The sequence below is a fragment of the Carcharhinus amblyrhynchos genome, chromosome 9, assembly GCF_965287045.1.
Source record: "Carcharhinus amblyrhynchos chromosome 9, sCarAmb.v2.hapA, whole genome shotgun sequence".
Taxonomy (NCBI): domain Eukaryota; kingdom Metazoa; phylum Chordata; class Chondrichthyes; order Carcharhiniformes; family Carcharhinidae; genus Carcharhinus; species Carcharhinus amblyrhynchos.
This window is the reverse complement of record NC_137332.1, coordinates 54,716,768-55,005,125: the sequence shown is the minus strand read 5'-3', so window position 1 is coordinate 55,005,125 and position 288,358 is coordinate 54,716,768. Positions and strand designations below refer to the sequence as shown.

Sequence of the window (288,358 nt, the reverse complement as noted above, 5' to 3'; positions counted from 1 at the left end):
ATCAAGACTTTTGCTACTGTAACTGGAAATATTTTTAGGGAGTCAGATATATCCTCTCTCCACACCCTTCATTTTATACAGCTTACAGACAAGCAGTTAATTCAGAATTACCTGTCACCAAGAGCGTCAGTAGAATTTATGCTGTTACTCAGGGTGAGTCAGAACATTGACAGGTCTTTCTGTGAAAACTGCTTATTGCTTCATGGGTTTTAAGTGTAACCAATTTGTTGAACTGGAATTTACTTCGAAGGCTTAATAAGTCAAAAATGGAGGGAGAATCATAGGTGAAGATATTAGGAGAAATAAGCAAAGTTAGGTCAAGGTGGTTTACTTTGAAGGAGGATCAAAACCTTGTCTTAAGACTGGGTGTCAGCAAAGCAGTCTGGAACACTGATGTTAAGTAAGGTGGTAGCTAGTACAGCTGGGTGTCAACTTACATGTCATACAAGGTTTTAGAAGATAGCACCAAGGGACAGGTCACAGATGAGAAAAAGAAGTCAAAGCACAGATCTGGAGATGATTCCAGAAATAGCAGTACAGGATGGAAAGAGAAGCTGGTTTGGAAGAATGCTTTGAAAGATTGGAACCAAGTGAGAGCAGTCCCTATCAGCTGAACAATTAAGGGATAGGGGTACAGAAATATTGAGCAGAGTGTGTACAGAAACTGCACCATAGTCACAGTCAGATGATAGTCTTGTGATGTCTGTAGTGAAATCCTGCTTTATATTGAATTACTGGCTGAAAACCTAGAGTTGATTTTTAAAAAGTCCAAAGCCATATTCCAGTGACTTGGAATCATAGTCAAAGTCACAGTACCTGCTACATTTCAAATCATGTTGAAATGGAGACAAGTTGCCTGCAAAGATACACCAGACTTTTGATATTTTCAGAGTAATCAGAGGTTGACTGAGGGTTTTTTGAAGCTAAAAGTGGTGGCCTTCAGCACAGTCCTGAGTTTCTGCGATACACAGCAAGCAGTGATCTGATCTGAGTAACCATTACCACACAGGATAGCTTTATGTGCCCAATTTCACATCAAGCTTGCACATTGTGCAAATGGTTTGAGCCTTATTCACAACATTGCTGATAAGATCATTTAAGTAACAGGTGAAGCTAGCTGTTTTACACTGCTATAACAATAGCAATACAATTGATGTTGACCATTAACAGGATACTTCTGTCAAGCCAAAAAGACTTACTGCCCATTACACAAATGAGTATTTTGGTATAAGAATTTCAGTGCCAGTATGAAGTTTTGTATGTACGCCATATGTCCCAATGACTGGCGGATCATATCAAACGGCACAACCTTTCTGTTGTTCACAACAGACAAGGTACTCAACCAGTTTATGTCATGTGTCCAACATTAGATGTGATTCCATGGTTGGACAATATTTGCTAAACAATCCTGCGTGCACTAAGAATTACACTGAATTTAAAATGATCAGTCAGTTTCGCAGTGTGGCTCACTTACATATGTTAGAAGTTACATTTGTAATCAATACACAGGGTCCTGTCTTTTGCAGACAGAAAAAATATGTACACATATTGCAACTTTTCAACTAAGCAAAATAGGCAATAGCCATGCTCTGGTGCATTCTCCATGGCAACGTCTCTGCCATTCACAGTCCACTTGCCAACCAATCTGCACTCTCTTCTCGTTCAGTATAAATTGTTTCTTTTACATTTGGTATTCTTGTGAATTGTACTGATGAATGCAAAATGAAAAGTTTCAATGTCTTTTTTTCAGCAATATTCAAGTTCTATACTACCAGAAACTATCCTCTTTAAAAAGAATCCTTGTCTTGTCTCTTGTGGTCATAGAATGCAAACAATCATTGAATTGGCAAGTACATCTGCTTTTAAAAAAAGTTGTGGCCAAATGAGGAGAGGGAAAGGAGGGAAGCCATTTGACCTCTCCTCACCCGACTGTAACACTATTAGAATGGTTTGAGTTGCAGCAGCAGTGAAAATATGATTGCAGAGATTCATACATGAAGTGACAGGAGACTTGAACATGAACATGCTGTTGCTTCCCAAATTTAAGGGCTTTGGGAAGGATCAGGAATGTAGTGATACAGTGACAGTTTGCAAGAAATGAAAGGACTAAGTGTTTTTTTTGTGGAAACGGGCAATGATAGGAGTTTTGAAAGTCAATATCAGGGGAGAGGAACCACTTACAACATCAATTGGTCAGTGCATAGTTTTTTTCGGGGGGGGGGGGGAGAGGAGAAATCAGGGGAATGGTTGTAGTTTGGGACTTGAAGGAAAGGTGTGAGCAGGTGAGGTTAGGCATCATCAATTCAGTGGAGTTGAGGCGGCTGGAGTTGGGTCTCACAGAGAAGATGAGCTGAGAGAGAGAGAAATTAATGAGGGACCAAGGATCATAATTAAGGCAAAGGGAAGATTTAGATTGGTGGACAAGCAGTGGGGAGATAGCATAAAATGCTGAATGGTCTCATTTTTAGTGACAAAATAACTCCACAAGTTCATCACACTCATTGGATGCGGCAGTGATTTAAGCAGCTGGTTAGTAATGGAGAAAAGTTAGGGATTATCTTATAAAGTGCTCTTGGAGTAACTTGCTCTCAGAAGTTAAAAATTTACTGCGTTTCCAGTTGGAAAGCTACTGCCAGCACAGGTACAATGGGACAATTGGTCACCTCCTTTGCTGAAATAGCAAGATTCCTGGAGAAGGACTATAGATCAGTTTACAAAACTGAAGTAGGGACAATCTACATGCAGGCAATATGGAGGCAGCACGTGAACTTCTTTTTCAAAATACTGACATGCAAGTGTGGAACTTTGCTACTCAAAATTAGTTGGGTTGAGGTTAAGGTTAAAGAACTTACCAAGATTTTAAATCATCAAGCAGATAGGCATTAGTAACCAGGAAAAGATGGGCTTACATTAGCCAAATCCACATAACTAATTTAAAAAACATCAAGACCGACTCAGTGGCTATAAAATTATACTAACTGTATTCTATCTACTCAGATATTAGACAATAGGGTTTCCCCAATAACCACTAACCAGCAGTCTTAACTTTATGAAACCCAGTGAAAATAGTGTTCTACTCAATTCACTTCCACACTTTTCACTACAAATTATCTGACGTAACATCATCGAACTGAAACATTAACTTTACGTTCCCCTCTTTGCAGATGCTGACTGATCTGCCGAGCGTTTCTAGCATTTCCTGTTTTAATTAGTATTTCCAATATCTACAGTATTTTGTTTTCATTTACCACAAATTCAAGCTTGGATGTCAAATATATCATAATATACAGAAAAGGTGAGCCCTCTGAAAGCATCAACATTATACATTTTGTACCTAAATGTCAAATATGTTTGAAGATCTATTCATAGAAAAGTTTGATCATTACAAAGCCTTTTGACCTTCTAAAAATTATACCTATAAATAATTTTAAAATTAAACACTGGTATGACAAAGCAGCCATTTTAGGCAAGGCTTAACAAAATACTCAACACTTTAGGCAGTATTGTTAACACTGTATTATATACCCATTATCCAACTTGTATAGCAGGCAGTTTGGCATCTGTTCAACACACTTGCAAGTTGCTGAACCATCTCTTCTAGATGCTCACCGCCATATCATCAACATGAACAAAGCTACAAAGTCAGTAACCACTGCACTAACAATAGCTGCAACCAATAATTGCAAAATATTTACATCCTACCATATGATCACATTCTGAACAATATGGCAATGCTGTCAGAGACTTCAATTCTGACACCCCCTCCAATGAGCACATTCTGAATTGCTATTCCAAGGCAACCATTTGCAGATTAAGAATACAGTTCTATATGGGCCCTCCATCAACTTTACTTCATATGAGGGTAGAGATATTTGACTATGGTAGATAGCAAATAGTGAATTGGCTCGGTCGTCAATGGGATGTGCAGCGCATGTACTTTTCAGGGAGATCACTGGATCAAGAGCAGGAGTGATAAATGATTTTACCCGTTTCCAAATCCAGAAGGAATTACGGTGTCATTATCACCCAATCCAAGAGAAGTTAAGTCAATAAAGATGGAGATCTTGAACTTCCTGCATTCTAAGGTTCAGTACTGCAGCAAAAAAAACGTTTACAAAACTAAACAAGTATGTGGAAAATGAAATATAAATTTTGAAACCCTTAGTTTGACATCTGGAATACTGTGTGTGGTTTTGGTTTCCGTTTCCATATTTTAGAAAGGATGTACTTGCGATGACAGGCTTAGTGAATTGGGTTTATACTCTCTGAGGTTTAAAAGAATGAAAGACAACCTCATTGAACACTACAAAATTCTGAGAGGTTTGATGGGGTGGACACAGATTATTTCGCCAGTAGGGGAGTCTAAAACACAGGAGCAGTCTCACGATAAAGGATACAGCACAGAAAAATGACCTTTGGCAATCACGCCTGTGCCAGTCAAAGACAAACCACCTAATTATCCTAATCCCATTTTCCAGCACTTGGTCTATAGGTGTATGCCTCGGCATCACAAGTGCACATCTAAATACTTCTTTCAGGGTCTCTGTCTCCAACACCCTTTCAGGCAGTGAGCTCCACCCTTTCATCACCCTTTGAGTGAAAAAAATTTCCTCACATCCCCTCTACACCTCCCACCTTAAATCTATGCTCCTTAGTCATTGATTCCTCCACTAAGGGGAAAAGTTTCTTCCAGTCTATTCTATCTATACGCCTCATCATTTTACATATCTAAATCATGTCTCTCCTCTGCTCCAAGGAAAACAACCCCAGTCTATCAAATTTCTCTTCTCTGCAGCCCAGGCAACATCCTGGTAAATCTCCTCTGCACCCTTCCCAGTGTTATCATATCCCTTTTATAGTGTGGATTCCAGAACTGCTTATACTGCAATACTCTTACTGTGGCCTAACCAGTCCTGATCTTAAACCCTGTGCCTCAGTAATAAGGTCACATATACCAATATGCCTTCTTAACCACTTTATCCACATGTCCTATTACCTCAAGGGAATGTGTACATGCACACCAAGGTTTCTCTGATCCTAGATACTTCCCAGGGTCCTGCCTTTCATCACGCATTCCCTGGACTTTTTAGCCCTGCTCATGTACATTACCTCACACTTATCTGGATCATTTTAGCATGAGATGATGAGAAATTACTGCATTCAAAGGGTTGTGAATCTTTGGAATCCTCTATCTCAGGGGGTAACAGATATTCACTCAATATATTTAAGGCTGGAATAGACAGAATTTTGACCTCTCAAGAGAATTAGGGATATGGGGAGCAGACAAAAATTACCCAAAATCAACGAACGTGCGGGTGGATTTGAGGGGAATGCATGGATACATCCATTTGTCTTTTTGTAATCATTTAAAAAAGTCTGTTGAGGTTCGTGCTGAGAGCCTTGCACTATTTTCCACATAAATACTGCACAAATTGATATCTTCCTCCTTCTGCATGAATGACAAAAATGAGTACTTCCTTCATCTTGAGAAAAGCAATACTGCAACCATCTCTTAGCTCCAGCCCATTTCCTGACAACTGAACCCAACCGTGCACCCTAATGTCCTGTTTGACCTCGAGATGCACTTCAAAACCCACATCTTATCCATCACCAAGACTACATAATTCAAGTTTTATATCACACTCCTACACTGGTCCGAATATAAATGAAACTTATTTATGCCTTGATGCTCCTGCAGTTACCTCAAGAGCTTTATTACTGGTTCAGTCATTTCTTGTTCACATGGTGCTCCTCTATAAAATCGCACAAACACAGTTCAAGTTCTTTACGTACACCAATTCTACTTAGCCATCAGCCCCCTCAAGCTTTCCATTGTCTGTCTGACATACAATACCTGATAAGCAGAAATTTCCTTTAAATATTAGGCATACCAAAGATGTTGTTTTGGTCTCTGCCACAACCTCCGTTCCCAAGCCACAAACTGCATGCCTCTTCCTAGTAACCATCTGAGGCTGCACTAGGCAGTTCAGGAATTCTGCATCTTTCCTGATCCTCATTTGAGCTTTCAACTCCACATCCTCTTTCACCAACACTGCCACGTACAACTTGGTAACATCATCTGTTACCACACACCTCAACTCATCTGCTGCTACTTAAACCTTTATCCAGGCCTTGTATTTGATTACTCCAATACTCTCCTTCCCGGCCAGCTTCCTACCTTGCACCCACCTCAAATCTGAGCTGATCAAAAACAATGCTGCCCAATTCCCTAACTCATACCATTCGTTCATTATCCGTGTTCACTGACCTGCACCAACACTCCTGTTCTGGCAACACCTTGACTTTAAAATTCTTATCTTTGTATTCAAATTTTATGGCCTTGCTCTTCACTATAACAAAACCTCTTTCAACTCTACAAGATCTCTGGACTCCTCCAAATCTGATCACGTTCATTTCTGATTTTTCACTTCTTCACCATTGACAGCCATGCCTTCAGGCTGCAAAATCCAGAAATACCCTGCAACTCCCTCTCTTCGTTTAAGATGCTGCTTGAAGCCCACCTCTTTGAAGGAGCTTTTGATCCTAATGTTTCCTTAAGAGGCTTGAAATTCTGCAGAGCTTTGTGACATTTTACTACATTAAATACAAGCTGTTAACCACCTCAGGATTTCATGTATCCAATATAATGAGCTGCTTCTCATTAAGTTCATACAAAAAATTTCCAATTTTCTCAAATGCTTATCATTTAAATCCACCCAGCATTCAGTTCCATGCCTATCGCATTTACCCTCACCAATTTGTACTGAAACATATCCAAGCACAAAATAAAATCTTCACTTTCAAATCTTTCCACGTCAGCATCCCTCCCAGTTTCTGAATCTTCCGCTGTACCTTTTGAAAGACTACAGCCACCATAACCCTAAACTCTGTGACATTCCTGTCCTTTAGTGAGTAGTCTGAACCTAAACATTGTTCATCACTTGTGCACCACCCTTCGAATGCACTAACTCGCACTGTACAAATACAAAGTCTCTCAGAAAAAGAAACAGTACTTTAATTAGGAAAACGCAGAAGATGACATTAAATGCAAAAGCAAGAAGTAGACCTTAATGTTTAAGAGCTGTTAAAGTGGAAGCAAAGACCACGCCCAGACCACAAGTAAGTGCAGCCGTCAGAAGAGTTCCAGCTCGGAGCCTGGGAGCCGCCCTGAGCGCTCCCCAGGCCAGACCGGGGCCCCAGGTACAGCCCAGGCCCTCCCACAGCCTCACTCTCCCGGCCCCAGGCCCAACTCAGGAAGGATATTGCCTGATGGAAGCGTCCACCTCGGCCTCATCAGGTCCCAGCTGGTTGTCGCCTCCCTCCTCCTCGTCCACGTAGTTGTTCTCGTCGTAGTCATCGACGTTAACCCGGCGGAACTTGGCGGCGCTGGTGTTCTTGGACATGTCGGGCATGGGGGTGGGAAACAGGGAGCAGCTTCAAACCCGCACTCAGAAGCCTCGCCCGCCGAAGCCCGAAGTAAACCGAAGCCGGCGCTTCCGCACAGGGAGGGGCCAGCCACGCGGCGCGCGCTACCCGCGCGTACTCTCCTGGACACGCGCTCCTCCTCCCGCTGCGCGCGCCGCCACCCTCCCGCTGCGCGCGCTGCCACCCAGAGGCAGCGGGGTCTAAGTGCTGTGGTGGCCAGGCTGAGAGTTGGAGGTTCCCTTCTTACACTTGAGTGCCAGTCAGCTCTGGGTCAAAATGGTTTCAACCCACCCACAAACTTGGCTCCGTAGAGCCGGCATCTCCACATCATCCGTAGAGTTACACAGAAGGTGCGAGTCTAGAATACAAGTTCCAGGCATGCACTAGTCGCTTAACGTTGTGCCATAGGTCAGCAAGGTAGTAAACATTACAACTCAAGCCCTTCATTTCCACTGGGATGGAATTGTGAAACAATGAGGGAAGCTATGCAAAACCTACTGTTTAGACCACACTTCAGAGGACGTACTATCATTCTGGTCACCATATTAACGTACTTTTGCAGCACAAAATAAAGAAGCCTTTTGGCCCGTTGTGTCTGTACCAGCCATCAAGCAGCTATCCTAATCCCACTTCCCAATACTTGGTCCACTGCCTTGTATGGTATAATGTTTCAAGTGCTCACCTAAATTCTTCATAGAATCAGAATCTACAGTGCAGAAGGAGGCCATTTGGGCCATTACACTTGCACTGACAACAATCCTATTCCCATAACCCCACATATTTACCTTCCTAGTCCCCCTGACATTAAGGGGCAATTTATCATGGTCAACCAATCTAATCCGCACATTTTAGGAGTGTGGGAGGAAACCAGATTACCTGGAGGAAATCCATGCAGACATAGGGAGAGCATGCAAACTTCACACAGACAGTAACCCCAGGCTGGAATCAAACCTGGGTCCCTGGAGCTGTGAGGCAGCAATGCTAACCACTGTGCCACCCAAAATAAACGGAGACACTATGGTGCAAAATTCTTAAATATCTTGAGGGTTCCTACCTCTACCACCCTTTCAAGAGGTTAGTCCCAGATTCCTACCACCCTCTGGGTGAAAAAGTTTTCCTGAAATCCCCTCTAGGGTAATTGATATTATTTGATATTAAGCATCTTCCAAAGGTTTAGTTTGGAGGGGTACTTCATGGCAGGAGAGCTTAAAGCTGTGGTGTGCTCCTCGCACTCCACGTGGGAAGCTGGGAACATTTCGAGTGCCCAGGACCAGCATGTGTGCAGCACATCACTCCAGTTGCAGCCCAAGGTTTGGAGCTTGAGTGATGGTTGGGGACGCTGTTGAGTGTCCGCAAGGTGGAGAATATCGTGGATAGCACGTATGGAGAGGTGGTCACACCGCAGGCTCAGACTCCATGGGGAGGAAGGGAATGGGTGATCACCAGGAATCACCTGCAAAACTGATGCACCGCTTTGGATACTTTTGAGGAGAATGACCTCTTGGGGGAAAGCAGCAGAGCCAAATTTGTTGCACCACGGTTGCTCTGTTGCTCAGGAGAGGAGTAAAAAGGGACTGATTCAATTGTAAGGGGAATATGAGACTGCTGGACGGTATGTTGCCTCCCTGGTGCTAGGGTCAAGGATATCTCAGAACGGTACAGGACATTCTGAAGGGGAAAGATGAACTATCAGTGATTGTGGTACACATTGGTACAAATGACATAGGTTTAAAAACGAGATGAGGTCCTAAAAGCAGAATATAGAGAGGAAGTAAGCTGAAAAGTAGGACCTCAAAATAGTAATCTCAGGATTACTACCAGTGCAATGTGCAAGTCAGAGTAGAAATGGCAGGATATTTTGGATGAATATGTGGCTGAAGAGGTAGTGAGAGGAAGTTTTAGATTCCTGGGACATAACAAACTGTTATGTGGAAGGTGGGTCCTGTACAAACTGGACAGGTTACATCTAGGCAGGGCCAGGACTGATGTCCTCGGGGAAGTATTTGTTAGAGTGGTTGGGGAGGGTTTAACTCAAATGGCGGGAGTGGGGGGAAGGAGTGTGGTGGGAACCTATGCAAGGAGTCAGAGGAGGAGGAAACAAGGATAAGAACAAAAAATAATAAGTTGGAAAAGAAAAAGGCAGAGAAAACAAAATCAAACAGGGCCACAGTGAAAATAGTGGCAACGAGACAAGTATTGTTAAAAAGTCAAGCCTTAAGGTTTTGTGCCTTAATGCACAGAGCGTTCATATAATAGAATCCCTATAATACAGAGGGAGACCATTCAGCCCATCACATCTCTACCGACCACAATCCCACCCAGGCCCTATTCCCGTAACCCCACACGAGGGTCAATTTGGCATAGCCAATCCACCTAACCTGCACACCTTTGGACTGTGGGAGAAAACTGGAGCACCTGGGGAAACCCACATAGACACCAGGAGAAAGTACAAACTCCACACAGACAGTGACCGGGGCTGGAATTGAATCTGGGTCCCTAGCACTGTGAGGCAGCAGTGCTAACCACTGTGCCACCATGTCATCTTTTCTTTGCAATAAAGTGGATTAATTAGTTGTACAAATAGATGTAAACTGTATGATATAGTCAGGATACGGAGACAGTGCTTTGTATAATTCTGGTCCACTTTGGTAGGAATAATGGTAGGAAGGATTATTACTTACGCGGCAAAAAACTGCAGCAGGCGACGGTGCAGAGGGACCTCGGGGTCCTTGTGCATGAGTCGCAAAAACCCAACTTGCAGGTGCAGCAGGCAGTCAGGAAGGCGAATGGGATGCTGGCCTTCATAGCGAGGGGGATTGAATATAAAAGTAGGGAGGTCTTGCTGTGGCTGTATAGGGCATTGGTGAGGCCGCAGCTGGAGTACTGTGTGCAGTTTTGGGCGCCGTACTTACACAAGGATATTTTGGCCTTGGAGGGAGTGCAGAGGAGGTTTACTAGGCTGATACTGGAGTTGAGGGGGTTGAGCTATGAGGAGAGGCTGAATAAATTAGGCTTGTACTCGTTAGAGTTTAGAAGAATGAGGGGAGATCTCATTGAGACATATAAGATGATGAATGGGATGGATAGGATAGAGGTGGAGAGACTCTTCCCGCTCAGAAAGGATAGTAGGACTAGGGGGCACAGCCTCAAGATAAAGGGGGGGGCGGTTTAGAACGGAGTTGAGGAGGAACTTCTTCACTCAAAGGGTGGTGAATCTCTGGAATTCTCTGCCCGTTGAGGTGGTGGAGGCTACCTCGCTAAATATTTTTAAGACGCGGGTTGATGGGTTTTTGATAAGAGAGGGGATTAAGGGTTATGGGGAGAGGGCGGGAATGTGGAACTGAGCCATGACAGATCAGCCATGATCTTATTGAATGGAGGGGCAGGCTCGAAGGGCTAGATGGCCTACTCCTGCTCCTATTTCTTATGTTCTTATGTTCACCATATTAACGTAGTTTTGCAGCACAAAATAAAGAAGCCCTTTGGCCCATTGTGTCTGTACCAGCCATCAAGCAGCTATCCTAATCCCACTTCTGGCAACGTGGTGACCAGGAATGGGAAATGAACATTCAGGAATATTCATTATTTAGGAAGACAAACAAAAAAAAGGAAAGGTGGTGGAGTTGCACTGCTGGTTAAAGAGGAAATTAATGCAATAATGAGGAAAGGTATTAATTCCAATGATGTGGAATCGATATGGGTAGTGCTGTGAAGCACTAAGGGGGAAAAAACATTAGTGGGAGTTGTATATGGACTCCCAAACTGTAGTTCTGATGTTGGGAATAGTATTAAACAGGAAATTAAAAATACATGTGCCAAAGGAATATCTGTAATGTGAGTGACTTTTGTCTTCATATAGCTTGGGAAATCAAATTAGTCACAAAACCTAGAGAAAGAGTTCCTGGAATGTATAAAGGATTGTTTTCTGGACCAATACATTGAGGAACAAACTAAAGAACAGGCCATCCTAAACTGCGTATTGTGTAATGAGAAAGGAATAATTGACAACCTAGTTGTGAGAGACCCCTTGAGGATGAGTGAATATAATTTGTTAGAATTCTTCATCAAGATGGAGAGTGATGTAGTTGATTCTGAGACCTGAATCTTAATAAAGGCAATTATGATGGTATGAGGCATGAATTTGCATTGGGAAATGTTACTTAAAGGGATGACAGTGGATAGGCAATGGCAAACATTCAAAGACTCATGGGTGAACTGCAACACTTGTTTATTCCTGTTTGTCGCGGAAGTAAAACAGGAAAGGTGGCCAAACCATGACTTACAAAGAAAATTAGACAAAGTATTAGAACCAAGGAGGAGACATACAAATTGGCCCGTAAAAAATAACAGATCTGAGGTTTGGGAGCAGCTTAGAATCCAGTAAAGGAAGACCAAAGGATTGATTAAGAAGGTGAAGCTAAAATACAAGAGTATGCATGCAGGGAACATAAAACTGAATGTAAAAGTTTCTATACGTATGTGAAGAGAACAAAATTGGTGAACTCAAATGTAAGTCCCTTACAGTCAGAAACAGGGGAATCTAAAATAGGGAACAAAGAAATAGCTGACCAACTAAATACATACTTTAGTTCTGTCTTCACAAATAACATACCAGCAATTTTGGGGAACACAGGGTTTAGTGAGAGGGAGAAACTGAAGGAAATCAGTATTAATAGAGAAATGGTGCTGAAGACATTGATGGGATTGAAGATCAATAAATCCCCAGGACCTGATTTAGGGAAGTGGCGCTATGGTGGTTATCTGCCATATTCTATAGAACAGTTCCGACATATTGGAGGGTAGTTAATGTAACCCCAATGTTTAAGAAAGGCGGGAGAGAGAAAACGGGCAATTATAGACCACTCAGCCTGACATCGGCAGTGTGCAAAATTCTACAATTCGTTACAAAACAGTGGTAGAATCAGACAGGGAAAATAGAATAAAATAGAAAGGAAAATCATACTTTACAAATCTACTGGAATTCTAGTAGAGTTGATGAGTGGGAGCTAGTAGGTGTGATGTATTTTGACTTTCAGAAGGCTTTTGACAAAAGTGGTTAATGTGTAAAATTAAAATACAATGAATTGAGCATAATGTATTGAGATGGATTGAAAATTAATTAGCAGACAGGAAACAGAATAGAAATAAATAGATCTTTTTCCCAATGGTGGGCAGTGACTAGTGAGATACCACAAGATTGGTACTAAGACCTGAGCTATTCACAATCCATATTAATGATTTAGATGAGGGAACTACATATAATGGATGGAATTTTACTGCCCCGCCCACCACAGGAATTGGAGCGAGCGAGGGGTGGACAATGGGTGGCTCCGCTGACCTTGGTCGGAATTTTATGGGGTCGGGATGAGCGAGGCTGGAAAATCCCACCCAACATCTTAAAATTTGCAGATGACACAAAGCTGCGTGAGAGGATGAGCTGTGAGGAGGATGCAGAAATGCCTCAGGGTGACTTAGACAAGCTGAGCCAGTGGGAAAATGAATGACAGATGCAGTATAATGTGGATACATTTGAGGTTTATCTATTTTGGTAGCAAAATCAGAAAGGCAGATTATTATCTGAATAGCTAGACATTAAGAGAAGGGAACGTACAAGAAGACATGGGTGTACTCATACTCCAGTTGTTGAAGCATGTAGGTGCAGCCAGCAGTAAAGAAAGCAAATGGTATGTTGGCCTTCATAGTGGTAGGATTCGAGTACAGGAGCAGGGATATCTTTCTGCAATTATACAGGGTCTTGGTGAGGCCACACCTTGAACATTATATGTGGTTTTGGTCTCCTTATCTGAGGAAGAATGTTCTTGCTTCAGAGGGAGTGCAGCAAAAGTTTATCAGACTGATTCCTGGGAACGTGAGTTTGACGTATGAGGAGAAGCTGAATTGGTTAGGATTATATTCGCAGGAGTTCAGAAGTATGAGGGATGATCACATTGAAACCTATAACATTCTAACAGGATTGGATGGGGTAGATGTAGGAAGGATATCTCCAATGGTGGGGATGTCAAGAACCAGTGGTCATAGTCTAAAGATACAGGGTAAACCATTTAAGACAGATGAGGAGAAATTTCTTCACCCAGAATGATAAGCCTATGGAATTTGTTACCACAGAGAACAGTTGAGGCCAAAACGTATATGTTTTCAAGATGGAGTTAGATATATCTCTTGGGGTGAAGGGGATCAAAGATATGGAGGGAGAAGGTGGTATCAGGCTATTGACTCGGATAATCAGCCATGATAATAATGAATGGCAGAACAGGCTTGAAGGGCTGAATGGTTTATTCCTGCTCCTATTTTCTATGTTTCTAAATCTCCTGAACGTTACCTTAAATCTACGCCCCCTGGTTATTGTCCTCTCTACTAAGGGGAAAAGTTCCTTCCTACGTATCCTATCTGTGCCCCTTATTATTTTGTGCACTTGAATCATGTCCTTCTCTCAACCTCTCTACTCAAAGGAAAGCAACCTCAGCTTATCCAGTTGCTCTTCATAGCTGAAACGCTGCAGTCCAGAATCTCCTCTGCACCCTTTCTAACACAATCACATCCTTATTAAAGGATATACAGACACAGGAGAGAGTGCAAAGATTTACAATGGTGATACCTGAAATGGGTTGGGGATATATATCAGGAAAGGATTGATTGGCTGGGTCTCTATTTTCTTGAAAAAAGAAGGCTAAGGGATGACCTAATATAGGCTTTTAAAAATTGTGAAGTGTTTTGTAGAGTGGATTCTGGGTGAATGTTTCCTCTTCTGAGTAAGATAGTCATATATAAATCTAAGAAGGAACTTTACCCAGAGTTGTGAGAATGTGGAACTCGCTACCACTGGAAGTCATATAAATAAATTTAAGGAGAAGCTAGACAAACAGAGAAAGAAGAGAATGGAGGGTTACACTGATAGATTTAGTTGAGGCAAGATGGGGTGAGGTTCCAGTGGAGCAATGTAGCCAAAATGAATTTCTCTATAGTCAGTAAAGTGAAATTGAATTGAATTAAAGAGTGACATAAGAACATAAGAAATAGGAGCAGGAGTAGGCCATCTAGCCCTTCGAGCCTGCCCCGCCATTCAATAAGATCACGGCTGATCTGTCGTGGCTCAGTTCCACATTCCCGCCCTCTCCCCATAACCCTTAATCCCCTCGCTTAACAAAAACCCATCAACCCGCGTCTTAAAAATATTTAGCGAGGCAGCCTCCACCACCTCAACGGGCAAAGAATTCCAGAGATTCACCACCCTTTGAGTGAAGAAGTTCCTCCTCAACTCCGTTCTAAACCGCCCCCCCTTTATCTTGAGGCTGTGCCCCCTAGTCCTACTGTCCTTTCTGAGCGGGAAGAGTCTCTCCACCTCTATCCTATCCATCCCATTCATCATCTTATATGTCTCAATGACATCTCCCCTCATTCTTCTAAACTCTAACGAGTACAAGCCTAGTTTATTCAGCCTCTCCTCATAGCTCAACCCCCTCAACTCCGGTATCAGCCTAGTAAACCTCCTCTGCACTCCCTCCAAGGCCAAAATATCCTTGCGTAGGTACGGTGACCAAAACTGCACACAGTACTCCAGCTACGGCCTCACCAATGCCCTATACAGCCGCAGCAAGACCTCCCTACTTTTATATTCAATCCCCCTCGCTATGAAGGCCAGCATCCCATTCACCTTCCTGACCACCTGCTGCACCTGCAGGCTGGGTTTTTGCGACTCATGCACAAGGATCCTGAGGTCCCTCTGCACCGTCGCCTGCTGCAGTTTTTCGCCACATAAGTAATAGTCCTTCCTACCATTATTCCTACCAAAGTGGACCACCTCGCACTTGCTAACATTAAATTCCATTTGCCAGTTCCTGGCCCATTCGCCCAGCCTACCTAGATCCTTCTGCAGACTCTCCACACCCTCCGCGCAACTTGCCTTTCCACCAATCTTGGTGTCATCAGCAAATTTCGACACCATACACTTGGTTCCCTCCTCCAGATCATCTATATAAATGGTAAATAGCTGAGGCCCCAGCACCGACCCCTGGGGCACTCCACTAGTCACCAACCGCCAATGGATTGGCTGGGTGAATAGCTTGCTTCTGTGCACCTTCCAGTACTTCACTGATTGAGAGTGGTGGTAATTGGCCACATTGGATTTACCCTGCTTTTGTGGACAAGACATAGCTGAGCAATTTTTTTTTACATTACTGGGTAAATGCTAATATTGTATCTGTACTGGAACAGCTTGGCTAAAGGCTATTTCTGGAGAACAAGTTTTCAACACTACAACTGGGAAATTGTCAAGGCTAATAGGTTTAATGTATCCTTCAGTTTTCAGAGCCTTCACTCATTTCTTCATTTCACGTGGAATAAATTGAATTGCCTGAAGACTGTGATGGCAGCGAATGCAGGAGGGGATGGAGATAGGTCATCCACTTGGCACTTGTGACTAAAAATGGTTGCAATGCGTTAGCCATGACTTTTGCACTGACATGTGTTACAACCAGGTGAGGTTCCTCAACCTTTTTAACCCGGGCAAGATGTCTCAATTTGTTATTGTCCGTCGGGGATACCTTCGAATTGTAATGCCTTGGGGGAGGAGAGATGAACTGGCTCTTTTTCTGTATTCAGCCCCCTCTGCTGGTTGCAACAAGATTAATCTGAAAAGAAAAGGCAGAGAGTGGCGATGAAGGGGTCTTTCTCAGGATAATGTGGAGGTGCCAGGGTTGGACTGGGGTGAGTCACCTGAAGAAGGAGTGACACTTTGAAAGCTCTTGCTACCAGATAAACCTGTTGGACTTTAACCTGGTATTGTGAGACTTTGTAATTGCTTTCTCAAGATGGCAGCCAGTGACTACTGGTGTGACTTGGGTCAGTGCTGGGACCACAACTTTTCACAATATGCATTAACGAGTTAGAGGAAGGAACTAAAGGCAGCGTGGCTAAGTTTGCAGACGATACAAAGATATGTTGAGGGACAGATATATTGAGGAAGCAGGGGGATTGCAGAAGGACTTGGACAGGTTGGGAGAGTGGGCAAAGAAGTGGCAGATGAAATACAATGTAGAAAAGTGTGAGGTTATGCACTTTGGAAGGAGGAATGGAGGCATAGACTATTTTCTAAATGGGAAAATGCTTAGGAAATCAGAAACGCAAAGGGAGTTGGGATTCATTGTTAAAATTTTCTTAAGGTGCAGGTTCAGTTGGCAGTTAGGAAGGCAAATACAAATGTTAGCATTCATATCGAGAGGGCTAGAGATGTACTTCTGAGGATGCATAAGGTCTGGCCAGACCCTATTTGGAGTATTGTGAGCAGTTTTGGGCCTTGTATCTAAGGAAGGATGTGCTGGCCTTGGAAAGGGTCCAGAGGAGGTTCACAAGAATGATCCTTGGAATGAAGAGCTTGTCATATGAGGAACGGTTGAGAACTCTGGGCCTGTACTCATTGGCGTTTAAAAAGATGAGGAGAGATCTTATTGAAACTTGCAGGATACTGAGAGGCCTGGATAGAGTGGATGTGGAGAGGATGTTTCCACTAGTAGGAAAAACTAGAACCAGAGGGCACAATCTCAGGCTAAAGATGAGATCCTTTAAAACAGAGATGAGGAATTTCTTCAGTCAATGAGTGGTGAATCTGTGGAACTCTTTGCTGCAGAGGGCTGTGGAGGCCGAGTCATTGAGTGTCTTTAAGACAGAGATAGATAGGTTCTTGATGATTAAGGGACTCAGGAGTTTTGGGGAAAATACAGGAGAATGGGGATGAGAAAATTTGGGCAGCATGGTAGCACAGTGGTTAGTACTGCTACTTCACAGCTCCAGGGACCTGGGTTCGATTCCTGGCTCGGGTCACTGTCTGTGTGGAGTTTGCACATTCTCCTTGTGTCTGCGTGGGTTTCCTCCGGGTACTCTGGTTTCCTCCCACAGTCCAAAGATGTGCGGCCATGCTAAAATTGCCCCTTAGTATCCTGGGATGTGTAGGTTAGAGGGATTAGCAGGTAAATGTGTAGGGATATGGGGATAGGGCCTGGGTGGGATTGTGGTCGGTGCAGACTCGATGGGCAGAAGGGCCTGTTTCTGCATTGTAGGGTTCTATGTTCTATAAAATCCCTCCCTTTGCAGATAGCTTTTTCCAGTCCCAATATTTAATGTTTTAAAAGGAACCAATTTAACCAGGCTTTCTTGAGTTAAAGATAGTGTGAGTTTATTAAATACTAAAGGCAAGAAAATGGTAAAACACATGCATCTACATTGATACAGATTAGAAGTGAAAACTGAGTCTAAATCAAGTAAGCTAAAAAAGGTATAAAAAACAGTCCTTGCCTCATGAGGATTAGAGGATTGAGTATTGCAACTATTGAAATTTGAGATTCCAACAGCATTGACTTCAGCAGGTAAATAGTCAGTTTTGAGATTCTAGTAGTGTTAATTTAGTAGGTGATTAATTGGTTTTGAGATTCCAGTGTTCTGCAGTTTGATAGAGAAGCTTCCCTGTGTTGTTTCATTTGTGGTTTTTGCTGACTTGACTTATTTCAACAATCAGAGAGATAGATAGAGATATATCTGCAAAAAGTTTCTGCAGGGGTGCTGCTGTTGCTGGCTTCTTCTTTGGTGTCACACACACTCTGACACACCTCGGGCAATTTGTCAAATAGCTTTCTCCCCCAGTCTTTGTATAGTCTTGGAAGACAAAATCCAAAATCCATCTGGACATTACGCACATGATATACCTTGATGAGATGATACAAATCTTTCATTATGTCCCATTGTCTCCAAATGAGATGGCAATTGGTTTCTGTATGCTTAAGTATCTTTGTGTGAAAATGAGGTGGTTCTATGATCTGTCTCTGAGTATCAGCCCCCAGCAATTCCGCCAATGACCGACTTTACAACCTCAGCCATCTTTGCCTTGTATCCATTTTAAAAACTCACAGGTCTTATTCAAAGTTCAATATTTCCAGACATAATTCAGGGTTTATTATTATGACACATGCTTGTCTTTCCTATCATTGAAAATGGGAATGACTTTGGCACCTCCGTCTCTGGTTAGTTGTTCAACTGTGACCAGCATTGGCAAGTGGATGTGGAAGAGAATTAAAGGTTTAACCTAATCCTCATGCACAATTCTGGATACTGCATTTAGGAAGGATCTAAAAGTTTTAGAGATGATGTAGAAAAGATTGATGGGAATATCTCCAGGAATGTGGATAAATTGGAAAAAGCTAGTGTTGTTCCCTTTGAGCAGAGAAGATTGAAAGGAGATTTGGTAGATGTACTCAATAGCATAGGAAGTTTAGACAAATAGGGAGAAGCTGTTCCCTTTATGAGGGATTGAGAATGAAAATATGCAGATTTAAGGTTGCTGGGAAATAAACCAAGAGACATGAGAAAACATCGTTTTATTCAACTAGTGATTAGAGTCTGGACTGCATTGACATAAGAGTGTGATGGAGGCAGTTTAAACTGTGTCTTTCAAAAGTGAATTGAAAAGAAAAGGATTGTAGGTTTCTGAGGAAAGCATGGGGAAGTGAGACCAGTTAAAATGCTCTTAAGTCAGTGCAGTTCAGATTCTAATCACCAGCTGAGTGAAAAAATGTTTTCTCATATCAGTCGCTATTGTTTTTTTTCAACCACTATAAATCCTTCGGTTCTCAATTCCTCACAAAGGAAGCAGTTTCTATTTCTATTCTAAACTCCTTAAGCTTCTGAACATGTTTATCAAATATTCTTTCAATCATCTTTTCTCTAAAGAAAATAATCCTAGCTTTCCCGATCTGAGTGTGGCCCCAATGGACTGAAAGGCCTCCCCTTCTGTGCTGTCATTCTGTGATTCTTTGGTCCATTGACATGCAATCGCTCAGCTTTGTCTATAGCTTACTGCTGACATTGTTTAGCATTCATGTAATCCTGTGTTGTATTTTCACCAGGTTGGCACTTCAGCCTGGTGCTGCTCCTGGCATATTTTCTTACATTCTCTATTGAACAAGGATTGATCCTCCAGCTTGATGGTAATGTCACAAGAAGACTTTGCCAGACTATCTGGTTATAGATTCTGCAGCTGCTGATATGCACAGGATCTCATGGATATTCAACTGTGAGATCTACTGGATTTGTTCTGAATTGATCCCTTTTAGCACGTTGGTAGTGCCACACAACACGATGGAGGGTGTTCTCATTGAGAAAAAAAGACTTTGTTCCAATAAGGACCATGTGGTGGTCACTTCTAGTAATGATTTGCTTTTGCAATACAGTCTAATTTAACTGATCCAATTCTTTTGAGTACATCACACTACTTGGGGTCTGACTGGGGAAGTTAACAAATTAGGGGACCTTGTCGGGGGACCAGTCACAACATTAGAAAGAAGAAAGCTAGAGGTACATAATATCTGAAGATGGAATGTGCAACAAAGAAATAAGAACAAGGATTGCAATGGAAAGACCATATTTGATAAGAAGGGGTGGTTCCTAACCGGAAAGCTGAATAAATAGCTCAAGAAGCAGTTTGTAAAGAGCTTGATTTGGAGTGTTGTTTTGTGGATGTGAGATTTGGATCTTATGGAAGGAGAAGACCAGTTTGCTGAAAAGCTTTGAAAAGTGGGTTTGAAGGAGAATGGAAAGGAACAGCTGGACAGAAACAGTAACAAATGATGAAATACTGAGGAAAGTGAACAAACAAAACATTTGCTGAGCGACAGAGTTTCGGTAGGCACATCTAAAGAGGAAACAGACTTGTAAAGATATTATAGAGGGAAGATTTCAAGGAAAAAGAAAAGAAAGAGAACATCAATGCTGGATGGTTTGAAAATTGAACAGTTATTAGTGAATGAAAAGACACTGGGCACAAGTGTGCTTTTGCCGGGGCAGTGGGTAAAAGTAACACGTGCCAATTCTCTAAAGGTCAAGGTTGTAAACGAATTCTGCTACAAAGGACTCGTTGGCTGTTTGATGGATCCAGCCACAAATAAGCACCAATGGGCTTGCACAATGGAATGCTTAGTATATTGGGAAACGTGGTAGAAAGTGTGCGGTATGTTTGCTATAAGCAGCTGGCACACAGGATAGCTGCAGAATGAAAACATTTTAACTACCTGCCGAGTTACAGCAGTCCCAACGCCTGAGAGAAGTGACCTTAAGATCTTCAATCTCATTTTCAAACCCTTCCATGGTCACCCAGCGATATATACTTCATGGATGTTGTGCTGTTCTGACATGGGCTTTTTATCTGTTGTCCACTTCTTTCAATCCACTGTTAGCAGCATTCCTTCCCACCGTCCCCCCCCCACCTCCCTTCCACCCTCTGGATTCCCTTCTTGTCACCGCTCTCCCTACTTTCAAAAACCTTTGAAAGACCCTTCATGCAGTGGTGTTTCAATCTTTCAATTCCATTCATCATTTTCTCCTTCCTGATTGATCCATTGCAGTGCAAAGAGGTTGAAGCATTAATCATATGTAAGGAGAGCTTTAGAAATGGAAATCTTTGGTAGATTCTCGCTGCTAATGAATTACCACACACCAAGCAGCAAATTGGAATATTGTGGATTTCAATAAACCTAGCTAACCAAAACCACCCTTGCAGATAACTGCATTAAATTATTATTTTGGGCACTAGGTGGCACAAATGTATTTTGCAAGTATATACATATAAAGAGATATGTGAGTGATTTATCAAACAATTGCAATGTGAAGGCTGGTGGGGTGAAAAGTGATGACAAGAGGGACCCTGTCATGGTTCTGGGTGGGAGGGGAAGTGGTGATATACATATATATACTTACTTTTGATCATAGGTGTTGTTGTTCAAAGTATCATAAAAGTTATACAGTGGAAGAGAAGAATCAGTAGTGAACTGTAGTACAGTAGGTAATAGCCAGACACAGGAAAACATTGGAGAAGATGCAAAGAAATGAGTGCAGAGGTTGAGTGGGGAAGTAAATATCTGAGTAGGCAGGAAGAGAACAGGGCATTGAAATGGTGAGTTTGGAGTAGTGTCTAGAGGAGTGAAATTCCAAAGTTATTCTTATTATAAAGGACTTGTATTCCTATCGCAGCTTTCAGAGTGTTGTAAAGTCAATGAAGTAGTTTAAAACCAAAACTGTAGTCAATTTTGTAATGTAGAGAAATACATCAGACAATTTGTGCACAGCAAGATCCCACAAACAGTAACAAGGTCATTTGCTTTAGTGATGCTGGCAATGTTGGCCGAAGTGGCTCCCCTGCATGCCAGAGGAGATTTTACATTCACCCGAGAGGCAGAGAGGGTCTCAGCTTAACAACACATCAAACACAACACTTCTGGTGGTGTCGCACTCCCATATTACTGCATTGAAGTGTAATTCAGCGCAGTGAGTTGACTCAACTGATTTTAATTCATGTCCAGTCAGCAAGTGTCCCTGGGCAGTGTAAAGGTATTTTTTTAATCAATGTATGTCCGAGTGTATAAAACATTGAGTACCAGGAGATGGCAATGTGACACAGCAGTATTGTAACTGTTTCCCAATGACGGTTTAAAACAGGCTGACATCTGTAACGTTGTGAAGAGATGCTTTAGGAAATGGTTTCCTGAAAAGGCCCAAAATGTGAGGTTTGTTTTTATGTATTATCATTGAAATAATTTCAAAATACATTAAAATCCTGAACAAATCATTATAAAAAGTTTGGATTTCTAATTATCGAAATAAGTTCGATTTCTAATTAAATCTTTGTCCCAATGCCCATTTTCCACTTGGACTTGTAGTAAGGAGTAGGAAGTGAGATAGCACATTTGAATTATGTAAAAGCTGAGGATGAAAAATACTAGGTATCTAGCATTATGCGCGGCATCGTAGAAGTGTGGTTATCATGACTACCTCACATCAACAGGGACCCGGGTTCAATTCCAGCCTCAGGTGACTGTCTCTGTGTGGGTTTGCTCCGGATGCTCTAGTTTTCTCTCACACTTGAAAGACGTGTAGGTTAGGTTGATTGGCCATGTTCAATTGCCCCTTAGCATCAGGGAGATTAGCAGAGTAAATACTGGGATAGGATTTGGGTGCGACTACTGTCGGTGAAGGCTCAAGGGGCTGAATAGCCTCTTTCTGTAGTTGGGGGAAACAGGCTCCTCCATGAATCCACTTGCTAAACATGCATGTGCTTGTTGTGCGAAGAAAGTATGGGGTTTTGATATTGTGCCCTGTATGGTAAACTAAATGGGTGATATTCAAAGTCCAGGCTTAAACACAAAAGATTATCCTTTGGGCAATGCATCAGAAAATTAAAAGATATGACTTACCATGATTTTGGTAATCACTTGAATGAAATCAGTAAGGGATGTGGTAGCACTATTACCTCACAGCGCCAGGGACCCGGGTTCGATTCCGGCCTCGGGTGACCTCATTTTGTGGAGTTTGCACATTCTCTCCGTGACTGTGTGGGTTTCTTCCGGGTTCTCTGGTTTCGTCACACAGTCCATAGATGTGCAGGTTAGGTGGGTTAGCCATGCTAAATTGCCCCTTAGTATCCCAAGATGTCCTAATAGCCTCTTCTGCTCTGTAAGCATAGGTCTAATCTTGGTTAAAAATGGGCTTCTTGAAGAAACAGGAAAAAACTGAGGTCAGGTAATGACCATCTCGAACAAACCACCTCTGTTTGACATTCAATGGCATTTTTACTGTGATTCCCCTGGGGTTACCATAGACCAGAAACTGAACTGGACCAGCCACATAATTACTGTGGCTTCAACAATTCTGAGATGAATGACAAATTTCCTGACTCTCTACAGCCTGGGCACCATCTACAAGGTACAAATCAGGAGTGTGATGGACTACTTTCCAATTCTAGCATTGCTAGCAACCCTTGAAGAGATCAACATCCAGGACAGAGCAGCCCTTTTGATTGACACTCTGTCCATCAACTTTAACATTCAATATGGTGACAGCAATGTGTACTACATTCAAGATGCATTGCAGCAACACACCAGGTCTCCTTCAAAGCACTTTCCAAACCCAGAGAGGTTATCACCTAGAAGGACAAGGACAGCAGATACATGGAAGCACCACCCCACATTCAAGTTCCTTCCAAGCCACACATCATCTTGACTTGGAAATATATCACCCTTCCTTCACTGTCACTGGGTGAAAATGCTGGAACTCCCTTCCTAACAGCACAGTGGATGTGCCTATACCACAGGGACTGCAGCAATTCAAGAAGACATCTCACCACCACCTTCTCAAGGGCATAAATGCTGATCTAGCCAGTGACATCACATCCCATGAAATAATTTAAAAACTGGGGTTCAATGGGAAAACTCTGCCACGGAGGAAGACGATCATGGTTTTTGGAAGCCAGTCATCATGGTTTCAGGACAATACTTCAGGAGTTTTTTAATGAAGATTCCTTAGTCCAAACTACATCACTTGTCTCACATGGCATCCCACTTGTCAGAAAGTCTGAATTGGTGCTGTTAGGTGAGGATTTTGAAATATTCAGCTTGGTTCACAACTTCTCAAATAATAAAACAGTTCATGTCAGCCTGCAGCTGAACTGCACTGACATGCTGGTTTGAGCTAACAAACTGGTTTGAGCTGACAAATGGTAGATAACATACATACCACACAAGTTCCAACTAGTAACCACCTCCAGTGAAAAAAAGGCCCAGCCATGTTTCCCGAACCCTCACCGGTACTGTAATTGTCAACTGCTTTGTTCTTAACTTTCTGGTAAGTCACCATTAACATAGAAAATAGGAGCAGGAGGAAGCCATTTTGGCCCTTTGAGCCTGCTCCGCCATTCATTACAATCCTGGCTGATCATCCAACTCAACAGTCTAATCCTGCTTTCTCCCCATAACCTTTGATCCCATTCGCCCAAGTGCTATATCTAGCCGCCTCTTGAATACATACAATGTTTTGGCATCAACTACTTCCTGTGGTAATGAATTCCACAGGCTCACTACTCTGGGTGAAGATATGTCTTGTCATCTCTGTCCTAAATGGTCTACCCCGAATCCTCAGGCTGTGACTCCTGGTTCAGGACTCCCCCACCATCAAGAACATCCTCCCTGCATCTAGCTTGTCTAGTCCTGTTAGAATTTTACAAATATGATATCCCCCCTTATTTGTCTGAACTCCAATGAAAATTATCCTAACCTAGTCAATCTTTCCTCATTTATTAGTCCCACCATCTCCAGAATCAGCCTGGTAAACATTTGCTGCACTCCCTCAACAGCAAGAACATCCTTCCACAGAAAGAGAGACCAAAACAGCACACACTATTCCAGGTGTTGTTGTGCCTGCCGCACAGTCTGTTTTAACCCTTATACAATGGACAAAATACTGCGAGTAGACTTCTTGTTAGTACAGCAAATATTTATTTAAAACACACAATAATCATTGTTGTGGGAAATTTGCCACCGGAGTCAGACTTGGAGGTTCGATAAGACAGTTTTACTTTGGACTCAAAGCTTTGGGAGAAAACACTAGTACTCCACAGTACTTGGCAGCTACCTTCTCAATCATACAATAGCAGTTGATCATTTTTATACCTTTCAGACAATAGGTAGTCCGGACATCAGCCGTTTAACACATCGTTATAGTTGAGTAGACGGATCATGGTGATTGATAGTTAACACATTGTTACAATCAGACAGGTACAGACATGGGCAGTTAACATAGCATTGTTTGCAGAATGGGTAGCTCTCCTCTCCTCGAATGCAGCAGCTCTCCTTGCACTAGTCATTGCTGGTGACGGTAACCGTTGTTGTAACTCATTTGTGGGGTCAGAGAGAGAGAGAGAGAACCTCTGTTGTGCAGCGGCTTTTTGTCCCTCCCTGGTTTTGTGTCCTTTCTGGGCGGTCTCCTGGTTTTTGTCAATCAATCAATCAGAGCTTGATCGCCCTGATCAACAAGAGTCCAATCAGATGCTGCTATACTGATCTCTGGGTGTGTATCAAACGTGTGAACCCAAATCTCACTAACTGTCCTGGTCCTCTATCAATGACTGGTTTCGATCTATACATTCAGTGTTTGGTTTTTGTTGCATTTATGTATTTATGTTCCCATCTAGGGCTGATCCTATTATCAGTCTCTATTGTTCTGGGTCTGCCCTTGTCTTTAAAGTGCCCCAAGCTCTGACTAGCTTCCTGCAGTATTTCGATTACTGCATGTTTTAACTTTAAGTGACTGTCTGTGCTAGAAGCCATTGCCTATTTGATGTCTCTTCCCAGGCAACCATTTCTTTATCTTCCCCACTTCATCATCCATCCAACCAACTATAAGTTATCTTACAGAAAATCCTGACGTAGCTTTGCATAACTGGCAAGTACCCAAACAGATATTGGCCTTTATCTGTGCACTGATCTCGGTTGTCCTCTGTGTAGTCTGGGATTTTGGTTTGGTCTGACACTCTGGCTCTGGTCTTCCTCCCTTCTTGGGTGTGGTGGCTCTCCTCGTACTGGTCATTGCTGGCGACGGTCACCGTTGTTGTAATTCATTCGTGGGGTCAGAGAGAGAGAGAACCTCTGTTGTGCAGCAGCTTTTTATCCCTCCCTGGTTTTGTGTCCTTTTTGGGCAGTCTCCTGGTTTTTATTAATCAATTGATCAGGGCTTGATCTCCCTGATCAACAAGAGTCCAATCTGGTGCTGCCATGCCGGTCTCTGGGTGTGTACCAAACATGTGAACCCAAATCTCGCTGTCCTGGCTGGAGGCAGTACACATCTCTTTAACCTGTGCTTTACCCTCTCTGCATTCACATTGTCTGTACCTTTAAGACTTGATTACCTGTAAAGATTTGGCATTCGAACCATTAGTTTGTTAATTGAGTTTGTGTCTTTATATGCCCTGTTTGTGAACAGAACTCCCACTTACCTGACAAAGGAGCAGCGTTCTGAAAACTAGTGGCTTTTGCTACCAAATAAACCTGTTGGACTTTAACCTGGTGTTGTGAGACTTCTTACCATGTGTATCCAACGGCCATGCCTGTAGGTGCTGGAGGCACATAGGTCACATACCTCCCTCCCAAATAAGGGGTTAAGGTAAACAAATATGTTTGATCAGAAAGTGTCCATTGTCTCTGGGATGGCCTATTTCCTGTGTATTCAGTCACTGTGTTGAAGCCTGTTTATCTCTGTTTTTTAAGCTGCAGTCTGCTGTTTCAGTCCTTGTCCAATTATCTCAGCGTGCTCTGTAAATCATCATTTTATGTGGCCCATTTGGCCACAGTGTGGCCTCACCAAGGACCTGTATAATTGGAACAACGCATCCCTGCTCCTGTACTCGAAACCTCTTGCAATGAAGGCCAACATAGTGTTTGCCTTCTTTACCATCTGCTGCACCTGCATGCTTACCTTCAGTGACTGCTGCACAAGGACACCCAGGTCCCACTGCACACTCCCCTCTCCCAATTTACAGCCATTCAGGTAGTAATCTGTCTTCTTGTTTTTGCTTCCAAAGTGGATAACCTCACATTTATATCCAAATTATACTGCATCTACCATTGATTTGCCCAATCACCCAACTTGCCTTGATCATGCTGAAGGATCTCTGTATCCTCGTCACAGTTCACCCTCTCACCCAACTTGGGATCATCTGCAAACTTTGAGTTGTTACATTTTGCTCCCTCATCCAAATCATTAATACATATTGTGAATAGCTGGGGTCCCATGACTGATCCCTGTGACACCCCACTAGTTATTGCCTGCCAATTTGTAAAGGACTCATTACTTCCTACTCTTTGTTTCCTCTCTGCCAACTAGTCTTCTGTCCAAATCAGTACACTTCCCCTAATCCCATGAGCTTTAATCTTGCATGATAATCTCTTTCATGGGACATTGTCAAATGCTTTCTGAAAGTCCAAATATACCATATCAACTGGCTGCCCTTTGTCAACTCTGCTTGTTACATCTTCAAAGAATTCTAACAGATTTGTCAAGCATGATTTCCCCTTCATATATCCATGCTGACTCTGTCTAATCCTGCCACTGCTTTCTAAATGCTCCACTATAAAGTCCTTGATAATGAATTTGAGAATTTTCCCACTACTGATGTTGAGCTTACTGATCCATAATTCCCTGTTTTCTCTCTACCTCCCTTTTTGAATATTGGAGTGACGTTAGCTACCCTCCAATCTGCAGGGACTGTTCCAGAGTCTATAGAATCCTTGAAGATGACCACCAATGCATCCTCTATTTCTAGAGCCACTTCATTATGTAGTCTAGGATGTAGATCATCAGGCCCTTGGATTTATCCGCTTTCAATCCCATTAATTTTGCCAGCACCATCTCTGTACTAATATTAATCTCCCTCAGTTCTTTCCTCTCAGTAAATCTCGCATTTTCCATCATTTCTGGTATCTGATTTGTGTCCTGTTTTGTGAAGACAGAACCAAAGTATGACAATTAGTTGCTCAGCCATTTTTTTTGTCTCCTATTATATATTCCCCTGTTTCTGTCTGTAAGGGACCTACATTTCTCTTCACTGACCTCTTTCTCTTCACATTGACCTGCCATTTGATATGGATCAGCCATATCAAAAATGTGGTTTCAAGATTGTATACTCGGTTTAGCTCAGTTGGATGGACAGCTGGTTAGTGATACAGGAATGACACTAACAGCATGAGTTCAATTCCCATACTGGCTGAGGTTATTCTCAACTTAGGCCTTTGCTGGAGGTGTGGTGATCTTCAGGTTAAACCGCCACAGTCTATGGCCATCTGGGACTATGGTGACTTTACCTTTCATCATCATCTCTGGGCAATCAATGTGGCTTTGTCAGCATTGTCCACATCCTGTGAAGAAAACCCCCAAAACTCTCTAGTTAGTACTGAAGCTCACTGATCCAGAGTTCCTTTAAGGTTATAGGAACTCTGAATCAGTAAAGCTATTGATAAAAAGTTTCTACAACCTTCTACAAGATGAACAGCAGTAATTAATACAGAAATACCCATGATACCCACAGGGTTAACAGCAAAATGTATGAATAGTTCTACAATAAATTGTAAGAAGCATACCATTGATTTGTATTGGTTAAGGGCTAACTGTACGACTATTTCAGCAAGTGCTAGAACTTGTGAAGCTCTGTTGGTTGAGCCACCACCTCAAATCTAGAAGCCGCACTCCAGAACATAATGACTACATAAGGAGTTGGTTCAACAAAATGATAATCAGCCTGCTAATCCTTCCAAGGCATCTCCACTATTCCCCAAAAGGAAAAAAGTGTGTGTAAACATACCAAACAAACTGCAGTAGGAGTACTCTAGCAGTAACAACTTCTATTTATATAGCACCTTCACCTTATAAAACATCCCAAGGCAGCATCCTAAAACAAAGTATTGCACTGAGCCACATAAGGATATATCATGTCAGTTGAGCAAAAGCTTGTTCAATGAAGTAGGTTTTAAGGAGTGTTTTAAAGAAGGAAAGTGACACAGGGAGGAGGAGAGAAGCAGGGAGTGTATTCCAGAGTGTGATACCTATGCAACTGATGACATAGCCACAGGATGAAAACCAGGAATGCACAAGAGGCCAGAATTGGAACAGTGCAGATACCTTGGAGAATTGTGGGATGGGAGGTAATTCCAGATTCTCAAATTCCATGGCAAGGCGATGGAAGATTTTAAGACAAGGGTGAGAATTTTAAAATCAAAATGTTGCTTGATTAGGAGTTAATGTAACAGGGGTGCTAGAGGTGTTGGACTTGAAAGTTAAATTGTGGAGAGTTTTGAATGCTCACAGGTTTACAGAAAATATGGGGGACCAGGCAGCAGCACCTAGGAACAATCAAGTCTAAAAGTAACAAAGACATGTTTGAGGGTTTCAGCAGCAGATGAGCTGAGCCTTGGGCAAATTCAAGCAATGTTACCGAGGTGGAAAGAGATATTCTTAATGATGATGCAAATATGGGGTTAGATGTTCACCTTGGGATCAAATATGTCACGAAGATTGTGAACAAACTGGTTTAATCTCAGCCTGTTGCTAGGTAGAAAGATGGGAGAGAGATGGAGTCAGTAATTAGGAAATGGTGTTTGGAGTAGGGACTAATAATAATGCTTCAGTTTTTCCAGTATTTAATTGGGGGAAATTTCTGCTCATCCAGTACTGGATGTCAGATAAACGGTCTGATAATTTAGGAGTTGAGAGAGGTGGTTGAGATGGCACCGGGTGCCATCACTGTACATATCAAAACTCACGCTACGCTTTCAGATGATGTGATCAAGGAGTAGCATGTAAACAAATAATAGGAAGGTCCTAGGAATAATCCTTGGGGGATGTCAGAAATAATGGTGTGGAAATAGGAAGAGGAAGAGAAACTATCTAAATGACTCCCTGGAGGTGTTGCAGGAGGATGACATGGTAAACCATGTTAACAGGTCAGGAAGGATGAGGAGAGGTAGTTTACCTTTGAGACCATCATAACGATCACTTGGGAAAGGCCCAAACAAGAAATGAAACCAAATCCTCAAAATCAGTTCTTCTACTGATCTCCCCTGGCCTTTTCAGAATGATGTAGTGCTAAACTAACCAGACTCGATTGTAACCTGTCCCAACTGAGTTAGTCTAATTCAACAGATGCTGGCATGCTGTTCCGCCCAAAGGAAAGCTCAGTTTCTGATACCTAGGCATGGTTTGAATGCTCCTGCGCCAGGGACAGGCTATCCCCCTCCTTCCCCCCACCGCATAGCATGTCATTTATAACTTCAATATGAACTGTTTTGGTAATGTATTGGGGGCGGAGATACCTGATGGGAGACATTCAAATATTGAGGAAAAATGGGAATAGATTTGAGAGGTGACAATGCATTCAACAGCAGTAGACTATTCAGCCTGGTTTTGAAAGAAGAATGATGATGTCACATATAAAGAAAAGGGGGAACGACACCTGAAGAAGGAACTGTTAAAACAGCGGCCAACGTGGCAACTAGAAGGGGAAGTTAGGTGCTCAGTAGTTTAGTGGGAATAGGGTCGAGGGAACAGTTTAAAATGTATTTATTAGCATCACAAGTAGGCTTATATTAACACTGCAATGAACTTACTGTGAAAATCCCCTAGTCTCCACCCTCCAGAGGGAGAATTTAGCATGGCCAATGCACCTGACCAGCACGTTTTTCAGTCTGTGGGAGGAAACTGAAGCACCCAGAGGAAACCCATGCAGACACAGGGAGAATGTGCAGACTCCACACAGTGACCCAAGCCAGGAATTGAACCCTGATCCCTGGTGCTGTGAGGCAGCAGTGCTAACCACAGTACCACTGTGCAGGGGGTTAGTCACACGAATAAGATCAGATCAGAATTGGCATGAGGGAAATAAGACAGAACTGGGAAAGATGTGAGTTCAGCAGTAAGGTATGGTTGGTGGGCGGGCATTCTAGGAAGCTTGGCTGGGTGAGCAAGGGGAAGGTTAGGATTGTTGTATGTGGTGTGTGAGGATGGAACAAAACAGATGAGCATGATGTAACATCAGATCTCCTGGTAGGAGTAGGTATAAATAAACAGTAACAGCAGCAGCAATGTGGTTCATGCCAAATATTCCAGGTTACACAATGCAAAACACATTGTTACAAAAATACATGTGCTCTTGCATGGCACCAATTAGTAAAATAACTAGAAATGCAAGCCTACTTGTGACACTATTAAACAAACATATTTTAAAAACTTTAAATATGACACACAATTTGGAATAGAAATTTGCATGGCCACAGGCAAACTTCTAATACTTGGAAATCTCAGAGCTAGTCATGTACGCTTTTATTTGAATGACGTAGAACTATATGATGATATGGGTAGGATGAATCACAGAATTGCCAAACATCTGGTGGATCAGTAAACAGGAGCGTTATCGAAACATAGAAACTAGAAGTAGGAGTAAGCCATTTGGCCCTTCGAGCCTGCTCCACCATTCATTTGATCATGGTTGATCATCAAATTCAATATCCTGATCCTGTCTTCCCTTCATATAACTTGATCCCTTTAGCCCCATGAGCTATATCCAATTTCTATTGATAGAAACATTAAAAAATTATTGTATGTGTTATTAGAAATAGATTGGAGTAAATATATCATCACTTGAGGATTCTGCAAATTTTAGTATATAATTAAACAGTCTAATGAAACAAGAGATTGGTACTGTGTTACATAGAGCCACAGATTGGTAGTACAAAGAAGTATGTCAGCACTGGCTCCTCCCTTGCATTAGCCCAAATGGCAAGTTTCTCATCATTGTGTAACCAAAATCAGACAGCTTGGAAACAACTGTGGCATAAGGGCTTGAACATGGTCAGAGGGAGAATTTTTCCAAAAAGCCTGTTGTTTTTCAAAGTTTTTTGAGAAAATCACAGTTAAAAACACACATTTTCTACTCTAAAATCTTAGGTCTGAATTTCTTTGTAGCCTGAAATACAATAGATTAGGAAATGGAGATTAAAATGGGTACACGATGCGAAGATTAAGAGGCAGAAATATTTCCCAATGAGGATTTTAGAAGTGGCGTTGGCAAATGGAAAGGGTGGCACAGATCTTCCATCATACTTCCAACATCACATTTCCCATCACAAGGAATCAGGACCAACAGAAAAACTACTTCTGCCTGAATTCTCACTCTTTCTATTTCTTTTCAGTTTAAGGTGCAGGTGAGGTCCACCAGGGTGTATAGGTCTCGGCTCTGGCCCCATTTGAAAAGCAGCACCTTAAAGAATACTTAGTAGTCCATGGTATCAGCTGAGCAGCTGAGAAGCTGTTCATTGAAACATCTCTGCACTCCCTACCACCCAACTCTACCCTTGCCCACCCCCCCCCAATACGTACACACTCATTGACTCACACACACACACACTCACTGACACACACACAGACATACTGACTGATACACACACACACTCACACTTGCACACATACCAAAGAAGATACACAAGAGGTGTTGGTATTAGTTTCAGCAGTCACTGACAATATTTAAATGCGATAATTGCATCATGATCCTGAATGCTACAGCATGGTAGAGAGTTGAGTGAAAAAGCAGATCTGACGATCTTCATGGGTGTGATGTTTCTGCAATTGAATGTGGAGCATGAGCATCCTTTTTTAAAAATTCATTTTACAGGATGTGATTGTCACTGGATGGCCAGGATTTATTGCCCATCCCTAGTTGCTCTTGGGTGGTGAGCTGCCTTCTTGAATCGCTGCAGTTGCTGAGATGTAGGTACACCTATAGTGTTGTTAGGGAGGAGGGTTCCAGGATTTTGACCCAGTGACTGTGAAAGAACTCAATATATTTCCAAGTCAGGATAGTAAGTGACTTGTAGGGGAATCTCCAGGTGATGGTGTTACCAGGTACTGAATGGTGGGTGATGGAATTTGAATTCAATAGAAAAAAAAATCTGGAATTAAGAATCTGCTGATGACTGTGAAGCCATTGTCAATTGTCAGAAAAATGCAACTGGTTCACTGATGTCCTTTTGGGAAGGAAATCTGCCATCCTTATCTGGTCTGCATACATATGACTCCAGAGCCACTGCAGTGTGGCTGACTCTCAACTGCCATCTGAACAAAGGCAACTAGGGATGGGCAATAAAGGCTGGTCAGCCAGCGACACTCATGTCCCATGAATGAATATGTTAAAAAACCTGCTGGTCTTGCCCTTTTAGATGGTATGGTTGTGGGTTTGGAAGGTGCTGCAGAAGGAACCTTGCTGAGCTACTGCAATGTATCTCGTAGATAGTATACACTGCTGCTTCTGTTCGTTGGTGGTGGAGGGATTGAATGTTTGCGGAAGGGATAGCAATCAGGCAGGCTGCTTTGTCCTGGATGGTGTCAAGCTTCTTGAGTGTTGTTGGAGCTGCACCCATCTAAGCAAGTAGGGAGTATTTTGTAACACTGACTTGTGCCTTGTAGATGATGGATTCAGGAGGTGAATTACTCGCTGCAGTATTCCTAGCCTCTGACCTGCTCTTGTAGCCATAGTGTTTATGTGTGAGTCCAGTTGAGTTTCTGGTCAATGGTAACCCCAAGGATGTACGTACATTACTATATTTAAATATGTGCACTGACATAATCTTTTGGTTTCCATGGGGTCGCAGAGGAAAGGATGCACATTTTTGAAGATGACTTGTTCAATAAACCAATAATTATTGCCACTTTCAATCATGAGGTTTGATCTGTTGTCACATTATAGGATAGCGGCAGATTAAGGGCATTTCCCATTTGGCGACGGAAGCGGAAAATCTCGCAAGAACTCCCAAATTACACTTACCGCCATCGTAAATGCACATTGTCACCTCTCCTCGTGACAGGGCATGATTCCTGATGTTCAATGTCGAGATCATAATTTGAACATGTTGGTATCTAATTATCAGGCCACTACACCTGAATCATACCTCCTGTCAGAAAATCCATTCACAACTGGTCTCCCAAGGCATGCATCTGACTCAGTGTCCCAGGGGAGCTCAGGTGAGTGCCATGCACAGGGGAGAGAGGGTCAAGCCCAGTGTACAGTGAATTTTCTTGGGTGTTATCTCCATTGTTTGATGTAACTTCAGTGCTAGAGACAAAGAGACTCAGGAAAAATGGAATGAATAGCATGTTTTCCAATATTTTTGAGACTCTTTCTTTGAAATTCCTGCAATGATTGGAAAGACTCCAATACACCAGTAACCTCAGATAACCACAGTAAGTACCATTTAATTCAGAACTGGGTGAAAACAAATTACTTCCAATTTCTTGATTTCTTACCTTGTTTTGTGTTTTGCTTACTCAATGAACACTCGATACCACCATGAAAAGTCACATTTTTGGATTCTAGAGATCACTAACCAGAAAAATGAAAGTTCCAGCAGTTGACAATTTGACGTTTATATCTATTTAGAAAATTCAAAAAAAATTACAAAGAATAAATAAATGCAGACATGTTTGTGTTAATGTTTATTGGCACAAACCCCGTATGGATCTTGGTTAGATCACACTGTGTGTGCAGTTTTGCTTCTCCTATTACGGAAAGGACGCAGAGGCACTGGAGTAAGTGCAGAGAAGATTTACAAGGATAATGTCAGGAATGTGTGGAAAGGAATGTCAGCCCACTCTCTTCTCCCTCGTAAACATTAGACTGAGGGATAACTGAGCTAACATACTGTCTTGTGGGGAAGAGCATAACTGCAGGCCATCAATCTAAGAAAGGGTGCTGAAAGGGTTACGGGGCAACACAGCGGCACAGTGATTAGCACTGCTGCCTCACAGCACCAAGGACCTGGGTTCAATTCCTGGCTTGGGTCACTGTCTGTTTTGGGTCATTGTCTGTGTGGGGTTTGCACGTTCTCCCTATGTCTGTGTGGGTTTCTTACGGGTGCTCTAGTTTCCTCCCCCATTCTGAAAGACATGCTGCTTAGGTGCATTGACCTGCACAGGCACCAGAATGTGACAATTAGAGGAATTTCACAATACCTTCTTTGCAGTGTTAATGTAAGCCTTACTTGTAACTAATAAATAAACTTTAACTTTACTTTAAGGTGGAACTCATGACCCCAGGAAGTGGTTGAAGTGAATGCATTGGAAGGAAAGATTTAAAAATCAACAAAGAATGACCAAGAAGGTGATAAAGAAAGGAAAGATAGACTATGAAGCTAAACTAGCACTAAATATAAAAAAGGACAGTAAAAGTTTTTACAAATATATAAAGAAGAGGAGGCTGGCTAGAGTGAATGTTAGATCCTTGGAGGATGAGGGGGAGATTTAGCAGTGGGTGATGAGGAAAGGGCTGAGGCTTTAAATAAGTTTTTTGCCTCGGTCTTCACGGAGGAGGACACGAATAGTTAGCTGGATATTAAAGATAGAAGGATGGTAGGAGTTGAGGGCCTAAATGCAATTAGAGGGGTAGTGCTTGATAGACTAATGGGACTGAAGGTGGACAAGTCCCCAGGACCGGATGTAATGCATCCCAGAGTTCTGAAAGAAATGGCAGAGGTGATAGTGGATGCCTTAGTAATTATTTATCAAACTTCTCTGGACTCTGGGGAAGTGCCGGAAGATTGGAAAACGGCTAACGTTACGCCGCAGTTTAAAAAAGGTAGCAGACAAAAGGCAGGGAATTATAGGCTGGTTAGTTTAACGTCTGTAGTTGGAAAAATGCTAGAATCCGTCATCAAAGAAGAAATAGCGAAGCACCTAGATAAGAATGGTTTGATTGAGCAGACGCAGCACGGATTCGTTAAGGGGAAGTCGTGTTTGACGAATTTATTGGATTTCTATGAGGATGTGACTAGTGCGGTAGACAGAGGGGAACCGGTGGATGTGGTGTTTTTAGATTTCCAGAAGGCATTTAATAAGGTGCCTCATAAAAGGTTGCTACAGAAGGTTAGGGTGCACGGAGTTGGGGGTAAGGTGTTAGCGTGGATAGAGGATTGGTTGTCTAATAGGAAGCAGAGAGTTGGTATCAATGGGTGCTATTCTGGTTGGCGGTTGGTGACTAGTGGAGTGCCACAGGGATCGGTGCTGAGGCCTCAACTATTTACCATTTACATAGATGATCTGGAGGAGGGGGCTGAGTGTAGGGTGACGAAATTTGCTGATAACACGAAGATGAGTGGAAAAGCAAATTGCGTGGAGGGTGTGGAAAGTCTGCAGAGAGATCTGGATAGGCTGAGCAAGTGGGCGAGGACCTGGCAGATGGAGTATAATATTAGCAAGTGTGAGGTTATCCACTTTGGCAGAAGTAATAGTAGGAGGGATTATTATTTAAAAGGCGAAAAGCTGCAGCATGCTACTGTGCAGAGGGACCTGGGTGTCCTTGTGCACAAGTTGTGAAAACCCAGTCTGCAGGTGCAGCAGGTGATCAAGAAGGCGAATGGAACGTTGGCCTTTATAGCGAGGGGGATAGAATATAAAAGCAGGGAGGTCTTGCTGCAGGGTACTGGTGAGGCCACAGCTGGAGTACTGTGCGCAGTTTTGGTCGCTGCACTTGCGGAAGGATATTTTGGCCTTGGAGGGAGTGCAGAGGAGGTTCACTAGGCTGATACCAGAGATGAGGGGGTTGGACTATGAAGAGAGACTAAATAGACTAGGTCTGTACTCGTTGGAGTTTAGAAGGATGAGGGGGGATCTTATAGAGACATATAAGATAATGAAGGGGATGAATAGGGTAGAGGTAGAGAGATTCTTCCTGCTTAGAAAGGATAGCAGGACTAGAGGACACAGCCTCAAGATAAGCGGGGGGCAGTTTAGATCGGAATTGAGGAGGGACTTCTTCACTCAAAGGGTGGTGAATCTCTGGAATTCTCTGCCCGTTGAAGTGGTGGAGGCTACCTCGCTAAGTGTATTTAAGTCATGGGTAGATAGGTTTTTGATAGACAGGGGAATTAAGGGTTATGGAGAGAAAGCGGGAAAGTAGAACTGATCCACTTCAGACCAGCCATGATCTTATTGAATGGCGGAGCAGGCTCGAAGGGCTAGATGGCCTACTTCTGCTCCTATTTCTTATGTTCTTCTGTTCTTATGTTCTTATTAAGGAAAGCTAGAAAAGCACATAGGGGTGAAGGAGATAGATGGTTATGATGGTCGTTTTAGATGAGGAAAGATGGAAGGAGACTTAAGTGGAGCATAAATACTGGCATAGGTCTGTTGGGCTGAATGGCCTATTTCTGTACCTTATATCTGATGTAAATCATGTAAAAGTCTTCCATATCATATCATTTCATATTAATAGTGTCATATTAGCAGTGTGTGTTAATCGGAGTAATTCATAGAGGGGGAGAATTTGACACATCTGATGGAATGTTGATTCTTGGAGAATTTGTATTTTTGATTTAAATAATCCAAATATAGATTGGGAAAATAAGTGTTATACGCAAAAAGGGAGGAATTTCTGGAATGTATACAAGAGAACTTTCTTGATCAGCATGTTCCCAGCCCAATGAGCAAGGAAGCAATGCACAGAACTAGGGGTCATAGTTTGAGGATAAGGGTAAACCTTTTAGGACTGTGGTGAGTAGAAATATATTCACCCAGAGAGTGGCGAATGTGTGGAATTCACTACTACAGAAAGTAGCTGAGGTCACAATGTTGTGTGATTTTAAGTAGAAATTAGATATAGCTTTAGGGGCTAAAGGGATCAAGGGATATGGAAGGGAAGGCAGGATCAGCATATTCAATTTGATGATCAGCCATGATCAAAATGAATAGCAGAGCAGGCTTGAAGGGCTGAATGGCCTACTACTGCTTCTAGTTTCTATGTTTCTATCTGGGTCTGAGAATGAAGTGGGACAAGTAAATCCTGTTTGAATGGGGGGAGTATTTTGGAAAAAGTACTCATGCTATAATTAGGTTGAGAATACTTATGGAAAAGGTGGAAGAGCAAGCAAATGTAAAAATCTACAACTGGAGGAGGGGAAAATTCAATGAGAAGGAGATCTGGCACAACTGGATTAGAATAAAAGATTGGCATGTAAAATGGTGAATGAGCATTGAGAGGCCTTCAAAGAGGAGGTTGTTTGGATACATATTAAATATATTCCCACAAAGATGACAAGAAGCTAGCAGAGATACAGAGATGACAAGGAGTAGGGAAAGGTTGCTGATGATATATGCCAGGCTTATTGTACACTGGAGAGCTAAACAGAATATAGAAAATGCTGAGAAGAACTGAGGGTCAAAGAGGGAATAGACTAATGGCTAACATGTAAGGAAATCCAAAAGTCTTTTATAAATGCATAAATAGTAAAAGATTGGTTGAAGGACAGTTATGAATGATTAGGGACAAAAAGAAAATCTTCTGGAGGCAGAGAGCATGGTACAGATTTTCTCAGAGTCAGAATGACTCCAGAGCCATTTAAAAATGGTGGGCAAGACCCGCGTTCATGATCTATGTGACCATTTCTCTGCCATCAGTATTTTATATCATGGGTATGGATAATGAGAATGCGCCCTGCACTCCTGATCTGGTCAGCTTCATTGTTGTGGTAAGCATTTCAAGCTCTCTGAATTTTCCACAGAGTTGGGTCAGCTACTGGGTGACTCTTTGTCCATAGCCCATCAGAGAACTTTTGGCCAAACATACATAATAAGGACAAATGCTAAAATTCTTTCAGTATAATCTTATTATGCGAGCTAGGTAGAGAGCACAGACTTATTAAAGGATTTTCTTATCAATGTTTCTGTTCTGACAGTTTGAGAGAGCTGTTGAATTTGTTTGATTGACATCTTTAAATGGTCATAATAAATTGTTCTTTATGATTTCTCTTATCCGTTCTTGCTGTATATTTGCTCAAAAGTTAGAGGTGCAAAGTTCTTGAAACCTTTGCAATTGATATTGTAATGGACTGTTTGATGGATACTTTAATAGGGTGTAGAAAATTAATTAAATAGCTTTTAAATAGAAAATTTGAATTTTTTTTTCTGAAAAGTTCCACAAATGCCATTGCTACTATAGGGTTCAATGATTCTGTATATGGTGCATACCAGGTGAAAGGATATGAAAGGATCCTCAATTAGCATCAGGGACATGAGGGGCCACTGGGGGGGGGGGGGGCGGGTGGGTGGCATCATGAGTTGGCAAAGTGTTTATAAAGTAGCCATGGGGAGCAGGTGGGTAGTTGGGGTGGGTGGTGAGGGCTAAGTGGGCTACTAGCCTTCTGTACAACTGGGATGAAGTTGCAGAAAACTAAAGCAAGCCCTTTAACCAGTCTGCCTCAGCACTTAGCCGCACCTGCAGCCATCTCAGATTTTCTTCCTGGGACCACGGGCCTGACTCTATCCTACACCTGCAAACCCACCCTCTACCCTCAACCCCAACCACTCTAGACTCGGAGTAAAAATTGCACCAATTGGGGGCTGTTCTACTGAGGTGCGTCAGGTGAATAAGGACATTTCTCAACTTGAGCTACCTACCCCGGTAGAGAAAATCGGAGCCCATGGCTGAAGTATGAAGTGAACACTTTGCATCTGCCTTCACTAAAGATCAGGATGCTGCCAATCTCACAGCAGGGAATGTCACGAGTGTTCATCAGAAAATTGGATTGGATAAAAATAGATAGGTAGTGCCAGCATTTGAATCCAACTAGGTATGGGAACTGCCAGACCGTGGGAGGATTACAAATTTTATATCTTGTTCAAAAAGGGAGTGAGAAACTGATCAAAATATGTGTTAATAAATGGCAGTGAGCACAGCGTAGTTCAAGGCAAATTGTTTCTTGATTGTGCTCGTTGAAGAAATGAAATGGATTGTTGAAGGTTGATGTTGCTTACATGAATTTTCCAAAGGAGTTTGATAAACTACCACACAATAGCAACATTGATGCAAAAGGAATAAAGGGACAATAGCAGCACAGAGACAAATATGACTAAAAGGTAGAAGCAGAGAATAGTTGGTGAACAATTCATTTTTAGACTGAAGTGAGGTGGTACCTGCCCAGGAGAGAATATTCAGACCACTGCTCTTTTTGATATTTTTAATGGCTATAGGGGGCATCATTTCTAAGTCTGCATATAGGACAAAACTCTGAAATGTAGCAAACAGACGTAGTAAGTGAAAATTAACACAGGGAATGTGAAATGATACACTTCTGAAGGAAGGGGAGAGACAATATAAAGAAAATAATACAACTTCAGTGGGAACAGACAGACCTAATAGTATACACATACAAATCTTTGAAGGTGCCAGGACAAGTCCAATCATAAAGCCTGTGGCTTGAAAACAGAGACATATAGAAGTAAAGAAGATGTATTAAACTTTTATTAAATGGTGGTTAGGTTCAGCTGGAACATTGTATGAACTCTGTCTGACACACTTTCAGATAAAATGCCAATACAGAGAATGCAGAAATGTATTAGAATAGTATTTTATTAGGGATGCCAGACTTCAGATACGTGGAGAGACTAGGAAAGATAGCATCGTCTCTTTAAAGCAGAGGAGGTTAAAGGAAGATATAATATGGATGTTCAAAATTGTTGACTTTGCTTGACTGGTATCTTTAAGTTGTCATAATAAATTGTTCCTTGTGACCTTTTTATGAATGTCTCAATGATAGAGTATACAAGAAAGAAAACAACTTCCAGCGCTGTAAGGATTTAAACTAGAAAACACCAATTTCAGGCAATTGGCAAATTCCCATTGTGGGTTCCTTGGACTAGAATGGGTGATAGAAGCAATTGATTGATAATTTTGAAAAGGGATAAACACTGAAAGGGGAAAAATCTTCAGGATAATAAAAATGAACAGGGTTGTGGTTTTATTTGCATTTCTGTCAGCGCAGAGTCAGCACAGGTGTGAAGAGCCAATCGATACCTTTCTCTGCTGTGATTTTCTATGCATCTTTGATAAGTGTCCAGATCACATTTTCAGGCACATTTAATGTGAATGATATTGATTGCACCAGGAAACTTGCTGATCCCTGTGGAAAACTGCCCAACCCAAGTCACAGCAACAACTGATCGAACAAAAAGCCACTGAAAACTTCCCTGTTGCAAAACTCTCAATAATGAATATAATTTTTCCACAGCCATTGTGCCCTCACTCTCTTTAGGCTGCTGATTGTCTTTTTTATTTCCAGGATTTAATAAAGATCATGAATATAATCCTGAGTATTATGGGCGTGTTTTCTTGACATTATGATCAAATAAACATTGAGTTAACAGTAAAGCAGCAGCTTATTCAAAAATTGCATTCTTAGCCTTGTTTGAACAAGCAGTTTGGCTGCATAATTATTGTTCATAACATCTTTCTAGGAAGTTCACCCTGTGTAGACAGGATGAGCTCTTTAAAAATTAATTCATGGAGTGTGGGCGTCACATGCTGGGCCAGCATTTATTGCATCTCTGAGGTCATAAAAGAATCAACCTCATTGCTGTGGATCTGGCAGAGGTGGCAGATTTCCTTCCCTAAAGATTAGTGAACCAGATGGGTTTTTATCACATTCGACAATGGGTTCGCAGTCATCATTAATCTTTTAATTCCAGATTTTTGTTGAATTCAACTTTCACCATCTGACACGGTAGGATTCAAACCCTGGTCCCCAGAGCATTGCCCTCAGGCTTCTGGATGAATGCCTAGTGACAATGCTACTACATCACTGCCTCCCAACTTAGTTGGGCAGCACATTGGCACAGTGATTAGCACTGCGGCCTCACAATGCCAGGGACCTGAGTTTGATTCCCGGTTGGGTCACTGTCTGTGCAGAGTCTGCACGTTCGCCCCGTGTCTGCGTGGGTTTCCTCCAAGTGCTCTGGTTTCCTCCCACAATCTGAAAGATGTGTTTGTTAGGTGCATTGGCCATGTTAAATTCTCCCTCAGTGTACCCTAGAAGGTGCCAGAGTGTGGCAAATAGGGGATTTTCATAGTAACTTCATTGCAGTCATAGAGTCGTAGAGGTTTTCAGCATGGGAACAGACCCTTTGGTTTCTCTTGTCCATGCTAGTCCCAATTGCCTGCGCTTGGTCCATGTCCATCGATAGCCATCTTACTCATGTAATTATCTAAACGCTTTTTAAAAGACAAAATTGTATCCACCTCCACTACTACCTCTGGCAGCTTGTTCTAGACACTCACCACCCTCTGTGGTGAATTGTCCCTCTGGACCCTTTTTTATCTCTCCCCTCTCACCTTAGACCTATGCTCTCTAGTTTTAGACTCCCCTACCTTTGGGAAAAGATATTGACTATCTAGTTGATCTATGCCCCTTATTATTTTATAGACCTCTATAGGATTGCCCCTAAGCCTTCTACGCTCCAGAGAAAAAAGTCCCAGCCTATCTAGTCTTTCCTTATAACTCAATCCATCAAGTCCTGGTAGCATTCTAGTAAATCTTTTCTGCACTCTTTCTAGTTTAATAATATCCTTTCTATAATAGGGTGACAAGAACTGTACACAGTATTCCAAGTGTAGTCTTACCAATGTCTTGTCCAACTTCAACAAGAGATCCCAACCTCTGTGTTCAATGTTCTGACCAATGAAACCAAGCATGCCAAATGCCTTCTTCGCCAATCTGTCTACCTGTGATTCCACATTCAATGAGCTATGAACGTGTACCCTTAGATCATTGTTCCCACAATGCCTGCCCTGATTCGATCTACCAAAATGCATCACCCGGCATTTATCTAAATTAAACTCCATCTGCCATTTGTCAGCCTACTGGCCCAATTGATCAAGATCCCATTGCAATCTGAGATAACCTTCTTCACTGTCCAGTATGCTACCAATCTTAGTGTCATCTGCAAATTTACTGACCATGCCTCCTAAATTCTCATCCAAATCATTAATATAAATGACAAATAACAGTGAACCTAACACCAAACCCTGAGGCACACTGCTGGTCACAGGCTTCTTGTTTGAAAAACAACACTCCACAACCACTCTTTTGTCATCAATTTTGTATCCATTTGGCTACCTCATCCTGGGTCCCATGAGATTTAATCTTTAGCAACAACCTACCATGCGGTGCCTTGTCAAAAGTTTTGCTGAAGTCCATGCAGACAACATCAACTGCACTGCCCTCATTTACCTTCTTGGTTACCCCTTCAAAAAACTCAAATCAAATTTGTGAGACATGCCCCTAATCAGTCCTTGCCTCTCTGACTGCCTGTAGATCCCGTCTCTCAGAAAATCTAACAACTTACCCATTACTGATGTGAGGTGCACCTGCCTGTAGTTCCCAGGCTTTTCCCTGCAGCCCTTTTTAAACAAAGGCCACCCTTCAATCTTCAGGCACTTCACCCGTGATTATCGATGATTCAAATATCTCTGCTAGGGGATCCGCAATTTCCTTCCTAGCCTCTAGCAACATCCTGGGATATGCTTCATTTGGTCCTGGGGATTTATCTTCCTGGGATTTGCAGTATTAATGTGAGCCTACTTGTGACACTAATAAACTTAAAAAAAACTTGAAAATCTTGATATTCATTCCTGTATCGTATTTGAATTTGCTTGAATGTCACTGTATCAGATATTGATGATGTGGAGATGCCGGTGTTGGACTGGGGTAAAACAGAAAGAAATCCCACAACACCAATTTTAAAGTCCAACAAGTTTATTTGTAGCAAATGCCGCAAGCTGTTGGAACAAGCTGTCCCTTTGTCAGGTGGTGACCAGGACTCTCAGATATTGAGCCAGGGTTTTCTCTGGAATACCTAAGCTCTTGTTGATGTTTTTTTTCTGTCTGAACAATGTCACCTTTCTTGCGACCCTAGTTAGTCTCTGCTGCTTCTTGCCATATAGTTTCACTTCTGAACGAATCCACAGATACAGTGTTTCTGGGCCTCGGTATAAATTGGTGCTATTTTAAAATGTTTCATACTTTTCATAGTTTTCTTTTCCAGCTTTTCTGCTTGTTCTCTTCTTTTAGACCATAAGACATAGGAGCAGAATTAGGCCACTCGGCCCATCGAGTCTGCTCTGCCATGCAGACATGGCTGATATTTCTCTCATCCCCATTCTCCTGCCTTTTCCCCATAACCACTGATCCCCTTATTAATCAAGAACCTGTCTATCTCTGTCATATAGACACTCAATGACCTGGCCTCCACAGCCTTCTGTGGCAAAGAGTTCCACAGATTCACTACTCTCTGGGTAAAGAAATTCCTCCTCATCTCTGTTTTAAAGGATCGTCCCTTTAGCCTGTTGTTGTGCCCTCTGGTTCTAGTTTTTCCAACTAGTGGAAACATCCTCTCCACATCCACTCTATCTAGACCTTGCAATAACCTGTAAGTTTCAATAAGAACCTCCCCCCCCCCCAATCCTTCTAAACTCCAATGAGAACAGACCCAGAGTCCTCAAGCCAGCCAGCAGAGGGATAGGTCTCTTGGTACCTTTCCTGTGTGACTGTTCTTCATTTATGTGCCAGTATGCATACCCACATGCAAACATATGAAACAGGAGCAGAAATAGGCCATTTAGCCCCTTAAACCTGCTCCACCATTCAATAAGATCATGTGCACACTGTTAATATACAGCTGGTTCCATTTCCCTGAAGTGTTAATCAAACTGCATTTTGAAAGACAATGCACGTGGTAGCCCATTAGAGATTAAGGCATCCATTTCAGTTAACAAAGATTTTCGTTGTTATGACCTTCCAGTGTAATATGACTAGGTATTGGACAGTAAAGGTGAACTCCCGATTTTAACAAATAGATCTTATTTCCAGGCGTGTTCAATTATGCTGAACCTGAGGCCTGAATGTCCTCATGTAAATTTGTAATGATCTGATCAGGATAGCCATCATCCCACAGGATAACTGTGATGTGATCTACTTCCACCTCACTCTTTGCAAATGAGTCAAAGGCTGCCACTTTCAGATCTGAAAAGTGTGTGGTCTGCCTCCAATTACCCAGGAAGGCAAAGTATCTCATAAACTTGAATAAAAAGGTTAAGCAAGCTCGGGCATGTTGCTCCATTCAGTGGCTATGTGAGTGATGTTTTCCACTAACAGAACACTGCCAGTGGTCCAAAAAGACGTGCCACCTACCATACAATTGAGCAATTAATTTCAGTGCCGACATGATACCAGGCACGTTGGCCACATGAAGTGTCATCAATCAGCATATTGTTTGGAATAGGTTGATTCGCTTGTGTTTCACATTGAAATGATTTGCTTGCCTAACAAGAATCTCTCCAGCTCCATCTATGATGTGGGAGCCTAATTCAAATATGGTCATTCTTTACTCCATCTGTAAAAACCCATTCAGCTTGTATGCATAGGGTTGGGGACATGTGCCCTGTTTTTGTGGCTTTAACTTCCCCCTCACTTCACCCCACTCATTTAGAAGTTTAATAGGGTAGATGCTGAAAGGCGTTTCCCTTCCGAGTGAGTCTGGAACTCGAGGTCGCACCTCAGGATAGAAGGATGGCCAATTAGGATTGACATAAAAAAAAATTTCTTCATTCAGAGTTGTGAATCTTTAGTCACTGACTGTATTCAAAGCTGAGGCACTATAGAGTTTTGGGCACTATGGAAATGAAGAAATGTGGAGAAAAGGTACGAAGATGGAATAGGAGCAGAAGATCAACAAATTTGAATCATTGATAGTCATGGGTGAGGTGCCTGAAGATTGGTGGGTGGCAAATATTGTGCCTTTGTTTAAAAACAGCTGCAGGGAAAAGCCTGGGAACTACAGGTCAGTGAGCCTCACATCTGTGGTGGGTAAATTGTTGGAAGGCATTTTGAGAGACAGGATCTACAGGCATTTAGAGATGCAAGGACTGATTAGGGACAGTCAGCATGGCTTTGTGAGTGGAAAATCATGTCTCACAAATTTGATTGAGTTTTTTGAAGGGTAACGAAGAAATTAGATGAAGGCAGTGCAGTTGATGTTGTCTACATGGAATTTTAGCAAGGCCTTTGACAAGGTACTGCATGGTAGGTTGTTGCACAAGGTTAAATCTCATGGGATCCAAGGTGATGTAGCTAAATGGATACAAAATTGGCTTCTTAACAGAAGCCAGAGGGTGATTCTGATGGATTATTTTTCAAACTGGAGGCCTGTGACCAGCAATATGCCTCAGGAATCAGGGCTGGGTCCACTGTTATTTGTCATTTATATTAATGATTTGGTTGAGAATATAGGAGCATGGTTACTAAGTTTGCAGATGACACTAAGATTGGTGGCATAGTGGACAGTGAAGAAAGTTATCTTGGATTGCAATGGGACCTTGATCATTTTTTGCCGGTGGGCTGACAAATGGCAGATGGAATTTAACTTAGATAAATGTGAGGTGTGGCATTTTGGTAGATTGAACGAGGGCAGGACTTACTTATTTAATGATAGGGCGTTGGGGAGAGTTACAGAACAAAGAGATCTAGGGGTACATGTTCATAGCTCCTTGAAAGTGGAGTCACAGGTGGACAGAGTGGTGAAGAAGGCATTCAGCATGCTTGGTTTCATTGGTCAGGATGTGGATGTGCCGGCGTTGGACTGGGGTAAACACAGTAAAAAGTCTGACAACACCAGGTTTTAGTCCAACTGATTTATATGATAGTAAACGCACAAGCTTTCGAGGTTTCCCTCTTCGTCAGGTGAATGGAGAGTTCTGGCCTCAGGAGAACAGTGACCACAACACCACACAACCTTGCCACAGCAACCTCTGCAAGACATGCCGGATCATCGACATGGATACCATCATCACACGTGAGAGTACCATCCACCAGGTACACGGTAAATACTCTTGCAACTCAGCCAACATTGTCTACCTGATAACGTTGCAAGAAAGGATGTCCTGAAGCATGGTACATTGGGGAGACCATGCAGACGCTACGACAACGGATGAATGAACATCGCTCGACAATCACCAGGCAAGACTGTTCCCTTCCTGTTGGCGAACACTTCAGTGGTCACGAGCATTCAGCCTCTGACCTTCGGGTAAGCATTCTCCAAGGCGGCCTTCACGACACACGACAGCGCAGAGTCGCTGAGCAGAGACTGATAGCCAAGTTCCACACACATGAGGACGGTCTCAACAGGGATCTTGGGTTCATGTCACACTATCTGTAACCCCCGTGACTTGCCTGGGTTTGCAAAACCTCACTCACTGTGCTGTCTGGAGACAATACACATCTCTTTAACCTGTGATCAGTGCTCCTTCCACTCACATTGTCGGCCACTTTAGGACTTGAACAGCAGGTTAGGTGTAAAGATTCGCATTCTAATCAGTAATCCCTAAACTGTCTGTGCTTTATATGCTCTGTCTGAGGCCAGAACTCTCCATTTACCTGACGAAGAGGGAAACCTCGAAAGCTTGTGCGTTTACTATCAAATAAATCGGTTGGACTAAAACCTGGTGTTGTCAGACTTTTTACTTCATTGGTCAGAACATTGAATACAGCAGTTGGGATGTCTTGTTGAAGTTGTATAAGACATTGGTAAGTCCACACTTGGAATACTGTATACAATTTTTGTCACCCTATTATAGGAAGGAAATTATTAAACTAGAAAGAGTGCAGAAAAGATTTACTAGAATGCCAGCAGGACTTGATGGTTTGAGTTATAAGAAGAGGTTGGACAGACTGGGACATTTTTCTCCGGAGCGTAGAAGGCTGAGGGGTGATCTTATAGAGGTCGATAAAATAATGAGGGGCACAGATCAGCTAGATAGTCAATATCTTTTCCCATAGGTAGGGGAGTTTAAAACTAGAAGGCATAGGTGTAAGGTGAGAGTGGAGAGATACAGAAGTGTCTGAGGGGCAATATTTTCACCCAGAGGGTGGTGAGTGTCTGGAAGAAGCTGCCAAAGGTAGTAGTAGAGGTGGATACAATTTTGTTTATTAAAAAACATTTAGACAGTTACATGGGTATGATGGGTATAGAGGGATATGGGCCAAATGGTGGCAATTGGGATTAGCTTAGGGGTTTAAAAAGAAAGGGTGGCATGGACAAGTTAGGCTGAAGGGCCTGTTTCCATGCTGTAAACCTCTATGACTCTAAGTTTCTTCATATCTCATCTGCCACTGTCTTCTATTCTGTCCCATCTCCTGCACCCTCTTTCCAACTATACCATTCTGTACATTTCTACCTTGCTACTGTTCAGAAGAAGGATCATTTAGATCCAGAATATTAACTCTCTTTCTCTCTGCAGATGCTGCCAGGACTGTGGAGTTTATCCAGCATTTTCTGTTTTGATGCCATTGTGCGACTTTTCCCGATGTTTTCATAAATCAGGACCATGATTCTTCCATCTCACAACAGGCCGGGAGAATCGCATATCAGCCAATTCGTGGGATTCCCATGAGCATTCATGCCATGCTTGTGTCTCCCAGGGCTGGATTTCTGGTGGCATCAATGCCGCGCCAGAAATCGGCTGGGAGGTGGGGTCAGCATTTAGATTGTATTTTGTATACTGTTTAAATGCTATTAGCGGGCCCAGGACTGAATTCTCTGGGCCTACCAGCATCTACCATCGCGTCAGAGTGTTTCACTCTGGCTAGGATTACACTAGCTCCCTACTTTCGGGAAGCTGGCGGTCTTATCCCACTAGAGTGAAGGGGAGCAATCAGGGACTCCCAGGAGGTCAGGCGGAGGAGCCGGGGGGAGGCCCCGATGGGCATGGACACCCTGGCAGTGCCAAGGGACAAAGTGCCAATGCCCAGGGGACACCTTGGCACAGCCCCTCAGGCATTGGGCAGTGGCTAGGGGAGCGCAATTGGTGGGAATGAGGGGCGTCCTGCGATCACTTTGCCATTGGGATCGATGGGAGCAGGAGGGAAGCCAGTGATCAGGGCATGCTGGGGGATGGGGGGGAGGTTGGGGAGGGGTGGGGGTTGTGTTGTCTATCAGGAAGTGGGGGAGGTGGGGTTTCTTGCGGGGGGGGGGGGTCTACCTGCAGGGCTGTCTGCACCATAGTGGGGTGGGGGGATTGGCACTGCGGTGGGGGGCGGGGATGGGGTATGCTGAAGATTAGGGCAGTCTGGGACCGGGGTGGAGGGGGAGGCGGTGAAAATTGAGGCTGGCCTGAGAATAGTCAGGGAGGCCGTGATTGGGCTTTTGGGGGGAGGGGGGGCACCACCCAGGCTAATCAGTAATTGAGCTGACCGGCAAACAGGAGACTGACAGTGCAGAGGTCCACTGGTTTCTGCCACGGGCAGGAATAGGTCCCACCCCCTGCTGACCTCTGCATTACACAGAATGTGGGGGTTTCTAGTATGAACTTCCAGTGAAAAAAACCACAGTGAATTACTTCAGTTTTCCTGCGAATTCAACACTTGGAATTTTTTTGGGAGAATTCCGGCCCAGATGACTGAAGCTTTCACATTTATATCTGACCATTTAGCCATCTGTTTCTTGTTCCATTTCCTCAGCCACCCTATTTTAGTTCAGACAAATGTTTATGTTTGCCAATTAATCTGCCAATGAATCTGTCTGTGTCCCTACCTCAAGTGTCTGGCTCATTCTCAGCTGCGTAGGCAGTGGGCATTTTGTTGCTGCATGCTTTGGAATTGATGTTAACTCGACTATTCCATAGTTTAGATGACTCTACTAAATCTGTTTCCAAATTCAAAGGTAGAAAATGAAGCTGATTATTTTCCTGAAGTGATAATTAATGACTGGATGTCAGAGCCCCTTGCTGTGTGTTCAACTAAAAAATGGCAAACAAGATTCCTGATTCAGTCTTCAATGCAGGCTGAGTTAATGAAGCTTTGATTTCCCTATCCACAGCTCCCTCTTTTGTTCATAATGCCTAGGCCCCACCATCCACCATGCCACCTAATTTAGCATATTGCTCTCATGTAAATCACATGGATCCTGAATGAAGACAAGATTGGGGTCAGCTTTGATTTCCTCCTCCCCTGAGCCAACCCTGTCTATCTCAGAGTTGATGCTTGGGCAAGTTATAGAGCGATCTCTCGGACAATTATAGGTGAGGGGGAGAAAAGGTAAATGGAGATAAGTCTGTCATTCATGAAAATAGTCTTACAAAAGGAGGTTGTATTGTCTAGCTTTCTTTTGTGGCATAATCCTTTATTGTTTCCCTAGAGTTATTAGTAATCTGCCTGGGATTTCTGACTATTGGAATGCTCAATTCATTAATGGACTTGCGCAGTGCACTGGTAAATTCACACTTGTTCCCACTCCCAAGCAATGCACTCACCTGAGTTCCTCCGGCAAGTCTGCCTGTCAAGTGCACGCTGTGGGAGCCCAGTCAGGATCTCACGCTGATGTGAACGGATAATGTATTGGGTAGGGGAGGATAATCAGGAGCGGGGACCTGATAATTACATAGACATTTTTTTATCGGGGTTCTGGTACACCACTAGTGAGCAGTGGGGACAATTGAGTCGGGACATCCCGCCGATAGATTATGTGATTTGCGCTTCTCCTGAGACTTTGTCCTCCTGTTGCCATTCACACCCGATGTGAAGGGGAACACAAAATCTTGACCCTTAAATTAACATACATCTTTGGTTATTGCTGAGTTAACTTAATGTTACCATATTATTTAGCATTCCTGCAATAACTGATGTATATTGATCCCAGTCAACTCTGTTCTATTTATTGCTATGCAGCCATATTTCTAGGTGACTTGAGTTATAGGGTTTATGTTCTAAGCTTTGCAGTCATTGCAAACCATTGACAACATGACAAATTCATACATGGTCTTCTTCTGTCTTCATGGCCAGTTTTAAACTGACAGTTATCTTTCCTTCTATCCCTTTCTGTTTATTCAGTAATCTAACTAACATGATTCTCCTCTATCAGTCAATCATTGAAAATGAGTGTTCTCTCTCTCATAAATTATAATTTTGCCTTTTAACTGTTTCCAACCCTTCAGTTCTTTTTTTCTTTTTATGTTTCTATTTGTATTCTGTGAATCATTATGTGTTTACGTTGATTCCTAAAACGATAATTCATGAAGACACAAACTCAAGCAGAACCTGTACAGAGTCTCAAAAGAATGCCCTCATGTGGAGCAATTAGAAAAAAACATTCAAGGGATATCTCTAAAATGATTTGCAAAAAAGGAAGCAAAACCATAGTCTGTCAATCATGCTTCAACTCTGTCAACATTGTGGTCAGGATCAATGGAGTACATGAGGTACATTCAACCATGAAGGGAAATTAAAATAAGCACAGGTGGCTGGAAAATGACAGAAATCAATTGAGCTGTCAAGGGAAATCTTTTTCAAGGCAATGCATATTGAATTTGTTAGAGGACACCAGAATGGAGAGGGTCTCAAATAATTCAGCTTGCTAAGAAGTCTCAGAAATTTCAAATTGAAGCTGTGTGCAAACATCGGGATTGAATTCACAGCTTGCAGACTGGACACCCCTTATTTCCCGACACCCGATTCTCAGGGCCGGCATGAGGAGCTAGCGGGCTTGGAGAATCTTCCCGTCTCTATGGCTCGATGTTCCACTGGTCATGTGCATGGGTCTGACCAATATAAAAAATCTAAACCAGGCATGTACAGCTCTTTCTTAGAAATGCTGACCATAGAACTGAAGACCAAAGTTAGTTTTAGTTTAATTACTTGAAATTTTAATCATTTTCACAGGGGTCTTCACAGCTTCACGGTGGCCTTCACCAGTGTGCCTTGGGACAAAGGATGGGAACAATTGAACTGGATACAGTACCTTACACAATGCAGCAACATTACGCACTAACGAATAGTAATGGTCATTATACAATACCGCAAGCATTATGCACTGGCTAATAGTAATGGTCATTATACAATGCAGCAAGCATTAGGTACTGGCTAATAGTAATGGTTTTCTTTCCTAATTTATTTTAAGGTCAATGTTACCATTTTTTTCTTTTTATTAACTGGCTTCCTTCAGCACTTTCTGAAGGCGTGTGAGTGAAAACAATCACGGGTGTAGTTCCATACCACATTGGATTGTCTTTCCAAAAGGCTATGTTACAATCAGCACACCCTCCTGATGTTCTACTCTTTTGCTATACAATGCTTAACTGTATGTGTTTTTATTTCAAATATAATGCAAAATGTTTTAAAATGCAAGTACTCATTAAATTCAGTTTAAACTTCCCATTTCACGACAGTGCCCTTTAGTGTATCAGTAAAACTTTAGATTGGGCATTCAATCACTTGAATCATTTATTAGGAACATGAGGAAACTATGGTACCATGCGTTTTGTGATACACTGACATCATTTTCCAGCAAGTGTAGTTAATTATAATAGCGTCAAGTACAGGCATGCAAATGACCTGACTGCTGCAAGATACAGAAGGAGCAGAAACAACACACGCAGAAAATAAATTTTACTAGCTTTAAAAAAAACTAAGAATTGTCTTGAAGTCCAACAAATTGTTGCAGAGTTGACAACTTGCAGCCTTAAACAAAAGACTCCAAACGTGTGGGAATGTCAAAGGCCAAGACAGCCAACAGAGTTCAAAATAAACTGGGCCCGAGAGAGATGTTCTCACCATAAAAATTTGATAAAGACGGTCCATGATCAATGCCCAAGTCAGAAAAGGATGGGAAAAGCACTGAGACATAACCCAACTGTAGAGACAGCTCTCAAAGCGGTAAGCATACAAAAACACACAGCCATCATTCACCTAAACCAATAGAAAAAAATTCTTCCTGACTATATTGTTGTTCAAGAAGATTGATCAAAGCAAATGCCGAGGATTGGAGTCAGTACATGAAGAGGTTCAGTTTCTATTTCATGGTGAGTGAAATTACTGATGGAAGTCAATGTAGAGTTATCCTGCTGAGTATGTGTGGAAAGAAAATGTATCATCTGTTTAGAAACTTAACTTCCCCAGATATATTGGGGTAGTAAGTTGTACAAGTTAGTGGAATTTGTGAAGTCCTGTTTTTAGCCAGATCCATCTGATATTACACAGTGCTTCAAGTTCAAAATGAGATTCTGTGCTCCAGTGGAATATATTGCTCCTTTTATGTGAACCTGAGACAGCGCACCAAGTACTGAGTTTGAGGATTTCTTGAATGATATGCTACAGGGCTGGCTGGTATGCAGAATGAATGACAATGTCATATATATGTTTGTTTGCTGAACTGGATACTGATTTCAAACATGCTGTAGAACTTTTTCTCACCATGGAGATTACTACAAATGATTCTCAGGATTTGCAGTAGGTGCAAAATGGGGCACAGCACATGTTAGGCAGAAGCTTGACACTGAGCAAAGCACAAAGGACGGTACAATAGTTTAAATAACAGCAGAGCAGGGAGCAAATCTGACCAGGCCAGCTGACACTGTGGAAGCTGATGCTGCAGACTCTCTACATCAGGTGACTACTGTTAAATCTGCACCCATTGCAATGTCAATACAAGTGAATGCCAAACAATTGCAGATAGAGGTGAACAGTAGTGCTTTAGCTATTGTTGTTGGGGAGCACACATTCAAGTACCTCAGTGAAGGGAGTACGCCATTGACACTGGAGTGTACACCCACTCAACTGAGAATCTACACTGGAGAGCTCATTCACGTTATAGGCCTTGCTGCTTTTCCAGTCTGATACAAAGAGCAGAAAACCCAGCTTCCTGTGATGGTTGTAGAGAGGGAAGGTCCAGCCTTTTGAGTTGGGATTGGCTACAAAAAATCAAACTGGGCTTATCAGAAACATTCCATTCGACATCCAATGAAATTCTGGAGCTTTTGAAGAGATATGACATTGCTTTTCAGGATGAATTTGGAAAACTGAAAGGCATGCAGGCTAAAAATACACCAATCCCCAGGCAACACCACGTTGCTCCAAGGCCGGCTTGTGCCTTACACCCTAAGAAGACAAAGTGAAATCAGAATTGTGTAGGTTGGAAAATCTGGGAATAATTCATTTTTCCTAGTTTTCTGAGTGGGCTGCACCCATCGTCCCAATTCTCGAGCAAGACCAGACAATACGTCTATGTGGTGACTACAAATTGACGGTCAACAGAGTAGCAAAGGTAGACAAATATGCAATTCCCAAAATCAGTGATGTGTACTCCAAATTAGTGGGAAGCAAATCATTCACCTGCTAGATATGCCTATCAGTAGTCATGTCAAGAGAGGATGTGACAGTCAATACTCACCCAAGACCAGTATACCCGGGTCCCTTTTGGTATTTAATCCACATGTGCCATTTTCCAGGGAACTACAGAGTCTCCTGCGGCAACTTCCCTGTGTGGCCGTGTACTTAGATGATGCTTTTGTCACAGGACTGACTGAAGCTGAACATTTAGCCAACTTCGAGGAAGTACTGAAAAGACTTATGGAAGTTGGCGTGCATTTGAAAAAAGAGGTAACCTACCTAAGCCACAGAGTGGATGGTATGGGATTGCATGCTGTTGAAGACAAGGTTCAAGCCATTAAAGATGCACCATCACCCTATGACCTGACAGAGTTTAAGTCATTCCAAGGAATGATAAATTACAACAGCGGTTTATTATTTAATTTGTCCATTGTTCATGCACCGCTCCACCTCTTACTGAGGAAGAACCACTGCTGGTCATGGTCAGAGATAAACCTGATACTGCCGTGTGGAAATGATCAGATATAGAGCAATACATTCACAGTCATAAGAACATGACTGCAGACTGAGACTACAAAACTTCACTTCACAGGCAAAGCAAAGGGAATATGGAACGGAATTTCATGGGGCAGTCAAGGCAACATCCCTGTAATTATTTAATCACTGGAGGCTGTTATGACCCAGTGAGAAAGGGAGAATTGACTCTCCCTATTCAACATCCTCAGCTATAGAGTCAGAGAGGTATACAGCAAAGAAATAGGCCCTTCAGTCCATCAAGTCTGTTCCGGTCAAAGGCAAACCACCCAACTATTCTCAACCCATTTTCCAGCACTTGGCCCAAAGTATTGTAAGCCTTGGCGTCATAAGTGCACATCTAAATATTTCTTCAGTGTTATATGGGTCTGTGCCTTCAACATCCTTTCAGGTAGAGAGTTCCAGACGCCCACCACTCTTTGGATGAAAATGTTTTTCCTTACATCCCCTCTGAACTTCCTAGCCCTTACCTTAAAATCTATGCCCCCTGGTCATTGCTGCCCCCACCAAGGGGTAAAGTTTCTTCCTGTCTGCTCTATGTCCCTCATCATTTTATACATCTTAATCAAACCCCCCCTGCCCCCTCAGTCTCCAGTTACACCAAGGTTTAAGTTGCTTTTTCACCGGGATATGCCTCTTTCAAATCAGCATAAATTGAATAATTTCAGCTGTGAGAAATAAGGAGCCAATCAAACACCATCTCCTTGAGTTAAAAAAAACAAATTTATTCATCCCAAACCTGGGAAAAAATAAGATAGTGGTATCAAATATTTGGCTCTCATACAGTAATTTAAGCCCTCCCCCAATGTATACACATCATACGCACACATGCATACACTCACACATTTGCACACTCACTCACACATTCTTACACACACAGGCACATACATACACACACATATATATAGACATATATTCTCACACACACACAAAAGTTTGATTTGATTTAATATTGTTAAGTATTAGTATACAGTGAAAAGTATTGTTTTTATTTGCAATTGTTTTAATTAATACTCCTGGTCTTTACATAATAATAAAATATTTAACATTCTATGTTTCCCCATTTAGTGGGGTGCCCTACAAGATTTAAACAGAATGTCCCTCTGCTTTTTTCTTGCACGCTATACAGACAAAGCATACTGTACAAAGGGAAGGAAAGGAGAAAGTGCAGCATAGTGTTACAGTCATAGCTAGGGTGTAGAGAAAGATCAACTTAATATGAGGTAGTTCCATTCAAAAATCTGATGGCAGCAGAGAAGAAGCTGTTCTTGAGTTGGTTGGTACATGTCCTCAGACTTTCGTATCTTTTTCCTGAAGAAGGTGGGAGAGAATGTCTGGGGTGTGTGGGGTTCTTAATTGCTGGTTGCTTTGAGAAGGCAGTGGGAAGTGTGGACAGTGTCAATGGATGGGAAGATGGTTCGAGTGATGGACTGGATTTTGTTAATGACTCTTTGTAATTTCTTATGGTCTTGGGCAGAACAGGAGCCATACCAAGCTGTGATACAACCAGAAAGAATTCTTTTTTTGGTTTCCTCTGTAAAAGGTGGTGAGAGTTGAAGTGGATATACTAAATTTCCTTAATCTTTTGCAAAAGTAGAGGCTTTGATGGACTTTCTTAATGATAGCATTGGCATAGAGGGACCAGGGCAGGTTGTTGGTGATCTGGATGCCTAAAAACATGAAGCTCCCGACCATTTCTACTTCACCCCATTGATGTAGACTGGAGCATGTCCTCCATTATGCTTCCTGAAGTCGACGACAATCTCCTTCATTTTGTTGACATTGAGGAAGTGATTATTGTTGTCTCACCAGATTCTCTTTTTCCTGTACTCAGTCTTGTCATTGTTTGAGATCCAACCCACTACAGTGGTGTCATCACTGAGTTGAAGGGGAATGTTTTCCACATACTCATAGGCGTATAAGTAGTAGGGGGTTGACGACAGAGCCTTGTGGGGCACCGGTGTTAAGGATGATTGTGGAGGAGGTGTTGTTGCATATCCTTACAGATTGTGGTCTGTGGGTTAGGAAATTCAGTATTCAGTCACAGAGGGTGGAGCTGAGGCCCAGGCCAAGGAGTTTGGAGATGAGTGTTGTAGGTCATTTGACTTGAATACCTGTACTTCAGCAAGCAGTGGATATCCCTGTTTATCTATAGTTTCCATTTGGGAAATACGCAGATTTGCTTCTTTCCTCCCACATTTTAAAAGTAATATATTTCAAAAAATGCTCTGTTTTAATTGAGAAAATGAAAGCCTAGGCCTTCAGGACACAATCATGCTTGATTCATGAGGTGATAATTAAAAGGCTGTAGGAGGATGGAAGCCTGAAGATTCCACTTGAACCTATGAGAACATGAGGGAAAGTTTTCTAATGCAGCAAGTGGTCCAGATCTGTCATTTAAAAAAAATTGTTCATGGGATGTAGGCATCACTGGCTGGGTGGGCATTTGTTACCCATCCTGAGGGCAGCTAAGAGTCAACCATTTTCTGTGGGTCAGAGTAGATAAGGATGACAGATTTCCTTCCCTAAAGGACATTAGTGAACGAGATGGGTGTTTTTTTTAAAACAACAATTGACAATGATTTCATGGTTATCATTAGATTTTTTAATTCTAGATTTTTATTGAATTCAAATGTCACCATCTGCTGTGTTGTGATTTAAACCCAGGTCCTCTAAGTGTTTCCCTGGATCTCTGGATTACTGATCAAGTGACAATAGCACTACACCACTGCCTCCCCTTGCTGCCTGATTGAAATTTTACAGGATAGTTGAGCAAGTGCTGGGCAGGGTGTCAAAATAATTGAGAGGAGGGTAAGTTCATGGAGTGTCTGCTATCTTCCTGCCACGGTGGGAAGCCAATGACCAAAAAGTGATCAACTTGGGTTCTTTGGAGAATGAGAAAGTAGAAGATGATGTGTTGAGTCTTAATTTCAATTTACAGGGAAGATGCAAGGAGGAAGAAGATTATACAAAGGAAGTGGCCATAGAAATAATGGTAAAGTGGGAAATGATTAATGACAAAAGCAAAAAGACAAAAGGAAAAGGTGGAGATATGAGCAATTTACACAAATAGGCACATACTAACAAATATACTGGGGGTGATTCTCCCAGCATGCTGTCCTGCTTTAGTACTGCAGTGGGCCAGGAGACATTAGCGTTCTTGCCGGCTTCCTGCTGGGTGTCCAGGTCTCCGCGCGTCTCCCAGCTGAAGACTTCCAGCGTCATCGGCACGGAACTGATTTCAATTTAGAAATCTTAATTTCCATGTCATTAGCAGGATTAGCAGGCCTGGGACAGAAGTCTCCAGATCCGCTCATGTCTCTCTCTTCCTGCCTGCAACCACCCACCCCCCACCCCGCCAGCCAGGAGTGGTCATTCCAGTGGGGTTTAAAACTGTTCCCCACTAATGGGAAAGTAATGAGGGAACAGAGGCCATTGAGGCCCTCCAGGAGATCAGGGGGTGCATCTTGGGCAATGCCATGTTGGAGCAAATTAGCAATGCCCAAGGACACCTTGACATTGCCCTCTGGACATTGGGAAGTGCCAAGGGGTCAGGGTCTATTGGGGGACAATTGGTGGGAGTGGAGGAACCCATTGCCATTCTTCATTCAGGATCGCAGGCAGAGGGACGAAGGACAGTGATCGGGGCTCCGGATGGGGGGAGTCGGGGAGATCGGGGCTTGCCGGTGGGGTATGGGGGAAGATACAGGGATGCTCTGGGAAGCAGCAAGGGCAGTGATAGGGGGTTGTGGGACTGGCCAGTGATTGGGTGGCCAGCAACGCAGGGCTAATGCACATATGCCGATTTCCATGCTGACAGACTGGCACATACACAGTGGCCCACTCAGCACTATACTGCCGGCCTCTTGGGAAGGAAAAGGCCTTGCCCTCTGATTTTCAGAGTGAATCCCGCTAGGACATTCTGTGATGCAGAGTGTCAGAGATTCATTCTGAAAATCACACTAAAAAAAAAATCGACAGGAGTTACTTTCTTTTTCATGCAAATTTGGGACATAGAATTTTTTCGGGAGAATCCGGCCATTGTTTCAATAAATGAACAATTACCTAGCTGTAACATTCAAACTGTATGATGTTAACATGTGAGATTACCACAGAACTCTTTATATACAAACCAAAACAAGCAGTTGACAATAATTGTTTATTTAAATAACCTCATTGGAATGTTTAAATTGTTAAATATAAAGAATTCCCCATAGCACCCACATACAGAATAAGTACAGAGCAATTACAATGTGACATTCATATTTATTCACCTATACTTGTTAAAGCTTAACACAACTTATGACTAAGATAATATTCCAGCCACATTTAGCAATATGTTCGGAATTTTCAAATATTTTAGAATCTGTGAGATTAAATTAAATAGGATTAGAAATATATTTCAAACTCTTTTCCCCTCTCCACATTTCTCTCGCAGCTACTGATTGATTCTGTGACTGCTAACTTCCTTTATGGCATCTCATCCAGCTATTTATCATCAGCCTATGTAGTGAAAGTTGGCCAACTATTTAACTGAAGGAGGAATTGGAACTATGTTTCACATTTGCACATATTTTCCAGCAGGATTTTCTCAGCAGCATGAATTATAGTTGATATTTCCCCCTCCCCAACCCAGGGAAATAAAGGCCACATGTTGGTGCCACTACAATGGCCGAGCTTAGCAAAGTCAGCGTAGACTGATGACTGCACATGGGGTAGTCCTGTCTGTATGGATCAGCAGCAGTTAGCTTTTGCCTTTACCTTATACATGGAAACACCCAGCACCATTCCAGTACAGAAAGAATACTGGGCATCAATCGTCAAACAGATTTTTACTTTAAATCCATGAGCTAGTGAGTTTTTCAGTTGGTTAGATGGATACTGACCTCTATTCTCTGGTTGTCTATCACAGTGGAGTAAAACTAAATCTTATTTCTTTTACTAACCAAAACAGAATCAACAGTCAATTTGAGAGCAAACATGAATGATCATAGACTACTTATTATATAAAACAATATAAGACAATTTATTCACCATCCTGTCAAAAGGACTGTGCTACAGTGGTTTGGCTCCACTCATAAGGAGGGTTGCATAATCAGAGAAATACCCACTGAAGAAAATGTTGAAATTTAAATGAATTTATCCTTCTTCAAGGAGTTTTTGAAATGCTTCATCATCCAGTCTGAAAAATATCCCATTATTGATTATGGAAATAATTTTAACATTAAACCTTAACCAAGGACAATTTTACCTCATAAAACGTTCCTTCACTTCCTAAGGTAACTCAGGAAATAACAATTTAAGACCATAAGACATAGGGGCAGATTTCAGCATTCGGCCCATCGAGTCTGCTCCATCATTCAATGACACTATGAGCGATCACATCAGATCAGTCATGCACTCTCTCAGCACTCCTTTCCTTCCCTATATATGATATGCTTTGTATAGTGTGTAGGAAACAATATTTTTCACTGTATACTAATACGTGTGACAATAATAAATCAAATCAGAGATAATCCGCAATTCTATTTTTTTGCCTTATCTTTATAACCTTAGATTCTCTTACTGATTAAAAAGATGTGAACATACTTAATGACCCAGTTTCCACAGTCCTCTGCAGTAAAGAATTCCACAAATTCACTCAGAGAACCTGGTGACCCCTTATTCTGAGATTATGCCCTCTGGTCCTCGATTCACCCACAAGGAGAGAAAACCTCTCAGCATCTACTTTATGCCAACTATAGGAATCTCATTGCAATTTTCACCAAGAAATGGACAAAATATACAAAGTGCAAGTTAATCCCAATATTTTTGTGTTGACTGGCTGCTCAGAAAAGTAGGCTTTGCTTTAAAAAGATTTTTGTGGAGCTGAGCTGAGCTGCTGGTCTGTTCTCCCATCTTTCCCCACCCTGCCCCTCCTCCTCCTGGACTGGAGTTCTTGTCAAGCAGACTCCATTTGCAGGCTGGTTCAGTTGTCAACTACCTCCCAACCACAATGCACTGGTGAAATGCAGGGAGTGCCTATTTGGTAACTATAGCACATCCATCAATTTAACTGGGGCACAAACCTGAAAATGGTTCAAGCTGTGGCCTTAGGTAGGTGCACCATTATCTTTTTAAAATGGGACTACATATACATTAATAAGAGAAAGTGATAGGCTTTTATTCATTCTAGTGTTGTGTATAATGTGTATATTATAAGAGTCAACACATCACTTAAAATAGTTTATATATATAAATAAGCAGAGCTGGTGTTGCCTCTATGGGTTGTTAGACAAAGTGGTTATTAAGACAAAGGTGCAGCTGCCTTGGAGTAATTCAACAATAAGCATAGTGAAAGGTAATAACTTTGCCTTAAGAAACACCAATGCAAAAGTTACCTTATAAATAGTGTAGATGGAAATTTTGGTAAAGAAACTGATGATTGTGATGGTTTTGTTTTGAACTGCAGAATCATGTATTGCTTGTTAAGCAACACTTGAGTTTTACTTGTTCTCGATGGGCGTCACTAGGTGGAATGCCAGAGCAGATTGTTCCTCTTTGTAGGAGGAAGGAAATGCTGACACTACCCCAAGCTCAACCCATTAGCATGTTTCCTGAGCACAGACAGGCAGTGACAAAGCAAAAGCGTGCAGCTCAGTCTGAAGGAAGTGATAACATATGCCTCAGGAGGGATAACAATAGGGAAAATATAGAAATAAAGAGAGATCAACATTGATAACAACTTCAATTAATTGGAAAGTTGTATGTTTGGGCCATTCTTCTGAATATCAGCCTTAAATACAATTCCTTTTTTTTTCAAAGAATTAGTTTACCAACTGGATATTTGAGCATCAAGTCAGGAAAAGACATGAACATTACTAGAGGAAAGCTTGGCTAAGGCACTTTGTGGTGCAGTGTGAAATGGAATGTTGGAAGCCAAACCATCACCACTTCTGATATTGTGGAGGAGGGAAAATGGAGAATGGTGGATATTCCATATGGATCTGCATCAGATGCTTGGGTTTGATGGGAGACCTTTATCACCTTGCTGTGTTTAACTGGAGGTGTCAGAGAACACAGAAGTCAAGCTACCCCTTCTCAGACTAGTCCATTCAACACACAAGTTGGGATCAGAGCCTGGGTCTTCCCGGATCATATACCTCAATATCAACAGAATCCAATTATCCATGAGCTAGATTTATTAGTGACTGATGTGCCAGACAAAATATTGATGAGGCATTCTCAGCTTAGTGTATCTGCAAAATGCAACACAGTGAAGATGCTGCCCTTGTAATCAAATGGGTGTGATGACAGATATTGCACTGGACCAGTTAATGGTTTCTATTATTTTCAGTTAGAAACAGAATGGAGATGGATCATCATCAGTTAGATCTTTGGGGTACAGATCTCAAATAAACAAATCTATTTAGAAGGTTAAACTTTAAATTCATTCTGTTGGCAATGTAGAATTTGAGACATCAATCAATTTTATAACATCACTGAGCTGCTGATCTCAGGCACATTAGTCTTGGAACTTGGGTACAAAGTGGATTGGGAAGAGGGAGAAGTAAATAGTCAATGGATTTTGCTCATCCACATATTGCATTGGTCAATTCAGGCAGGCATTAGCTGAGAGCCAGGTAATGCCTCCTTGCTTAGGTGGCCATGGAAACAAAGAGGTGGAAAGGATTTTAACCATCACGGTAAATTTCTGTGTTTGAGGTGCTCTATCTTTCACAGTTTGTCCATCACATCGCTACCATCACTTTCTCTTTTAACTAGGGCTTTGCCTTTTCCTCGTGTTATTTTGTTGTGCCTGGTGCAGCCAGGCTATTACAAAAGGTCCTATGTGTAATCCAATCCACTGAATGATGAGAGCCCGGTGGATGAGATTGAACTGCCATTGTGGAAATGCCAGTCTTTTCCTGTGGTATTGCTGCAGATAATCATTGCTCCTACAGCTGTTTATGCTGCTCCTCTGCGGCATGTCGCTTCCTCCTGGTCTGGAGCCCATCAAAACTAAGAGACTTTTTCAGTCTTCTGTAATCCACGTCACTGAGAGAGACAGAGCAGCGAGACGGGTTCTGTCGCCTGTACTTGATACTCTCAATGATGGCATCTTTAATCAACTGTTCAGAAAAGGAGATAAATAATTCACACTGTTAAACTCTTGGCGGAGAGTGTGCAATTAATTCGCTTTTGAAATATAACTAATCCAACCAAGCAGTCAGTTCTTTGATTGAACAGTAATGCCCCAATGTGCTCCATGCAACCTATTCCGATAGGAGAAAGACACAAAAGCTTGAGGACACGTACCAGTCGATTCAAGAACAGCTTCCTCCCTGCTTCCATCAGACTTTTGAATGAATCTACCTTATATTAAGTTGATCTTTCTCTACACCTTACTTATGACTGTAACACTACATTCTGCACCCTCTTCTTTCCATCTCTATGAACAGTATGCTTTGTCTGTACAGTGTGCAAGAAATAATACTTTTCATTGTATAACAATACATGTGACAATAATAAATCAAATCAAAGGTGAAATTGTTAAGGGCGCAGAAGAATACCACACCCTTACTGTGCAAACTGAAGGATTCTGTGTTCGAGTGTGAATAAAAGCTAACATTTAATTAACACCCATAGCACCACAAAGGTGTCTCAGATCAGGTAAATGAAAACTGGGAAGTAGAAGAGTAAGATAGAATGGACTTAAGATTGAGAAGAAAACTCTCAAGCAGTTTTTAAAAACAGGAATAAGGAGAAAAGGCCAAAATGTTTTGGAAGGGAATTCCAGAAGTGAAGTGAGGTGAACCAGGCAACGAGGAGTGACCCAGTATGTGAGACATAAGAGAAACCTGGGCGTAGGGTTCAGAGAGCTCATGAAGATGGGTTAAGGAGTACATGACCTTTATTTATTCATTCGTGGGACATGTTGCTCACTGGCCGGCATTTATTGCCCATCCCTAGTTGCCCGAAGGCAGTTGAGAGTCATCCACATTACATGGCTCTGGAGTCACATGTAGGTCAGACCAGTTCAGGATGACAGATTTCCTTCCCTCAAGGACATTAGTGAAGCAGATGGGCTTTTCTGATAATTGACAATGGTTTCATGGTCATCAGTATTTTTTATTGAATTCAAATCCCACCATCTGCCTTGGTGGGATTTGAACCAGGATCCCTAGAACATTAGTTGAGTTTCTGGATTAATAGTCTAGTGATAATACACTAGGCCATTCCCTGGCTCTTGGGAATGAGGTGGACCAAGTGGATAAAATGTCACTAGGAAAACATCTACGGAACATTGATCATTGTATTGTAAGGTTTAGGTTGGCTACGGAAGAGGTCAAGGAGCAATCCAGTGTAAGAATGATTAATTGGGGAAAATTCAACTTCAATGGATCTGGGTCAGATAAATTGGAATCAATGATCAGCAGATAAAATGGTAACTGAACAATGGCTGTCTTTAGAGAGGAGATAATTTGCACACAGTCAAGGTATATATTTCCATAAAGAGGAAAGGTAAAGATAAGAAATCTAGAGATGTTTGGATGATGGAAGAGATAGAGATTAAGATGAAGAAGTAAAAGTGTTCTTATGATCAATGTTAGGTGGATAAAATAAAGGAGAACCAGACTGAATGTAGAAAGTTCAGAGGAGAAGTGAAAAGGCCAATAAAAGAAGCAAAGAATATGAAAGAGACTGTAGCTAATATAGAAATGAATGCCAAACTCTTCTATAGGCAGATAAATAGTAAAAGGGTGAAAAAGGAGGAGTGGGGCTGATCAGAGAACGAAAAGCAACTTACATATGGACAAACTTAAATATGGCTTGAAAAATTAACCCTTCAGCCCAACATGCTGTTTCAAACGTACCTCTATGTTGTTAAGGGTGTTGAACTCCATTAAGTCATGAAGTTGTGTAAAAGCCTTATTTGAATAATGGAAGTTGAAAGTAGAATATGGGCTGTCAGCATCATCAAAGATGTCGAAGTCCACATTTTCCATTTCTTTCTCATTTTCTCGTTTAACACCTTCAACAAAGACAAGATTTGTTTCAGTACAAAATGTCAGTATTGCCATTTTATTTTTCATGAGCACATCAGTTTCATCCCCCTCTTCTTCTAATGTACTCAGTCAAGCTGGGGGATGTTACCCTGTACCTTATGTTAGGACAATGTATAGCTTTCAATTTAACTTATATTTTGTACTCGTGTGTTCATTTTTGAGAGTTGGATGCTGGGAGGCCTGGGGCCCTTTTTGGATACATGCTTTTGAAATGAGGTTCTACAACTCTTGAAGTGAAGAGATGGGTTACCAAGAGTTGGCTCAGTTTTGAACTGAGTTTTCTTCCGATGAATTTCTGAACGTTCACTGAGACACCCAATAACTGCAATCTACACAAGTTCCCTAAACTCCAATAGACTTGCAGGATTTCACTGGTATACACATTGTGAAGCTTAAAGGAAAGTAGAGAAAAAAAACTTATGAATGGAACAGAACTAATGTTTCAGTCCAATGACAGGGGGTTACCAGATACACGGAGTGACACGGAAATACAGAAAGGATGGCAGTTAGTGTGTGTATACCACTGAGTTCAGGCAGCAGGTCTAAACCACTCATGCAAGAAATCCTGATGAGGAGTGTAATAGTTATTGATAATGTCAACTATGTAATGGCTGTGTTTGCATTTGTCCATAATGCACCAGACTCTCTGTCATAAGTCATTTATGTCAAAGTTTGGCCTTTGGAAACAGTGCTGCATTATAAACAAGGAAGCACACATGCTTCTGGAGACACTGAACACTGCACTGGGAATGAACACTGCACTAGGAAATCATCTTGATCCAAAGAAAAACTGTTGGATAGATGCAAATTGCCACTGACATTGGACATAAATGAAGGAATGGAGCTCCATAATAACAAGACCTGAATTGATACATGTTAAAAAGTGTCAAAGCTTTTCACACAATGAATAACTTGTTATAGTGGAAAATTTGATCCTTGGCTTGCATGGAGTGATATTCCATCCCCCTCCGTCTGCTCAGGGTAATTTTATGATTTTCATATTGCTGGTTTCTGAGACTGGTGCCTGAAGTGGGGGAAAGCCCTTGACTTAGATCATCAAGCCGCAATAGAATAGTCAATGTAGCTGTTGCAATGATGCTGCCTATTCTCCAAAGTCAACCGGCCTTGTACGAAAGTCAAATGTAGGCAGCCTGACCAGGTTATTTTGAATTATTATGTATACATTAATGGACCATGCTTTTAGTTTGGGGGTACTGTGGAAATGGTTACACATTGAGGCAGCATAGCCTGCAGGTCATTGGCAATCTGACATTTTATTTTACAGGTCAACAGGCAAGAATGTTCATTTTCTGGATATAATAAACATGAGGGACCATGACAAAACTAAAGAACCACAGTCATTATATGCAGTGCTCACCATTAAAAGCATGCCATATGTTCCCTTCACAGCTCACGTTAATTGCACTGCCTAAAGTACAAAACTACCGTACAGAACAGAAAGCCCTTGGTTCAGTCAGGTTATCTCAGAGGCAGAATGGAAATAGAGGAGCTACACTAATCTCAGTATTTCTGTGCAGTCGGGGGAAACAGGCTCCTCCAGGAGTCCACTCAATAAGCATGCACGTGCTTCTTGTGTGAGGAAAGCATGGGGCTTTCATATGGTGTCATCTATGGTAAACTAAATTGGTGGCATTCAAAGTCCAGGCTTAAACACAAAAGACTGTCCCTTAGGCAATGTATCAGAAAATCGAAGGATATAACTTTCCATGATTTTGGTATTTGCTTGTCTGAAATCAGTGAGGGCTGGCACAGTGGCATAGTGGTTAGCACTGCTGCCTTACAGTGCCAGCGGCCCAGGTTCAATTCTGGTCTTGCGTCGGTGTGTAGAGACTGCATGTTCTCCCTATGTCTGCATGGGTTTCCTCCAAGTGCTCTGATTTCCTTCCACAGTTCAGAGATGTGCAGGTAAGGTGGATTGACCATGCTAAATTGCCCCTTAGTGTCAGGGAGATTAGCAGGGTAAATGCTGGCATATGGCCTGGGTGGGATTGTGTCGATGGGCCAAATGGCCTCTTTCTGCACTGTAGGGATTCTATGATTCTAGGTGAAGTAATTCTCAGTCAAGCTCTAAAGTCACTTACCTGGTGCCTTATAATGCCTGAAATTGATATTTGCCAGAACAAAATGGATGATGATTGGACAATCTTTCTCTATCATCGGGTTCTTGGGCTTGAAGACGTAGCATTCTTTCAATCCTTCTCGGTCGAAGACTTTGGTGTCAATCTTGGGAAATGGCAATTTGTTCATTCTTGCCCACTTCTCTGCAAGCAGGAGCTCCTGTAAAATTATACAGACTGGTGGTGAGATTTTCCTGAGAGACTGTCATAAAAACAAGAAGATACTTATCACTTCATCATGAGGCTGCTAAATCCAGCAGGCTTCTCCTTCAATTCCACAGACCTATCAATTCATCAACTTCCAATGATCATTCAGGTACCATTGCTTACCCACTCAGTGATATTTCACAATAAAACAGAGGACAGCTTTTAGAAAACGACTGCTCCAGTTTCATTCACAATTTCTAACATTACATATACGTAACTGAGCTCCCATCAAGTTCCTCCAAACATCCATTATTATCAGTATGATTCACCTGAATCCCTTGGATCAATTGCAATTACTGCCATGTACGATTCATTCTCTTCCGTTTGCCTCCCTCTTCTCTCTAGGCCTGCTGTATAATGCTCCCTGGAAGAGTTGTCTTTCAATATTCCCGCTTAGTGGGAATCCACCCTCTCCCCCTCCTCCTCCTCCTCTCCCCCACCCCCTTTCCACACAGCACAGAAGCAGATGTGCTAGGTTTTGTTTTTTGGGCTATCCGCATGGCAAATCCACTGCTCATGTTAAGTCCCATCAGGTATGGAAATAGGTGAGTCATTCTCCAGTCAATCATGTTGAAGACCACTCCATATCCATGGCCAGACAGCTGTACATTTCAAATTTTATCCTTTGACATTACAAAAGTCTGAGGTCATGTACCAACCGGCTCAAAAACAGCTTCTTCCTTGCTGCCGTCAGACTTTTGAATGAACCCACCTCACATAAAGTTGATTTTTCTCCACACCTGAGCTCTGACTATAACACTACATTCTGCACTCTCTCCTTTCCTTCACTCTGAATGGTGTGCTTCGTTTGTATAGCATGCAAGAAACAATACTTATCATTGTATACTAATATTTACGACAATAATAAATCAAATCAATATTATCATCCTTACGCACTGACCATGGAATAACCATGCATTAACTTTTGATTTTAACCTTAAAAGGTGGGCTGGAGTCACTGGGTCTGGCAGAAAAATCGAAGGAGATGATGAGGTCAATTGCACGCTGGGGCCTCAGTATTAGTGGGTAGGGGAGGTTGAAGGTGAGCCCACTGTCCACCACATGGATCTTCTTACTTTTCACATCGAGTGGTTCATAAATTCTTTCAAATTCATCTGGATCTGCAGGAATATTAGTGTAGGAAACACAAACATAATTACTCAAAGAGCAAACTCCCTGAAATTGCCTCTTTCAGTCTGTCAATTGGCATTCCTGGATTACAGGAAGGAATAATTTCAACAACATGTTGAGCAATGCTAAATTGTTGCCTCAGTAAAAGAAAAGTTGACAGATACATTGGAACAGGAGTAGGCCACTCAGCCTATTCCACCAATCAATTAGATCAGCACACCTCATCTCCTAAATCTACCCATTGGCCAAGCTCCATACTCGGTTAGCAAAAACCTTGGTCGCGGGTTGAAAATTATTAGTTTGAGCTGGCTTCTACTGCTTTTGTGGGAGATGCTTCCACACTTCTACCACTCTGTATGTGAATATGTGTTTCTCAACTTCTCTCCTGAAAGGCCTAGCTCTGGTTTTAAGATTATGTTCCCTTGTCCTAGGTTTTCATATCTCTATCTGTTCTATTAATTTCTTTCAAAATCCTAAGAACATCAAATTACCTCTTAATCATCAATATTTCAGGGGAAACAAGACTAGTTTACAAAATCTCTCCTCATCATTTAACACTTGGAGTCCTGTAATGTTCTGGTGAATTGGCACTGCACCCCTTCAAAGGTCAACACATTGCTCAGGACTATACTTAGATATGATTAATAAGGCAGTAAAGCACCTTTCCCTTTCCAGCCATCTAGTTATAAAGGCTAACATTTTACCAGTTCACTAAAATTCACTGATTCTTTTTTTTAAAATGGCTGTTATATTTCAGTGATCTAAATACCTAGGTCTCTAAATCTCACTGGACCAATAATCTTAGCTTTTCACTATTTGAATAATACTTGAATTTAATATTTTTGGTCCATACTAGATGGCATCACACTTTGCTCTGAAGTCTATTTGCCATAGTTTTTCCCACTCACTCTGCCCACTATTAATATCTCTTTGTAATTTTATGTTCCCATCTTCTCTACTTACTGTATGTGTTATTGGCAACCCTTTGTGGCAAACTTGGATATGTGATTCAGTCATTTGAGTAATTGATAAGAATAGTGAATAGTTGGTGACTTAGCACAAATCCTGTGGGACACTAATCTTCCTTCCAATTCCAGTACATACCTGTTATCTGTGCAATGTTTTCTACCACCTAGCCAATCTCCTAACTAGTTCAATAAATTTGCCTTCAATTTCATCAGCTTTAAATTGAGCCAAGTCTGTCTTCTGAAAGTCCATATAAACTATATCCATATATAAAGTCCATTACTTAATTACTTCCTCAAGAAACACAAGAAGGTTCACCAAGACATGACTTTTTAGTGATCCACGTTGATGTGCATGCTTTGTCTGCTTGGTTGTTTCTTCTAATCTTTTCACTGGACATGGTTATTAATATCACCAAGAGGCTACCTCGTTAAATGTGTTTAAGTCACAGTTAGATAGATTTCTGACCAATAAGGGATTTAAGGGTTATGGGGAGCAGGCGGGTAAGTGGAACTGAACCACTATCAGATCAGCCATGATCTTATTAAATGGCGGGGCAGGCTCGAGGGGCAAGATGGCCTATTCCTGCTCCTATTTCTTATGTTCTTACTAGTTCATGAAATATGTCACAGAAAGTTACAAGCAGAAAGTTACAAACAGTGCTACAGATAATGCAGATTCTTGCAATATCCTGCTGGTAAGCAAATCTTCTTCATCTGCATCAACCTTGTCAGCTTGTGACCCTTATGCTAGTCTGGTATTGTGTGAGACTTATTCAACTACCACCAGCTCCCAGATGCAGGAGGTTTTAAGTGGACATCTACAACCCAAAAAGAACATCGTTGGTGCTTACTAAAACGGTTTGGTGAATTTAGCAGACTGATAGTCTTAGAGATAATCCTGGTATCTCAATGCAGTGTAAAAGCTGCGGCCTCACCAATGCCCTATACAGCTGCAACAAGACCTCCCTACTTTTATATTCAATCCCCCTCGCGATGAAGGCCAGCATCCCATTCGCCTTCCTGACCACCTGCTGCACCTGCAAGCTGGGTTTTTGCGACTCATGCACAAGGACCCCGAGGTCCCTCTGCACCGTCGCCTGCTGCAGTTTTTCTCCACGTAAGTAATAATCCTTCCTACCATTATTCCTACCAAAGTGGACCACCTCGCACTTGCCAACATTAAATTCCATCTGCCATTTCCTGGCCCATTCACCCAGCCTATCTAGATCCTTCTGTAGACTCTCACCACCCTCCGCACAACTTGCCTTTCCACCAATTTTGGTGTCATCAGCAAATTTCGACACCCTACACTCAGTTCCCTCCTCCAGATCATCTATACAAATGGTAAATACAAGGATATTTTGGCCTTGGAGGGAGTGCAGAGGAGGTTTACTAGGCTGATGCCGGAGTTGAGGGGGTTGAGCTATGAGGAGAGGCTGAATAAATTAGGCTTGTGCTCGTTAGAGTTTAGAAGAATGAGGGGAGATCTCATCGAGACGTATAAGATGATGAATGGGATGGATAGGATAGAGGTGGAGAGACTCTTCCCGCTCAGAAAGGATAGTAGGACTAGGGGGCACAGCCTCAAGATAAAGGGGGGGCGGTTTAGAACAGAGTTGAGGAGGAACTTCTTCACTCAAAGGGTGGTGAATCTCTGGAATTCTCTGCCCATTGAAGTGGTGGAGGCTACCTCGCTAAATATTTTTAAGACGCGGGTTGATGGGTTTTTGATAAGAGAGGGGATTAAGGGTTATGGGGAGAGGGCGGGAATGTGGAACTGAGCAAAGACAGATCAGCCATGATCTTATTGAATGGCGGGGCAGGCTCGAAGGGCTAGTTGGCCTACTCCTGCTCCTATTCCTTATTTCTTATGTTCTTATGTAAAAACAGCTTTAAACAATCTACCCCAAAGCCACTACAGCAATAGAAACTAGTGGAAATCTGCAACACACTTCCCTCAAAACAGACCAACTGAAAATGCTACATTTTTTGTTAAGCAAGGGTATTAAGGGTTGCAGAACTAAGGTGAACAGATGCAGGTAAAATACAGAAAAGACATGGTCCAACTGAATTGTGGAATGGGCTTGAAGGGATGAATGACCCCCTCTGGTTTTCATGTTTGTTAAAATACCTGGGTAACATTCCTTTATCACAAAATGCACATTGTAATAAAGGATGAACCAGAAAAATTGAAACAAAGGGAATAGGAAAAAAAAATTTATCATATTGGAATAGGAAACGAGAAGGACGTGCACAATTATCAAGATGGCCTCAAAAAAAAACAGAAGTCAGTTAAATCCTGTGGGAGTGATCTTGAATCAAAAAATGTTCAGCAGCAATATACAAAATGTCACCCGCTAATTGGAAGATAAATTCCAAATTAAGATTAGGCACCTTAAATTCCAGAAATCACTTTGCCGGTGCACTGTGAACACGGGGTGATTCTGCAGTTGCTATTGCTGTGTAGCACAGGGAGTGTGACTGATTCCTATGTATTCTCTGTGTACTGCTGTCACAGAGTGATTCCTGCAGCTGCCTTCCTTGTGTGTGTCACACAAAGCTCTTCATTTTGCCTCTATACTGGTATGCATATAATCACAGAGCAAATTTCAATCAGCTAGATCATGGATAGACAGTTAAATATGAAAAACAATGGTGGGGGGTGGGAGGAAGAAGCATTGATGATGCATCTAACTGCACACATCAACTCCCCTTCCTTTGTGAACAAGCTTGAACCATTAATTACTTACTATAGTTATTCCTGATTGCAAACTTCTCACTCAAAGATAGCACCCATATGTTACTGCCTGATTTAACTTTTTAAATTTTAATTCAGAACAAAACTTTAAAAATTAGCAGGCCCATGAATTGAGAACAAGCAGGAAACACAAACCAAGAATTAACAATTGTGATTCACTCACCAGGTCAACTTTAGAATAGAAAAAGGTGACTCTGAAGTAGAACTCTAAGCTCCATTGAGAAACACACCAACTGAGCATGTCTTCACCTTTGAGGGAACACTCAGGATGACTACATTGCAGCTCTTTAAAATGAAGAGCACAGATGGTTTGAGTGTAACCAGCTGGGATTGAACCTATGGTCAGTATCACAAGGCTGAACATTACAATAAGAAGATGTTTGCAGTTCAAACAATATTTGGGAGCCTTGGATCGTCAAGGGACAAGACTCTCCGCCCTATTCCCATTTTCCCTTTTTTATAGAAGCAGCCATTTGTGAAGTAGTTCATAGGCTTCGAATTCTTTAAACAGTCTTACACTTTTGAGTTCCGTTAATTCCCCAGATTTACTTGTATTTGGGAACAATGTGGTGTAATTCCAGTGCTTCGTAAAACACAAGGATGGACAGAAGAAAACTGGCTGCAGAGTAAGGGGAAGAGAGAGAGAATGAGTGGGAAAAAGAGATGATTTTGGAGCTGAAATTTATTGAAATATTTGGAGCAAATGGTGCAGTATTGGTGTGAAATTTGTTAGGCTGTGTATTAGCATATGTTACATTGACGCTGTGTGTTAACCTGGGCATGACTGTGTAATGCTGAAGTTATGAGTGTTAGACTGTGTACTGGACTGTGCAAGGTTGATGGTTACACATCCTGGGTACTGAATACCAGCCAGGGTTTGGTACCCATTTGTTGAATATTTTTCTAGGTTAATGGAGAGACAAAATGAAGGGCTCTCTGTGGCACACAAAGAGAGTAAAAAGTCTGACAACACCAGGTTTTCAGGTGAATGGAGAGTTCCATTCACCTGACGAAGAGGGTAACCCCTCGAAAGCTTGTGAGAATATTATCAAATAAATAGGTTGGACTAAAACCTGGTGTTGTCAGACTTTTTACTGTGTTTACGCCAGTCCAACGCCGGCATACCCACATCATGCACACAAAGAGGACAGTTGCAGGAATCATCCTGTGCCAGTGGTACACAGAGAATCCACAAAGATTGTGTTGCACCCCCTGTTCAGACAGAGGCTCAATCCAACAATAAGGAAGTGTCAGTGTCAGGATTTGATTGCTAAATGCAAGCTTGAGCCTCGGCAAAAACCCTTCAGAGTATGACTAACCTGTAACAACTTCTTCATCTTCTTCATCTTGTGGCGTGAAGTCACACAGTGGGGATAGTGGGTATGATGTGTTCAGGTTGAGGCCCAACATGAAATTATGCACCTTGCCAGCACGGCCTTCTCGGGTGTTGAAAAGTGCGGTATCACTGAACAGAGCCTTTAACATCCTCTGTACCCAGCTGTCATGGTTATTTCTCTGCATCTCCTCTTCTGCATCAACTGCTTCGCTGCCCATCTCTGTTACAAGGAAAGCAATGATTAACTTTACTGGACTCCAGTAGCCTCATCATCAATTCACCGAGCCATTCTCTCGACTTTACGGATTTCCAAATCACTCCGGCCGGGATTTTCTGGCTCCCACTGTGGTGTCTTCCAGTGATGGAGATTGCCCGAGGCATCTATGGCATTTTGCGTGGCTTGCCGCCCTGCCGCTGGGGGAACCTGTCATGGGGGAATCACCTTTGGTGGGACAGGAAGATGGCACCAGCAAGAAGTGCTGGAAGAGCCCACGCTCAGTGTTGTGTCTTACATCAAGTGACCACCAGGAGGCACCACCACTACAGGCTTTGAAAAGTTTCAATTCATATTGATAGAAATTGCACCAGAAATTTTAATTGGTAAGTTATCTGAAACTCAAATCAGAGACAGACCATTCACGGGAGCCAGTTTGGTATTACTTCAGATTTATAGCTGATACTGCATAGCTGCAACTGATTCAAAATGCATTTGGGATGTTGAAATCTCGTTGTTATTTGAGAACTGACTGGCCTATTGGTGCACTGTGATGATTATAATTTAACACTTAGTTAATAAAGTTAATAGTCTGATTTAAGTGCTAATAAATAGAATAACATCTGCCACGTTGCTGGTTCAGTCTCCCCACAGTTTTTGATCCCAGCTCAAGTGTTAAGTTTCATCAAGGCTGACATCTCAGTTATACTCGGTTCTGTCTTCAGGGTCACTAGATAACAGTTGGGAAACAGGAAACTTTGGCTGATCTTCCACTTCAGTGACCCTGCAGGTGACGGCCAAAATAAATCTTTCGTAACAATAAATACTAGCAGAATTCTGGCAAAGCAGAGCCCTGTAAATGGAGTGCTGCAGGAAGTGTTTTTATCTGCTCCCTCATTAAAGTACAGTGTCCCATTGTTCCTGCTTGCATTGCATCACAATGGCAGCATTGCCAGCAGCAGCTCAAGTCAACACTATACTCAATTATTCTTGCCATCACCTCTCTTCGGCCTCTATCAGTTAGCAATGTGCTTTGGAGATGCATGAAACAAGAACTTTATGTATTTCTATCCCTTTTCATTCTCCACCTCAACTGTCATCAAGCACAGAGGTAGGTGTTGTGCAAGTCCACTAGTTGTCCAGAGAGCCTACCACTGCCTTTAATAAATATTTTGACAGTCGTCATATTTTCTTAAATACAACTATTATAAATTATTACATCCTTTGTCTCCCTAATCAACTACTCAGCATTCAGTGTCCACATATCCTTTCTATTTCCCCCCCAGTGCAATACCCTAATGTCTCGTCTCTCCTCCCCTCTTCCCTCCAGCTCCCCAAGCATCCAGCCCACTATGAGCAAGTGTCCAAACCTCACAAAGTATAAAGCACTGTGTGTCTGGGATAGTCCTTTCCCTTCAAACACAAGCAGGATATTACAGTGGGATGTCTCCAGACTTTAATCTTACCTTTGGGTTGGGATTCATCATCACTGTCAGAGCTATCATTTCCGATTATATGTTTGGCCTTAATTTGTGCTGTAATATAAACAGAAAAGAAAAATCACACTCTTCAACAGTGAAGGGAAAAAATCCCCCCAAACAACTTGAGACAAAACATTTGTCTGAACGCTTGTTGAATGTCTGATGTTACTGGTCATACATCAATCCCTTCCAAGAATAAAAGTTCCAGGATTTCACAATGTCAGTCTAAGATGAAGTAATCTGTGGGAATTAGGCAGCTCAGTGATTCTCCGATCCTCTGTCATAGCCTGGGGGTTCAGTCCATCTTAATTCATCCATGTAGAATTATCCCATACCCAGCCCATTATTCCAACTTATTGTTTTTTTTAATGATTGGAAGGTTTCACCTCAGCCACTCAGCTTGGAATCCTAGTCCAAACATTAATCACTCCTTGCCTGGAGAAGAGCCTCCTGACTTCAATCCTTTTATGAAATTGAACCTGTTTTGAGTTAACCTTTTCAGTACTTTAGACTATTCTATATACCCCAATAAGAGCAGCTCTTAAGTACCTGATCTCCAAGCTTAAAAGCTCATCCTAAATTAAAACCCTGACATCATGGTTCAGCTTTGTGGGGCTTCTGTGCATTACCTCCAGCAGTGGAATATCTTGTTTCTTTCTTGGTAATTACAACTGGGCATTCAAGGACAGGGTGACTAGAACTAGATGACTAGGTGTACAGATTGACTATACTGTCCCTTTTGGAATTTTTGATCATGTAGTTCAACAGTCACCTTTGTCAATTGTTATTTTGAATTTGTTGGAGATGAGTTTAATGAGACTTTTTCAACTTTCCCATTACTTACATCAACAGATGCTGACAGCTACTGAGGGCTACTTTTCTCATGTTAGTGACAACATGGTAATCAACTGTGGGTGCAATCATAGAGTCTCTACAATGCAGAAAGAAGCCATTTGGCCAATCGAGCGCACACCCACAACAATTCCGCCCAGGCCCTATCCCCGTAACCCCACATATTTACCCTGCTAATCCTCCTGACACTAATGGGCAATTTATCATGACCAATCCACCTAACCTGCACATCTTTGGAGTGAGGGAGGAAACCAGAGCACCCGGAGGAAACCCACACAGACGCAGGGAGAATGTGAAAACCCTACACAGACAGTGATCAGAGGCTGGAATTGAACCTGGGCCACCCCAATCACAGTTGATATAATTTTGTCCTCAGTCGGACAATGGATAGTCATCAGGAGTGAGAACCCTATCTGACTTTGTCCCTTCCTAGTCCATGAACACTAATTGTTGCACTTATTCCCATCCCAACTAAAATTAACCAATTCAGATCAAATCAAGGCTTAAGCCTGAGACGCTTGTTAATCAGTCTGGTACATTTTTAATACGTATTTAAAACAATACATCGTCAGTTCTTCCCATCAACAATTTTGCATTATAAATTCTTTTGTCTGGATTTATAAGGTACATCTTTCCTACTCTTCTCCCCACTGTGAAAACAATGCAATATCCAATGCAGGTGTAATTACAAAGTGACAAATTTGCATTGAGAATTTCTGCTATAAATTTGGATGTAGGGATTCATAGTTCATAAAGTTAGTAAGTAGACAACTTCAAATGTGTAGTGAATTAAATCTGCAATGCACTTACTCCCAGCCCTTCTGCTTGATTTTATCTGAAGACTATGCATAGTCTATCTCCTTTACTTTAATAGCCATAGTGATTGGAAAGCCAGTGCCAGCCCTAGCTTGGCTATTTTTGAGAGCCCCGACAGGATTTAATGTCATTCGGACAGTTTACTGGTTGCCATCTGCTGTCAGCTTCCTTTGCCTTCAAAAAGCTCCTCAACCCCAGCAGTGACACAGAGAGGTAAGCGCTGCCACAAGGCAAACCAGAAGAGGTGCGGCACAGACTTGTTGGGTGCAGTCAGACAGGGGGCAACACTTGCTACTGAAGGGACTTTCCTTCAAGCAGAGGGTGCCCGATCCAGAGGATCCACCTCCCTGAGCCCAAAGGGAAGCTGCTAGGGTATACCTGCCAGCTTTCCCATGTGGTATATGCCATCTCCCAACCTCAACCACTAGGAGAATGGTAATGGTGCTGGAATAAGACTTGTAAGTGACTTTCCCCACCCATGACTTAATGCGAGGCAGTTAGAAAGGTGACAGGTTCTCCAGCCAATGCTTTTCTGCCTAATTATAAAGCCGATGCTCACTCCAGCCCAATCCCAGCAGAGAAATTCAATTCCCATGCACCCCCCCACATACATTGTTAAAGAGATCAAAGCAACTAATGTGTGTCAAAGGAAATGTTTACATCACCAGTTTTATCTACAAATTTGACTTTGTGTAACTCATACAACGCTTTTACAGGCAAATATCAGCTATCCACATTCTGAAGGACAGATAAGATATACAACACTAACTACACATGGCTGAAGGTGAAATTATTCATGAACAATGACTGGGAAGATACAGCTCAAATTCTGAATAGTAACTGCATGGGTCCTAATGCAGCCTGCTCAATTAGCACCCTCTTCATCACTTGACCATTCAGTTCCTCCAGCACCAGGAGAAGTGCATACTATCAACAGTAACCCAGCAAGGCTTCTTCATCAGCACCTTCCAAACCTGCTACCTCTGTCACCTCAAAGGACAAAAGCAGCAGACACCTGAGAATGCACAAGTCTAAACTTGTAAATATGTTGTTGTTCCTTGACTATTGCTGGATCAACATCCTGGAATGCCCTCCTTAACAGGATGTAAGACAAGGAGGAAAATGTGATCAATGTGCCTTTAGTGATAGTTATTGTTGGTGCAGATTTGATGGGCCAAAAGACCTTTTCTGCACTGTATGACTCTATAAGTGCACTATGGTTGTATTTACACCACATGGACTGCAGCAGTTCAAGAAGACAGCTCATCAGCTCTCCCTTCTCACGGGCAGTTAACAATTGCTGCCTTGGCAGCAAAATCCACATCCCATGAATGTATAAAGGAAAAAGAATCAAAGTCTTATTCCATGTCTCATCATGTTCCAGTCAGTAATTCCCTTCATAAAACACTTATGGGGTACTCTACTGAAAATTAAGCATGTAGTTCAAAACTGATGGCATCATTACCTCATTTGTCTGGAGGTTATGTTATGCAACAGGATTATATTTGGGTTATTAAAGTAACAAACCTTTACTTTCTTGTCCAAGGGTGTGGTATATTCCAGGACATTCAAAACATGTTTATTAACCTCCAGATTTGGATAAAGAATATTTAGCATCACTTTCTCTTCTTAAGTTCACAGAATCAGTGAATTGTTACAGCAGAAGGAGCCAGTCTGAATGGCACTTGGTGCAATGCTTGTTTGCTTGTCTTCTCATCATAACCCTGCACATTCTTCCTTTTCAAATAAGTCTGATTTCCTTCTGAATGCTTCGATTCAATCTGCTTCCACCGTACACACACGCACACCATTCCAGTCCCTAATTATTCGCTGCGTGAAAACATTTTCTCTTATATTGCTTTTGTTTCTTTTGTCAGTCACTATAAATCTGTCTCCTCACGTTCACAATCCTCTGGTGAGTGGGAACAGTTTTGCCTCATCTATTCTGTCCCGATCCCTCATCATATCTACTCTTAATCTTTCTTCTCCAAGGAAAACGGTCCTAACTTCTCCACTCTATCTTTATGACTGAGGTTTCTTCACAATCGCCAACAACATGCAGGGAAGGGAGAGAAAGTTTAATCATCCTCTTTGTTGCATGATCTCACACGATGGACAAATCTTTCAGAGTGCTGGCTGAGGTGAGAAAACTGGCATGCAGCTCTCCAGCTGCACAGCCAAAGTTTCTCTCCAGAGTTTATGACACAGAAAATCTGGTGGCCTAGTTTTTTGCCATCACAGTGGCAGGGCGGGGGCTGATAGAGCCAGTGTATCAGGTTGCCATTTTAAAGGGCGACCTGATTGGCGCTGAAAAAAAATTCCACGCCTCCCACCCCAACACGTACAGGGAACGCTCCCTCCCCCAACAAGCACCGTGCACCCCCATCTCCCATGGGTAAGGTGAAACTCCTCTCTCACATAAGCAGCAGGGCAATCCCTCCCAGATACAGAAAGGGTACTCCATCCCATGGAGCTCCCCAAAGGGCCCACCCTGGCACTGGCAGGGTGGCACTGCCAATGCCAGGGGCAATGCCAAGGCATGACCCTCTCCCCCAGGAGACTCTGCTTATCCGTGCAACTCTGATGAATTCCCCTCAACTACTTCACATTTTTCAAAAGCAGCTGTGAGAGAATGTTGAGGAAACAGATGGTGGGGAGGCCTGCTAGTTATATAAAATCTATTAAAATGTATTTAAATGAGGTTCTCACCCACTTCATTGTACTACTGGCAAGGGGGGGAAAAATTGGAAAACGCGATTTCCATTTTCCGATTCTCGCACAAGTTTCGCCCCTACGTCACCATTTACACTCTTGGACAAAGCGGGTGCAAAATCACCCCCATCAACTTTGCAGTTCATGGGTGTAGATACTAAACATTACTGAATGTGAAAAGACATGGAAATATATTAATTAAAAGTGGATCAATTCATTTTTAAAGTTCTCATTCAAGCTGGTGGTTTAGTGCTCACCACTCCTCATTCTGCTCAACCAGAGGGACTGAGGTATTGTGCCCATTGTTCAGCTGGATGGCCAGTGGGAAATAACTGATTGCAGTCTGTTAAACACTGCAACAGCAAAAGCGCAGTTCCCTCATTGTGTTCCATTTTCCTAAAGAGCTATTTTAGAAAAAGCTACCTTGCTTATCTTGTTGCTGACATCACATCCAAGCCTTGATATACCATCCAAAATAGGCTCAACCTCAGGCTCATTAACATATAATAGCATGGGACTGCATTTGGCTCAACCTGCAGTGGAAAACACCAACTGGAGCCAATTGACTGCAACCCAAATAACTGTTGCTTGTCCTTGCAACTGGATTGCAGGTTTCTGCAGTCAGTCCCCGGGCTAAACCTCACCGCATGCTTCTTTGCTGCTCAGCAGGTTCCCCGTTTGGCAAACCTCAGGGAGGTCGGTGTGAATGAATGAATTACTCACACACTTACAGAAAATGTTAAGGCCAGCCAGGGGCCAGGCTTCTGGGACTGGCAGAGTAGGTGGGTCTGGGAGTACTCATGAAAGAATTATACCACATGGGGTTGCCAGCACAGTGAGTGCTTTTGCTGTTTGTCTTTGCTCTTTTTTTTCCTGTCTGCTTATTTATTTTTAGGCTCAGACTGATGTCCTACATTCAAATACTGCTATGGGTTCATTTCTATGTCTGGCTTTGATTTGTGAATGTCTTCTGTCATTAATTGATGGCGCAAGTGAGAAGCTCAGATTAGTGGAGTTATATAAAAGGAGACCATAGACCACCAGGAGGGGCCATACAGGCTGCACAGAATAACTGGAACCGCAGCTGTACAAAGCGGAGTCAGCAGAGAGGGCTGCAAGAAGGTCCACTTAAAGAACAGAAAAGGCATGGAGGAATTGCAGCCTGCTTCCCAGATTATCTCCTAGGCCCAGGCATTAGGTCCATTTCTTGACGTGTGTGGGCGGATCAGGACTTGGAGAAGCAAGTTGGTACAAGTGGTTGGAAAAGTGGACTCCTGTCAGATAGCCGAGAGATCAGGAGAGGCAATTCTGAAACGCAAATTAAGGTTGAAACCTTTTATGGGTGGGAGTTAATTGAGAAAATGGTCAGATGCTGATTCTGCAGGTGGTGGGTAGCATGTCTCCAGGGATCAGAATGGAGAGTCAGTCACGTGGAGAGAATCAGCTACAAGAAACTTGCCTACCATAAAAGTGACCGAGATAAAATAAAAGTGAAGACAATAATTAAGGACTACAGGAAAATATTGGAGGAAATAAGATACACTTTACAAAAATATCTGGACAAAGTCCATTTAGTTGTTCCAGAGGAGATTCTTTATCTGGTACATCAATACAAAAAAGCAACTCACTGGAAGGGATAAAACATTTAAGATCAAAGCATCAGCAGCTTTTGTTGAATATTTGAATCGTAGGATGGGATTCCAGCAGTGGCACTCATTCTGTTACCCTGGAGCCATTTGTATCCAACCCTTCAGCTCAGACCTTAGTGGATTTTTTGTTCCATGTGCTCAGCTGTGGGATACCAACAAAGCTGGGATTCAGAGAGTCAATCGCCTGGGAATGTTACTGGATACCCCCAGCGCCATCTGTCAGTGGACCCCATCAGGGGCCCTGGTGAGTGTGCAACTTCTTGCAGGTTTCATCCCCGATCTACTGCAGGTTAATTGATTTCTGCTGTGGTACCTACAGTAACCTGGACTTGGGGGAGGTCAGGCAGGGTCTATTCCCAATTGGGAATCCTGCTAGGAAGCAGACATGTATGAAGCTCACAAACAGATAGTGTTTGATCCTAGAATCACACATTAAGAACGGTCACTTGGGCGAGAGGCTGATGATAGTCCTTTAAATCTTACTCCAGCATGATTCACACCTTGAAGAAAAATGGGGGAGAAATAAGATATTTCTGGCATGCAGATTAGAAGTTGCAATTAGCATAATGGTGCCACACAGGGGCAGAGTCTCATGATAAGGTACCAATAATTTAGGACTGACTGAGATGAGAAGACATTTTTCAGGGGTGTTGAATATATTTAAGGCTGAGATGAACAGAATTTGGGTCTCTTGGGGATTAAGGAATATGGAGAGCAGACAGAATGGAGTCAAGGCAGCCATGACCATATTGAATGATGGAGGAGGCTCGAGGGGTCACACATTGCACTCCTGCTCTTACTTCTTCTGTTCTGAGAAACAGGATTGTTTAGCAAGATTAAGAATTGTAGCTTCAGTTTGGACCTGTCTCTGTTGTCTATGGGCCCTATTTTACCATTATGATTCTAAGTGCTGGGCTGACTTGAAACTGGGAGTGCTTCAGATCTGACTTTTAGACCCATTCTGAGGCAGCCCCATATGAAAAAATATCAGCGATTCTGAATCATGCTGCACAAGCCTGTGGGCAGAGCTCAATGCACCCAGAACCCTGCAGCTTCGATCAGCACCTCCAACTGCGCATGCACAGAAAAAAATATAATAGAATGCTGCTCCTCTGCTATATCCCTGATCTTAAGCAGAGTAATAGCAGACCCCTCTTCCCTCATCCCCCACTGATCTCAGGTAGAGTGGCAAAGGACCTCTTCCCCCTCACTGATCTCAGGCAGATTGGCAACGGATCCCACCCCACCCCCACCACTGATCTCTGGCAGTGTGACAGCAAACACCTCCCCCTTTCTGCCCCCATCCTCAACGCACCCCTCATCGATCTCAAGCAGAAAGCCTTTGGATGCTCAGCACTCACCTCCTCACTAACTGAAGCACCCGAATCGGACTTACATGGAGCATGTCTGTTGTTTTGTGCCAATTCTGGATAGGCGAACATGGTGGTAAGGGTGGGGGGGGGGGGGGGGGAAGTGCTGGTAAAGTTGGGCCTATTTAGTCAATTTAAATGCACGCAAATGCCTGTTTCAGGTGCAGTCCTGATCGTGGCCATTTTTGGGCCTTGATAAAGGGGGAATCGGCATGGAGGCAGGAACGGGTCGCACTATTTGCCTCACACCCAACTTTACCAAGTATTTGCATCCAAAAACGGCTGCAACGCAATGATAAAATTGGGCCTTCTGTGTCACAGACAAATCCACTCGCTTGAGATTGGTCAAAACCAGAGAGTTCGATTTGATCAGATATAGGCTGCAGCACGAAAATTATTTCTGTCGAAAGTCACACAACTTAATTTGAAGCAGGTTACAAATGAGGTTTGTGATTCAGTGCTGCTAAAGCTAGTTTCAATTACATGGAAAGATGCAGAATCAATTCACTGAACTGACCAGATTCCTTTTTAATTCCAGAAAAATGCAGCTTGCATTCTTGGAATCAAATCCTTTTCATGTTTTCGGTGGTCTAAGCTAACAAAAATATAAAATAGTGTTCATTTTTACTCTGTGGGAGAAAATGACTGCATCGTTGTTGTGTCATGCTATGTGGGGTTGAGGCATATTGTTGGGCAGATCAAAAGTGAGCTCTACTTTGTATCTAATCCCATCTACCCAACCCAGGAGCACTCCGCCAGATGCTTGAAATCGGAAGGTGCTTTATACCCCTTTCTGCACAATGACAAACTGAAATTCTGCGGTTTGCAAAATCAAAACAGAACTCCTCAAATCGAAACATATGACTACTGTGTTTGGTTATGATTCAGTGCACTGCTTCGTATGATCAGTAATATAAATTACATAGGAAAGAGTGCACGTCAGGAGGAAGCAGCTAACACACCACAAAACACCCCCAGGATGTCAGAACATACCCAACAGCAGCACCGTAGGCTAGAAGAAATGAGCAAACAACACAGAAACTGACAAGCATTTTCTCTTCAGACAGAATAGAGCTGATTCATGCTTGGTGCATCAGTTATTTGCATTGATGTTCAAATCAGATTTACATTGACAAACTTCCTGTTTGAATCAGATTGTTTCTCATGATTAGAGAGATTGCAACACTGCTTTTTTGAGTCACACCAATATTTCCAACATTTACCAACCGCCTTCTTAAAACAAGCAATTGGAGAATTCTAGGAATGAATTTCATTTGCTGTCATTAAGCAAAACAGCACTGGCCTATCTATCCTCAACTCATTCTCAGCCCTCGCTTTATACATTCACACCATTTCAGACGACAGCAATGTAACTTCCCGTTCTATATTTCTTTTACAGGTAACTTCCAACAGGTTATAAATCCATTTGCTTGGTACTAAGTTCACCATTTACCTCAAAAGTGTTTCCATTAGACTGTCAGCAATCTTGTGTGAATGCTGCAACTGCAAGTTTGCCGTCGTCATACTGCGAACACAGCTTACACCGAGGTCCATACAAGCCAGCAATCTTCATGGGGCCAGGGCAAAAATAACAAGAGGCACTGTATTCCTACCATTCATGGCACTGGGCATCTGGTGACTTATAGTACAACTTTATCCCAGGGAGACTGGTGGACTGCTTTAGTAGCGGTGAACACAATGTTGTTTTGAACACAGGACTAAAGTAATATCCTTGATCTCAAAACCAACATCACAAATTAAACCACACACTCAGACTTTATTTGGGTCACATTTTCAAAGTGAAATGTAACTTTTAAGTGTTAACATAGACGTTGAGCTTTCAAACACAAAATTAGCTCATCATTTCAGATTGAAATTCTCCACAAAACAAAATGTCATGAAAATTTATTGAGGTTCAGTCAGATTTTGGGAACATTTCAATGACTCCTCAGGCAGGGTCTCTGGGAGCACACAGGCTGGTTCACTTAAAATGATGTCTCTACAGTATTTGTTTCAGGCTTGTCCAAAATTTGGCTTCTTTTCAGTTTGGAATGATCATGTCTGACTGGGCTTAGCAAGATCCTGTCTAAACTAGCAGAAATGTCCCTTACATCTCTGAAGATGCCCAACGTATTTCTTTCTCCATTCCCCACAGCACATTTTCAAAAAATAATCCAAATGGCTAATGGAATATTGATCTAATGGCAGGGTTTGATCATGCCCCAGCTGTTTGCAATTGCGGGCAACATACATCAAAAGAAAGGTATTGACCTTGGAGGGGAGTCACCAGATTAATATCAGTCCTTGAAAAGATTAAACTATGAGCAGAGGTTGCATAAACTCACCTGTGGCTCAGCTCCCTCACTGCTGTACCAGCAGCTGACTCCTGACCACACAAGTGTCTGATTACACATAATACTGCCAGACCTTCTCCAAAGGAGATGATGCACAGCTCAGAATAATTCATCGCTTGGATTAAATTCCCGCTTAAAACTAATGACCTACAAGGCATTGGTGGTGCAATAAGGGTGTTTACTGCAACTGTTCTCCTTTAAATCTCCATCCCATCCCAATTGATCCTTCCCATGCTAAACCCCATCCCATTCCTTTCATTATCATCCCCATCACACATCCATTTCACCCCCTTCTTCCTATTCCATCCCCAATTCCACAGCTCCCATGTAATCCAACCTCCCCTCAATACATTATGCCGTGCTTCACTACTCCATGCTGTTCCATCCTGTGCTGCCCCTCGTCCCTCACCCTCATCTCCACCCTGAAGCAGCAAGTACCAAACCACAATAAACCTCTTCCTCAGCAGGAACTTAATCCTCATCTGCATGTGGTGTCATTGGCATTTCAGGCAGGCCGTGACTGTCAGTACCAGGGAATAGTTGCTGGTACCAAAGAAAGACACAAGGGAGGGGGTCAGGAGGGTTTTTCGCGAGCCCTCAGGAGGTTAGATCTACAGCTTTCTTGTGGGGCCTGGTAGAAAAAAATCTGTAGGGTTCATTTCCCAGTCTTCATCAGACAACTTTGATGAATTTCAGCAAGGGCTCTCTTGATCATCTGCCACAACTTCGATAAAGGATCCACAGAAATGCTGGATTAATGCCATAAACTGCCCAAAAGAATAATGAGTTAGGCTCTAGAGACTACACCCAGATAATAATATCCATATTAGCTAACCTTTGAACAGGGAAAGCTGGGAGTTACAGGTTGAACTGCTGACTCCTGTTCAACAAAGATAGGAATGAATGGTTTAGTTCAGTTTTAAAAGATGCAAGAAAGGTACAGCAATAATCAAAGAAAATTATAGCACAGGAACAGGCTTTTTGGCCCTCCAAGCCTGCACAGTCCATGCTGCCCAACTGAACTAAACCCCTTATCATTCCGGGGACCATATCTCTTTATTCCCATCCTATTTACGTATTTGTCAAGACACCTCTTTAAAATCACTATCGTATCCACTTCCACTACCTCCGCCGGCAGGGAGTTCCAGGCACCCACCATGCTCTGTGTAAAAAACTTGCCTTGTACATCTCCTTTCAACCTTGCACCTTAAACCTATTCCCCCCTCATACACCAAACAGTCCCCTAACATTTCCAGAAGTAATGGTCTGCATGGGTGATTTTAATATGCACACTGATTGGAAGCATCAAATTGGCAAGAGGAGGCAGAATTAATTGAATGTATTAGAGGCTGTTTCTTGGAACAGTATGTTGTGGAACCAATTAGGGAGCAGGCTACTCTGGATTTCGTATTGTGTAACGAGGGGGAATTATTTGATGACCTCACAGTTAAGGATCCTCTAGGGAGTACAAAGAACAAAGAACAAAGAACAACCCAGCACGGGAAACAGGCCCTTCGGCCCAACGAGCCCGCGCCGCCGCATCACCCTACACCTATTCTACCCTGCATGTCTACGAATGTCTACGAATAGGGTGTCGAAATTTGCTGATGACACCAAGATTGGAGGAAAGGCAAATTGTGCGGAGGGTGTGGAGAGTCTACAGAAGGATCTAGATAGGCTGGGCGAATGGGCCAGGAAATGGCAAATGGAATTTAATGTTGGCAAGTGTGAGGTGGTCCACTTTGGTAGGAATAATGGTAGGAAGGATTATCACTTACGTGGCGAAAAACTGCAGCAGGCGACGGTGCAGAGGGACCTCGGGGTCCTTGTGCATGAGTCGCAAAAACCCAGCCTGCAGGTGCAGCAGGTGGTCAGGAAGGTGAATGGGATGCTGGCCTTCATAGCGAGGGGGATTGAATATAAAAGTAGGGAGGTCTTGCTGCGGCTGTATAGGGCATTGGTGAGGCCGCAGCTGGAGTACTGTGTGCAGTTTTGGGTGCCGTACTTACGCAAGGATATTTTGGCCTTGGAGGGAGTGCAGAGGAGGTTTACTAGGCTGATGCCGGAGTTGAGGGGGTTGAGCTATGAGGAGAGGCTGAATAAACTAGGCTTGTACTCGTTAGAGTTTAGAAGAATGAGGGGAGATCTCATTGAGACGTATAAGATGATGAATGGGATGGATAGGATAGAGGTGGAGAGACTCTTCCCGCTCAGAAAGGACAGTAGGACTAGGGGGCACAGCCTCAAGATAAAGGGGGGGGCGGTTTAGAACGGAGTTGAGGAGGAACTTCTTCACTCAAAGGGTGGTGAATCTCTGGAATTCTCTGCCCGTTGAAGTGGTGGAGACTACCTCGCTAAATATTTTTAAGACGCGTGTTGATGGGTTTTTGATAAGAGAGGGGATTAAGGGTTATGGGGAGAGGGCGGGAATGTGGAACTGAGCCATGACAGATCAGCCATGATCTTATTGAATGGCAGGGCAGGCTCGAAGAGCTAGATGGCCTACTCCTGCTCCTATTTCTTATGTTCTTATGTTCTTATGAACCCCTAACTTAGCCAGATTCAGGGGAGAATAGTGTCAATTTGGTAAACCAATTAGCCTAAGAGCACATCTTTGGGGGTGTGGGAGGAAACCGGAGTGCCCGGAGGAAACCCACGCAACCACAGGGAGAATGCACAAACTCCCACAGACACAGGCCCAAATCCATGTATCTGCACAGCTAGCAGTGCTAGTCACTGAGCTGTTGCGGCGCCCGTCTACCGGTCCAGGATTAAGCACACACACCGACACGAAGTACTAGGCCACTCCCGGAACCTCCAAGAGCAGCCACGCACGACCCACTGTGTGCATGCCCCTCGTTTGACAACAAGGTGGACCTCCACCTGCAGAATAAAAAGACAAAAACGTTAACTTACAAGTCTGCATTTCCGGTGTCTCCCGAGGTTCTGACCTTATTTAATAGCCCCTACTATAACCCTCCATCCTTGTTTCACTCATGTGTCTGTCTAACTGAACCTTAAACGAGTCCAACGTTCCTGCCTCCACCACCCTACTCAGTAGCGCGTTCCATACCCCCACAACTCTCTGCGTAAAGAACCTTCCTCTCACATCCAAATTATACCTCTCCCCTCTCACCCTTAAATCATGACCTCTCGTATTTGTACCCAGTCTAGGGAGCAGTCTCTCACTATCGACTCTATCTATTCCCTTCAGTATCTTTTATACCTCTATCATGTCCCCCCTCAACCTCCGTCTTTCCAAGGAGAAAAGTCCCAGTTTCTCCAACCTTTCCTCGTAACCCAGCCCCTCCATGCCAGGCAACATCCTGGTAAACCTCCTCTGCACCCTTTCCAGAGCCTCCACGTCCTTCCGGTAGTAAGGTGACCAGAACTGGACGCAGTACTCCAAATGCGGTCTAACCAACGTTCTATACAACTGAAGCATTAGACGGCAGCTTTTATACTCTTATACCCCTTCCTATAAAGGCTAGCATTCCGTAAGCCTTCCTAACAACCTTCTCCACTTGTGTCGCAACCTTCATGGATTTGTGAACCTGCACTCCCAGGTCCCTCTGTATCTCTATACTCCTAATCGGTCTACCTTTTATCACATAGCTCCTCTCTGCATTATTCCTTCCAAAATGCATCACCTCGCATTTGTCAGGATTAAATTCCATCTGCCACCTATCTGCCCAATGCACCAACCTATCTATATCCTGTTGTATCACCTGACATTCCACTTCAGTACCCGCCAACCCTGCCATCTTGATGTCATCCGCAAACTTGCTGATCACACCACCTACTCTCTCTTCCAAGTCATTTATGTATACTACAAAGAGGAGAGGTCCCAGTACTGAGCCCTGCGGCACACCACTGGTCACTGGCCTCCAGCCCGAAAAGGTCCCCTCCACAACTACCCTCTGTCTCCTAATGCCCAGCCAGTTCTCAATCCACCTAGCTACCTGACCTCGTATCCCATGCGCCTTAACCTTTTCTACCAGCCTACCATGAGGGACTTTGTCAAACGCCTTACTGAAATCCATATAGATGACATCAACGGCTCTCCCATCCTCAACCGTTCTTGTCACCTCCTCAAAGAATTCCACCAGATTCGTAAGGCAAGACCTCCCTCTAACAAAGCCATGTTGTGTATCCCTAATCAGATCGCAACGCTCCAAATGCTCATACATCCTACCCCTAAGTATTTTTTCCATTAATTTCCCTACCACCGATGTCAAACTCACCGGTCTATAATTTCCAGGGTTGTCCCTACTACCTTTTTTAAACAGCGGTACCACATTTGCTACCCATAGTGACCATAGAATGATTGAGTTTGGGAGCGAGAAAGTGGAGTCCCATAGTAGCGTCCTGGAATTAAACAAAGGAAATTACATAGGCATGGGGACCGATTTGGCCCAACTAGAGTGGGCAGGGAGGCTAAAAGGTAAGACAACAGATGAGCAGTGGTTGTTGTTTCAGGAGATTCTCAAATCCTCAACTAAAGTATATCCCAGTGAGGAATAAAGATGGTAAGAGGAGTAAAAAAAAAATCCATGGTGAAACAAAGAGGTCAAGGACAATATAAAGACAAAAACTAAAGTATATCATATTGTAAAGATCAGTGGCAGGCTGGAAGATTGAGAAACTTTCAAACATAAACAAAGGGATACTAAAAAAAAGAGCTAAGGTAAATTATGAAAGAAAACTAGCTCAAAATATCAAGAAGGATAGCAAAAACTTCTATAGGTATATAAAAGGGGAGAGAGTTGCTGGGGTGAATGTTGGTCCTTTGGAAGATGAAACTGCAGAGTTAATAGTGGGGAACACTGAAATGGCAGAGATGCTAAATCAATACTTTGCCTCAGTTTTCATGTTGGAGGACACTAGTACCATTCCTATAAGAACAGGCAAGTCAGGGGTAATAGACAATCAACATTGATAGGGAAAAGATACTCAGCAAACTATTGGGAGTGAGGGCAGTTAAGTCCCCTAGGCCTGATGGCCTAGATCTGAGGGTATTAAAGGAAGTGGCAGCAGAGATGATGGATACATTGAATTTAATATTCCAAAATTCCCTGGACACGGGAAAAGTTCCAGTGGATTGGAAAATGCTAATGTAACACCCTTATTCAAAAAGGGAGGGAGGCAAAATGTGGAAAATTACAGACCAGTTAGTTTAACATCTGTCGTTAGGAAAATGTTAGAATCAATTATCAAGGAAGCAATATCAGGACAGTGAGAAAGTCAAAACACTATCCATCAGAGTCAGCATGATTTTATAAAGGGCAAATTATGTTTGACTAATTTGATAGAGTTCTTCGAGGATGTAACACACAAAGTGGATAATGGAGATCCTGTAGATATGGTATATCTGGGCTTCTGGAAGATATCTGATAAGGTGCCACACAAAAGGTTAATTCACATGGTTAGATCATATGGGATTAGGGGTAATGTATTAGCTTGGATAGGTGACTGACTGATGGACAGAAGACAGAGAGGGATAATTTTTTTTTCTGGATAGCAAATGGTAACTAATGGAGTGCCACAGGGTTCAGTCCTTGGGCCCCAGCTATTTACAATCTATATTAACGACTTGGATAGAAGGCACTATAGCCAAATTTGCAGGTGACACAAGAACAGTAAGTTGCAATGAGGAAAGAAGAACAAATGGATATAGATAGGTTTAGGAGAGTGGGCCAAAATGTGGTAGATGGAGTTCAATGTGCATAAGTGTGAGATCATGCATTTTTATCACAAAAATGGGAAGGTGACTTATTATCTAAATGGGAAGAGACTTCAGGGTGCTTCGGTGCAGAGGGATCTGGGTGTCCTCATTCATGAGTCACAGAAAACTAGCTTGCAGGTACAGCAAATAATATAGAAAGCAAATGAAATGTTGGCATTTATAGCTGAAGGGATAGAATATAAAGGTAAGGACGTATTGTTGCAACTATACAAGGCATTGGTGAGGCAGCACCTGAAGTATTGTGTACAGTTTTGGTCCCCTTATTTGAAGAAAGATGTAATGGCATTGGAGGCAGTTCAGAGGAGGTTCACTAGATTGATTCCAGAGATGAAGGGTTTGTTGTATGAAGAGAGATGGAACAGTTTGGGCCTATACTTCCTGTAATTTAGAAGAATGAGAGGAGATCAAATTGAGGTACATAAAATGATAAAAGGTATGGATAAAGTAGACGTGGTGCGGATGCTTCCTCTTGTGGGACACTCGAGGACAAGAGGTCATAGACTTGGGATGAGGGATAGCAAATTTAAAACAGAGTTGAGGAGAAACTTTCTCTCCCAAAGTGTTGTGAATCTGTGGAATTCATTACCCCAAACTGCGGTGGATTCTGGGACAGATTTTTAATAGGTAATGGATTGATGGGTTATGGGGAGAAGGCAGGAAAATAGGGACGAGGAGCACATCAGCCATGATCGAATGGGGAAGCGGACTCGATGGGCTGAATGGCCTAATTCTGCTCCTGTATCTTACGAACTTATGTGTAGAGGAGGAAGTGCCCTTCAAGAAGAAGCTGATCAGGAACTGATAATTGGTTAGAATACTTAGCTCCCTAACATAATAGTATGACTAGATTTGCTGTTATTTCATGCTATTTAGAACTATATGAATTAAGTCAATTGTACAAGATTAACACTGAATTTTATTCTGCTTGCTTAGTTAACAACTAGAAAATAAATCAGATTTGTAATTTAAGTTTTCCTCCATCTCATTAAGATGCCAATCAGTATAGCTCTCAGATGATTGCGGTCTATCCAGTTTGTATGACAGGAGGTTCACCATTAAAGTCTCATTAGTTCTGCTATCATTGGGTTAGAACTTGGGCATCACCAGTATGTTGCTGATTATCGAGGACATCAGATCCACGCAAGGGAGAAACTGGCAATGAAACCGTTTTGAGGGCAGAACTCAGAATTTGTAACAGGCACCTGACTGCATGCAGTTTGAATAGTGCCGTTGCTGCTCTCTAGGTCTGCTTTACTTCAAAGACTGCTGCACCCACTTGCAAGTTACATCATTCAAACAAATGTAACCAACTATGTTTCATTTAAATTGAAAGGTCATTCTTTGATTAGAGACCGCATCTCATCTTGAAATCTGAAATCAATTTCTTTGGTGTTGCAAGGCCAATGGGCTGCTTTCAGCCCCTATGCTCGCACTTTAGACAAATAGAGTAAAAATAACAAGCAATTGGACTATTTCACAGTGCAGAATGACGCAAGATGCAAGCAAACATTAATCAGGGAAGTTGATACTTTAGAAACCAAACCCAAACATATACAAACATAAATCTGCCTGAATTTGTGCTGACATTTCATCATTTCAGTATTTTAAGTATTACTTCATTTCAGTTCCTTTTTGTAATCACCAACTAAACCTGACTGTTGGACAGCGGAGCAGGTACAGAAGCAGCCAATATATCTCCAGATTAATTAACTTTGGATTGCTTAAGGTTTATTAGCCATTATGACTTTCCTGAGGGACAAAAGGAAGGAAGATCTGGATCGACACTAAGGGGGTCATTAAAGAGCACAGGGAAAATGGAGCTATTGACTGATGCGTAGCAGCTAACTGAGTCACAGTGGAATAACAAATCTGTAGTTAGGCATTGCCTAGAGAGAATGTACAGTGAGATGTGCTAGCTGACCAGATCTATACTGTCAGTTCCTGTATTGGTTTTTGGTTAGTGACAATAGATATGTGAGCCAGACCACTGAATGACTGATTGCAGGCTATTCTCAGTAGTTAAGAGGAGATCTGCAGAGGTGATCTGGTGCCCCTTACCCAGTGTACCCATTGACTCTCTTCTGCAAACCATTAGCATTTCATTACGTACTTGGTTATACTCATCATGAGATCGAAGAGCAATTTATTAACAGGGATTTTGTACTCGTGACAATAGTAAACTGATGGCATTGTCGCTCAAAAAACTTACGACTTATGGAATGAGGTGTGGCTGGGTTTTTAAAGGTATACCAAGTCCACAATTACTGCCAAACATACCCACTGCCCATAATAAACTAATTTTATCTTAGTAAAATATAATTCACCATTATGATTAAAATAATTAAGATAATTATTTAAAAATTGTTGATGAAATGTCAGTTTCTACAGTGATTCCATTTGTTTGTTCCAAACATTTATTTCACTTTCTGTAAACACTGAACTGAAAAGTGAAAAGTTCATTGCATTTTACTTCCTGCTTTGCTGCCTGTGAGAATATTTCAATATAACTGGCAACTCACTCTGCTCGATGACACCATCATTGCTGGACGCCAAGTGTTCTCCTTCATTTGGTGCCAGTTTCAAGTAGATTCAGATTTAATATTTGTTTCACAAAATAAAAGTAATTAGCATATCTGCTGTTTCATAAAATTGCCTATTAATACATGCTAGTATTTCATGTTTTTAATGCTAATTTGGACTCCTTGGCACATTTTAGCTTGGCTGAACCTCGGTTTAGATTTCTCTGAGCTTCACACTCCCAGCTGGCCTTCAGCAAGACACTCTAACAATTCCACTTCAGAAAGAAATCTCCCCAGCTAAGTGTTAGTGTGACAATTGACAGTGAGTTTTGCCGTTTAAAGGAGAGAGAATTTGTTTCAAGAAAATAGATTCTATTTACTCTGCTTCATCAGCGAATGGATCTTTTTCATGAATCAGATAATAAATCATCAGGAGCAGAATTATCAGGGTGGGACTTTCAACGGTAAGGGGAAAAAATATCAGAAACATGACTCACGGTGGGGATGAAATAGGGAGAGCAGCATGATAGATATAAAAAACTGTGTTAAACGACCTTCTGCTAGTAAGTCACACACACAAAAAGAACTAAAACTAAACAAAGAGAAGAATTTTTTGCTAACCATGTGAAATCAAATGATGAAGGGAAAAAGAAATACCTAATTTGATAAGCCCATAAGATATGTTGAAAAGCAACCCCAAAAAATTCAAAAAATAGAATTGTATCCCACACTATTCTGACCTCTTTTAACTTTTGGCTACTCTGTTGATTGTCTTCCTCTGACCACTACATAATCTACAGTTTTCAACAGAAATCATCGATAGGACACAGAGTAGGAGCCTTGGCTGACCTTTCTTCTCATTCCACTGAAGAGAAACTGAAGAGTAACCCAACCTTTCCAACGTATGAATAAAGACAGACTTCAAAACGTTTTGCATTTGTCCAGCACTCCTTTCACGATCTCTAGTTGTTATGGCCTAACTCAACATAGTCTCCTGATTGAAACTGAAGCTTTTAGAGAATTCAACATCATGTAGGGCAAGCCAACTAACTCACTCTGAAATGTAACAATGCAATGTTACTTCATTGTAAATGGAAAGGTTATAAAATTATTCAAATGCAGTTTAAATTTTGAGTGTTCAGACGCTTCCTCACTGGAGGATACTGTAATTTCACATACTAACGTGATAAAACTGGACTTCACACACAGGAAACTCTCTATAAATTGATGTCATAAATTAATGAGTGCTGTCTGATACAGATAAACAATGTGCGTCACTCTTTATTAGCCTCCAGACTGGAGACTGAGGAGAAACTGGAAATAGCACAGTGTCGCCTGCATAGTTAAAGCATTTCAAACACATGACACTATATGTGAAGCAGTTTGGAAGTTTTGTGAGATGGAATTATTTGTCTTACAAATGAAAGATCTGACGCTTTTATAACATCCTGGAGAACTAAACACAACTAAAATGAGTGAAGTCAACTGGCTGATTTCCATAACCAAAGTATCCGGTTCTACTTTTTAAAAGAGGAAACAAAAGAAAGGGTTTCTGTATCAGAAACCACAGACTCCAGTGGGTCCACAAACTGATTCCAAGGAGTCCATGAGGTCACTGGTCTCCTTAAGGGTATAAGAATCCTACAGTGCTGTAGGGGGTCATTTGGCCCATCGAGTCGATACCGATCACAATCCCACCCAGGGCCTATCCCCACAACCCCTTCCTTGCATGTATTCTAGCTGGTCTGCCTGACACTAAATGACAATTTGACATGGTCAATCCACCTAACCTGCACATCTTTGGAAAGTGGGAGGAACCCAGAGGAAACCCATGCAGACACAGGGAGATGTGCAAACTCCACATAGACAGCGACCCAAGCTGGGAATTGGACTGGGGTCTCTGGGGCTGTGAGGCAGCAGTGCTAATCACTGTGCCACATCGTGGTCTGTCATCAGATCTCAGGACATTTTTCCTTAACAAGTCAATTTAGTGTCAGTTCCTTTACAGTAACATCCAAATTTTGTGTTTAAGAATAATGGTGAGATTCAGCACTCACCATTATTGTTAATTAATTAATAGCTATTTAGTTAATCATTTTCTCTTTTCTCTCCTGCAATTAAATAGTCATACATTAGCAACTTATCCCTGACCGTCTATTTTACTCCACCCCCTCTTAAAGCATCATAAAAATTCCTTACATTTCTCCTTCTCTTTAGCTCTGAAGAGTCACATGCATCAGAACACAATCTCTGCTTCTCTCCAAAAATGTTGCCAGACCTGCTGAGGTTTCCAGAACTTTTTCTGTTTTATTACAGCATGCGGCTCATTTCAACTTCCTCTCATTAGCCAGAAGAACATACTATTTTCCTTATTTCAGTTCAACAAGAATCATTGATAACACTTTATGACATTAATAGAACACTGGGGGGAGGTGGAGGGGGGTAGGGGAGTTAGTTTAATGGCTAGTGTGTGCTTCAGAATAGCACCAACAGCGCAGGCTTGATTCCAGTCGCATCTACTGAGGTAGATTTAGAACCTGACTCCTTATCTTATGCCTGAGAATGGAAGGCAATGGTAAACTGCCACTGACGAAAAAAAATGACAGGAAAACAGCTCAGGAAGAAGAATCAGCAGACAATGAGCCAAGAACCTGCCCTCAGGTAAAGCACATATGAATGAATATAACATCAACAAGGAATGGAATTCAAAATAACTTTATCCTGATCCTCATTATAATAAAGTTACCTCAATGGAAACATCTGCAAAACCTTAATGATTTTGCCCCACATCAGAATGTATAAATGTCACAATGTCTAGTGAAAGTACAGAAGTTTAACTGTTTCTTTCCCTAAGTTAACTGGAATAATACCAAAACGTAAAAAGTGAGAAAGCCCAATATATCCTTGTGAATTATATTAAACAGTAATATAGTGTAATGCATCTATCAACATTCAATTTAGACAAATAGAAATGTAATTTTTGAAACATAGAAGGCAAGTAAATGTGTCAATATTTGGAGGGGTTTTCCCCTCAGGCATATGTCTGGATAGGAATACAATTGCATGATTTGAAGATTTGATCCAAACTTTTGAGTGAGAGAGAAGGGTACATTACCTAGCTCTTCCTCCATAGTGGTGGAGCCTTGATTGTTGGAACTTGTAACTCCAAGCACTCGGTTGAATAATATGGAGAAAGCACTGCCCCAAACGCCTAACGAGAGGGAGAAAAGATCAAAATGAAATTAAGAATAAAACATTTTCAGGCAAAGAGTGGTCAAGGTCTGGAATGCGTTGCCTGAGACTATGGTGGAGGCAAATTCAACTGAGGCATTCAAAAGGATATTAAACCTACTTGAAGATGGAGGGAAAGTGGGAGAATGACACTAAATAAATTGCTCATTTGGAGAGCAGGCGCAGACATGATGGACCGAACGGCCTTCTTCTGCACTGTAACAATTCTGTGATCCTGTGAATATGAAGAGGTGGTGGACGTTGTTCCATACCAGAACCCAAAGCAGGCTTTGACTTAATTACATATTACACAGATTATTAGAGATGGTCAGATGGAGGGAACCCTTTGGTCTTAACCTTCTAAAATACAAACCTGTTGGTTGTTCCATTACAGCTAGCAATGTTCATCAGTGAGGCCATTATTTTTCACACAACCAAATAAGGCATCTAATGAAATAAAACTGTGTGATACAGAATGGATATAAATATTCAATTGATTTATATTTTTAATCAGCATTTTTTGCTGTCGATAATCTTACTGATTTCAGATATCAACTTCAGTAATAAGCACTTCAGATAAGGAGTTGCTTGTCCTTTCCTTTTAATGACACTGGTAAAAGTAATAATGCAGTATCAATAAACCATCCCTTAAACTGAAAATGCTTTTATTTTGGGTATTTTCAGGCTGGTGGGGGCTCCTACCATATTGCCATGGGATAATTTATATCACAAGTTAAAATTAACTCACAAGAAACTAAAACTAATACAGCAGCCTGATTGGTGGAAGTGGTGAGGGGATGTCGGGAACTAAACAGATCAGTTTGCAGAACTGTTGTCATTTTTTAAACTTAATCAATAAAGGTTAGTTGATTTCAAAAGAAATGAGAATGGGGAGAGGTGCATAGTGGGTAGCTGAATTGATACTGCCCATTTTACGCTCAAAACTGCCAACATTTTGTGAAAGCGGTCCCTGTAGTAATTGCAAGGCTTGGCAATCACCAGTTAGTATATACATAATTATAATGGTTTATTTGCAGGTAGATAAATATATAGAGTACTTTCACGATGTTAACACTTCCAGATCTAGGATCTACTCCGGCTGCAAAAGATCACTTGCTTCCTCTTTTTCCGGCTTAGCTTAATCTGATTCACGCTGCAGTTTTTCAACAATGGTCTCTGCGAATTCCTTACTGTGAACTCAGTTACAATGATCCCACTCTTGATGCCAATGTAGTATTTGCAAGGATTAGTGGTCACCAGTTAGCATAACAAACTATAACTGAGTACTTTCACAATGTTAATCTTTCCAGCTGTGGAATCTACTCTGGCTGCAAAAGCCTGCATTCTGCACTGAGATCCCCGTGTTCGTTCCCATCGGATGATTGGCTCAAATGCCCTCCCAACGTACACCCCTTAAAAGGAGCCAGTCACTACAGTCCCGTGCATTGTAAGATTAGCAAAATGTGGTTTCTAATAACCTACACTCAATGGCAGAGGGAATTTAATTGTCAGCTCAATTGGCCAATCCTAACATTGTGAAAGTACTCTGTACATTTATTTGCTTGTAAATAAACCATTATAATTATTTATATACTAACTGGTGTTTGCTAATCCTTGCTATTACTTTAAGGATTACTACCGCCTTCACAAAATGTTGGCAATTGGCTCATTTCTTCTGGATGATAATGTGGTCAGTCAGGACAATCCAGCAAACGCGAGCGAGTCTATTGTAAGACCAGTGCCTACCAAATTAATCCAAGGACAGAGTTATCTGGCTCTGTTGTGACGGGGATGAGGCCGGAAGATGTGGTGGCCCATTGAAAGATCCATCTATTTTGTGGGGGAGTGGAAGATCCCGGTGATGGACATAAAATTCCACTCCAAGTCTTGGTCTGGTTTAACATTAAGATGGAGTACAAACAAATAATTTTAGTTCAATAATTGGAACATAGAATCCCTAGTGCAGGAGAGGCCATTCAGTCCATTGGGTCTGCACTGACTTTCCAACAGAGCAACACACTCAGGTCCTATCCCATGTATTTACCCTGCTAATCCCCCTAATCTATACATTTTGGAACACTAAGGCCAATCCACCTAATCTGCACAATTTTGGATTGTGGGAAGAAACCAGAGCACCCGGAGGAAACCCACGCAAAGACAGGGAGAATGTGCAAACTCTACACAGATAGTCACTGAAGGCTGGAATTGAACCTTTGGGATCTCTTGCACTGTGAGGCAGCAGTGGTAACCACTATGCAACTGGGACAGAGCCACAGGTTTTTTTAAAAAATGTATTCTTGGGCAGCAAGTGTCACTGGTAAAGCTAGTATTTATTGCCCTTGAGAAGGCACAGTTAGGTTATCTTTTTCAGCCAGTGTAAATGCATTCCACCATATTATCTGGTTGGGAATTTCAGAATATTAACTAACAAAATGAAGGGACAGCAAATTATGTCAAAGTCAGGATAATACATAACTTGGAGAAGAACCTGGAGGTCTCATGCACCTGCTGGTCTTGTCCTATTAAATGGTGGGATTTGCAGGTTTGAAAGGTGCTACTGAAGAAGTCTTGGTGACTTGCTGCAGTGCATTTTGCAAATAGTATACACTGCAGCCAAAGGTGCACTAGTGCTGGAGGGAGCTGATGTTTAAACAGTGGATGGGGTGCTGAGCAAATGGACTGGTTAGTGATAATAATTTATTATTATTCTCATTTACTACAATTATTTTCAGGTTGAAAGATTAAAGTGAATTTGCAGTTTGTAGCATCAAGCGGGTTAACAACTCACATTATATGTTGCATTTCTAAAGTATTTACAATGTCAATCTGCCTATTAAAAGGCTGCACTTCTGCAGCACGAAACAGGTAATATTTAGTTTAGATTATACTTCCATTATACTTCCTAGTTGTGCTACTCTACATTTAATTAGATGGTAGGCAATATGGTGGCATTGTTCAATGTAAATGGAAGGACTGTGTACAGGAGTGAACAAGCTCACTAAACCCACAAGGATATTTATGGCAGAGTTGGAATTTGTCACACATCATAATGATGGGTAGTAAGGCAGCAATAGACTCACACTCTTTGATATTCAGGATCATTGTCGTGCAGGGTACAAATGAATGGCAAATATAGGGGCTCGCTCCTGTCAGATTTGCCTCACTTGGTACACACCATGGTTTATGCTCAAATACAGGCTTAAGCACATAATCTAGGTCGACACTTCATGCTGTGCTAAAGGAGTGCCACGTTGTCAGAGCTGCTGCTATTTGGGTAAAACATAATGGTGCATTTAACATAGAATTACACAGAATCAGACCATTTTGTGCTATAGGTCAAGGCCAATGTCTACATTCTGTTTGAGCTTCCTTCTAACTTAGTACTCACCCCATCCAAAAGCAGGCTATATTTGTGATGGAGTGGATACGTGAGTAGAAGTTCAGTTCTAGGTCAAATATGACACCAAGATTATGAACGGTTGAGCTGGACCTGAACCAATAGGTAGGAGAGGTATGGAATGGATGACAAGGATAGAGGTTGTGGTAGGTTCTGTGAATGACAGGTTAGTTTCCCAATGTTAAATTGCAGGAAGCTGTGACTCATCAATGACTGGATGTTGGAAAGGGGCTGTTGGGGGGTGGGGGGGGAAATCAGAGTATGAGGGAACAGACTCATTTAAGGAGATTGTTTTAATCTGATTCATAAATGTCAAAAAATTGGACTATCCAGACCAACACTAATTGGTGACTATCTATTTGCCTGGTTAATCTAAAGAAAAATTGACTCAGAATGTCTGTTTTTACTATGAATTTCTTGGTGAAAAATACCCATTAAGAAGTGAAGTGGATTCTCTTCATATTTCTTCACCACTGTTCCCATGAAGAACTTGCTGCCAAAGATGGCAGGATGCATGAATGTTCCGTATTTTGCCATTCCAATCTCATACGGACTGAACTCCACCCAGTCTGCAAGTTAAAGAAACAAATGAAGGAAGTGAGAGTTAGAAAGAATAATTGTCAGTTTGTTCAAGATAATCTCACTGATTTATAAATTTTAAACACTCCTTTCAGAGTCAACATTATATACCATTGCAATAGTTAAATCTTTTACTTAAGCATAAGAGACTATGTTGATGTCAGGGTGTACTATCTTTGTGTCCCCATATGGATGTTAATTGAGTCTCAGTACCAACATGAAATTGGATACCATGTTTCTATTAATTTGTGTGCGTCTCTAGCAGTTGATGTTTATTATTTAAATTTGTGTGCGTCTTCAGCACTTGATGTTAGCCGATCGCACATTCCAGAATTATCCTTTTAAAAGAGCCTCTTTCAAAACCTGCAGCTCCGTAAAATCAAACTAACAAATCAGAAATCAAAGCACAAAACACACAAATTGTTCTAACTGGACAGCACAATGGCACAGTGGTTAGCATTGCTGCCTCACAGCTCCAGGGACCCGGGTTCGATTCCTGGTTTGGTCACTTTCTGTGTGGAGTTTGCACATTCTCCCCCGTGTCCACATGGGTTTCCTCTGGGTGCTCCGGTTTCCTCCCACAATCCAAAGATATGTGGGTTAGGTGAATTGGCCGTGCTGAATCGTCCCTTAGTGGCAGGGGGTCTAGCTAGGGTAAATGCATGGGGTTATGGAGATAGGGACTGGGTGGGATTGTGGTCAGTGCAGACTCAATGGGCCAAATGTCCTTCCTTCAGCACAGTAGGATTCTATGAATGCTTGGGCATTGAGGGCCATATCGCACAGGTCTTAGCTTGGGTGCGCCTGTTTTATTTGATTTAAAGTGAGAGTCTTCCATCTCTAATATGGCATTTATTATAACGGCAAACAAAATTCCTCCATCTTTTAAATCACGTAATTGGTTTGCAACCAGATTGCAGAACTGTTTGGTTGATGCCAGCTGTTAATCATTAATGCAGCATTAATTAGCTGGAGGTGAATCTTCTGCCCCTCATTCAGGAAGTCCTACCGCAGAGAACTGATAGCCAATTTGTTGCCTGGCAGCAGCGCTGGAGTAGGTGTGAAACAGAGAGGCCAGTGGCAGCACCTGGGATGAGGCTGTCCTCGAACAGCAAATGGAGCCAGTAAGGGAGGCACCCCCATTTCTCTACCAAGGACCAGGCAGGAAGTGGCCTTTAAGTGATCACAAGGAGCCTGGCCCATTTCCTTTTAAAATTGAGACTGGGTTAGAGGTGGATCATTTTATAGGCACCCCTGCCTGCATGCACACCCACCCATGAAGTTATGCCCTACATTCCATCCAGAGGACTATTTGCAAACTGGCAATTACATCATCCTGTTTTCCCAACAGAATCAGATCTTCTGGTATACAATTAATGAAGAAGTCAAGTTATGGCATTTGCTCCCATATAGTTTTCATAACTAATTATGTGACTTCAAAGATTTTAAGAGTTACTCACATGATTCCAATAGTCACAAGTCTCTTTGATCAGATATATCCATCACTAATCCATCCATCTCAATGAATCTCTGCCCACAAAACTGGCCAAGCCCCTGACTCTCAAATGTGGGTACCCTTCAAATGAGGACCTTTGGAGAGAGAGCTGGGCAAGTATCCCAACATTGTGGCCAGATTGTCAGGGCTGGTAGGAAACAGAATTCTTTCTCAAGTTTTTTCACAAAATCATAGAACCCCTACAGTGCAGAAGGAGACCATCAGGACTCAGGTCTGTACTGACTCTCCAACAGACCATCTTACCAAGGCCCACCATTGCCTGATCCCAGTAACCCTCCATATTTATCCCACTAATCCCCCAAACCTACACATTATTTTCAACTTTAAAAATATATACTCACTGAAGCTTGCTCTGTATTTTTTCATCCTTTGAATAGGTTTTTACAAGTATCTGTCACATTAAAATCGGAAAGCTTCCTAAACAAGCTGATAATACATTTGGGCTCAAATGAGGAACAGATCTGAGAGAATTGTTTGTGCTAATTTATGCCCATTTTAAAACTGGTGCATTCTAATGTGATTGGAAAGATACTGGTGAGTAACTTTGGATAAAAAATTGGCTGTGTTGTCAGGGTTGCATTCAAGGAAGAAGCCCCCAAATCTATATTTTTATTCCGTAGGATTTGAGAATTTTGTTCGGTCGCTGTGGGAAATACATTCATGGTACTCTCCATCTTTCCTTGGACCCAAATTAATGATCTTTTCTATAAACAGAAGTAGTAGATAAACAGAAAACACCAACATAGAAGGGAAAAAAAAACAAGGATTCCTAGTAAAAAGAAAGTCAAAAATGCATCCATAAATTGAAATAACACACAGAACCACCCAAATGACAAAGCACAGATTGAAATGTACTCTTAAAAAACAAGCTTGGGAATGAAAAGCATTCTCTTCTTGATTCTGCAATGTAACTCTGCATGGATTTCCTATCTCAGCTACAATGGTCCATGAAAAGAAAGAACTAACCTGCAAACATGAGCTCTGACACATCCGGTTTTACGTGGAGACAGGTGAACAAGGGCATAGGGCAATGACCTTCATTTATTTTGTCTTTCATCTCACTCATCTTAAAGTTCATTCTCTGCAATACAACAAACCAGTGAAGGCATTTTAAACGCATTTGTTGCAATCAAATACTCTACAACGTTTTAAAAAGTGGATTCCTCTTGAACAATGGTTTGATGAGAAGTGGAGAATATAATTTTCAATTAACTGAGCAGTACATTAAGTTCTGAGCTTTCAACAATTAGCTTTGTAAATCTACTTTTCTGTCCTTCACTCACTTTCTTTTACTTTCAGACTCAGTCAAGGTTCTTTTGCTGACAATGTATTTCTTATTGGCCAATATAGAGTGTGCATTTACCATCCTACTGCTGAAGGTCACATGGGCTGAGTAAAATACAAAAGGATGGAATTCTCCCATCTGGGCTAAGTCATGCTGTAGAGGCTGCTGGGGAACCACACCATATCTTTTGGCCCCCAACATTACTCATTACACACCTGGGAGTTTAGTGGTATATTCCATGGTGGGGTGGGCTTGATGGCATGAGTCCTGCCATCATATCTGGGTGCCATAAGGAAAAGGTGCCCACATCACTGACTACCTTTGAAGAAAGATGATGAACTTGAAACAAAAAAGTTGGATCTCCAGGAATACACTGAGGCTGGAAGATGGACCTCTTCAATCACACTGAATTTGGAAGGCCCACCTGCAAATGCTCCCCTCACCCACTGCTGTGATGTTCCGGGGTCCTACATCTTGAACTCCAGATGAAGCTGGCATTATTCAGCTAATTCGGGACACCTACATGCCCTGTTGTTTGTAATTCATTCAAGACTGGTGTGTTTTTCTGCTGGTGTCGCAGAGAATCGGACATGGGGGGAAGATTCCAGTCAGACCTTCATCTGTATCCCATTAACGGGATGCAAATCATTTTTATGCTGGCCTCCAGTGAGATTCCTGATCTGCCATAGCAGGGCACCTGAAGGTCATCTTGCAGGAAATTCATTTTGGCGTAACAACTGTTTTTGGGCCTCCTCTCCTTCGCCATGGAACCTGTCCGTCAACATGGGAGAATTCCATCTAGCATGCCTGAATAAATAATAGCTGTTGCGGTCTTTCAGACAGTACAGAGAAGGGCCAGAGTCCTGCTCCCAGTGTCAAAGGTCTAAATTATTTGTGACATTTGGGTTTTTTTTTGTTAAGCTGTCTGCCAATTATTACTATTTTGAGTAGAGTATGAAGAATGACGCCTCGGATGAAGTGCAGCATGGCATGTGTGGAATTTAAACTGACAGAGGGAACAAGAGAGAAAAGGAGATGAAAGGTGTAAAAATGAGACATTAAAATGAGTCTGCCTTGTGCCTGTATGTGCTGCTGAATAACACACACACACAGAGGAAGACTGTCCCTTATTTGACTGCATCTGCTAGACTTTAACCGGCACCTTACTGTGAAACAGGATGTTGTGCTTCATTTGCGCAGTTCCTAGACAAATATTTTAATTAAGATAAAACACACTAACTGGTAGGGGACCAAATTTGCTTTACAATTTGACTGCCAAACAAAGCAGTAACACAGCAATCTACATACTGAACCAGAAGTGCCCAGATTGTCTTTAGGACCTGCTTAACTGTGTACCTTCTTCCTATTAATTAGTAGATGCCTCAGCTTACTGATACTAACACATCTATTTTGATTAGGGAGTCATCTGAAATTACGATAATAAGCCTTTCTAAACTTCAGCTGCACAGATTTCAGGAGGACAAGTCAGTAAGAAATATAAATGCAAATAGATTTTGAATGCTTTGGGGATTTGTGGGCCACAAAGTAACTAGGGCTCAGGGGCCACAAATGATCCATGGACCTTAGTTTGAATTAGATCATAAACAGTACACTGGAAGCACTGGGTGCATTGAGTCCAAACCAACCCCATTCTCTACTGTCAACACCAAACCACAACATCATCCTTCTAAACTAACCAATAAAGTTAAGCAGCCTTTAATTCGGAGGGCAGCTTTTAAATGTGTACAAGATAGAGAACAGTACAAAAAAAGGTAAATCACTAAAATTTAAAGCAGAATTTCAAAACAGAGGAATTAAAGGTTCAAGCATAAAGTTGAGCTTGTAACTTCATTAATGCACTTGCACAAACTTCATTTGTGAAGACAAAATGATTTATTAATGAGAAAATAGCAGCCTCAAAGTGTGGGGGGGGCGTCATCTTCTCTCAGTCTGTCAGTCAACATTCCTACATTACAAAAATATGCCATTGGTGGTAAAGCACATTGGGAAGTCCTGTGTCCATGAAAGGCACTATAGTAATGCATGTCTTTCTTTCCTTCCTTTAACCAATACCAAAACAGATCAACTGGTCAGTCATCTCATTTGCGGTTAGTGGGATCTCACTGTGCTCAAATTGGCAGCTGTATTTATCTGCATATCTATGGTGACTACAGCCCAAAACACTTTAGGATATTTTTGGATTGTTAAATTTCAGGTATACGGACTGCTGACACTGTCAGCCCTCAGACAGCAGGTGATATAAGAAGTGCAACCTGCCCCATCCAGGTCTTGTTTGGGGCATTCTAAGGTTCTGCTCCTACAGGACCAGATTGAAACTCCAGGACAGGTTGGGATTTGATACCTGGGTCTTGAACTAATTTGTGAATGGACATTGTCCTTGCCACATTCCACCAACCTTCAAACTTGCCAATTCCCATACTTTTTACAAAGCTTCATTCCTTTGCATCTTTATCATTCGAATCTACATTGCTAACAGTATTCATGCCGGGTTCCTTTTCTGACTCTGTAATCCTCCCTCTACTCAACACTGCCATCAGACTGATCCAACAATTGACCCTTTCTCACTTTACTCCTGCCTCAGATTGTCTAAATGCTACATGAGAGCCAAAGGTAAGGCTGAGATTTTGAACTCAGCAGGTTGAAGAGCTGCAGGCAGGATTTTCCACCCCTTTGCAGTCTGTTGTGGGATGGTGGAGGCGGCTCACCACTGGCTGGCATCGGTCCACCGCTGTCAACAGGGTTTTCCCATTGTTTGCACTGGAGGGTCTCACTGGCAGGAGCGGCTGGAAAATTTCAGCCCGCAGGCCTAATCCCACAACTTACTGCAACATGGGACAGTCGGCACTCCTATTAGAGGTGTACCTGCTGTAAACTCTGCTTGTGTGACATGGTTTAAATTACTCTGAGTGACTTTTCATTATAAGGGCAATCAATAAGAAATGAAAATCAACCTCAGTCACAAGAACGACAGTACATGGGCAAGAGCTGAGCTCTTCTTTCTAAGTAGAGAGGAAAAAGTTCCATTTATCAGCTGGCAGAACCCAGTTTTTATAGTCCGGTTCAGCTGAAAAGAAGGACATAACACAAATGGATCAGTCTCTGGCTCAATGGGCTGACAGGGAGGGGTGTGAGGGAAGCAGACCATCCTTTCTGTTTGCCAATGAGGTGCTCTCTCAGGAATGCTTTGGAATGTTTCCTTTGGAAACTGCATAGATGAAGCTACTGGTGATGATAAGATACAGACTGTACGCAATAATAAAAACACCAGGCTCGATTTATCTTTGGTCTCCTGCTTTTCTCAGATCTATGTGCATATTTCAAAAGTACCCACATTCTGTCATTGCAATCTTTGCTTGGCAAATGGTTTATAGTAATTGGGCAAGTCTGATAGCATAAAATACTTTGATTATCTGTAGTACGCTCTGATTACTTGCCAAATTCCACTGAAGATTTACTGCTGAAAGGATACAGATTTTGTTCGTATTAATATATGGCTGAAATCATAGTCTCAGATTTCCCTGAACTTATTTGTTATCCCATCAGCTCCTCCCCAAAGGGAGCATACCACTGTTAAACTGAACACTGCCCATGTTACAGACCTAATGAGCAGGATTTCCGTTCGCTGTCCTGACCCCGCACTGCGACATCAATGTGTCTGTACTGTAATTCTAATATGTAAAATAGTTTAATTGGCCTAGAATCATCACCAAACCATCAGCTGTGGACCAGGAAGGAAGCTGCTTCTGGCCCAATTTAAAGGACAGGCCGGAGCCATTGCTGAGGTTGCTGTTCCCCCAAGGGATAGAGGGAGGTGCTGGACAAAGAAGAGCTTTTCAGATGCCTCACTGGAAGTGCTGCTCGGTGCAGTGAGTGAGAGAAGAAACACAGATGATAGGCCTTCTGGTCAGCAAGGAGCAGACTACAAAAGAGAAGAGCATTCTGATGGCTCAGAGTTCTGCATACTATGCTCAGCAAGTGCTGTAACAGTATGCACAACTGAAAAGCAGGAGGTGGGGATGGAGACAGCAGTGAGTGAGAGGTCATCACCTACATGTGGTCTGTAGGCTTAAAGAGAGTTGAATGCAAGGGCGAACATTAGGGAACACCTGGAAGGTGGGCTACCATCTAGAAGGACAAAAGCAGCAGGCGCATGTGAACACCACCGCCCATAAGTTTCCCTCTTGACTTGGAAGTAAATTGTCGTTCCTTCTCTGTCGCTGGGTCAAAATCCTGGGATTCCCTCCTTAACAGCACAGTGGGTGCACCGATATCACATACACTGCAATGGTTTATGAAGGCAGCCCACCACTACCACCTTCTCAAGGGCAAACAGGGATGGACAACAAATGCTGGCCGAACCAGTGACTTCCGCATCCCATCAATAAATACGAAAAATAAAGGCCATGCCAAGGATGAAGCAGTTGAAGATGGTTGGGCCTAGGACACTATCCTGAGGAACTCCAGCAGTGATGTCCTGGAACTGAGATACTTGAACACCAACCATCACAACCTTGCTTTGCGCTTGGTATGACTCCAACCAGTCGCAAAGTTTCACCCAATTCACTGATGTCAGTTTTGCTCGGGCTTCTAAATGTCGAATTTGGTCAAATGCTGCCTTAATGTCAGAAACAGTTACTCTCCCCTCACCTCTGGAACTCAGCTCTTTTGAGGCCGAGTGACCATGGTGAAACCAAAACTGAGTTCAACAGGCTGTTGCTTGATAATAATCCAACCATATCTTCCATTATTTTGCTGATGAGTAAAAGCAAATGGATTTTTCCTGCTTTGAGAGGCCAGGGCATACCTGGTCAATTTTCCACATTGTTGGGTCGATGGCAGCTTGGTTAAAAAGGGATGGCTAATTCTGGGACACAAATTGTCAATACTACAGCCAGGATGTTGTCAGGACAATAGCCTTTCCTCTGTCCAAGCCTTTGAACATTTTTGATATCACTGAATTGAATTATTTGAAGAATCACAGAATCCCTACAATGCAGAAGAAGGCCGTTTGACCCATCAAGTCTGCACCATTCATAATCCCACCCAGGCCCTATTTCCTTAATCCCCTGACACTAGGGTCAATTTAGCATAACTGATCAACCTTACCTGACACCTTTGGACTGTGGGAGGAAACTGGAGCACCTACAGAAAACCCTCGCAGGCACAGGAAGAATGTGCAAACTCCACACCTGAGCCTGAAATTGAACCCGGGTCCCTAGAACTGTAAGGCAGCAGTGCTAACCACTGTGCTGCCCCAAAATTGAATCAATGAATGGTTGGGACTCAGAAGGAAGCCAAGATGTATCATCCACTCTGCACAGCTTTGATCTGATTATAAAAATCTCACAAACTTCAGCTATTTTATTGCACATGTTTGCTAGGGAGGGGAGCAAAAAGCAAGCTAAACATTCAGCATATTTTGTATTGGGTGAGGAAGTGGTGGTGACGGAGTTAGATGTGATGACCCTTCAAGAGTCACCACATCGGAATTCACTACATCGAAGATTCACTTATTAAACCCAGCAATGCCGACTTTAAAGGCCAACTCCCTTGCAATTACAGTACAACGGGAAGTTTACACTAAGCAGTCGATTTTTAAAAATATATAAAATACTTCTCACTCAGTGCATGGGATGGGCAGGCTTGATTTACACTGCCTTAGTGATTTGATAACAAAGATGTAACAAATAATTCTTACTCCTCTAACTCATAAAATATAGCTTTAATAATTAGGGAATGTAGTCAATAACTCTGGACATGAAATTTATGATGTGGATATGCCGACGTTGGACTGGGGTAAACACAGTAAGAAGTCTGACAACACGAGGTAATGGTGTAAAGATTCGCATTCTAATCAGTAATCTGTAAACTGTCTGTGCTTTATATGCTCTGTCTGAGGCCAGCACTCTCCATTCACCTGACGAAGGGGCAAACCCCGAAAGCTAGTGAGTTTACTATCAAAAAAATCGGTTGGACTGAAACCTGGTGTTGTCAGACTTTTTACCATGAAATTTACTCCAGCTTTGGGAAAAACCTTAAAATTGGGATCTTCTTTAGCTGAAAAAAACCTCATTTAGGCTGCAGGTGCCTGTCCCTCTGTTCAGATCTGTCAAAACATCGGCGTGCTGACTAAACTAAATAGCTTGCTTGTGCCGAAGCTTCAGCTTCACTTTTACTCTCAAAGGACTACTGCAATTATTAAAATGCATCAGGGCTGTGCGGTTTGATAATCCAGAGTAGGAAATATTCTCAACTTACATTTTGGATCAATGTTTCGCCAATAAGCATCCCAAACACATCAGTAAAGGTCACAGGCTGCCCTGACCTCTTCTTCTTCCACAGTGCTTCAATGTAACGTCTGACCTTCAGCGGGGTCAACAGGAACATCGGACTGTAGCTGACATTTTCCATCAGCTCCTTGTTGATTTCACCAGGTCCTTTTTTTGGGAAGTCAGGGTGAGAATACAATGTTGACATGTACCTGTTGGAAAAGGAGAAATATATAAAGAAGAGACTTAACACAAAAGCTTTTCAATGCTGCCAAATTCCCTCCTTTCACAATACTGGCAGTAGGCCTCTCTTCCCATCCAGCCCAAAGAAATCAAATAGGAACAGATCCCCAAAACTTTCAAAAATATCCAACGGGATGTGGCAGCATGCCATTATATATTTTCAGCTTCCTGGAGCTCTGGATCTTGGGAGAAAAGCCAAGCGGTTTTCTGGCAAATTAATTCAAATAATGTGACTACGTGGAATGTGCTCATTTAGGTTAAAGCCAACAGTTCAAAGATATGCACATTAGGTGGATTGGCCAAGCTGAATTGCCCCTTGGTGTCCCAAGATGTGTAGGTTAGCTGGGTAATTATGTGGGGCTACTGGAAAGAGCCTGGGTGAGATGTTCTGTCAGAGAGTCAGCGTAGACTCAGTGGGCTGAATGGCCTCATTCTGCACTGCAATGACTCGATGGTTAGACTTCATAACAAAATCAATAGCGCAAGGAAGCAGAAGAAAGAAAGTGCCAATGCCAACACCAGTGTAATGTTCTGGCTTTATAGTTATACCTACTTTTTGCAAGTAGTGTGCGTGGGACATGAATCACAGAAAAAGAATACAGCAAGAATAGTGTGGTAACCTTTCACCTTGCAGACGCTTCTGTTCCAGGCTGTAAACTTGCTTTTGTGGGTCTTGGCAAATATACAAATGTCTACGGGCACCAGAACATCTCTGATTCAACTCCTGGCCGATATAGCTCAGTTTGGATGCATGGGTCCAGCATCTCTTTAATATTTTGCCCAGAAGCCATTCTTCACTCTCGGTGGCAAGTAGTGATAGGCTTCTTGGCTTTGATGTGCATCATAACTGAGTCTAGTTGTAACGACACATGAAAGTTTCCAGCAGAGATGGCAGATTGTTCTTAAGAGGGATGGTCTTAGCTCATTTACATTAAAGCTAACAGGATTGGTCTTCCATCAATGCCATTGCTGAGATCAGCTAAAGTAGGGTTGAGAAGAAATCAAACCCATATAATCTGATCTATAAACACTGTGTGCTGCCTTTATCTCTCAGCCTCAGGAAGGGCTTGAGGTTTCTAACAGCTCACATAATACACAAGATAATGTCTGAGAGAGATCTCTCAATGTGCAACTTACCAAGTGGAACCAGAGAGACCTGCAATATAGGTTGCACAGTCAAAAACCCCGGACTCCTTCAATGCCTTCATAACTCCAGAAAACCCTACCATCGCTCTAAAGCCTCCTCCAGAACCCAGAACAGCTATCGTTGGCACCTGAAATATAATCAAAAATACTCACGCATCAGAGGCTGTACTCTGTACAATTCTACGTCATTATCTAACAAAACTGAACCTAAACTATGTGATGAACCCACTGTACATCAGTAACTAGCTGGCTTTTAATCTGTGATTGAATATTGTTATTCCACTTGTGACTTATTGTTTAATTTTGCACTATTTTTACATGGATATTCATAGAAGGAGCTGTTGGAGGAAAAGATTCAAATAAAGCCTTGGTATCTCAGGTCTGCAGGAATTAAAACATTGCATCAAGTCTCAGTCATGTCCTTGGCATAAGGAGGTCATGGGCTGAAATTCCATTGCTCAGAGTTGAGCATGTCATCCTGGTTGGTACGTCAGTATAGGATTGAAGCTGTACTGTACTGCTGAAGGTGCTGGGTGAGACCTTCTCTGTCCCCTTGAATGGATGTGAAAAAAGATCCAATGACACTATCCAAAGAATTTTGCATGAGTTTTCCCAGTATCCTGAACAATATTTATCCCTCAACCAAGAAGATTCAGGTGATTTGGTCATTTATTTTATTGCTGTTTGCAGGAGTTTGCTCCGTGTACTTCTATATCAAATTGGCACTTTGGCTATTTCAGAACTTTTAAATTGAAATGTTCAGCAGGAACATAGCTACAGTTTCTGTATAAACATGTTTTTCAAACATTTCAACAATGCCTAGGCTTTAAGTATTTAATTGGCTGTAAAACTGAAAAAGGCCATTAAAAGTTTTTTCATAAAAACTTTGGTTAGGAATCCTCACCGACTGGAAGGCTGGGGTAAGATGTTGGTAACAGTCTCCATGTAATGTGAAAGCCACGCGGAATATAGATCTGCGTAGGTTATAAAATTTACCTATTGTGCTTGCAATTAGATAACTTCACCCCTATGTTCCATACTGTGTACCAACTCCCAGCCTTAGTAGGATGAATTCTCCGGTAATCAACAGGTTTTACCTCCCGTATTGATCGTGGGGCATTCATGACATTCGTTTCACCCAAGAGCTTCTTAATTCCTATCAAAGCTTCTTCTCTTCTCTTCTGCCTGAATGATTTCTCCTCATCACACAGTGCCATACTGAATCTCAGATCAGCTGAAGAACTGGAAGGAAAATGGAGTGATGACAATGAAACGTGATTACAAAAATTACAACAGAGGACAGAGTTGCAGTAGTCTTTCAGATACGAACAACATTGCAAGGAAAGAGCTCAAATGGTTGAAGCAACCACTGGACCGTGAGATTATACAATACTCTTCGAACTACAGGGACCCACCTTCCTCTGACAGTAGCCTGATTAGTACATTTTAATAAAATTATTCTAAGAAAGATAGTTGCTAAAAATGCTGCTGTGATTTCAGTGAGCATGATGTTAGGTTACTCAATGATAAAAGGCCCAGCCACGGCATGTGGAAAAATGGTTCAATGAAAAGAATGCAGGCAGGATTTCAAAGCAAAATCAACAAGGTGATTGAACTGAAATGAGTATCTAAGATTGTTAAAAGGTATTGGTGGGGGCGGGGTGGAGGGGAGAAAGTTATTTGATAAACTGGACAATTTCACAGGGAATATCTCCCTGCTATTTTGGATGGATTACATCACTGCATATATTCAGCGAGGCTAAAGACATAGCAGAGGCCTAAGCATTAATGGAAAAGGGAATAATGTCAATGACCTGGTGAAACAACTCGTCCTTCAAAAAGTAAAAAGGAGAGGCAATAAAATTTGAGGAACAATGGAGCAGTCAGTTTAACATTATTAATAGGAACACTATTGGAGTATTTATCCAAGAATATAATTAAAAAAGCTCAAAACCAAATCTATAATAAAGAATAATTAGCAAAGATTTCAAAAGGGACAGATGTTGCTTGGCCAAACTTATTACATTTTCTGAAGCAGTAACAGAAATAGACAAGTGAAACAGGTGGATGTAACTTATATAGACTTTCAAAACACCTTTGATAAGGTAATACAGAGTCAATTTATGACTAAGTTGTGAGCACATGGAATCAGTGTATAAGTAGCCTGGTGAGATTTGTGTTGGTAAGACAGGGATTTGTGTCATTGTCTCGGGCACTGATTGATCCATCAGCTTTTCATTCAAAGAGGGTTTGGAGTATTCAGTTAGCATGTTCCACCTCAGGATTCAAGGAAGATATCACTGGCTGAGCAATATCCAGGCCTCCAAGTAACCATCATCTTGAGAATTGTATGGGTAGTGTTCTAAGAGCAGACTGCCAATGCTGGCTCAATATCAGATACAGTGACATTTGAATTTGTTTGAATATGACACAGGAATGAATATCAAGTTTTAGAATTTTTTTAAGTTTATTTATTAGTGTCACAAGTAGGTTTACAATGAAGTTACTGTGAAAATCCCCTAGTCGCCACACTCTGGCGCCTGTTCGGGTACACCGAGGGAGAATTTAGCATGGCATGCATGAACCAGCACATCTTTTGTACTGTGGGAGGAAACCGGAGCACCTGGAAGAAACCCACACAGACAAAGGAGAACGTGCAGACTCCCCACAGACAGAGACCCAAGCCGGAATTGAACCCGGATCTCTGGAGCAATGAGGCAGCAATGCTAACCACTGTGCCACCTGCTGAGCATCAGATGATTTCTAAAAATCATAGAACACAGAAAATGAATTTTTCCAGGAGTTTTGACACAAAAGCTGTTATTGACCATCAACATATCATATGCTTTGAAGTGAATGTGGTGAGATTCTACCCAATAGTGCTGCAGTGATGACCTAAAGCCAAACCATCAAATAAAAGCTGAACAAAATTTCCAAAAATTCCCCAGCCCTGCAAGATTTAGGTGAGGAAACTTTTAAAGAGTTGAAACATTTTTGATGCACACCCAAGAATATCATATTAATCCTTTTAAATATAAATAACAAAAATAATTACTTTTCTCAAATAGGAAGGTGAACAAACTACATTGAAAATAACCAAAACTTTTTAAAAATTACACAGATTATGAGAATATGAATGTGAATTCACATTGCAGACTCTGGGGAGGACAGTTCAAACTATTCAAAGTAATGTGGACATAGAAAGTAGTTTAGCAGAGGGTGATGCAGTGGGAAGGGCGGCGCGGCGGGGAGGGCCTCCCAGTGTTATTTATAGGGATCACTGCCACAGGCAGGTTAGTTGGTGATTGATTTACACTGGCTCTGTGTAACTCTGCTGTGAATTTTCTATTGCATTTTAAAGTTGATGAAGTGAAGTTGGAGCAGTGTTATAAATGACAAAGATTTTGTTCTCATTTCAAGAGTTCTGGTTAACCACGTGCTCCCAATTCTTGGTTTGCACTAATCATGACAGGAAGGTTGACACAAGAGGAGAACAAGCTGCTCACACAGGAAGGCGTAGGAGAGGGAGAAATAATGACGGCAGGCAGCTGTCACCATCCATGGTCTTCAGGGAGCAGTTCCCTGCCCTCGTTCTCAGTGAGGAACAGTGTGTATGATGTCCCCATTTTATTAAGGTGCTCACTGAAATCTGCCAACAGTTTCAGATACATCAACAGCGTCAGAGCATGGCAAAGACAGTGGTGGAGGTGAAGGTGACCTCAAGGCCACAAATTTATTCACACGGACATGCTGCCAGGCTGAAGCCAATGACATTTCCATCACCTCCCAGTTTGCCACACAATGCTATATAAGGGAGGTGACAGAGCTCTTGAAACCAGGAAGGGGAGTAGACTGTGTTCTCTCTGAGCAGCCAGAAGCAGGCCAGTGTGCTTGTGGCTCTGTCAGAATGGTGGATTTCCCGTGGCACAGGGTGCCATTGATTGTACACTTATGGGCTTTGTAGCTACAGCATCTAAATGATGACATAGAACAACTGCAAAGGCTTCCACTCCCTGAATGTGCAGTTCGTGTGTGGCCATGCTCAACATATCATGTTGCTGAATGTACCCTAGGAGCAGGCAGCGTCAGTCTGCTGTTCCATTGGTGTTGTAGCCATCACATAGTCCCGGTCAAGCAGCAATCTGCTAACTAGCTGACTCGTGACTCTGTTACACACTCAACCCACACAAGGCCAGTATACAAATAATGAGAACTAGCTGTTACAACAGGCATCACACTGAGCAAAGTGTTATGCGGTTCAAGTAACGCTTCCACTGCCTGCTTTGCTCTGGGGGAACCGTGAAGTATTCTTTGGAGCATCAATTCACCCTGGTCTGTTCTATTCTGTACAACTCCATCATAAATGAGGCACCGCCTGCACCGCCATGTAGACAAGCAGATGGAGCAACACAACGTTTACTCTTTCCAACCGAGCAGTCTGTGATTAACATATCTAACTACACTACCAGTAAACACAAACCCAATTCTCCAAACAAACCCACAACTTAGCTTCTGTCTGTCACAGATCATCAATGTTAAAATAAAAGCCAAGAAAAAACCCACACAAAAACTAATTTATTAAAAAGATCCAATATTCCATAGTAAGGTCCCCTTGTGCATTCTCTTTGGGCCTGTCTTCCATGTGTCTTTGCATGGCTTATTGCTCCTACACAATGCCTTTGTCTGGCCTATTTCTCCTATACTGTGCCTTTGCCTGGCCTATTGCCCCTCGCACTGTGGAGACTACAGCTGACCTTGCAGCACACCGTCTGGCAGCTCTGGCTTTAAAAAGCCCACTGCAGCTTCAGACTGCACCACCTTTGCATGGGTGGCAGCAGTCTGGGCTGGTCAGCTAACAGCCAACAGAAAGAGCACTGATGGAGTGGCTTCAGTGGGAGAGCAAATGCTATAATCCTGAGGGAGGTTAATATTTTGCCAAACCCATTTCTTATTTGTTCCTGTTTTCTGATTTTTCACCTCCTGCTTTATACATTGAAGGACATGGCTCACTTACTCCTGCCCACATGGTGACAGCACTGTATCTCCATCTTCCTTTCTTTTCCCACTCTTACTTTCCCTTTCATCCTGCAGCCAAGTTCCTTACATCCCCCCTCCCTAAATTCCCTCTCCTGCTAGCTCCTGACCTCTTCTACTTTATATAACTTCCCCCAACACTCCAACCCAGATAATTTCCATTACAATATTAAATCCTTGTTGTAAGAAATCTTCAAATAAGAATAAGATGCAAGACTGCAAAGTAAAGCTTTGTGCACCATGGTTAAATTATCCTAATCTCCACCCCTCTCCAACTGTTGAATCCATTTGGATTTATCTTTGCAAGAAATTGAATTGTATGAAATATTAGCCCAGGTTTCTCAGCTGCCTTTAGATAGTCTGAGTCATGGCTATTGTTAACATTCGTCACATGAGCTCGTGTATGGAAAGAAGAGGGTAAATGGCATTCAAAATCAAATAAAAAGGGCTAATTTATCATGTCTTAAAAGACTTTCTCTATTCTTACAAAGTATTTGCACCCTTCTCAGAGCACGAGTTTGAATTTCCACTGGGGTTCCTTGATCTCCTGCTGTATGATTGGCAGGAACACTGGAGAGTAACACAAATGGGTGGCACAGTGGCACAATGGTTAGCACTGCTGTCTCACAGCACCAGGGATCCACGTTCAATTCCAGCCTCAGGTCATTGTCTGTGTGGAGTTTGCACATTCTTCCAGAATCTGAGTGGGTTTCCTTTGATTGCTCTGGTTTCCTGCCACAGTCCAAACATATGCAGGTTAGGTGGATTGGCCATGCTAAATTGACCCTTAGTGTCATGGGATCAACAGGGATACATGAGGCTACAGGGATAGAGCCTGGGTGGGAGTGCGGCCAGTGCAGACTCGAAGGGCCGAATGGCCTCCTTCTCCACTGTAGAGATTCGATGATTCTATGAAATGACCATTTCTGCCATTCCTCCTGAGTCTTTCCTGCTCAGAATACAGTCAGAGATCAGAGAAACCATCCTGGAAATCACTGGCACATTTACTTAAACTAAACACTCCCAACTGCACATTCAATCACAAAGACAGCTTAGCTTAAAATTCAGCTTCATCAGGATACATACCAAACTTCTAAGTACATTTCCATAAATACAGCGGTCACCTGGAAAAGATTAAATGAAATGATTAGTATGATGTCTGGAGTCAGTGGGGCAGTGTGGCAATCTCTGTTCACAACTGAGGTACATTGGGAACTGATCTCCAACCATTACAGCCAAATGAATAAAATCATAATTGTTTTCAATTTTTATTCCCAATTCCTGAAAGCTGTATTTTGAAATTGGCTAATAAACTGGGACAAGTCCTGGCATGATATTCTACCACTGAATGCATCAGTGGCATCTCTAACTGGGTCTTTACCCAACACACACATTTCCAGTGGGAGTCACTCAGTAGTAACTGAGAGTGGGAACACAAATTGATTTTTCACATCTGTAGACCAGGTTGCTGAAGCCAGTAGTGCCCTCTGCTGTTGCTTTGGCTGAAACCTGCAAACTCAGCAGAACAGGAACTGATCTCAGAAGCTTCCAGCTTTTATTTCTTAACATTGCATGCAGCCAAATGGAGGGTGAACAAAGTGTAAAGTCTATCCATCAGCATGGCACAGTGGTGAGCACTGCTGCCTCACAGCGCCAGGGACCTGGGTTCGATTCCTGATTTGGATCACCGTCAATGTGGAGTTTGCACATTCTCTGTGTCTGTGTGGGTTTCCTCTGGGTGCTCTGGTTTCCTCCCACAGTCCAAAAGGCGTGCTGGTCAGGTGCCATGGCCACGCTAAATTCCCCCTCGGTGTACCCGAACAGGCGCTGGCATGTGGGCAACTAGGGCATTTTCACTGTAATTTTGTTGCAGTGTTAATGTAAGCCTACTTGTGACACTAATAATAAATAAACCTTAGATCAAGTCCCGGTTGCATCTTAGTAAATCTTTTTTGTACTCTTTTCTTCTGAGTAAATTAACCAAATCCTCCTGTTAGACTGCTTTCTATATCTACATTACTTCCTTAAATAGTTTGAACTGTCCTCCCCAGAGTCTGCAATGTGAATTCACATTTATATTCTCAATCTGTGTAATTTTAAAAAGTTTCAGTTATTTTCAATGTAGTTTGTTCATGTTCCTATTTGAGAAAAGTAATTATTTTTGTTATTTATATTTAAAAGGATTAATATGATATTCTTGGGTGTGCATCAAAAATGTTTCAACTCTTTAAAAGTTTCCTTATCTAAATCTTGCAGCGCTGGGGAATTTTTGGAAATTTTGTTCAGCTTTTATTTGATGGTTTGGCTTTAGGTCATCACTGTAGCACTATTGGGTAAAATCTCACCACACTCACTTCAGAGTGATATGTTGCTGGTCAATAATGGCTTTTGTGTCAAAACTCCTGGAAAACTTCATTTTCTGTCCTATGATTTTTAGAAACTATCGGACACTCAGCGGGTGACAAAGTGGTTAGCACTGCTGCCTCTAGGCTCCAGGGACCCAGGTTCAATTCCGGCTTGGATCACTGTCTCTGCGGACTCTGCACATTCTCCCCGTGTCTGCGTGGGTTTCCTCCAGGTGCTCCGGTTTCCTCCCACAATCCAAAAGACGTGCTGGTTAGCTGCATTGGCCATGCTAAATTCTTCCTCAGTGTACCCGAACAGGCGCCAGAGGATTTCAGAATAACTTCATTGCAGTGTTAGTGTAAGCCTACTTGTGACACTAATAATAGATCTAAGGTTTAGTGATCAGGGGCTAAAACCTTGACCAGATTAACGTGAGACAGAAGTAATTCATCAAATCCACAGGGTCTGTATTAATGAGCTGCAGGATTAGATATATTTATTCTAATTACTGGGTAGCGCTCTTACGCTCTATTGGGACCTGTGTCTCCTGTCAGAAAATACATTTATGTGCATCCGGGAAGCTTTTAAGAAGGGCTAGGCCAGCACTGGCGATCCTGCATATAATCAGCTATCCATCACTCATTACCAAAAGTCAGGGCAAAACTATTCTGTGATAATATAGACAGCTACAGCATTACTAACATGAGGAAAGGAACGCTGACTTTTCTACAACCTTTTCTGAACTATAGAAAATAAGTCCCCTAACATCATCGTCCTAATTGGATGAAAGTGGAGGTTGTTGTCCCATTTTGAATCAGTTATGATATGGTAGACTGCAAATCTCTGTTTTAACTGAATTTAAATGCAGCCCTCAGGGAGAGATAACATCTGCCAATGAAGGTTGTTCTATCTGCGTGCTTTCATTTGCAATCTCATCACAAACATCAGGGAGGGAGAACTGGGAGGATGCTATTAAATAGAGAGCAGTGACCAGCTGCACCCAAAACGGGACAGAGACGGGGGGAAAGAGAGCGGGAGAAGGTGGGGGGGGTGGAGAGAAGACAGAAAGAAAGGAAGAGGGTGTTAGAGAGAAAGAGAACAGAGAGAAAGAGAAGAGAACGGAGAGAAAGAGAAGAGAACAGAGAGAAAGAGAAGAGAACAGAGAGAAAGAGAAGAGAACAGAGAGAAAGAGAAGAGAACAGAGAGAAAGAGAAGAGAACAGAGAGAAAACAGAGAGAAAGAGAGAGAACAGAGAGAAAGAGAGAGAGAGAGAACACTTCTTTCAGATACATACTGCAGAATCAGAAAGGGACCAGTTAAGAATCAGGTATTTGTGGAACACTTGCCGCTTTGTTTGATCAAGTCTTTTCTTTTCCAGCGAAATCCAATACTATTCTCAATACCCTGCTCTCTTTCACTGCTTCAGATGTTTACTCAGTGTTTTTAAAAATGCAAAAACTGTTTTCCATACCAAACTCTGTGGCTCATTATTCCAGTGTTCAACAACTCGATAGAAAGAAATCTCTACTAATCTGTCCAATGTCTTTCTTAATACCAATTTGAAATCAATGACCCATAATCACTGACTGCCCAAACCACCAAAACTGCTGTTCCTTTTCATCCTGCAAAGCCAGTCTTAATTTAAAAAAACTTCTATAGCCAGAATTTTGCATTCGCTCTTGGTGGGTTCAGAGGCGGGGATGCGAGGCTGTAAAGTTGCATGGACAGGATTCCCTCCCAGATTTTGCTCACCTCGACCCAGACATTTCCCATTTTTCTCAGATGGAAAGCTCATAATAGAGCAGAGTGCCAAACTGAAAGTCAAAACCTCCATCTCAGGTGGAGATGGGGTGGGGTCTCCTTAATCTGAAGGCCCCTCAGATTTGGGTTGTCCTCCCCTCTGCGACCTGAGTGCTGACTATCTGACCCATCACCCCAACCCAGCCTACCCTCAACGTGGAGATCAACATCCCTCCTGACTCCTCTGGATATTTCCTCCCCTCCTGCCCCCAAGACCCCTGAGCTGCAGTCCCAGGCTCAGGCACAGCACTGCAGTACCTATTCTGGCCACTGCAGCACTGCGCCTGGAGGGGCAAGAGAGCTGTCACTTAAACCCTCTAAGGCAGGACTTCCATCCAAAAAGTGGATGGGTGACCCGCATGCTGCCAATCAATGCTCAGTTGAGACTAAGATCACAGTTGACCTGTCAGTGGGTGGAGATGGGTTACGTGCTTACTCTCAACGGTGGGTGCTGAGCACTCATCATGCTGAAAATCTGTTCCAATGGCCCAGTATTCCAAATCTCTCCCCATCTAGACATTTTGATCCTTGATATCAACTTCTTCAAATGTGGTTGAAGGGAAAAATATTTTTGAAAAAAAAAAGGATAATAAAAAATAAATAAATGTTTTGTCACGGATGTCCCACAACTGAAGAACTGGATCAATCCAGTGGTTAGCACTGCTGCCTCACTGTACCAGGGACCCAGGTTCGATTCCCGACTTGGGTGACTGCCTGTGTGGAGTCTGCATGTTCTCCCCGTGTCTGTGTGGGTTTCCTCCTACACTCCAAAAGTGTGCTGGTTAGGTGCATTGGCCATGCTAAATTCTCCCTCAGTGTACCTGAACAGCAGAAAGTCTGACAACACCAGGTTTAAGTCCAACCGATTTATCAGTTGGACTTAAACCTGGTGTTGTCAGACTTTTTACTGTGCCCAACGCCGGCACATCCACATCATACCTGAACAGCGCCAGAGTGTGGTGACAAAGAGATTTTCACAGTAACTTCATTGCAAGGTGAATGCAAGTCCACTTGTGACTAATAAATAAACTTTTTACTTTACAATCAGCACTTGCAGGTGAAGTGAATGTTTGTGATTTTAGAAATGGCCTTTTCAGATGCAGAGAGAATAAAAATGTCCTGTTCTGATGTTCTTGAAGATTAAAGCATGTTACAGCCAGGCATTCAGCTAAGGTCACTTGGCAGGCAATTACCACATTTGTTTAACACATCTTCCAGCTGGTGCTTCTCCTATTCAAGGCCTTATTCAATACAGTCAGAGCATGTGTGCTTCCATGCTGTTACCAGAATATAAGAGAGAATGGCAAGCAGGTTCTCTTTTCAAGCTGGATCTTCTCTTTCAATTTCTATCCTGCATTTTCCTGCTGGCTGCTGGCTAAAGTGTGGTGGCCCTGAATGCAGACCACCCCTGGAGTTGAGAAACACTGAGCAGGTACAATATATCCAGGAGTGTCAGCGTAGCTGGTAGATCATACGACTAAGGAGAAGAGAATTCCATAGAATATGAAAGCATGGGTTAAACTAGTTCATTCCCTTCCCACCTTAACTGTTTTGCATGTCCTGAATTCATTAAGAGAGGTGATATGAAATTCTTTACAACTTCCTCCATGTGCTACCTTCAGTTCAACTTGTGCTTTCCCTCCCCCAGATTCTTCACTTTATTTATCTTCCCTCCTACCCTGAACCGAAATCTGATCACATCTCACCTTACGTTTAGTACTTCTCAGTTCCAGTTCTTTGCTTCCTCTGTTCTCTTTTTTCTTCCTCCCTCTTTCTAACCTGAAGCTGCAACCCTGTCAATTGGAATGCTAGACCCAGGGGTTTCAATGTTCTGGAGGATCATAATTTCCATCATCAAGGGTGGCTTTGGTAGTACGACCCACAGTAGTGGCAAAATCCTAAAGGGCTTATCTGCCAGACTCGATCTGTGGCAGATAATGAGAAAACCAAGAAAGAAAACCTACTTGATTTGTCTTCACCAAACTATCAGTTGTAGACGCATCTATCCATGATTGCATTGATAGGAATGACAATTGCACATTCCTTACGAAGCCAAAATTCCACTATCATATTAAAAACACACTCCACCACAATCTTAAATGGGATAGATTTCTAACAGATCTAATTGTTCAAAACTAGATAACCATGAGGCTCTGTGGACCATCAGCAGCAAAACAGTATTCAACCGCCAACTGTAATCTCATTAGTCAGCATTTTCCTCATTCTACCATTACCATGAAGCCATAATACCAAACCTGGTTCAATAAGGAGTGCTGGAGAACATGTCAGGAGCATCATTAGGCATACTTAACAACGGCACGTCAACAAGGTGAAGCTAGACAGGACTACATGTATTCTAAATAATGGAAGAAGCATGTTGTAGGAAGAACTAAACAATCTCAACTGGTAAATCAGATCAAATCTGCAGTCCTTCCATGCCCAGTCATAAATGGACAATTAAACAACTAACTCATGGAGTTGCCATAAATACTCCCATCCTCAATGATGGCAGTGCTCAGCATGAGTGTAAAAGACAAGTCTGAAGTTTGCAATCAACTTCAGCCAGAAACACTAAGTAGATGTACAGAAACCTACATAGAAAATAGAAGCAAGAGTAGGCCATTTATTATGGTCATGGCTAATCAATATCCTGATCCCACCTTCGCACTTATCCCCTGGACCCTTTAGTACCAAGAGATGTATCTAAGTCCTCTTGAAATCACACGTTTTGACCTCAACTACTTTCTGTGGTAATGAATTCTACACCTTCGCCACACTTTGGATGAAGAAATTTCTCCTCACTTCATTCCGAAAGGGTTTACCCTTAAGGTTTAGCAGGACCACATGGGTGTGCGTGCACAGGCGCAAGAGAGCAAGAGAAGCTCTTGATTTTTCCCTGTAACTTTGGCTCCACCCATTCACACATCACTATCTCTGTTAATCAACCTAATTAAATCCCTACACTGAAACCCCAGGGGGAAAGCCAAAATAAGCAAAAATGCATTTACTCAGATTAAATCAAATACCACAATAGCTAAGATCAATTATTAGTCTGCATTTTCAGCATGTAAACTGCCTGATGCAGACTAATCAGCACCATATAAACAGAGCTAAATTGTAAATATACCCCTTGCAAGCGACATGAAAGAACTATATTTCTTAAAGACACAGTATCATCACAATTGCTAAATGAAATTTATTATTACAAAAGCTTCCTAATGTATCAATAAAATCACACCTGGAGTGAAACACCTTATCCTCAAGCTAATACCAAAATAGGAAAACTGTTACAATACTGGAGAGACAAGTCAAACATTAAAAGAGAGCCATAACATTTAATTTTTTAACTTTTTTTGGTCTCAATTATATCCTTGCCCAATTGCATGTCTAGCCTTAACATGTTATTTGGCAGACTCCAAGATCAAGTATGTCCAATAAATAGTTGTTCCCATTTCCCTATCTTGTGAAATAAAGCATATCATCCAGGCACTCAGCAGCAATAAAACTACTCAGAGTCTGGCTACCTAAGTTGAGTTGGAACTCTAACTTGTCCAAATCTAAGAACTTTTCATTTTTCCCTATTATCTCCACTGTTGCTGCCTCACAGCACCAGAGACCCAGGTTTGATTCTTGGCTTGGGTCACTGTCTGTGTGGGGTTTGCACATTCTTCCCACATCTGCGTGGGTTTCCTGTGGGTGCCCTGGTTTCTTCTCAGTCCGAAAGATGCGCTGGTTAGGTGCACTGGCCATGCTAAATTCTCCCTCAGTGTACCCAAACTGGTGCTGGAGTGTAGGGACTAGGGAATTTTCACAGTAAATTCATTACAGTAATGTAAACCTACTTGTGAGAATAATAAATAAACTTTAAAAAATTTGGGTCAATAACATTTAGTATACCTCCCCGTTTACTTACGAAACCTGTAAAAGTTCCTGTTAGCCCTGAATTTCCCTTTGAAATCAAACAGCTGTGAAGTCAAATCTCTACTTACCTCATAATGCAAATTTTAAACCCAACTTATTTATTTCTAAATCACCATAACCTCTCATTACAAATGCAGGAACTTAACAATTTTATTCTTTGCATCTTTCAGCTCACATATAAATTGTCTCTATTAATACTCCCCTTGTTTAATTAATCATGGACAACACATGCACACAGCCCTCTTTACAAAATATCATCATGTTCTCAAAACTATTTTAAAAATATCCATAATCACAATTATATCATAAAGATATTACTTTGGTGAAAAGACAAAAGACAGGGCTAATATGACAGGCTGTAAGATTAGTTTTCATCCATAATAGTGTTAATTAATGATTAACATTATTAAACATGCCTAAAGGCACTAAAACAGGTAGCTACAAGGTTTAACATTTGGATATTGATGAGTAACATTTTGTCATGGTGCACTCATTTCCACTGAAATGGCATGAAAAATTCTCAGCAATAGCTTATTTTTATATTTATTCGTCTTATGAGAAGAGGTCATTAGTTCAAACACTAGCTGCCAAAATGGTTTACAACTTCTTCAGAGTGTTAGCAGATAATTTAATTAGCAATTGGAGTCCTAATGATGTTTGAAGTGGCTTCGAGTGCTTGACAAAGATGGTATCTTGTGCCACTGGCTAATCCAATATTTCAGATCAAGACTCCATGTCTTGGAGGATCTTTAATGCCTGAAGCATCGGGAAGTTTCTCTTCGACTCTAACAAGATGAACATTTAATACTGGTTGCAGCAAAAAATAAACCACAACAGCTATAAACTAGTCAGCACTGGGCAGATGGTTGTGTGGTGGTAATGTTAGCAGTCCAGCAATCTTAAGGTTCAGGCTAATGCTTTGGGGACGTGTATTTAAATCTCATCACAGCAGCTGGTGAAATTTTAATTCTGTTAAAAAATCTGGTATATAAAGCTTGTCTCAATAATGGTGACCACAACATAATCACTGATTGTTGTAAATACCTACCTGGTTCACAAACATCTTTTAGGGAAGGAAACCCCCCAGTCAACAAGTGACTCTAGATCCACAAGGGATTGACTCTTAATTACACACTGAAATGTTCTTGCAAGCCACTCAACTCAAGAGCAATCAGTAATGGGCAACAAATACTGGCCTTGATATTCACATCCCATGGAAGAATAAAATAACTCAAATCCATGTTAATGTCATATTAATTTCAAGCGCGTTGGTGAAGTGTGAAACTTGAACTTTTCCTGATAATAGGTTTATTCACAGTATGCTGCATTACAAATGTCTGTTTCCTATCTATCAACCAGTGTCCCAGCAGTCCCTCTTTATTCCCTGTGAAATTAACCAGACAAATGAATCAAGTTAACTAAATGCCCAAATTGACATCAACCTGAAGAGGCAATTTAACAAAAGGGCAAGGATTTATAGGAAACTTTACAAACTAAAACAAAATGTCATTTTGGGCACTACTGAAGCACTCCAGGCCCTGTGATGGAAGTTATGGCTTCATGTCTCCTCTTCCTGTCTCATTCATCACCTGGCCCACATTTTAGCCATGATGTGGAGATGCCGGCATTGGACTGGGGTAAACACAGTAAGAAGTCTCACAATACCACGTTAAAATCAACCAATTTATTTGATAGTTACTATCAAATAACCTGGTGTTATGAGACTTCTTACCACATTTTAGCAACATAGGGCCAACCAAGTATATGTCCGAATACTGGTACCTAATTCTTTATCTTAATTTACACTGGAACAGACTTCAGGGTGACCTAATTGAAATGTTCAAGATGTTTCAAGGAATTGACAAAACTGAGTTAGAAAAATTGCTGCCTAAGGGGATGGGTTTAAACTTATGAAATTGGGAATACAGGAGAAATTAGGTGGAACGTTTTCACCTTAGTGTGATAATAATAGAATGTATTAGTAGGGAAGGACATTGAGATAGATAGTATAAATTGGCTCAAGGTACATTTCTGAAGAAATCAAGGAGTTAGCAGCCGTATGGTGAGAAAATGGTTAGCAGAATTGGTCAAGGATTATGGGATATTTGTTCAGCGTAACATTCTTATACATGATCTAGAAAAATAAATCTTACGCTATTAAAGATAAACGAAAATTCCTTCTTCTCTCCTACTCTGATGTTTTCTCCAATATTGAAAGACGTAGTGCCCAAAGTTTCATCCATCACATAATTTGCATCCATAAGAGTAATCTGTAAAGGAAACAAATATCAAATTATTTAAGTATGTGTTCACAGCAAAATCCAGATAGACCACATGCAAGCAGCAGGCTACACAGTAACTTCGCTAGCATTCTGCAGGACTAAATTCCTGATCCAAAGCACACTTTAATCTACAAAACCATATTCAACAATGAGTACTGAGTGGACCTGGGATGTTACTGTGTCGAAATGGCTCAAGCAAAATCAGACAAGTGTGGGGAAAAGTGAGAAGTCATGCAACTCAACCAGGAAGGTGAATGGTGAATCAAGCTGTCTATAGTCCGGTCTTGATGTGGAGATGCCGGCGTTCATGAAGGGGCAGTGCTCCGAAAGCTTGTGGCTTGTGCTACCAAATGAACCTGTTGGACTTTAACCTGGTGTTGTGAGACTTCTTACTATGGTCCTGTCTGCCAGATGTATTACTCACCCCAGGATAGTGACTCTCCAGAGGTATTGGCAGCAAGACAAAAAGGGTAGAAGCAGAGTGGAGATGCTGAGTGAATAGGGAGGAGGGGAGTTAGGAAGAAGGTTTGCTGATTGAAAGAATGGAGCATACATGGGGAGGAGAATTGGGGAAAGGGATATGTATGAGGAGTGTGTGTGTCAGGAAAACAAAGATGGTTTTAAGGGATTTATATTTGTAATGGCAAGCATTAGAAATGAGGTAGAGTTTTAAGTGGGTTTAATTTAATGATTCGGTGCATGGAAGGGTAAAACCTAAATGTTGCTATGCTGCATCATTACTGTTTGAAATTGCTGGTGTCTGGGCCATTTTGGTTTTCATGTGTTAAAATGGGACATTGGAAAATAATTTGGGAAGCACTGGAGTAGAAGAACCATCAGAAATTCTGGTCAGGGCAGTATAGGCAAAGGGAAAACTGAGAGATACAGGCCAGAATTTTCTGGCTGTTTGTGCCCCGTTGCTGCTGCAAGTGAGGATGGTGAATATGGCACTTAGCCAAATCTCTGTTCACTGCAGCAGGACCAGAGTATCCCGCTGGTGTGAACAACTGGAAAATTTCAGTCATAAAGTCATTAAGAGAAATAAGAGACATACGAGTAAAACACTAAGGCAGTGGAACAAGTAAATGTTATGTATACTAACGTATGGAATATATGGAATAAACTGAACAAATTGTAGGCACAAATTCAACACAGAAGCATGACTGCAAGGCAGTCAAAACCAGGAACTAAACGTTACAGGTTACAAGATCTACAGGAAAGAAAATGGCAGAAGGGGTACTTACATTGTCCTTAATGGTTAAAGATTCAATCACTTCAAAGATAAGGGATCACATAATAAGAGATACAAAGGCACTGCAGACTTACAGGTAGAATTTTAAAAATTGGAAAGGATTTAAGGCTATTGTGGCACTCGTGCTTCAAGATCTAGAGCAATTGGGAAGCGGCAGCTTTGTATAAGTGCAGAGATTAGACAACCACTTGGTAAAGGCAGAATGGATTTCATGAAGGTTTTTACTTTTCATACAAGCTGGGATAAGCTTTCAAATGAATTGGTATACATGTCAGAAAGGTAATGAATTCCTTGAGTGTGTGTGGATAGTCTCTGCAACAACATGCCTGAGAACCAACAAGGAAACTTGTTATTAGATTGAGTAATGATTTAGTTAACAGAAAACATTGCATGATTATTAAACAATCAAGTTTAATATAGCAACTGAAAGGAAGAATTGTGAAACAGACACTCAGATTCTAGATCGAGGAAAGGCTGACTTCAAAACACAGTGACAGCACGTGTTATCAGTAAATGAAACAATTATGTTAATGGTAAAATAACAAGGTTAGTGGCAGGTGGTTAAATGGGAATTTAACATGTGCAGAACCATTTCGAAAAAGACAAATAGTGGGGTAAGTGACAACAAGAAACTAAAAAAAAGCATAAAAAGGTGCAAAATAGTGCAGATCCTAGCAACTAGGAAAGATATTAAAAAACAAATGGGTGAGAAACCAGATAGTAAAGGTTGTAATAAAAGAGTAAAGAAAAAATTAGAGGGATATCAAAAAAATCTAATTGTATTAGGGTAAAAGTGATGATTAGGAACAATTGGGCTCTTTGAAACCAATGATTCTGTTAATAAGAACAAAAAAATGGTGGATAAGGGAAGAAGTGCTTGATGTCAATATTATTAATTGAGGAAGAGGTCATTATTCAAGGAATATTGGATCGGAAACAGAGACTTATTACCATCAGCAAATAACAGTAATGAACAAAAGTAATGGCACCAATAAATGTCAAATGCCCACAACCAGGCAGTTTCCATCTTATGATTTTGAAGGTGTGTAAGTGAAATGTTCCAAATTCTCTTGATTCAAGAATCATTCCTTTAGATTGTAAAGTTAAACATTTAAAAAAGTGAGGTGTAATAACTACATTATAGATCAGTTAGCCTTACATTTGTTGTCAGAAAATTACCAGCGTCTATAATTAAGGGTAAGATGACCTTAACACTGCATAGTGGCACAGTGGTTAGCACTGCTGCCTCACAGCACCAGTGACCCAAGTTCAATTCTGGCCTTGGGTCATTGTCTGTGTGGCGTTTGTACTTTCCCCCGTGTCTGCATGAATTTCTTCCAGATGCTCCGGTTTCCTCTCACAGTCCAAAAAATGTGCAAGTTAGGTTGATTGGCCATGCTAAATTGACCATGGTGTCAGGGGGATTAGCAGGTAAATGTGCGGGGTCACGGGAATAGGACCTGGGTGGGATGCGATTGGTACAAACTTGATGGGCTGAATGGCCTCCTTCTGTACTGTCAGGATCCTATGATTCTATTAACATGTTTCAGCTGATCAAAGAAAGTCAAAATGGATTTACTTAGAGTAGATTATGCCTGATGAATCTTATTCATCTCTTTAAAGACATGGCTAAAGCAGTGGACAGGAGAAAGTTATTCATATGGAATTCCAGAAGGCATTTAATAAAGTTCCTCATGACAGCCTTTTAGCTGAAATTGAAGTTCACAGAATTGAAGGTGAATTATTGACCTGGTTAGGAATTTGGCTAAGGGACAGGAGACAGAGAGAGTCAATGGACAGATACTCTAAATGGCAGAATATGAATACTGATGTCCTGGAAGGATGTGTTTTGGGACTGCAACTATTCATTGCATTTATTAACGACTTTGATGGTAGGATAGAAAGTCACACATCCAGATTTGCCAATGACACAAAAAACAGGGGCTTTGCAAGCAGTGTGGATAGAAGCATTAAGTATCAGAGATACTAATAAATGACGTGAATAGGCAAAACTGTGGTAAATATATTCCAATGTAGGCAAATGCGAGATCGTCCGCAGGGTGGAATGGACTATATTCTAAATGATGAAAGGCTAAAAACAGTGGAGACCAAACAAGATTTGGGGATCCAGATATATAAATTGTTATATTAAAATATTATGAACAGGTACTGAAAATAATCAAGAAGGCTAATGGAGTGCTGATCTTTATTTGTAAAGAACTAAAATACATGAGACTAGATGTCAAATTTCAGCAATGCAAAACCCTAGTTATACCACACCAGGCGCATTGTGAGCAATGCAGCACCGATTTATTAGAAAGATACCTGAACCTCAAGGATTAAATCATGAGGAGAGATTGTTGGAACTATGACTGAATTCTTTGGAATTTGGAAGATTAAATGATATTTGATTGAAAATTTCACAATATTAAAAACAGATAGGATAGATACTGTGGGCTTAGGGAGATAGAATTTGAGACGTTGTTTAAAAATTAGAGGGTGACCCTTCAGGAGTGATGTTAGGAAACACTTCTACACATAATGGGTGGTAGAGGCTTGGAACTCCCTTCTACAAATTGATGCTAGCTCAATTGCTAATTTTAAAATCAAGTTTGATACATCTTTGGCAATCAAAGTTACTAAGAGATATGAGGCAAAGACAGGCATGTAGATTTTGATCGTAGATCAACTATGATCTCATTGAGTAAAGGAAAAGGCCCAAGGGAGAAAATTGTCTATTCCCATGGAGAGATAGAATACCATTTCAATCAGGATCACGTGATCTAAGTAAGACAGCAATGACTTTTATGCATCTTCACTGCAAATATTTGCTGACAGCAGCTTATTTCATGAAGATGTTGTCAGTGCAACTTTGAGGTTCCTCAAGTGCAACTTCTCACAATGATTGTGGCATCTCCATACAACATAATCTACTTCTAATATGCGTCAGCAATAATCAACAATGTATACGGACATGGAATTCAATATCAAAATCTAAATAATCTGAATGAAGAAGCTTTACCTCCATAATATTCTTCTCATTTGGGTCAAGAAGAAATTCAAATGTTTCGTTCCATTCTGGGTTGACAACATTGTTAAGATACTTGGTCCGTTTTCGGCCCTCTGGTGCCGTGGCGATGAACAATTCCACATAAGGGTCAGGAGTATCAACTGTATAGATGGAACATCAAAAATGTCACTGCACAAAATTCCTACCTCCACAGCAGTACATCTCTGCTCCTCAATCCCTTACTTTCATCTCATTCATTATTTTCTGGAGTAAATCATTTATGTGTTTAAATTTAGGTGCAAGTTTTAACTTCAGGGTGACAATTCTGGATGTTCGTGAATGGAATAACTTCCCTTTCAATTTTCCTGGTTTGGGAGTTTTGAGTTCACATTTCTCACGTCTACAAAGGTCATAGGTACTCATGAGTCAGTTGTAACCTGTCTGATGAAAGTCCACGTTAAATTCCTATTAACCACCCTCCTAAACATGCAAAATACCTCCAAATTCATAGAAAAACACTCTTACCACACGAAAGTCAATTGTTTCAATTCCCATGCCAACCGTTTATTCTCCTCCCCCCAATGTTGTATATTTTTAGTCCAGTACTAAATTATGCCAATAGGGCAGGTTGGAACATCCTGTTACGTCTGGCACTCATCATCAATCAATCATTGATATGAGAAAATTAACAAGTCTCACTTGCTTCCTCAACACTGTTCCAATATTGGGGAGTGTGTAACAGGAGGAAACCACAAAAGATTCAGCAGAACAACCTGAACGATAAAGCAGAGAGATGGTACCAGTAATGGGAGGAGGTGGCAAGGGGAGAACAATATCTCCCAAGGAGTCATGTAAGTGAAGAGGCTCCCAGTGAGGGGGGCAGGATTAATAATGAGAGGGCCTTATGTTATTCATAAGAAAAAAAGAGAAATCAAAATATTTGCCCCTTTGAGCCTATTCTGTCATTCAAAAAGATTATGGCTGATCTTCTACACTCCTCTTCCCTTGACTTCTTTAGTATCTAAAAATTTATTAGCATTTACTTAATAGCAAAAACATTTGAATTGATCTATAAGCTCTCCCAATGTTTATTTAACAATAATTAAACTTCACAGAACAATAATACACAATGTTTGGCATGGCATAATGTGATTCTTATTAGTGCATCCTCTGATTTACCGGACAATTTGCGGACATTATCAAAATGGTACACGTGTGTTATGGACCATAGCAGGAACTCGATGAAACTAATATGAAGTGAGACTAGGCCCCACTATTATTGATTTTCACATTAGTATGAGGATAAGGTGTTTCAATCCAGGTGTGATTCTATTGACCGACTAAGAAGTCTTATAACAACCTTTATTTAACAATACAGTTTAACTATAAACAGAAAGAATTAGCATAACTTTTACCAATTGGAATACTTAAACATGACAAGATATTATTCTTAACTGCTAGTCTATCTGTCTAGTTCCCATTTAAGCAAAATCCCTGACAGAGGTAAACTCCTCTTCCAAAATCAGTAAGCAAACAACAGGCTTACGTGTTGGTACGCAGGCTGCTAATCCACCAGAACATCTCTGGAGAGATATACCTTTTTTACAGCAGGTCCAAAACTGCAATCTCCAGAGAGAGAGAGAGAGAGAAACGGTTGAGGACTCTGGGTCTGGATTCATTGGAGTTTTGAAGGATGAGGGGGATCTTATTGAAACTTGCAGGATACTGCAAGGTTTGGAATAGAGTGGATGTGGAGAGGATGTTTCCACAGTAGGAAAAACTAGAATCAGAGGGCAAACCTCAGGCTAAAGGGACTATCCTTTAAAACAGAGATGAGGACGAATTTCTCCAGCCAAAGTATAGTGAATCTGTGGAACTCTTTGCCACAGATGGCTGTGGAGGCCAGGTCATTGAGTGTCTTTAGAACAGAGAAAGATAGGCTCTTGATTAATAAGGGGATCAGGGGTTATGGGGAAAAGACAGGAGAATGGGGATGAGAAAAATATCAGCCATGCTTGAATAATGGAGCAGACTCGATGGGCCGAGTGGCCTAATTCTGCTCCTATGTTTTATGGTCTTAAGAGCTCCTACTCCTTGCAGATCTAAGCAGAAACTCTCTGCGTGTCTCTGTAAATTTATCCTTACCCATTCACATGAGTTTCGCTCGTTAATCAACCTAATCTAGCTATATTCTGAAATCCTAGGTAACAACCCAAAAAAAAACAAAACTGCATCAGTTCAGGTTAAAACCAAGATCCCAATATCTAGGATCAATTATGCTTCTGCATGTGAGCAACAGGTAAAGATGCTGTTAACACATATATCTGTACACCATAGAGAAATAGCTTAAAGTCAGGTAGACTGGATATAGCCAGGCACATTGATAACCCACATTATGGAAACAACTGTGAGTTTAGTCACAAACATAGGGCATAAGATTCGCTGCTGCTAACAGAGTAATAGTTAGGGATAATAAAAAGACTGCCTGTGGTGTAGAAATAACACCAGAGGTGTGGTGTGCAGTGAAGCATACACCACATCTTGAAGGAATGTACGAGGTCCAAGTTACAAAAAGCAAATGGTCTGCAAGACGTGTTGTTTCTACAACTAAGCATAAAAGAGGGAAAAAGGTCACTGAGATAGTCAGGACAGCAGTGATTAAGTTGGCAAAGGATTGATTACCGCCAATCTGAACTGGACATGTAACAGTGTTGGATAAGATGGATGAGTTTGCTAATGCACTCTTGTGATAACAGGAGACATTGTTAGATGGGGAGTAGAGGGGATGGGAACTTGGGGCACCTCGAGCCAATAGGGGAATGACAACACATAGATGGGACAGGGACCACCAATTAGGGGAGAACAACACATTGCAAAGCCATTACAATGCTTGTAAAAAAAGTATAAAAATGTGCTGCAATGACAGGGACTGGGAGCTGAATGTCCAGGGGTATGAAGTGTTTAGGAAGGATAGGCAGGAGGGAAAAGGTGGGGGCGTAGCTCTGCTGATTAAGGATAGCATCAGGGTGGTAGCAAGGGATGATATTGGAGCCAAGGAGCAGAACGTGGAATCGTTGTGGGTAGAGATTAGGAACAGCAAAGGGAGGAAGACGCTGGTGGGTGTCGTCTATAGGCTCCCGAATAATGATCTGGAGGTGGGGCGGGCTGTTAACGCGCAAATAAGTGCGGCGTGCAGGAATGGGACGGCCGTAGTTATGGGGGATTTCAATCTGCATATTGATTGGTCGACCCATGTTGGACGCAGTGGGCTCGAGGAGGAGTTCTTGGAATGCTGCCAAGATAGTTTCCTGGAACAGTGTGTGTTGGAGCCGACGAGGGAGCGAGCTATCTTGGATCTGGTGCTATGTAATGAGGCGGGTAGAATTAGGGAACTTGCCGTGAAGGATTCTCTTGGGGAGAGTGATCATTGTATGGTGGAGTTTCTGGTGCAGATGGAGGAGGAGAAAGTGGGTTCCCGGACACGCGTCCTCTGTTTGAACAGAGGGGAGTACGGTAGGATGAGAGAAGAATTGGCGAATGTGGACTGGGGGAGCACATTGGAAGGTAGGTCTGCTGAGGAGCAGTGGAGGATCTTTAAGGAGATCTTCCTTGGTGCTCAGCAGAAATTTATTCCGATGGTCAAAACGGACCGTAGGAGGAGAGGTAATAAGCCGTGGATAACGAAGGAGGTGAAGGAAAGTGTTAAATTAAAAGCAGAGGCGTTTAGAGTAGCTAAGAGTAGTGGGCGAGAAGAGGATTGGGAGAGGTTTAAATGTCAACAAAGATTGACAAAGAAGTTGATAAAGAAGGGTAGGAGAAACTATGAAGCTGGGCTAGCGCTTAATATAAAAAAGGATAGCAAGAGTTTTTATAAATATATAAAAAGGAAGAGGCTGTCTAGGGTGAACGTTGGTCCCTTAGAGGATGAGAAGGGGGACTTAGTGGTAGGGGATGGGGATATGGCTGAGGTCTTGAATAATTTTTTGTTTCGGTCTTCACGGAGGAGGACGTGAATAATTTGCCGGATGTTAGAGATGGAAAGGTGGTAGGACTGGAGGGTCTCGATGACATTACTGTTACTAGAGAGGTGGTGCTCGACAGACTGGAGGGGCTGATTGTGGACAAGTCCCCAGGACCGGATGGAATGCATCCGAGGGTTCTGAAAGAAATGGCGGAGGTGATAGTGGATGCCTTGGTGGTTATTTTCCAGACGTCGCTGGATTCCGGGGAAGTGCCGGAAGATTGGAAAACGACTAATGTTACACCGTTGTTTAAGAAGGGTGCCAGGCAAAAGGCGGGGAATTATAGGCCGGTTAGTTTAACGTCTGTTGTAGGTAAAATGTTAGAATCCGTCATCAAGGAGGAAATAGCGAGGCACCTTGAGGGGGACTGCTTGATAGAGCAGACGCAGCACGGTTTCGTTAAAGGGAAGTCGTGTCTGACAAATTTATTGGAGTTCTATGAGGATGTGTCTAGGGCGGTGGATAGAGGAGAGCCGGTGGATGTGGTCTTTCTTGATTTTCAGAAGGCGTTTGACAAGGTACCTCACAAGAGGTTATTGCAGAAGGTCAGGGGGCATGGAGTTGGGGGTAGGGTGTTAGCGTGGATAAAGGACTGGTTGTCAAATAGGAGGCAGAGAGTGGGGGTCAATGGGTGCTATTCGGATTGGCGGTTGGTGACTAGTGGAGTGCCCCAGGGGTCGGTGCTGGGGCCTCAGCTATTTACCATTTATATAGATGATCTGGAGGAGGGAACCGAGTGTAGGGTGTCGAAATTTGCTGATGACACCAAAATTGGTGGAAAGGCAAATTGTGCAGAGGGTGTGGAGAGTCTGCAGAAGGATCTAGATAGGCTGGGCGAATGGGCCAGGAAATGGCAAATGGAATTTAATGTTGGCAAGTGCGAGGTGGTCCACTTTGGTAGGAATAATGGTAGGAAGGATTATTACTTACGTGGCGAAAAACTGCAGCAGGCGACGGTGCAGAGGGACCTCGGGGTCCTTGTGCATGAGTCGCAAAAACCCAGCTTGCAGGTGCAGCAGGTGGTCAGGAAGGCGAATGGGATGCTGGCCTTCATAGCGAGGGGGATTGAATATAAAGGTAGGGAGGTCTTGCTGTGGCTGTATAGGGCATTGGTGAGGCCGCAGCTGGAGTACTGTGTGCAGTTTTGGGCGCCGTACTTACGCAAGGATATTTTGGCCTTGGAGGGAGTGCAGAGGAAGTTTACTAGGCTGATGCTGGAGTTGAGGGGGTTGAGCTATGAGGAGAGGCTGAATAGATTAGGCTTGTACTCATTAGAGTTTAGAAGAATGAGGGGAGATCTCATTGAGACGTATAATATGATGAATGGGATGGATAGGATAGAGGTGGAGAGACTCCCGCTCAGAAAGGACAGTAGGACTAGGGGGCACAGCCTCAAGATAAAGGGGGGAGCGGTTTAGAACAGAGTTGAGGAGGAACTTCTTCACTCAAAGGGTGGTGAATCTCTGGAATTCTCTGCCCGTTGAAGTGGTGGAGGCTACCTCGCTAGATATTTTTAAGATGCGGGTTGATGGGTTTTGATAAGAGAGGGGATTAAGGGTTATGGGGGGAGGGCAGGAATGTGGAACTGAGCCACGACAGATCAGCCATGATCTTATTGAATGGCGGGGCAGGCTCGAAGGGCTAGATGGCCTACTCCTGCTCCTATTTCTTATGTTCTTATGTTCTTATTGGACACCTGGTCTTGCAAGAACGTTAAATAAAATATCTTGCTCCTTCAGAACTTGACTTGACTAAATTGTTTGACTGTGAGCTGCGTTTCTCACATGCATTCTCAGCATGTGGGCTGTCCAGCAGACAGATCGGCACTGCAAACCAGAATTGAATTTTAAATACATCTTTCACAAAAAACACAACACAAATACATTTCTTAAAAGGCACACTATCATCACATCTTCCACACATTTGCTGTCAGCCACATGGCAAGTGTCAGACTCAAATATCTGTGTCACATAAAATGCTAAAATATTGAAAGACATTCATTTGGCACAAATTTGGTACAGGAGCCAGAATATTTAAGATTTCTTGGTGATTTTTCACCAAGTTAAGGTGGTGATGATTACCTGTGAGAATAATTAAACTCTACGCAATTTTTACTCAGTAGCAATTAAATATTATGATGTAACAGGACACTGCTTCACCTAGCAGCACATGGCTTCCATGTATCTGTTTAATCCCCATTTGATGCTAATGTACCAGTGAGTCTGGTGGTAAATTATGTTATAGCAAATCATTTTATAACTTGCCCCTTTTTAAAAATCATTAACTTCCAGAGGCCAATTTTGCACTTCTGACACAGATCAAGTTCAGTCCCACTGTGTGCAATGTCGCTGATGATTAATTAATTTTATATTTCTTTGAATTGCCTGAGTGCTGTTGAGTTTGTTGGAGCCTGACTCGGCAAGAGAACTGAAATTATCCACAGAATTGAAATGGCTGTTATTAATGCGTTCTGGCTTTTTATTGGTGGGATGCTGGCAGTGATCTTCTGGTCACCCAGGCCCACCCCACCCTATCCCCATAACCTCACGCATTTAGCATGACCAATCCACCTAACTTGCACCTTTGGGCTGAGAGAGGAAACTGGAGCACGGGGAGGAAATCCACACAGACACGGTGAGCATCTGCAAACTCCACAGAGACAGTGACCCAAGGCTGGAAGTGAACCCAGGTCCCCGGCACTGTGAGGCAGCAGTGCTAACCGTTATGCCACTGTGCCAGCCCTTCTTCTGCCACTTTATAATGTCATGTCATGGGAGTATGGGATTAACAACTTGTTAGCACAGACTCAAAAACAGAAAATGCTGGAAAATCTCAGCAGGTCTGACAGCATCTGTGGAAAGAGAATACTGGTAACCGTGAATCTGGATGACCCTCCGTCACACCCAGACTCGAATCATTGGCTCTATTCTCTTTCCATAGATGCAGTCAGAATCACAGATTTTCCAGTATTTTCTGTTTTTGGTTTTAGATTTCAGCATCCGCAGTATTTTGCTTTTGTACTGTTCGCTGAGGCTGTCTGTTGTTCTTTGGATTTTTCCAGTACTTTAATTTCCAACATCTGGGAGGTTTAGCAAAATCAGACCTCTAACAGATGATACTTGTTAAATAGAAGCGGTATCCTCAGCCAAACCACAATAAAGGATTGACTTTAAAGAATAAGAACTGCACACATTCAACAGCTTAATTAAGTGTTGGGAATGCAGAGTTTTGATTACTACTTGAAAGGGAAAATTTAATTGAATATGATTGAAGTGAAACATTAGATCTATTTAATAGATGAGGACAGATTGCTGTGCATTGCCAGCACAACTTTTTTCCACTGACAGAGGAGCAGTATTTAGTATGCTGAGCATCAAACAGACAGACACACAATTCAGGGATTTGTATTTAAAGATACTTTTGAGTTGGCAAATTTTGCAGTGCCTGCTGTGGGGCAGCAACATTTCATATAATCCCTACAGTGCAGTAGGAGGCCATTCGACCCATCGAGTCTGCACCAACCACAATCCCACCCAGGCCCTATCCCCATAACCCCTTGCATTTACCCCAGCTGGTTCCCCCTGACACTAAAGGGCAATTTAGCATGGCCAATCCACCTAACCAGCACATCTTTGGACTGTGGGAGGAAACTGGAGCACCTGAAGGAAACCCATGCAGACATGTGGAGAATGTGCTGAACTGGGGAAAATAAAGAAATGGTTACCTGGCACACAAAATGATTACCTGGGAAGAGACATCAAACAGTCACTAGCTTTTAGCACAGACAGTCACTTAAAGTTAAAACATGCAGTAACCAAAATGCTGCAGGAAGCTAGTCAGAGCTTGGGGCACTTTAAAGATAAGGGCAGACCCAGAACAATAGAAACTGATAATAGGATCAGCCCTTGATTGGAACATAAATACATAAATGCAACAAAAACCAATCACTGAATGTATAGATCGAAACCAGTCATTGGTAGAGAAAATGTATCCATTCTATAAACAATGCTGTGTTAACTGCCCATGTCTGTACCTGTCTGATTGTAACAATGCGTTAACTATCAATCACCATGATCCATCTACTCAACTATAACGATGTGTTAAACGGCTGATGTACGGACTACCTATTGTCTGAAAGGGATAAAAATGATCAACTGCTATTGTATGATTGAGAAGGTAGCTGCCAAGTACTGTGGTGTACTAGTGCTTTCTCCCAAAGCTTTGAGTCCAAAATAAAACTTTCTTATTAAACCTCCGAGTCTGACTCCGGTGGTAAATTTCCCACAACAATTGGCACAGTCAGCAAGGATCTCATTGCTGGTAAATTTCGATCGACTGACCACAATTGGAAACCCGGGATAGAGATCACTGAATCTGTGGGAGTTACACAAGGTCAATAATACAGTTTAAAAGGGGTTAAAATTAAGGGGTATTTATAGTGATGAGTATTGATTGTATATGGTATAGTGATAAGTACCAGCTGCTGACAGTGATAAGTAGCTGTTACTTGTGCTGAACAGGACAAGGAACTGCCTGTCTCAAACGCGCAGCCTTAGGCCAGTTGTTAAGAGGGGAAATCCCCCATGCGAACATCAGTACCCTGAAGTGGGCTTGAGGCACCAAGGGCACTTAGGATTGTGAAGCACAAGTGACAAAGGTTGGTTAACATCAAACTCTGTAGTGGCGAACAAATGCAGAGTTGCCATCTGATTGCATGAAAGTTTGAATACTTGGGCACTGGACTGTCAATGTTGTAAAAGCGGTGCAGAAAAGGAATTTGATCAAGTCTGACCTAGAGCTGGACTCCAGTGGAGAAGCACATCGCTGAGGTGGTAATAATGGAAGCCGTGACTATAAATTGAACCAAGATGGTAGTGAAACATGGTGCTAGAGTAGTAATAGTGGCCGGGAGTAGTGAAGTCCCTACAGTAGAAAGCACACTTTACTAGGGAGTAATCGTGGCCGTACGGTGCCTAAAACATGTTGCCAAGGTGGCAATAGTGACCGAGGGTAGTGAAGTCTGCAAAATGGCAGATAAAGAAGAGGGAATCTGCAGGTTCTCTCACTGAAGTGTACATGACAGACAGGAAAGCGTTAATAAAGAGGATGCAAAGGGATGGCTGGAATGCTTCTCAGACCATAGAACAGCAGAGAAAGTGGATAGATGGGGAAAAGAGAGACAAGACAAAGAAGACAGGGGTATTATTATTATAGATGATCTGGAGGAGGGAACCAAGCGTAGGGTGTCGAAATTTGCTGATGACACAAGATTGGTGGAACGGCAAATTGTGTGGAGGGTGTGGAGAGTCTACAGAAGGATCTAGATAGGCTGGGCGAATGGGCCAGGAAATGGCAAATGGAATTTAATGTTGGCAAGCGCGAGGTGGTCCACTTTGGTAGGAATAATGGTAGGAAGGATTATTACTTACGGGCGAAAAACTGCAGCAGGCGACGATGCAGAGGGACCTCGGGGTCCTTGTGCATGAGTCGCAAAAACCCAGCTTGCAGGTGCAGCAGGTGGTCAGGAAGGCGAATGGGATGCTGGCCTTCATAGCGAGGGGGATTGAATATAAAAGTAGGGAGGTCTTGCTGCGGCTGTATAGGGCATTGGTGAGGCCGCAGCTGGAGTACTGTGTGCAGTTTTGGGCGCCGCACTTACGCAAGGATATTTTGGCCTTGGAGGGAGTGCAGAGGAGGTTTACTAGGCTGATGCCGGAGTTGAGGGGGTTGAGCTATGAGGAGAGGCTGAATAAACTAGGCTTGTACTCGTTAGAGTTTAGAAGAATGAGGGGAGATCTCATTGAGACGTATAAGATGATGAATGGGATGGATAGGATAGAGGTGGAGAGGCTCTTCCCGCTCAGAAAGGACAGTAGGACTAGGGGGCACAGCCTCAAGATAAAGGGGGGGCGGTTTAGAACGGAGTTGAGGAGGAACTTCTTCACTCAAAGGGTGGTGAATCTCTGGAATTCTCTGCCCGTTGAAGTGGTGGAGGCTGCCTCGCTAAATATTTTTAAGACGCGGGTTGATGGGTTTTTGATAAGAGAGGGGATTAAGGGTTATGGGGAGAGGGCGGGAATGTGGAACTGAGCCACGACAGATCAGCCATGATCTTATTGAATGGCGGGGCAGGCTCGAAGGGCTAGATGGCCTACTCCTGCTCCTATTTCTTATGTTCTTATTATTAGTACATCAGTTAGCTGGAGTAATTGAGTAAGTAGGCGCCTCTACTAAAAAGTGGAGTGAAGGTAAAGAAAAGATTAGAGAGTTAGAATCCAGAGTAAGGGAACTGGGGAAACAAAACCCAAGTGTTAGAAGAGAATCAATGGAAAGGGGAAACTGTTCCTCTACCTCCTTATGAGTCCACACGGCAGGGACCAACCACTCCTCCAGAGGAGTGGGAAGCACTGGAACATAACTTAGCGCCAGTAACCTGAGAGGGAACAGATACGCAGCCAAAGGCAAATTAAAAAGCTTTCACCCCAGGTGAGAGACAGCAGATAATGGCTTCCCTGGGTAAATTACAACTTAGAAGTGCAACACTAAATTCTGGGAAGAATTTGGGTAGGGCACCAATTACACCTGAGAGAAGTATACCAGCTGGTCAGTGCAGCCTGTCCAGCAGATAAGTAGAGGCAGGTAGCAGATGGATCCACCGCTCCTCCAGCATAGGATTATAGTGGGGTCAATGGACACATGTAGTCGCCCTAACAGCAGAAATAGATGCCCAACATGCACCCTTCACCCAGTTTAAGATTGAAATTCAGAGACTTAGAGAATGCCCCTACTAACTGGAGCAAAATTACCATAACAAAACAGCTAAAAAGGGAAGGAGCTTCTGAATACAGGGAACGATTGTTCCAGGTATATCAAGAGTGCTCAGGCAAGGAAACCCAGGTCGTGAAGATCGAGCATTCATCCAGGCTTTTAATGGACTCTCTAGTGCTCACCAAACCATCCTAAAAACGGGAGTGATTATGTCCCAAGATTACAATGAATTGGTAGAATGGGCTAGTGGCACACTTGGAGGCGGAGAGGAGAAATCTTAGTTTTTGTATTACAGTGTGTTTGTGTGGTCTGGTTGCTTGTCGAACATAGGCTGTTGTTGCGTTAGATTGAGAGCAGGAATTGTTGAAGCCTCTTTGTTCCTCTGGAGTGTCTGTTACAGGCAGTGGACATGATGTGGATGTGCCAGCGTTGGACTGGGGTAAACACAGTAAAAAGTCTGACAGCACCAGGTTTTAGTCCAACCGATTTATTTGATAGTAAACGCACAAGCTTTCGAGGGAACGCCCTCTTCGTCAGGTGAATGGAGAGTTCTGGCCTCAGACAGAGCGTATAAAGCACAGACAGTTTAGAGATTACTGATTAGAATGCGAATCTTTACACCTAACCTGCTGTTCAAGTCCTAAAGTGGCTGACAATGTGTGTGGAAGGAGCACTGATCACAGGTTAAAGAGATGTGTATTGTCTCCAGACAGCACAGTGAGTGAGGTTTTGCAAACCCAGGCAAGCCACGGGGGTTACAGATAGTGCGACATGAACCCAAGATCCCTGTTGAGACCGTCCTCATGTGCGGAACTTGGCTATCAGTCTCTGCTCAGTGACTCTGCGCTGTCGTGTGTCGTGAAGGCCACCTTGGAAGCTCCAAGTCTGATTCCAGTGATAAAATTTCCCACAACAGTGCAAACTCCACACAGGTAATGACCCAAGTTGGGAACTGAACCCAGATCCCTGGCTCTGTGAGGCAGCAGTGCTAACCACTGGGCAACAATGCCACCATATCGATGGACTGGTTTCCCCTTTCCTAATTCAGTGCTGAGAAGCAATCACTATACCTGTGCAGGATTCTGCTGTGCAACAAAGAGACTGGTAATGTTTCGTTAGTCAGAAGTGGAGTCTCAGTGACAGGTATGAAGATCCATTTTACTGAGTGGTTACAAGGCTGCTGAATATCAATATTTTGCTCATTTATAATTGCACTTGACAGTTGAAAGCTCATGCCTACCATTGGTTTCTGTTTTTTATTGCAAAGCCCTAATGCTGTTCTTTATCATCTTGTTCTTTAGAATTCTTGACTAAGCTCCTCCAGGTGATCTACTTTTGAGTTGTAATTTTTTTGAAGAAGAATGACCACTAGTTACATGCCTTCAAAACAATCAAAGCACCTTCAACTTTGCTTCAAAATCCCAATAGCATGTTCAATGCATTTCATGGTGATTTTCCAAGCCAATCAGTCTTGGTAAGGTTGCTGAGAGGTGCTATTAGCTACACGTTCCCTTAGCAGCCATTCTGGGAAGGTCAAAAAAACCTGCTCGGGATAAGGGAACCTGGTGTGTGTTGCTGGATAACACCATCATGCTAACCATCTCCAAATCTGACTCACACTTCCACAATCCTGCCATAGAATTCCAAGAGCAGCTGGACATTCTTGAACAGATGGCCTTTCCTGTTGACTGAAGCAGGAGCTGGTTTTCTGGCTACATGTGTGGAATTTGTATTCCCTGGTTATTGTACTGAACAAGCAATGCAGACACCTGGTTCTATTTGAGAGCTCCAATAAGGATTTTGAATCAGTTGGAGAGAATATGGAACTAATAGAGCTGATACTAGCAAAAGTGACCATGATACATTGGATTGTCAATGAAATCAGCTAAAGAATACAATAATGTTCTTCACCGACATATTTACCCATTCTGGTTTATAACTGACTCTCGGCCCACATCAGTGTGATTGACTGTTAACTGATCTCTGAAGTGGCTGAGTGAGCCATTCAGTTGTATCCAGCTGCTAAGTAATAGCCGTCTAGGAAACACTATCAGACAAATTAGAGATGTGGAGATGCCACATCATGCTTTTTGGGGCAGTAGCACAGTGGTTAGCACTGCTGCTTCACAGCTCCAGCGTCCTGGGTTCAATTCTCGGCTTGGGTCACTGTCTGTGTGGAGTTTGCACATTCTCCTCGTGACTGCGTAGGTTTCTTCCAGGTACTCCCGTTTCCTCCCACAGTCCAAAGATGTGCGGGTTAGGTTGATTGGCCATGCTAAGAAATTGCCCCTTAGTATCCAGGGATGCATAGGTTAGACTGATTAGTGGGTATAATATGTAGGGATATGGGGGTAGTGCCTGGGTGGGACTGTGTTCGGTGCAGACTCGATGGGCCAAAGGGCCTCTTTCTGCACTGTAGGGTTCTATGATTTCTATGATGCCGGTGTTGGTCTGGGGTGAGCACAGTAAAAAATCTCACAACACCGGGTTAAAGTTCAACAGGTTTTTCTGGAACCACAAACTTTCGAAGCACTGCTCCTTCCTCAAGACTCACCTGATGATTCCAAATTAACCTGCTGTTGTGAGACTTCCTACTGAGGCTAATTAGAGATGAGTGATAAAACCTCATCATTTAAATGAAGCAGCTTAAAATGAGAGGGTGTGACTGGATAAGTATGATCCAAACTAAAGCTGACGTCTATTTTTCTACCCTAGTCCAATTCTCAGACTGGCTATTAAATTGCACAGGGACTCGCACTGTGATTCTATAAGGAGAAAACAGCTGATGTTTTGAGTCCAGATGACCCTTTGCCAAAGGACAAAGGTCAGTTGGACTTGAAACGTCAGCTCTTTTCTCTCCTTACAGATGCTGCCAGACCTGCTGAGATGTTCCAGCATTTTCTTTTTTGGTTTCAGATTCTAGCATCTGCAGTAATTTACTTTTCTCACACTGCAATTGTTCTCAAACAGTTCGCAGGAGACTAGGTCATGAATCACATTGTTAAAACGTCTCAATTAGTTTCAGAAACAAGGGGAAAAAGGTTTTCAGTTGACAATTAACAGAATAATTAACACACTCTTTGTTCTTCACAATAGCAATGGAAATGAGCAACAAATTGCCAACAGCAGACAGTTGGAGCTGTGATTAAACAAGGCTTCAACCTGCTCTAACACTGAATGCTGGTTACAGAACACAAAAGATCTCTAATTTATGATCACAGCAAGGTTGGATCACATCTCCTTGATCACTGAATCCTAACCAGAAACTAGCTGGAAATATAAAAACAGATTTTAAGAGCTTATGTAAGTATACGAAAAGGAAAGAAGTAACTAAAGTTGGTCCCGGAGAAGCAGAAGTTATCATGGAGGAAATGAGAAAATGACAGAGGCATTGAGGAAATATTGTATGTCTGACTTTGCAGTCGAAGACACTAGTTTCATGTTGGAAATAGACAGTCACCTTGGGGCTAAAAACAGTGAGGTAACTAAAGGAATTAATATCAGCAGAGAAAAAGCATTGGAGAAACTTAAAGGATGAAAATCTGATGACCTACACCGTAGGACTTTAAGAGAGATAACTTGTAAATCAACATCAGTTGTTGAGAAAAATACTGTAATCTATTATTAAGAAACTCTTAATAATGCAGAGAACTGTATGGTAATATTAGAACAAAGCATCAATGTTTTACTAAAAGAAAAGTTTGTTTGACAAATTTATTTTTAAAGCTGTAACTAGTAGATGTAGTCTACCTGGATTTCCAACAGACATTCACTAAGTTGCTGCACAAAATGTTGATAGGCAAAATAAGGGTTTATGGAATTAGGGGAAATACGTTAGCATTGATAGAGAATTAATTAACGGATACATAACAGAGACAGTAGGCATAAATGGTGTGTTTTCAAGTTGACAAGCAGGAGTGCCACAAGGATCAATTTACAGAGAGTAACGTATCTAAGTTTTCTGATACTACCAAGCTAAGTGGAAGAATGAGTTGTGGGGAGGACATGCAAAACTGCAAAGTAATACAAACAGGTTTGTGATGGACAATAAGTTGGCAGATGAATTATAATAATTGGGGGGGGACAGAGGTAGGGGAATGTAAAGTTATTCACTTTGGTTGGAAAAATAAAAAGCAGAATCTTTTTTTAAAAGATGAAAAGCTTGATGTTCAAAACAACTTGGGCATGCTCAAACAGGAAACACAAAAATTTAGCATGTAGTTGCAGCAAGGAATTAGGAAGACACATAGCACGTTGAGGGCATAGAGAATAAAGAATTCTTGCTGCAATTGTACGGGGTTTAAGAACATAAGAAATAGGAGCAGGAGTAGGCCATCTGGCCCCTCGAGCCTGCCCCGCCATTCAATAAGATCATGGCTGATCTGTCGTGGCTCAGTTCCACATTCCCGCCCTTTCCCCATAACCCTTAATCCCCTTGCCTATCAAAAAAACCTATCAACACGCGTCTTAAATATATTTAGCGAGGTAGCCTCCACCACTTCAACGGGCAGAGATTCCAGAGATTCACCACCCTTTGAGTGAAGAAGTTCCTCCTCAACTCCGTTCTAAACCGCCCCCCCTTTATCTTGAGGCTGTGCCCTCTAGTCCTACTGTCCTTTCTGAGCAGGAAGAGCCTCTCCACCTCTATCCTATCCATCCCATTCATCATGTTATACGTCTCAATGAGATCTCCCCTCATTCTTCTAAACTCTAACGAGTACAAGCCTAGTTTATTCAGCCTCTCCTCATAGTTCAACCCCCTCAACTCCGGTATCAGCCTAGTAAACCTCCTCTGCACTCCCTCCAAGGCCAAAATATCCTTGCGTAAGTGCAGCGACCAAAACTGCACACAGTACTCCAGCTGCGGCCTCACCAGTGCCCTATACAGCCGCAGCAAGACCTCCCTACTTTTATATTCAATCCCCCTCGCTATGAAGGCCAGCATCCTCAGTTTAGGTAAGACTGCATCAGAGGTACTGTGTTTTGGTCTTCATATTTAAGAAAGGATATAGTTTACGTATAAGATAATGAAGGGGATGGATAGGGTAGAGGTAGAGAGATTCTTCCCGCTCAGAAAGGACAGCAGGACTAGAGGGCACAGCCTCAAGATAAGAGGGGGGGAGGGGGCACAGTTTAGATCAGAGTTGAGGAGGAACTTCTTCACTCAAAGGGTGGTGAATCTCTGGAATTCTCTTGCCCATTGAAGTGGTGGAGGCTGCCTCGCTAAATATATTTAAGACATGGGTAGATAGGTTTTTGGTACGCAAGGGAATTAAGGATTATGGGGAGAAAACAGGAAAGTGGAACTGAGCCACTTCAGATCAGCCATGATCTTATTGAATGGCGGGGCAGGCTCGAGGGGCTAAATGGCCTACTCCTGCTCCTATTTCTTATGTTCATTAGAGATGGTACAGCAAAGGTTCATTGAATTGATTCCTGTGATGAGGAGCCAAGTAAATTGGGTTTATATTCTCTGGAGTTTAGAAGAATGAAAGAAGTTCTCGTTGAAACCGACAAAATTCTGCCATTTAGGACTGAGATGTGGGGAGATTTCTTCACTTAAAGAGCGGTGAATCATTGGAATTCTCTACCCAAGAGAGTTGTGGATGCTTCATCATTGAATATATCTAAGGCTAAGACGGACAGATGTTTGGTCTCTTGTGGAATAGAGGAATAGAGGGAGCAGGTGGGAGAATGAAGTTGAAGCCCAAGATCAGCCACGATCATATTGAATGTTGGAGCAGGCTTGATGGGCTGTATGGTCTACTCCTGCTCCTATTTCCTGTCAAGATCCCTGACAAGAGCAATGATTTTTCTCCTTTACCTGTTGCCTCCTCTCAATGATTCTAATCATGTTGGTGTCTAATTCAAATGGCTGTTCATCACGTAGCAGCCTAAAGCACAGGGTGGTGGCAGGTTGCAAGATGCAACAGAGGCAAGACTGATCCTTTGGTGCTGCTATGAGTGAGAAATGGTGGTTTGAACATGAGACAATTCTATGAAAAGTGTTATGAGATCTTTCTTGTCAGCCTCAATCACTGGAACTCAAGTTAACACTTCATCCAGATGACGTGACCTCCAGCAACACAGCCCTCCACAGTACTACACTGAATGTAACCACTTACGTTAAATACTGGTACGAGCATTAAACCTCAAACCTCCTGATTCAGACATTAGAATACTCAGATTGTATTACTACAATGAGTTAAGTTAGTGTTTGGGGACATATACGTTCACTGAACTCATCAGGATTTGCATACATCAAATTTGCAAGGATGTGGATTTGAATATATTCCAAAAATAAATAATTTAACAAGAATGAGGAGCTGTCTTCTCGAATTGCCTATGACTGCCTTCATACTAACTCTCCAGTTTGGAAGGGATTTTTGAGCCCTTCCTGCTGGTGGGATCTTCTGGTCCTGCCAAAGGCAACCCCCACCACTGTGTGTTTCCCAGCAGTATGGCCAGTGAACAACACAAACCTCCACTGACTTTGGCAAGACTAGAAAATCCTGACTCAAGGCTGTTCCTGAAGCCAGAAGCATTTATTATTAGTGCAGCACAATCTTTGTGTTTATAATGAGTACAAGCAAGCAAGAGGTCAAGGCCCAGCAACAGAAAGATGTGTGATGCTATGTAAATGTGTGTTGAAGTTGAATCTCCATTACCACTTGTGTATAATACAGCTGCTTAATGGAACAGCAAGCCACACATTTCAAAGCACTTTAAACACCTGTCATTTATGCTTGGTTTAGGAGTTACAAATACAATAGGATCCATATGTATATCCAGCTTATACCAACTCCTGAATCGTTTGCCAACTGCTGCAGGTCAGAAAAATTAATCTCCTCAGGATCCATCATCAGCATAATGCATGAGCACGTGACCAGAAGATGTTGTACAAATGTTTCAGCATGTCAGTACTAACGTGGGTAAAATGAAGCTTTCACCTTTGTGCCAGAATTCATTTTCAATTTATGGTGTAAAAAGAAGGGGCAGAAACTGAGAGCATCCTACAAGATGGAAACTTGTTTTTTATGATATTGAAATAAATGACAGAGTTTCTTCTTCAATAAAAGAAAATCAGATTTATTCTCTGCATAAACTGCAAGATCAGAAAATGAGATGAGATGAAGACCTCAGTGATCTGGGTGTGAATGGTGACGTAGATTCAGATGTTTAAAACCTAAACAGTGTCATTTTAGCATCTTGTCAGATTTGCGTAGGATATTGGAACATGTATGATTGACAACCCCGTCTTAAAAGGGATTAAACTATATAGGATATGTAGCTGTCAGTCTTGTAAAGGTGGCCAAGCTCAGAGTCCAAGTGATTTATGTACAGTATTCTATTTACTACTGCATCCCGAAAAACATGAACAAGAACTTGGAAAAAGACCCGTGCACATGCTGACCATTTTCCCATTATTGCTGGCCCCATACTGCAGCTTGCTCTGATCTGAAAAGTAACATGGGCCAGCATTTTATGCTCTCCCACTGAATTGGGGAGGAGGGTGCGAGATTGTGCAGCAGATTCCCTCCGGGTCTGCCAGCCTGGCCACAAAGCGATTTTAAGCTGTGATGGGCAAAGCCTTGGTTGGAAGCCCACCCTTGCCCCAAATGAAATGTTTCCATTTCCTGCCCAGCCTCCATTTTTAGGTTGGCAGGAGGATTGAACTTGTGTGAAGGAAGGCTGAAAAGAGAGTTACATCTCAGGCAGGAAGTGTGGGGCGCTTTCTTCTTAAGCCGCCTCTTTTAAAAATCTGGTGGCTTTTGGACCACCTCCGCCCCGACCCATCTTCCGCCCTACAACCCTTACACCTTTGTGCCTGGAATGACTTTAATCAGGCCACTGAGGTTGGCCTATTGGAATACAAACTCCCTGATTAAGGGGCCAACTGGTTGGCCAGATACACTTTACTTTGCACTCCTGAAGACAGGCCAGCCATGCCCCGCACGCCACAGACCCGCCGCACCCCGCACGCCACAGACCCGCCGCACCCCGCATGCCGCAGACCCGCCGCACCCCGCACGCTGCAGGGCCGCCGCACCCCGCACGCTGCAGACCCGCCGCACCCCGCACGCTGCAGAGCCGCCGCACCCCGCACACTGCAGACCCGCCGCACCCCGCACGCTGCAGAGCCGCCGCGCCCCGCACGCTGCAGAGCCGCCGCGCCCCGCACGCTGCAGAGCCGCCGCGCCCCGCACGCTGCAGAGCCGCCGCGCCCCGCACGCTGCAGAGCCGCCGCGCCCCGCACGCTGCAGAGCCGCCGCACCCCGCACGCTGCAGGGCCGCCGCACCCCACACGCTGCAGGGCCGCCGCACCCCGCACGCTGCAGACCCGCCGCGCCCCGCACGCTGCAGACCCGCCGCGCCCCGCACGCTGCAGAGCCGCCGCGCCCCGCACGCTGCAGACCCGCCGCGCCCCGCACGCTGCAGAGCCGCCGCGCCCCGCACGCTGCAGAGCCGCCGCGCCCCGCACGCTGCAGAGCCGCCGCGCCCCGCACGCTGCACAGCCGCCGCGCCCCGCACGCTGCAGAGCCGCCGCGCCCCGCACGCTGCAGAGCCGCCGCGCCCCGCACGCTGCAGAGCCGCCGCGCCCCGCACGCTGCAGAGCCGCCGCGCCCCGCACGCTGCAGAGCCGCCGCGCCCCGCACGCTGCAGAGCCGCCGCGCCCCGCACACTGCAGAGCCGCCACACCCCGCACACTGCAGAGCCGCCACACCCCGCACACTGCAGAGCCGCCGCACCCCGCACACTGCAGAGCCGCCGCACCCCGCACACTGCAGAGCCGCCGCACCCCGCACACTGCAGAGCCGCCACACCCTGCATGCCGCAGAGCCGCCGCACCCTGCATGCCGCAGAGCCGCCGCAACCTGCATGCCGCAGAGCCGCCGCAACCCGCACACTGCTTCTGGAATTGTAATTAAAGGGATTCTGGTGAAGGAACGTTTGCTTCTGTGACCTTATTACAGTGCCCCCCAGATCTTTTCCACTCACGGGAGGGGTGGATGGCATGCCTCCAGCCACTTAATTTTCATTTGAGTGTGAAATGGCTGCAGGCCATGGCAGGAAGCGAGACCCCACCATTCAAAAAATTCAGGCCATGATTTTACTGTACACACAATCCTTTATCAGAGTCACATCCGGTTAAAAAACATCTGGAATGATCATTTCTTTCTGCTGTTCCCTCAGGTGATTTACATGCTGTAACTTATCTTTACTACTGGAGCTGCATTTACATAAACCAGTAGTTGTATTCTATAAAGCAGAGAATAATTAATCAGGCAACAACTAATTTGTTGCCAGTGAATATGAGCAATGCAGGTGGAAACTGAATTGGGACTGTGGCAGACTAAGCACATTCAGTAAACAATATCTAACTTCAATCAATTCTTTTCCTGAAATCAAGTTCTGTGGAGTTACTGCCATGACCAATCAGCCTGTACTCCAAAGGTTACTGTAGATTCCCTCAGATAATAAAGAATCCCAAATTCAATCCAAAGTCAAAAGATGTGTGGGTTGGGCATATTGGCCATGCTAAATTGCCCCTTAGGTGTCCCAGGATGTGTGGCTTAGATGGATTAGCAGGGTAAATTTGTGGGATGACAGGGATAGGTCCTGAATGGGATAGTTTTCTGTGCAGACTCAATGGGCCAAATGGCCCCCACTGCAAATTCAAATTTTATTGTCCATTCGGAAATTCATTGTGAATTGATTGCTTCTTCATTAGAAATCACAGAAAAATGAATAACTAACAATGAAAAATGAAAACAATATCAACAATGTAAAATGCTGGGTCATGTGATGCAGCTCCAGCTTGCACTCAAAAAGTAAAGAGTGAGAGAAATAGAAGCCCCCCCCAGTAAACAGGATTACCCCCCTCTCCTTAACACAGCTTTATCCCATCGGGATATATAGACTGGATGTAGTTCTGATCTCCAGACTATTTCCTGCACCCGATGAGAGAGGAATGGAAATGTGGCGGATGCTGAGTTCAGGAACCCCGAAAATAAGCAGACAACATCTGGATCAACAATGGTTAGACCATGCACATCCCCCGCAGTATCACTGGACATTTGGGATTGCAATATTTCACAAGCAATGAGCACAGAACTTCCAGCCAATCAGCTCCCTCAGCCCTGCCCTGAAATATCCATCACATGTTGAGTACAAGGCCAGAATTGTACATGAACTCAGAACTCATATTCTAGCAACTAAGCGAAGCTAGCAATTTTGAAAAACATCTAAATTGATACTGTGGCCCAGTTGATAGGACCCTCATGTCTTGGTTAGATGGTATAGATCCTCCCCCAAGTCACAGGCTGGAACATGTAAGCTAAGCTGGCAATACAGATAGTTTAGAATCAGAATCATAGAACCCTACAGTGCAGAAAGAAGCCCTTTGGCCCATCAAGTCTGCACTGACCTCAATCCCACCCAGGCCTACTCCCATGTCCCTACATATCTTACCCACTAATCTGTCTAACCTATGCATCTCAGGACACTAAGGGGTAATTTTTTTTAGCATGGCCAATCAACCTAACCCGCACATCTTTGGACTATGGGGGAAACCGGAGGACCCAGAGGAAACCCACGTAGACACGGGGAGAATGTGCAAACTCCACACAAACAGTAATCTGAACCAGGAATCAAACCCAGGTCCCTGGAACTGTGAAGCAGCAGTGCTAACCACTATGCTACCGTGCTGCCCGCCCAATAGTTATTGAGGAAGTGACAGACTGTCAGAACTGTTGATCAATATTAACTCAAAGATTGTTCCAGAGCACGAAGATGTGGGGTTCTGATACTATTTATTTCCAATTACAAGTGCAAAGAGCTCATGGATTTCTCTGTCACCAAGATTGAGAGTATCTGATTAGCTGCCCCTGCTGCTTCCCCTATTTCCCCAGCCAGACTTCCTCCAAGACTACCCCATCCCTGAACATATATCTTTCTCCAACTTCTTTCTAACCTTTCCTCAGAGCTCCTCTTGTCCATTAGGCCCAGCTCCTGCTTTCCTGACGCCATTTGTATTGAGTTGCTGACCACCCAAGTTCCCTTCCTGGCTCCCAAGTTAGCAGGCATTTTGTAAACAGTCCTCCCCTTCTCCTCCTTTAAATCTGCATCATCGCCACTCTCCGAAAAAGCAAACCTTTAACCCCATTGTCCTCGCAAACTGCCGCCTCATTTCTAACCACTTTTCCCTCTCCAAAGTCTCTGATTGCGTGGTTACCTCCCAAATCCATGCCCGCCTTCGCCAAAATTCCATAATTGAAGCCTTCCAAGCGGGGGTCCACCCTGGTTACCATGTCAAAACAGCTCGTTATTAACGAGTGACCTCCTGTGTGAATGTGATCAAGATAAAATATCCCTCTTGGTCCTTTGCAATCTTCATGCAGCTTCGAAATGATCAACCACTGCAACCTCTTCCAATGTATCTACCTTCATCCAGTTGGGTAGGGTTGCTGTTACCAGGGTCTAATCTTACCTTTCTAATCTTGGCAATTACTCTATATCACCCACATACCTCTCTTCCCATTCTCACTGGCCAAATTCTCTGACCTTTCATGCCCCATTACCAGCGAGAATGGAGAATTTAGCCCTCAGCCAAATCTCCAGTCACAGCAGTGGGACAGGAGAGTCGCAGCTGCAGACGAAGTCAGAGAATGCAACCCCCAGAATCTGCTCTTGGGTCCTTCCTATCTAGATCTAGATGTCACCCCTGAGCAACATCATCTGAAAACTCAACATCTGTTGCCACGTGAATACTGACAAGTAATATTCACACCACGTAATTGCCAGGCAATAGTCAACTCCAACAAGTGAGAAACTAACCATCTCCTGATGACCCATATGTGCTCCTGGTAAAACAATGCCTCGGTTTCAAAATTCTTGACTTTATATTCAAACTTTCCATTGTCTCTATCCTTAGCTCTGTAACCTCCTCCAGTCCTATAATCCTCCAAGATATCTGCACTCCTCTAATTCTGGCTTCTTGAGCAACCCCTGATTTTATTTGTGCTAGCCCTGGTGAGCTTGCCTTCAGCTGTCTAGGCCCCAGGCTCTGGAATTTCCTCTCCAAATTCACCTTCTTCCTTTAAGATTATTTGTTGGACTGCAGGAAGGTGTACTGTGGGGTTCCCCAGTGGTCAGTTCTATGACCTTTGCTTCTCTTGATCCATGTTAGTGAGCAAGATTTTGGCATGCAGGGCACAATTTTAAATTTGCAGATGACACAAAATTTAAAACCACAGTGAACTGTGAAGAGGATAGTGATAACCTTCAAAAGGACATAGGTGCAATCTATAATATACTGGTGGCATGGTGGCACAGTGGTTAGTACTGCTGCTTCACATTGCCAGGGACCCAGGTTTGATCCCCGACTTGAGTCACTGTCTGCGCAGAGTCTGCACTTTCTCCCCGTGTCTGCATGGGTTTCCTCTGGTGCTCCGGTTTCCTCCCACAGTCCGAAAAGTGTGCTGGTTTGGTGCACTGGCCATGCTAAATTCTCCCTGTGTACCCGAACCAGCACCTGAGTGTGGCAACTAAGGGATTTTGCAGTAACTTAATTGCAGTGTTAATGTAAGCCTACTTGTGACAATTATAAATAAACTTTAAAACAAACTAATAAGCACATTCAGGTTAATGAGAGTTAATGTGGGATATGGGAAACAGTGCCACCAACTCTGCTGCAGGGAGTCATGAGATGGTCGACTGAGTGTAGAGACAACCCGAAAGACTCGGCATAAAGATAGGTGTGTTAACAATAAATGCTTTATGTTCAACCACACAAGCCTCCAGACCTCTTAGAGAGACCCCAAACAACCTTACTGACAATAGGCTAGTGCCCTGGGTGGGCAAGGCAAATGTAATTTTAAAGCAGAATAATGTGAATGAAATGATGCCACTCAGTAGGAAGAATGAGGAGAATAAATAGAAAAGAGAGGATAAAATTCTGAAGGGTTGCATAAGCAGGGAGATCTGGGGAGAACCTGAAAGACGTGCTGGTTAGATGCTAAATTCTCCCCCAGGGTACCTGAACAGGCGCCGGACTGTGGCGACTGGGTGATTTTCACAGCAACTTCATTGCAGTGTTAATGTAAGCCTACTTGTGACATTAATAAATAAACTTAAACTTAAAACTACATGTGCACAAATCATTGAAAGTAGCAGTGCAGATTGAGGAAGTAGTTAAAAAGGCTAAGGGGATCCTGGGCTTCATAAACAGACATGAACGGAGGAAGTATGATGATACTTTCTAAAATACTACTTCAGTCTCAACTGGAGTACTATATCCAATTGTGGGCACCACATTTTAGGAAGGAAACGAAAGCTTTAGATAGGATGTAGAAAAGATTTCTGAGAATGGTTCCAGGGACGAGGAATTCCAGTTGCATGGATAGATTGGAGAAGTTGGTGCTATTCCTCTCAGTGAAGAAGGGGTGAAGAGGAGATTTGATAGAGGTGTTCAAGATCATTAGTGTCTAGAGAGAATAGATGGAGAGAAATGTTCCCATTGGTGGAAGGGTCAAGAACCAGAGGACATGATTTACCTGAGTTTTTTATCGTTATTCTTGATAAAGTGTGAGCATCACTGCCACAGGCAGCATTTATCATACATCCCCAATTCTGTTTGATGGAGAGCTATTTTCATTAGATTTACTGAATCTCCCACCAATAACCTGAAGGCTATTATTTACCAAAATATTTAATCAAACCAGGTACATACACACTGGGGCTACAAAAACAGAGTTTATTATGGTGAAGTTGAGAGTATTTGGTACTGCACAAATGACAGAATTTTAATGGAGAAAACACATTTTCTGTTAGGTTTTCAAACTAAACAACTTGATTGCCACTTCCCCAAAAGTTGCCTTAAAAGATTGGTCTAGCATGTTTAACTTCTTTTTAATTCATTTGTGGGACATGGGCATCACTGGCTGGGCTTCATTTATCATTCATCCCTAGTTGTCCAGGAGCAGTTGTCAGTCAACTACATTGCTATGCCTCTGGAGTCATACGTAGGCCAGACCAGGTAAGGAAGGCAGATAAGTCGCAAAAACCCAGCCTGCAGGTGCAGCAGGTGGTCAGGAAGGCTAATGGGATGCTGGCCTTCATAGCGAGGGGGATTGAATATGTAAGAACATAAGAACATAAGAAACAGGAGCAGGAGTAGGCCATCTAGCCCTTCGAGCCTGCCCCGCCATTCAATAAGATCATGGCTGATCTGTCGTGGCTCAGTTCCACATTCCCGCCCTCTCCCCATAACCCTTAATCCCCTCTCTTATCAAAAACCCATCAACCCGCGTCTTAAAAATATTTAGTGAGGTAGCCTCCACCACTTCAACGGGCAGAGAATTCCAGAGATTCACCACCCTTTGAGTGAAGAAGTTCTTCCTCAACTCCGTTCTAAACCGCCCCCCCTTTATCTTGAGGCTGTGCCCCCTAGTCCTACTGTCCTTTCTGAGCAGGAAGAGTCTCTCCACCTCTATCCTATCCATCCCATTCATCATCTTATACGTCTCAATGAGATCTCCCCTCATTCTTCTAAACTCTAACGAGTACAAGCCTAGTTTATTCAGCCTCTCCTCATAGCTCAACCCCCTCAACTCCGGCATCAGCCTAGTAAACCTCCTCTGCACTCCCTCCAAGGCCAAAATATCCTTGCGTAAGTACGGCGCCCAGAACTGCACACAGTACTCCAGCTGCGGCCTCACCAATGCCCTATACAGCCGCAGCAAGACCTCCCTACTTTTATATTCAATCCCCCTTGCTATGAAGGCCAGCATCCCATTCGCCTTCCTGACCACCTGCTGCACCTGCAAGCTGGGTTTTTGCGACTCATGCACAAGGACCCCGAGGTCCCTCTGCACCGTCGCCTGCTGCAGTTTTTCGCCACGTAAGTAATAATCCTTCCTACCATTATTCCTACCAAAGTGGACCACCTCGCACTTGCCAACATTAAATTCCATTTGCCAACATTAAATTCCATTTGCCATTTCCTGGCCCATTCGCCCAGCCTATCTAGATCCTTCTGCAGACTCCCCACACCCTCCGCACAATTTGCCGTTCCACCAATCTTGGTGTCATCAGCAAATTTCAACACCATACACTCGGTTCCCTCCTCCAGATCATCTATATAAATGGTAAATGGAGTGCCCCAGGGGTCGGTGCTGGGGCCTCAACTACTAGTCACCAACCGCCAATCCGATTAGAACCTATTGACCCCCACTCTCTGCCTCCTATTTGACAACCAATCCTCTATCCACGCTAACACCCTACCCCCAACTCCATGTCCCCTGACCTTCTGCATTAACCTCTTGTGAGGTACCTTGTCAAACGCCTTCTGAAAATCAAGACAGACCACATCCACCAGCTCTCGTCTATCCACCGCCCTAGACACATCCTCATAGAACTCCAGTAAATTTGTCAGACACGACTTCCCCTTAACGAAACCGTGCTGTGTCTGCTCTATCAAGCAATTCCCCTCAAGATGCCTCGCTATTTCCTCCTTGATGATGGATTCTAACATTTTACCTACAACAGACGTTAAACTAACTGGCCTATAATTCCCTGCTTTTTGCCTGCCACCCTTCTTAAACAACGGCGTAACGTTAGCCGTTTTCCAATCATCCGGCACTTCCCCGGAATCCAGCGACGTCTGGAAAATAACCACCAAGGCATCCACTATCACCTCTGCCATTTCTTTCAGAATAAAAGTAGGGAGGTCTTGCTGCAGCTGTATAGAGCATTGGTGAGGCCGCAGCTGAAGTACTGTGTGCAGTTTTGGTCGCCGCACTTACGCAAGGATATTTTGGCCTTGGAGGGAGTGCAGAGGAGGTTTACTAGGCTGATACCGGAGTTGACGGGGTTGAGCTATGAGGAGAGGCTGAATAAACTAGGCTTGTACTCGTTAGAGTTTAGAAGAATGAGGGGAGATCTCATTGAGACGTATAAGATGATGAATGGGATGGATAGGATAGAGGTGGAGAGACTCTTCCCGCTCAGAAAGGACAATAGGACTAGGGGGCACAGCCTCAAGATAAAGGGGGGGCGGTTTAGAATGGAGTTGAGGAGGAACTTCTTCACTCAAAGGGTGGTGAATCTCTGGAATTCTCTGCCCGTTGAAGTGGTGGAGGCTACCTCACTAAATATTTTTAAGACGCGGGTTGATGGGTTTTTGATAAGCGAGGGGATTAAGGGTTATGGGGAGAGGGCGGGAATGTGGAACTGAGCCACGACAGGTCAGCCATGATCTTATTGAATGGCGGGGCAGGCTCGAAGGGCTAGATGGCCTACTCCTGCTCCTATTTCTTATGTTCTTATTTCCTTCCCTAAAGAACATTAGTGAACCAGATGGGTTTTTTGGTACTTTCTTAATTCCAGATATTTTTAATTGAATTTGAATTCCAACACCTGCTGTGGCAGGATTCAAACCCAGGTCCCCAGAACATTAACTGAGATTCTGAATTAATAGTCTAGTGATAATACCGCAAGTCCATCGCCTCCCCTAGAGGCAATGAAGGGGATGAAGGGGTACTGCAGGAGTGCCTCAGTTAAGGTTTGGGAGATGGAGATATAAACTGATCAAAATGTGACCATGTCAGGAAGTCAGCTCCAACCTGTTGACTTACCTCATGTGCATTCATTTGTGTGCCCCGTAAGGAGAGTCGCAAAGAGGCTAGTCAACAGAGAGCAGATGAAAATTTCAAGAGTTGAGTTTCCAGAACTGGAAGCGATTAGACATGGAGTGTGATTGAGTGCGAGAGAGCCAGAGTAAGAGTTTGTGAGCGTGTTATAACTAGTTGTAATCCACACCAAAAGAAGGCAATATGCAAATCTTGTATTCGAACCTCAATCTTTTCCTAAGTTATATTTTTCTTTGTCTGGCTTTGTTACAAACTAGCGTTCCCTCTGCAGCCTCTTGAATTCTGGGCATTTTGCAATTACTGCTGAATTTTCAACAATACAATTTGCACAAAGAAACGGATGGAGCTTTACTGTGTCATATAAAGAATTAAAACTATTCTGAGTTCAGAAACACAATTGGGTGTGGGTATGATCTCCTGGTTATTTTAAAAACACAGCTCAGTCATCCTGTGCCAGAGTAAAACATTGACCACAAAATGAAACTGTAACCATTGCTTCCTTTATGCAAACATTTTCAGCGCTTGTTTTTATATTGAAGGCTGGAGCAATCTCTGAGTGATCAATATTAGTTCTGGGTCTTTCTAAAGGCAGTGTGTGAATTAAAGAAAGCAGTTAGAGGGATAAGCTGGATAGTTCTTTTCAGTGGCTGCCACGGACACAATGAACAGAATTTTAATCGGTTCCTGGGTAATGGGAACAGAGGTGAGAGGGCTGGGAAAATAGTTAAGAGTTTCATCAGGTTGGCTCCTAAATGAATCCCATTCCAAAAGAGCTTTCGCAGTGCTAGTCTGAGAGGCCAATCTGTTACCTGGTTCCAGGAGGTGGGCAGCCAATCTACATCATTAAAGAATATATTAAATACTATTTTACAGGGAGACTGGCATTTTGCTGACAGCAGCTCAGCCCCCTGATATGAAGAGGTCATCACCTTCACTGAGGCTGCCTCCCTACAGCAGTCTGGGAGGCCTTTGGGGCCTGAAGTTGATGCCCCATCCAGGGGGCCACAGCAAGAAAGTCAGTGCCTCTTAGTGAGTTGTGCCTTGTGATTGGCGGGCCTTCTTCCCTCACACAACCTGAATTTAAATATGTTCATACCTCTATGAGGACACCTCAAGGTCTCCGACCTATCGCAGCAACACTCACTTCTCTACTGATTGGGCAGGCAGCATCAGAGCCTGTCCATCATTCTTAATTGAAAGACAGATCCCCAGATAACCAATGAGGTGGCCAAAATCATCAGCCCAGTCACGCTGCTAGCAAGTGGAGACTCCGGATGCCATTTTGCCCAATACTGGAGTCGAGAAATACATGGTAACATTTAGTCCAATGGGTTTATTGTGCCAAAGTCTTCTACACTTCTACGTACCCACATACTCCACCTAATCCTTGATCTCTGAAGATGCTTTGACAAGCTTGCTTTTCCAGAACAGGATCTGGGAGAGCACAAATTTGAATTTGAAGGCCAGAAACCTTATTTTGGCCAAGTGTATCAATTGTTAACAGACTGATATGAAACGGGGATCCCAGGTAGCTCTCTCCTGAGCAACATACATGTCAATTTAAAACTCAAAAAGATATGGATAAAGCTCTAATGGGAATAAATGAACACTTCCAACCATCAGTCTTCAGGAATTACCTCATATATTGTATTGAAAATTTTGCTGATTCTACACACATCATTTCCTTTTCAAACTTCACAAGAAATTCACTTCTATTTGGTCAAAAAAAGACTTTCAACACATGCCTAGTCAGCCAAATTTTCCATCTACCATATATGTTGAAGGAGACACTTTTTTTGAGCACTTCCCATATCTCCGCAGCTACCCCTCTGTGAGGTAAAGCGGTGGAAGGACGGAAAGAAAAGGAAGTAACTCCTGCGTTCTGGATCCCATGCATTGCCCCACCTGCCCAAAGATTCATAGGTCGAGACTCAGCCTGTTTAGTCACATGAAGAGCCTGAGTAGGCAGCATTTCAAAGCAAGGCACAGCCAACATCTAGGTGTCACTAACTGGAGTGATGTCAAAGATTAGAGAAGGTTCGTGTGGCTGATGACCTGCTCAGCACATTTCGTGGTCGAGGAATCTAAATAAGAATGGAATTTATGGATACAGGGAAAAGAATTGGTAGGGTCTGAGAAAACGTTGGGTGGTGCTGCTATGTGGAGCCTGGCTGCACTGTTCATAAAAGAAAGTTTTGCACTTGGTTCACTCTCTCTCAGGACCCATCTGCAGCATAATCAACAACTCAGATTTATCGAGAGCCTTTGCCAGAATGAAACATTCCAAAACGCTTCATGTATGACACCAAGCCACATGAGATGCGGGCAGATGATCAAAAACATGATCAAGGATGTAGGTTCTAAAATTAGCACAGAAGAGTTTGTTTATGGAACACTTTATACAGAGCAGCTTTTCACCAAATGATTGCTGCCCAATAAAGCATCCATTTGGCAAAATGGTTCTAGAAATTGTTCAAAATTGTTCTAGAATCTCCAGGAATTACGGATTAAACTTTTTGACTGCTGGGAGTAATCAAAGAGAAATGGGCAGCATGGTAGCACAGTGGTTAGCACTGCTGCTTTACAGCTCCAGGGTCCTGGGTTGATTCCCGGCTCGGGTCACTGTGTGGAGTTTGCATATTCTCCTCGTGTCTGCGTGTGTTTCCTCCGGGTGCTCCGGTTTCCTCCCACAGTCCAAAGATGTGTGGGTTAGGTTGTTTGGCCATGCTAAGAAATTGCCCCTTAGTATCCAGAGATGCACAGATTAGAGGGATTAGTGGGTGTAATATATGGGGGTAGGTCCTGGGTGGGATGGTGTTCGGTGCAGACTCAATGGGCCAAAAGGCCTCTTTCTGCACTGTAGGGTTCTATGAATCATCTGGCATTAAAAAGAATTGGGTGATTTTTCTTTAAGCATTTATATATTAGCTATACAAATACTGATGATAGGGAAACAGCTTGTTTAGTTTGGCTGGACACATGGTGGTAGGAAGTCATGTGCTATAACCTCCAAGATACTGCAACCAGAGTCAAAAGCCCTACTTTGATACAAACTATAAAACTCACTTATTGGATAAATATTAGACAGAAAATATAAAGGTAGAAGTTAAAGCATTTCTTGCAAGAACTGTGAATGAGAAATATGGCTACAAACAATCAGCAAGACAACACGGCCATTATCTGACTGGTTGCCAATGGTTCGTATGTTACAGAGGAGGGCATTTCTCAACATTATCTGCCTTATACTTAGGAGCAGTTTAGCATTCGAATCATAAGGCACTGATTTAACTCTGGGTGTCACCCTTTTAGGACGGTGATGAGAATTTCTTTTTCGCCTTAAAGGGTTGTGTGACTTTGGAACTCTGCCTCAGAAGGCGGTGGAAGCGGGGTCACTGAATATTTTAAAGGTGGAGATAGGTAGGTTTTTGTTTGGTTAGGGATTCAACGGTTAGCAAGGGTAGACGGGGATGTGAAATTAGAAACACAAACAGGTCAGCCATAATCTTACTGAGTGATGGAACAGGCTCAAGTGGTTGTATGGCCTACGTCTGCTTCTATTTCACATATTTGTATATTAAATGTAATGCTTCTTTGTTTGAATGTTAAGATGTCTTTGTCGCAAACAACCAGGTTGCTTTTTTTCAGGCTTGTCCAAACTGGGTGAAATTCAGATACTTGCCAAATTAATTAATAAGGCCAGGCTAGCTGCCTTCTCAATTTGAGCCTTTTGTGGTAAATATAAATCTGCACTGAAATAGATGAGGCCGTGTAATGTGCATCACAACCTGCACAGCATTAAAATGCACTAATTGATGCTACGGTCCTAAGAATTGTTGAAATTTTCATAACACAGATTTATTTTTAAGTAAGGCCTTTAAATCCATAAATGGATGCTTACAGGCTCGTAACATTTTGCATTTTATAAACTTCACAACTTGATCTTGAGTGAATGGGTTTAGTAGTCTAAGAAGCACAGAAAGTCTGCAAGCAGGTATGGCAAACACAAGATGAAAAATGACAGATTATTTTTTATTACGAGTGGGATTGGAGTACAAGAATAAAGAAGTCTTGCTACAACTTTATGAGATTTTGCTCAAGGCACACTAGGGGGGGGAGGCAGAAGAATGTGGTCCCCTCTGTGGGTATGCAGACAGGGCTACCCCTCAATTTTTGGTCTCAGTGAATTGAAGGATATGGGGAGCAGGTGGGAAAATAGAACGGACGTAGAAGGTCAGCCAAATAAACTGTATGGTAAACTCCTACTCCCATAACTTATGCCCTTATCAGTGTCAGCAGTGCATTAGACCATTTTATTCATTTATCACAGAAACGATAATTTTTGTAATTTCTTACATTTAAACTGCACATTTTATGTTAACATCTTAAAGAACACACAGAGTTAATTTAACCTACAGTGACTATTATGTTAGTAAATGTGTCAGCCACTCAGTAACACACACATTTCAGAACAGGGCTAAATGCTCAGTTTGTCTGCCTTTTGCAGGTAACTGAGGGAGGAATGTTGGCTGGAATATAAAAGAAACTCCCTAATCTTTATATATTGCCACGAGATCTTTAATATCCACTTGAATTACAAGTTCAGAGGCAGATTAGTCCTCAATGTAATGTATCATTTATTATATGGGTGTGCCAGTCTCTATCTATACTCACGCCCTGATGTAGGATTCAAACAACCTTTCAAATGACATGTGAAAGAATAAGTTAGCGGAAGGGGATAATGAACAGGAAAACTCCCTAAAATGTACTTACGTAGATCTCCAAAAGTTCCCTTTGTTACCTTTTCAGCTCTGAGGACAGACACAGTTAGTCTGTGGGAAACCTGATGTTCAACCTGAAAAAGAAAGAGATTGGAAATCAGGGTTTTAAAGCTGCGGAGAGACAGCCCCTCTAATCGGGCTACAAGTTTCTCAGCTTGTTTCAAAATTAAGAAATATGTTTTATAAATCTGACCCACAAGTCAAAACTCATATCATGCAAGCATTACTAATTACAGTTGAAAGGCTCTTATATTTACTGGTTCTGTTGTTCAGATCTTGAGCGAGTGGCACCATCCCCCAACTGTGTTTCAATAGCTAAAGCACAATTACTTACCTCAACGGCAGATTCAGAAACCTGCATTTTCTACTCTTTGGTATGTCAATATAAATGCAGAGGTCAGAAGTATCTTTCTCCCATGACTGAAATGGTCAAACCATCAAACTTCAGAGGAGCACCAAGTTAGCAGTTAGTACTTGGCTTCACATTTCTCTGATGCCCACAAGACCAAAGCTGCTCAGTCGACCACCTTGTATTAAAGCTGTGACAACATCTCTCTTAGAATCATAGAATCCTATAGCATGGAAGGAAGCTATTCAGCCCATCAAGTCTGCACCGACGACAACCCACCCAGGCCCCAGCCCCATAACACCATGCATTTACCTTAGCCAGTCCTCCTGATACTAAGGGGCAATTTAACATGGTCAATCCACCTAAACCACACATCCTTGGACTGTGGGACGAAACTGGAGCACCCAGAGGAAACCCATGTAGACACGGGTAGAATGTGTAAACTCCACACAGACAGTGACCCAAGCCAGGAATTGGACCCGGGTCCCTGGTGCTGTGAGGCAGCAATGCTAACCACTGTGCCACTGTGCTGCCCCTAATAATTTACTGGCGAGTACTATGTGTCCAAGTGACAGATTTCAGAATTGGATAAAATGTATTTCTCTAACACTAATGGCAGATTTTTTTCTCCACTTTAAAACACAAGTAGGGATTTTTTCCAGCACCCAAGGATTGTTGGGAAGCTTTCCAAAGACACTGAGGCAAAATCATGACAATGGAAAGCAGATTTAATTCCAGACAACTTTTTTGAACAGTTCTCAAGAGAATTCTAAAGCCACATCTCCTTTCTCCAAAACCAGTGTGCAGCTGCCTGACATGCATATCTCATTACACATGAATCACAGTTAGAATGTGTTTCATTATTCAACAAGTGCTTCCAGTAACAGGCTACAAGCAAGGAAAAAACATCAAAATGGTGAGGCATACAATTATCAAGTCCTATACTGCTTTAGATACTGTGGTTAATACTTTTGACCTAAATACATAGCACAATAAGTAGCTTTCCACACTCACAGCAGTAATCATTCACTTTGATGTCCTGCAACAAGCCAAAGGTTTGTTACACTATAGCCCATGTATTTCTCGACAATGTCCAGGAGCACAGTTTCATCTTAAAGAACAGCTGATCTGCTTGATATTGTATGTCAGTCCTATCCACGACTGCCATTAAACAAAGATGCTTAACTTATGCTACAACTCAAATATGGAACAATGCAGGTTGTTGAAAATTCTGGATGGACCACAGAACAGCACATAAAATCCATCAATGTCCTTGCATATAAAAGGAAGAAAATCTAATCAAATGTCCCAAAAAATAAGATTCAGAACATTTTAACTGCATAAAGATTGATTTACCGAGAAGGCACTGAAAGCTGTCCAAAAGGCAGAATAAGAGAATAACATGAATTCTCACCCTGCATAAAGGTATTGAATGTCTTTTTCTCGCAAGGTCCAACGGATAACTAATCAACATAATGGTTTCAAGTCACCCCTTGACAGTATTACTGCAATTTCCCTTCTAGTCGACAATGCTGAGCAGTAATTTGTAGACAAACTCACCACAGGTATTCTGACAGACTTGGTTCAATCTTCTTTCGCAGTTTTAATGGGATAATTGAGGAGGTGGAGTTAACGGGAGGGAGCTCAAACGGATCAAGCAGACAGTGCAAAGAACTTCGCTGTGCCTTAGAAGCTGTGGGTTATTGGGCACAGGGCTAGCAAGAATTCATTTGTGTTGGCAAAGTCCAGTTACTAACCATTGGTTGGGTGCATGATAATTACATGAGGAATAGAAGCTGCAGTAGACCATTCAGTCCCTTGACCCAGATCCACCAGACAATAGGCCCATGGCTGCTCTTCAGTCTCAGCTGTTGCTTGCTCTTCGTGTCTCTTGATTGCCTGAGAGAGATCAAATATTGGTGGCCCAGTGGTTAGCACTGCTGCCTCGCAGCGCCAAAGATCCAGGTTCAATTCCGGCTTTGGGTCATTGTCTGTGCAGAGTTTGCACATTTTCCCCGTGTCTGCGTGGGCATCCTTTGGGTGCTCTGAATTTCTCTCAGTCCAAAGATTTGCGCTCAAGTTGGTTAGTCATGCTAAATTGCCCCTTAGCATCAGGAGAAATAGTAGGTTAAATAGATGGGGGTTATGGGTATAGGGCCTGGGTGGGATTGTGGTTGGTGCAGGCTTGATGGGCTGAATGGCCTCCTTCAGTACTGTCGGGATTCTATCCTAGACTTGAATATCTTCAATGATGGCTCACTCACTACCCTCTGATGTGGATAATCCCAAAGATTCACAACATTCTGAATTAGGATATTTGAACTCAGCCCTCGAGCTCTAGATGCCCTGGCCAAGAGAAACAAGCTCTCAGTGTGGTTTCCTCAAAGCTTTATACAATTGTAGCAAGACATCTTTATCGCTGCACCCCCATCCCCTTGCAATAAAAGCCACCGGTCTTCCTAATTGCTTGCTGTAACTACATGTTAACTTTCTGTTCCTTGTACCAGTAAAGTTTCTCTGAATACCAAGTTTGACGCCTTTTATAAAAAAACTGCTTTTCTATTCTTACTTCTGAGTGAATACCCACTTATTTCCCCACAATATACTTCACCTGCCACCATGTTGCCCCAAATATCATGCTGATAGCTCTTTGTAGTATCTTTGTGTTATTCTCAAAAGTTTGCATACATGCTCCCTTATCCTTATATTAGCAAACTTGAATACATTACTTTTGATCTCTTCATCCAAGTTATTAACATAAGTAGTAAATAGTTCAGGCCCTAGCATTGATCCTTGTAGCACTCCAGAAGTTACAGCCTGCCAACTTGAAAGCGTCCCATTTTTCCTGATTCTATACTTCCTCATAATTTCTCCTGTCGACTTCTAAAGGACCAATGTTTCCATTAGCTACTCTCTTCCTTTTTATGTACTTAAGAAGTCTCTTGCAAACCATTTTTATATTCTGGATTAGTTTACTCTCATCCCGTTCTTTTCTTTTTATCAACTTTTCGGCTACCTTATGTTGGTTTCCAAAACTCTCCCAATCCTCAGAGCTCCTATTAGCTTTACGGCAATATAAACCGCTTCTTTTAATCTAAAACTATCTTTAAACTTTCCTAGTAAGCCATGGATGGATCTTGCTTGCTGAACTTTTGTTCCATTAATGGACCTCATTTTTGTTGATGCAAAGGAGCAACCTTTGTGAAAAGGAGAAAAATGAAAATAAATTGTTCTTTAATCACTGTTCTAAATAGTTTCAGAAAAGTAAAGATGCACGTTATTAGAATTATTAGCACTTTAGAGGGTGATGAATGAGGTTGCACCACCTAACAGATGGATGGCAGTGAACAGATACACGTGATGACTTTGTACAAAATAAGAGTTAGTCGAAGAAGCATTCTCCCTCAGGATGCAAAACTCAGTGCACATTTACACATGTTCACCTCAATATTCTCACCACCAACTTGAATGAGTCAGATACCAGGAGATATTATTAAAGTGGAGAAGATAGTCCAACAAAAAACAGTGAAGCTTTCGGATTGAGGTTGAGATAAGAGGTTAAAACAGCAAGAGTTCAACACAAAGAGGTCCAAATGAAAAGTGACAGAATGACAAGCTGGGAGTTTGATGAGTGAGGAAGTTTGTAAAGAGGGAAAGGAGGTGCTCATTTCTTTTTCTACTTTTTCAGCCTCCAGTATTTGGGTTCTACTTTGGTACAAGTGCAGAAGCTGATTGGCAAGTGACCATTAATTTCACAAGCTGCTGTAAATTGAAGTTAAGGTATGGCAGGACAGATCAGCTGAGTGAGATGTGCATCCTGTGGCAGGTGTGAAGTAACAGACAGATGACATATCCTACAAAAACATATCTGCAGGGAGTATCATTGGCTGCAGCAGCTTGAGCTCCAGGGTTCAGAACTCAAGTGGCAGCCGGAGTACGTGGCGACGGTGCAGAGGGACCTCAGGGTCCTTGTGCATGAGTCGCAAAAACCCAGCTTGCAGGTGCAGCAGGTGGTCAGGAAGGCGAATGGGATGCTGGCCTTCATAGCGAGGGGGATTGAATATAAAAGTAGGGAGGTCTTGCTGCAGCTGTATAGGGCATTGGTGAGGCCGCAGCTGGAGTACTGTGTGCAGTTTTGGGCGCCGCACCTGCGCAAGGATATTTTGGCCCTGGAGGGAGTGCAGAGGAGGTTTACTAGGCTGATACCGGAGTTGAGGGGATTGAGCTATGAGGAGAGGCTGAATAAACTAGGCTTGTACTCGTTAGAGTTTAGAAGAATGAGGGGAGATCTCATTGAGACGTATAAGACGATGAATGGGATGGATAGGATAGAGGTGGAGAGACTCTTCCCGCTCAAAAAAGACAGGAGGACTAGGGGGCACAGCCTCAAGATAAAGGGGAGGCGGTTTAGAACGGAGTTGAGGAGGAACTTCTTCACTCAAAGGGTGGTGAATCTCTGGAATTCTCTGCCTGTTGAAGTGGTGGAGGCTGCCTCGCTAAATATTTTTAAGAAGCGGGTTGATGGGTTCTTGATAAGAGAGGGGATTAAGGGTTATGGGGAGAGGGCGGGAAAGTGGAACTGAGCCACAACAGATCAGCCATGATCTTATTGAATGGCAGGGCAGGCTCGAAGGGCTAGATGGCCTACTCCTGCTCCTATTTCTTATGTTCTTATGTATTCACGAGGCAGAGAACTAAACAAATAACATGTTTAAGAAGGTGGTCACACTGCAGGTTAGGAGCATGTGGGTAAGTGCAAATGGGTGACTGCCAGGTAGTCTAAGAGAACGAGACAGTACAGAATCCCAAGTCTACCTTGCTTGCTAACTAGTTTTCCATTTTGGATACTGGTGAGGACAACCATTCCTTAGAGGAGTAGAGCAAGAACCAAGTCCATAGCAACATAAGTGGCATAAATTCAAAGGAGGGGAGAAAGAGTGGTAGAGCAATACTGATAGAATATTGATTGGCTCAGAAAACAGGCTGGCATTACTTTGGCCATATGTTTATCTCCACAATGGTATGTTGCTTCCCTGTACCTCAGTCATAGATGCCACAGACAGGCTGCAGGACCTTCTTCTGGGGGTGGCTGAACAGACAGAGGTTGTGATTCACATTAATATCAATGAAATAGGTAGAAAGAGGGAAGAAATCCAGAAGGCAGATTTCAAGGAGTTAGGAATGAAATTATCAGGCTCGCAAAAACAGTAATCTCATGATTGTTTCCAGCACCGTTTACTAGTTAGCATAGGAATAGGAGGATTCAGCCATTGAACATGTATTTGTATAATTGATATAGGTGATGGTAGGACATCAGATTTCTGAGGTACAGAGACTGGTTTAGAACATAGAACATTACAGCGCAGAACAGGCCCTTCGGCCCATGATGTTGTGCCGACCAGTTAAAAAACAATGACCCTCTAACCTAAACCAATCCCTTTTCATCCATAAACCTATCCACGGATCTCTTAAACGCCCCCAAACTAGGCGCATTTACAACTGCAGCAGGCAGGGCATTCCAGTCCCTCACCACCCTCTGGGTAAAGAACCTACCCCTGACATCCGTCCTATAACTACCCCCCCTAATTTAAAGCCATGCCCCCTCGTGCTAGCTTTCTCCATCCGAGGAAAAAGGCTATCACTGTCCACCCTATCTAAACCTCTAATCATCTTATATGTTTCAATAAGATCCCCTCTTAGCTGCCTTCTTCCTAGCGAAAACAACCCCAAATCCCTCAGTCTCTCCTCATAGGACCTCCCCTCCATACCAGGCAACATCCTGGTAAACCTCCTCTGCACCCTCTCCAAAGCCTCCACATCCTTCCTATAATGTGGGGACCAGAACTGCACACAATACTCCAAGTGTGGCCGCACCAGAGTTGTGTACAGTTGCAACATGACGCTGCGACTCCTAAATTCAATCCCCCTACCAATAAACGCCAAGACACTGGTTTGGTGAGGGGTGGGGGGGGGGGGGGGGTGCGTAGGTGGGATGTGTACATGATACAACAGGTTGCATCTTAGCAGCACTGTGACTAACATCTTTGCTGAGACATTTGCTGGGAACCGGAGAGGGAACTCAGATTGAAGGGAGGCAAAACTGATGACAGGAAGTAGAAGAATAACAAGAAAAAATTAGACAAAATGAAGGCAAGCATCAAATAGAATCAGGACATGGAATAATGTTAAAGAGATTGGAACATTGGCCTTTACAAATCAAATTATTGAGTATAAGAGTTGGAATGTTATGGTGAGGTTGTATTAGACATTGGTGAGGCTGAATTTAGAGTATTGTGTGCAGTTTTGGTCACCTAATTACAGGAAGGATCTTAATAAGGTTGAAAGAGCACAGAGAAGGTTTACAAGGATGTTGCCGGGACTTGAGAAACTGAGTTACAGAGAAAGGTTGAATAGGTTAGGATTTTATTCCCTGGAGCATAGAAGAATGAGGAGAGATTTGATAGAGGTGTATAAAATTATGATGGGTATGGATAGAGTGAATGCAAGCAAACTTTTTCCACTGAAGCTAGGGGAGAAAAAAATTAAAGGACATGGGTTAAGGGTGAAGGGGGAAAAATTAAAAAGGAATATTAGGGAGGGGGTTCTTCACAGAGTGGTGGGAGTGTGGAATGAGCTGCCAGATGAAGTACAAATGAGGGCTCACTTTTAACATTTAAGAAAAACTTGGACAGCTTCATGGGTGAGAGGGGAGTGGAGAGATACGGTCCAGGTGCAGGTCAGTAGGACTAGGCAGAAAAAATAGTTCGGCACAGACAAGAAGAACCAAGGGGCCTGCAGTGTTCTACAGTTCTAGAGCTGGATAAGAGCACAGTAAATATTAATGCAGACAAAGGTTAATTGCTCTCTATCTGATTAAAACGCAGCATTCACAACAAGGTGGATGGTTTGAAGGCAAAAATAGAGGTAAATGGGTATGATTTATTATCATTACAGAAGCATGGTTAAAGAGTGTCCAAGACCGAGAACCAAATATTCAAGGTTGTTCGTCATTAATGGAAGATAAGCAAAAAGAACAAAAGGAGGTGGGATTGCACTGTTAATAAGGCATAAGATCAGTTCATTAGTGAGGCAGGATTGTAGATTGAAGGATTAAAATGTATAATCAGTTTGAGTGGAGCTAAAAAAACAAAAACAGAAAAGGACAGCAAACATATTGAAACATAAGATTCTTAACAGGCTTGAGCGGGTAAATGCTGAGAGGATGTTTCCTCTCATGGGAGAGTTTAGGACCAGACGGCATAGTCTCAGAATAAAGGGGTGCCAATTTAAGACTGAAACAAGGATGAGTTTCTTCATTCAAAGGGTTGAGAATCTTTGGAACTCCTTGCCACAGAGAGCTGTGGGGGCAGACTCCTTGTGTACATTTAAGGCTGAGATACAAACATTTCTGATCAGTAAGGGAATTAAGGGTTACAGGGAAAGGGCAGAAAGGTGGAAATGAGGAATATTGGATCAGTCATGATACTACTGAATGGCGAAGCAGGTTCAAGGGGCCAGATAGCCTACTCTGGTTCCTATTTCTTATGGTCTTATGGGAATCGCTTCTAGGCCCCTAAACTGTAATGATAATGTTGAGCAATCAAAATGTCCACTGCAAAAGGAGGCCATTTAGCCCATCAAGTCTGCAACCACTCTCTGAAAGAGCATCTTACCTACTCCTGTAGCCCCACATATTTCCCCTAACCTACAGATCTTGCAACACTAAGGGAAAATTTAGTGTGGCCAATCCACCTAACCTGCACATCTTTGGACTGTGGGAGAAAACTAGAGCACTCAGAGGAAACCCACGCAGACATGAGGAGAACATGCAAACTCCACACAGACGGTGACCAGAGGTTGAAATCAAACCCAAGTCCCTGGCGCTGTGAAGCTAATCACTGTGCCTCCATGCCACCCTGATCAATTGTGATCTAATAAATGGTAGAACAGATTCGACAGACTAAATTTTCTACTTCTGTGTTCCAATGTTCCTAACTAATGCAGAAGAGGCCCATCCAACAATGTTACAGTGAACCTTCTGCAACCAAATGATCTCAAACACCAACCATAATATGGTTAAATGCACGATCTTAATATTATAAAAAATTAAATCTTCAAATCAAAAAAATAAAATCTAATTCAGAAAGAATCAAATAGACATCAAAAGCATGATCTGGGACCAACATCTGTGACTCAATGTTGCATTATGGTTTATGTTAAAGACACACCAGGTATAATCTCTAAGAAAATGACACCTACAAGTGATTGTGGTTGGCTGCATGATATTTTACCTTTACATGTTGTGTGATAAAAGCAGTGATGTCTTTAGAACATTCGCTTCCTTTAATGGTTTCACTTTTTAGTAGCTTAAATAAACCATATAAAACTACAGCTGTTTTCACATATCATCACAACAGAAATGCAGTCTAGGAAAACCACTTGGCCAAGCTCAGCTGGGTTTCTAAACTAGAGATTTCCAATCCTAACCACTATAACATCCAAATGGCTCTTCAGTTACTGGATAGTTTTCACCTCCATTTAAAAAAGTTGACTAGAAGTGCTGATTACTATTTTGTGATGTGGAGATGCCAGCGTTGGACTGGGGTGGGCACATACGAAGCCTCACAACACCAGATTAAAGTCTGACAGGTTTATTTGGAATCACGAGCTTTTGGAGCACTGCTCCTTCATCAAGTGAGTGAGCCACTGACCTAATGAAGAAGCAGCACTCCGAAAGCTTGTGATTCCAAATAACCCTGTTGGTCTTTAACCTGGTACAACTTTGTAATAGAATCCTTCCTGACGTCATCACTAAATTCTTCTTCTACCAGTGTGAATTTGTCACATCTGACCTTTCATATCCACTAGCATATCATCACTGTGTCATTCGGAACAAGTCTCAGACTTGATAAGGACAGTAGATTTATGCCAAGTGATGCTATCAAGCACCCCAATGAATCGTTGGAGAAGTTCCAGGTTGGGGATGGGGGGAGGCATTTCTATTTTGATATTTTAAAAACCCAAGTTGTTGGCAGGGTTCTAATGGTGTTGTGTCATTGGACCCACCCTTTAACTTTTTTTTGCATGCACGAGTAGCTAAAAATACCATGCAGGAAACCATCCTTGAAAGTGGCAGCTTCTCTGTGTCCACTGTCCCAATTTTTCCTACCCGTGGTGCCATAAAAGATATTTTTTACTCTGGGAATCAAACAGGGTCAGATCTCCATATTCACCCAGAAATGACTATCCCAAAATTGGCCAATTATTGGCCAAAGAGCAGACTCGCACTTCAGTTAAGGATGAGGGGAGAGCTCTTGAAGCTCCCTTATCGCTACAAAGAAACTCAGGAGAAATCAAGGTGGTGAGAGACAGAAGCTTTTCCTTTGAAATTCATGCTGTTTTTATTAGATTCCAATAATTGCTATGAAGTGCTCCTGCACCCTAACCCATGGAGAATTCCCACCATGTATTTCTTTTGATTTGTGCTATGCTTGATTTGTTACCTTTTGAAATGTTTGCCTACACTCCATGCTGAGGAATCCCACCAGTGATTGCTTCATGACAAGTTTAAGCAGTGTCACCTGTCACTCACCATTGGTGAGGTCTGAGCTGCGCCAACTCAGGTACAAAAAGACAAAACCCTGCAATTATTACAGCCAAAACCCTGTAATTCCTTTCTGCAAATCCCTACCCTAACTTCTGCTTGCCACACAAAGACCTCATCCAGACCCCTTATCTGCAAAAACATGTGTAGTTTGTTAGGATCATAGAATCCCGACAGTGCTGAAAGGCCATTCGGCCCATCAAGCCTGCACTGGCAACAATCCTATCCAGCCTCCTTATATGCAAAAAGATACATATAATTGGGCATGTTGGTTGCACAACATTTTAATTCTTGAAATACTGGATATATTTGTTCCAGCTCATCAGTGGCATCCATCAGATAATCATAAATTTCATCATACTGGAGCCAGAATTAGCAATTGGAATAGGCAGGTTGCGTGGGAAAACTGGCAAGTTAGTGAAATTAGCAGGTTGAACAATAATTTAAGTGATTGCTTTCAGGCAGATCTATTTATAATTGCATCATTTAAAGGAAATCTCTAAATTATGTAGAAAATACTTCTGAACTCTAAACTCAACTTTAAGTTACACAGTAAAAACTTATCAAAACCGTTGTCAGCTAAGGTGATTCAGGTAAATGGAGCAGAGATGCAAAGCAATGATGATTGAACAGTGAACAAGTTTGAGGATTGAATGACATCATCTTGTTCCTATAGTCCCAAAAGCAAGGTAGGAAAGGATGTTAATAACAACAGAAAATGTCAGGGATGCTCAAGCAGGTCAGGTGGCACCTGTGAAGAATGAAAAAGAGTTAATGTTTCAGCTCAATGACCTTTCATCAGAACTGCCTACTTTAAGTTTAAAATACATAATAATGGTCCCAGCTACATTTGATAAATGATATGTGTGCTGTTAATATCTTTATCAGTGGTATGACATGACAAGTTTAAACAGAGTCATCTGTGACTCACCATTGGGACATGAGCTGCGCCTATTCAGGTACAAAGATCCTGTGTGGGCCCCTTTGGAAGGGATGCATCAGGATTTTTAGGCCATTAACTGGTTCCTAACTGTCAGATTAAATGTATTTATCAACATTTATCTGTTCTTGGTCTTCCTCCATTTTTTGACAAGCGGCTTGGTTATTACCAACACTGTCAAAGAGTTTAAATTCAAATTCTTTGTTTTCAGATTTTTTTCAATGTTTTCAGAAATTCAACATTTTCAGACATTGCATAATTCCAGAACACTTTTGTTTCTTAAAAAAAAAATCAGATTTTCTAAATTTGCCCATGTTTTCTTTTTATCCAATCCTGTCAAAACCTAATAATTTATCGTTGTATCAACTCTGTAGTGCGGTGTGACACCTGACGGCCATTGTTTCTGAAAACTAGGTAAAAGACAAGACCCACTGACCCTAATAAAGCCAAGGCTTAACAAGTTTACGTGACAGGGCTTTATTTCAATAAACAAATCTGCTTCATGACTAAAGAGGAAGTGTCCTCCTTAAAGCTTCTGCAGTTCATGAGGCCAGTCCTCCACACTGTGGAGATGCTAACCAAGGCATCTGGACAAGATAGCATGCTGGAAATATATAGGGAAAGAAGGTTATTTGGCCGTATCACAAAACCATTAAATCACACCAAATATTTCCTATTTGGAATAACACTGATACGAAATATACTAATACAAATCCCCGGCTCGTAAATTGGTAACTTGTTTTTATTAATGGGATGGTGATGACACGTAGTATTCAGAAATGATCTTCCCCCAAAGTTACTAACAGCCTGGATTTGTTTTTAATCAGTAAATTTGAGGGACTTAGTAATCAAATACTGAAATTATTTCAAAACCAGGGGAATTGAAGCTAGTTTTTCACAGTCAGACTCTGCAGGTTCCCGATTCCATAGCTCAAAGTGGTAATCTTTAATTATTCAGGTTAATAGTTGAGGCAACAGTCAGGTGGCAGTGATTAGCACTGCTGCCTTACAGTGGCCTCAGGTCACTGTCAATGTGGAGTTTGCACATTCTCTCCATGTCCGTGTGGGTTTCCTCCAGGTGCTCCAGTTTCCTCCCACAGTTCAAACGATATGATGGTTAGGTGGATTAGCCATGGTAAATGTGTGGGGTCACAGGGATAGGGTGGAGGTGTGGGCCTGGCAGGGATGCTCTTTCAGAAAATCTGTGCAGATTCTATGGGCCAAGTGGCATCCTTCTGCACTGTAGGGATTCTATGATAAAACATACTGGCAAACCATGTCAGGACCTGCCACAACATTGCCCCCTTCTCCTCCTCCTCCCTTCCTTCTTTCTTCCTCCCAACACCCAACTCTACCACAGTATCACCACTCACTAACCATGATACCACAAATAAGATTAAATATATTCAATACACACCAAATATTTTATAACAAGTTATAGAAAATGCTTAATTATTTATATATTAATAGAATTATCAACAAATAGTAAAAAAAGAAGAAATATTTACAATTTGGATGCAGAGGAAGTGCATGACTGTCAGTGCTGTGTGCAGTCAGCATGCACCTCACTACCCTTGCCCTTGTTTTACGTGCGTATCGCTTCAGTCATACTGGTGGGGAAAAAAAACTACACAGATGGAAATCAGTGGAGCGTCGGCAACGATGAATAAAGTGTCTTATTGGCCGCACTCAGAGCCCAGGTGGCCCTGGGCCACAGGTTGCCCACCACTGGCAAGAGAGTCAATGCGAGGCCTGGTCCTCGGGAGAGCCTTTTGCTGCTTGTACGTGGGCAGCTGATTTGATCTCCAAAATGCACATGGAGTTGTTGGATGCTAATCATGGGTTGATTAACTGTGGGGCTTACAGCTAGCAGATGATTTTGGAGAGTTTCAGCTGCATGCCTCACTGTCACAGATAAGTCTACAATGCAGGCCTTTTTGGAAAACAGCTTCAATATGTGAAGTCAGTGTTAAGACTGCCTCAGAGCAATTACACACCGCGACAACCTGCCTGTTAGGGGGGGATATTTCAATACTTCCAGGGTGTCACTCAGTTTAACTAGCAAGACAACGGCCACTATCAGCCCAAGATATTATCAGACCCAGCAAGCAAGTTGCACGCACAGACATGCTGATGCAACTGCGCAGATTCAAGCCAGTGCAATACCAGGGTTCATGCCTGCAGAAGGACACGTCCTGGGGTACTGGTGCAATTATAGAGCAGAACCCAGGACAGGACAGCCTACTCCTCCTGGCCTGCCTCTCTGAAAACAATTTCAATCTTATCTTTCCAAAGCCTTTTCCGCTTTATCACCAGTAAAACTGGTGTGTGGCTGCACTGCCGCAGTCAAACATAGTTTGTGTCCTAAAATAGCAATCAAGGAAATGAACATCACAGGACCTGCATAATTTCCTGATTGCTATTCAGACTTCCCATTTGTGAACATGTGAGTCGACCTATACAAAAAAAGATGCATTTTGCAGGAGTATATGATGTTAACTTGCATATTAACCCTATATTTAGCAGCGGATAACAACTAATGAGCTTGGTTGTGAAACAAATACATTATTTTATTTCAAGTTTTGTTACGTAGCAGAATACCTAAAGTAGATCCAATGGTAACTTTCAAAAGGGAGATGGATGTAAAATTGCAATGGAGAAATGTGTGAGGCTATTGGGGGAAAGGCTAGTACAGACACAATGAGCTGAATAGCGTCTGTCTCTTCCGTAGGTTTCTCTGATTCTACAGAGAGTATAGCTGCCATCAGCATGTAGCAAGAAAAAAACCCACAATATTTGTTCTTCTAATCAGCATCTTGAGAGTATCGCTGGTAAGTCCATGTCGATGGAAATGAGATGAGAACAGTTTCAGGTTTGGCTGATGTTCGCTTCATGGTGAAGTAGCCTGATGACACTAGTTACTTGCCTGTATACTGGAATAATGGCTACCAACAGCTACCAAAAGAACAGTTGAAAGAAGGTTTTTTTTTATATGCATTCACTTGAGAGACATAGGTGTCGCTGGATGGCTAGCATTTATTGCCCATCCCTAGTTGCCCTTAAAACTGAGTGCTTGCTAGCCCATTCCCGCAGGCACTGAGCGTCAACCACATTGCTGTGGCACTGGAGTCACATGTAGACCAGATCAGGTAAAGACAGCCGATTTCCTTCCCTAAAGGACATGAGCGAACCAGATGGGTTTTTCTGACAATCAACAATGATTTCAGGGTCATCAGTAGAATCTAAATTCCAGATTTTTTTATTGAATTCAAATTCCACCATCTGCCATAGTGGGATTCGAACCTGGGAACCTAGAACATTAGCTGAGTGTCTGGATTAATAGTTTAGCGATGATACCACTAGGCTATCACCTCCCCAACTACTTCTTTAAATCTATCACTACTTTAATGTGAATTGCAGGATCTGTTTATGCCATTCCAAATTACACCAGTATAAGTGACGTTTGTCTAATATTTCTCAAACTTTCCCAGTTGTAATCATGTGGCTCAGTCACTGTGAAGAAAGAAGTATATTTCACAAAGGCACCAAAGCACTATAGACACACAGAGGGACCTAGATGTGCAAGTCCACAGATCCCTAAAGGTGGCAGCACAGGTGGAGAGGGTGGTGAAGGCGGCATATCGCATGCTTGCCTTTATTGGAAGGGGCATAGAGTATAAAAGTTGGCATACGATGTTGTAGCTATATGGAACGTTGGTTAGGCCACATTTGGAACACTGTGTCCAGTTCTGGTCGCCACAGTACCAGAAGGACGTGGAGGCTTTGGAAAGAGTACAGAAAAAGGTTTACCAGCTTGTTGCCTGGTATGGAGGATCTTAGCTAAGAGGAGAGATTGGGCAAATTGGGGTTGTTCTCGCTGGAAAGAAGGAGGATGAGGGGTGACCTAATAGAGGTATATAAAATTGTGAAGGGCATTGATAGGTGAACAGTGGGAAGCTTTTTCCCAGGTCGGAGGCGACAAACACAAGGGGTCACAAGTTCAAGGTGAGGGGAGCAAGGTTCAACACATATGTCAGGAGGACGTATTTTACACAGGGTGGTGGGGGCCTGGAATGCACTGCCAAGCAAGGTGGTTGAGGCAGACACGCTGGGATCGTTTAAGACTTATCTAGATAGCCACACGAACAGACTGGGAATAGAGGGATACAAACAAATGGTCTAGTCGGGCTCATGAGTGGCGCAGGCTTGAAGGGCCGAAGCGCCTGTTCCTGTGCTGTATCGTTCTTTGTTCAAAAGTTACACTGCACATAAATCCTATATTTAGCAGCAATGGTTGGTGAACATAAAAAAACCCACTGATCTTGGTTGACAGGAAGTGGTTACTTCAGTTCAAATTTTGTTCTTGAATTGACAAAAAAGGGTGTGAAAACAGATCAATTATCTATTAACAGACCATTTTAACTAGCTGTGGAACTTGGATCTAAATTCAACAAAGATGGATGGATTTGACAGTCTCCCTTCTCTGTGCACGCAGGAGCCTGACATGCAATAGTTGAGTTCTAATGAACACGAACTTACAGAACAACCATAAAATGTTGGAAGTATACAGTAGTTCCACCAGCATGTGGGAACTGATATTAAAAAAGATTTAACTGATACACGTTCTATATTCAAAATGTTAATGACTCCGTATGTAGATGGATCTGAACTGTACTTGCAGAATGTTGCATGCAATTCTTTGCTGTTTTCCTTTCATTTCAGTCTTTGCTTCTCAACTAGTGGAAGCTATCAGCTGACTGATCAGATGTTGAAATTAAGTGCACAGAATCCACCCCTCCCTCCTCGCCTTCAAACCAGCTAGCAACTCTTATAGATAGTTCAACCACTCAAACGGGCAAATTGAGGGACAGCTACAGCAACAACAGGACAAAGAGTAATCGAACAGAAAATTTATCTGTATTATCTCTATTGCACTTTTGTAGTAAATTATTTATGCCACAAATAAGTAGTAAAAACAACCCAAAACAATTTTGAATTTAGGGGTCAGACCAGAACATGAACAGAAGGGAGTTTAGGAAGGTAGCCAGAGGTGCAAAGAGAACTGACAGGGAAAGGAAGACTGTACTAACAGTAGGGTTGGGCTGGGCTGGGCAGGAGATGACAATTTGGTAAACTAGAATTGGAAAAACTGACATTGTGAGCAGGGATGAAAGGCTAAAAGGTGGTTGCGGAGCTGAGAGAGAAAGGGTGGCACAGTGGTTCGCACTGCTGCTCCATAGTGCCAGGGACACAGGTTCGATTCCCAGCTTGGGTCACTGACTCTATGGAATCTGCATGTTCTCCCATGTGTGTGGGTTTCCTCCAGGTGCTTCGGTTTCCTCCCACAGTCTGAAGGATTGTGCTGGTTAGGTGCATGGCCATGTTAAATTCTCCCTCAGTGTACCTTTCACAGTAATCTTACTGCAATGTTAATGTAAGTCTACTTGTGGCACTAATAAATAAACTTTAAACTTTACAAGTAAGGCAGCAGGAGGATTTGTGACAGGAGACAAATTGAAGACAATACACTGAGGATTGAAGATCCAATGGAAATGGTAGGGAGAATGGCGAGTGAATGAGTTCTGGATAAATTGGAATGTATCGGTAGAATTCAGGAGCTTGGTGAGGAAAACACTGGGGAAGGAAAACAGTTCTCAATGTGCCAAAGTAGGAAAACAAATGGAGATGTAGAAAAACGTTAGAACAAGAAAAATAAATACCAGACAGCGAGACCTATAGACACAGGGAGAGTGTAACAAAGACATGAAGCTTAAATAAAGTTTTAGATTGTGTCCTGAATAACTCAGTAAGGCTTGTTAAGCACAGTCAGTTCCCCTATCTAAATGTAATTAGCAATCCCTGCTTATGCATTTTGCTGTGTCTTAATACACTAGCCAACGTGTAATGCATCAGCCATTTACACCATTTTGCTTTTTCAATGCATGCATGTGCATTCCCCCAACATCTTCAAACAACTGCTCCTGCCTTCAGCACTCTACTGTAACAGTCGGTGCTGGAAGGCTAGTAGCTCTGGGAAGGTTAGGAATGCCTTTCAAACAGGCCTTCAAAACTGAGTGGGAGAGATGGCGGGATGGATAAATACCTCCAGTTTGGTCTGCATCCCTATGGTTATTACTGAATCATTATGTACAATGTCCCTTCAGGCGATTACATAGATTGGCCAGAATCTGAGACAAGGCTAAAAAGTTCGAATGGCTTTTTTTCATGATGTTCTTCCCTATTTTTTGCTCAGGCAGGATACCACGATCAATTAGCAGATCATGTCAGTGAGTTCAATGGCTATCTCACGAGGCTGAATTCTGAATTGACTGTTTCTCGGATAACAGAGTAATCAATACAAATTATTCTGAAATGATCTACAGTTTTGGATCTTTGTCTGTTCACCAAGCAAACTTGAAAATCTTGAGCACGATGGTTATTTTCACTATGGTATGGACCTCATTTGATAGTCATCTTTACTCTAAAGCCCCTTTGTAAATCCCTCTACTACGAAGGTTACAATCAGATGCAGCAACCATGGATGGCTCACTTGAATGAATCCTGTGGAAAGTTCACAGTTATAGCTGGCAGGGCAGGGCAGGTGCTGCAAGGCATTGCAGATGGCTGTAAATTGATGATGACAAGTGTGGCCAGAGGCATGCAATATCATTTGATGACTCACAGCTCTATCAGCATCTGTGCCAAGGTTTTAGCAGATACTTTCTGCATTCTGACAGATAAACACTCTATCAAACACAAGAGTATTAATGCAAGCTGCAGAGGAACAAGATTAATTAAGCAGACTCAGATGTAAAATCTAATTACTGCACTGGGTGGGTGCTCAGGAATTAGTGGTCGTGTGTTCAGGTGGTATCTGGATCTTATCGACCCCAGGGCCACAAGGAAAACTTGAGGCTATAAATTAGCCCAAGCTTTTTTCAGAACATGGGGTCACATTTTATGACCATCCCAGGTCTGTTACTGTGGATAGTTAGTGCCATCTCCTCATTTACCTAATTGAAGCATTAGCCCAAAAGGACTCTGGTGATTGGTTACCTGAGCCATCAGCAAGAGGCCATACAATTTGCGCTAATGATAAGTGGTGCAGTCTTGAAGGCTTGACAAATTCTGCCTGATTATAGAGATTATGTATGTTCCTGAGACATGATGTCAGGGGTGGTACACTGGCAGTATGGTTAGCACTGCTGCCTCACAGCACCAGAGACCCAGGTTCAGTTCCAGCCTTGGGTGATTATTTGTGTAGAGTTTGTACATTCTCCCCATGTTTGCGTAGGTTTCCTCTGGATGCTCCGGTTTTCTCCCACATCCAAAGATGCGCAGGTTGGGTGATTAAATTGCCCCTTACTGTTCCGAGATGTTTTGGTCACTGGAATTAATGAGGTTACAAGATAGGGCCTGGGTGGGAAGTTCTGACACAGAGCCAGTGTGGATCCAATGGGCCGAGTGGCCTCCTTCTGCACTGTAGGGTTTCTGTGTGTCAAAGACTGGTACCAACCTTCTGGGGAGGAAACACAAAGATTCCTAATCCCAGAGCTGATACCATATTCATGTGTGCTGGCCCACGGAGCAGCAGGATACACACTCACACTAGCTCTCCTCCTCAATGAGTTCCTGATGTATGCTGGTGGTAGGCCACTGGTCACCATGGCTAAATGTCAGATACTTTCTCATGCCTACCAAAAGAGAAGATCAGGTTATCTATTGCACCAGTTAAATAAGTGTAAGGCTTGGGCTAAACAGGGAAGTTGCAATCACTTGGGAGGGAGTGTGAATATGAAGAATGCTCCTTCTTTAAAACTTTTGGCTTGGGTTATGCGTCAAGATGCATAAAACAGATGGTTGTCCTTGAGGTCCTGCTTCACAAGATCTTAACCACTCAGCAAAATTGGAGTTATGTATTAAACAATAATATGTAGGTTGAGTACACCGTTAACAAATGCCAGTTCCAGAGTATAAATGGAGAAACTGGTCAATTCTTAAATAAGTTTTATTTCATGGACTAGGGCAGTGATGGGCAACCTTGGGCTAGTAGTGGCCCTCCTTCATCTCAGTTGGCCACCTTTGAGTACAAGAACTGGCAGATCATGTTGCAGCTATACAAAACCTTGATTAGGCCACATTGAGTATTGCATGCAGTTCTGGTCACCAAACTACCAGAAAGACATGGCAGCTTTAGAAAAAGTGCAAAAAGAGTTCACCAGGATGTTACCTGGTTTCGAGGATGTTGATTATGAGGAGATGTTGAATAAACTAGGATTGTTTTCACTGGAAAGGCAGAGGCTGAGGGGAGACCTGATAAAGATCTACAAAATTATGAGGGGCACAGGCAGGGTGGATAGTCAGATGTTTTTCCGAAGGTAGAAGCATCTATTACAAGGGGTACAGAGAGGAAAAGTTTAAGGGAAATGTGCAGGGGAAGTTTTTCCACGCAAAATGGTGACTGCCTGGAACATGCTGCCAGAGGGGATGGTGGAAGCAAGCAGATTAGCAACATTTAAGAGGCATCTGGATGGATACGTGACTAGGGAGGGAATAAAGGGACATGGACCGAGTAAAGGCAGAAGATTTTTTTTAAGTTTAGCTAGGGCATCATGATCAGCACAGGCTTGGAGGGCCAACGGGTCTGTTCCTGTGCTGTCCTTTTCTTTGTTCTTTGAGAATGAAATAGACATGTTCACTAACCATGACCCCATAATAAGATTAAATACATTTAATACGCTCCAAATCTTTCATAATAAATGACAGAAAATGCTTAATTATTCACACTTCAATAGATTAACTTCAAATGGTAAAAACAAAGGAAATATTTACAATTTGAATGCAGAATGAGTGTATGGCTCTCACAGACAATGTTGTATGCAATCAGAAATCACCTCACTGCATTTGCCACTGCTTTACATGCATATCAGTTTAGTCATACCTGTAGGAAAAAAAGCTTCGCAAACAGAAATCAGCAGAACGTGGCAACCCTGCGCGTGGGCAATAATCAACAAATTGTCTCATGTCGCATTCCGAACTCAGACACTGCATGTGACCTATGGGTTGCAGGTTGTCTACCTATGTACAAGAGATATAGACAATCTCTCTCAATAGACTGTCAAATCTTTCATCATCAAGTCCCACCCAGCTACAAGGGAAGTCAAGAGATCACTCATAATGATGCCTGTGTCAATGTGTCTGGAGAATTTCAGCTGTCTGGGTTCCTGTGATAGGATACAGAAGGTTTCCAGCAACTGCAGACCATATCCTATTGACTCAGGGCCTTTAGCAGATGAGGTGAGAAAAACAGACAGCACATGGGAAGGGTGCAGAATCTGATTTCTTTTTTTGCCTCTGCTGCAGAATGCTGCAACCTTACTGTCCGGACAGTTTCAGAGTTGCTCAACCAAATCTGAGGTAAGAGATTGCACAAATCATTTGAAACAGCGAGTGACCATGTTGTCCATGGGCCCAGTGGGTAATCATCCTCAATCTAGCTCTCACATCCAAGCTTATCCTACATTTCTAATCAAATAGACTTCACTTAAACAGAAACACTTAAATCAGAAAAAATAAGTTGTGGCTAGTTGGGCGCAAATAGTTTAATTCAATTGGAACATCAACAAACATGGCAGTGCTTTGCAACATCCTTCAGGTGCTGAAGCCCGTCACTGTGGAAATGGTGCTAAAATTCCTATTAAATGACAGAAACAATGAGTGAAAAATATAACCAAATCATTTTACTGCTATCTTCTACCAAATATTATTGAATTTCCAAAAAGATCAGAATGTAACAAACATTACATATCATTAGAAGGTCAATGGCAACAGATACCTGGGAACACCACCACTTGCAGGCTCCCCTCCAATCCATTCACCATCCTGACTTGGAAATATAACACAGTTCCCTCTCAGGTCAAAATTCAGAAATTCCCACCCTAACAGCATTACGGGTCAACCCACAACGCATGTACAGCAACGGTTCAAGGAGGCAGCTCACCATTACCTTCTCAAGGGCATCTAGGGAAGGGCAATAAATGCTGGCCAGCCAGTAATGCCCATGCCTCACAAACGAGAAAAAAGTTGCACAGTAGCAACATTTGAGGGAAAGGCCATCTCATTTCTCTATCAAGTATCTACCTAATTCCCTCATGAATTATCTGTCTTCATATCATTCTCATTCCATTCACTCATCAGCTCCTGCCCCTAATTTCTTAGAGTTCCTTACCGAAGATTGGAAAGAGAATGGATCCAGGATGACAGCAGACAGTTTAACCGGCTGCAGAGCATTCGGAAGTGGAATCACGATAGATAGAAATTTACAGCGTGGAAACAGGCCCTTTGGCCCAACTTGTCCATGCTGCCTTTTTGTTTTAAAACCCCTAAGCTAATCGCAATTGCCTGCATTTGGTCCATATCCTTCTATACCCATCTTACCCATGTAACTGTCTAAATGCTTTTTAAAAGGCGAAATTGTATCCGCCTCTACAACTACCTATGGCAGTTTGTTCCAGACACTCACCACGCTGTGTGAGAAAAAATTGCCCCTCTGGATACTTTTGTATCTCTCCCCTCTCACCTTAAACCTATGCCTTCTAGTTTTAGACTCCCCTATCTTTGAGAAAAGATATTGACTACCTAGCTGATCTGTTCCCCTCATTATTTTATAGACCTCTAAGATCACCCCTCAGCCTCCCATGCTCCAGAGAAAAAAAGTCCCAGTCTATCCAGCCTCTCATTATAAGTCAAAACATCAAGTCCCGGTAGCATCCTAGTAAATCTTTTCTGCAGTCTTTCTAGTCTAATAATAACTTTTCTATAATAAGGTGAACAGACCTGTATACATAATTCCAAGTGTGGCCTTACCAATGTCTCATACAACTTCAACACGACGTCCCAACTCCTGTATTCAATGTTCTGACCAATGAAACTAAGCACGCCAAATGCTTTCTTCACCAATCTGTCCACCTGTGACCCCATTTTCAAGGAGTTATGAACATGTACTCCTAGATCTCTTTGTTCTGTATCTCTCCCCAACACCCTACCATTAATAGAGTAAATCCTGCCCTGGTTCAATCTACCAAAATGCATCACCTCGCATTTGCCTAAATTAAACATCATCTGCCATTTGTCAGCCCACTGGCCCAATTGATCAAGATCCTGTGGCAATCAGAGATAATTTTCATCACTGTCCACTGTGCCACCAATCTTAGTGTCAGCTGCAAACTTACTAACCATGCCCCCTGTATCCTCATCCAAATCATTAAGACAAATGACAATGGACCCAGTACTGATTCCTGAGGCTGGTCACAGGCCTCCAGTTTGAAAAACAACTCTCTACAATCACCCTCTGGCTTCTGTCAAAAAGCCAATTTTGTATCCATTTAGATACTTCATTGTGGATCCTGTGAGATTTAACCTTATGCAACAACCTACCATGTGGTACCTTGTCAAAGGCCTTGCTAAAGTCCATGTAGACAATATCAACTGCACTGACCTCATCTACCTTCTTGGTTACTCCTTCAAAAACTCAATTAAATTTGTGAGACATGATTTTCCACTCACAAAGCCATGCTGACTGTCCCTAATCAGACTTTGTGTCTCTAAATGCCTGTAGATCCTATCTCTCAAAATGCCTTCCAACAACTTACCCACTACAGATGTGAGGCTTACTGGCCTGTAGTTGCCAGGCTTTTCCCTGCAGCCCTTTTTAAACAATGGCACAACATTTGCCACTCTCCAATCTTCAGGCACCTCTTTTGTGGCTATCAATGATTCAAACATCTCGGCTAGGGGACCCGCAGTTTCCTCCCTAGCCTCCCACAACGTCCTGGGATACACTTCATCAGGTCCCGGGGATTTATCTACCTTGATGCGCTTCCAGCACCTCTTTCTCTGTAATATGTACACTCCTCAAGACATCACTATTTTTTTCCCCAAGCTCTGTAACTGTGATCAGGGGAACTGTGGTCAGTGACTGCAGCATACTAGGTGACCAAAGAAACTGGGCTAAGCATACTTCAATATTCCACTATAAACTGAAACAACATGCACTCCCAGATAAGTTACAAACTCAAGCCATTGAATAGAAGCAGGAACTGAAAGGGTATTCAGTGGTGAAACCCACATTGAATGTTAATTAAACTTCTCGATGTAACTCATTCCCGTATATGAGAAGTTTCATCATTGGTGACTAAGTATTTTGGAAATATAATAATTAGTAAAATATCTCCTTTGCTGTCGTATTTTAAAACGTGAACTTCTGAGGGTTTGAAAGTACTTTTTTAATGAATGGCAGCTTTCTCACAGGAGAACTGTTAAGGAAATTGTGGTTTTAAAAGGTGTGATTGGTAAAATTAGCAGAGTCATGGTGGAAAGGAAAAAATATTTGTGAAGTTCAGACTAAAAGGGGAACTTAACCCCTGAGTGTCAGAAGATCTGGAACTATCTTAAGGGGCAATTGTGATCTCTAATTTAAGAAGAGCACACTGCCTTTAAGAGCAACAGGCTGGGTATACCCTGTGCCAGTGGTGCACACTGAGGGCACTCAGCTGACCAGCAGTGGTGGCCCCACTCCAGCCTATGCTACAGTCATTTAAATGAGAAGGCAGCACAAAGTTTGCACGCTGCCTGCTTTAATGGAACAGATCACAAATCATGACCTATGCACTCAGAAACAGACCTTGATGAATGTCCAGGCCAGATAGTCTAGGATAACTGCCCAATGATGGAGGCTGAGACGAGCCATCTCCATATGCCACCTCGAGGTGCACATTCTCCAGTAGGGGTGACTGCATAGCAATCCGCTGCAGGAAACTGCCACGAGGCAGAGCATAATGAGATCATTTGAACTGCTCATGCCACACCACATCCAAAGCCTGCTGATTCAGCAAAGAACAGACTTCAAACCTTACAGTCTGTCTAGTTCAGCTCCCTACTGGCTGACCTATCAATCAAATGAGGCAACGTGGCTCAAGATTATCCAATCAATTAAACGTTGCCCTGGTTAGCACATCTAACCAGGCTGAGATCAGAAGCGGCTGTAAATGACAGAGATTCAAGGCCATTTGCACAAGTTCACTCTAACCAAACTCACATACAATTAATGTCTGGAGACTTCAGAGTGTGTGTTAGATGCCTGAACACTTTAGGAGTGTGCCCTGCAGCACAGACTGACAATACTGTCCTTGTCTTTTTGCCAATAATTTACAGACATCACCAATGGACTGAAATCAGAAATGTGACTTCGACAACACCACAGGATGAAGTAATACTTTGTTTATATATGAAGCAGTCCTCAATCAAAATGGCGGGACAACTGTCACAAGGTTTCTTTAGTGACAGCCATTGAGGTGGGATAGGCATCGTGAAAGAAAAATATTAAGAATCACAAATTCCAAATGAACTGTGTTCATTGCGAATTATCAGTTAGCTGCGGAATTGGGGCCAGGCTTTCAAATTCCTTCTGGGATAGAAATAGGGAAAAAAAATATAAGCCAAACTTCTTACTTTTGATCATGAGAAATGAAATGTGATAAGCATGCAGTGTGTGTCTACAGAAACTGGGTCAGACACTCAGTGCTGTGTTCTCCATACACAGTGGTTAGCACCTCACAGCGTCAAGGATCCAAGTTTGATTCCTGGCTTGGGTCACTGTCTGTGTGGAGTTTGCACATTTTCCCCCTGTCTGCGTGGGTTTCCTCCGGGTGCTCCGGTTTCCTCCCACAGTCCAAAAGGTGTGTGGGTTAAGTTGATTGGCCATGCTAAGTTGCCTCTTAGTGTCAGGGAGACTAGTAAGGTAAATGGGGAGAGAGTCTGGATGGGATTGTGGTCAGTGCAGACTCAATGGGCTGAATGGCCTCCTTCTGCACTGCAGGGTTTCTATGAAAACTGTATCCTGTTGTAAATAAGTACTATTAGGAGGGGAGAAAAGGTTAAACAAAAGGAAATAGTGCAAACAATCTTGCATTACAATACAAAAAAAAATTCAATAATTACCACAGGAAGTTATTAACAATGCTTCACACTGAACCCCTCGAGAGCAAAGTATCAGTAAAAAGGAAAACCTCCAATAACAATTACGTTGGCTTTGTAACTGGGTCTGTAACAGGGCCCCATCAAATTATATTTCCTCTTCCCATGTTTAAGAAGGGTGGCAGGCAAAAGGCAGGGAATTATAGGCCGGTTAGTTTAACGTCTGTTGTAGGTAAAATGTTAGAATCCGTCATCAAGGAGGAAATAGCGAGGCATCTTGAGGGGAATTGCTTGATAGAGCAGACGCAGCACGGTTTCGTTAAGGGGAAGTCGTGTCTGACAAATTTATTGGAGTTCTATGAGGATGTGTCTAGGGCGGTGGATAGAGGAGAGCCGGTGGATGTGGTCTTTCTTGATTTTCAGAAGGCGTTTGACAAGGTACCTCACAAGAGGTTATTGCAGAAGGTCAGGGGGCATGGAGTTGGGGGTAGGGTGTTAGCGTGGATAGAGGATTGGTTGTCAAATAGGAGGCAGAGAGTGGGGGTCAATGGGTGCAATTCGGATTGGCGGTTGGTGACTAGTGGAGTGCCTCAGGGGTCGGTGCTGGGGCCTCAGCTATTTACCATTTATATAGATGATCTGGAGGAGGGAACCAAGTGTATGGTGTCGAAATTTGCTGATGACACCAAGATTGGTGGAACGGCAAATTGCGCAGAGGGTGTGGAGAGTCTGCAGAAGGATCTAGATAGGCTGGGCGAATGGGCCAGGAAATGGCAAATGGAATTTAATGTTGGCAAGTGCGAGGTGGTCCACTTTGGTAGGAATAATGGTAGGAAGGATTATTACTTACGTGGCAAAAAACTGCAGCATGTGACGATGCAGAAGGACCTCGGGGTCCTTGTGCATGAGTCGCAAAAACCCAGCCTGCAGGTGCAGCAGGTGGTCAGGAAGGCTAATGGGATGCTGGCCTTCATAGCGAGGGGGATTGAATATAAAAGTAGGGAGGTCTTGCTGCAGCTGTATAGGGCATTGGTGAGGCCGCAGCTGGAGTACTGTGTGCAGTTTTGGTTGCCGCACTTACGCAAGGATATTTTGGCCTTGGAGGGAGTGCAAAGGAGGTTTACTAGGCTGATACCAGAGTTGAGGGGGTTGAGCTATGAGGAGAGGCTGAATAAACTAGGCTTGTACTCGTTAGAGTTTCGAAGAATGAGGGGAGATCTCATTGAGACATATAAGATGATGAATGGGATGGATAGGATAGAGGTGGAGAGACTCTTCCCGGTCAGAAAGGACAGTAGGACTAGGGGGCACAGCCTCAAGATAAAGGGGGGGCGGTTTAGAACGGAGTTGAGGAGGAACTTCTTCACTCAAAGGGTGGTGAATCTGGAATTCTCTGCCTGTTGAAGTGGTGGAGGCTGCCTCGCTAAATATTTTTAAGACGCGGGTTGATGGGTTTTTGATAAGCGAGGGGATTAAGGGTTATGGGGAGAGGGTGGGAATGTGGAACTGAGCCACGACAGATCAGCCATGATCTTATTGAATGGCGGGGCAGGCTCGAGGGGCTAGATGGCCTACTCCTGCTCCTATTTCTTATGTTCTTATGTTATGTTCATACTACTCCACATTTAACACAAGTGTCCATTATAAGTCCACAAGCAAAGAAAGAGAAAGCCTTTCCTCTATTTGGCACTTTATTAGTTCACTCATTAAATTTTCAAATCACAATGAATTACTTTAACAGCCTGTGATTCGTTAAATTAGGCAAGTATACAGCCATTGTCCACATAACAAGGAAACACACTAACAGCAAGAAAATGAGTAATCAATTCAGACAGGGCCATTTGGAAAAGAAATGTTGGCCACATTAAAAACGGTCTGCTTTTGCTCTTTTACTCCAACTTAAACCAGAAGAATAGATTCATTGATTGTAAAGCGCTTTGGGAAGAAATCTCATATAAACGCAAGCATTTATTTGTTACCTTCACTCTGGAAAAAATGAGTCCAGCATTTTCTATACCTGGGCAGGCATAGAGAGCCTCTCTGCACAGGTATAGAAAGCAGTTGGAAGATATAAGCAATGTTACAAATGATAAAGATTTGCAAATTATAAAGAAATAAAGCAGGGCACGGGAAGTGGAATAAAACATAAGCTGACATAAAATAGATTTCCAGAGGGAAGCTAACTTCTATGATACTGCAAAGGCTATACAATATTCAGCAATAGTACTGAAGGCTTGTACTCCAGAATTTGCTGCTCCCCTAGCCAAACTGTTCCAGTATACCTACAACACTGTTATTTGCCTGATCATGTGGGAAATTGCCCAGTTATGCGCTATACACAAGCAAAAGGACAAATCCAACCCAACCAATTACCATCCCATCAGTCAATTCTCATTCGTCAATGAAACAATAGAAAGCAGCACTTACTTAGCAATAACATGCTCATGGATATGAAGTTTAGGTTCCGCTAGTGTAGCTCATTACTGCCTTGGTTCAAACATGAACAAAAAGAGCTGAACACCAGAGATGAGGTGAGAGTGATTGTCGTTGACAATACGACCGCATTTGACCGAGTATGGCACCAAGGAGCCCTAGCAAATCTGACACCAATGGAAATCAGGGGAAAACCCTCCAACCCTAGTTGGAGTCATACCTCGTACAAAAGGAAGACAGTTGTCATGGTTGGAGAGCTACGTATTGTGTGATGAGCAACTTGCCTAACTCCCCAAAGCCTGTCCACCATCTCAAGGCACAAGTCAGGAGCACAATGGAATATTCCCTACTTACCAGGATGAGTATGGCCCCAACAATACTGAAGAAGCTCAAAAGGAAGTGGTGGTGGTGGCATGGAGGTTAAGGGAACAATTCAGGACTATATGGCCTCGACAACTAATGGCGAAGCAAGAAGGGCATGCACAAGAGACAAAATTTAAAAGAAAAAGGGAGGCAATTGTGGAGCTAAAAGGATTAAATAATGGAAAGGCAAAGACAATTAAAGGGTTTAAAAAGAATTTTAATTTGGAGGCAACGGGGACTGTGAACAAATACCAGTCTGCGGGAATAAGGTTGATGGGCGAGTGGAATTTGATGAAGGACTTCATGCAGGCGCCAGATGCTTGGAGGAGTTGTGGTATTTTCAGCATGGTGGGATGGCAGGAGTCTGGATTTTTACACAGTCTGATTAAGATAGAGGAGTTATTGGCTGATGAGGAGGATGAAATTGCTGGCAGTGGAGTTTGTGGCAAATGTTGTGTTTTCACAACATTTAATTTGGGGCTCATCCAAGATTGCGGGACGGACAAGCAGTTTGTCTAATGCTGCAGCAAGATTGAGCTTAATACACTATGGCTGCAGTTACAGAGAATGCCAGTGACTTTGAGCAGGGCATTTAAGTGTTGCTTCAAGGTAGAAATTTAATTGCAATTACTCCAACGCGGAGCTGTGGGAAAGGTGGGAACAGATTTGGCAAATACTGACATGATGAGGAACTTAAGGCAGGGGGTTGATTGTGCGGAAGAAAAGCAGTGCTATCCTTTCATGTTCAGATGTTCATGAAGTAGAGAGTAGTTCTAACCAAGGAGAGTGAAGTCTGATATTAATTGATTGAGTTCAGCCGGATCTTGGAGATGGTTAAACCAATTCTGGATGAGATATAATCAAGTTCTTGTCCCTCCAATTTTAGGGTGCAAGATAAGGACTATACCAGGGAATGATTAAAATTGAGAAGTTGTGATTTGGGATAAGGGCATCAAAGAGAGGGGAACAGCACAGCTGAGCAAATAGAGAAATTTGATGGTGAATGAAGGGGCTAAAGGGTTAGGCATTTTGTGACTTGAAAGTGCAATAAGAGATTTGTAAAAACGTTTTTACCAGCTGCAGATGCAAATGGAATAGGGGTTCAAAGACGTTAGGGAGGTCGGGGTGGCGAGACACACACAGAAGTGGCCTAGAACATGGAAGTCAAAAGGCCACAGGAGATGGCTGAGCAAATTTAGTCTCAATGTGACTGGCTGACTGTAAGAGGCCCAACTAAAATGAGTTTGGGTTAATCCAGTTCTTTCTGAACTTTAGAATCTTTCCTACTTTTTAAAAGGAAGGACAGCAAAAGTAATCTAAATCTGGTACCAATGCTAGGTCCAAAGGGAAATGGGAGAACACGTACAGTAGAAAGTGTTCCAAAGTTGAGATTGAAGAAATTTTACACTACTTGAACCTGATGGATATACTTGCTTGCTGACATTGAAATGTGAGATAAAGAAGCACAACATTTCAAAATACGTTGCAATTAATAAATAGAACATCTGATCAAGTATTGAAGGTCACCTTAACAGTGAAGATTTGTACTTACTATTATGTGAGAATACGGATCTATAGAAGCCATTCTCAATCACAGTTGAATAGATCTTGGTGTATGTTATGATGAGTTTATTATTTCAAGTAACACTGACTGAACAAAACTTGAAGTTTCCTCTGCCCAGATGCAAAATTAAATAGCTTTCAGCAAATGTCTATTTCCATTCCTGAAAAATAAAAAAGCAACTGTTTGTAATCAAACAACTATTATATTGATGCCAAAACCTATATGTTATGATCCTGGACCAGATTCCCAGCTTTTGGTATGATCTAGTTACAGACCAATAACTTCTTGTTTAAATGAGACAAAATTTGAGAATCAAGACATCTGTCAAGAGAGTAAAGTCACAAGGTGCCACAGTTTTTGAACAAACAAAATAAACTTCAATTTACAATATCTATTTTAAACTTGAATATTCAGGGCTAATATTGAGGTAAATGTGAACTAACAGGCAACATGCGGTCAAACATCTACGCTGCACTGTAAATGGAAAATGCAGCTGATGCAACCCATAGATTTTTCAGCATCCTACTCAACACCGAGTCAATCAAACTCTATTCCTCTCATGAGGAGTTCCAGTCCTCACCTCGGGATTTCCTCCAAAAGTCACTCCTACTCAGACTGCCCCATCAATGGCTCACAGCTTTTTAATCTGATCTCCTGAGACTCCATTCCCCTGAATTCCTGAGTTTGCAATGCAGCATGAACTCATGTAAGTAACTTCAGCTCTACAGCTGCTGAACAGAAAAACACTACCCCAAAAGGGGCACCTTTGTCCAAACAGCCCGTGGTACAGAGTCACCAACCTTCTGCTGCATTCTCAGATCTTCAGGCCTTCACCCAAGCCTAATGCCTGTCAATCACAGCACATTTATGAAATGGAGCCTCCTTCTTTGCTTCTCTCTCTTTGTCTGGCAACTCTCCCTGCCCCCTATCTGGGTAAATTTCTTTTGGGGCTTCCCCTGTCCCATCTGGGATGCTTTCCTGATACGGTGCTCCTCTCCCAGATCACATGGCCTAGCTTTTGTACCATTTTTTCATGCAGGTGCACTGAGCCCTTGTCCTCGGCCTTGAAGGACTTCAAGCACTGAGCTGTATATGCACAGCCAACCCCTGGTCAATGTATGGGTAGAACTCGAGGCCTGTAATGATTCGAGTTCTCAAAATAGACAAGTTTGCACCTCGTAACACTTTTTTCCTTGGGGAGAAAGAACTATCTTCACCATAGCGAAGGCTTCCTTGAAATGGGCTTTACAATTTCTTTGTAAGAAATTGTTATCTTCTAACAAAAAGATCATATTTTATACAGATAAATTTTAATTTTGTTCCACAATTACACATATCGAATTAAAAGTTAGAAAGGTTTAGCCAAAAGCTAGTTTATGTAACAAATAGAATAAAATGATCATAAACGCAGAGTTTTCTTTTTCTCTTCCGACATCTGTTTCTTAACTTGGCAAAAAATGTTTCAATTAAGTCTAACAGCCCAGTTGTCACCCTTTTGACGCATTATCTGTGTTGTTTTGTCGTGTTAAATTCAATTCTCATTTTGAGAAATTAAAGGTCAAAATGGTTTCTTTATGCACCAACACTATTTTTTTCTTTGATTGCAATCTCTTTTAGCCATTTCAAGAATGTTATTGAGACGCTTCTCATATTCACGCTCAAGAGTTTAGTCTTCTGATCTCATTATGAATGGGTCTGATTTCATTCTATATGTGCAAGGTCAAACGCTCCCCCATTCTGGATTTTCACAGTAACTTTATTGCAGTGTTAATGTAAGCCTACTTCTAACACTTTGAGTCTTTCATGTAAATCACAAAACAAATCATTCCAATTATTTTGGGGTTTTAAAACATTTTGTTAATTTTCTACTTGCCTGCTATCCTGATGCCAAGTCCAGTATCTCAACACTGGTCAGCACAGGTATCATTAACTTTGGGGTCATTTTGAGACTTTTAGTCTCTTCTGTTGAAAAGCGCTTTGTAGGCATTTCTGCAGGCCCCAAAACAGCCTCTGTTCCCCCCACCCATCGCTGAGGTGGATCTATCAGCATTGTCTCTCGAGTCAATTCTTGGGTCAACTGGATAGAAGTAGGAACAACTTTGGAACTGTGATACCCTGTCCCAAGTTGTGGAAAAACAATATGGCCCTCTAAATCATTTCCCAATATATTCTTAATGGGCAATTCAGAAACAATCCCAATCTCATAAGACACTTTTACCAGATCCCAATTTAAATTTACTTAATGCAGTGGGAAAGGAATACACTTCCCATCATACCCTATATTAATACATTCCAATTCAGCAAGCTTCCTGAAGGTCTAAATCCTTTGCTAACAGTAAATGTTTAGTTAAACTAAATTTTCTCAAGATAACTTTTCTAGGCTCCTTTTGGACTAAAATGGTGTGGCTTTCCCTTCCAATTTTTCTAGTTCTATTTCTATTGCAAAAAAAAATAAGAAATGGCTTCCTCACAAGTTTCACTTTCTGTTGTAGCTTTCCCCATGCAAAGTCTTGTTTTACTATACAAGGTCAGAAAAATAAAAGAGTTTACAATATTTATCTCATACTCTAGCATTCAGGGTGAATAGGAGGTCAACGTGAATGGCCACACAACTATCATTTAGCACCCACTCTACATGTTAAATAGCAAATGCTACCAAGACAAATCCAATGGATTTCTCAGCGACCCACTCAAATGTCAATAAACACAGTCAACCAATTTCACTGAAACTCTTCCTCTCTCACGAGGAATTCCAGTCTTTAGCCTCAAAAATCTAGCCTTGGAATTCTCTCCAAAAGTCACGGACTCAAAAACAACTCACTTTGCATGGTTTCAATCTCCCGAGACTACAAGCCCCTCTCAGCAAAGTCTGAACTAGCAACTCAAGCAGAATTACTCAGCCACACTGAGCAAAACACCACTACTCCAAAATGTCACCTTTACCCCAATGGCACACAGCAGAGTTACTATCTTTCCGCTGCCTTCTCAGATACTCAGGGCTCCTCCCCAGCATGTCACTGCTTAAAGCATTCCTATTCACAGCACTTATACTACTTAGTGCCTCTTTCTTTGCTCGTCTTACTCTGGAATCTCTGTTGATATCTGGGATTCTTCTCTAATAAATCGCATCCCGCTTCAGGTCTTCACACTGTTTCTTTTTCACGCCAGTACACTTTGCCCATGTCCTCAGCCTGATAAACATCAAATGCTAAGCTGTGCATGCTTAGTTGCCTCCCATTCTGCACATGCACAGTAAGTCCCAAGGACCGCCAGGACAGAAGTTCTTGACCTCCACCCAAAGGCATGGTGGCACAGTGGTTAGCTCTGCTGCCTTACAGTGCCAGAACCAGGATTTGATTGTCAGCTTGGGTCACTGTTTGGAATCTGCAAGCTCTCCCCACATCTGCATAGATTTTCTTAGGGTGTTCCGGTACACCCTGAAAGACATGCTGGTTAGGTGCACTAGCCATGCTAACTTCTCTCACAGTGTATCCGAACAGGTGCTGGAGTGTGGCAACTAGGGGATTTTCACAGTAACTTCATTGCAATGTTAATGTAAGCCTACTTGTGACACTAATAAATAAACAAAAAACTAGTGAACTCCATGCTATTTAGTTCTAGTTTATATTATTATTCCTCAGGATCTTGACCCACCCAAAAGCAATTGAAGGTAGCTTCATGAACAAAACTGCTGAAGAACTACAGAACACTGGTACTGTGAAAGCAGAATATAATGGACAAAGCTAAGCAATCACACAATCTATGGATCAGATCAAAGCTCTGCAATCCTTCCACATCAAGTCATGATTGCTTTATTATCCACCACCAATTAACTTCCCAAATATTCTCATCCTCAGACTGTGGAGCCCGCATAGCACATCAGTGCAAAAGACAAGCCCAGAGCATTTGCTACCAGCCGAGTGGATGATTCATCTTGGATCCTCCTGAAGTCCCCACCACCACAGAAACAGACTTCAGCCAATTTGATTTACTAGCTGTAATATCAAGAAATAGCTGAAGGTACTGTAAAAGGCAATGGGTCCTAATACTATCCCAGGCGTAATACTGAAGATCTCTGGTACACAACTAGCTGTCGGCCCTCACTGAGTTCTTCCATTGCTGCTATAATCCAGCTGACAACGTGAAAACTACCCACGGATGTCCTTTCCAATTACCATCCTATCAGTCTACTCTCGATCAGTAAGGAGATGAAGGTATCACTGGCAGTATTATCAAATAACACGTACACAGAAGTAACCTGCTCATGGATGCTCAGTTTGAGTTCACTGGGGCCATGTCTTCAAACCTCATTACAGCCTTGGTTCAAATACGGACAAGAGAGTTGAATTTCAGTGGTGAGGTCATAGTGATTTGACATCGAAACATGAGTGTAGCATAGGACTCCACGCACTCCAGATGTACTCTTTTCCATCGGGAAAAATACTCTCTTCCACTTGTTCCGTCAGGAAAAAGATACAGAAGTCTGAGATCACGAATCAACCGACTCAAGAACAGCTTCTTCCCTGCTACCATCAATCTTTTGAACGGACCTATCTTGCATTAAGCTGATCTTTCTCTACACCCTAGCTATGACTGTAGCACTACATTTTACACTGTTTCATTTCCTTCTCTATGAAAGGTATGCTTTGTCTGTATATCACAAGAAATAATACTTTTCACTGTATGCTAATACATGTGACAACAATAAATCAAATTGTCAATAGCAAAATTGAAGTTAATGGCAATCAAAGTGAAAACTTTCCATTGATTCTAGCTATGCCTAGCAGAAAGGAAAATGGTTCAGCTTGTTGGAGGTCAATCATCTCAACTCCAGGACACCACTGCAGGAGTTTCTCAGGATAGCATCCTAGGCCCAAACATCTTCAGCTGCATTATCTGTCACCATTCCTCCATCATGAAGGATATATCTGGAGATCTCCACACATGTTCAGCACCATTCACAACATCTCAGCTACTGAAGCAGGCCATATCCAATGCAACAAAGCATGAACAACATTCAGACTTGGGTTGACCACTGCCAAGCAACATTCACACCACACAAGTGCCAGATAATGACCATCTGCAACAAGAGAGAATCTAACCATCTCCCCTCAACATTTAACAATACCATCACTGAACCCCTTATCATCAATATCCTGGGATTACCATTGAATTACCAGAAATGGAACTGGACTTGCTGAATAAATATTGTAGTTACAAGAGCAGGTCAATGATGAGTAACTCTCCGCTTGACTCACCAAACCTGTTTACAATCTATAAGGCGCAAGTTGGTGCCTGGTGGAATAATCTCCATTTACCTGGATGGTGCAGCTTCACTCAAGAAGCTCAAGACCAGCCAAGACAATTCTTCCTGTTTAATAGGCACCCTATCTATTAGCATAACTATTTACTCCAACCACCACCAGTGTACAGTGGCTGCAGTATGTAGCTTATACAAGATGCACTGAAGCAACTTTCCCTGGTACCTCCCACTGAGAAGCACATAGGCAGCACCACTTGACAGTTCCCTCCAAACCAAGTACCAAGCTAGTTTGGAACCACGTTGCTGTTTCTTCACTGTCACTGGGTTAAAGGCTTGTAATCTCCTCCCTAACAGCACTGTGGTTGTAACTGTACAACATGGACTGTAGTTCACCACCACTTTCTCAAGGGTTACTATTGGATAACAAATGCTGGCCTTGCAGTCCCATGAAAATCCCATGAAAGAATATTTTTAAAAATCTAGCATGCACTGTAGGAAAGAGAAGCGGTAACAGAATCCATGGTTGGCAGGGTAAAAACTATTTTACAACCCGCATTTTCCATAGTCAGTATGACGTAAGTTAAATAGCAGCATTTCGTTACCCCTTAAAGAGCCATTATAAAATAAGAATGTATTGTAATTAAGTGACATTTAATACTGGTTTTTAATATGTTTGCAAATTCACACATGGAATTAAGTTTCTTACTGCTAATTTAAAGTTCTAGAATCGGATTTGTAATATTAAGCCCTAATTAAAACAATCCTTTCATTCCGCTTCTCGTTTTGTAGGAAGTTTTTGCACTGCCCGAATGCGACATTTAATCATTCACTCTTGGTTACACGCGGAATAGTAAACACCTCCAAATGGATGAGAAACTCATATCATTCCAAGGTGGGTGGGGTTTTTTTTGTTAGTACAAATTCCGTTTCCTCTTCTTGAGGGTCTCTGAACCTCCTTTGCACTTTCACATTCCGCACAAAGTAATTCCCATTCCCCGAGTTCAGGAACGAAGTGAATGGTCGGCGGGAAGGCATTTCACAGCCAGCAGAAACGCAGCGAGTTCACATGAAGATCAGCAGCCGTTCCTACCAGGAACGGGACAGAAAGGCAGAGACACAATACTCGGTGTAAACTGGGCTCTATGTCTCTCCCTCCAGTTGCTCCATAGGCACTGGAAGTTAAACACAGAATCAACCTGCCACTTTCAGAAAGCGATAGCCTTTCCCCCTCTCTCTTTCTTACCCCTAAACAAAGTACAGCCATAGTGCTGCAAACTTTAAAACTGAACAAACTCCATTTTTCGTCCTCCTCTCGCACACTTTGACCATTTTCTCCCCCCCAACACAAGCAATGGAATTCACTTTACCTCTCGCCGTGGCTGTTTTCCCCCCAGGTCTTCTGGTCATTCTTTCCGAGCGTTAAAAGAGAGAACAAAATAGAGAAGATGGGAACTCAAGCGGATATTACACAGCGTGTTGGAAGGCGGCGCTTGCACACATACCAAGCAGAAAAAGCCTGCCCGCACTGATCGAGGCACAGCTCCAGTCCTGTGATGAAAGGGGCTCAGCCTGAAAGAACTCGCAACCGCTTTCTTTATGGTGGTTTTTTTTGTGACCGGGGTGCGTGACGGTGGTTGGACTTTTCATTCTCCAACACATTCACCCTTCAAAGTGGACATGAGTGCTCAGCAACACTATAACATGACACATTTAGTTTATTTTGCAGTTGTTCCGCATTATTAACGTTTTATTGATGTAGCGTGAAATCTCTTTAATTAATCTACCACTTAACATCGCACTGCTTCGCCATTCCTATCACCATCATCTCTCGTTCGTGTATACTTATTTGCGCATTCTGCATTATTCCACCACATTAAATTTATTTCAATCTATATTCTCACCCACATCCACACTGATGTACGCATTCACGATAACATGCTTAACTAGCAGCAGAATGATCACTGGGTATTGTACTGAATAAGGGGAAGACACATAATGAACTAGGGTAAAATAAACTGAATGGTACCGAAACAAACAGAAAATGCTGGAAAACCTCAGTGGGTCTGACAGCATCTGTGGGGAGAGAATAGAGCCAACGTTTCGAGTCTAGACGACCCTTAGTCAGAGCTAAGAGCAAAGAATAATACTGAATGTAGATATTAATGTATTTCATGTTTACTTTTCATAAACTTGATCTGTAGATTTACAGCTAATTCTAAGACACTAGTCCTTATAAAACTAAATAGATGAACACTAGAAGATGCATGTCATCAATCAGGACAATGCTACATTGTTGTATTATTACACATATAGATCATACCTCAGTTTGTAAAGTACAAGGGCTTATTTCTAAGAATGATTTATTATGCTTAACTTTAGTAATGTAACTGCAGAAAGCCCAAAAATCTGAAACACACAGACTCACTGCCAAACTGCGGCAGGGAACTTCTAATGTGACAAACAATTACTGCAGGATTAAGAATTTCTGCCCACAACACAAGGAAGAGAGTCTGCATCTAGGGCAATACAACTTAAAGCAAGATTCTGAACTGCAAAGGGAAGTGCAATGACAAATACATTGGCAGTGGTTACATCAAAGAAAAAAATCAGGGAAGGATGCTGAGGAGGACCATTGGAAGGGCATATTGATGCATTTCCTAGTCATTAACTTATCAGAAAGATAAATGGTTAATTGTTAAATTATCTGAAAATTAAAACACCATGAGTTATTTTTTGCTTTAAACAGACAAGTGCTTACCTTTTGAAGATCCTTTCACCTATTCAGTTTTCTAATGACTAGTTGGCTTAGAATTAACTACAAATCTGCATATCAATTTTATGAAAAGTAAACATTAAATACACTGTACTGGATACATTTAACTTATGACATATTTATCAAACAATGAAATGCAGCCAAATAAGAACAATTCTGGACCATAGTATACCTTGCTGAACTTAAGCATCTTTGAGCCCACCCTGTGGAACCATCAACTATTCATCCCTACACAGGCTGCAGAAAAGTAGAAAGGGAAGAGCCATTGAAAGGAGATTTTCACAGTAATTTCACTGCAGTGTTAAAGTGAGCCTATTTGTGACACTAATAAATAAACATTAAACTTTTACTTTATACTTTAAAACTTTAAACTTTAAGTAGCCAAAAGCTGCCAGAAAATATCTCTAAGCATAGAACTGTCAATCAATGCCATCAGAGTTCAATGCCCAAATTCCCAACAATTGCCTGTGAAATATGCAATGGCCATTGAAGGCAAAATCCTAAAGAGGGCATTGTAATAAAGTAGCCTGTAGTAACCCAGCTCCTAAAAATTATATCAGTATTATCACATGACATAAATACTGGGGGCTCTGGGTAATGCAGTGAAATAATATTGGCCTTTAATTTCTGAGACACAAGCTTGAATTTTATGGGAGGCGGGTTTCTTGCCAGCCACTTTGGAATTGAATTCAAACACTCCACCATGGAGGCACAGTGCTTAGCACGGTGGCCTCACAATGTCAGGGACCCCATTCAATTCTGGCTTTATGTGATATTGTGGAGTTTGCAAGTTCTCCCGAGTTTGCGTGGGTTTCCTTCGGGTACTCTAGATCACCCCCCATACTCCAAAGATGTGTAGGTTAGGTGGATTGGTCATGCTATATTGCCCCTTAAAAGTTTTAAAATTTATTAGTGTCACAAATAGGCTTACATTCACACTGTAATGGATTTATTGTGAAAATCCAAGATGTGTGGATTAGATGGATTAACCATAATAAATGTGTGGGGTTACGGGGATAGGGTGGGGGAAAGGGCTTGGGTAAGATGCTCTGTCAGAGAGTTAATGCAGGCATGATGGACTGAATGGCCTCCTTCTGCACTGTAGGGATTCTCTGACCCAGGTTTGAATCCCACCATGGCAGATGGTAGGATTTGAATTCAATAAAAACCTGGATTTAAAAGTCTAATTAATACTATGAAACAATTTTCCAGTGCTTTAAATTCCTCCTGGTATACTGGTATCCTTTAGGGAAGGAAATCTGCTATCCTAACCTGGTCTGGCCTACATAACTCTTGATCCACAGAAATGTGGTTGACTCTTAAAATATCTGCTAAAATAGCCCAGTAAACCACTCAGTTCAAAGGCAATTCAGGATGGACAATAAATGCTGACCCAGCAACAGACAAGCACATCCCATAAATGAATTTTAAAATATATTTTCCTGAAATCTATTACTGTCCTCCCCACTATTACTTATTTTCCTAGTTGTGTGTCATCTGTGAACTTAAAATTATTTCCTATATGTCCAGGTCATTTGCTGTATTAAACAGAGCCATGGTCCAAATACCAGCTCCTGGAGGCAACAATTTATGCTTCCCTCCATTCTGAAAAACAACCATTTGCCTTTATTCACTTCATTCTGTACGTTATACAATTTTGTCTTCATTCTACTGCTTCCTTTGATCAGATGGGCTTTCATTTAGTCAACAAGTCTTATTATGTGGTACCTTATCATGCGTCTTCTTACAGTCTATATTGACAATATCAACCACACTATCTTTATCAACACTTTCCATTACTTCAGAGGTCCTAATCAAGTTAGTCAAACACAACCTGCCTTTAACAAACTTATGTTTTCTCCAAGTGGCAATTAATTTTGTTCTGGATTATTGTCTCTAAAGATTTCCTTGCCACTGAAGTTAGACTGACTGGTACTGGTTTGTAGTTATCTGTTTTAACCCTCTTCACTTTTTTAAACAATTGTGTAACACTTGCACCCTCCATTACATTGACACCAGTCCTTTGGCTATAAGGAAGTTTGGAAGATTGAGGCCAAAGCTTCCACTTTTAGTTTGTTCATTTATGGGATGTGGGCATCATTTGAGAAAAATCATAATTGAGGGTGGGCAGGGACAGAAGGTTCGCTCCATTATTGCACACTTGGATGACTGTGATGTGGGCCTGTGCCCCTCGCATTGGCTACATGCGTGTGTGTCATAGGAATCTGCTTCTTCCTCTCCCCAGTTGCCCACCTCTCTTGAGTACATAAGATTTAGAAGGACAGTTGGTATCATAACCCTCATGGTACTCCTCTAGTAGAAGTGGTTCTCCTCAGTAGCACTTGAATCCTCACCTGCTCTCTTCTTAAGCTTGCAGGACAAGGGAGAGAGGAGAGTGCCAGACACACTGCTGACACCATGATAAAAGTACTGGAGTAGGTAAGGAAGCAGAATGCTCACTCCATCTTGGATGCTGAGATTGGGGTAGTGGGATAAAGCTGTTTTGTGCTTCCCTTGCATTGGTCTCCACCTCTCAAGCATCTGCACCATGTGAATATTGATGTTCCTTTGTTTAAGCTCTGCCTCCTCAGTGACCTCATCTGGGTTTTCTCAGGTGTTCTTTCCTTTATCAAGTCAAATTGTGAGGTTGCAGCACACCACACCCATGCATGGGACCCTCTTCTGGGTCATATTGAACAGCCCCTTCTTACCTGACCAGTCCATTGAAATGCATCTTCAGTAACTCTATCATCTGCTCTATAGGGCCCACGCTTTGCTGTGATTGGCATTATGCCTTTCCTCTTCTTTGTGTGGTGATTTCTCAAAGGCATCATGATCCAGAGGGGATATCCCTGGTGCCCAAGAATTCACATATTGAGCTGCTGCTGTAGAGTTAACAGCTATGACACGAGGGAGTATTGCAGTATGTAGGCAGTAAGGCTGCTGCCTGGACATCTGATGCACAACCTGAAGAATCCTTTTCTGGCATTTACACACCATCCAGATGTTTAAACAGCAGAACCCCTTCTGATTGACGAAAGCAGCTGGTTGGTCAGAGAATTCCCAATGGTGATATGTGTACAGTAGATCACACCCTGTACTGTGGAAACCCTGATGTAGAGATGCCCGCATTGGACTGGGGTAAACACAGTAAAAAGTCTCACAACACGAGGTTTAAGTCCAACCAGTTTATTTGATGGTAATCCCACTAACAAAATAAACTGGTTGGACTTAAACCTGGTGTTCTGAGACTTCTTACTGTGGAAACCCTGCCACAGTTGCAAAGCCCATGGACATTGCCACCTGGCTGTTCCGGTCTGTTTGATATTTCACAAAGTCACCAGCCTTAGAAAAGAGTACCAATCACCTTGATGCAGTTGTGGATGACTGCCTGAATTCGCAGATTCCTCAGAGCTTCCTGGTCAAGCGTTGGGAGAAGCCAATGGAATAGAAATTCAAAGTAGCTAACATTAAGTGTGACTGCCATAATGTTGACCCTTTGCATGAGGCTGCGTAGCTCAGTGCTGGCATTGCTGCTGGCACTGTCTCTCATTCTGCATTAGATAAACCATGTGCAAAAACCCGTAGGTTGGGCCTGGTACTGTTTTCTGCGGTTCCCCTGCTACTTTGTACACAGGTCTGGCACTGCCTGCTGCACCTTCTGTTGGGGGACCTGTTCTGGTGCCTCTGCAACCTTGTCCTGACACTCAACATGGGTTCCTTCAAATCCAAATGGATTCAACAATACCTGGTGAATTAAACCCCATTGTCATTCCCTGCAAAGTGAAGCCACGCTTTTGTGTAATGCCTCTTTAAGAGGTGGAGCCCAGTTCCTGCGTGAGAATGTGGCCATTTTACAGGCCTGACCCTCTGACAGTTAACTGTGAGAGGCTCTGCCCCCACATAACTCCAGCCAGTTCTGTGAAGCTTCAAATTATTCAACCTGGACACAAGCACAGAGACAGATTTAATGTTTACAGCAGGTCAGCTCAGGACAGTCCCTTGATTGGGTTACCGTAGCCGTGGGTTCACTGTGGGGTTTACTTTTAATTTGGCAGTCAGCATGAAATTGTGATAAATTCATCTTTAAGTGGTTTTAACAAGCTTATTAATGAGCCTCATTACCTTCCTGCTGCAAGCAGTTTGGGTGGAGGCATTTTCCCATTGCCAGGAATCTGATTTATTGTCCTTGGCCATTATCTTTCCCATTGTGCCGTGCTGGATTTAATACCACCCACTGAATGTAATGTATGCTTAGGGAAGCAAGGTGGCTACAAATAGGAATGGTGCCTACTGCATGTTTAACTGAGTGGGCAACAAGATGGCAAAGGAGTAGAATATAGGAAAGTTATTCACTCTGGCCGTAAGAATAGAAAAGCCGACTGGTTTAAAAGATGTGAAACCAGGTGTTGATGTTCAAAGAGACCTGGGTGGGCTGGTACGAGGAATGCAGAAAGTTGGCATGCAGGTGCAGCAAGTGATTAGGAAGGCAAATGACATTTTGACCTTACTGCAAGAGGATTGAAGCATGAGAATAAAGAAATCTTTCTGCAGGGTTTATACAGGTTTTGATGAAAACATCTCTGAAATACTGTGCGCAGTTTTGGTCTCAACATTTAAAAAAGGACTCACTCATGTCGGCAGCAGTACAGCAAAGGTTCATTAAGTTGGTATCTGCGATGAGAGTCTCGTCCTGTGATGGAGGCTACGTAAATTCGAGTTTAGAAGAACGAGAGGTGGTCTCATTGAAACCTACAACACTCTGAAGGGGCTTGATAGTGTGAATGCTGACAGATTGCATTTGCTGGTCAGGGAATCTAAAACACCAGGGCACAATCTCAGGATAAGGGGCTGATCATTTATAACTCAGATGAGGAGAAATTATTTCACTAAAGGGAACTTTTTGAATTCTCAGTCCCAGAGCATTGTGGATGCCCCATTGTTGAATATATTTAAGGCTGGGATAGACAGATTTTTGGCTGTCAGAGAATTAAGGGATATGAGAAACAGGTGGGAAAGTGGAATTGAAGTCCCAAGATCAACTGGTATCATATTGAATGGCACAGCAGGCTTATCAGGCTGTATGTTTTATTCCTGCTCCTATTTCTCATGCTCTTGTGATTTGTGAAGGCAATCTGAACAGCCCCTGGTGTTTAGCAGTTAAGAAAACAATGGTGAGATCAGAAGAAGCGGAAACAGTCTCAACGTAATAATACTGGGTGCGCAACATCCCACTGTCTCTTAGTCATTTTGTTACTCAGTGTAGGTACTACCTGGTTGCAGCTCACTGGAAAGGCCTGGAGTGCTGTACCTCATGCTTCAATGTTCTTTGAGTTTCTGTCAGAACAAATTCACACTGTTTCATGTGGGAATCTGTCTGCAGAAGACAAAAAATGACCAGTTAACATTTTGATATTAACTGCACGGTTTTTGCATGCTCATGACAATTAAATTCCAATGGTTACCTTTTTACCTTCTGCATCCTTGCAGGAAATCTTATGAAATATATTTTCAATAAGGCTGATCTCATAAACATCAATATGACCATTTTCTGGAATGCCTGCCTCTCGGTGTCATGAAGTCAGCATTATGCAAATGTAACTAAAGTTCCGGAAAGTAGGTCATCCTGGATTTCATACAGCCACCGAAGGAGGCCATTCAGCCCGTCAAGTCTGCACTGATTCTCCAATGGATCATCTTACCAGGCCCACCTCACCACCCTATCTCCATAACCCTGCACATTTACCGTGGCCGTCTTTGGACACTGAGGGGCAATTTAGCATGCCTAATCTATCCAGCCTGCACATCTTTGGATGGTAGGAGGAAAATGGTGCACTCAGAGGAAACCCACGCAAGACATGAGGAGGACATGCAAACTCCAACACAATCACTCAAGGCCAGAATTGAACCCGGGTTCCTGGCGTTGTGAGGTAGCAGTGCTAACCCCTCTGCCATCGTGTTACCCCAGTAGATTCTGTTAAAGTGCACAATATTTAGATGCTCTATCAAGTCCTGCCATTACTCAGCAATGACCAGATTTATGGAACACTATCACCAAAATCAATATTCCCAGAAAAGTTTGTTAAATTGGAATTCAACTTATGCAATCATGATTAAATCATACTTCTAGTTTTGGTACAATGATTTATAAACAACATGATATTTACCCGCACATATATTTGAGGTTCTGACAGGTAGTAATACTTGCTGACAAACTTGAAGCTAATTAGGCAGAATCTCTCTGGGTTTAGAATAAGGAACATAGACCAGTGCAGCTTGGGAACAGGCCCTTCAGCCTGTGATATTGTGTCGAACAATGGCGCCAAATTAAACTAATCCCGTCTGCCCACCTTTGGTCCATATCCCTCTGTTCTTTGTATATTCATATGCTTATCTAAAAGCCCCTTAAATGCCTCTATTGTAATTGCCTGCAAGACCACCCCTGGCCATGTGTTCCGGATACCGACCATTCTGTGTAAAAAAACTTGCCACTCTCATCTTAAGCGTATACCCCCTAATATTAGATATTTCAACTCTGGGAAAAAGATGCTGACTGTCAACCCTATCTTTGCCTGTCAACCCTACCTATAATAGAGAAAGGCTTTGGACTGACCAAATTAACTGGATAGGATATTTGGCAAACTGCCAATGCACATGTTCAAATGAAAGGAAGATAGGAAATAAAAAATTTGAAAATGGCAATAATTGGGAGGGAATTGCAGTAATGAAGTTCAGTAGATTAAAAAATTACAATACAACTAAATTAAGAAAGGTCAAGTGATATCATTAGGATAAGTAATGCTAAAGAAAATCTTGAAGAATACAGAAAAGCTAACATGGAAATTAAAAGGGGAATTAAATAAACTAAAGAGGAATACGAGAAATGGTTAGTAGATAATTGGAAATTGTAAGGGTTTTCATAAAAATAGAAAAATAGGAGCGCTTAAGTATAGGATAAAACTTCCAGGATGAAGGAGTGAATCAAATTTTGAAGGCTGAAGGTATGGCAGAGATATTCTGTTCCTGAATTTAGTCACAATTTATGGTGCATCTGTGGTGCATCTGTTTCTCATATCCCTTAGTTCTCTGACAGCCAAAAATCTGTCTATCCCAGTCTTAAAAAGATTCAACAATGGGGCATCCACAATGCTTTGGGACTGAGAATTCAAAAAGTTCCCTTTAGTGAAATAATTTCTCCTCATCTGAGTGTATGAGTATGTTAGATTGTAGCTTTCAGTCCATGATTCATATCCTTTAGGTTTACACAGACACAGGGAGAATGTGCACAGACAGTAACCAAGCCAGGAATTGAACCTGGGTCCCTGGCACTGTGAGACAGCAGTGTGAACCCACTGTGCAATCCTGCCGCCCCAAGAAGAAGACCGTGCCCATATTCAGAAAGACCTGGACAATTTTCAGGCTTTGGCTGATTAGTGGCAAATAACATTTGTGCCACAAAAATGGCCGACAACGACAATCGCCAACAACAGAGAATCTGACCATTTTGCCTTGATATTTACTATCGCTGAATCCCCCACTATCAACAAACATCCTTGGGGTTATCATTGACCAGGAACTGAACTAGACTGGTCATATAAATAGTGTGGCTACAAGCGCAGGTCAAAGGCTAGGAATTCTGCCATGGGTAATTTGCCTCCTGACTTGCCAAAGCCTGTCCACCATCTAAAATGCATAGTTCAGGAGTGTGATGGAATATGCCGCATTTGCCTGGATTAGTGCAGCTCCAACACCATCCAAGACAAAGCAGCCCACTTGACTGGCACCTCATCTACTATCTTCAACAGACACTCCCAACAAGCTGCACTGTAACAACTCACCACGGTTTCCTTAACAGGACCTTCCAAACCTTCATTGCCACTATAAGTACAAGAGCAGCAAATGCATGGAAACATCACCACCTGCAAACTACACACCGTTTTAGAATTATATTGCCATTTCTTCACTGTTGCTGGATCAAAGTGCTGGACCACCTTGCCTAACAGCACTGTGGGTCTCCCTGCACTACATACTGCAGCGCTTCAAGGAAGCAGCTCACCACCACCTTCTCAAGGGCAATTAGGGATGGGTAATAAATGCAGGCCTAGCAGCAACACCCGCATCCTATGAAAGAAGTTTAAAAACCTAGAAACACAGGGAGTTGTGGTCTTCAACCTGCTTCTAGGCAGTCCTTAGGTGATAGTTGGTCTTTAGGTATGTATGAAAGCAGCATCAAAGTCAGCAGCAGCATCTGATGGACTAACTATCCACTGAAGGATAGTTAGTCCATCAGACTACTGAATGTCTGTAGTTCAATAGTTTACTGAAGGATGCTCAGCAGACCAGCTGTGATTTTGATCCAGCAACATTGAAGAGGTGACAATATAATTCCAAAATTTTGGTTTGTAGTGAAACTCACAGGTGGTGGTGTTTGCATACATCTGCTGCTTTTGTACTTGGCGATAGTTGTGGGTTTGTCAGGTACTGTCAAAGAAACCGTGGTGAGTTGTTGCAGTGCAGCTTGTTGGGAGTGTCTGTTGAAAGTGCAATAAACAGCCAATCAAATGGGCTAATAAGAGGAGCAGATACAATGAGGTCTAAAGGAGAACCACTGTTAGCATTACATCCTTGCCAATCCCCTGTGACTCTTTAGCCAGGAAAAGACTCACAGCAGACGATGAAATCATTCATAGCTTGGACGTTCTCGAGCAATGAGAAATCTGCCACAAAGACTTTGCTGAAGCTACAGCCCGTGCTGCTCTAGTTAGCGAAAGTTTACAGATGGTTTGCCCAGGTCTGTAACATGAGATTCTGGGCAATTCCACAGCTGTTGCGGCACATCCTGTCAATTTTATTGGGCTTGATAACGATTTTTCTAATGATGGTTTCCATTAATTACATGAAACTAAAACACTGAACAATTTATAATGCCTCAACAAAAGGGAAACAACATTTAATTGCAAATAGTATTCATCCACTGTGTTTCCTGAGTTACAGCACAATTTCAATAATACTGCTTGAGTACTTTAAACTAATGCCCATTACAGTTACCTGACACATAGCTTTATGGTCATTTCCTGGGTTATGTTTATTTGTCACTGTGGTTTAATGATTTATCTCCACTTAGCCTGCTGTGACCAATCCATTCCATTGTGTGCTTGGATTATAAGCACCCAAACTCTAACAGCTTTACTATACTGTGCCAATAGAAAAACTTCAGTTTATCAAAGTAACATCAGATCAATGTTTACCCAGTGACAGAATCATCTGAAGTTGGCAGAGATGGAAAAGGAAAAGGGTTTGGGTGCAATGTTTGATTATTCACTGGAAAATTCCAGTCGGTGTGAGGCTGCAATGAATAAAATTAATCAAACACTGAACAATGAAGGTTGCATGTTGGAATCAAAGCCCTTGTGGGCATAGACCCACTCAGGATCTTCTGTGACATTTTGGTCCTCTCTAATGGATCCTGATGCATTTGAAATAGTTCAGAGGGTCACAAGGTTAAAATGAAGAGTTGTTGCTGGAAGTTGTGAGAATAGGCTTGGAGTAGAAATGTAGGCAGACCATTGAAGTTCGTACTCATTTCTTCAATTATTGTGACCTCCTGCACTGGCTGATGTGCACATTTTTAAAGTGCTCCATTGCCTCTACTCATTTGGAAAATGTTAGAGCTTTGACATGAGAAAGGTCCTTGGAAGGCAGGGGATCAACTTGTGAATGTTGGATTGGTGTTAAATAGGTGGGGTACTCGCAGATGGGAATGAAGGGCTGACCCTAACATAAGAACTAGAAACAGGAATCGGCCAATAAGACCATGGATGATATTTTCCTGGACTCAGCTCCACTTACCCACCCGCTCACCATAACCCTTAATTCCTTTACTGTTCAAAGATCTATCTATCTTTAAGGGTTATGGGGAGAGGGCGGGAATGTGGAACTGAGATACGACAGATCAGCCATGATCTTATTGAATGGCGGGGCAGGCTCGAAGGGCTGGATGGCCTACTCCTGCTCCTATTTCTTATGTTCTTATGTTCTTTGCCTTAAAACCATTCAATGAGGTAGCCTCAACTGCTTCACTGGGCAGGAAATTTTGCAGATTCACAACCCATTGTGTAAAGAAATTCCTCGTTAATTCATACCTAAATCTGCTCCCCCTTATTTTCAGGTAATGCCCTCTATTTCTTGTTTCACCCACCAGTGGAAACAACCTCCCTGCTTCTACCTTATTCCCTTCATAACTTTATATGTTTCTATAAGATCCCCCCTCATTTTTCTAAATTCCACTGAATATAGTCCCAGTCTAGTCAGTCTCTCCTCATAAGCCAACCTTCTCAACTCCAGTAACCACCTAGAGTGCATCCAGTTGCTTCTTCTGGTAGGGAGTTGTGAGTCAGAATAATATCCCCATAGGGATTTGCTAGGGAAACAACCCAGAGTGCGATGCGCTGCATGTGAAAATGTGTATCTCCTGGCATTGTGGAGAGGAAAATGACAACATTTAAAAGCTACATTATAAAACTGGACTTTGCAATGAAAAGATTCCTCATTTAAAAGATAATCAGTGGAATAGGTAAAATAAGTGAGTTTAAAATCATCCATTTCCAGCAGACAGGCCGCTTTAAACGTAATCCAGTCAATTTACAATCTCTCAGACAACTGAACTGCACTCAGATCAGTTTGTCTTGAGGTTTGTTTATAAAAGGCTGTTTTAATTATTTTGTGATTTGTGAGGATTTGGGAGGCAGCCTCGGCATTCACTTAGAGAGCTGCTGTGCTACAGGCTTCTGCGTCAAAAGTGTCTACATGCACATTCTCTCTTTTAGGGATCGGCAGAGTTACTATGATTCTGGAATTACCTGTTTTTGTTCCACACCTCATGCCATTCCTTTGATTTTCACTGTTCACAATGTTTGTTGCTCTTTTAGTCCCTTTCATTACCTCGCTGAACTCAATTTTCAGGAAGGTAGACCAACCTGAAACGTTAGCTTTGCTTCTCTCTTGCCAGACTCTGCCTGACCTGCTGAGTATTTCCAGTCATTTCTACTTTTGATCGCAAGCCCTTAATCATTTGATCTTCTGGTCATTTATATTATTTGACACACTCCATTTCCTCTGCTGTGTAAAAGAATGAAAGAAGATCACACACGTATGTACCATTCTTCACAATTTGGGATATCCTGTGGCTATTTGCTGCCAAAATAAGTGCAGTCCACCATAGTGATGTAGTTTTCAGGCTCTCTAAACCCATTAATGTCCTTTTAATGACTGTTGCCTCACAGCTCCAGGGACCTGGGTTCAATTCCTGGCTTGGGTCACTGTGTGGAGTTTGCACATTTTCCCCATGCCTGCGTGGGTTTCCTCCAGGTACTCCGGTTTGAAAGTTTGAAAGACGTGCTGGTTGGATGCATTGGCCTTGCTAAATTTCCTTCAGTGTATCCAAACAGGCGTTGGAGTGTTGCAATTAGGAGATTTTCACAGTAAAACTCATCTATTGTGCCTTTTCCCCCCAAATTCTTTTTTCCCCAGATTTCTACTCTTCAAAGGGACTTGCTCAGTTTCCAGTTTGGAAGAAAGGTTGACAATCTAATTAAAATGGGTTTGCTATTTACCGCTGCTGGTAGGCCTACCAGATATTTCTTGCATCTCCTGTTTTTCTTTCACACTTGCAGCATTTGTAGTTTTCTATCTGCTTCCCAATTACCACGTTAAAGATGCATGGTGATAAACGTGGAGTTATTGGTGTGTGTGGTCCAATAGAAAGGAATCAAAAGTGAGGTGATGACAAGGCCAGAAAGTTGCACATGTCAGCACAGAATATTGAGCGGTGAAAAGCACTTGGAGTTGCAACACAGGTAACAACCGTGAGAAAAGTAGCAAAAAACATTTCAGAAAAAGCTGATAACTCAACAACAGCCCTGAATTTAAGCTTCTGGCATGGAATGTTACAAATTCCAATTGTGCTGTAAATATTTTTAGGAATACTCCCACCCACAGCAGCATCATATCCTTTCCAGCAGCAGGAGCTCAAGGAGTGTGTGGCACTGGGAAGTTAAGACAGGGTCATTAAAATGTGACAGCAGCTTGCAGTTACTCCCTTGGTTCAGAGCTGGGCTGACTTTAGTCATGAAAAGTACAGATGAGGGGAACATGATCCAAATCATTGCATTCCGAGGTGCAAAAATAATGTTGAATAGAGCACAGGACATAAATTAATAAATTCAGTCTGAGAACAGGCAATAAAACATCCCAGAAACAGCTATTAATCAGGAAATGGAAGGGAGGGAGGAACTCAGGAAAATTACAGTCACCAGGGAAGTGCTATTAAGTGATGTGTTGGAGCTGCGGGCTGATAAGTGCCGGGTTCTGATGGACTTCATCCAAGAGTCTTAAAGAAGAGACTAGTGAGATAGTTGAAGCATTGGTTTAAGTTTTCCAAAACTCCCTAGATCTGCAGAAGGTCCCATTGGATTGAAAGATAGCAAACGTAACTCCATTATTCAATAAGAGAGGGAGATAGACAGTGGGAAACAACAGTCTAGTCAGCTTAACATCTCTCCGAGGGCAAATGTTAGAAGCTATTATTAAAGAAGCTACAGCAGAACACTTGGATAAGCTCAAAGTAGTCAGGCTGAGTCCACGTGGTTTTGTGGAAGGGAAATCATGTTTAGCCAATAGAACTTGGAGTTCTTTAAGGTAGTAACATGTGCTGTGGATAAAGGAGGACTGATGGATGTATTGTACTAAGATGTCCAGAAGGCTTTTGAAGTGTCATATCAAAGGCTATTGTGGAAAATCAAAGCTCTTGGTATAGGGTACCATATTGGTATGGATAGAAGTTTGGCTGGCTGTCAAGTTGGCTTGATGTAATGAGTGGTGTGCCACAGTGATCAGTGCTGGAACCTCAACTGATTGCAATTTATAAAAGTGACTTGGATGAAAGAATTGAGGGGATGGTTACCAAATTTGCTGATGACACAAAGATGCGTAGGAAAGTAAGCTGTGAAGAGGCCACGAGGAGGCTACAAAAAGATATTGTTAGTTGAGTGAGTGGGCAAATATCTGGTAAATGGAATATACTGTGGGAAAATGTGAAATTGTGCATTTTGGCAAGAAGAATAAGAAAGAAACTTATTATCTAAATACTGAGAGATTGCAGAGTTTGGAGAAGCTGGGGGATCTGGGTATCCAATGCATGAATCAAGAAAGGCTAGTATGCAGGTACAGCAAGTAATTAGGAAAGCTAATGGAGTGTTATAATTTATTGTGAGGGGAATTGAATACAAAAGCAGGGACATTATGCTTCAGTTATACAGAGTACCAGTGAGATTACATTGGATTACTGTATACAATATTACTCATCACATTTAAAGAAGTATGTAAACGCAATGGAAGCAGTTCAAGTAAGGTTTCCTGGAATGTGCCCATTCCTGGAAGTGGACACGATGCTTTATAAGGGAAGTTTGGACAGCTAGCCTGGTGTCTGCTGGAGTTTAGGATAGTAAGAATTGTCTAAAAGATGACATGTAAGATCCTGAGACGGTGTTGACAGGGTGGATGTGGAGAGGATGTTTCCTCTTCTGAGAGAATCTGGAACTAGAGGTCACTGTTTAAAAATAAAGTGTTGCCCATATAAAGTAATAAAAGTGGATTAATAAGATGAAAAGGTGAAATGAAATAAAATAAATGGAAATGGTGTGGAAGTGGAGGAGAGAGTTTAAGCTCTGAAGTTGTTGAATTTAATTTTCTGTCCAGAAGGCTGTAAAGTGTCTAATCAGAAGATGAGGTGCTGTTCCTCCAGTTTGCGTGGGGGCTCGTTAGAACATTGCAGCAGGCAAGAACAGACGTGTTGCTATGAGTACAGGATGGTGTGTTGAAATGGAAAGCAATAGGAAGGTGGCACGGCAGCACAGTTACCTCACAGTGCCAGGGATTCAATTCCCAGCTTGGGTCACTGTCTGTGTGGAGTTTGCACATTCTCCCCTTGTCTGCATGGGTTTCCCCCGGGTGCTCCGGTTTCTTCCCACAGTTCCTAACTTGATGGGCCAAATGGCCTTCTAATGCACTATAGGATTCTATGAGTTACCCAGTCAGCATTCAAGCTCTCCAATATGGCTTAGACCACATTGGGAGCAGTGAATGCAACAAACCAGATTAAAGGAGATGCTTCACCTGGGAAGAGTGTTTGGACCTTGGGATGGTGAGCAGGGAAGAGATACCTTCTATGATTGCATAGAAAGATGCTGTGGGTGCTGGGCAAGATGTGGGGCATGTGGTAGGTGGCAGATGCCCTAGCGGGGTGGGGGTGGAGGGGCAGTGAGGAGTTGTGGAGGGGGAGAAACATGATGGAAAGAAATTAGAATTTGTGAAGTGTGGAAGCAAGCTATCTCTCATTTGGAGAGTGCTGATATGGAGTACATACTTTTCCCCTGCAGGAATTCATTCCGTTACCCTAAACGCAGAGGACTTAAGCACAGGTAGATAAGAACCAGGAGAAACTGCAGACATGCATAGCTATCAGGATGGAGCAGTTGCTGTTTTACCCTACCCATTAGGGCTTTGGTCTGTGTTAGAAATAGAACAAAACAGTAGCAATTCCAGTCCAGTGGCAGGTTTATCCCCTTCAATCAAATTAAACAATGAGGTAAATGCATGGTCGTCCACAAAAAAAGGGCTATTGTTCAAGGAAGAGGATGTGTTGCAAGCTTTATTCACCTGACAATTCAGGAATGCAGAGCCACTAAATTTACAACAAGCAAATGAGTCAGACCTTTTTGAAAATGATTCTTTAATGCCAACAGATTTTCCAAAATTGCCACAGTTCTTGTGTGGCCAGGATCTCCCTTCAAATGTTACTTTTTATTATTTGTTTTCAGGGTGACTGTGTTAGGATTTTAATGTTGCATCCTGTAATTTGATCCGTAAAAAAAACTGGTAAAGGTTAAGATTTAAAAAACGGAATTCTTGATTAATCGTCAATGTGAAGCAGCAACTCCTGTTATATATAAATGGATTCATGAATTTACCAATCTCTATTTTATAAATTGCGTCCGCAATCTTATGACCTCATCCTGCCCAACATTCAGTGTGGTGGGACGGTAAAATCGGGCAGGAGGTGAAAAATCGGGTTTGTTGTTTCCCCCAATCTTATTGGCATTGTTTTACTTGCAAAATCGACTCTGGGCCCAGTTAGGGCGTGAAACCAATTTAAATGTTAAACAAGGCCTGGATGCTACCACTCACTTACCTCTACCACCTCACTGGCCAGGATTCTCACTGTCAAGAGTCACTTATGATCCCTATCAATGGGAAGAAGGTGTGAGCCTCGCCGGTGAGATAGGAGGCCATTGAAGCCCCAGCCTGGCACCCTGGCACTGACTGCCTGGCATCCTGGTACTGCCCACTGGGCACCCTGGCATGCCCACTCGGCACCATTACTTTGCCGAGGCAGTGCTGAGGGAGTGAAGCCAGAGTGGGGCGAGAGCCAGAGGGCAGGGCCATGATGAGGAACAGACAAGTGGGGAGCTTGCAGGGGTGGGAGGGAGGGAACTCTGCTATGTTGGGAGGGAAGTGGGGAACTCTGCCGGGGTGGGAGGGAAAGGGGTAACTCTAACGGGGTGGGGCACTGCTGGCAGGGAGGGAGGGAACCCTGCAGGGTGGGGAGTGGTTGGCAGGGGGCCTGATGTCAATGGGTGGGTGGCTGGGTATGGCAGGAGATTTCCCAGTACTCTGGATTGATTGGGCATCAGTGCAATGGCACTCCTAGAGCAGCCGGCTTCCCCAACAAGCTGAGGCTCCGTCACCTCCAACCAAAAGAGAAAATGCTGGAAACTCTCAGCAGGTCGGGCAGCATCTGTAAAGAAAGAAAAGAACTGATGTTTCGAGTCCAAATGACCCTTTGTCAAAGCTCTGTCACCTCCTGCTGGCAAGAGTAACATTCTGGCACCCTAAGTGCAATAAGTTTGCATTTTCAAACTCGCCCAAGAAGAATATTTTGTTAAATTCTGCCCTGTATCTCATTTGATTTATTCAGTTACTGTAAATTAATAACCCTGATTCACTATTTTACATAAAAAGTAGTTACACATTCAAATTAAATGTTTGATTGAATGTAAAGATAGAATAAGCTCAGCATGGTATTAAGTTGAACAGATGATCTACAGAATTCATATTTATTTGCTGACATCAGTGCGATGGTAGTGACCTCAACGAGAGTCATGGAACAGGCAAAAAAAACGAAATGAGGTTTTTTACTCATCATCATCATTGCTTGAACCCTGCTGGAAAATGCACGTCTGGAGGACTGAACAAAGGGACCAACAAATGCTAATATCAAAGAGATTCAATCGGGAGCTAGCCAGCAGTTTCAGCAATCGCTGAGTTCTGCAGGGTATGCATAACTATCTGGTGTCAGGTTAAAAGACATCACTGAGCGGGTGCAGAACATTCAGCAGATAAATGGGAGATTTGGCCCACGTTGGAATCAATGATGTGCGAGACCCCACTGACAGATCAAAAGTGGATGGGTATGGATCAGGTAGGAAGTTGAAATTTTAAAAACGTTGGTCTTTCCTGCTTCCACTCTTAACAGAGGTTGAATAAGGGAAAGGCATCCAATCTATATTTAGAATGCGAGTTAGTTGTTGAAACCTTTCAAGGAAGAAGCATATGTTTATATTTCTACTTTCAACTCACATTGGTCAGGACTCTCAGACCTTGGGAAACACATGGGTATAAGGTGAAAAGAGTTGGATAAGTGATTTGACAGCACTGCTTGTGGCCCAGGAAGCTTGGGTGTTTCTTTAGGCCTAACAAGTAACCTCGATAAACCGCTGCCTAACTACCCACCCTTCCACATCTATCGTGAATCACTATGGTACCTTCCACCTCTGTGATAATAACCCATTCCAAATGCAATCACCAATCATCCTCAATCATTGACTCTCCAATCTTCTTCTGATCTCCATTAATCATCCATCACTCAGTATCTCCACAGGCGGCAAAATCCATGTTTCTTCTCCATACAATCTCTGCTGCACAGAAGGAGTCCGTTTGACCCATCAAGTCTGCATCAACTCTCCTGACAGAGCATCTTACTCAGGCCCACGCCTGCCCTATCCCCATAACCCCACATATTAACCATGGCTGACCCACTCAACCCACACATCCCTAGACTCTAACGGGTAATTTAGCATGGTCAATCCATCTAACCTGCACATCTGTGGACTGGGAGGAAACCAGAGCACCCGGACGAAACCAATGCAGAAACGGGGAGAACATACAAAATCCACACAGTCACCCAAGGCTGGAATTGAACCTGGGTCCCTGGTGCTGTGAGGCAGCAATGCTAACCACTGTGCCACCCCATCCTAATCCTAATATCATACTAATCTCTCCTCCCAATGACTGAGCACCCCTCCATCCCTCCAATTTAGTACTAAAAATACCTGTTCCTTTTCAAAAGGGGACTGAATAAATACTCAAAATGAAAAAAAAATGAAGGGCTATGCTGAAAGCAGGTGAAGGGAAATAGCTGGTAGTCCTTACAACAAGTCAACTGAGGCACAATAAGCCATGCTGTCTCCTTCTTGTTATGGTCAAGTCAGGAGGAGTTAAGTGGCTTCCCCTTTGCCCTCCCCTTGTTTGACCACAACAGGTTATTTTTATTTGAAAATGATATATTTGCCAATTCAGTGAGTACTTAATTGCTTCACAAAAGAATCAATGGGATAGGTTGTCTTGACTTTAACAATGAAAGAGATAGGTGTTATTATATTTAAAACAATCTAAGCAAAATAATAAATGATGTACTAACTTTCACACACACCCAGACACCCACATTACAGAGAGGGGAAGGATAGGTTGGCTAAATTAGAGTCTGTAAAAATATAAAAGTGTACACAGTGTGTAGTTTGGTGACTCAGCTGGCTTCAGGCTAAATCTGCTGCTCTTGATGTTTCCTATTTAAAGATGTAGATGACTGAGTTGATTGTTCTTCGGGAGATGATAGTGCTGGGTTAGATTCTTTTTAAGAACTTTGTCTATAGCAGAGTTGCTGCAGGATCACAGTGTGTAAACAGGGCTTGGAAGTTTCTCAGGTGGGTTGGAGGGAGAAGGAGACAGGAGGGATCCCATTTAGACCTTCTCCCTAAATTGCTTGTCCTCGGTTCTGCTGAGAATACATGTGCATAAACATACCAGAAGTTGGCTTTGCCAACCATCAGGGAATGTAAAAAAAAATCACTCTCCATGTTTTCCAAAAGTACCTTGCTTATCTCATGTCTGGAACCAGGGTCCCATTGTCCAAACAACTAGTCTTAAAGGCCCATCTCCAACAGTTGAATACCTCAGGTGATTGACATTGATGCCTTGCTAATGATGTGAGCCATTCACACTCCCCTGAAGCCATTGGGGGTGATCTTATCAGAATTTGGCAAAGTGTCAGGATCTGACTTAAAAACTGGTGTGCTTCACTTCAGAGATCTTCAGATCTCTCCAGCTTTTCTGACATTATGTCAAAAGAAACAGGTGAGCATTTTCTTAGCCATCATGCTGAGGGACAGAGACTAAATACCTCAGCAACTGAGGTTGCACTGAAACCAGGGGCCGTTGTAAAGGGCCCCTGCACTGAGGATCAGAGCCAGCACCTCTCTCAGCACCCCTGCTGCTTCCCCATGTTTGGAGCCAGTATTCTCCTCCTATCCCACCTGTAAATACAGCCAGCATTCCCCCTTCAAACAGTCAATGCTAGCAACCCTCACCTTTCCCCCGAACATTGCTAGCATCACCACCCCCACCACCAGTCAATGCCTGCATTCCACTTCCCCCACATTCATTGCCGGCATCCCCAGACCCCACACCTGCACTTCACCACCCCACCACTACAAAGAAATGAACTCACCTCCACCCCCATGAGGGTGTCCCCATTAGGGTCCACCCTTGACACCGCCCCCTGGTAGTGCCAATTTGTGTCAGAGAGCAGTGCCAGGTCGCTGCATGGCCATACTCACCTTTATATTCCTATCTGAGTGCTAACAAAAATATGCCTGGGGGGCAATGTGGCACAGCGGGTGTTTAGTTATATGAAGATGTATTAAAATCAGGTTCATACCCATTTTGGGGTTATGCAAACTGGGGTTAGCCATCTTGGGCTGTGAGTTCAAATCAGTTTAGTCTCTGTGTTTTTAAAAAGTCTGTTTTTGGGTTCAATTCAGGTTTTCAGCTGAGGGATTAAAAATCATTATTTGGTATAAAGTACATCTTGACTGTGGTAAGATTCTTTGATCCTACAGATCGAGAATGGCATTTAGCTCATTAACCACGCTCCCCACTGTTAACCATCATAGACTGCCTAGCCCTGTGCATGAAGAATAGCTATTTTGATTAACTACCCAAGCTTGCTAGCATTGTACAACCAGGACCCAGCAAACAATCAGACTCTTCAGAACATCAGGAGAGAAAAGTAAAAGAATTAGCTAGGATAAAAGCAAAATACCATGGATGCTGGAAATCTGAAATGAAAACAGAAAATGCTGGAAAGACTGAGCAGGTCTGGCAGCTTCTGTGAAGACAAGCAAGAGTTAATGGTTTTAATCTTTTAATTTCTATTGTCCTTCGGTAGAGCTTTGTTTTGCTTTATTTTGTTCCTGCCATTTTTTAAAAATACCACTAGATTGAGTGTGCTTGCAGCCAAGGCAGAGGTTTGCTTGGAATGTGCATACAGGGTTGACAGAGCATGGTGTCTTCTCTATAAATCTCCACCAAAGCTGCAGTAAACTAGTCACTGCAGTGCAATGCCTGGTAATCTGATTGTAAAACCATGTCCTATCTCTCCTTGCACCAAAATGTGCAGAAGAAGCTGAGGTATCAGTTGTGGCTCAGCTAGTAACATTCTAGCCTCTAAGTGAGAAGGTCAGAACGCAGGTCCAAAAACCAAAGCTAACTCTCGAGGGAATTCAGCACTATTGGAAGGCCACCTTTGGGATGAGATGCTAGACCGAGGGCAGCCTGCACCTGGAGTTAGATCCCATGGCGCTATTCTGAGGAAAAGCAGGAGAGTTATCTCTAGTGTCCTGACTCTACTATCAAGGTTTTATCTCGGGTTGTGTTAGCTCCTTATTCTTGAAGAGATCTGGTTGGGGGGAGGAGAGTGGTGGGGAGAATGATGGTCTTTCTTCAAAAACATTTATTTATGTGGTGACCATTTACCAAGGGTTGAATGCAAAGCTGGAGCTGCTTTTTGAGATATTGCTCAGACAAACTCACTCAGTGAGTGATACCTCTTGTGACCTAATTTCTTTTACACGTGCTCAATATGTTCCTTTGAAAGGTAAACCTTAACGCCAGCCAAAACTTATCCCTTAATTAACAGTGCACAAAACAATTACCTGGCTGTTATCTGGTAGTGAGAGCTGGCTGTGCGCAAATTGGCCACTGCATTTCCTACCTTACAACATTGACTACGCTTCAAAAGTATTTCATTGGCTGTAAAGTGCCCTGAGATGTCTGCTGGTTGTGCAAGGTGCCATATGATGATACATGTCTTTTTATCTTTAAAGAAGGTATTCATTACAAATCTATGGCAGCATAGTTTTTAACATTAAGCAACACCCAAGGAAAAACCAAGAAAGAAATGACTGGAGTAAAGACTGGCTGACAGATGACTGCGTTGGCGTAGTATTTTAATGAATGGACTGAAATTGAAAGCAGCCACCTCTGCTGCCATGCAATATAACCCCACAAGGTGGCACAATGTCGCCTTCAAATCCTCACTGCAGCTTTGTGAGCAGATTGCCTGAACTCAGCCAATCCACCAAACCGCTGTGCACTCATTATGAACTGGAGTTATTTATTTCACCATGCCAAGAGATTTTTAAAAATTTTTGGCCCTTTTTAATTCTTAAGAGATTTGTTTGATAACATTGCGGATGATGGAAACAAGGTCAGCAGCGAATCCATTTCGAATTAGAGTAAAAATAGGCAACTTTTATCTAACTGGCGAGTGACGAGTTTCTGTCAACTAGATTTAAAAACAAAATCTCGAAGCAAAACATTCACAACCTTTAATATGCAGCATTTGATTTGTTTAGGACTTTCTCATTTGGCTTTCCTATAGCGTGTAGGTGGGTGCTTTCAGAATCAGATCAGTACTGGCAGAGAAATGCCACAAATGTCATATCGTGGCGGTTTCCAACATAATCAATGTGATTCTCCCCGTTTCATCTTCACACTCCCACAGCCCAGAAAATATCAGTGCCTGGACAGATCTGAATAGAACAAGAGGTGGTTCTTGCAAGAAGTGAGATCAAGCACAAGGAGTTCTCAGGTTCAGAGAGATATCTTGAGTGACTTTAATGATAAGGAACAATGAGGCGGATGTGGCGCTGTTGTTTATTTTCTGATAGAGACTTAAAATGGGTCACGTTTTTCTGGGTCAGATAGCATGGGGAACTGTTAGGCCGAGTCAGTGATATTTGTCAAATCGGTAGGAAGAATGGGTTGCTGGTCATTACAGCACTGAAAGACGCCCTTCAGCCCATCATGTCAGCTGGATTCATTGAACGTATTCAAGAGGCAGTTAGATATAGCTCTTGGGGTGAATGGGATCAAAGGTTATGGGGAGAAAGCAGGATTAGGCTATCGAGTTGGACAATCAGCTATGATCGTAATGAATGGTGGAGCAGGCTCAAAGGGCCAAATAGCCTCCTCCTGCTCCTATTTTTTATGTTTCTATGTCTGTACTGGCCTATCTATTTTAATGGTGATAGGGATTGCCTACATTTTCATACCCTGGGTCCCCAGGTGATGGTGGGTGGGGAGGGGTGGGGGGGGGGGGGGGGAGTGGGGGCAGGAGGTGGTAATGTTTTTTTGCGACCAATGTACAAACAGGATTTGGCCATTTAATCACTTTGCTCAACATTCTGAGCTTTTCATTTGGTGAATTTTAGCAAAATGTGGCCCCAGTGGATGAATTGGAGGATGGGAGACAAATATTCCGAGTTTTCAACCAATCGACCAACCATACAAATCCCAAGGACATGTACTGTCATTAATGATGGCACCAGCCACAATTTCACCAGAGTTAGATTAATTTTGAACGTGATCATTTTGTGTGAGGGAACAGTCCCACCCCGCAGTCAAGTGGCTACGTGGATTCTGCTTTTTCTTTAGAAACCACAGAGCATTAATCAAAGGGTCGGAGAGTTTCACAGGGTGTCAGCGAAACTGGAAGATGTTGCGAGGTAGAGAGAGAAAAAAAATACAATAAATAGAAAAAGGGCAAGGATAGAGAGAGATAGAAATGCACAAGGAGAGAAAGTATGACAGCACACGGTCACAGCAAACTTCCAAAAATAACTCAATCAGGGAGGATAAACATTATGGAGGAGTCAACCCCACATTCTAGGGGTTAAATGAAGGTCATATGTAAGGGCAACTTCATCAATCCTGTCTTCACAGTGGGGAGCTGTGAAGAGTGTGTGGATTGGAGGCAGTTCTAATACCAATTTGACCCACATTTCCTTCCAGCCAGTTCTGCTCTATTCCAAGTACCAAGAAGTGTTAGTTTGTCTTGGGCAGCAATGTAAAGCAGGCAGTGGTGATTGGTGAATCTGCCCAGCTTTCACTCTCATTGATCTCAGAAGAAAATGGGCATCCTACTGCCCAAGTGATCACTGGCTGTTTAATACGGGGAAAAAATGATGAAGCAGCAGCACTCCAAAAACTCATAATTCCAAATAAACCTGTTGGACTATAACCTGTTATTGTGAGACTTCTTACTGTGCCCAGTCCAATGCCTGCATCTCCACATCATGGCAAAAAAAAGACATTATCTTATAGTGAGGATAATTAACATTACTTGTTCCAGTGTCTTATCAACTCTTGATTGATAGGAAAATATGAGGATGATTATAATAACTCAAGTGAGCCCAAATTGTTTGTGACAATGTGCAGAATTGTGACAGGAAAATATAAAAGAGATCCAGCAGATTGTAATATCCTCTTTTGCTCTTACACAGCTTCAGTTTGGATAGTGCAATGAAGATATTAGAACAATTAAGAACAAGAACAAAAGCTCCAACATTGGTATTTGAACGGGCTCAACATTATGCTTGGTGACTCTAGGCTAACCTCCCTGGCGTATTTTTATTTTCACTTTTTATGTAGAGTCACAGAGGTTTAAAGCATGGAAACAGGCCCTTTGGCCCAACTGGTCCATGCTGCTCCATTTTTTTAAACACTAAGCTAGTCCTAATTGCTTGTGTTTGTCCCATATCCCTCTATCCATCTTAGCCATGCAACTGTCTAAACGCTTTTTAAAAGACAAAATTGTACCCGCCTCTACTACTACCTCTGACAGCTTGTTCCAGACACTCCCAACCCTGTGTGAAAAAAATTGCCCCTCTGGGCTCTTTTGTATCTCTCCCCTCTCACCTTAAACCAATGCACTCGAGTTTTAGACTCCCCTACCTTTGGGCCTTGATGTTCTTCCCTACCTTTAGATTCCCTTACATGAAGAAATTGTCTCTGGTATTGGGTCTGAATTGAATGTTCAATTGTTTCTATTTCAAGTGTAACTTGCCTGGACATTTACAAGACTTTTGATATTTCAATTTCTTCATGGAAAGCTTATTAATGAAAGCCATAAATCAAGGGAGTTAATGTCAGCAAACTTATTCAGCAACATCTCTCACTCCTATGTTAAAGAAATGCATACTAAATATTGACTTTCTGTGGTAATACAAAAAGCAGTGAGACAAGTACCCACGCTGCTTAAGATTCACCTGATGTTATAAGTCTAGCCTCACCAAAGGTGCCAGTCTCCTGTGAGTAACAATGCAATGTAAGCTGCTCACCATTCATAAGTTTCCTGACATTTATTCCTTTTAGTATTGGCGGATGGTTATACCAATTCCTACTAACACTGAGAACAGTGCCCGAAAAAATACTGAGGGAATGTCTGACACAAATGAGGGTCCAGTGCGAGTGACACTTTGTTATTGAATTGTGTTTGGAAACACAGGATGGGGGAATGGAAAATTTCTATGTGATTTCTATGGGTGACAATTTTCTTGTTGTCTTTTAAAGTTGTTTCTCAGAAATAAGTTATCTTCATTTTTTCCAGATGGGTACTGATTCAAACTTCAGCATCAGCTGTCCCACTCATCTAAACTCCAGAGAATACAGGTCCAGATGTTCTCACACATACGTGCTTACACACGCATACACTCATTCTATACACATATTTACTTCCTCATGCGACCACACACTCATTATTTCATTCATACATATATTCTCAGTGGGACTGTGGTATCTGTACCCCCGAGCCAGTCTACTCCTTTACCCACCAGGACACACTGCTCACGTATACAGACACACCTATAACACGTAGCGGTGGGGTGACTCCGGTCAGACAAACTGGGCGTCTTGCTCTTTAAAAAAAAACTTTACGTAATAGCGAGCTGGGATTGATGCCAAGAGGCGTTGGAATGTGAATGGGACCCGCAGGCAACTGGAAACTCCAAGCAGACACACACATTTTCAGACTATGCTTATAATGCTGTGTACTGAAAGTTTGAGCAAATTTGGCGCCTCAATACGAAAATCAGACAATGATAGATATGCGAATTGTTGGAAATATACAGCAAATTCAGGATCGATGGGTTGTGGACCTGAAGGATCAGATCTGATGTCCACTGCCTTTTCTTTCAGATTCTAACTAAGCTGCTGTGTACTTGAAGTTTGTTTTTAATTTTCATTTCAGACCTCCGTGTCATGCATGTCCCCGTGTTCCCACAAGTTAGACACAAAATGACACTTCATCAAGAGGCTTTCTGCTCTCCATTTGGTTGACTGACTGATAGAATCGAAGAGCGCTTGGTGCACTAACTTGCTGATCTGTGGGGACCTCGAGTAAGTTCCATCATTCACACAGGCCTGTCATTTCCTGGCAATGTTTACACTGCTGCTGGTTTGCCTCGTCCGTGATTGTCTCGTACATTGATCTCAGGGAAACTACATACCCGCTACTTTCCCGGATACTTGCCCGAGAAGAGTTACACTGCTGAATCTCTCTAGTGTAACAGCGACAAACAGAGTAACTCTTTCTATCACGATTTATCCTCCCCACTCAACTAGCATTGCAACCTCCTTACCACCTCAAACCCGGCCATGCCCCTGAGCAAATTTGATGACTCACCCTGTGACCCTGTGTTATCCTCTCCCATCTCAGCATTCATGCGTCCACTCATCCATTCACCCACGCACTCACTCATTCATAGAACATAGAACATTACAGCGCAGTACAGGCCCTTCGGCCCTCGATGTTGCGTCGACCACTCACCAACTCAATCACTCACCCACCATTCACCCAGTAACTGTTTACACACAAACACACACACACACCAGGTCACTCAAATACCCGAGACTCTTAAAAACGTAACCAAATGTGGTAGTTTTGAAAAAAAGTGGGTTGTGTGCCCTGTGATACTATTCACCATAGGCTGCCAAGGCTTTGCAGTCAGGATCAGAAGGTTTGGCTGAAAGTATGTTAAAAAGTCAGCACTCAGTGATCCTACAGAAAAAGATGTGCATAGCATTGCCACTGATCAGAAGATCCAGCCCATTGTTACTGAGCACATAACTGCATTGTGACAGTGAACGTGGGACCCCAGAATATTTATCAGTTGCCAATTCTTGAGCTCTTTATGAATAATATAACAATATGAACATCTCTGTTTTATTATAAATTATATATAGTCCCTCTGTTCCAATCAGAAAACTAAAGCAGTAAACTAAATTAACAACCGATCTTTCTAAATAAACTGAACACATTATGAGTTTTATAGTTTGATTTCTTTTCTAAATAATATTATTCCCTATATTGCTTAAGTGGTAGGATGTTGTGCTTCCTTCTGGTAGGTTCATTGTTTTCAGTAATGAGTTAACACAGGTGATGTACATGTTTCTCCTTGTAGACCTCATGCTATGTCATTTGCCAGCGATGTTGATGTTGCACCACTTGCTGGTGATGCTGCTGATGTTGACTTGCTGGCTGTGCTTGTCAATTAGCTTCTCTGCTTTTCCAGCTCATATATAGGTCAAAATAGGCTCTGTACCTTTGCATTTGGTTACCAGTTTTGGTTTCAATAGTGTGATCTTGGAGTTCCAGCTTCATTTCAATTTTTGCTGTGTTGCAGATTTTCACATTGGATCTTGTACATGTACAGTTGTCCTTTCAACAGCTCAGGCAGGGATTGAAGTGTCGATCTCCTGTGCATCAATCAGTTGTTGTCTTATTTTCCCCTGGTCTCCTAGAGGGAGTATCTTGCTTAGTAGGACTATTTATACTGTCAACATTGAGCGGTGTAGTTTGGGTCTTCCTTTGTCTCTTAGCATTTTGTGAGGGTACTCGTGACTACCTGGATGTATTTTTCTGTAAACCTGTGGCTTTCGGGTTATGTGGTGCTGAGGGTGAGCCCATACTGTTCAGCAAGGCTCTCTGGAGATGAATTGGGTTCCATTGTCACACATTAGTCTTGCAAGAATCACTTGTTCATGTGGAAATAGTATTCAGGAATAATTTTGCATTCAGTATGTGGATGGCCCAACTAGAGAGGGGGCGAAATTTATTTCCTCTTGGGAAATAAAGAAGGGCAGGTGACAGAAGTGTTAGTAAGGGATCATTTTGAGCCCTGTGGTCATAATTCCATTAGTTTTGAAGATAGCTATGAGAATGATAGGTCTGGCCCAGAAGTTAAAATTCTAAATTGGGGTAAGGCTAATTTTGATGGTATTAGACAGGAACTTTCAAAAGTTGATCGGAGGTGTCCATTGGCAGGCTTTCAAAAATGTGTTAACCAGGGTTCAGGGTAAGCACATCCTTTTTAGAGTGACAGGCAAGGTTGGTAGAAATAGGGAATCCTGGACAACTCAGGATATTGAGGCCCTGATCAAGAAGAAAAAGGAATCATTTGACATACACAGACAGCTGGGATCAACTGGATTCCTTGAAGACTATAGAGGTTGTTGGAATAGAGTTAAGGGAGAAATCAGAAAGGCAAAAAGGGGACATGAGATTGCTTTGGTGGATAAGACAAAGGAGAGTTAAAAGAGCTTCTACAAATACATAAAGGTAAAAGAGTAATTAGGAAGAGAGTAGGGCCTCTTAAGGATCAATAAGGTCATCTATATGCAGATCCACAAGAGGTGGGTGAGATCCTAAATGAATATTTCTCAATGGTATTTACTTTTGAGAAAGGCACAGATGTCAGGGAACTTGGGGAAATAAATAGGGATATATTGAGGACTGTACATATTATAGAGAAGAAGATACTGGAAGTCTTAAAGTACATCAAGGTAGATAAATCCCTGGGACCTGATGAAATGTATCCCAGGATGTTGTGCGAGGCTAGGGAAGAAGTTGTGGGTTCCCTAGGAGAGATATTTGAACCATCAACAGCCATAAGTTAGGTGCTTGAAGATTGGAGGGCAGCAAATATTGTGGCTTTGTTTCAGGAGAGCTGCATGGAAAAGTCTGGGAAGTGAGCCTAACATCTTTCGTGGGTAAGTTGTTGGAAGGTATTTTGAGAGACAGGATCCACAGGCATTTAGAGAGGCAAGAAATGATTAAGGATAGTTAGCATGGCTTTGTGAGTGGAAAATCATGTTTGACGAATTTGATTATGTTTTTTGAAGGGGTAACAAAAAAGATAGACAAGGGCTGTGTGGTTGAAGTTGCCTACATGGACTTTAGCAAGGCCTCTGACAAGCCGCCATTTGGTAGGTTGTTGCATAAGGTTAAATCTCAAGGATGAGGTAATCAATTGGATGCAAAATTCGCTTGATGACAGAAGACAGAGGGTAGTTGTTGAGGACTGCTTTTCAAATTGGAGGCCTGCAACCAGCAGTATGCCTCAGGGATTGGTGCTGAATCCACTGTTATTTGTTATGTATATTAGTGATTTGAATAAGAATTTAGGAGGCATGCTTAGTAAGTTTGCAGATGACACCAAGATTGGTGGCATAGTGGACAGTGAAGAAGGTTAACTATGACTGCAGTGGGATCTTGATCAATTGGGCCAGTGGGCTGATGAATGGCAGATGGAGTTTAATTTAGGTAAATGTGAGGCGATACATTTTGGTAGATCAAATCGGGGCAGGGCTTAATTATTTAATGGTAGGGCATTGGGGAGAGTTATAGAACAAAGAGATCTAGGAGTACATGTTCATAGTTCCTTGAAAGTGGAGTCACAGGTGGTGGACAGGATGGCGAAGAAGACATTCGGCATGCTTGGTTTCATTGGTGAGAATATTGAATACAGGAGTTGGGATGTCTTATTGAAGTTGTACAATACATTGGTAAGGCCACACTTGGAATATTGTGTACAGTTCTGGTGTCCCTATTATAAAAAATATATTAATAAACTAGAAAGAGTGCAGAAAAGATTTACTAGGACGCTACCGGTACTTGATGGTTTGAGTTATAAGGAGAGGCTGGATAGATTGGGACTTATTTCCTAGAGCATAGGAGGCTTACGGGTGATCTTATAGAGGTCTATAAAATAATGAGGGGCATAGATCAGTTAGACAACATCATTTCCCAAAGGTAGGGGAGTGTAAAACTGGAGGGAGTAGGTTTAATGTGAGAGGGGAGAGAAACAAAAGGGTCCAGAGGGGCAATTTTTTCACACAGAGAGTGGTGACTGTCTGAGTGTCTGGAATAAGCTGCCAGAGGCAGTAGTAGAGAGGGATACAATTTTGTCTCTTAAAAAACATTTAGACAGTTACATGTATAAGATGGGTATAGAGGGATATGGGCCAAATGTAGGCAATCGGGACTAGCTTAGTAGTAAAAACTGGACAGCATGGACAAGTTGGGCTGAAGGGCTTGTTTCTATACTGCAAACCTCTAGAACTCTATGGTAAGATGATTGTTGTACACCTATCATCTTCTCTTTCTGCTATCTATTTCAGTACTTCTGATATACACTGCAGGTAGACATCATGTTTTCAGTGTATTCTAGGATTCCTATCCAGTATACAGCTGATATGTTCTGAGCTGACAGTTCTCCATTTCCCTATGGCCTTCATGTATCTTCTGGAGAAATTCTTCCTACATCATTTTGGCTAGGATTATTATGGATCTGGCTAGCAGAACATCATTTTCCAGAGAGATATCATCTATAGTAACCATATTGCCTGTGCCACTTGTTAAGAGATCATCTATAACATTTGCTGCCAAGTCTGATTACCTAGCCAACAGCGATGACAGTTCAAAGAAAATCTGAGCCCGATGTTGAACCATTATATAAATACACATCTTTCTTTACTGAAGATTAAAATTGTGAACTTCTGTAAGTGTCAGTTAGGTATTTCATTGAATTCACAGCAACGTCATTGAATTGCTCATGTAAGCCTTACTTGTGACTGATAAAAGATAAATAAAATAAATTGTTAGGAGGGCTGTGACCACCCCCTCTCCCATTGTCAATTGTGGTTTTTCATGCAAGCAGTGTTATTTGCAATGGAATTGAGGTCAGTCTTGCCTCATGTTTATAAACAGAGATATCAATTCTTCTTAACAGTTCCACTGTAATCATATGTTTATTGCTGAATTAAACTGGTGAAATACGTCTATTTGACGTGATCCCGTAACAGCGCTTTTAACCACATAATACTTGCAAATCAGATTGTTTCGGAAGGAACTACAAGACCTTTACATGAGAGTATAATGGAGGGATTTATAAAATTAGCCAGTTCTCAAGAAAATTTTAAACATGAACCTCTATGTTTTTTACAAAGTGTTAAACCAGAAACTGCAGTTTTCCAGTCATTGAAACTGACATCCAGCAATGAATTTCTTAGTATTGTACACAACTTCTAATAAAGAGATGATGATCAATTTCCAAATAAAATATTTTCCATTATCATTTCATCATTCACACTCTCAAGTCTCACCTGTCAGCTGTAATTGTCTGCTCCTTTCCATTGTTCAAACTTGTTGAGACTAGCCTCAATACGTGTCCTGTGTTTAAACACACCGAGACAAAAAGGAAATGAGTCCAGATATTGATAGCAAGTACAGGTTCTTTAACTGGATGCCACATTTCAAATAAGTTATAGTGATACACATTTTTAGAATTTGAATCCCAGGCAACTAAAGAATATATTAACATAGGTCATTCAGTCAGATAGTTTGCTGACCCTTATTGTAAACAGAAATACATGAGCAATGAGAATTTGTGAAAGGTGGCAGCGTTTCCCAGTCAGTGTTGACATAGATCACAATCCCATCCAGGGCCTATCCCCATAACCCCATGCATTTACCCTAGCTAGTCCCTCTGACATTAAGGGGCAATTTAGCATGGCCAATCTACCTAACCTATACATCTTTGCTTTGGACTGTGGGAGGAAACTGGAGTACCTGGACGATACCTATGCATACTTAGGGAGAATGTACAAACTCCACACAGACAGTGACCCAAGCCAGGAATCAAACCCAGGTCCCTGGCACTGTAAGGCAGCAATGCTAACCACTGTGCCACTGTGCCAACATCTTTAACAGGCAAAGGGAAGAAGTTGGAGGAATAAAGTAATTATAAATGCCTTGGTTATCGAATAATGGTACAGGATATGTACTCTTCTACTTAATGTCACTCTGTCTTTCTTTGAATAAATAGTAAAGTAAGGACAGAAACACATCAGTTTTTGACATGGTTACCAATTTATACCTGTTGATTCCATTCAATGAATTAACATTTGATGGTATAGTTGTACAATAATTGTATGGCAGTCATAATCACAGTTCTGGCAATGGGATCATTTCAGCAATGCTGCAGTAGACAGGCAGGGTAATGCGCTGACCCAGTCCAACAATTAAACGGAATGGGGAGAGAGAAGTTGGGGTTAAAAGGAAATTGAATGGTATCTGACAGAGAAAAATACTGGTAAACAAAGGGTTGTCTGGACTTGAAACATCAGCTCTTTTCTCTCCTTACAGATGCTGCCAGACCTGCTGAGATTTTTCCAACACTTTCTCTTTTGGTTTCCCAGTGTTGGTAAATATCTTTTAACAGGTTTGCCAACTATCTTGGCTGCAGATGGCGTGTTTAGGTAGATGGCAGAATGGGGGCAGCTGGGGGTGATAGAAAGTGGAGGGGGGCGGGGAATTTTCTGAATTATTTCCTCATAGTCTAAATGTTGACTTGACTGAGCTATCAAAATTTGTCTTTACATTCCAAATTTCGATGGCTGTATCATATACCAGATATCTTCTGTCTGTTAACAAAATTAAAACAGTTGCGTAGGAGTTGTCTAAGAAACTGAACAAATGAAGGATTAGGTATTACAGAGACAACATGTTCATGAATTGTACACTATTAGCTTACAACTGTATCACAATTTGCTCACTGTGTTAGATTTATCCTTGTGACATAAAGTGAATAGCAAAATGCTGAAGTCAGGGTTCTCCCTCATCATTATCAAATGATCCCAGTTGGTAAATCTATGTGAGAAGCAGAGTATTATAAAGCGTTTGGAATCTGAAAAAAATACAATGAATGAAACTGGAAACACATAATGGGTGGGAAGAGTCTGTAGAAAGGATGCAAACTGAAGCTTCAGACTCTGGTGATGCCACTCGCTGTGTGTTTCCAGCCTTCGACAACGTAGCCGAGATTCCCGTGTTTGTCAACAGAGAACAAAAACAAGGAATTGATGCTAAAACTTCACAAAATATTAGTGAGGCTTCAATTGGAAGTATATTGTTGAATTCCAGTCTCCACAAGAAAGATTTTCCAGGCAGTCCCAAAGGGATTTACTAGAATGGGAGCTGGGGAGAGGGGGTGGGGTGGAATTGTGCCTCAGAGTGCACAGTAGTTCAAGCGGAGATTTTGTTTCAAAATCATGAACTGTTTTGATAGAGTAAGTGAGGAGAAATTGTTTCCAGAGGCAGTGATCACCAGAAGACACGCATTTTTAAGGTGTTGCCAGAAGCCAGAGGAAACTTTTTTGGGGGGTGATCAGTGAGTTGTTCGAGATCTTCAATACACCTGAATTTGTGTTACAAGTTCAATAATAACTCCAGCTACCAGAGAAATTTTGAAAAAAGAAACATGGCTATGTCCTAGAGGAAACCAGTAGGGGGCCTGCAAGTAAGGGCCGGGCTTTCAAAGACGTCAGGTTATGTGACTCACAGGAAGAAAGCAGAGTTTAAAAAGCTGGGCGAAAGTGCCAGTGAACAGATCCAGAAGACACTTCAAACGGGAAGCACGATGTTAGGAAAACTGAGCGCATTGAACACCCGAGGGATGTTTTTGCTGCTTCTCGCCGGGATCCTTCCTCTCAGTCAAGCAGGTAAGGAGAGAGGTGGCAAAACCGAACCCGTCTCCAGCTTCATTCAGGCTGCAGGGGAAACGGGAGAAAGTGAGTGTGTGTGTGTAGAGAGAGAGAGAGAATGCTTTCAATCCTCAGGAAGATCACTGCCCATTGTAAAAAAAAATGAATTTAACGGAAAGCTGCAGAAATATTAGAGAGAATGGTTTCTTAGATAGGATTTAAGATTCTAATCGTTAGGTTGTGGCCTGGGCAACAGTTGGGTCTGCCTCAATGAAGCACCCAGCAATGGTAACTTGTCCTGTTAACTCGAGTGATTCTGAATAAACATCAAACCTTAATGCCGAGCAGTGATTTTCACCCACCGAGTTTTCATTTCCAATTGAGATTAACCGAGGCTGCAGCCCAGTGTTGTGTGCAAGAAACGCGAGCCTGTTCACCAGAGCCTGGAGAATGATCTGTGAACCTGAGTGACCTCTTTGTTTTCCTCCTAGCTAACCCTTGCTGCTCGAATCCCTGCCAGAACCGGGGAGTTTGCAGCTCCGTGGGGGTGGACGCTTACGAATGCGATTGTACCCGGACTGGCTTTTCCGGCGTGAACTGCACCAAACGTAAGTTGCACTTCACCTTGTGTTTGTGTGTGCACTGGCACTGTTCACCTTTCTGACAGCCACTAACTCTCACCTCCTGACTCCCCTCTCCCAACAGCCGAGTTTTGGACCTGGGTGAAACTGAGCCTGAAACCCTCTCCAAACACAGTCCATCACATCCTGACCCACTACCCAGGAATCTGGAACGTGGTGAATCAAATCCCTTTCTTAAGGGACAGAATCATGCGTTACGTCTTAACCTGTAAGTAAAAATAAACCCATGCTCATGACTTTGAATCATTCTAAATACAAACTGGCATAATTAAGTGTAGAGATTAAATATTGCGGGGATAGTACTGTTTCTATTCGTTTATGGGATGTGGGCAAGATCATATGTATTGTCCATAATGAATTGTCCTTGAGAAGGTGCAGCCCACCTGGTGTGAGTCAATTATGTGAAGTTGCAAAAGACAGTCATAGAATAGTGTGGAGTAAGAATTCTTTTGGGTGTTATGTATTGAAGACATGCATTTCTGAAAATTTGGCATGTTCAATACTGTTGGTAAAATAAATAATGTTTATGTCTCTGCTGTAAGTAGTTAAGGGAAAGGACTTAATCAGATTTGAGAAGTTGCTAGACAGAGTGGAGGATTTCTTAGCTTGTTCTTCACTAATGGGTGAATTTTATTCATTCCACATGAAGTAAGGACTACATATATATTGTTTCTGGTTGTGCTTTTGAAATATGGGACCTAAATATAAACATTTTTTTCCACCCCAAACAGCCAGGTCCAACTTGATTGACAGCCCCCCTACCTACAATGCAGATTATGACTACAAGAGCTGGGAAGCATACGCCAATACCTCCTACTACACCAGAACTCTTCCACCAACTCCTGAAGACTGCCCAACTCCAATGGGAGTAACTGGTGAGTTAATAGTATGAGAAACTCTACTGTTACAACATCCTTTCTGACTTTAATGGCTGTATAATCTACTTCTATTCCTATCACAACACCTGGTTAAAGTCCAACAGGTTTGTTTGGAATCACGAGCTTTTGGAGCGCTGCTCCTTCATTAGGTGAATGGATTCAAATAAACCTGTTGGACTTTAATGTGGTGTGGTGAGACTTCTTACTGTGCAAACCCCAGTCCAGTGCCTGCATCTCCACATCACATCTATTCCTATCTTTTGTGCTGTACTGGGACCTTGCCAGTAAATAAGCTGATATTTAATTCATGTCACTTATGGGTAAAAATATATTTTAGGGTGGTACTCTCTTTATCCTATTTCTTCCACTTTTACAGAGACAGTAAAATGGTTTTTATTTGGAGTGGTGTGTGTGTAGGTTTGGAGTGGTGTACTGACTTTGTGTAAAAGATTAGTTATTCAAATACAATCCACATTACTGCTCAGGGTTGGGAAGAGACAGAGACACTTTAATAGCTGATGGCAACAGTTTTCAAGATGTACTTTTCTCTTCACCCACAGGAAAGAAAACACTGCCTGATGCCAAGTATTTAGCAGAAAGATTCTTAATGAGGAAGGAATTTGCACCCGATCCCCAAAGGACCAATATGATGTTTGCCTTCTTTGCTCAGCATTTTACCCACCAGTTTTTTAAGACTGACCAGAGTCGAGGTCCTGCATTTACCAGGGGTTTGGGACATGGTGTAAGTACAAACCATGGAACTGTCTTCAACAACAGTTCACTAATATTGGGTGTAAATAACACAATCTATCATTTTACTTGCTTTTTAAAAATATATTTACTATTCTAAGATTAACTGTAAAATTGTGTACCTACTTATGTTTAATATGCTTTGCATTGTGCAGGTTGACCTGAGCCACATTTATGGAGAAACTTTGGACAGACAGCACAAACTGAGACTATTTACAGATGGGAAACTTAAGTATCAGGTACTTTGATCTGAATTTCTTATCATGTATTTTAATACGGCAGTAATATTTAGATGTCCAGCATCCAGGTATCTTTGATTAATTTTTCATTATTTCAATCTGCTCTATGTGAAATCTTAACTAATCCACAAAAATTAATCGCAGGTTCACAATGGGGAAGTCTACCCTCCCACTGTTAAGGATAGCGGGGTAGAGATGACTTACCCTCCTCATATCCCTGAACACTTGCAGTTTGCTGTGGGACAGGAATTCTTTGGATTGGTTCCAGGGTTGATGATGTATGCGACAATCTGGTTGCGGGAACACAATCGCGTCTGTGATGTGTTGAAAGTAGAGCACCCTGATTGGGACGATGAACGGCTGTTTCAAACAACCCGACTTATACTGATAGGTGAGTGAACCCAACTGCCTTTGAAAATAGCTCCTGATCTTTTGGACAAATGTATCATAAGGTGCAGAGACAATGTCTTGCCATGTAACAGCAAAATAGCATATTCATAGAACTGCACAATTTACGAGTTTAGTTGGAATAACTAAAAGTTTTGTCATGAATGTGCTAATGTGCTGCTTTTAAATAAATCCTCAAACTCTTGTTAATGCTTACAGGAGAGACCATCAAAATTATCATTGAAGATTATGTACAACATCTAAGCGGTTATCACTTCAAGCTGAAATTTGATCCAGAACTACTCTTCGACCAACAATTCCAATACAGTAACCGGATTGCTTCAGAGTTCAACACCCTCTACCATTGGCATCCCCTCATGCCAGATTCCTTCAATATTGAGAATAGAGACTACAGTTACCGTGAATTCCTCTTCAATAACTCAGTATTGCTGGAACATGGCATCACCAACATGGTGGACTCATTCACCAGGCAGATTGCTGGCAGGGTAAGAATCAGCCCATAGTGCAAAGAAAAAAACAGAAAGTAATCTCTGCTGCGACAACGAAGGAGATTTTAACACTTCAACTGCTGGTGTCAAATGTATACACCCCATATTGTAAACCTTATATTGCTGTTAATATTGGCTTCGCTTCGCCTCCCAACTCTCTTAACTCACTAACTATAGAAACAAAATGCACCTTTGACTAAAAAAGAATAGTATGTTCCACAGTATTCATAAATAGAATAAAATCCTTCACAGTATTAAGTAAGTGAAACTGTTGGATTCATGTGGCTGTTAAGTTAATGATCCTGGTATTTCTATAGGTTGCTGGAGGCAGAAATATAAATGCAGCATTGATTAAAGTGGCTATTGCGACTATTGAGCAAACTCGACAGATGCGTTACAAATCTCTGAATGAATATAGGAAACGCTTCTTAATGAAACCATATGAGTCTTTTGAAGATCTTACAGGTACAGTTTTTATCTGTGTATTAATCTGTAAATTGTATTTAAACAATATTTGATTCAATTCAAATATAACCAAAAGGGGTAAAGATCAATTAGAGCAGGCTATTCTTTTATTTTAAATTCTGGGATCTGATCTAGCTCAGACTGAGTTTGAAGGCATCTTCTCTGATGCTATGCTACATACAGCAGCATGGAATATTCTTAAACCAATTACAATTTTTTTTATATATATGCATCTATCATGTAATTGTACTGAATGGGCAAACTCTTCCATGATCAGTGTTATAGGAATGCCAATATGGTGTGATATGACGGGTTGAATTTTCCTGTTCTGCCTGCCATGGGGATTGGAGTGGGCGAGAGGCGACCATGGAAAGATTTGGGAGGGATTTTCCGGTTTTGGGGTGAACAAGGCTGGAAAATCCCGCCCGTCATGTCTCTGAAATTGGGAGTTAAGCTGCAATCCTGGAAAGAGTAGATACCCCTTTACTCGCCACCCCTATTTCTATGCCTTTTAGACCCCACCTTTTTACACCCCACTTTCTATGCCTTTTAGCTTTGACAAAGGGTCATCTGGACTCAAAACGTCAGCTCTTTTCTCTGCTGCCAGAGCTGCTGAGATTTTTCAGCATTTTCTCTTTTGGTTACACCTTTACCCTTCTGCTGATTTGTGCAAAACCTGACCTGTGAGTGTTTAATGCTGAGGACAAAACCTGGAAAATATTCAGCCGCCCACTGCTGTTACCTCTCATTCTCATGGCGAGGATACGAATTTCAAGTGGAAGTAAACGCTACCATTTTGTGGATAAATGGCAAATTTCTCAATTCCTACAAATTTCTCAGTTCATAGCTCACCTGAATACGGTGTGGAGTTTCCATTTTTTTGAAAGGGTGAGATGCCTCACTAAGCTGACTCCTTAGCCTCTGCTTGTTGATCATGTCAAAGGTTTATAGCAGAGTTCATCTGAACTTGTGCAACTATCCTCAACTATCCTGGGTGGCATGGTAGCACAGTGGTTAGCACTGCTGCTTCATGCTCCAGGGACCCGGGTTTGATTCCGGGCTTGGGTCACTGTGTGTGTGGAATTTGCATGTTCTCCTCGTGTCTGCGTGGGTTTCCTCCAGGCGCTCTGGTTTCCTCCCACAGTCCAAAGATGTGCAGGTTAGGTTGATTGACCATGCTAAAATTGCCCTTAGTGTCCTGAGATGCATAGGTTAGAGGGGTTCATGGGTAAATATGTGGGGGTAGGGCCTGGGTGGGATTGTGGTTGGTGCAGTCTTGATGGGCCGAATGACCTCTTTCTGTACTGTAGGATTTCTATTTCTATGAAAAGCACCATGATACAGACCATTTGATGATGAAAATGCATGATACCTAAAATATCCTTACTTAAGTTTGTTTAAGAACATATTTAAATCTTTTCCATAATTGCATTTAAAAAAGCTTTTAAGTTTTTGGTATTTGTTGTACTTCATTGTAATTTCTTCTTTGTATTACAGGGGAGAAAGAGATGGCAGCTGAGCTGAGAGAACTTTATGGGGATATCGATGCAATGGAAATGTATCCTGCTTTGATGATAGAAAAACCAAGACCTGGATCCATATTTGGAGAAACAATGGTTGAGATGGGGGCCCCTTTCTCTTTAAAGGGTTTAATGGGGAACATCATTTGCTCCCCGGAATATTGGAAACCTAGTACTTTTGGTGGGAAAGTTGGTTTTGACATTGTGAACACTGCATCACTGAGCAAATTGGTCTGCAACAATATAAAGGGGCCATGCCCAATGATTTCATTCAGTGTTCCTGAATCTATACCCAACAAACAAGGCTCTATCAGTCCCAAATCTTCCAATTCAGGCCTGAACAATGTTAATCCACAGGGGCATGCACTATTGAAAGAGCAATCGACAGAACTTTAAAAAGCTTATTTTTAATTGGATGAACGTTTTATAAATGATGCTAGAATAATGATGGAGATATTACACCTGGTTTATTTACCCAGGAGCCAGGAAGATGGTAATGATTCCTCACTTTAACAACTCTGAGAAGTAATTTGGATCACTTCAAAGGGCATTTTATTTAGTATATCCTGAAGATTTTTTTATGCAAATTTCCCTGATTCCAAATGTCACAATGGTAGAATATTTCATTCCCTTTATCTCCATTACTGAAGCACTGGCTGAATGCTGTTTAGCACTGCAACCGTATGCAGCATGAACTACTTGATCATCTCAGCCTATAGTTCTTCATGTAACCTTCAGCTCCCATTCTGACCAGACATTTAGATTCCTTTCCTGTGAAACTCTAGTTGTGCATGAGATTTGTTCATTTTAAAGATTCATTCACCAATTCAGATAGAACAGCACTGCAATTGGCCCTAGTATCTTGAAGTAAGGGGAGTATTAACTGTAGCTCTCGTGCTTGATAACTGGTCAATGTATCTGACAGAAAGTGCACAGATGTAGAAAGCTGGTGAGAATGACATCAGTTTTGGTGACAATTGTCTTTTCATAGCCACATTTTTCATAATCATTCACCATCTTTAATTTACACATGGGGCCACTGAGACCCCTTGAACTGTGCCTCAGAATGAATCACCAGCATCAACAGAGTGGAAAACTCTTTGATATCTCTAAACGGTTTTTAAATAACTTCCTGTATTTATTATTATTTATTTTAAACTAATTTATTGATTTGACATTTGCAATTATTATCAGAACTGTGCTTATTTATTTATGGAGTTTATATAAATATTATTTTTGATGCAAAGGACAAAAGGCTGTGGAATTATTTTTCTTGCCTTCTGAAGTTTATATTTTAATTATTAAAATAGATAGAAATTGCTCAATGAAAGTTCCAAATTGGGTGTTTTCCTAAAATGCCAAGGAAAAGCAAAAATAATTGCATTCCCCAATAGTGCTCTGGTGGAGTTTTAATTTGAGGTGATTCATAAATTGATTTTTGTACTTAATTGATCTTATATGTTTTCTATAAATTAATGTGCTGAGACTGTAAGACTTGTGTATCTCTTCTTAGAGAAAAGTTTTGCTGCTGTGCGGCAAACCTGTGACCAGAAAATACATTACAGCACAATGCAACAACTGTCTTGTATATATGAGGATTCGTTTTCAGAAGCAGCTACAGTAACTAGAAATTTAATGTTAACAGTAAGATAAAAAATTATTCAGACCTCGATGCTGGGAATCATGCACTGTTAACCTCTGCCAGCTCATTTGATTATTGCAAACCACTGTGATTAAGCATTACTGTATGTTTCAGAACACTCATAGCCATTACAAAGTGTTCTTTCTGTAAAAAAAAGTCCTGTTGACAAGTTGCACTTTATAAAAATAATTTGTTTTGTACTTTTTGTAAAAAAAGAAACTTGGTGAATGTTGAACTAATAAAATCAAATGCAAATAACAACTTGGTCCCAGTGTGGTTTAAAAGTAATTCAGTCTTGGGGCAGCTCCAGTGTTGTAGAGTTTGCTTGACTTTGGTCTGGAGCAGGCTGGTGTTTAACGCCAGAGATGAGGAGGACCAGTTGAAGTATTAATTGTCAAGTTGAAACAGAATGCTCTGGCAAGCCTACTTTCCTAGTCTTACATTTCCACAAAAGAGATAGTGCCAGAGGACTGAAGGATAATGAATGTGGTTCCGAATAGGGGAGAACTAAACCTGGAAGCTATAGATCAGTCAGCTTAACACCAGCAATGGTAAAGATATCTATGCTAATTGGTGGAAAAGCATCTACAAACAGAAATTATAATCACATTGCGTGAATTGTAAGCTCTTGCTTAGCCAACTTGGTGGAATTCTTTGAAGAGCTAATAGACAATGTCAACAATGGTAATTCAATAGATATCACACAGATTTTCAAAAGGACTGATAAAGTACCATTGGGCAGGCTTCATTAGATTGGAACTATCTTCTTTAGAATTTAGAAGAGTGAGAGGTGGTCTCATGGAGATATAAAACACTTATTGAGCTTTACAGGATAGATGCTAAAAGGCTGTTTTCCCCATCTGGCTCTCAAACTAAATATCAGAGTCTCAGGATCAAGGATTGGCCATTTAGATCTGAGATAAAGAGACTTTCACCCTCAGAGGATCCTGACTCTTTGGCATTGCTATCCAAGTAGATGCTGAGCTGCTAATTATGTTCAGGACTGGGATTGCTACATTTTGGACACAAAAGTGCTATGGGGATGAAGGAAAATGGAGTTGATGTAGAAGTGCTGCCATGATCTTTTGAATGTTGGAACAGGCTGAAAGGGCTAAATGGCCTACTATTTTTTTTCTCTGTTTTCAGTGTCGTAGGATGTGTCAGTGTCAAATTGCAGTTACAGGAAGATGGGCAGTTTTGAAAGGTGATGATAAATTCAAAGAAAGGGAGATTGGAAGTGGGTGACAATTTACTGAGACAGAGGTGTCAAGCATAGGCCTTATGAAGTAGCAGAGTGTGATGAAGGTAGTTTTGAAAGGGAGGGAACAATGCCTTAGATAGAGGACTAGTTACATCGTAATTTTAGTTCACAACAATAATTAGCATTTATGAAGCATCATAATCAATGTAATCAAACACCTCAAGGCACTTTATGCGAAAGAACCTTAACTCCAAACTAAGTAAGGTGATATTAGGTCTGCTGACTAAAAACTTATCAAAGCAGTAGGTTTTAAGGCGTATCTCAGGAGGAAGGAAAGGTAAAGAGCGGTTTAAGAAAAGAATTCCAGAGCTTGGGATGTGGATAGCTGAAAGTATGGCCAGTAGTAGGGGAATGATTAAAATCAATGACGCTTAATAAGTCAGTATTGGATGAGCTCAGTGATCTTGGAGGGCTGTGGAGTTAGAAGAGGTAGCGAGGGTTGAAGCAATGAAGGATTTCAAAATTGAGATGTGCCAATAATGGTGAGCCAGTGAATCGGACATGGCATGAGGCAGGATAACAGAGCACTCACTTCAAAGCATTTCTTTAGTGCATATCCAGGAGCCTTGTAAACCAAGGCTCATAGGACTTGAATAGGTCATTTAGCCTCATGAGCTTGTTTCATCATTCAGTAAGATCATGATAGGTTTGGTACTAACCCTACCATATACTGATCTTTTCTCCATATCCTACAATGGCTTTCATTAAAAAAAATCCCTCAATCTCAGCTTTAAAATTAACAAATGAAATGGTATCAATTGCCATTTATAAAAGAGATTTTCAAATTTTTACCATTTTTTGTGTGTTGAAGTGCTCACTAATTACACAGAATTGTTACACGAAGGAAAGAGGCCATTTGACCCATCATGTCTGCATTGGCTCTCCTAATGAGTATTATGATTTAGTGCTATTCTCCTGCCTTTTCCCCATACCCTGCACATTGTTCCTATTCAAATAACCATCTAATACTCTCTTGAATGTCTCAATTGAACCTACCTCCACCACAAAAGTGTTTTCACTCCTGAAAGATCTGGCTCTAGATGTTTAGTCCTAGATGGCTCAAGCACTGGAATTAATTTCACTCTATCACATCCAAAGCTTCTAATTTGCAGAAAATAAACCATGAGTTTCTGTAATCTCATCCCATCATTTGTCCTTTGAAAACCTGGTATTGATCTGGTATATTAACAATGAACTCCCTCTCAGGCTAGTAAGTGCTCCTTAAAACGAGGTGCTCAAAAGCTTGCAGTACCCAAGGAGTGATATAACCAGGGCTTTGTATAGCTATAATATCACTTCTACACACCTTGTCTTCAATTTCTCTAGATCTAATGATGAGCATTCCATGAGCTGTTTTTGATTATTTTCTGCCCCTGTTCATGACATTTTACTTATCCATATACCTGAAACAAAGTTTCTTTGGGTCTCTGTTATTTTTCACATTACACCAGTTAGAAACTACTCTGCTCTATTGTTTTAGGTTCAAAGTAGATGCCCTGATATTTGCCGGCATTCAAATGAATTAGCTGCAGTTTTGCCTATTCACTTAGACTATTAATCTCTCTATAATTTTATGCTTCCATCTACAGCACTGACAATGCTGCCTACTTTTCTGTCACTAGCAAATTGGGGTGTGATGTGTTCTATCCCTTTATCTAAGTCATTGGTAAGTACAGTGATTAGTTGAAGACACAACTGGGATCATTGTGGGATACCGCCCATTAAACTTGCCAATTACCTGTCCATTATCCCAACTCTGTCTACTAGTATTCAGCAATCTTCCTAACCAGGTCAATAATTTGCTTTCAGTTTTAGCCAACAGTCTCTTACGAAGAACTTATCAGATATCTTCTGGAAGTCCATATAAATAGCATCCATACATATTCCTCTGTCCACTGCTCACTTCTCCAAAAAAGTTCAATCAGATTTATGAGATCTGTTGACTCTTCATAAATCCATGCTGGCTCATTCTGAGATTATCCTGTCCTTAATTATAAACTCTAGTAACTTTCTGACAACAGATGCTAAGTTAACAAGTTTATAATTCCCCGGTTTTCTTCCTTATCGTTCTTAAAAAGCAGAGTGACAGGTACAATTTTCCAGTCTAAAGGAAAGGTTCCCAAATCAAGAGAAATTTGGGGAATTATACTTTGGCATTTCCTTCCTTTAAAACCTTTGGATGCAAACCAGGGGCCCGGGTCAAATTCCAGGCTCGGGTCACTGTCTGTGTGGAGCTTGCATTTTCTCCCCGCGTCTGCGTGGGTTTCCTTTGGGTGTTCTGGTTTCCTCCCACAGTCCAAAGATGTGCAGGTTAGGTGAATTAGCCAAGCTAAGTTCTCCCTGTGTACCTGAACAGGAGCTGGAGTGTGGCGACTAGTGGATTTTCACAGTAACTTCATTGCAGTGTGAATGTAAGCCTACTTGTGACTAATAAATAAACTTTACTTTTTATTTGGTTTTGGGGATCTGTCATTCTTTCAAAAGTAGCTGTGGCTTATTGCAGCAACCTTAAATTGCCAAATCAACTTCCATAATGAGACTTACCATTAGAAAGTGTATATGAAAAATATATATGCAACATTGGATGAGCATAATGGAGGTAGGTGGCATTTAGTGGCCTATCAATGAATACAGATTTTGCAGCAGATAGGGAGGCATGAGAGTGCAGCCCATGATGTATGGGACATTTACCATGAACATAGCCATTGCTTCACTCAGGCTCGCTGGTGCCTGATAAAGATTCATCTTGTGCAACCTTTTCCTGTTTCCTTAGAACAAAGTTGCTTTTGCCAGGAAAAGAAAACAAATCTTGATACCTATCATACCTATCAACACAACTAGCTTTTCTTTGGAAAACAATGCAGACAGTTAATAAAATCAGCCACTCTTGGTTTTCCTTTTGAAAACCGGCAAGAGAGACTGTTCAAAAGCAATTAATTGGCTGAGAAGGGACAATCTCAGAACATGAACGTAACTAAATAATTAAAATGTCTTTTTTCCTCTGACACGTAAATCAGTTATAATATATCTTACCGTTTTTTTACTTGACAAAAAATATGTTCCATTGCTTTGGAAATGGAGATGTACCAAGGCATACTAGCTAATGTTGTCCAATACATTAGCTACTGTGTGTGGAATTCTCCAGCCTCATCAGTCACCCGTGGAATCCCAATGCCCCGCTAAATGGGGCATCAGCCAAAAATTGGGCTTCCCAACAGGCGTCAAGGTGATTGGGATTCACCCAACTTGTCCTGCCAGCTGATGTTTGACATACTGCCTGGAGCAGGTGGCAACCCAATTAATATGTAAACATGCTATTGGTGATACAATTCACCCACCGATCCAGCTGGGAATGTACCAGGCTGGTAATGGCCAGCGTGAACCTGGTGTGATGATTCACCTAGATTGAACTAGAGAGAGGATTTGCAGAAAAAACTCTTACCTTAGGAGACAGTTTTGTGGTTAAAAGTTAAGTTAGCAGGCTGGGAAAGGAAAGGAACTGAAATAAACTGAACCAAAAATCACTTTGGACTGAGTCTGAGAAAATCAAATAACAATATAAAGAATGTCCAAGATTCCAGGGGAGCACCATCAAACCCTCAGCAAAAAGGAACATCCTCCCCTCACCCATGTCCTCCTGTAATTTGTTGCAATCCTTCTTAATAATGACTATTACCTCCCATTTGGCATCATGGCTCAGTAGCAGCACTCTTGAGTGTTAGAAGTAGTGTTACAAATCTGAAGTTTATAAGATTATTATGTTTTGGGACTGTCTCTTCAATGTATGGTAAAATGAAGTGGATCATGTGATCCATTCTGAGGTTTGCCTGACAACAGGTCTAGGTGACATGGCTGTTAAAGATTAAAAGGATCTCCAGGTTTTTTGGCTGAAAAGGTGTAAGGTGGTCATGCTCTGCAACAAAGGCAGCAATATCTGTGTTTACAGTGGTTAGGCTGCCCTTCAACGTTCCTGGAAGATGTCAAAAACGTCTGGTGTAAAGAGTTATGGTTTAAACTGTTCATTTATAACTAAATTTAAGTAGAAGTGGGGTTAAACGAATAGCTAATCAGCAGTTCTAAGAACATAAGAACTTGAAGCAGGTGTAGGCCATTTGGCCCCTCGAGCCTACTTTTAATAAGATCATTTAATAAGATCATGGCTGACCTTTTTGTGGACTCAGCTCCACTCACCTGCCCGCTCACTATAACTTCCTTTACTATTCAAAAATCTATCCTTGCTTTAAAACCATTTAACGAGGAAGCCTCAACTGCTTCACTGGACAGGGAATTTCACAGATCCACAACCCTTTGGGTGTACCCCCTCAACTCAGCCCTAAATCTGCTTCCCTTTATTTTGAGGCTATGCCCCCTAGTTCTGGTTTCACCTGCCAGTGGAAACAATCTCCCTGCTTCTGTCTCATCTATTCCCTTCATAATTTTGTACGTTTCTATAAGATCCCCCTCATTCTTCTAAATTTCAGTGAGTGTAGTCACAGTCTATTCAATCTCTCCTCATAAACCAACACCCTTAACTTGAGAAATAACCTAGTGAATCTTCTCTGCACTCCCTCCAGTGCCAGTATATCCTTTCTCTAAGGAGACCAAAACTGTCCACAATACTCTAGGTGTGGCCTCACCAGCACCTTAAACAGCTGCAACAGAACCTCCCTATTTTTAAACTCCATCCCCCTAGCAATGAAAGACAAAATTCCATTTGTCTTCTTAGTTGCCTGCTGCACCTGAAAACCAACATTTTGTAATTCATGCACAAGGCTACCCAGGTCCCTCTGTATAGCAGCTTGCTGCAATTTTTTACCATTCAAATAATAGTCCATTTTGCTGTTATTCCTACCAAAATGGATAACCAACACATTTACCAACATTGTACTCCATCTGCCAGACCCTTGCCCACTCAAACTATCTATATCCCTTTGCAGATGTTCAGTGTCTTCTATGCACTTCGCTCTGCTATTCATCTTAGTGTCATCTGCAAACTTTGACACACTACACTTGGTCCCCAACTCCAAATCATCTATGTAAATTGTAAACAATTGCAGTCCCAACACTGATCCCTGAGGTACACCACTAGCCACTGATCGCCAACCAGAAAAACACTCATTTACACCCACTCTTTGCTCTCTTGTTTGTTAACCAACCCTCTATCAATGCTAATACATTACCAGTAACACCGTGCATCATTATTTTATGCAGCAGTCTTTTGTGCGGCACTTTGTCGAATGTCTTCTGGAAATCCAGATGCATCACATCTATCGGTTCCCCATTGTACACCACGCTCGCAATGTCCTCAAAGAATTCCAGTAAATTAGTTAAACATGATCTGCCTTTCATGATCCCATGCTGTCTTCCCAATGGAACAATTCAGGTTGTCTCAGATGTGTCATCCAGGTGTCTCACTATTTTTTCCTTGATGATAGATTAAAGCATTTTCCCCACTACAGAAGTTAAGATACAAGGCCTGAGTGATTCATATTACCATGGAGATGGATTTTGGAAGGGGAAGGGTCTCCAAGCTTTTAAGTGAGTGAGTAAGGGCCTGGAATACAATGTTGGTAAATGTGAGGTCATCCATTTTGGTAGGAATAACAGCAAAATGGACTATTACTTAAATGATAAAAAATTGCAGCATTCTGCAGTGCAGAGGGACCTGGGTGTCCTTGTGCAAGAATCACAAGAAGTTTGTTCACAGTGACAGCAGATAGTTCAGAAGGCAAATGAAATTTTGTCCTTTGTTGCTCTAGGGATGGAGTATAAAAGTTTATCTGGGTCCAATTTCCCGCATGGGTCACTGTCTGTGTGGAGTTTGCACATTCTCCCTTTGTCTATATGGGTTTCCATTGAGTGCTCTGGTTTCCTCCCATAGTCCAAAGATGCATGAGTTAGGTGCATTGGCCATGCTAAATTACCCCTTAGTGTCCCAGAATGCATAGATTAGAGGGATTAGCGGGGTAAATGTGACAGGTTACAGGGATAGGACCTAGGTGGGATTATTTTAGGTGCAGACTGGATGGGATGAATAGCCTTCTTCTACACTGTAGAGTTTCTATGATAAGCTGTCGCTAAAACCATCAGATATGGGCAATCTGCCAACATTCAAGAGTGAAGGAGGAGCTAGGGGCCAAAAGTTGCTATGTTCACCACAGGAATATGGATGGAATCTCATGCCTCATTTGAAACGACAAAAGTCATGGGGATTTGAAATAAGATTGGATGCTTCACATAGCTCGAATTAGAGAGAGAATTTCCAGGGAAAACCCTTACCTTTGGAGACAGTTCTGTGTTTAAAAGTTAAGTTAGCAGGCTGGGAAAGGAAAGGAACAGAAGTAAACGGAACTAAAAATCACTTTGGACTGGGTCTGGGAAAATCAAATAACTGCATGATGATTGGTTTAAAATATTCCTCTCAAGAGCAGTTTTTGGTTGTGTTCAAATTAAAAGGGGAAGTTCTATTCTCTACAATACAAGTTGCCTATGAAAATAGTGTTTGGTCAATAGTGTTTTCCATCTATTTGTTACAGTTAAAGTCTTAATATATAAAACCTTGTTGTCATCTTTTGAGCTATCAACCAGAAGTTCAAATTTATTTTCAAAAGTCCTCACAGAGATTGTAACTGAAGCTTCAGTGTTCAAGTGCCATCCTAGACACTGAGTATGTAACCTAGGCCGACACTTCAATGTTGCGCTGAGACAGCCCTGCATTGCTGGAGGTGCCTTCTTTCAGATTAAACTGGTCCATTTTAGGTGGATGCATATGATCCCATGGCACTATTTAAATAAGAACAGGGTAGTTACCCTGGCCATTATTTATCCCCTCAACCAACTAAAATAGATGACAAGATCATTGAGATAATTGCTGCTTTTGGAGTTTGCTGTGTATTTCTTTACTATCCCATTTCCTACATTACAATAGTTAAAAGTACCTAATCAGTTGCAGTCCATATTGGCACATACTGAGGTTGCCAAAGATGCTGTACAAATGTAAGTCTACCTTTCTTCTTCAGTCCAGACAATGAAAACAAATTAGACTTTTCCATGGTGCACTGGTCTGAGTCAAACATTTAGAATCTAACATTTTCCTTTTAGTCTACACAGGAATGAGTCAAAAGATGGAATAGATCATCCATCAGTGTTTATCTTTTACTAAGAGCCTTTAATTCTTAGGCTATATTTCCGACACACAGATCAGTCTTGACATTAAGGCTTGTGGTAATGACACTTGTGGATGAGTCTATTAGTTGACCTTCTGGACTTTGTCCATTTATTACCTTATTTAGCAAATGGATTCTCTTGGTAGAATTAAGAGTATTCGGCTCTCAAGCAGTGGAACATATTTTTGATGGCGATCAGGGGATCAGATAACAGATACATTTTAAAGTGGGGTCCTCATTATCAGAACTACTTTCCAAGAAAGTGTAATGGCATAATTGTATGAGCAATAGCAAACCCTGCTTATTGTATGGGTTACAATGATATGAAGATCAATCACCCATAAGTGATTATGTAAACACATTGGGTTAATTTATTAAGAGCAGCCACACGTAAGCATATATATATAGATGGAGAACTTAAGGACAACAATGCCCGCGTGCGTGAGTGCTCTGCTTCAGGCCGAAGTGAGACTGCGATTGGATTACGTGGCACACTTCCCTTAAGGTGATGGCATGCTGCTATCCCTTAAAGGCATACTACAACAATGCTTGCTAATTTTGTCCACTTAAGGTGCTAAATCCTAACTAGTACTCAACAGAATGCTAACAGCTTACTCGCTGCAGGGGCCTTGCAGCTGACTCCAATCTTTATCCCATCAAATTTCATCACTGATGCACACTCAGCAGTGGCTACTGGAATACCAATCAGGAAAAGCCTGTACTTTTAAAGTATAATGACATTAGGACGTCCCGAAAGGGACTTACAGCCATTGAAATAACTTAGAAGTGGTTGTAATTTGGGGAAAATTAGTGGCTAATTTGTGCACTGCAAGGTCCCACCAAATAAAGTAGATATCTGATTTTAATGATGATTGGGTGATAAATATGGCCAGAAGAAGCCCCTTACTCTTCTCTAAATATTACCATGGAACCTTTTACATGCGCCTGACAGGGTAAACAATGCCTCATACTGACGTGTTATCCAAAAGACAACAGCTCTGACTGTGCAGCACTCCCTCTGTACTGCAACAGATTGTAATGCTGCATTATACATTTTGGACTTGAAGTGAGCTTTAAACCCATGACCATCTCATTCAGGGCTAATAATGGTGTCACTGACTAAGGCTGAAACGTAGAAATAGAAACACTGGCTGATTTTCCTTCCATCAGTTCTTGAACTGTGAGAGAAAACTGGGATGAAATTTATCTATAAACTAAGAAAACCACAAATATGAATTTGGAGCAGGAGAAGGCCACTCAGCCCTCTGAGCCTGCTCTGCCATTCAGTAAGGTCATGGTTGATCTGATAGTAAATTCCAAATTGTCACCAACTCCCAATAATCTTTCATTCCCTTGCCTGTCAAGAATCTATCTAGCTTTGCCGTAAAACTGTTCAAAGATTCTGCCAGCACAGCCTTTTTGACACGATAGCAGAGTTGCCTTGGTTGCCACAGTAGCACAGTTGCCTCACAGTGCCAGGGACTTGGGTTCGATTCCTGGCTTGGGTCACTGTCAGTGTGGTGTTTGCAGGTTCTCTCTATGTCTGCATGGTTCTCGTCCGGGTGCTCTGGTTTCCTCCCATAGTCTGAAAGACATGCTGGTTAGGTGCATTGACCCGAACAGGCGTCAGAGTGTGGCAACTAGGAGAATTTCGCAGTAACTTCATTGCAGTGTTAAACAAGTAAGCTCTACTTGTGACTAATAAATAAACCTTAACTTTAATGTTAAGAGTTCCAAAGACTCCAATCCTCTAATAGAAATCTTTTTTCCTCATGTCTACCTTATATGGGTGATACTTCATTTTTAAACAGAGACCCCTAGTTCTAGACTCTCTCATAAGAACATAAGAAATAGGAGCAGGAGTAGGCCACCTAGCCCTTCAAGCCTGCCCCGCCATTCAATAAGATCATGGCTGATCTGAAGTGGATCAGTTCCACTTTCCCACTTTCTCCCCATAACCCTTAATTCCCGTGTCTATCAGAAACCTATCCACCCGTTACTTAAATATATTTAGCGAGGTAGCCTCCACCACTTCAAAGGGCAGAGAGTTCCAGAGATTCACCACCCTTTGAGTGAAGAAGTTCCTCCTCAACTCCAATCTAAACTGCGCCCCCCCCACCCCCAGCTCCTTATTTTGAGGCTGTGCCTTCTAGTTCTGCTACCCTTTCAAAGCAGGAAGAATCTCCCCCCCTCTACCCTTTCTATCCCCTTCATTATCTTATATGTTTCTATAAGATCCCCCCTCATCCTTCTAAACTCCAACGAGTACAGGCCCAGTCTATTCAATCTCTCCTCATAGGCTAACCCCCTCATCTCTGCTATCAGCCTAGTGAACCTTCTCTGTACTCCCTCCAAGGCCTATATATCCTTTCGCAAATAAGGGGATCAAAACTGCACACAGTACCCCAGCTGCGGCCTCACCAGTATCCTGTACAGTTGCAGCAAGACCTCCCTGCTTTTATATTCTATCCCCCTCACTATAAAGGCCCACATTCCATTCGTCTTCTTGATCACCTGCTGCACCTGCAGACTGGGTTTTTGCGATTCGTGCACAAGGACCAAACATCCTTTGCATTCCAACAGAAACAAGTCCAGCCTGTCCAACCTTTTCCTTCAATTAGGAGATCAATACCAGACCGATACTCCAGATGTGCTTTCACCAAAGCCCTTTATAATGGAAGCATAACTACTCCACCTTTTTATTCAATTCCACTTCCAAGGAAAGATAACTTTCTCTTTGCATTCCTAATTATTTTCTGCACCTAATGTGATGTCAGAAGGACCTGGATGGTGCAGGGGCAATGTTTCCAACACTCCCTCCTCCATTTCTGAGATCATTTCCACCAGGCCTACCAAGGTGGCCACAGGAAGTCACATGACAGACTGATGAGGAATCAATGCAAGCAAAGGTCAGCGGTGCAACCTTATCAGTGGTGCCACCTCCCTCCTACCATGCACATCAGAGAACCCCCTCCTCCCCCCCAAAAAAATCATAAGCAGAGTGTTGAGGCCCACAAAGAGTGGAAGCCTTAGGGTGAAAGTCAGGAATGTGGCAGGGCGCCTGGGCAGGTTACTGGCTTTGTGGATAACTAACCTGATTTGGAATTTAAATAAGGACTAGATGAGAATTTCTAGGGTGGCTAGAACTTTTTCTGTTTTGATGACTATGAGTTTGGCTTTGTGTCTTCATGTGGGCTAATTAATAACTTGTTTATTGCTTGGACTTCTATGTATGTAGTGTCATGAAACTTGACCTATATTGTTGCCTGACCCCTTGTGACATCATGCTGCATACTAGCCTTTTTGCGGTACACTGGGACACCCCGATTTTAAAAAATGTATTCATAGTGTGTAGGTGTTGCTGACTAGGCCAGTATTTATTGCCATCCTAATTGCCCTCAAGAAGATGAGCTGCCTTCTTGAACTGCTGCAGTTAACATGATATGAGTACATCCAAAGTATTATTAGGGAGAAAGTTCTAGGATTTTGACTCAATGACAGTGAAGGAATGGTGATAACTCAGTGAGAATAATGGAGTGATCTGCATCAGTTTCTCAGGTGTGCTCTGCACTGCAACCCTCCTACACTCGGTCACTGTTTTGGAGAGCTGAGAGTTTTGTGCTGGAATGGAGGGGTTCTTAAATATACAGGTAAGTTTGGCTTCTGTGCATGTGCTGTTTCACATGAATGCACTGGGACGCTACCTCCCTCCTCCCATGCGCATTAGAGAACCCCCTCCCCCCCCCAAAAAAAAATCATGTTCTGCCATCTCCTCCCTGACTTGGGTCACCACCATTGGATCACACTGCCTAACTCCTGACGTGCCCCCCCTTCAGGACCCTGCTTGCGACCCTCCCCAGTCAGAATCCCTTCCATGTCTCCTGTCCCCCATTAGAGCCGCTTCACAATCCATCCGTGCACGACTACCCCCCAGCCATCTGTAGCCCCTCTCCCCCACCCCCCGCTAATTTCATGGCCCCTACTCAGGTCCCATCCTCTTGGCACTGCCCCTGGCACACTAGCAGTTCCCAATTGACACACTGGTGTTACTCAAATGGTGCCACTGAGCACTGTACCAGGTATGCACTGCCAGATGGCCACTGCCTGATGGGTACCACTCAGCCATTCACCCGGTTACCTGGGGCTTCAGTGATTTCCAAACTCTCCAGCTTGACCATTGTGCTAGGTCTCCTGTTACTGGAGACCAGTTGCGATTCTCACTGTTACATGCCTGGAGGCTGGTGAATTCCGTGCGCTGGGATTTGAATGGACAATGCATATTTAAATACTACTTTAAATATGCTAATTGGACTTGTGCCCTCTGGCTTGTGTCGTTAGGAAGGGGCCAGGAGAATCTCTAACTGTTTGGCACTGGGTGCGAAACAGATTTTTAGGCCTGCATGCTACTATCTGGGAGTGGCGTAATCTAATGGCGTGGTGAGGTTGGAGAATTGTTCCCACCATTCCAAGTTAGGATGTTGTGTGACTTGCAGGTGGTGGTTATTCCAGGTGTTTGCTATTCTTGTCCTTGGTAGCGGTCGTGGTTTTGTCTCTTTCCTTGATGCTCCTATTGTCCAGCAGTTGAACTTGCCTCCTCTTATAGATTTCACATATCTGTTATTTCTGTGGGGGTCAGAGGATTTTCAAGTGAAATAAGGGATCCATAAAACACAGAAACTACCCCATGTTAGCCAGAAGCGTAGAGAGCAGTTAGGTAAAGCATGTGGAGGTAAGTAAATGAAGTCAAGATGCAAGCAAGACATGATACAACTGAATGGCGGAACAGGCTCAAGGGGCTCAAAAGTCTACCCTTGTTCCTATGTTCTATGTATTATTTAATCTAAAAATAAGTCTTTGTTTTAAGTTGTGGAAGTTGAATTGAGAGTGTTGGCATTTCCATTATTTGGAAAGATCAGGGAATCACTCTGAATATTCTTGTGTCCGCTGCAATACCTATTAATGGTGGGAAACTGGTTACTTTTAAACCTTGATGCGCCATCCAACAGGGTGCGTAGAAGGATGCAGGTTTCAAAGCTACTGAAGGAAACCACTGTTTCAAATTGAACACGAGTGCTGGCCTTAAATTACAACAATATCTTCCCCAGCCATTGCAATGAGAGGTGAGAAAGTCAAAAGGTATTTACTAATTATCGTGGGAATGGTAATACAGTAGAACTATAAACTGTGCAGTATCACAACTACATACATGCAGTGCATTTTATGCTGCTCAGGAACTGTGGCTTTCGTATTACAATGGATAAGCTGCACTGTTCTGGAAGCCTTGTTAATACTTCAACAAATGCTGCTTAAAGCAGTTTCTGCAGGACAGGACCACCCACACACGACTGTTTATCAAAGTCCATGTTAACATGTTGAATTTAGAAATTTCTGTGGTAAGCCACAAAAACTTTGAACTGTATATTTTCCATCTACAGCACTCTGTGACCCATTCCTCTGCATAGTTGCTCAAATATAGCTACTCCTTCTAAAGGCAACAGACAAGTTTGAGTCAGGCTGGTGGACTTGAATTCTCTGTTTTACAAACTGCAGGGAACATTTACATTACTGATGGCAGCATTGTGCATTTGTGGATTTATAGGATTTGTGCCTATGGTCATAGGTTGCGTTTGCAAATTGAAGTGTCTTTTTCCAAACTTGTGACCTCTACTGCTTGAAAGGACAAAGGCAGCTGATACATGGGATTGTCACCACCTTCAAATTCCCCTCCAAACCCCCTATTATCCCAACTTGGAAATATATCACTGTGCCTTCACTGTGGCTGAGTCAAAATCCTGGAATGCCCTTCCTAACAGCAATGTGGATGTACGTACACCACATGGAGGGCAGTGGTTCAAAAAGGCAGCTCACTATCACCTTCTCAAGTGTAATTAAAGATGGCCAATAAATGCTGGCCTAGCCAGCAACGCTTGTACTTTTTGACAGAATAAAGCAAATGAGGAGGAAGGGGTGGGGGGAGGTGATAGTGGGAAAGGAGTGAAGAAGAGAGCTTAGTCAATTTCTTTGAAGTAACCCGGCCCCAAATTAGTCAATCAAACTTAAAAAGCCCACTTTGGCTTCACAGCTGCTTTTGTGCCGTTAGTCCACCCAGTGACACATACTCAATAAAATACCGCAGAAATGTGAAGTTAAAAAAGGGGGTAGAAATCCTGTTTTGTTTCTTCTTCACTTCACTCAGGATGATTTTTGATATTTGTGTTCTGTCTATGCATTACGCTGATTCATCACCTGAAGTTCACCACACATGTCTACCAAGTGCTTGCTCTAAAATATCACAAAGACATTGCAACATTTTAACATAAATAAGAAGGTAAATAGCTTGCATACAATGAACAAGAAAGCACAACCGCACACACATTCTCACGGTCTCAGAGCTAAGTCTACAGACTGAGCAGTTCCACTTAACCTGCAAGAGCAGATTCAACATTTGAGCCCTGATTGAAGCAATGGGTTATTAGTTTATAATAAAATTGCACTATACAGCGTTCAATCCACTAACTAATAAAAGACAAATTTGAACATTGTCACAAGGTTTTACCTTGCTTTTTGATTATAAGGCTGCATTTATTGCCTATTTCCACTTTTCCTGAGAAGATGGTGATGGATATTCATTCTGAACCAATGCAAAGTAGATGAACAGGCTGCCTCAGTAAGATTCAGTGGGTGTGGGGGAGGGAGGCCATGGGGGGATTTGAACCAGAGTCCCTAGAGCATTACACTGGCTCTCTAGATTACTGGTTCACTGACAATATCACTATGCAACTACCACCTTGGTCATGGAATCATGAGCCAATGAAGCTCCTAATTCCAATAAATTCCAGGCTTTTGATCCAGAAGCAATGATGAGATATGTCCAACTCAGGATGCTGTGTGACTTGGAGGCAATCTTGGGGGCTAATGGTGTCCCACTATCATTGATACTCATGTCCTACATAGATCCGGGGGAACCAAATGTGGTGAGTGGTTACAGTGCATTGTACAGATGATATGTATAGCAGCCGCTATGTGTTAACGGAGGAGAGAATAGATTTTAGAACAGCTTTAGTATGATATTCTTAATGCATAGTGTTTTGAGAAATGTCTGTCTTTCATTTTAATATCACCTTACATTGAGTGGTATTATTTTAAACACAAATGATAAAAGATGCTGATTGGAATGCAGGATGATTTCCACAAATCTTTTCATTTCTAGCAGGGCTGTGGTTTGTGTGTTAATTGTTTAAGTAAAGATGGTACATTGAATAAAAACAACATGTGTAGATGTCATAGGTTCCAAGACACAGTAAGAAAATCTGCTTGCACCTTCTACTGGACGCTATTGTGCCATTCATTGTTCAAAGGGCAAAATTCCAGCCTTGTGAAGAATTAGCTGAATCCAGGTATGCCCATTTTTCTCTGTGATTGCAGGGAAAGGAAAATAGAAACTCCTTCCTTACTTACGTGGCGAAAAACTGCAGCAGGCAACGGTGCAGAGGGACCTCGGGGTCCTTGTGCATGAGTCGCAAAAACCCAGCTTGCAGGTGCAGCAGGTGGTCAGGAAGGCGAATGGGATGCTGGCCTTCATCGCGAGGGGGATTGAATATAAAAGTAGGGAGGTCTTGCTGCGGCTGTATAGGGCATTGGTGAGGCCGCAGCTGGAGTACTGTGTGCAGCTTTGGGCGCCGTACTTGCGCAGGGATATTTTGGCCTTGGAGGGAGTGCAGAGGAGGTTTACTAGGCTGATGCCGGAGTTGAGGGGGTTGAGCTATGAGGAGAGGCTGAATAGATTAGGCTTGTACTCGTTAGAGTTTAGAAGAATGAGGGGAGATCTCATTGAGACGTATAAGATGATGAATGGGATGGATAGGATAGAGGTGGAGAGACTCTTCCCGCTCAGAAAGGACAGTAGGACTCGGGGGCACAGCCTCAAGATAAAGGGGGAGCGGTTTAGAACGGAGTTGAGAAAGAACTTCTTCACTCAAAGGGTGGTGAATCTCTGGAATTCTCTGCCCGTTGAAGTGGTGGAGGCTGCCTCGCTAAATATTTTTAAGACGCGGGTTGATGGGTTTTTGATAGGCAAGGGGATTAAGGGTTATGGGGAGAGGGCGGGAAAGTGGAATTGAGTCACGACAGATCAGCCATGATCTTATTGAATGGCGGGGCAGGCTCGAAGGGCTAGATGGCCTACTCCTGCTCCTATTTCTTATGTTCTTACGTTCCCCATGCTAGGAATCTACATCAAGGCTGTATTCCAAGATAGCCTAACACACACCTGAGCCATCCACCATAAAGAGGTTGAATACCTGTTATTAACAAAGAACAAAGAACAATACAGCACGGGAAACAGGCCCTTCAGCCTAACGAGCCCGCGCCGCCATTTTAACATTATGAGTGCCCTCCTCTACCTATGACCTTTGTCTACACCTATTGGGGAAGATTGAGGGAAGACTAATTTAAGGATAATTTGTTACACCAATCAGCCTAAGAGCACGTTTTTTGGGATGTGGGAGGAAACCGGAGCACCCGGAGAAAACCCACGCAATCATGGGGAGAACGTGCAAACTCCCACAGACACCAGCCCAAATCCATGTATCTGCACAGCAAACAGTGATAGCCACTGAGCTGTCATGTTGCCCGTCAGTTGGTCCAGTTTAACCGTACACTAACGACGTGAAGCACTAGGCAACTCTCGAAGCAACATCCAAGAGCAGCCGTCGCACGACCCATCGCATGTATGCCCCTTGTTGGTCAACAAGGCGGACCAAATCTCCTGTGAAGTAAAAGAAAAGACATCAATAAACATGCAAAACTTTGACAGACATTTACGGAATCCCCAGAAGCGCAGAAATAAAGCAAGTGAGCCATGAAATATGTTGGAAGGTCCATAGGAATCAATTGATTCACAGGAAGTCCCTAAGCTCTTGATCTTTATTTAGAAAAGTCTCCTGTATCCCTCCATCTGTAGTCCGTTCATGTGCCTGTCTAAGTAAGCCTTAAACAACCGTAGCGTGCCTGCCTCCACCAGCCTACATGGCAGTGCATTCCAGGCCCCCACCACCCTCTGTGTGAAAAATCTCCCTCTAACATCCGAGTTATACCTCACCCCTCTCACTCTAAGCCCGTGGCCCCTCGTAATTATTGTATCCAACCTAAGATCACTAAAAACCCAGCAAAAAAATACAATTGAAATGTAAGCCTTTCGCTATAATTTCTTATTTCAAAAATTAATTATAAGACATAGGGTCTAAGGAAATGGGGAATTTCCAATCACTCAGCTTAATGCCAATTGCCGGCTTTAAATCTCTTTTGTTATCAGAAATGAACATATTATGTGTTTGCGCTGTAATTTACTGCTCCAAAGAGACCTCCTAATACCTGATCACTTATTAGCCAGAATAGTGTGCGCCATTCATATGTGAGCCCTTATTGAAGCAATAGGTCATTAGTTTATAAGAAAATTGCACTGTACAGCATTCAAATGCTTATTAATAAAAGTCAAATTTGAACATTGTCACAAGCTTTTACCTTGCTTATTGATTATAAGGCTGTATTTTTTGCCCATTTCCAATTGTTCTGGGAAGATGGTGGCGAATCTTTATTTTGAACCAGTGCAGTCCTAATGATATTCCTAATTGCAGCAAATTCCAGGCTTTCGATCCAACAGCAATGAAACAACAATAAGATAGGTCCAGAATATGATGTCCTCCTCCCTTCCTTTTCTTTCCTTATCTTGATTCATTATCTCAACAGGTGATAGTCTTTAGCCAATATTTATGGGAGGTAGTGGTTGCATAGTGATATTGTCAGTGAAGCAGTAATCTAGAGAGCCAGTGTAATGCTCTAGGGACCCTGGTTCAAATCCCCCCATGGCCTCCCTCCCCCACACCCACTGAATCTTACTGAGGCAATCTGTTCATCTCTTTGTTGTCTCTGCACAGTGTGAACTAGATATTTTTAATTTCAGTCATCTTTTGTAAGTGTTGATTTCTCAGTTTAGCTGTTTCAGACAGTAGCAGTTTCATTACTAGTTCAACAACTTAATTTAGTCACTGGTCACGAATACTTCTCAAAAAAACCTTTCTGTATAGATGGTGGTTTTGATATGATCCTCCCTGACTAGGGTACATGTTTCAAGTCACCCAGATTATTGTCAAAATGAAAGCTAATAAGTCAAACAAATCAACTCAGATCAACATAGATTGGCGAAACTGGAACCGTTTTGCTTAGAAGAGAGAAAGCTGAGGTGAGATTTAATAGAGGTGCAGCATCATGAGGAGCATGAACATAGCAAATAGGGAGAAATTGCTCCTATTTGTGAAAGGATTGAGAATGAAAGGGCATAGATTCAAGGCAATTTGCAAAAGAAGCAAAAGTGATATGAGAAAAAGTTGTTTCTAGCAATGAGCGGCAATGTTCTGGAACGCACTGCTTGAGAGTGTGGCGGAGGCAAATTTGATCGAGGCATTCAAAAGGAAAAGCAGCCTGTTATTTGGAAAGAAACAATGTGCACGGTTAGGGGGGAAGGACGGGAGAATGGCACTAGGTAAGCTGCTGATTTGGAGAGCTGGTGCAGAAAAGATGGGTCAAATGGCTTCCTCCTGTGGTTAGTACTGCAGCCTCACAGAGACAGGGACACAGGCTCAGTTGGGTCACTGTCTATGTGGAGTTTGCACCTTCTCTCTGTGTCTGTGTGGGTTTCCTCCGGGTGCTCCAGTTTCTTCCCACAGTCCGAAAGATGTGCTGGTTAGGTGCATTGGCCATGCTGAATCTTCCCTCAGTGTACCTAAGCAGGCACTGGACTGTGACAGCTAGGGGATTTTCACAATAACTTCATTGCGGTGTTTATGTAAGCCTACTTGTGACACTAATAATTAAACTTTAACGATTCTGTGAATTCATAATTCTGCAGGGTGCATCAAAACCAAGATTCAACATTCCCTTGTCTGTCATCCAGGTAAACTTACTTTCCAGTGACCAGGAAACTTGGCACATTATGTTTTGTCTTTTATCACCCAAGAACTTTGAGGCAATTTGTAACATTTTTATTGACACATTGGTTACTCACTATTAGCTGACTCCTAACTTATCAAAAATCAAAGCAAGAATCTTCTGGTCTGAAAGATCAGTGTGAGAGCACGCAAAACATTTATCCACTGGGTAGGACAAAAGAGATATTTTCAGTCAACCATTTCCCAGTAAAATAGAACAGAGTATTCATTTTGTGTAAGTCAATTGAGAGGATTGAAATTAGGAACACATTGTTTAGTGAACTCTAATCACATATTACCAGCATGGTTCAGAATGTTTCATTGCTGTAAAAACACATGTCCTGCCTTGCAGTAATTTAAGTCCTATATCAGTACAGCTTGTATATCCTTTATCGGAAAGCTTAGGAGCTGATTGCACTTATAAGATTTCAAATAATTTTACTTTTCAGATCTGTTTGCATGCCTAGCCTTACTTGCAATACAATGTCCAGAGCCCAGGCTAGCTATAGTCTAAAGTAAATAAAATGGCTAAAAAGTAACATATACAACTGAATAATAAATATAGGCTATTTGTAATGAATCATGTTACTATCTGCGATTCTGATGTAGGAGAGGGTTTGCAAGATGAACAGTCAGACAAAAATTGCAAGGTAAACAACTAGATAAGCAACTTGACTTCTCGTGCTAAAGGGCAGTTGTGATTTGCAAAGTTCACATCAGTTCTGGTTGTATCGACTTGGGTCACACACTTCCTGTGCTAAATGTCGAAGAGGCTAAACAAAGTGTGGCTTTTGGAGGTAATCGGTTTTCTAATTTACAGATAAAGGATACTCGCCTGTAATTTGGCACAATTAGGATCATGATCAAAAAGCCTGAGGCTGGTAATGACCACATGTTAGCAACGAAGAAGATCTATTATGGGGTGGACGTCAGTAAGAAGTCTCAGAACACCAGGTTAAAGTCCAGCAGGTTTATTTGGTAGCGAAAGCTAGCTTTCAGAGCTCTGCTCCTTCATCTCTGCACAGTGTGAACTAGATATTTTTAATTTCAGTCATCTTTTGGGATGTCACAAACAGGGCATATAAAGACACAAACTCAGTTTAAAAAAATAATGGTTGGAATGCGAGTCCTTACAGTAATCAAGTCTTAAAGGTACAGACAATATGAGCGGAGAGAGGGTTAAGCACAGGTTAAAGAGACGTGTATTGTCTCCAGGCAGGATAGTTAGTGAGATTTTGCAAGCCCATGCAAGTTGTGGGGATAACAAATAGTATGACATGAACCCAAGATCCCGGGTTGAGGCCGTCCTCATGTGTGGAACTTGGCTATCAGTCTCTGCTCAGCGACTCTGTGTTGTCATTTGTTGTGAAGGCCACCTTGGAGAAAGCTTACCCGAAGATCAGAGGCCAAATGCCTATGACCACTGAAGTGTTCCCCAACAGGAAGAGAACACTGTTGCCTGGTGATTGTCGAGTGGCGTTCATTCATCCGTTGTCATAGCATCTGCATGATCTCCCCAATGTACCATACCTCGGGACATCTTTTCCTGAAGCGTATCAGGTAGACAATGTTGGCTGATTTGCAAGAGTATGTACCGTGTACCTGGTGGATGGTATTCTCACATGAGATGATGGCATCTGTGTCGATGATCTAGCACTTCTTGCAGAGGTTGCTGTGGCAGGGTTGTGTGGTGTCATGGTCACTGTTCTCCTGAAGGCTGGGTAGTTTGCTGCAGACAATGGTCTGTTTACAGGGTTGTTTGAAGGCAAGAAGTGGGGATGGCCTTGGGTCACTGACTGTGTGGAGTTTGCATGTTGTCCCCGTGTCTGCGTGGGTTTCGCTCAGGTATTCTGGTTTCTTCCCACAGTCCAAAGATGTGCTGGTCAGATTGATTGGCCATGCTAAATTGCCCCTTTGTCCCAGGATGTGTAGGTTAGAGGGATTAGTGAGGTAAATGTGTGGAGTTGTGGGGATAGGGCTTGCAATGGGATTGTTGTTAGTGTAGACTCGATGGACTGAATAGCCTTCTTCTGCACTGTAGGGTTTCTTTGGTTTGGATGAAAACATTACTTCTCTTCCATCTTATTGCATGTTCTGTGCATTTACTGGCAGGAAATCATATTATGAAACCTCCATGCCACTGCTTGAACTCTGAGCTTCATGTTGAAATCACCATTGCATACTCCCTTCCATTTTCTTTCCTTGTGATGCTACTGAGGAATAATGCATTAGCTGTAAGACACCATAGCATGTGCCATCATTCTTTAAGCTCATGCATTAGCATTTCAGAATACGTTCTGTGAGATTTCACAAAAGAGGTTGGAATACAAGATTAGGGCTCATGGGACAGAGAATAATGCTCACAAGGATTGAAGATTAATGGACAGAAAACATCAAATTGGAATAAACTAATCATTTCTAGTTTAGCAGGCATTGTGATTTTGAGTAACTAATGGGGTGACACAAGGGTCAATGCTGAGGCTGCAGCCATTTACAATCCATATCAATGGCTTAGAAGAGGGTCTACGTGTGCAAATTTGCCAATGATACAAAACTAGGTGGAAAAGTAAGCTCTGAGGAGAATGTAGAGGCTGTAAAAGGATATTTGGTGATTGGGCATAAAGGTGATAGATGGAGAATATTGTGAGGAAATGGGAAATTATCATCTTTGATGGAAGGAATAGAAAGATTGAATATTTTGATATCAATTAATGTTAACATTCAGGGGAATTTGCATGTGCTTGTACAAAAATAAGAGTAAGTTAACTTGCAGGTACATCGCGGAATTAAATTGGCTAATGAAGTAAGTTAGCTTTAATAAAAAGCAATTGGAGTCCAAGAGTAAGGAAAACCCGCTGCAGTTATGGCAGGATTTGGTGAGATCACACCAAGAAAACAGTGCATTGTTTTGGCCTCCATACCTAAAAAAGGATGTAATTGATTCAGAGGGGTTGCCTCTAGTCGTGTGTGATTTTGGTGGAAGATTGTCTGAAATCGAACATACACAGATTAGGCCTGGCAGGAGCAGGTCTAATCCTTGTGGGTTTGCTTGGATAGCTAGGCTACCCTTTAGCGAGGTGAGGCACCCCTTTGGGTATGGTCCTTGGCCATATTTGAGAGAGGTAAATTGTAATTGCTAAAAGTAGGCATGACAATGTGTTGGAACTGCGAAGCTCAATGGACCTATCAGAAGTGTCAAGATGAACTGTCAAAGGGAATAGTCAAGCTGTCAAGGCATTTAAAATTCCTGTCCTCTAACTCCCTGATTAAAACTATCTGGTGAGCTTAAAAAAAAAGATTGTTTGCTCTTTCACTTTGTTTGTTAACACAAGTCTTAGGGTTGCCATTACTGGATTAATGCCGCACGACTGGTTTCACAACAGACCATAATCACAATAGGTGAAGTAGAACTATGAATATTGGTACTTGTCATCATAAGGGAATATGAATGAAATATTTGTTGTGATAAACAATAATACAGTAAATTGTTAATAATGAGAGCGTTCTTTAAAAAATTAAAGCCTTGGAACATTGGGTGGGATTTCACTGTCTTGCTTCTTCTGAATATTCTTCTTAGGGCAATCTGGTCTAGACTAACAAGCTTTTGCAATCTGACCCATTTTGCCACAATTCTTGCACCTATGATCCTTTCTCCAGCTTTCATTCCCTGAATGGCCCATTTTGTCATATCTGAGAGATGCTTGTTATTGTATTGACTTCTTATGGGCAGTTTCTAATTTATGGATCTTTATTCCTGCACCAAATTGTGAAGCCTCTTTTTGCAACCAGTTCCATTGATGCTGCAATTTCTTCTGCTTTCTTTAAAGTCGAAGCACGTTCAGTAAGGAATGTTCTTTAGATTGTCCAAATTGTGGTATCCAAAATTAGGCTATATTGAACAGTGCATTCTAATAAGTCACCAAACTCACAATGTTGTGTCAGCCTCTTTAAGGTTGCCACAAAGCTTTCACCTTCCACTTGATTCCTTCGGTACTGTTTTGCAAAGTTCTGTCACCTTGAAGGGTAATGCTCTGCAAGGATTATTTTCCAGTCATGGTCCTGTCTCTGCTGGATGAACGAGAGCAAATTAAAGGTTTCACTTCCTATTGTACTGAAAAAAGCTGCGTACAAGCAAATCGTTTGCAATTTTATTCCCTTGTACAAAGCACTGAAACTATTTGGCGTATGAACACTGTGATTCAATTTCTTCATTGAAAGGACTTATGGATCCTCTTGCAGACACTAACAACTTGAGCAAACTCAATATATTTTTGTACTGTCTTCCCAATTATTTCCTCTTTACCCTGGACATAATTGACCTGATGTGTTTTTTTCAAATGACCCCAGCCGTATAGCAAATCACTCCTTCTTTTCAAATATACCAGATACTGCCTAGAATCTCACGTTTCTCTGATGGGGAAAGAAAAAACCCTCTTTTTAAACCACACAGAGTGCTTCCACTTTTTTTCCCTTGCCTGGCCTTCCGGCAGTGAAACTTCAACCTTTAAGCCTGTTGTTGATTTTCACAGCCCTCTTATATGCAAAGTGTGGGGACCCATAATTTTATTTGCTTATTTAACAAAGAGAACAAAGAACAGTACTCGTTAATGACCTCATGACTTCTCTCATCTCATCTGGCTCCACACATAAATTCCCTCACTGTTTTCGAGTGGCCCTACCCTTTCCTTAGCTACCCTTTTCCTCCTTGCATACTCATTAAAAGCCTTGGGATTATTCTTAATCCTGCCTGCCAAGGATATTTCTTGGCCCCTTCTTAAGATCATAAGAAATAGGAGCAGGAGCAGGCCATCTAGCCCTTCGAGCCTGCCCCACTATTCAATAAGATCATGGCTGATCTGAAGTGGATCAGTTCCACTTTCCCGCTTTCTCCCCATAACCCTTAATTCCCTTGTCTGTCAAAAACCTACCCACCCGTGACTTAAATATATTTAGCAAGGCAGCCTCCATCACTTCAACGGGCAGAGAATTCCAGAGATTCACCACCCTTTGAGTGAAGAAGTTCCTCCTCAACTCCGTTCTAAACTGCCCCCCCCCCTTATCTTGAGGCTGTGCCCTTTAGTCGTGCTGTCCTTTCTGAACGGGAAGAATCTCTCTACCTCTACCCTATCCATCCTAAATCCCTGTTTAAGCTCTTTTCTGATATCTGTGTATTGCTCAATAGCCTTACCATTTTTAATTTCTTGAAATTTCTGTATGCTTCCTTCTTCTTTTTCACTAAGCTCACAACCTCTTTTGTTATCCAGCGTTCCCAAATCTTGCCATCTTTATCCTTCATTTTTACAGGGATATACTTGTCCTGAATTGTTAACAACTGACTTTAGGATCGTTTCTCAATGTTTTTGACAAAAAAAATCCTGTCTCATCTCCAATTTCCTTTTTGTTATGCCTTGTGAATCTGTAATGTTCAAATATGATAGGGATTGTGAGTTTTAAACAAAAAGAAAAGATGTGGGCTGGGATTCTCCCAAAAAAGTCAAAGTGCCCAATGTGCAGGAAAACGGCCCATTTTGTGGGCCTACTTACCAGAGTGGATCTTCGACACTCTGAGCATTGCAGAGTGCCTTAGCAGGCACCTAAGAGGCTGGTAGCATAGCACTGAAAGGGCCACTGTGCTTACTCCTGTCAATCTGTCAACGCAGAGATCAGCATATGGCAGTGGCCCCACTTTGTTGGCCTCTCAATCACTGGCCTTCTGTGGAACGCTCCGCCCCCCCGATTGCTGGTCTTCTGTCCCCACTCCCACCGGCCAGTACCGAACCCCTTCCCCCCTCCCCATTGGTCTGTCCCAACCATCCCCACCGTGATGGCCAGCTCCAATCGCTACCTTCCTCCCTCGCCTATCAATCCTGATTGCAGAGTGGTAGGAGATATCCCCACCACAAATCACCCCTCCCAATAGGCTCTGCCTGCACTAGGCCCCGAAACCCTCTGTCTGGTGGGCCATGCCAAGATGGTCAGTGAACAGAACTAGTTTGCCCCTTGGGGAGTGCTGGGGGCCCAGGCTGGCATCAGAAGAGAGAGCGTCATTAAGAATATCAGAAATTATTAGGACTTGGAAGACCATTTGAGTGATCATCAGTTTAGTGAGAATAGGATCAAGAGAGAAGGAAGTGTGTCTCATGGATAAGATGAGCTTAGAAAGGACGTGAGGGGAGAAAAGAGAAAAGCCAGAAAAATCTAGGGCATTAAAGTAATTTTAGAGGAAGTTTGTAAGGGAGTAAATATAGTTTTCACTGAAAGCGTTACTTCACATATATTCGAGTGTTTTATGTAAACTAACGCCTATTTATCTGAAGTATTTATCTTTTGTGTGTGGAATAGATGTGAGGTTATTTTTACTGTTTCTGACAGGGTTCAATCGTAGTGCTAAGTCTTTTGCACTGACTGCAAAAACAAATTTTATTTTTTGCTGAAATAAAATAACTCAATCTCTTGCTATGAATAGGTTCCTTGGCTTATTTCCCATATATCACTGCACCCATTTGTGACTTTTTTTTCACCAATATTAAATTAGACCAAGCACCTCTGTCCTGCTACTCAAGTTGAAACTGTTCTGTGACGCGTACTTGACCTTTCAAATACAAAGAGTGATATCTTACCTTTATCCATTACGGTGCACCGTTTGTGAGAGCTAAATTGTAGCAAATTATTTACAGATGCTGGCATGATGCATCCCGTCATCGGATGATACCCTGAACCTCTCCTCTTCCTCACTTCTCTCCTTTAAGACATTCCTAAAAACCTTTTGACCAACTTTTGGCAATCTAACCTAATACTTCCTTATGTGGCATGGTATCACATTTTGTTGTATTCTACTCCTGTGAAGCACCTTGGAGTGTTTTCTTGTGTTAACGTCCTGTATAAATATAAGTTGTTGTTTTGGCTTTAGAACATTCATCTCATGAAACGTTTCAGTTTCAGTGGCCTTAAATAGCTGGGCCAGCAAGATTAAACTAAAGATCTGAATTGTTAGTGTTCAGCAAATCCCATCTGTTAGATCTGCTGAATCAGCTGCCTAGCTAAATTGTCACCTTACTTTAGAAAGCGAAGCAAAGTTAACAAGGGCAAGTTGTATGTGTCACACGTTGATAAATGGGTGCTTTAATCTGAGACACCTCTTTTGTTTCTGTTAAAATGAGTGGCTGAACTTACAACTTTTGATACGTTTGTAGCAGGGGAGGTCAGCAGCCCACCAGAACACTGGGTTTGTTAGCCACAGTGTTATCATTCCACTTCCAGACTTCCTGACCAATTACGGTGGGCAGGGGGGATGGCAGCTCTGACCTGATTGATGAAGTTTAATTACTTAAAGGGACCCTGCCAGGGTCAGAATGGAAATAGTCAACATGACATAAGAACATAAGAACATAAGAAATAGGAGCAGGAGTAGGCCATCCAGCACTTCGAGCCTGCCCCGCCATTCAATAAGATCATGGCTGATCTGTCGTGTCTCAGTTCCACATTCCCACCCTCTCCCCATAACCCTTAATCCCCTCTCCTATCAAAAACCCACCAACCCGCATCTTAAAAATATTTAGCGAGGCAGCCTCCACCACTTCAATGGGCAGAGAATTCCAGAGATTCACCACCCTTTGAGTGAAGAAGTTCCTCCTCAACTCCGTTCTAAACAGAGTGGACGTATACTGTACAAATGGAGAGTCAATAAAGGAAGGTGGTACCATGGTTCTCAGTTGTATGCAAGTGATGCATACAACTTACTCTTGTTAATTATTCAGGACATTGTGGTCCCGACTGCCTGGGCCAGAAGGAAGTTTCTGTTCTCAGCAGATGGGAGGTCAAAACTTTCCTAAGGCAGGCAAACAGGCAATGCTAGAAGTGGTTGAGGAAGTAAGAAACAGATGTGCTTCCTTTCTCAAGGATACAGTGTGGCAAGAGATTCAATTACCTTATCAGGGCAGGAAACATGAGTGGCATATTCAAGTGCAAGTACTCTCATTCCAACTAACCAAGCCCTTTCCTGCACAGCACTCTGCAGAACAACATCGTGCAGTTTCCCTCATTTCTATCTGTCGAGGCAGCTCCTTGGATCGCTCTCTGACCTGCCACAGGGTAGCATGGTGGTACAGTGGTTAATACTGCTGTCTCACAGCACCAGGGACCTAGATTTGATTCCCAGCTTGGGTCACTGCCTGTGTGGAGTTTGCGGAGTTCTTCCTGTGTCTGTGTCGGTTTCCTCTGGGTGCTCCAATTTCCTCCCACAGTCCAAAGAGGCGCAAGTTAGGTGGATTGGCCATGCTAAATTACCCCTTAGTAACCCAAGATGGGTAGGTTAGGGGGATTAGTGTGGTAAATACATGAAGTTATAGGGACAGGGCAAGGGTGGGATGCTCTGACAGAGTTGGTGCAGACTCGATGGATCTCTGGGATTCAAAATGAGTGTATAAAGAGTACAAGATGATGATACTGCTACTATGTACCCTAACTGACTGTAACCATTAATTTGAACAGATTGACCCTGATTCTGAAGTGCAAGTTGGGAGGAATATAAAAAGAGTTTGCAAAAGGATGTAGATAGGTTATGTGAGTGGGCAGAAAATTGTCAGAGGAATATATTATGGAAAACTGCGAGTTTGTCCACTTTGGCAGGAAGAGTGGCAGAGTTGCATTTTCTTTTGAAAGGAGAGAGATTGCAGAATGCTGGTGCAGAGGGACCTGGGTGTCCTTGCACATGAATCATAAAAGTTTAGCATGCAGGTGCAGCAAGTAGGAAAATAATTAGAAAGTCAGGTGCAATGCTTTTTTTCATTGCAAGGGGGTTGGAGGGAGTATAAAAATAACAATATCTTATTACAATTGTGCTGGCATTGCTGTGACCACACCTGGAGGATTGTGTACAATTTTGGTCTCTTCATTTGCTCTGAAAATAGTTCAGAGAAGGCTTGCTAGGCTGATTCCTGGGTGAAGAAGTTGAGCTGTTTGGATATCCAAGGATGCTTAACAGTGTAGATGCTGAGGGGATGTTTCCCCTCCTGAGGAAATCTTGAACTGTGGGGTCCAGTTTAAAAGTAAGATGTCTTCCAATTTAGACAGAAGTGAGGAGAAATTTCTTCTCAGAAGTTCGGCAGTATTTGAAATTCTCTTCCTCAGAGAGCAATGAAGACCAGGTCATCAAATATACTCAGGGTTGAGGTAGCCAGATTTTTGATCTGCAAGGGAGTCAAGGGTTATGGGCGGGGGTAGGAGGATGGGTATGGGAGCAAGGGATTAGAGTCAAATCAGCCATGATCTGATTGAATGGAGGTCAGGCTGGAAGGCCTGAATGACCTACTTCTGCTCCTATTTCTTATGATCTTATGCCATGTGATCGAATACGCTATTCTCCAAATGCTAACCCGGACAATAATGCTGTGTTTTCCAAAACCTAATGCACTAACACCAATTATGATCCTGACCTGAACCCTAATGCACTAACCCTAATGCAATCTTACTCTAACACAAATCACCCTGCTATTCACATGTGTTCCTCAATTTAAAATCCTGATGAAGTGCTGCACTAACTCCAATCATTACCTGAATGCAAGATCAGTAATCTTAACCCACCAATCCTAATCCAAATGTAGCCCTGGCCTGAAACCCAAAATTAACTCACCAATCCAAACACTCCATCAACTCAGATACACACACCTCCATTGAAGGGTCACATTTTGAAGTGCACATCACAATTGAGCAGGAACAGATAATGGAGACCAGGATAACAGTGAATATCTGTGATAGAGGGCACAGATCCTCTTCAAGCTATGCTCAACTGGCTGTAGATGCTGCATCTTGGGAAGATCATTGATACAAATTAGTATTCATAAAATCCCTACAGTGCAGAAGGAGGCCAGTTGGCCCATCTAGTCTGCACCAATAAATATCCTACCCAGACCCATCCTTGCAACCCCACAAATTTACCCTGCTAATCCCTCTGATCTACGCATCCCAGGACACTAAGGGGCAATTTAGCATGGCCAATGCACCTAATCCGCTCATCTTTGAATTGGAAGATCAGCAAAAATCTGGGTTTGTGTCAGATTTCCAGAAGCACTGCATGAGGAGAAATTTGAAAAGCCTATCTCTAACATAAGCACCATGATGTCTCAGGCCTTTGAGCTGACGTCTATCTCCATGGAAAGAATGGCCATGTGGAGAATCCATCATGGCAGGAAACTGAGTGTATGCCAGCTCTGATCGGTGGTCTGCACCCTCAGTCTAACAAGTTTAAATAGGAGAGAGGAAAGCCTCACCTTGCCCATTCAACTCCTCAACAAAGTGCTCTCCAGTTATTGGCTAGCAGGGATTGCTGGTTGTTCATAAGAGGATAAATAGAACAAGGAACATGAAAGTGAGGACTCTTGCTGAAAGTGTTCCCATTTACCCCTTTATATCCTTTCTGAGCCAAAACTCCACGTTTCCCCCTGTCTCAATGGCTGAGTTTGCCCCCCACAAAGCTTCAGGTGGGATAGCCTTTGGTATGGCCTCTGGGACGCCATAACCCAGAGGACATAAACCACGAGTATCTCAATAGACACAGGAAGGGAACAGTGGCCCTCTTTATCTACTGATGCTACAGGAATAGCAAAAGATAGGAGTAATAGGAAAAGGGAGAGGACGAAATAGTTGCATTGGTGTTCAACATTGTGTTGAATTGGCACTTTTATGTTCAATGTTTATGTGTCCACCACCTGTTAAATGACCTTCAGCCTTGAGCGAAATGGTGTGACAAGTAGGAGATAAGAAATTGGTGCTGGTCAGAAAGTTGGATTGTTGACAGTGGGGATGCTTTGTGCAGGGTGCTGGGAATGGGCACTGTAGATCCAACATTGTTATGTCAGAGAGCAGCACTATCTCATTAGCTCAAGTGTTCCTGAAATAATCTGTCCCGGGCATCCTTGGCAACGAAGTGAGCAGCTAGAGGTATACCTGGCCATATCGGGCTCCTCTTTCTCTTCCTCCTCTTCCTTCTCCAGGTGCAGCATGATCATCACCTTCCTCCCACAGCTCCAGCCCTTTCTGCTGTTTTGTACTGTGCAAGGCACAGTACACCTCTTCATTCTGCACACTATTGTTAGTGCATGCTCAAGTGTCTCTGACCCAAAGTTTCAAATCCCTCTCTGGCCATGGAGGAGGTGCTAGATGACTGGAGATCAGCTAATGTGGTTCTGCTATTTAAGAAGGGTTGTAGAGATAAACCAGCAACTATAGGCCAGCGGTAGGGAAACTATTGGAGAAATCTCTGAAGGAGAGCATCTATCTCCACTTGGAGAGGCAATGCTTGATCAGGGATAGTCAGCATGGCTTCGCCAGAGGAGGTCATGCCTAACAAATTTGATTGAATTTTTTGAATAGGTGACCAGGTGTGGTGAATATATATGTGACTGCAGCTCCGTTTGAACCTAAAATATGCCCTTCAATTGTGTAGAAATGTAGCAAGGCCTTTTGGCTAAGATGCAAATGAATCAAGCCTTGGAGGAGGAGTTATACCTGGTCCAATCAGCTTGGATCATGTAGATCAAGCCCAAGACAGAAGGTGACAGTTCTGTCTTGTCAGCTTGGATTGGGAATGTCTCAACTTGTTCAGACTCTGAATTGGACTTGATTGGATTGAATTGGAATAAAAGCTCTCTGTCACCCTCTGCCTGACCCTTTGGACTGCAGGATTTGTCTTTTCTTTCTTCGTCTTACTCTTTAGCGAGAGAACCCAATAAATCACGATGACATTGGGGCGCTCCCTGTATTCAGTCTGAGTAAAAGTGCTCTATTAAACTAATGGGCCCTGAAGCTCCATTCGAGGACTTTCACTTGCACAATGGATGAGTCACAGCTTTACTTGCTGATAATTTGGATAAGGAGTAAAACACTGGAATTACCAGGGTTGTCCGTATAAGATCAAGAATGTAAAGTAGGAGGCGATGGTTAAACACAGGAATATGGTTGCGCTGGAAACACCAAGTGACCAGCTGCAGGATTTGAATTTTGTGGTTTTGGGTACTATTTTCTCTTCTTTAGTTTAAGGATAGCACTGTGACATAGTGTTTAGCACTGCTGCCTCACAGCAGCAGGGACCCGGGTTCAATCCCGGCTTCAGTTACTGTCTGTGCGGAGGTTGCATGTTTCCCCTGTGGCAGCATGGGTTTCCTCTGGCTGCTCCGGTTTCCTCCCACAGTCTGAAAGAAATGCTGGTTAAGTGAATTGGCCATGCTAAATTGCCCCTTAGTGTATCTAAACAGGTGCCAGAGTGTGACCAGTAGGGGAATTTCACAGTGCACTTTAGTGCAGTGTTAAGGTAAGCCTCCTTGTAACACTAATAAATAAAGTTAAACTAATTGTCAGAGCTCTATTGACTGAAACAATAGCATAGGAATTTAGGAAGCAAAATAGAGCTATTGTTGACCCACATCACATCTGCTGTGAGAATAGTAGTTAGGTGGCCTGGTCACTTTGAAAATCACCCCCAACAAAAGAGAACAAGCAAATGTTTTTGGGCTTCTACCCATTTTGAAGTGAAAACCCTAGATATGTGCTCCTTACAGACACCAGAAGTGCAAATCATGAAGTAAAATATGTTTAGCACATGATTTTGTGTCAGGAAGTGGATTATTTTTATCCTGCCTCCCAAAAGGCTGACTATCTTGAACGAGAAATTTGAGTTAAATGGTCTCTGATGGATCCATCCCTCTTTGCTGGGAAGTCATTTTGCTTCTAAGTGGCATAGATGATAGGCTCATCAAATGATCGATTAATTAACGAGAGCTTTGTTAATGTGGGGCACTACTTGATCATTACATCTGTCTCCAGGGCGTAAGGACCTACTACTCTTTGAGCTAGCATTAGAGAAAAGACTTCTAAAGTACACCCTGTCAAGAGTTTTAGTTTTCTATTGGTTATAATACTTCAATATCAATCCAAAAGTTAAATCCACCAAAGTTGTGAAACTAAGTTGGTTTATTAAGAACATAAGAAATAGGAGCAGGAGTAGGCCATCTAGCCCTTCGAGCCTGCCCCGCCATTCAATAAGATCATGGCTGATCTGTCGTGGCTCAGTTCCACTTTCCCGCCCTCTCCCCATAACCCTTAATCCCCTCTCTTATCAAAAACCCATCAACCCGCATCTTAAAAATATTTAGCGAGGCAGCCTCCACCACTTCAACGGGCAGAGAATTCCAGAGATTCACCACCCTTTGAGTGAAGAAGTTCCTCCTCAACTCCGTTCTAAACCGCCCCCCCTTTATCTTGAGGCTGTGCCCCCTAGTCCTACTGTCTTTTTTGAGCAGGAAGAGTCTCTCCACCTCTATCCTATCCATCCCATTCATCATCTTATACGTCTCAATGAGATCTCCCCTCATTCTTCTAAACTCTAACGAGTACAAGCTTAGTTTATTCAGCCTCTCCTCATAGCTCAACCCCCTCAACTCCGGTATCAGCCTAGTAAACCTCCTCTGCACTCCCTCCAAGGCCAAAATATCTTTGCGCAGGTGCGGCGCCCAAGACTGCACACAGTACTCCAGCTGCGGCCTCACCAATGCCCTATACAGCTGCAGCAAGACCTCCCTACTTTTATATTCAATCCCCCTCGCTATGAAGGCCAGCATCCCATTCGCCTTCCTGACCACCTGCTGCACCTGCAAGCTGGGTTTTTGCGACTCTTGCACAAGGACCCCGAGGTCCCTCTGCACCGTCGCCTGCTGCAGTTTTTCGCCACGTAAGTAATAGTCCTTCCTACCATTATTCCTACCAAAGTGGACCACCTCACACTTGCCAACATTAAATTCCATTTGCCATTTCCTGGCCCATTCGCCCAGCCTATCTAGATCCTCTGCAGACTCTCCACACCCTCCGCACAATTTGCCGTTCCCCCAATCTTGGTGTCATCAGCAAATTTCGACACCATACACTCGGTTCCCTCCTCCAGATCATCTATATAAATGGTAAATAGCTGAGGCCCCAGCACCGACCCCTGGGGCACTCCACTAGTCACCATCCGCCAATCCGAATAGCACCCGTTGACCCCCACTCTCTGCCTCCTATTTGACAACCAATCCTCTATCCACGCTAACACCCTACCCCCAACTCCATGTCCCTCGACCTTCTGCAATAACCTCTTGTGAGGTACTTTGTCAAACGCCTTCTGAAAATCCAGAAAGACCACATCCACCGGCTCTCCTCTATCCACCGCCCTAGACACATCCTCATAGAACTCCAGTAAATTTGTCAGACACGACTTCCCTTTAATGAAACCGTGCTGCGTCTGCTCTATCAAGCAGTTCCCTTCAAGATGCCTCGCAATTTCCTCCTTAATGACGGATTCTAACATTTTACCTACCACAGACGTTAAACTAACCAGCCTATAATTCCCCGCCTTTTGCCTGGCACCCTTCTTAAACAATGGCGTAACATTAGCCGTTTTCCAATCCTCCGGCACTTCCCCGGAATCCAGCGACGTCTGGAAAATAACCACCAAAGCATCCACTATCACCTCCGCCATTTCTTTCAGAACCCTCGGATGCATTCCATCCGGTCCTGGGGACTTGTCCACAATCAGCCCCTCCAGTCTGTCGAGCACCGCCTCTCTAGTAACAGTAATGTCATTAAGACCCTCCAGTCCTACCACCTTTCCATCGCTAACACCCGGCAAATTATTCACGTCCTCCTCCGTGAAGACAGACACAAAAAAGTTATTCAAGACCTCAGCCATTTCCCCATCCCCTACCACTAAGTCCCCCTTCTCATCCTCTAAGGGACCAACGTTCACCCTAGCCAGCCTCTTCCTTTTTATATACTTATAAAAACTCTTGCTATCCTTTTTTATATTAAGCGCTAGCCCAGCTTCATAGTTTCTCCTACCCTTCTTTATCAACTTCTTTGTCAATCTTTGTTGACATTTAAACCTCTCCCAATCCTCTTCTCGCCCACTACTCTTAGCTACTCTAAATTCCTCCGCTTTTAATTTAACACTTTCCTTCACCTCCTTTGTTATCCACGGCTTATTACCTCTCCTCCTACTGTACTGGCCTTCAGACAAGAGAATCTGCCACCCTTACCCAATCTACTTTATATACAACTGCAGTCTTATCATACATAATTGGTGCTTAATGTCCTTGAGCTAATTAGATTTGGATAGTAATTGCTGCCAGCATCACCATTAAACCAAAAACATTTTTTTTATGGTCATTTTCACGTAAGTGATTATTAATCACTACAACCAAGTCGTTATAATTAGTGGGAGATCTTGTGGCCCAGTGGTGGCATCCAACTGCTGACCAGAAGCTGCGGATTTGTGTCCCACGCCAGGACTATAGAAGGAATGTTCAACGTGGTTCAAATGAATGCAGGAATCTTTCCCCCACTGTTTTGAAAAGGATAAAAAGTAGCCTGGATGTGAATGTACGCTTTTAAAATATACAATTTGTTTCACTGACATGGGGGTAGGGAAACAAACTGCTGGACTCCTGGAATAGTGCCACGATTTTGATAGGAACCAGAGATTCAGATCAGCAAAAAGGGCCCAATCTCGAGCTGCCTGGCCCTGGAGGAATCATTCCCGGGCTGAGTACATGCTGTTACACTCTGTGTGATTTGGACAATCATCTGCAGAATATGTTCTCAGATTGTGAAGGCCAGTGAGCTAAGCAAGTAACTGGAATGATAACATATAACTGGGTAAAGTACAAATCAAAGGCGCACATTCTCAAAATATGATGACCTCACGACATTTTGTCTAAAAGCAGTGGACAGTATGTATATATTCATGAAGATATATACAGGAAGTCCTTAGTTATTAGGCTTCTCATTCATTTCTTTTATCTTTGCAACTTTTTCCCTTCCATGAGAACACACACTGCTAATTTCAGTAGACTGAACATACAGGCATCACTCATACACTCAGATGTGTAATTGCAGCAGCAGTTTCCTGTTTGCATGCACGAGTAGGTGTTGTGATCATTCCTCCACCCCTAACCCAGCCACCAGTTTCACCCTAACCATGTATCCATAGAATCATCAAGTCCTTATAGTGCAGAAAGAGGCCATTTGGCCCATTGAGTCTGCACTGACTGTTTGAAATAACACCCTATCCAGACTCTGCCATATATCCCTATAACCCCACACATTTATCATGGCTAATCCATCTAACATACACATTTTTGAACATTAAGGGGGAATTTAGCATGGCTAATCTTTGGACTCATCCTCATAATTTTCCCACTTGGGTGAGTGAAGACATCATCGATGAGGAATCAACCCTTTTCCTTCCCCCATCAATAATATTGCAAATGAAGATCCAACTCTACACCTATTTTCTCCACTCCATTGAGTTCTTGTTTTCAGCCAGGCATGTTGTGGATAGCCAATGTGGAGAGACTAATCTCTGCTTAGGAAGGATGGAGAGGTAGAGAAGAATCGTGGCTGACATGGCTATATTTAAAAATGATTTGGAGGAAAATGTAGCTGTTCTGATTAGTAAATTCACAGATGACACAAAAGTTGGTGCAGTTGCAGATAGTGAAGAGGATTGTCGGAGGATACAGCAAGATGTAGACCAGTTGGAGACTTGGGCAGGGAAATGGCGGGTGGAGTTTAATCCAGACAAGTGTGAGATAATGCATTTTTGAAGCTCCAACACATGTAGGAAATACATAGTAAATGGTAGAACCCTTAGGAGTATTGACAGGCAGAGATCTGGGTACACATGTCCACCCATCACTGCAAGTGGCAAAGTAGGTGGATAAGGTCGTCAAGAAAGCATACGGCATGATTGCCTTCATTGGTCAGAGCATTGAGTATAAAAATTGGCAGGCCATGCTGCAGCTGTATAGAACCTTTGTTCGGCCTCATTTAAAATATCGTGTACAATTCTGGTCGCCACGTTACCAGAAGGATGTGGATGCTTTGGAGAGGGATACAGATGAGGATTACCAGGATGTTGCCTGGTCTGGAGAGTATTAGAGGTTGGATAAACTCAGTTTGTTCTCACTGGAACAACGGAGGTAGTGGGGTGATCTGACAGAGGTTTATAAGATTATGAGTGACATGGACAGAGTGGATACTCAGATTCTCTTTCCTAAGGTAAAAAAGTCAAGTACTAGGGGACATAGGTTTAAGGTGCATAGGGAAAAGTTTTTGAGGAGATGTGTGAGGCAAATTTTTTACACAAAGGTGGTAAATGTCTCGAATGCGCTGCCCAGGCAGGTGGTGGGAGCAGATACGATAGCGGTATTTAAGGAGCAACTAGATGAATACATGAATAGGATGGGAATGAAAGGATATGAACTCTGTAAGTGCATGCAGTTTTAGTTTAGGCAGACACCATGATCGGCGCAGGTTTGTACAGTCAAAGGGACTTTTCCTGTGCTGCACTGTTATTTGTTTATTGGCTCATGCTGCAACTGACCTCAAGCTCATTAATGCAGCAGACGAGTGCCTGAAGGTAGGTGTAAAGATGCTAGTTCACCAGTTTGGAGAAAACACAACTTGTTTACTTACAGGTTAAAATGATAAAGAGACTTACTGCTTTGTGGCTATAATCTGCTCCCAAGATGACACTGGGTTCAGAAGCCTGCATTTACCCCCTGCTCCCTGATTGGTTCCCCAGGTCATGTGGCCTTTACTCTGTAGATTGATCCTTAATGGGATGATCACCTAAGTCCTCGCCCTTGAAGTCTTTTTACACAAAAGTCAATACTTAATTTATAATTAAACATTCAGTACATGAAATGAGTCAATTAAAAATTAAATCTTCCAGGAGGTTTTCAAATCCTTGTGGAGCAGTGTAACTCCTTCATCTGGGGCGCTTCCACAGGATTGCTGTTAGCTCAAACCATAATGACAGCTGTCTCTTCAGACATAGGCTGTTTATTTCTATTTGTTTCTATGGAGTGTGCCTGCCACTGACGAGCAAGTAATTCTGTGGTAAATCAGCTGGCAGTGTTTCCTGATATCAATATACTTCCTGATGGTAAAACTGTTTGCTGGGGCATCTCTCTTTGTCTGAAATTGTCTGTGTTTTTGGAAGGTCCTTTCTTCTATGTTCACTTGATAAAACAAGGGTCCAGTTTTACAGGCAATGATTCCAGGGATCCAACTTGTTCCACTACCAAAATTTCTCACATACACATCACCTAACATAATTGACCCTGTTGACTTGCATGAATCATGACTTGCCTTTTGACTCCTTTGGCTGGTCTCTACCTTCCCTGGCAAATTTAGAAACATGAACCTCAGTCTTATCTGAGACAACAATGCATTAACAACTCTGTGGTGGGATTCTCATTGTTGCATGTGGAGTGGTCCAGCAGCCAAGAAGGAAGCGTAAGATACTGGCCTCCAGGGTTCCTCTTGACTGCTTCCTTAGTCCAGACTTAAATGTTCTGATGGCTCACTCAGCTAGTCCATTGGATACTGGGTGGTAAGGCACAGTTTTAATGTACTTTATACGATTGAGTATAGTGAAGTTTTGAAAGTTAGCACTTGTGAATACTGTTCTATTGTCAGAACTATCGCTGGAATTCAACCACCCTGCCTGCCACGGAATCATAGTGGGCGAGGGGCGGACAATGGAAATGTTCATTGACCTCGAGTGGGGTTTTATGGCCTCGCTTGGCCCAAGACCAGAAAATCCCATCCAAGGTCAACAAACCTTTCTCATGGTCTGCCTCTCCCACGCTACGATTCCTGTGGCAGGCAGGATAGAAAAATTCACCCCTGTGACTTCAGGTATTCCGTGGGAGGAAAAGCTTTGACATAATCTTTCAATGGTTGTATGTGATGTTGGAGAATTCACCTCAAATATGTCCATCCACTTATGGAGTATGCATCAACAATGAGCAGAAATATTGGATGAGATTTCATGGCCTTGCTCAACCCGAGATCGAAAAATCCCACCCAAGGTCAACGGACATTCCCATTGCCCGCCTATTGCACTCTCCCATTCCCATGGCAGGCAAGTCGGTAGAATTCCGACGATAGTGTCCATGACTGGATCAATATAATCATAGCTGGCCAGGCCGTTCCCAAAGGTGCAGTGGGCCACAGCAGGCAACCTTTGTTGTAATTGGCACTATCCACAGTACCCGACTAGGCTCTTGATGTCAACATCAATGCCAGGCAATCACACATAACTTCTGGCGAATGTCTCCATGCAGCAGGCTCTCCACTGTCCTCTGGCAAACAGCACGTGCTGAAGGCACACTACAAGGCAGGCACATGTATTGAAACAACCCTTTGTGTGTGTTTATCATGACATAACCTCGGGAAGCATTGCCTAATTCAGGTTGTTGATATGTGTGATTTGTATCCAACTTTGTATATGACTGACCTCCAGCCAGCTTTGCATACAGGTCTTTAATCTTCAGGATTGGATATTTACCCAATTTGGCAGTCTGATTAACTATTAATTTGTAATCACCACAGTTGGGTGATAATGGCAGTGGTATTCATTAATGTGGACACATCTCCAATTCATTGTGGCATTACTTTATAGCAAAGAAAATTACATGTTCATTTGACAACAGTAAAATAACAGCTCATTGCCCAACTTAGGCAAATGCTAAGGTCCCAGTTAATGTGCTTTGAAGTGATACTTTGATCAATGTAACATCTGAATGGATACATTTTGTCAAAAGATTGACCTGCAAGTTTAATGAATGACTTGCGAATAAATTTATGAAAATTAAACCAATGTTCATTAACAAAGCAGTAAGGCCAGACAAAAAGATCTGGCATGATGACAAATAAAAGGAAAGGATTAAAAAGGCTGGCAATCAAACCCAGAAATGGAAAAGGCTGAAAACATCTAGCACCTTAGTCAGCAATGGTGGAGAGAGCAGAGTTTTTGTTGCCTTTACAAATGTTTCAAAACTGAAAAGTAACAGGGAAATACATATAATAAAGCCAGATAAAGAAGAGAGAGGGAGAAACATGAAAACTGCATGGAATGATTGTAACAGATCACCCAGTCAAGCAATAAAGTTAAATGTTATTTATTTGTCACAAGTAAGGCTTACATTAACACTGCAATGAAGTTACTGTGAAATTCCCCCAGTCGCCATAGTCCGATGCCTGTTTGGGTCAATGCACCTAGTCAAAATGTCTTTCAGGATGTGGGAGGAAACTGGAAGCACCCGGAAGAAACTCACTCAGATAAGGAGAAAATGTGCAAACTCCACGCAGACAGGGACCCTAGCTGGGAATTAAACCTGGGTCCCTAGCACTGTGAGGCAGCAGTGCTAACCACTGTGCCACTGTGAACGTGAAAAGGTTTCAGAGTGTGGCAACTAGGGGATTTTCACTGTAACTTCATTGCAGTGTTAATGTAAGTCTACTTGTGATACACATAAATAAACTCCTGAAAAAGCGTACACTATGATAACATGAGGTGATTGGATATGGCAGGTATAAAACAACAAGATTTATTTAACGAGAAGAACTATTTACAACTGAAGAATTTGCAACCCCAATGGCTGGAATTTTACTGTCCTGCCCACCACAGGAATCAGAACGGGCAAGGGCTGGACCGTTATCCTTGGATGGGATTTTATGCTTTCGGAACGAACGAGGCTGTAAAATCCCGCCCAACAACTCTCCAGCTCGCTCTGCCAACATCCAGTCCTGGTGATGTGCACCCTCGATCCCAATTAGCCAAGATTCACGCCCTCACACTCCATTGGTTCTGGGCCAGTCACAAGGTCCGTGAAGGCTTCCCTCACACACACATAACTGTCTCTGTCATATGAAATGATTAGGAAGAGGGGAGCAGACAACAGGTTACATCTCCTGTAGCTTCATGGGAAGATAGGAAAAGATGGCAGAAAGCTGATGTGATGGAAGAGTGAAGCGGGGATTTAAGGAGAGATAATTACTTTTGGAAAGAAGAGAGGAGAGAGGAGGGAAAGTTTGCATGGCCAATGAGTTCTGTGGTATGTGGCAGAGAAGGCAGAAACTGATTCGGGAAATGTAAAGGTTGGTGGGATGGACAAGTTGCATGGTGCTGTGTTATAAGTGGAAAAGCATAGAAAATATAATGATGCCAAAGCAGGGAATTTGTTACTCAGGAGTAAAATGAATATTTCCAAGGCTCTGGTGAAGAAGGAAGACTGATCAGAGACATAAGAACATAAGAACATAAGAAATAGGAGCAGGAGTAGGCCATCTAGCCCTTCGAGCCTGCCCCGCCATTCAATAAGATCATGGCTGATCTGTCGTGGCTCAGTTCCACTTTCCCGCCCTCTCCCCATAACCCTTAATCCCCTCTCTTATCAAAAACCCATCAACCCGCGTCTTAAAAATATTTAGCGAGGCAGCCTCCACCACTTCAACGGGCAGAGAATTCCAGAGATTCACCACCCTTTGAGTGAAGAAGTTCCTCCTCAACTCCGTTCTAAACCGCCCCCCTTTTATCTTGAGACTGTGCCCCCTAGTCCTACTGTCTTTTTTGAGCGGGAAGAGTCTCTCCACCACATATGGCAGGGATGGAGAAACTGGGGAGACACAAATGGAATTGTTTCATGATTATTTGAGTTCTGTATTGGACCATCATTTTCTGTTACAACTTCAGATCTGATGGAAATGCTGCCTCTGATTCCCACTTGGTAGACCTTTCCCTTTCTCAGGATTCTCACAATTTTGGCTATTCCCTAGACTTGGGGGAGAGAGGGTGGTGTGGTTTGCTGTAGAAAGCAAGGGTCTCTGACCCAAATTTTTAATTCCTCTCTGGCCATGGAGGAGGTGTCAGAGGACTGGAGAACAGCTAATGTGATTCTGCTATTGAAGAAAGGTTGAGGAGATAATAAGAAACATAAGAAATAGGAGCAGGAGTAGGCCATCTGGCCCTTCGAGCCTGCCCCGCCATTCAATAAGATCATGGCTGATCTGTCGTGGCTCAGTTCCACATTCCCGCCCTCTCCCCATAACCCTTAATCCCCTCTCTTATCAAAAACCCATCAACCCGCGTCTTAAAAATATTTAGCGAGGTAGCCTCCACCACTTCAACGGGCAGAGAATTCCAGAGATTCACCACCCTTTGAGTGAAGAAGTTCCTCCTCAACTCCGTTCTAAACCACCCCCCCTTTATCTTGACGCTGTGCCCCCTAGTCCTACTGTCCTTTCTGAGCGGGAAGAGTCTCTCCACCTCTATCCTATCCATCCCATTCATCATCTTATATGTCTCAATGAGATCTCCCCTCATTCTTCTAAACTCTAACGAGTACAAGCCTAGTTTATTCAGCCTCTCCTCATAGCTCAACCCCCTCAACTCCGGCATCAGCCTAGTAAACCTCCTCTGCACTCCCTCCAAGGCCAAAATATCCTTGCGTAAGTACGGCGCCCAAAACTGCACACAGTACTCCAGCTGCGGCCTCACCAATGCCCTATACAGCTGCAGCAAGACAGGGAACTATATGCCAGTGAGTCTCACATCAGAGGTAGGGAAAATACTGGAAAGACTTCTGAAGGAGAGCATCTATCTCCATTTGGAGAGGCAAGGCTTGATCAGGGATAATCAGCGTGGCTTCATCAAAGGGAGGTTATGCCCACAAATTTGATTACATTTTTTGAGGAGATGACCAGGTATATAGATGAGGGTAGTGCAGTCGATGTAGTTTATATGTATTTCAGCAAAGCCTTTGACAAGATCCCACCTGGAAGACTTATAAAGGAATCAAATGCACATGGGATACAGAGTAATTTTATAATGCGGATTCAAAATCGGCTCATTTGTAGGATATAGAGGGTGATGACAGAAGGCTGCTTTAGTGACAGGAAGCCAGTATTCAGTGGCATTACACAGGAATCTGTACTGGGTCCCCTACTGTTCTTCATTTATGTAAACAACATAGGCGACTTTGTGGGGTAGGATTAGTGTGTTTACAGATGACACAAAGATTTGTCAGGTGGTTAACAATGAGGCTGAGTGTTTGAGGCTGCAAGAAGATATAAATGGGATGGTCAAATAGGCAGATAAATGGCAGATTGAATTTAACCCTGAAAAGTGTGAGGTGATACATTTTAGAAGGAATAATTTGGCAATGAAGTATTCAATGAATGGTAGGACACTAGGAAGTTCTGTGGAACAAAGAGTCCTTGGCATGTTTGTCCACAGATCTCTGAAGGCGGAAGGGCATGTTAGTACAGTGGTAAAAAAGACATATGGCACACTTGCCTTCATCAATTGAGGCAGAGATTACAACAGCAAGGAAGTCATGTTGGAGTTGTATGAATCTTTGGTGAGGACGCAGCTAGAATGGTGTTTGTAGTTCTGGTCGCCATATTATGGGAAGGATGTGATTGCACTGGAGGGAGTGCAGAGGAAATTTCACCAGGATGCTGCCTGGGATTGAACATTTAAGTTATGAGGAGAAGTCGGATAGGCTTGGGTTGTTTTCTTCGGAGCAGAGAAGACTGAAGGATGACATGATTGAGGAATACAAGATTATGAGAGACATAGAGTGGATAAGGAGCAGCTGTTCCCCTTAATTGAAGAGTCAGTCACGAGGGGACATAGGTTCAAAGTGAGGGTCAGGAGGTTTAGGAGGGATGTGAGGAAAATCTTTTTTCACCGAGAGGGCGGTGACGGTCTGGAATGTGCTGCCTGGGAAGGTGGGAGAGGTAGGTTACCTCATATCCTTTAAAAGGTATCTGGATGAGCACTTAGCGCATCACAACATTCAGGGCAATGGGCCAAGTGCTGGTAAATGGGATTAGGCGGGAGGTCAGGTGTTTCTCATGTGTTGGTGCAGACGCAATGTGCTGAATGGCCTCTTCTGCTCTGTATGATTCTATGATTCTAGTTTTAATCTTCTGACCCACTGAGCATGACCTACTGGTATTTGACAAACTGGGTGATCAGTGTTGCCACACATTAGGGAGATTTAACTCCCCGGTCTGCCAGTGACACTTACTGACAGATTTCCCACCTGTAAGTCAGTCTGATGGAAAGATTTAACTTTCATTTGGGTGGGAAGTTTTTTATTCTTAAGGGACATGGGCATTGCTGGCTGGCCAGCTTTTATTGCCCATCCCTACTTCTTTTGCAGGGCAGTCAAGAGTCAATCACATTGCTGTGGCTCTGGAGTCAGATGTGGGCCAGACTGGACAAGGATGGCAAATTTCCTCCCCTAAAGAACATTAGTGAACCAGATGGGTTTTTCCAACAATCGGCAATTGTTTCATGGTTATTAGTAGATTCTTAATTCCAGATTTTTTTTGAATTCAAATTCCACCATTTGCTGTGGCAGGATTCGAGCCTGGGTTCCCAGAGCATTACCCTGGGTCTCTGGATTGCTAATGATAATTCTACTGCAACCCCTTGATATTGCTGTGTTAGCGCGAGTGGGCAAACACGAACACTACGGACTCAGAGTCAGGTTCAACAGCGGTACAGCTTTACTTTAACGTCGATGGAAGTGCAGTCAGGACATACACTGTCCCGAAAGCACTCTAAAGGCCCGCCGCAATGGGTTACAGTTATACCTGAACTTTGATACATTGTACAATTCAAATGCTAATGTTTTGTTTACAGTATTCAACCCTGACCATCCTGTTTCAATGTCTTCAAGTATTGTAATGATGTTTTTAAGTGTGTGTTAATGGTTTCTGTCTGATAGGTTTATTAATGGTCTAGAATCTCCGGGGTTTGAACAATGGGTGTTTGACTAGTCTGTGGGGCCAGGGATGCTTCCTTAGTCATGCTAACCTTTAGGTGTTTCCATAGAAGGTTGCTTTATTAGATCAGAGGTGCTGATTTGGTTGGATGGGGGTGTATTTTTTAATTTAGTTCCTGTAAGTGCCGTCCTGTCCGGTGCCCTTTGTGTGCTAGCCCTCATTTGCATTCTAAAAGCATGTCCTTACCTGCTAGTCTGTGTCTGTTCCCTTGTGACCTTTAGTGGGGAAGCTCTGAGTGCAGCTTTAGTCTGCTTCCATATTGTGTACCCAATTTCATAAAATTTGTTGTCCAATAACAGCTGGATAAGAGGCTGTAGGACTTGATATGCTCAATCCAGGATTTCAATCTAAACAGAGAGGCAGGTACCTGGCTGAAGTGCTTGGGGAGAATCTGCAGGACTCCAAGATTGAGGCATCAGAGGTTGGGTAGAATCAGAGGCTTGAAAAGTCAGAGGCCAGAGGTGAAAGGGCACTAGTGGATTGTTGGCAGTCTTGGGGATAGATTGGAAAGGATGTGGAATCCTAGCTTTCTGTCAGCAGGAGGGTTTTCCAATGCATGGGAAATCCAGCCAGCAATGTTAACTTTGTAACGATGGATACCTATGAGGCCTCAATATCATATTTCAATTTCCTCCCAACCTTTTGGAAGTGGGTTGGCCCCATTCTGCGTTTGAAGTGAATTGTTTGGAGGAGTGTTGAGAAGGAGAATCAGATTTTTAACATTTTAGCTTCCCACCCAGCCTGAAGGCAGGATCAGGCTGTTGAGTTGGATGATCAGCCATGATCATAATGAGTGGTGGAGCAGGCTTGAAGGGGCTGAATAGCCTTCTCCTGCTCCTATTTTCTATGTTTCGCTCAGATTTTGGAATTAATATTCCCCCTTTGTTCCCTTAACGGCTATATTCTCCTTAATGCATCATCCTATGATTTGACTCACCTGACCCACCAATTTTTCCTTTTAGTTTGTCTATTTTGTTTCTCACTCCCATTTTGCTGGCTTTTTGTTTAGTATGTTTGATTGCCTCTGACTTCTGATCTGTTCTTTTTGAAGGTGATCTTTTGTCTGTGATCAGAAACATCAGTTGCTGTTAATTTCACTCTGCCCCGTTTTGCTGTTTCAAGGCTTCATGCAGACACTTGTCAAAAGTTCTCTGAATTTATTCCAGCAGAAAATAAGCTCTTGTTATCAAGTTTACAGGCAATATCCAAAACTAGACCAGGCAGGTCAATTTATGAGATAGATGGAAATTTTTGCCAACGTTTATTTCAACCCTGCCTGATGAGGCAAAGGCAAAGTTGTACTTTTCTGTTTATATTGAGGCAAAGTTATTTCAGTTTTGCAGGAACACAAATTGTCACTTAATGTGGACATGAAGGCATTACAATTAGTTTCGGCAGAGAGTGTGAGATCGTCTATAAGATATAGTATGCTGAACATCAGCAACAGCCACCTTTATAGTAGCACAAAACTGCATGAGTTTGAAGGGCTTTCTGAAGCTTCTCATTAAATCTCTCAGCTCTAAGGAGAACAAGCTCACTTTTCTAGACTCTCTCCATGTAATAGAAACCTTACATCCCTGAAAACCTCTCTAAGGTCTTGACATTTTTTCTGGTATTACCCAGAATTGGAAATGATACTCCAACTGAATGTTTAAGAAAGGATTCAACAATCTTCCTTGCCTTTATTCTATTTATGAATAGGAAGGATCCTTGAAACCTTTTCAACAACTTGTTCAAATTGCTTTGCAATCTTCAAAGACATGTGTATGTAAGTTCCCGGGTCTGTCTGTTTGTGCATCACCTTTTTTAATCTTGTACATTTAGTTTCTATTGCCTCTGCTCATTCTTACCTCTACAATAAATTACTTCATTTTTATATGTTCAATTTCAACTGCCAACGGCTGGAATTTCCCCTTGGGGTGAGTAGTAGAGGCTGGGACTGTTTCCAGATGTCAAATCTACCCTGAGGGGAAACAGCCATTCTTCAAGTTTTTCACGGGTTACGCCCACTTATTTGATCTGGAGACAGGTTTGCTATCCAATTATGGATGGTGGGCAGGCTCTTGAAGCTGGAAAACCAATCATAGGTGTTCCAGTTTGAGAACAACAACAAGTAATAATGGCATGTAGGTAAGAGAGAGGGCACATCAAGCTGGAGGTGCCTTCTCTCCAATTTAAATTGACATTTTAAAAAACGGTAAGCTCACTCCAACAGACACACACAGACACACACACACTCACATACAGTCATTCACTCTCATTCTTACATACACGCATAGTCACTCACTCTCACTCATTCCCGCAGATACAGTCACTCGCTCTCAATCTCACATATGAAAATGGCTACGATTTGCATGCATTTAAATTGATTTAATGGGCTGCAAACCCAACCTTACCAGCACTTCCCCCCTTTACCACTGTATTTGCCCATCCAGAATCGGCGCAACACAGACATGCTCTACAAGAGTCCGTTTCGGGTGCTCCAGTTACTGAGAAAGTAAGTGCCAAGCATCCAACGGCTCTCTGCTTGTGATTGGTGGGGGGGAGGGTGGGGTTTGCTGCCATTCTGCCTGTGATCAGAGAGAGGGAAGGAGGATCACTGCTACTCTGCCTGAGATCGGTGGGGGAGAGGGGAAGGAAGGGGCCTATGATTGGTCTGGGTAATGGGGGGGTGGAGGGGAAAGGGGCAGTCAGTAATGTTGGGGGCTGGGGCAATGTCTGTGGGAGCCAGAGAGAGGCATAATCCATCCTGGGGCTAAGGGAGCTGCATTCTACCTTTTTTTTACTGCACATGCAGAGACGCCGATCGGAACTGCAGGACTTTGGGTGTGTTCATAGAAACCCAACAGTGCAGAAAAAGGCCCTTCGGCCCATCGAGTCTGCACCAACCACAATCCCACCCAGACCCTACCCCCACATCTCTACACATTTAGCTGCTAATCCCTCTAACCTATGCAACTCAGGACACTAAAGGGCAATTTTAGCGTGGCCAATCAACCTAACCTGCACATCTTTGGACTGTGGGAGGAAACTGGGGCACCCGTAGGAAACCCACACAGACACAAGGAGAATGTTCAAACTCCAAGCAGACAGTGACCCGAGCTGGGAATCGTGTTAAGCCCTGTCCGCTGGCTTCTGCAGTGTGCTTCGGAATTGCTGATTTTTTTCAGGCACAGTGTGTATGGGGGCGCCTGAGAACAGATCTAAAAGTTAGATCTGAAACATTCCCAGTTTCAAGTCTGCCCAGACCTTAGAATCAAAATAGTCAAATAGGACCAATAGAATCAAAATGATAAAATAGGAAATAGAGTACTCCATGTCTAAGGTGAGTACCTATCTTGTGACCAACTACTAATTTAAAGATTTTTCTAGACAAATCAGCATGTTGCAAAACAGATCTGACTTCTAAACATACCCCTCACAAGAAGCATGATATTGATATATTGAAGTTTCATCACACAAAACATTCCTGCTCCTGTACTCAAATCCTCTCACTTTGAAGGCCAATATAACATTTACCTTCACTACCGCCTATTGCAGATGCATGCTTACCTTCAGTTACTGGTGTGTGAGGACACTCAGGTCTTGTTGAACATCCCTCCTCTCTTAATTTATGGCCATTCGGATAATAATCTGCCTCCCTGCTTTTGCTACCAAATAATCTCACATTTATCCACATTACATGGCATGGCCATGTGTTTGCCTGTTTACTCAGCTTGTCCAAATCATACGCAAACATCTCAACATCCTCCCCACAGCTCACACTCCACCCAGCTGTATGTTGTCTACAAATTTGAACATATTATGTTTAGTTCCTTTATCAAAACAATTAATATATATTGTTAATTGCTAGGGTCCTAGCACCAATCCCTGTAGTACCCACAAGTCACTGCCTGCCATTTGGAAAAAGACCCATTTATTCCTACACTTCATTTCCTGTTTGCCAACCAGTTTTCTATCTATCTCAATACATTACCCTCAATACCATGCAATTTAAGTTTACATGCTAATCTCTTATATGGCACTTTGTTGAAAGCCTTCTGAAAGTCCAAACTAACCACATCCACTGGCTCCACCTCATCAACTTTACTAATCCTTTCTTAAAAAAAAATCATAGTGTCTGCATGATTTCGCTGATGATGCCATGCCTCGGGATACCTTTCCTGCAGCGTGTCAAGTAGACAACGTTGGCTGAGTTGCAACAGCATGTACCATGTACTTAGTGGACGGTGTTATCATGTGAGATGATGGCATCTACGTCGATGAACCAGCATGTGTTGCAGAGGTTGCTGTGGCAGGGTTGTGGGATATCGTGGTGACTGTTCTCCTGAAGGTTGGGTAGTTTGCTGCGATGAATAGTCTGTCTGAAGTTGCGCGGTTGTTTGAAGACCCAATTCTCAACTCACCCGATGAAGGGGCAGTGCTCCAAAAACTCGTGCTTTCAAATAAACTTGCTGGACTTTAACCTGGTGTTGGGAGACACACAATCGCTCACTTTCCCTCACTCCCACAGGTATACAATCGCTCACTCTCCCTCACTCTCACAGGTACACAATCACTCACTCTCCCTCACTCCCACACACAATCGCTCACTCTCCCTCACTCCCACACACAATCGCTCACTCTCCCTCACTCCCACACACACACAATCGCTCACTCTCCCTCACTCCCACACACACAAAATCACTCACTCTCCCTCACTCCCACAGGTACACAATCGCTCACTCTCCCTCACTCCCACACACACAGAATCGCTCACTCTCTCTCACTCCCACAGTTACACAATCGCTCACTCTCCCTCACTCCCACACACACAGAATCGCTCACTCTCTCTCACTCCCACAGTTACACAATCACTCACTCTCCCTCACTCCCACACACACAATCACTCACTCTCCCTCACTCTCACACACACAATCACTCACTCTCCCTCACTCTCACACACACAATCACTCACTCTCCCTCACTCCCACACACACAAAATCACTCATTCTCCCTCACTCCCACAGGTACACAATCGCTCACTCTCCCTCACTCCCACACACACACAATCACTCACTCTCCCTCACTCTCACACACACAATCACTCACTCTCCCTCACTCCCACACACACAAAATCACTCATTCTCCCTCACTCCCACAGGTACACAATCGCTCACTCTCCCTCACTCCCACACACACACAATCACTCACTCTCCCTCACTCTCACACACACAATCGCTCACTCTCCCTCACTCTCACAGGTACACAATCACTCACTCTCCCTCACTCTCACACACACAATCACTCACTCTCCCTCACTCCCACAGGTACACAATCACTCACTCTCCCTCACTCCCACACACACAGAATCACTCACTCTCCCTCACTCCCACAGGTACACAATCACTCACTCTCCCTCACTCCCACAAGTACACAATCGCTCACTCTCCCTCACTCCCACACACACACAATCGCTCACTCTCCCTCACTCCCACACACAC

At 42.5% G+C, this 288,358-nt stretch overlaps 3 protein-coding genes across 6 annotated transcripts in view; 1 reads left to right on the top strand and 2 right to left on the bottom strand.

The window, feature by feature from the left end:
* Positions 1-7,523, bottom strand: part of LOC145347819 (actin-related protein 2/3 complex subunit 5-like) — a 16,063-nt gene extending 8,540 nt beyond the window's left edge. Inside the window, exon 1 of the mRNA XM_080195706.1 lies at positions 7,264-7,523. Coding sequence (XP_080051832.1) covers positions 7,264-7,412 — 149 coding nt within the window. The 5' untranslated portion in view covers positions 7,413-7,523. The remainder of the gene's footprint in view (positions 1-7,263) is intronic.
* Positions 7,524-58,453: 50,930 nt separating this feature from the next.
* LOC145347814 (cytosolic phospholipase A2-like) lies at positions 58,454-232,241 on the bottom strand. Of its 4 annotated transcripts, none has more exons than XM_080195701.1 (19): positions 232,091-232,241; positions 229,379-229,445; positions 191,373-191,544; positions 162,150-162,231; positions 129,950-130,098; positions 125,547-125,663; positions 116,413-116,450; positions 111,390-111,534; positions 110,284-110,420; positions 108,893-109,115; positions 102,295-102,409; positions 99,665-99,802; positions 95,721-95,816; positions 74,573-74,641; positions 72,876-73,112; positions 67,636-67,820; positions 66,457-66,652; positions 64,163-64,320; positions 58,454-62,416 (listed from the first exon to the last, which is right to left on the bottom strand). In XM_080195701.1, exons 3-19 carry the CDS (start codon positions 191,403-191,405, stop codon positions 62,243-62,245), a joined length of 2,292 nt encoding a protein of 763 aa, XP_080051827.1. In that variant the 5' UTR covers positions 191,406-191,544; positions 229,379-229,445; positions 232,091-232,241; the 3' UTR covers positions 58,454-62,242. The 4 variants fall into 4 exon arrangements, with proteins under 4 accessions (XP_080051827.1, XP_080051826.1, XP_080051825.1 ...); XM_080195700.1 differs by having other exon boundaries at positions 232,120-232,227; XM_080195699.1 differs by lacking the exons at positions 229,379-229,445; positions 232,091-232,241 and adding an exon at positions 198,015-198,194.
* On the top strand, positions 231,632-239,049 carry LOC145347815 (prostaglandin G/H synthase 2-like). Its single transcript, XM_080195702.1, has 10 exons — positions 231,632-231,775; positions 232,249-232,365; positions 232,463-232,606; positions 233,130-233,273; positions 233,837-234,018; positions 234,182-234,265; positions 234,410-234,656; positions 234,872-235,158; positions 235,479-235,626; positions 237,124-239,049. The coding sequence occupies exons 1-10, from the start codon at positions 231,694-231,696 to the stop codon at positions 237,540-237,542; spliced, it is 1,854 nt and encodes a 617-aa protein (XP_080051828.1). The 5' UTR covers positions 231,632-231,693; the 3' UTR covers positions 237,543-239,049.
* Positions 239,050-288,358: the final 49,309 nt, after the last annotated feature.

Excerpts from the sequence above, each read along its gene's own strand:
- LOC145347815 (XM_080195702.1), top strand. The coding sequence starts at position 231,694 with ATGTTAGGAAAACTGAGCGCATTGAACACCCGAGGGATGTTTTTGCTG. Across the intron at positions 233,274-233,836 it reads AACTCCAATGGGAGTAACTG|GAAAGAAAACACTGCCTGAT; the intron begins GTGAGTTAATAG and ends CTTCACCCACAG. Across the intron at positions 235,627-237,123 it reads GTCTTTTGAAGATCTTACAG|GGGAGAAAGAGATGGCAGCT; the intron begins GTACAGTTTTTA and ends TTTGTATTACAG.
- LOC145347814 (XM_080195698.1), bottom strand. The coding sequence starts at position 163,980 with ATGTTGATTAGTTATCCGTTGGACCTTGCGAGAAAAAGACATTCAATA. Across the intron at positions 102,410-108,892 it reads GCGAAACATTGATCCAAAAT|AGAATGAACTTTAAGATGAG; the intron begins GTAAGTTGAGAA and ends GTTGTATTGCAG. Across the intron at positions 64,321-66,456 it reads CAGGCATTATAAGGCACCAG|GTGTTAAACGAGAAAATGAG; the intron begins GTAAGTGACTTT and ends TCTTTGTTGAAG.